Source organism: Synchiropus splendidus, chromosome 8, assembly GCF_027744825.2.
Source record: "Synchiropus splendidus isolate RoL2022-P1 chromosome 8, RoL_Sspl_1.0, whole genome shotgun sequence".
Classification (NCBI taxonomy): domain Eukaryota; kingdom Metazoa; phylum Chordata; class Actinopteri; order Syngnathiformes; family Callionymidae; genus Synchiropus; species Synchiropus splendidus.
This window is the reverse complement of record NC_071341.1, coordinates 8842116-9071468: the sequence shown is the minus strand read 5'-3', so window position 1 is coordinate 9071468 and position 229353 is coordinate 8842116. Positions and strand designations below refer to the sequence as shown.

At 42.2% G+C, this 229353-nt stretch overlaps 8 protein-coding genes across 15 annotated transcripts in view; 3 read left to right on the top strand and 5 right to left on the bottom strand.

Annotated features, from left to right (window-relative positions):
• Positions 1-790: 790 nt before the first annotated feature.
• On the top strand, positions 791-37078 carry ankrd13b (ankyrin repeat domain 13B). Its single transcript, XM_053873666.1, has 15 exons — positions 791-898; positions 14917-15052; positions 18546-18670; positions 20280-20325; positions 20791-20934; positions 22398-22638; positions 24942-25008; positions 25600-25681; positions 26278-26342; positions 27058-27194; positions 29711-29868; positions 32679-32882; positions 33092-33255; positions 33660-33736; positions 35368-37078. Exons 1-15 carry the CDS (start codon positions 791-793, stop codon positions 35567-35569), a joined length of 1956 nt encoding a protein of 651 aa, XP_053729641.1. The 3' UTR covers positions 35570-37078.
• Positions 37079-38026: 948 nt separating this feature from the next.
• Positions 38027-65987, bottom strand: LOC128764073 (protein phosphatase Slingshot homolog 2-like). 2 transcript variants are annotated; one of them, XM_053873508.1, is made up of 15 exons: positions 65799-65987; positions 62995-63038; positions 46604-46710; positions 46343-46407; positions 46148-46269; positions 45424-45489; positions 45277-45342; positions 44967-45161; positions 42544-42637; positions 42293-42421; positions 42169-42215; positions 41819-41965; positions 41543-41743; positions 40454-41300; positions 38027-39767 (listed from the first exon to the last, which is right to left on the bottom strand). In XM_053873508.1, exons 1-15 carry the CDS (start codon positions 65859-65861, stop codon positions 38388-38390), a joined length of 3573 nt encoding a protein of 1190 aa, XP_053729483.1. In that variant the 5' UTR covers positions 65862-65987; the 3' UTR covers positions 38027-38387. The 2 variants fall into 2 exon arrangements, with proteins under 2 accessions (XP_053729483.1, XP_053729482.1); XM_053873507.1 differs by lacking the exons at positions 62995-63038; positions 65799-65987 and adding an exon at positions 52633-52993.
• Positions 65988-71501: 5514 nt separating this feature from the next.
• Positions 71502-85343, bottom strand: slc6a4a (solute carrier family 6 member 4a). Of its 3 annotated transcripts, none has more exons than XM_053873679.1 (14): positions 85158-85343; positions 81635-82289; positions 80529-80663; positions 79926-80148; positions 79414-79552; positions 78469-78603; positions 78295-78398; positions 78102-78229; positions 77098-77210; positions 76668-76799; positions 75095-75194; positions 74927-75027; positions 74254-74424; positions 71502-72855 (listed from the first exon to the last, which is right to left on the bottom strand). In XM_053873679.1, exons 2-14 carry the CDS (start codon positions 82050-82052, stop codon positions 72781-72783), a joined length of 1974 nt encoding a protein of 657 aa, XP_053729654.1. In that variant the 5' UTR covers positions 82053-82289; positions 85158-85343; the 3' UTR covers positions 71502-72780. The 3 variants fall into 3 exon arrangements, with proteins under 3 accessions (XP_053729654.1, XP_053729653.1, XP_053729655.1); XM_053873678.1 differs by lacking the exon at positions 85158-85343 and adding an exon at positions 83193-84485; XM_053873680.1 differs by lacking the exons at positions 80529-80663; positions 85158-85343 and adding an exon at positions 83193-84485.
• Positions 85344-91778: 6435 nt separating this feature from the next.
• Positions 91779-106723, bottom strand: blmh (bleomycin hydrolase). Its single transcript, XM_053873658.1, has 12 exons — positions 106426-106723; positions 105087-105284; positions 104348-104457; positions 103681-103822; positions 103479-103567; positions 103317-103409; positions 96100-96255; positions 95875-96033; positions 95734-95801; positions 95294-95411; positions 95141-95207; positions 91779-92092 (listed from the first exon to the last, which is right to left on the bottom strand). The coding sequence occupies exons 1-12, from the start codon at positions 106433-106435 to the stop codon at positions 91944-91946; spliced, it is 1359 nt and encodes a 452-aa protein (XP_053729633.1). The 5' UTR covers positions 106436-106723; the 3' UTR covers positions 91779-91943.
• A 1590-nt stretch (positions 106724-108313) lies between these two features.
• si:dkey-52l18.4 (uncharacterized protein LOC560708 homolog) lies at positions 108314-111668 on the top strand. Its single transcript, XM_053872390.1, has 5 exons — positions 108314-108527; positions 108838-109179; positions 110173-110298; positions 110385-110404; positions 110481-111668. Exons 1-5 carry the CDS (start codon positions 108482-108484, stop codon positions 110634-110636), a joined length of 690 nt encoding a protein of 229 aa, XP_053728365.1. The 5' UTR covers positions 108314-108481; the 3' UTR covers positions 110637-111668.
• rap1gap2a (RAP1 GTPase activating protein 2a) lies at positions 111239-200952 on the bottom strand. 5 transcript variants are annotated; one of them, XM_053872387.1, is made up of 25 exons: positions 200883-200952; positions 195172-195249; positions 175461-175496; positions 134116-134200; positions 126656-126691; positions 124019-124051; positions 123422-123454; positions 123055-123276; positions 122561-122664; positions 120693-120771; positions 120382-120435; positions 119158-119241; positions 118987-119087; positions 118486-118615; positions 117361-117516; positions 117072-117143; positions 116913-116999; positions 116678-116818; positions 114986-115132; positions 114815-114924; positions 114580-114678; positions 114393-114513; positions 114218-114323; positions 114072-114145; positions 111239-112332 (listed from the first exon to the last, which is right to left on the bottom strand). In XM_053872387.1, the coding sequence occupies exons 2-25, from the start codon at positions 195210-195212 to the stop codon at positions 112324-112326; spliced, it is 2160 nt and encodes a 719-aa protein (XP_053728362.1). In that variant the 5' UTR covers positions 195213-195249; positions 200883-200952; the 3' UTR covers positions 111239-112323. The 5 variants fall into 5 exon arrangements, with proteins under 5 accessions (XP_053728362.1, XP_053728361.1, XP_053728364.1 ...); XM_053872386.1 differs by lacking the exons at positions 195172-195249; positions 200883-200952 and adding an exon at positions 179266-179524; XM_053872389.1 differs by lacking the exons at positions 124019-124051; positions 195172-195249; positions 200883-200952 and adding an exon at positions 179266-179524.
• A 2487-nt stretch (positions 200953-203439) lies between these two features.
• thpo (thrombopoietin) lies at positions 203440-210357 on the bottom strand. Its single transcript, XM_053873206.1, has 5 exons — positions 210165-210357; positions 207538-207671; positions 207367-207453; positions 206513-206677; positions 203440-206434 (listed from the first exon to the last, which is right to left on the bottom strand). The coding sequence occupies exons 1-5, from the start codon at positions 210175-210177 to the stop codon at positions 206258-206260; spliced, it is 576 nt and encodes a 191-aa protein (XP_053729181.1). The 5' UTR covers positions 210178-210357; the 3' UTR covers positions 203440-206257.
• A 12631-nt stretch (positions 210358-222988) lies between these two features.
• Positions 222989-229353, top strand: part of chrd (chordin) — a 12279-nt gene continuing 5914 nt past the window's right edge. Inside the window, exons 1-9 of the mRNA XM_053872958.1 lie at positions 222989-223227; positions 224787-224890; positions 225343-225469; positions 226547-226696; positions 226963-227080; positions 227156-227243; positions 227954-228095; positions 228317-228454; positions 228648-228730. Coding sequence (XP_053728933.1) covers positions 223095-223227; positions 224787-224890; positions 225343-225469; positions 226547-226696; positions 226963-227080; positions 227156-227243; positions 227954-228095; positions 228317-228454; positions 228648-228730 — 1083 coding nt within the window. The 5' untranslated portion in view covers positions 222989-223094. The remainder of the gene's footprint in view (positions 223228-224786; positions 224891-225342; positions 225470-226546; positions 226697-226962; positions 227081-227155; positions 227244-227953; positions 228096-228316; positions 228455-228647; positions 228731-229353) is intronic.

The window sequence follows — 229353 nt, the reverse complement described above, 5'->3', positions numbered from 1 at the left end:
TGTCCTTCTGAGCCATGGATGATTTTTTTTTACTCATAAGAGTGGACACAATATTAAAGTGTAGAACCTATTGCCAACAAACACCACAGATATTGGGATTTAAAATAGTGAGAACACAGATATTCCTGCAAATCAATAATGCATAATATCTTTATTGTTATATAAAAAAATGATCATATTTATGTTGTGTCATCCAGTAGGTGTGAAAGTCATCTGAAAGTTCAACCTAAGTTGAGCTTTAAATGTTGAGAATCTCTGCAAGGCAGTGGGCACAGTGGGCAGGTCATCGTTGCATTTTTGGCATCAGACCACTGGCGTGGGTGGCTTTCACATTTGAGCATTCGTGTCAGATTTATGCAGTTATTTATTTATTTCATGAGACACATGTTTGATCACTGCATTGCTCGCTGCCGATTGGCTGAATAGTGGCTTGTCAGCGCATCTTTCTGAGCCACTACCGGATGGGAGGAGAGGAGGAGAATAGAATTGTTGGAGTAGGCAGCAGGAGGAGTGGAGAGGAGAGCCGGAGCCGGATGAACGACAGGTTCGGGACTAAGATGTAGCCCAATCTTTCGAGACGATCAGTCATATCGGCCGCCTTGCGCTGCGCTTCTCTCCGCTCGGCGCAGCCAGAGTCAGTGTTGGACGCGCCGGGGCTGCCCCTGTTCGCCTTCGGGCATCACCGCCGAACACGGGGGATGATCGTCCTGAATCTATAGCACAAATCACCGACAAAGTATTGGCCACGATTCACGACCAGGAGGAGGGACGCGACAAAGTATGAACGAGGATGATTTCTGCTAAGAAAACTCCGGAGAAGAGTCGTTATCCTGTCCACTATCTGGTGTGGCACAACAAGCACCGACAGCTGGAGAAGGAGCTGGCGTCCAACGAGCAGGTGAGACACGATACATCTCAACAGGCCTGGATCTCGATTCTCTTTATTTTGGGGGGGCGTATGCAGACGCCCTGGTGCGATAGACCTCACTCTGAGCTGGTCAGTGATAGACGGCGTAATGATGTGTTCAGGGACACTTGTAGACTGTTACTATTGACTGCCACTAATAGTTCCGAATAGTATCGATCATCAATCTGAATTAGATTCTCCAAGTTTACACGGCATTAATAGTGTTTCTCTTCACCTTCCCACAATATGGCATTTGTGAGTGGGTGAGACAATGCAGATGCTAGAACATGTGGGCGACCACTGAGAGCCCACCGCTGGATCCAGATGCTTGGATGAGACCTCCAAACATTCACATCCTATCAAATTGTGAAATGAGGAGGGGGGTGTGGAGGGATGAATACCCCACTCCCAGCTGAGCGTGACTTCACCCAGCAGTCATTCTTCTTTTTGTGCAAATACTCCGAAGCACAATGTTATTATATAAGAGAGATGCTCTGCAGGTTACCCACTAAACAGATTTTTTCGAGTGCATGCATCATGCAGCAGTCTGAAGGCATCACGTTTCCACACACATTTGCTCGCCTACTCAAATACGCACCTTCTCATCGCTCTCAAAATTATCACCTTCCCTAAAATGATAAACACATGCTCTGAAAGAGATCCTGTTTTTATCTCCTCACGTGTCCGTGGCAGAGATCCGTCAAACCGTGACCATAATTGTAGTGGCTGTCCTGCGAGAATGGACAAAGTAAACACACCTTTTAGAGGAGAACAGGCAGCAAAGCCCTCTTTGATACCTCAGCTTGGCAGGCACTTGAAGACACTGATCCTTTGGACAAAAGAAAAGAAAAAATGACATTATTTTTTGAGAAATAATGATCTCCCGAGTTGAACTGGTGCAATTGTGAGTCCGGGATCTTGAGCAGAAGTCGAGAGAAAAGAAAATATTTTCAATATAAGCAGACTCTGGCAATATGTACTGAGTGTTTGGGTCAAGACATTCTAGCCGTTGTGACACTGAGATTCTGTGTTATGACAAATTATGAATGGTTAGCTTTTTTAAAATAACTGCACCAATGAACATCTGAGTCAGTGTGTTTCTCTTGCTTCTAAGAGATGGTGATGACATATCATTGTGATTGTATTGGGCAACCACCGGCCTTTCATGATGAGTGATGGCAGCTTTCACTGGAGACACAACACCACAGAGCCAGGACTCAACACTTGTGGACGCCATTGAGTGAAACCTTCAATAGCAAAGGCCACTCTAAACATCTGAGCTGAGGTCTGTGTGTGGCTTGTCGATGTTATGTAAAATATTTGATCAAACTAGAAAAAAACACTTGCTTAATGTGACTTGTAGTACTTTGACTAGGGGTGTAGTGGTACATGTAATCTGACTTCGGCCCAGTGGCACCAAGCGGAGAACATGGGGAACTAAAGTGCTATATGTGAGTTTCCGCACGGTCTCTCAGCAGGAGCACGCAACAGAGCGCAAGCAGCCACAACAAATCAACAACAGGAGCTGGAAGAGCCCTAGTGATGTGTCCTTTGTGTTGTGACTTGGATGTGAAATGTGCACCAAGGCGTGCCCGGATGATGTACCTGTTGACATTTGAAGGCTCGGAACCGGTCGTACCATGAGACCGGATGAGAAACTAGATCACACGAGTTATAAACAAAACAGCAGTTTAAATGAAAGCGTCCGCCCTACAGAGCATGTGTTCACTCGGGCAGAAGCGTGACATCACCGCTACACAGCAGGAGTGCTGAGACACACAAATACTAAAAATGAGTGCGGAGGCAGCAGCGCTTATGTTCACTGCATGACAGGAATCTGTCTCTTAAAACAGTGAATCATAAGTTTGTGTTCAAATATTTGCTGCATTGGTCTCATTTATTTTCAGTTCATGTTTTTTCCTTTTTTATAGTGAACAAAGTTATAAATGCAACATGCGCTGTTCTCAAAGGGCTTAAGAAATTATTGTTCTGGCACAGAAATCAAAATTTACAGCTACAAAAGTGGAACAAAAACAAACAAAAAATGTACAGTTACACCCCTCACTTTTTAATCTAATCCCACTCCTTGTAAATACATGCCAAGAAGCTTCTGTATATGGTTATTAGGACTTGTCTGAAGTATAAAGCAGGTGTGAAGAGGTCTGACAAGGGAGAGAAGACTAAAATTTAGCGGGCAAAGAACAGAACACATCATTTAAATTTAGAACTTCCCCAAAGAAATCAGACCATCAGCACAGTTTTCAATTGCACTGCACTAATAGTATTGTGATTTGGCCAAAGCATGGAACGTGCAGCAAGATGAAAGTTAAATTAAAAATACACTGGTGTTGAAGCGTTGTGTGGCTCCGAATGTAGATATTTACACGCGCTTTCTCATCCACCAAGGCTTTTTAAAAAAATCATAACTAAGCACATTATAAATTCTGCCCTGCTCTGAAACCGATAAAGTCAAATCCCATCTCATAAGTCATTAAACATATATGATTATTGCAATGTTAGTACGCTCCCGTAAGTACCATTAGTGGATAGGTGCTCACATGAGTGGGTGCAAGGAAAACAGCATGTACACAGGGTTTTTCTTGACCACTTTGAGACGTGTTGGTCATGTCAACACATTTCAGCACACAGGAAATGACACTTCAGAAGGTGCATATAGGTCATGAAATATGGATTTTACTGAAAGTTTGAAGACTTTCTGGTTTCGGAAAGTCTCGGAAAAAAAATCAGGACACGGATGTAACCCAGAACAGTCAGAGTTCTGTTTGGCCTGCATTTAACCAGGGCATTGTCTCGCATGTGTTGACCCAGACGGTCAGCTGTTCCGATATTTCTACACTGTATCAGACAAATTCATTGCTCATGATCATTTGTGTACATGTGTTTCATTTGATTTCCCACATCAAGTACTCGACTCACAAACATAGACGTGGTACTGAACTGGATATCATGCAGGATAAAGTGTGAGTTTTTTTAAGCTTAAGAGTTCGAATTAGATTGGGAGCCCTTCAGCCTTTTAAGGAAATAAACTGGCTGAACTACTGGTTTTAAGTGCTTCCACGCTGAGGGTTTTCATCTTACTTCACAGTTAAAAATAGCAGTGACTTCAGTTTATGTTTAGCTTTAGAGCCCCACTAGACCCCAGATTTGTGTTTCTCTCTCCGTCAGTATGCATCTTTTAAAGGGACGCTGTCCTGCATTTGCAACCTTTGTGATTTACCCAGAAGTTTCAAATGATGAACTGTTGAAACACTATTTTTAAGTGTCACGTCGTGAAGTTCTATCTACAGCCTATTTTGCTGTACTCATCCTCATCAAATACTCACTCTTGACTGGGCACGATACCTTTGACAGTGTTCAGCAAAATCCTTTTTTTCAGCTCCACTTCGCCATAGAGGATCGTTCAGACAAAGTGACATGAATCCAGGAAAACATTGCAATAAAACACTGTGTGCATTTTACTGTAAATGAGTCACAGGAACACTACGACATGGACAGCAGCTTGGTGCTTTGTGAGACACCACACCTCAGCGTGCGAGAGTTCATGTTCACACTTTGAATTGTACTTTTAACCGGAGAGACTGAACAGCTGCTTTGAATACATCCATCCATGCGTCTGCCCTGGTGAGATTTCGGATGCACCATCTTTGATCGGTAGATTTATGACTCGCTCCAGCTGCTCAGTGAGAGAAACGACTCACATACTTTTTTGCATGATCATAGTTTTAAACGCGTTTAATTCAAGAAAACGCTGAATGGCATTTATAGCCATAGAGATTCTGATTTTATCTGATGATGCAGGCTACCCCACGCTCACCCTGGGTTACATTATGGTGCTACGACTTCCTTCCATCATGGTGCTTCAACTATCGCATGTGGTCCCGGAATGTAATGCCTTGTTTACGTAAACCAGTTGGCAGTACCGGGATCTTAGATATTGTATGTCAGTTTATGCATAGATGCCGAGGCTAAACTTGAAATCTTACAAGTGAAATATATGGTCATCGTACCATATGCTGAAATAAAAACAAACAAACAAAAAAAACAGTAAATGCTTGTTATGGTATTATTAATAACTATCTGTACTCAGTTGGTATCGGTACATTCCTATAAACTGGGATGTCACTGTTACCGAAGCTCGCAGATGCAACAGATACTTTGATGCAATGTTATAAAATATATCAAATATATACTGTAATATTGCCATTCAATTTAATTCCTGTCCTAGTTACAGTGATCTTATATTCACTATATGTTTATTGTACGTCAAGAGTTAGAACCCCTGTTCTTAGTAGATCATAAAATAAAGTCAAAATATGATGCAAAATATTGAACAGATACAAGGTTTTACATTTATGATGAAAAATTCTGTTACTGAGAATCATGTAACAGTCCCACTAAAAGAGTTTTTGCCAGTATAACAGCCTTTATCTTTGAGTGATGGAAGCCAACATTTTTTCAGGTAAAAAAAAAATCTGTCTTAGGATATGTTTTATTTTGGCAATTGGCTTTGGCTATAAAAACCAGTTGAAAACGGAATGAAGGCCGGTATTAGCTCTAACAAAACACCGTGATGAAGAGGCTGAAGACCGACTGGGGGAGGGAGGTATGTTGGGGGGGCATAATGAAAGATTTTGACCATGAGCAGAGACCGTCTGCAATCCACACAGATGTACAAGCCAAAGGATGAAAAAGAACAAGGCTGTGAAAAAGAAACGCAATGGTCTATCTCAAGACAAAAGCAGCACAGCGGTTCTGCTTGATGTCTTTGCCTCTGTTCCTTGTCATTTATGTCTCATTGACTCAAGCTATTTTAGACTTCACAACAATTATTAACCTCAATCCTCCCCCCTATATATATATCTATATATATAGTACCAAGTTTAGCTATTCAGTGGCATCATGAAACACACTTTAACATAACACAACTCCAACATCCGTCTAATTTTCTTAACCGAAATGAAACCTAATTCCTAATGGCAGTGGAGAAAAAGCCACAAAGAGCTTCCATCAGGGCTCGACCCAGGTCAGATTCAGTTAAGTTCCTGTTGCTCGGAAGGATGAGAGGGACCTAGAGTGAGTGCAAATGGAATGATAAACAGGAAAGAATAATTAATGGCAATAAAGACAGCGCTGAATTAAAAACAGTTGTAAAAGCACTATAACAATGGTAATATTCAAATAGATGAATGGGGAAGACACCATCATGGAAAATCATATCTAAATGGGGCGCTGTGGATAGTTTTCTCTCATAAAATAGTCCAAGAGCAACACCAGTGTGATGTGTAATGACAGCATCTGTAAAGAAGGTAAGCTAGATGAAGCCAGGAAAGAGAGGCTGGAGAGCGAAGAGGGTCATCCAGAGGTAAGCTCAGCTGGCAGCGAGGAGGGAGATTTGGCCTGGAAACCTTCTCGCACCTTATTGTTGACCGCCTATAATGGACTGGCTGAAGGGACTGCGGGGTTTACCGCGAACTGTGCGTGAGACATGACCAAACGATGGACTGGTCGCTGTTTCCATTTGTGTTTGCGCTCTCCGCTGGTTGCTTCTTGGTCAACCACCAGCTGCCATTAGATAGGTTGGTGACTCCTGTGCCTGGGTTGGTTATGGGTTCATGTGGGATTCCCAAAGAGAAAGTAAGACTGGTGGAAGGCAGCTGTCTTCCCATCTGTTTGCTGTTAGGTAAATAAATAGGCAGCCCGGACAAGGTGGAAACCAGTGTGCATGTCGATGCCATCTTCCGTTCCGATGGCACATTGAGTTAAAACACCTCTCAGTGGCCCATTTGTAACACATTAACTTAAGTCCATTGGGCTTGTCAGGAGCAGATGACTAAGTCAAGACACCTAGGACACTGCACTCACCAGGTTTCCAAAAATACCGGCCTTGCAAAGTTGCCTTGAAACCTTGGAGTCTACTGCAAACTTGCTACTTCTAATGCCATGCACACATTTTCTGCCCAGAAAATCCATTCACCATTTTCCTTTGCTTCCTGGCTTCAAGGGAAAAAGCTCTCAATAAGTACAGCAAAGAACACATTTTTGGCCTAATGATACTACTTGTTCTGAGCCAGGATTCATGATAAGCTGAAGATCAAAATGAAGCACACAAGCACGTCAATAACGCCCTCTTTGAATACATTTTATTACGACTCTGTTTTCACCAAACGTTTTTGGCTTCTTCTTCCTGTGTGATCCTGCAAGCCGATAACTGACTCTTTAGTCAGTGTACATGCCTCTTAGTGATGTTTTGAGTTCTGCTCGCTCTCTGCATCAAGCACACGTTGGCACCTCTGGATAAACACCTCAGAAAATCTGTTTTTCTCGGATGATTTTTCGACAAGTCCGTCAGTAGCCATCTTTGATTTTCTTTCTCTCTCCGTCTTCACATCTGTCTGTGAGTCAGTACAGACTGCAGATGACAGTAAACAGCAGAAACATTAAATATTCTGGAATGTAGGTCAGCATTTTACAGAGTAGTTTGAATTATTTGGGCTACAGTCCTCTTTTGGCAAGTTTGGGAAATGTAGGTTACGTTCCCTGTCTATCATCATTAATGTATTTTGTACTTCAGTCTTACTTCAGAACCTGCAAAACGAATCAGCATGTGATGTCAGTCTAGTCTTTGTCAAGCGTCCCCTCGATGAAGACTCAAAAGAGCCGAGCAAAAGGGGGGAGGAAAAGTTATTTATACACCTCCCTCCCGTCAGGACCGTCTGTCCCCATGCACTTCATGCGCAAACATTTTGGAATCGCCTCTGTATGTGCATGCGCTGAATTTTTGTGTGTTTGAATAAAAGATTGATGTCGGCCTAAGTACCTGCCAAGCTGCATCAGACCAGGCACACGCCGACTGAGGGGGAAAAAGACGGGGGAGTTACAGAAAGCGCAGATGCCATAGATAGAGACGCCCATCAATAATGCAATCTTCTCTGAACATGTGGTGGAAGGAAGCCAAAATGGGGAGAAACGGTTGAAACCATATGTAAGGAAAGGACTTGTAAAATAACTATGAAAATCAAGGTTAAACAATGCAATGTGTGAATGGAGGTGTGGCATTGTCTGCAGGTTGTTCACTCTTCAAATATTGTTTTAGTGATTTACTTAACTTCAGAGTTGAATAAATACTCGAGTAACGGTTTCCATTTCCTATCCGTCGTGGGACGGTACTGTAATGTTGAGTGTAAAGAAGCCTATCTCATGAGCAAAAAGAGCAAATGTATTTTGGAACCTGCTTGAGACCCCTGGCTGCTACAAGGGTTGGAGTGATGTCATCTGCTGCGACTGATGTCTTTGTGATAGCCAGTAACACAAGAAGGAGCGGTTTTATTCCCATCTATTGGTATAAAACTAATATTTAGACTATTATTATTTAGAATTTTAGATTAATACGTTAAATGAGAATTAAATATGTGTCTGTCCTTGGAAATAAATGTTTTTATATTAGCAATAATAAAAATCCAACACTTCAACTTCCATTTCACTTTGAATGGCTTTGATGCTTTTTAAGTTATGCACATTTTTAACACATTTTCACGACTTTGAGAGTTGATGAAATGGACCGGACACAAATGTTCATAAAGGCAATGCAAGGTCTGTATCTGCCTCGATGTGTAGACTCAGAATGAGTCTTGTGAATGATACACACTGTTGCAGAGTCTTGTTGCTGTTGGCACGAAGCAGCGTCAGAGGCATTAAATCCTGACCTGGTGGATGATGAGTCTCTGACTGATGGTGCTCTCCATCTGCCACAGTTCAGAGAGGATTTCAGGGGTTCATCACGATACTCTTTCTCCTCTTTCCTGGCATCCAACCTTCTCCAGCAGTTTGTTCCGCCTGTTGGTTTGATCCTTCACATCACCCCAAAGAAGCTGGAGGCTACGGGCCGGTAGATTGTCCACTGGAGTCCATTGTAGGACCAAAGCGTCCTGAAGACTGTGTCTCCTTGGCGATGATATTGTTTGGTCGCTGGACAGTGATGGGGGCTCCACTCCACATTATCTTCTCCTCCCCAGCTCTCGGACAACTTCTGAAGATGGCACATTTTTAAATGAGTGTACAGAGCAACAAGCAACAGAGAACAGGTGCCACTTCATCCTAGTTTGGTGTCATCTCTGGCCCCCACCCAATATGTGAACTGCAAAGGCAAAATTCTTTTCATGCCGTTTGGTTCTTTTCTTAAACTTCTCTCCTTTGTATTGTTTTCTCCAGCTCGCTCCGATTCCTGTCAGGATCCTCTCGTACCATCCTGTTTGCTTATAAAACCTCTTTTTTTCCTCAGATTCACTTCCCCCGCTGTCTCTCTTGTGCCATCTTACCACCTTTCCTTTGCGTCCCTCATCCCGACCCCTCCGACACTTGTCCCATTATTCCGCATGTCACCCACCTGCGCCCACATGTCTGTAGTATTAGAAACGTCGCAGCTTAAACTGATAATCACCAGCATTACTGGCCCGTCTTCAGCGCGGCGTGTCCAATCAAATCGCAGCTGGGAGACAGTCTAAGTGCTGGAGGAATGAAATGAAGGAGAAGCGGCTCAAAATGTCTTTTCTCAGCTCTGTCTCCACTCTCTCTCTCGTTTTCTCCCTTATATGTCCTGACTACAAAGCGCAAGTTCCTTGATACTATTTTGGGTTGGAATGTTTTCCACAGTTTCCCATTAATATTCAAGAGTTGCTTTGACTTGGAGACTCTCTTTCTCTGGCACATGCTGTTTAGATAAAGGAAGTGTTTGGGTTTCTAATGCTTGCTGGTTCTTCAGTGGCCTTTCACGCTCTATATTGTGGGACTATATCGGTCCCTTCCACATCCCTGTAACTGACCTGTAATGTGTACATGGCAGGCTGCACATGCGCCGCTGTCATAACCTGCTGATTCTTCCTCTTCTCCTGTGTGTCCGCGTTGCTATGGCTCCTCCATCATCTACTCCCAAGACTCCTCACTTCCTGAGGGATCGCCAGTTGTTTTTGTCTCCGACTGGATCTCTGTCCTTCCCATTATCCTTCTAAAACACCCCGCCTTCCTGTTGCCTTTTTCACTCCATCCATCTTTGCCATTTCACATGTCAGAACTGTTGCTGAGAGGCAGTTCTTTAAATTGATACAGCTCTGTACACAATTTTATATCAGTCTTTTTTTACACCTGTTCTCTAAGGTGTCGGTTAAATGCCAGCTTGGCAAAAACAACATTTTTTCTGTTCTTAGCAACCGTTTTTTCATCCCATGCATTGCCTACGTACTGTATGTAGAGCAATCCCTCCACTTTTCTATTGATTGTTGTGGCCAAAAATGCCTGAATTTGTGGCAATTTTTTTTTATAGTGGTGAAACACCATGATGGAAAGTAAGGAGCCTTGCAAATTAGCTTGTGAAAAACTGGTGTCCGTTTTTAGCCTCAAAATAGAAAAAAGAAAAAAAACACAAAATTGTTTTATTTACAAAGTGTTAAAAGTGTAAAGAACACGCTCACACTCTCAAAATAAATACGGTGGTGCCTCGGTTTTCGAACGTCTCGGAATTCGAACGTCTCAGAATTCGAACAAAAATTTCTAGATTTTTTTGCTTCTGATTTCGAATTAAAATCCAGAACTCGAACGCCCCCTCTTCATATTGAGGTGTAAAACCTTTCCTGTCTCCACACTGGACCGTGGTAGAGTGTCACAGGGGAGGTGCTCGCTCTCCACACCTCCGAGGCTGGAGCGCTCACTCCAGAGTTTGATGTCCTGTTGTGGGCTGGAGCTGGGACAGGGATGAGGCGAGTCTGGGACAGAGCGTTACTTGGTTTATGACTTTGTCACAGCCAAACTGCACAGAAGCGCACATTCAGAGCTGGACACGCACCGGGCACCTCTTCACTTCTGGAGAGACGTCACTCACTCGGCAACCCCTCCCACATGCAGCGGCCACACACATAGAGGAACAGCGCACCTGCAGCAGACACTCTACATTCACTCCTACAAAAGACTATTTTAAGGCTTGGAACGCATTATTTCTTTTTCCATTCATTGTAATGGAAAGAATCGATTCAGATTTCAAACAAATCGCTTCTCGAACGGCTGTCTGGAACAGATTGTGGTCGAGAACCAAGGTACCACTGTACATGTAAATACTACATGCTAAACAAAAATGATAAGTACAGCTTTATTATGATGTACACTGAGTGGTCTCCAGGATGACAGTTGTGCATTTGTTTTGTGGAGGGGCTCCTCACATGGGCGGAGACGGCTGAATGCTTGGATTGGCGCAGTATGAGTGGTAGAGGTAGGGAATGTTTGTGTGTGTGTGACCGGAGTTGTTCAGCGGCTCATTGCTACAGCCAATTAAAACAGTACCTGGTTACATGGTGTTGGGATGTTGATTGTTGAGTTCCGCTTTTTAGTTCCGTCTATGATACATTTATATAAATCGGAAGTTGGACATTTATGAGTCTATTAAGACTCATAAACGTCTGAATCGTCTGAATCACAACCGTTGGTAATATTTGTGGTCAAATGTGAGCATCTGGCGTCGCTCGTGACTTCCTCTCAACAAGGTGGAAGTGAATGTGTGACAGACATTCTACATAGAGTGGTGGAAGAAGAAGGCTAAAGTGATGGTCAAATTTGCGGGAAAGTCCCGCTGGCCCACAGAGTCCCACAGTCCCGGCTTCGCAGAGCTCATGGGGATTGGTTGGAATTGTGTTAATAGTTGTGACTGTAACATCAAGCTTTCCTGGAGGGACTAATGCACCATACACACAGTTGGTCAAATTTCCGAGGGTATTTACATAGTTTCCAATGTCTTGGATTTAATGTACCATCTTTAACAGCCTTCATGGTTGTGTCGTGAATAGAGAGACTACTATTGAAGACACAGTCAAAAGAACGTGATTTTTTTTAACACAATATTAATGCCCTACATCTAATGACGGGTTATATTAATAAATACACAACCATACTGCCGTGTCAGCGCAGATCCCTCTAGTGTCAAGAGTCAATTCTATTGACCTGCATTTATTTTTCTAACATAATCAGATACCTGTTTTTAGCTTTTGAAATGGTGTTGGTAGCAATAAACTCAGTTTGACAGTAGAGCTCTCATTTTCCCTCTAAGGTCAACTCCTTTCTAGAAACCCATGTGCAATTCTTAACAAATATACATGTTTGATCTGTTTGAGCACTTCTTTTTTGCATTTCTTTTCTCTTTGTGATAGTTACGGCACTTGATACTCTGGAAAAAAAGAGACAGGGAGCATCATCACCCGCAGGTGTCCGTCTCCCTCCTGTAGAACGACGGTTTACCCTGTGTGGGACTTGTTTACGTGCCGTCAGCCCAGTAATTCGTCACCCCAGGCCCTGAATGACCAGCTTTTTATTTGCTCATTAAAAACTCCTCGCCCTAAACCCCTTTGATTTAAGGGGCGGCTCTTTAATACCACATCATCGCGAGGCAGCAGATCTTTCCTCGATCAGTCACACTGAATTGTGAGGCCCATTTTCATTGTTTCCATTATTGCAACAACACATCAAGTTTAAATGCTTACAATATGCATTTTGACTTCCATCTCTGCTTCTAACGTTTTCCCGTCTAAAGTTGTGATCCCAGTTGTAACATAGCAAATAACTTGACTCGGAAAGAAACAAAAAAAAAAAAGAGCATCTGCTCATTTCTGTCTTCATTTCCATACCAGAAGCTGATCATGCCAGTTTGTGTTACCAAAAATAAAGGCTGTACATGTTTTTGGACTGCAGGAGGAAACCAGAGTGCGACTCTGAAATGACCCATATCATTAGCACTTTTCTAACTTTCAACTGTCAAGATATTTCCAGGAATTTTCAGGGAAAGACAGACAGTGACATTTACACTGAGATTGTTTGTTGTCGAGACCGAGACTGATATTTCCCTGGAACAGCAACTTGTCAGGGTTGAGTTTCAGGTGATGTGCTGACAACCGCTGAGAGCTGTCAGTCAGACAGTCGGGGTTCATTCTCGTCAGGCTTGTCAAAACAGACATGCTATATGCTGCCAAAAAAAAAAAGTCCACCAGGAACAGATTGAAGGTAATTTGGGAGTCTCCAAGCGCAGAAAGGACATGCAGACTATTAAGTGGCAAATCACAATGATGACTTCATTTTTAATGAGTAAGTATCGTATGCAGTGCTACTTATGAACTACAGTCTTACCAAAGCCAACCAACCAAAAAAATGGGTTTTAAAGCAACACGGCCGGCTGTTGAGAATAAAAGGAATGAGGAAGCCGTTGTTCTTTAGCTGTTTAAGTGCTGAACCATCGAATGATTGACGTATACTTGCTTTCCTTGAGGCGCACCGAGTTGAACCTTAGATAAAGTGCAACTTCTCTGCTATGACTGACAAAAATAAATAAATATATATATTGGTGGTTTGCTCTCTCCGGGTCGGTGGAGAGTTCTTGCCTCAAGTGGTGGAGTTTAAGTATCTCGGGGTCTTGTTCTCGAGTGAGGGAAAAGGGGAGCGTGAGATTGATAGACGGGTTGGTGCAGCGGCAGCAGTGATGCGGTCACTGTATCAGACCGTTGTGAAGAGGAAGCTGAGTCACTAGATGAAGCTCTCGATTTACCGATCGATCTAGGTTCCCACCCTCACCTATGGTCACGAGCTTTGGATAGTGAACGAAAGGACGCACCCTTAGAGATAGGGTGAGGAGTTCGGTCATCCGGGAGGAGTACGGGGTGGAGCCGCTGCTCCCCCACATCGAGAGGAACCAGCTGAGGTGGCTCTGACATTTTACCCGCATGCCCCCTGGATGCCTCCCTGGGGAGGTGTTCTGGGCATGTCCTACCGGGAGGAGACCCCGGGGAAGACCCAGGACTCGCTGGAGAGATTATGTCTCCGGTCTGGCCTGGGAACGCCTCGGGATCCCCCGGGAGGAGCTGGAGCAGGTTTGTGCGGATCGGGAAGTTTGGGCTTCCCTGCTCCGAATGCTGCCTCCGCGACCCCGGATAAGCGGCAGAAGAAGGTGAAGGTAAATATATATATATATATATATATATATATATATATATATATATATATATATATGAACAAGGGTCATATATTCAACTATTAGTCAAATTTCTCCAAACCTATATTCATGAAACTGTTAGGTGGTGCCATGTATTTGAATATTTGAGGGACAGCAGATAATCTATAGCCCTGCATCCATCTGCACTTGACATCTTCTGGGCAAAATTTCCTGCAGTCTTTGGTCAAGTTTGCCTCATTTCAATTCAAGCTGCAGAACTCCCAATGCTTCTGCCAATGCCTCCCTTAAATGGGACGTCAGCATCTCTGTTTAAGGTAATGAGCCATCTTAGCGTGTCAGTGTGTAAGCTGCTGATTTAGTGAAGAGCAACACAAATTCAACACATTTTTTGGAGGGTAGCTTTCGTGCTGATATCTGGTGGAACATATTGCATGTCGAGCGTCAAAAGTTCCCTTGGTTTCTATGACACCTATTTCCACAGTTCGCCTTTAAAAGACTCAAAGAATCTTTCCAAGGTCTTCTTAAGCATTAGCTCTCTTCAAGCACCTATAAGGTGCATCATTTTAAGACCAAACCCAAAGATTTGTTCTGAAAAGATAAACAAAAAGTAGAAAGAAAACATTCATGACATGCTACAGAATTGTTTTTCTAATTTCTAACTGACATTTTGCAGATCTCTTGCAACTTTAATCGTGGTCAAAGGCCCTTGTAAACACTTATTTCATTGTTATGATTGATGCGATAGACAAACACATAAATTGAAATCAGACTCCATGTAAAGTTCTTAAGGAGCTGTGTGCACACAGAGGGACAACCCGTTTAATAACATTATCAAAAAGCGCTGGTACTTCTGGGAAGTAATAAAGTTGATTTAATCCTGAGGAAAAAAAGGAGACGTCATGGACCAATAAGCTCCTCAGTGTCCTCCCTGTTCCTTTCTTTGTATATGTAATTCTTCTGCCTCAGAGATGCACACATCACTCACGGTGCGATCCATCTTCCCCCTCCACAGACTGATTTAGAGTCACTGGACCCCCGGGGTCGAACGCCCCTCCACCTGGCTGTCACATTGGGCCACCTCGACTGTGCCAAAGTCCTTCTGCTGCATGGAGCGGATGTCAGCAAAGAAAACCGCAACGGATGGACCGGTGAGTGCCTTTGACGTGCTACACAGTGTGTGCTGGAGGAGGTGAGCGCGTAGGCAGCAGTGGATTCCTTTCGTCGCCGCTCATGCACGGTCACAGTTGTGAAATGCAACCGTAGTAAACAAGCAAATAATGGCGGAGACAATTAGTCATTCTTATCACACATCAGTGTCCCGCATGGCTTCCTTTGGAAATAATTACTGAATTCACAAACCCGTCCTCGCCGTCCGTGTCGAAACGTGTTATCGACTTTCACGTTTCACATTCATCATCGCTATGGCTCCACGATTGCAGTTCCGCTTCTTCGAAAGGGCGCTCCCATAATATGGTCTGAGGATCTGGGCAATATGAGTTGCCATAAAACTCATGCCCAATGTTATTGAAGAAGAACTTGAGCAATTTCTGAATTTATATGTGGGTATGAAGTCTGAATAAATAGAGTTCAAAGTTAAACACAGACTTCTTAACAGAAAACAGAATGATGATAAAGATGGCAAAAGGCTTCTTGTGAAGAATGTTTATATATTTAATGACCGCAAAATGTCAGAACATCTATTCTTGTACATCTGTAGATTTAAAAGGGAAAGGAAGAAGACAGCAATTCTGAAGTCAAATGTATTATTTTTCTCTGGCACAAAGGTCTCCCTTTTTTCCTCTGACCTTGTGTGGAATGTCACCCGGATGACAATTGTGAGGTCAAATCACTACGACTTAGATGTCACTTGGTATATGTAGCACCTTAGGTACCTCTGCGCTTGACTCACTGACACATGGTCATTGCAGTATCACGATTATATTGAGTGAAAGAAGTGCCACCCCAGTCTTTCATGGGATGCAGTGCTCACAGCATGAGGTTATGTCTGGCTTGCTCGTCCCTCTATTTCTATCCATGTGACGGCAACACATCGCCCCGAGCAAACTCAATGCATTTTGGGTTCCAACAAGACATTGCGCCTGTGAGCATGTAATTTGTCCCCGCCCCCTAGCAATGCATACCATGAACTGGTCCCGTTCTTATATGGGTGACTATGTGGTACCTGACCCAGGCGGCTTGGTGGAAACACACTACAAGTAACATCCGACTTACGACCGGGATTGGTCCAACTGGTCGTAAGTCGAATGGCATTCAAAATGGCCGACGCGAGGGTTATAGGTGCTACTGTAGTGGCAGATGGCTGTGTGAGAGTGAGATGCTGGGATACTGTGCTACCGTAACTGTCGTATGAGTTGCCGGGCTGCTACGTGCTGTGATGCCAGATATTGAATAAAAAATAATAAGCATCTGCTGGCCATGGTGGACGTAAGTCGAGCAGGTCGTAAGTCGGATGTTACTTGTAAAAGAACAGTTGGTATAAACAGTATGACATCAGTATGGTACATGCAGCATATCAATGCCAGGAGCAGTTTAAAAGAGGAACAATTCTTCTTCAGGGGGAAATAGGTCTGGCAGTTGTTTGTGCCTCGTGTGAAATGTCAAACGGTATGACAGAAGGTAGAGCAAGAATGAGAGTGGCCCTGATATGGCACCCTGAGGAACTCCACATGAAACATGCAGTGGAGAATGTGGAGTCTTTATGGACCTCTTGGAGTGATGGCTGCACAAAACTAAAACTAAAATGCTTTGTGCATCACATGTAACTGTTTGGTTTTTAAATACAGTATCATTCATGTGTTAAAGCAGCTGGGCCAGTGACAGCTACAGAAGGTTCAACGTTTTGGTTACAATGGAAGCCCTTGTGGTGACAACCTTTGCAATAAAAGAAAAAAATATTGCAAACATCTGAAGTCGGATCCAAGGATGGGAAAAAGCAGATGGGCTGTTTCCACTGACTGAGATGTGCCACCGCTGCCTTACGGCACAGGCTACTTCCCTAAACTGTGGTTCAGGATGAGCCAAACGCAATAGGTCAGTGGTGAGAGAAAACAGTTTCTTTGACCTCCATGGTTGGTCTAGTGTATCTTTAAAAAGGTTCAGAAAGTCCCTTGCGCTCATTTTGCAACAAGGTTATTTGGATTGCCTCCATGCACAGATCTTCTCAGTTTCATCTACAGTTTTGCTCCAAACTTAAGCATCAAGTTCGTGTCTGGAAATAGACGTATAATCCCACTGGCAATTGCACTTATCAACAGTTTCCAAAAACTCCCCAAAGTGTCAGTCTTCAAGTGTGAAACAATACAATTGACGCTGCAATTATCAGATCACAACACTTTTTGTTTCCATGAAACCTGTTCCCCTGCTACAGGTGATAATAAATGAGGAACACTGTTGTACAAAACAGATTACAATTTGCTGAATATCTTACCCTAACTATGCAATATAGATTAACCAGATTAAAAATATTTCACAGAAACACTGAAGTATGCTTCCGATTTTTCCACAATTTTTCCACAAAGCCATGCAACATGCTCAGTTATTCTCTATCAAGGAGGTTATGCTTTTGCTGCCTCAGCTACCATTTGTTTTTGCAGAAAAGTTGAATGAATTTCAGAGGGAATGTTGATCACGGATTTAACGTACAAACAAACTGCACACTCTTTACACAAGCTTGTAATCGAAGATTTAAAAAAGATGTAGCCTTGTCTCTTTTCCTCCATTCACAAACACAGTGTCTGAAAGAATGGAGAGATGCACCGTAAACCTGTTGACTGTTATCCTCACTGGTGAGTGTCTAAAATGCTTTATTCCCTTTTTGACGGAGTCTAAAAAGAGGTAGAGGTGGGTTACAAGATGATTTCAAGCAGAATGGGGAGATATAAACACGGTATGAGTAAAGTCGTGTGCTGAACAAACACAAAATGTCAGGCGTGTTTCCACACACTACCAACCTATGACTTTGTTTTTAATACCTTCCAGAGGAAGCACCACTGAACCCACAAATCTCAAGCAGCTTTAAAAAGGTTGTATATTTGTACAGGTCTTATTTTGTAAAAGTAGCTTTGCCCAAGGGCTCCATTCTGGAAAGGCGTTGGTATGTTTAGTGGAGTCAGAGCCGCCGCTCGAGTGTAAAACCATTTATTTTCTCTCTCTCAGTGGCGATGGCAGACGGAGACTCAGCATGGAAACACACTTCGGAATGGAAGACAAATGAAGTGTGAAATCAATTATTTTTTTAACCCTGAACATAGTGATTATCGCACCCATTGACTGGGCAGACATTGTTTTGACATTTGGATTTGGGTTTTCTCAGACTTTAGATAAACTTTCTGCCTTATCGGCAAAAGATGGGAGAGAATTATCGTCGGGATGCGTGAGTGCAGGGGGGGGAGGGTGGAGTCAAACCGTCCACAGATGCTGCTTTCCCAGGAAGCATGTCGTCCCCCGATTCCTCCTTTGTAGAACAGCCTGTGAGATTAAGAGCAAAGTGGCTGTCAGGAGAGCGATGGCAGTGCAGCAGTAATTGGTTCGACCATGCTCCTTTAAAATGTCCACGCACATAAATTTAAGATGAAGACGGAGTGACTGGCTTTGCTTTGCCCTCTTTCTTCTCCCGCGCAGTTCTTCAGGAGGCAGTGAGCACCAGGGACCCGGAGCTGGTGCGTCTGGTGCTTCGTTACCGTGACTACCAGAGGACTGCCAAGAGGCTGGCGGGCATCCCCATCCTGCTGGAGAGGCTGCGCCAAGTGGGATTTCACACAAACACTCACATGCAGTTTCTAGCAGATGGACGACACTGCTCCAACTCTTGACAACTTATGCGCAATCTACAGCACATGTATCAACACGTAAACCTCACCTAACCCCATATATTAAGTCATAAATCCACTAAAAAAAGATATGTAATTCAAGGAATAGGCATGGCTGCTCAACTCAATGTAAACTGAATCCGAAATAATATTAAATTCATGTGTATTGATGCAGTGAGAAATTCAGATTTACCTTATATGGCCTGCCGTTTCAGCACCAACTGTAGTTGCAGATCAGTCTTGAGCACATCTGTGTCTCTAAACTGGTGGGTCAGAACCCTACAGAGGGTCATGATGGCGCTTTTAGAACCTTTTTCTGTGCAAAAATAACGTGCTTTTATTTTAGCACATTTTCATTTAAATGTTACGTGTCTTTTTTTATCTTAATTTGGGTCACGGCTTGTTACTCAGGAGGCCAAACCTGCATTACTTAAGAACCGCTGCACAACAACAACATTTTCTGAATTATTTAGTTCTGTCAAATACAGTGGTGGGAAAATTGTGTATTTCAAAAGCTGTAGCTGCATTAGGCAGACACAAGCAGTGTTCAAAACTGAACGAAAAATAACAGTCGCATCATCCAATTCATATTAGGTATTCCTGCCTTTAGCACCATAGAATGCAGGCGGTGTCTGAAAACCTTTTCCACCACTGTACATCCTCACCGCTCAGATTCAGTACAAGTTGTTTGAGCTGGAATATTCTTCCTCTGAGATGTTTCTACAACAACCCAGATGGGACGCTGAATAATTCATCATGTTTCCCGGTAAAAATCACAACCACCAGCTGCCCAAAACATTTGAAGGTGAAAAAGAGTTTCCTTCATGTGAAAGTAGTTTCGGAGATAGTGATTCAAGTCCAACTCGCGGCGTGCCACCCAAGTCGCCAGTTATATATGAATGGGAAAATACAGCAGGTTTTTCTCTGTGCATCCGTCACATGCTCCGCTGTATTGGTGGTTAAATTTAGCTCTACTATTTCATGACTGTGAAAGATGCCCTGAAAGATAAGGTGGTCACTCCCATGTTTTGTTCACAGTTCTGATGGAAGCCAGTCCATTCCAAGCCCATGTCAGATGATCCACAAATGTTCAGGCGTGTTTCATATACCTTCCTGGGACTTGATACAAAAACATCCCTCTCAGAGTAAAGCATGAATTATGAATCAAAAGTTTCTGAAATCAAAGCCTCTTTCATTCCCAACGTAGCTTCATATTTCCATATTAATTTCTCAAATAAAATATCTGCGTTTTTGTTTGAAGGTATAAATATCCCGCTCCATGTGGGAACTTGGATGTTTTTTGCGCGAGTGTCTCGGGTTGAGGAAGCCATTGCTATTTTATTACAGCAGCGACAATGATGGGAGAGCAAACACTTCCCTGCTGTTAACACTTGCTCGTATATTGCATGTACAGCTGTGAGGATGTGTTCACAGCAACTGAACAAGCATTACTGTTGTAGTGTACGTGCTAATGGTTTTGTTTTTTGCAGTATTCCCCATCAACCATGAGCTATCCATTACATTTCTGCCTCTGTGTTGCGTGCAGGCCCAGGACTTCTATGTGGAGATGAAGTGGGAGTTCACCAGCTGGGGTGAGTCCATTGTGTGTGTGTGCGTGCATGTGTGTCATTTCCAGTCAGAGCAACAGTCCAGCCCAAACCAGTCAGAGCTAATGATGTTAGCGTCCCTTTGGGAAAGATGGCGCCTCTTTGTGTCGTCATCTTCCGCACATTCATACACTTGGATTTATGTACACAAAACTCTAAGTTCTTATATCATGAATAGGGTTTTCATAGGTTATTTTTTTTTATTCTCTTCTATTCTTTAATCGCAGTTAACTTGTGATTAAGTGAAAATTAAACTCTTGTGTTGATAAAATCTTTATTTAAGTTACATTTAAGACAGAAAAGTAGGAAAGTGTTGTTGCGATTAATCGCAAGTTAACTGTGCGATTAAACAAGATTAAAACAATATTCTGTTGACAGCCCGAATCGTGAGTCTTTATTTTTCATTGCGTGCAGATGAATATTTATGAGCCCAAGTGTGTTTGTCCTCAGTGCCCTTGGTGTCTCGCATCTGCCCCAGTGACACCTACCGCGTGTGGAAGAGCGGCCAGAGTCTCCGCGTCGACACCACGCTGATGGGTTTCGAACAGATGACCTGGCAGAGGGGAAACAGGAGCTTTATCTTCAGAGGACAAGGTCAGTATTCACCAGCTGTCTGTGTGTTTTAGGACATTTTTCATACTGTGCAAAAATGCAATACCTTTTTTTTTTCATCAGTTATTGAGTCACAAATATTCAGTAACATCCAAGTTATGTTTAAAGTTTAAAAACGGTTGCATGGTTACAGTGAGCAGGACTACAAAATTGGCCCGATATCTGAGGAAAACAAATAAGCTGAATCTGCTAGAAAGTGACATGTTGTGTAGGTTTGTCCAAGAATTTGTCTTTAAAATGAGACGACTAACGTCCATAATGTGAAAAAATGAACCCTTAAGTCATTTCAATTGAAACATGTTTTAATATACTTCTTCAAGGAGGAAAAGATAGAAAAACATTGCAGCAAGTATTCTGTCAAAAGGATAACTGAAATACATTTAATTCAATGTGAGATGTCGGAGTTTGGTAAATCTCTTTGAGACTTTGCTATGTCTGTGAATATACAGTAATTACATACTGGCCACTTGTAGCTGGGCTCTGAGACAGAGAGTACTGCATCTATGAACGTTTTTACTGGGGAGGTTTTCAAAACCGTCAGCTGCGCTAACAGGCTGCTGCTGAGGAACCAGCGGTCTCACTTTCATGAGCCCAGAAAACTCTCTGTGCTCCGTCAAGTGCTGGCGCTTTAAATGGCATATATATAATTTTTGTGGTGTCGAAGCCTTTTAACGCACATCCCTGCGTAGCATTTTCCCCTGCATGTGCTGCAGGATGTGAACTTCACATGACAGACTGAAAGAACCTGACACGTGATTTTCTTTTTGTGAGCTCCAGTGACAGGTAGTGATCGGCATTCACCCATGATGCCGATATTACGTGTTTAAATCAAAAGGCAATGAGTAATTTTGTGATAGCTTGAAGGCAAGTCTTTAAAATGGTGTTCATCTCAAGTCCATCTTCTCCAATGCATTGTGATTGAAGCTGCTTGCAATCGATTTTGTGTCGAAGAATGTGCTCATTTCCATAAACACCCTCGCCCACGAATGACTTGCTTTTCTCGTTCAAACGTTGATTTACCTTCTATTCCTCTCTTCCACCAACACCATGTATTCAAGTTGTTGCCTAAAATAGACGTCCAAATCGCAGGTGTGGTGTGAGGAGGAATCCTAATACTAGTGACTGTGCAGTTTCTATTTCCGTTGCTGTTATACTCTGCAGATTGAACATCAACGCAACAGTGATGACCGCCGCTGTTCCAAAGCTACATTTTTGGAAACACTGTTCTCAGGTGTAAAATGAAGCCCATTCATCCCAAGGCGTCCTAGAAATCGCATTTTCTAAGAGAGTAACAATATTTTTCACTATGCTATGGTTTAATCTTAAAAAATATATATATTTGCAACAGAATAATTCACGCTTTCCCTCATATTTTTAGAATCTGTCTCTTCTTCATCCGTCTCTTGAAGCAGTTTTCTTATTAAACTCTCTCTTGTTTGATTCAGACTCGAACGCAGAGGTGATGGAGGTCGACCATGACAGACAGCTGGTGTACTGCGAGACCCTCTGCGTGTCGACTCTCGCAGCACTGTCACCTGGCCGAGCCAAAGGTGGAGCCTGCAGCAACTCGCCGGCCAGTCTGGGTCTGCTGGGGGCGATCCAGCCCAGTGATGAGCAGGTCGCTGCTCGGCTGTCTGCCCCTGTGGTCACCACTCAACTGGACACTCGCAACATCGCCTTCGAAAGGTAGACACACGTTTACAGAATGAGCTGTCAATGGCTTCTGTTGTTTTGCCTCACATCTTATTTTTACATCATTAAATGTTACATTTACTTTTTCGTTTTTGTCCCAAATAAACAATTCAGTTATTTTCTTTTTTTCTTGTTACGTTTTTTGCTCCTACATGGTGCTCTCATATTGAATATCTTTAATTTATATTTCATTTATTTTTTTTAGATTCTGCTTGCGATTTTAGAATCATACCATTTTTTTGCATCTTTTCTTTCTTTCTTCTCATCTCCGAGGTGTCTTTTGTCATCACAGCATTATGCATAATGTTGCTTTTATCGATAAATCATGCTAATGTGTTGGACTGACCATCTGTCTCAGAGGTCTGATTCCCTGAACTAGGTGGGTCTGGCAAGTGTTTTATATTTTTCATATCCCACACTAATGTGGAAGACTGGATTAGTGCTAGTAACAGTAAAATTGACGTCAAAGTAAAATTTAATTGTGTATTTTACTGAATGCATTCTATATTTTTATTTAAAGGTTTACAGTTTAAAGTCATAGTTTACCTTCATTATTTTTAGGATATGATGTACTTAACTTCAGTTGCATTCTTATTTCGTAATTTGTTTCTTTTCATTTTTGTCAAAATGGTATATAAAATACACTTTTTTTAAATAACCACAGTACGTTCTGCGAGTATCAGAGACGTCAATTCAAGTGTAGAAGTTGGAGAACATCCCCTTCATTCACAGGTCCGCGTACGGTGTTAACTCAGGCTTTTTTTTTTTTTTTTTAGAATTAATGCATTTCACCTATCAATTGCTCTCAATCCCAGTTTAGTTAAACAATATTAACCGCCTGAAAAATTGAGTTCTCAGCTGCCTCCTTACCCCCTGCCATACCCCCGAATGACTCCCCTGGTAAAGTATATACAGTATATATTTTAAATTGCAAAGGTCTTGGTCATGAATAAATTCAGTATTTTAAAAAAAAAGTCATTTAATACTCATATCCGTTTATTGACCGTTTACTGTATTACTATTTATTATTTTTGTTTATTAACTATTATTACTATATTTGTTTTACATAATGTATACATCAACGCCCCACTGGTTTTTAAAATACTTTTGTAACTGGTACATACCTTGCAATGACCTTGTATGTTCATGACAGACAAGTATCAGACACCCACCACAATAAAAAGTATAAAAAAAAAAAAGATTCTAAGCTATTGCTCAGGAGCGACAGCTTCTTTTGGGCTCAGCCCCACACGTCACGTGTCAGTTGGCCTCAGTGAGGGCCTTGATTTGGGTGGAGGAGTGACTTGACAAACAACCTGTCAGATATAATGGCTCAGCATAAAGCAGTTTTTGTCTACCACTTGACTGTTACATCAAATAACCTTCAGGTCGTTCCTTTATAAAACATTTTTGCCGTCAGGAGGTCATGGCAGCATCCGTGCCTGATTTACATTCTACTTTGTCTGCTGCTTCCCTTGAAGCTCGACTTCCAACCTGGGTGCGATTCACCTGGGTGAAATGCCAATAAACAGAAAAATGAATGCAGCATAGTGTGACAAAGTCCACAAAGAAAATTCGGCCACACGAATGTTGTTGAGATGCGGATAAAGGCGGCAGAAAAAGGGCATGTTTTTCGATGAATCTCTTTTGGAGCAGGTGGTAGGGACGCTGAAGACACACCAGGAGCAGACAGGAGAGTTATTTATGCTTCTCATCTACTTGTCAGACGTGCACCCGGTGTCACCTCCAAGTGTTTGCTGTGGTCAGCGCGGTCGTCGACAAGACAGTAATCTATTTATGATGCTTTACAGCCCAGCACTTTGTCAGGAGGCAGGGATGGAACAGCCACCTTCAGCGTCCCTACATCTTAATCCACTCACAGCAACACCAGCCTTCGCCACCGCAGACTGGAGTCGGGCCGAACATAAACGTTCAAGATAAACTTCTTTAGTCAGTCATTATTTGTACGTCGATGAGAGCATCATGAGGCAGAAACAAACTACACTTTTTCACTTAAGCTGCAACTAAAGGGAGAGATTTATGACGCGAAAGCCTAAATTGCTGTCGGAAACCTCCATGGTCACACGGAGCCGTGCGCTCTCCATCGCTTGCACACTAATGTTCAGTGAGCTTGGCGGCTGACAGACGATTGTAGTTACAGGCAGTCTGTGCTCAGATGGAGAAAAACACGGCCCATAAGAAGCGTTTCTGTGAGAGATGTCAGTCAGTTTGTATTTCCCCAGCAGTTTTATTGTCCCCTGAGAATTGATGCGATGCATTTCAAATGTCTATTGCAGGAATAAATCTGGAATTCTGGGCTGGAGGAGTGAGAGGACTGAGACCGTGAATGGATACGAAGCAAAGGTAGAACTTCCTGCATTACATTCTGAAAATTTATTGACTGTATTTGTTTTGCATACTGTATATATCAACTCCCCACTGGTTTTTTAAACTTTTTTTAACTGGCAGATACCTTGCAGTGACCTTGTATGTTGATGGCAGACAAGTATTCAGCACCCACCACAATAAAAAGTTTTAAAAGTACTTCAGAAGTATCTGCTGAAACAACAGTTTCTACAGTATTGATCTAGAGCGACAGCTTCTTTTGAGAGTGAGCACATTTTGGCCGGTCCCCACGCTGTTAAGCCTCATTTTGAGGGTTACAACTGCAAGATGGCTTGGTTGTTATGTTGGGTTTCAGTTTGGTTGAGAGTAAAGGTTAAGTTTCGCATTGCTCTTGCGTGCTGGAGATATTTTCACTGTGGGGTTTTTATTAATACCCAAGAGATTTTAGCTTTTTGATCGTGTCTCTAAGAGGTTTTTATAGATGTGTGTGAGACAGTTTCATATGTGTGTGTGAGAGCACTGAGGCTCAGGGGGCCTTCAAAATGAAGTTAGTGTTTAGCTGTGAATCACAGTTTGGCTGTCTAAACTGAACCTCACTTTGGTGTCAAGGTTTACGCGGCATCCAACGTGGAGCTGATCACCCGGACCAGAACTGACCATCTCTCGGACCAGAACAAGAACAAGACCAAAGGTACCAGCCACAGATGATGTTTTTGATCTGTCCCGCTCCCACTGACTCCATCATCACCTCAGGGTCCCCGGCTGACTTCTCAGTCACGGTGAAATGATCCCCTGCTCACGCTAACATCCCCAAACGTTCACGCAACGTCGCCCACACTTTTTATGGTTCAGATCGCAAATGAATCAGGATTAGTTTGCCTCCCTCCCCAGATTGTCACTGTCAGCCGGAATCAAGCGTCACACACTCGCCAGCGAGCTCCGGGTCACAATCCCCATCTGTCCTCTGCTAACATGCACAGCCACTGACTCACATCAGTCACTTCTAACTGCCATTGTAGCTAAAGACTGACCAACATGTATTTCAGTGAGCTAACTCTGTAATAAAGACACTGAGATTTAAGACTCAAGTTGAGCATAGTTCTTCTATTCTTCTATTCTTTACTGGCTGCTTTCAGCCGCTTATATACCTCACCACAAGTATTTGTATTGTAATAATACTACTTCTATAGTAATAATAATAATACGATAATACTGCATATCTAAAGTGATCTAGTAAAGTGTGACGTCATATATTGTGTAACTGCTCTCTGCTGCGTCTCCGAGCAGGCGGGAAGACTCCGCTGCAGAACTTCCTTGGGATCGCTGAGCAGCACCTGGGACCAAACAATGGGGTGAGTCATGGCTAGTTTCCAACAGGGAGACAACGTTGGGTTCATGAATGCTCATATTAAATCACTTTATATCCAAGATATATAATGATAATAGCGAGGGCTGCAGTGATGAAGCTTCACGAAACAGTGTTCACAACTTCAGAGCTCAGTAGGTGGCGCTCTCAGTTTAAAAATGTGAAGTTTCATTTCTTTTTTCAAAGAAATGTCCCCATTTGGTATCAGTACTTCAAAAGATTGTATCTTGAAAAAGTTAAAGGCAAATGTGTACAGTGCAAGGAGAAAGTTCAGTGGATGGAAGTAAATTCACTCATCTTCTGGTGTATTATAACATCATCATGAATGGAAATTATGCAGGCGGTCATAATGTTTTGGCTGACTTGTGATCCCAGTGCTGAACATTTTAAAATGGGCGACTAGTTTTGTGAAGCATCGGCGAGGAACAACATCGAAACACAACGTTTTCAATGTGCTTCACTTCTGAGAGAACTAAAGTGTCCAGGCTGAATATCCTCACCATCGTGGCCACTGATCACAGCTAAACCAATTCCACCGCAGGTCCAGCGGTCGGCAGGGGCCAAAGCTTTTATCGATCACATATTTTAATTTGTTCCTGCAGGAGTCTGCTCTGACTCATGCCCTCTCCTCCCTCGCTCGCTCGCAAACTGCCGTCCCGTTGGTTTAGGTTTCTCATGATGATGATGATCATCTCCCGCAGGCGCTGGTGACTCAGATGTCCAGCCCAGGGGTGACCAACCCCTCGGCCCTGACCGCAGAAGAGTACTTCAACCCTGGTTTGTCACCAACCCTGAAGGACATCGGTCATCCATGCCAGCTGACGACCAAGACCCAGAGGTGAAGCAGCAGCTCCACGTGATTTCCTTTCAGCTAAACACACAGGGATGACAAAGAAGCTCAGAGTGTGACAGCCGCCTGCTGCGACTCTGAAGGGCTCGACCAAAATAACCGGAGTCTAAAATAAATATTTATAGCTCCAGCCTCTAAATTAGACTTGTGGCAGCGTGTGACTCATGAAGCAGACTATTTTAGGAAACAAGTTCAGTCAATGAAGAGATGTTTAAAGTGCCGCATTTAAACAGCGCTTGCTTCCTCTCCGCTTTCCTGGCTCTTCTGTCACAGCCCCAAAATTCAGAATAAACGCAGACTATAGATGAATGTGAGTGGTGTTGGACTGACCATCTTGTCTCAGAGGTCCCATCCCCTGAAGTAGGTGGGTCTGGCAACCCGCAAACCTTTAGTTATAAAGTGTTTTACTGAATGCATTTACTTTTAAAATACATATAAATAAGAAATTCTATATTTTGATTTAAAGCTTAAAAAAGAAAGTCATAGTTTACCTTTAAAACCTTAATATTTTTTGAATATTATGGACTTAACTTCAGTTGCATTCTTATTTCATAACTTGTTTCATACATGGTTTATAAAATACAATATTTTTTCTATAATTTTCTTGTAATAATGACATGTTTTCCTTCCAACTTCCACTTACATCAGCCCCAACCAAGTTCATAGAGTGGCTGGTAATGTGAGGAAGCATATGAGCAAGGCATTAAAAGGGTGTGTGTCATGGATTCAACTGAAACACAAGGTGAAAGAAGAAACATTAACCCAAAATGACATGGTGATGAGTGCGATGCACGGTTGCTGAAAATGGGTCAAACGCCGTGGCATCTCTAGTCACAGTCAGAGGAACCAACTGTGTACTGCAAACACGGCTGAGTGCACTGAAGGGAAGTTGACAGTGATATCAGGAATAACTAGAGTGACTTTTCAATAGTTTTTGAGGAAGAAGAGCAGGTTCATACCATTGAATGACATCTTTCTGGATGTAAAGACTTGCGCGTGTCAGAGGGATAAAACTCTGAATGGCAATTTACAGCATAGGTCTGGATTCTGTATAGTGCATGTGGGTTTACAGCAAAACTAAGGTAAAAAATAGAGAAAATATTTTCGCGTTTTCAGTTTGTAAAACTAAAATTTCCAGGCCAGCTCTGACCAAACTGTTTCTTTCTGAGCTGTTGGTTTCACTCTGAAACCCGTGGCAATGGTAGTCAGTTTGTTAAGTGACAAACTCTCAGGCCTCGGGATTCATGTGCAGCAGGTGACAACACAAAACCCTCTGCAGTTCAATGGTTGCTGCAAAGTACAAAATGGATTTTTTCAAGAACCGTTACTAAATGGTTGCTGCAAACCTATGTAGAGCTATATAATTTGGAAGAAAAGAACAGGCTTACGTTTTCACTGGTGCAATTGGAACATAAAAGGTTTGGTATTTCTTCACCGAAACTGAAGCACAAGTGCACGTGTGTGTGCATTGACACCATATTGAACAGCTGACAGGACTGACATTCCTCTCATGACATCATCGAGGCAAATCTCAGGATGGATTTCATGGTGCAACACTGAGATGGATTTGCATTCACTCTGAAATAGTTTCATATATTAGGCCTTCGAATCGAACACGACTGTTGGCCAGAAGAAAAGTACATGCTTCACATTTGTACACAAGTTGCAGAGTCCTTGCAGAGAGAGAGATCTTTTAAGCAGCCAGTCATCTGTCAGTATCGATGAATGTGTATTGGACTTTCTCATGCTATGACACTCGTTCTAAAAACATAAGTACAAAGCCTCACACCAGACAATTTTCAAATGTTTTTTCCCACCCTTCTTCAGACAGTAAGATTTCATTTGTCTCAAAAAATAGTTTGCAATATTGTTTGATATGAAATACTGTCTTGGTCAATCTGGGTTAGTCAAGGATAGATGTTTTTGTTAGAGAGCTAATGCAACTTAAAATATGTGGAGTGCTTTTTTTTGCTTTTTTTTACAGCGGGGCATCAATAATGGACAAGTTATGTTGTTGTCCAAACATTATATTATGTGGCGCCTTGGGTTTGACATGCCTGACTGTCAAGGGTGCTGAATATACTAATATATATATACTTAAAAATGTAAATGCCATAATAAAATGCCACCTATTCCAGGTTACTTTTGACCAAAAACATAGCAAATAAATAGACATTGCTGTCTGTTTTCTCAGACAGACTTGCAAAGTTCTGTGTTTTTTTGAAGACAGAGCAGTTTCCTGACACTCAATCATCTTCTCCAAGTCAGTTGGAGTCAGTTCCTCAGTTCATCAAACGTGACAGGTCATCATGAGGAGAGAGAGCTCTAGGCCTCTCAATTTAACGTTCATCATCAGACAAGTTGACACACGGTTATCGACCGGCCGTAGTTTGAACACGACTCAGCAGCTCAGGGAAAGTGATTTTAGTCTGAGGACATCAATGTCTGTGTGTAACAAGCGACTGAGTGGTTGCTAACAAACTACTCACTGGTTGGTGACGCAGATTCAAGGCCAAGCTGTGGCTCTGCGAGTCGCATCCTCTGTCGCTGGCAGAACAAGTGGTGCCCATCATCGACCTCATGGCCATCTCCAACGCTCTCTTCGCCAAACTCAGAGACTTCATCACGCTGCGACTGCCGCCTGGCTTCCCTGTCAAGATCGGTGAGTGGCTGTCTGTCTGGACGAATGAATGGAGGGAAGGAAGTGCCCAAGAACTGTCGAAAAAGACACATGACAAAAAAAGTGTAGAAGTAGCATGTCACTCATAGAACAAAACATTCGTCTCACATTTGTTTGACCCATTTCTGTCATGAGGCTTCATGAAACAGTGTCCTTATTCTCAGCAACCACTAGATGGCAGTGTCTGCTCTGAAATCTTTGCATTTCAACAACCACTTCAATGAACTCACATCATGTTTAAAGCTAGAGCACCTCCTACTGAGCTCTCAAACTGATGACACTGTCTCATGAAACCTCATGAAACCATCACTATATTTCAGTGAAAGCACGATGGCCGCAGCAGCAAAACTTAAACAGTCTACGTATGAAGAAGAGTGTCTAGTTTCATAAGGAACCAGCATGTGACCTCTGAGGTCCCTCATATCCCAGACAGCAGAGTGAAAAGGAAACAAAAACCCAGACAGAAACTTGCACAGACAAACAATCCAAACAACATCTAAAATCCAGCAAACATGAGGCCAACTCAGGAGGGGCGAGGATCAAAGTCTTACATGACAAGATGACAGGGCTGTGAAGTCGAGTGCTGGTGGGAGACATGAGGAACTGGAGAGGAGACAGAGAGGCTTGTTTGGAAACAGGTGGGAGAGTAATAAGGCGTCCAGGTGTGGCAAGACAGGAGGAACACACCTCTGGGATGCAACTTTCAAAGTTAAACAGGAAAGACATGGAATGAGAGCCAACTCTGACACTCATGATGTCTATTGAAGAATCATGTGTGTTATTGAGAAACCTCTCTGGAGCATGGTAGTTCAGAGTGAAGTGAAATTCTATTTTCCAATCTGTCCATTTCTTCTTGTTTGCACCTCAGTGACTGAGATGGTATCATGGAACACACAGAGAGAACATTTCCTTGAGTCAATATTTTTGGCAGGGATGAGGAAGTGATCATTAAAACACATCTGCTATCCTGTTGCACAATTCCGGAGCTGCTGGAGGAGTAAATCTGGAGTCACACGTGGAGCGTTCTTTCATGGAGCAGCTTTGTTTTTCACTACCTAATCATCGGGCGCAAACTCACCATACTGAGTCCAGGAACTGACTTACTGGAGTGAGTCACCTCATAGTCCCAGGTGTAGCCTCATGGGTAAAATTCATACAGTGGTACCTCGGTTCTCGACCACAGTCCGTTCCAGGCGGCCGATCAAGAAGCGATTTGATCGAAATCTGAATCGATTTTTCCCATTACAATGAATGGAAAAAGAAATAATGCGTTACAAGCCTTAAAATAGTCTTTTGTAGGAGTGAATGTAGAGTGTCTGCTGCAGGTGCGCTGTTCCTCTATGTGTGTGGCCGCTGCATGTGGGAGGGGTTGCCGAGTGAGTGACGTCTCTCCAGAAGTGAAGAGGTGCCCGGTGCGTGTCCAGCTCTGAATGTGCGCTTCTGTGCAGTTTGGCTGTGACAAAGTCATAAACCAAGTCACGCTCTGTCCCAGACTCGCCTCATCCCTGTCCCAGCTCCAGCCAGGACATCAAACCCTGGAGTGAGCGCTCCAGCCTCGGAGGTGTGGAGAGCGAGCACCTCCCCTGTGACACTCTACCACGGTCCAGTGCGGAGACAGGAAAGGTTTTACACCTCAGTATGAAGAAAAAACAGTCAGTAAATGTAGCTAGCGGGACACGTCTGCATACAGAGGCTGCGTTATACACAATAACAAAGCGCGTTGTGGGTCAGCTGATCGGTCCACGCACGTTATGTTGTTTCCGGCTTTTTTCGGGGGCGTTCTAGTTCTAGATTTTCATTCGAAATCAGAAGCAAAAAAATCTAGAAAAGTTTGTTTTGTTCGAAGTCCGGGACGTTCGAAAACCGAGGTATAATTACTTAATGTATATATATATATAAATTTGTATATGTATATATCTGTCTATACACACATATCTATTTATATTTTCTACTTTTAATTTCACCCTTTTCAAAAGTGAATTTCTTTTATCATGAATTATTTTGGATAGAAAAAGTACATTTGCCCAAGAACCCATTCTTCAAATACATCATACATTCAAGTGAATTAAACATGAAACAGATTTGATTCAAGAATTGTGTTGATGCATGGCAAAAATTCATTGTCAAACTTTTCCTCATAATTTCACTGAAATGAATGTAGAAGCGTTGTTTTGCCAACAACAGGTGGACAAAAACATATGAACTAATGATGTGCTTTCGAGGCTTCATCAAGCAGTGACTTCATTTCCTGATCCCAGCAGATGGTGGCTTTCAATCTTTGGATTTGAATGACCATTTCAGTGAAATCTGACATCATTTTTAAACAGAAAGCGCCACCTGCTGACCACTGATAATGTTTCATGAAGCCTCATCAGCACATCACAAATCAAAATGCAGTGATAGGGATGGATATCAGGAGCTGTCTGGATCTATATCAGGTCTGACCCAGGCCTGGATTTTTTTCTAGAACAGCCCGATCTATAAGTCCAAAAATGTCTTTTCATTTCAGCAGGGTGCGTCAGACAAACAGGTATGGCCTTGTGTTTTTGTTTTGTCTGTTTCAATATTTTAGCCATGTTTCAATAAAGCCAAAGCATCTGTGCAAAACTTTCAGTTTCAGTTGTCAAATGAGGAAAACTTCTTTAGAGACAGGTGACGGTATCAGATCTCCTCGGTATCGACCGCTCCATTAGGTGGCAGTATCGGTATCGGCTGTAACAGAAGTGCTACTGAGCCACCCAGTCTGTAATGACACTGTTCTCTTCTCTCTTCTGTATTTGGACCATCCTCAGAAATCCCTCTCTACCACATCCTCAACGCCAGAATCACCTTCAGCAACCTGAACGGCTGCGAAGAGGGGACAGGTGTTCGGAACGAGAGTGAAGTCGGGGGCGAGGGTGAGTCACAGCGGGAGACGCCCAGCGCCGACACGCCCTCTCCGGGCAGCGACTCCTCCAGCGTCTCCAGCTCCAGCGTCTCCAGTTCCAGTTCAACCAGTAAGAACACTGCGTTTTCCACATGATCCAAACCTGCAACAGTCAAACTGAATTTAAAGCGTAAACAGCGGTGATAATGCCGCTTCTTTCCCTGGTCACGCGGACGTGTCTCTGGCCTTCCTCTCCAGCTCTGTACCGTCACGCTCACACCAGCCCCCCTTCAGTGTTGAAGCCTTCCCATCTTGCCCTTTGCCTCCCCCTGTGCACAGTGTCATGCCGAACCAGTGAGATCCCCCAGTGTGTGTTTGAGCCTCCTCCTGGATACACCATGCTGGGAGGCAAACAGAGAGACAGCATGAGGGAGGAAGAGGAGGACCTGCTGCAGTTCGCCATTCAGCAGAGCCTGCTGGAGGCCGGGTCCGAGTACGACCAGGTACTTTCATCATCTTATGTAAGTGTTCTGAAATGGAACAGACGCGCTTGGAAACAAGGACCCATCCAAGAGTGGGCAATGAAAAATCCTGAATTCCATCTTAAACTAATAGCTATTATTAACTATTGAAACACACGTGTGAGTCACACACTCTGGTGCAGCAGGGAAGAAACTGGCAGCAGTGATCCCACCATGCCGGGAATGACTGAATGATCGTTGGGTGAAAAACACGAGAAATGCAGTCAGTGGAAAACCCCACAGTGACACAGTGTAGTTTGATGTTCAGCATGTGCTCATGACTCAGGGTCGAGCGCTTCCCGACGAAGAGGATGCTTTTGTTTAACTTGTCCCTCCATCTTTGTGGGAGCTTCCTGCGCCCCTGACAGCACTTCCTCTCTGTCTAGGTGACCATCTGGGAGGCGCTGACCAATAGCAAGCCAGGAACTCACCCACTCCCCTGTGACCCGAGTCGTCTGGAGAGGTCAGACTTCCTCATCATACATGCTTCTGTCTTCCGTCATCAGTCCAGCGAGCCGACACTGTGACTCCTCCTCTGAGTTTCCTGTTCCAGACCTCCGTGTTCAGCTCATTCCCTCTCATTGTCTCTGACACCCTCCCACTTCCCTGAGCGCCTCACATCCTCCACTCCTCTGCTCTGCACTCGTCTATCGTTCGTGCACACGTGTTCGGAGAGTCGAATGTTGACTTTGCTCCGTTATCGTTTCTCTGCCCATCTTCCTTGTTTGTAGAAGAATGGTTAAACATCATCGGTCGTTGGCCCTGCTGTTCTCACTGAAACTGAAACTGACTGCAGTGTTTTTAAGACCGATACACTGTGATACTTGATTTAAAACTACCATTGATACACCTCTTTCTGCGGCAAGCTAACGCACTATATCTGCAATGCTCCAACTCAACTCTCAGAACAAGTGCAAATGCCTGACCTGAATGAAAAAGCTTCATGCAAACAGTACAACAACATCATTTCCCAGGTCGGCGTGGCGCCCAAGTGCACGCCTGATCTGATTGTCTCTCCGTGCGTGGACTGATTTTTGGAAAACATAGTACATCAAGTAGGGATGGGCGATATGGCAAAAGTTATTGCGATAAATGTTGTAATTTTGGCGATAACAATAATTATCACGCTAAGTACATTTTCATTTTATTCCATATGTTGGACATACTACAGTCACTCTAGAAAGTGTTTTATGATGAAACTTGTTAGCAGAGTTTGTCTCCAACATCATAATTTGTTTATGTTTAAATATAATAGTTAACTAAGTGTAGAGATGAGAAATTCAGTGTTTCACGTCTCTCGTAGAAGCCACTTGTCCGCTTTATTTAAGGGTTAAATTGAGCCATCATGTCTCTGAACAGTTGACTTTAATTTTAACTCGCATACTTCCTAGATTTTTTGAAGAAATATTAGAAACATTTAGTCATATTCTATTCTCAAAATCATGGTGCAAACTGTCAGTCCTTTGTCTGGTGTGATGAAAAACAAATTCTCTCTCCTAAAATGGCTGTTTTTCATTGCCTTATTGATGATTTCACTAATACTTTGGCAGCTTTAGAATTTGTTGATGGTCCCTAAGTGATGCTGTGTTGCAGCATTAGCGCTGCCTGTGAGAGTGTGTCCACAATCAGTGAACCCTAATGGGGACGCGGAAGAGGACGCCGCCACCAATACTGGAGCGGAGCTCCGTCCAATATCCAACTATTTTCACCACAGTGTTTTACTGAGGCGCCATGTGTTGATGTGAACCAAGGCAGACGACCATGTCAGAGAACCTATGAGGACCACTCCATCTAATAAAATAAACACAGATCCAGAGACTCAGAGTCGACCAGTGTCATTATCAAAGGTTCCCTGTATTAAAAATAAGTTTAAAACTACGATCGTGAACCAAAGTCCACCACACTCTCCACAACTGTCACACGCGGGTGTCGGCTGTCAAATGCAGCGAGTGTGTCACTTGTTTATCGGATTTATCGTGAGATGCAGAATTGTCAACGTGTACGATAAGTTATTGTCCATCCCTAACGTCATGAATAATAAGAGAAGTAAGGTTTCTCTTTGAAGCTAATGTGTCACAACTCTCCTCTGCTCAGGCTCCCCCAGCACAAGCCCCGCCCCTCTCCCAGCCTCTGCTCCACCCCGACCAAGAAGCAGCCGCCGGCCTGCAGCTACGACGAGCAGCTCCGCATCGCCATGGAGATGTCGGCACGAGAGCAAGAGGAGGCGGAGCTCCGGCGGCGGCAGGAGGAGGAGCAGCTAAAGCACATCATCCAGCTGTCACTCATGGAGAAATGAGCGGGCGACACGGCTGGCACAGAGTTGAAGCGGCGCCAACCCTCACGTGACACCGGTGCCACCGGCTCAGCTACCATGATACTGATCCAACAGCTGGAGTCTTTTCTGGGGGGGTCTTTTCAAAACCAGCGTCACTCACTTTCTCAACTGTGATCGGAGAGAAGCATGGACCCGTGTCGACCAAAAATAATCAAGTTCAGTTTGGGTCAAAACGAGCGACACTTATACCCGGTACTAGTTTTGATTTGCACAAAATCCCGATGTACTGTATTTAGCTTGATGTCGGATTACAAACATGAACAGTGGGTGTCAGCACAAACTGATCTCAGGCCAGTTCAAAGCCTGCTCAGTCTGCAGGATGTGCAGTTTACAGCTGGAGGCATGTGATGGAAGTGTGTCGTCATGTAGAGAAAAACAAAAAAAAAAGCCCAGTTTCCTGAATATGTGCATCTTCTTCCATGAGCGGATGCGTTGTGTACCTTTGTCAGGCTTGTGTGTACAGTATTCCAGCATGTGTGGATGGGTCCGGCTTGTTTTTCTATTCAATAATCACCTTTTTCTTCTCAGCACAAACATGGAGGGGCACCTCTCCCCTCTCTCTCTCTCTATATATATATATATATACAGTACATATATCCTAGTTAGGCTTGCCTGTTTGATCAATACGGTTTTTTACTTTTTGAAATAAGCGGATTTTCTGCAATAAAGGAGATGAAGCTGAAGTGTTTTCAGGGGTGATGCTGGGGCGTGGTTCACGTGGCGCAAATAAAGACACCATTTTTTTTGGAACAGCAAGTTGCATGTTGCTTTATTGTTGGGTTCAGTTCTGATCTGAGCAGTCAGAAGTGGGGAAGAGGAGCTACTTTACTTTGCACTTTACCTGCATCAGTCTTCTGGATTTTTTCAGATGTATTCTCAGCGTCTGTCTCGACTAGTTTTTAACAAGTGGCAGGTGAGGCTTCGTGAAAGTGTCCTCATTTTCAGTGCACACTAGATGGCACTCTCTGCTCTAAAATCCTTTCGCTTTGCGCAACCATTTCAATTAGATCATTTTCAAACCAAGAGCACCACCTACTGAGCTCCGAAAATGAGAACCAGGTTTCATGAAGCCTTATCAGTACATCACTGGCTGAAAAGCAAAGCTCCAGCACTGATCTTAGTGAGTCCTGGTCTCAACATGTTTCATTGGTGATTTAGTTTTTGGTGCTCGACACTGGTGCATGACAATGGTATGAAAATCCAGCTCAGCTTGCTTTTCTGTTCTACACCCCCATCCATTCTCAGCTCAGCACGCATACATTTAAATATAAAACATGCATGAACTTTTATATCAAATTCTTTGGCTTTGCTTTTTCTGATTTATTTTTCATAAAATATCTTTAAATGTAGATTTGACCTGTGATTCTGGAGCTCATAACCATTATCAAATGTCATTTTGGCAAGTCGATTTTAAGCCTTCAAAAACCAAAGATGTATTTATTTTTGAACAACGAAAAAAAATTACGTTTTGTGACCAAATAAAACATTCGGTGTGGCAAAGGTCTCTTTGCTGGTCAACAAATCTATTAGAAAGGCAAGTGAAAAGACGAGAAAATGACTCGTGAATGCATGTTAAAGTACTTCAGCCCAAAAAGGTTTTTCACAAAACTCATACATTATGAGCCATGATAACCTTTTTCCGAGTGACCTTCCCTCGATTGGAGAAATGCACCGTGATGAAAAAAATGCCGATGGCCACTAAGTGGTGATACGCCTTTGGGGCTTCATGAAACAGTGTCTCTTCAGAGCCCACAAGGTGGTACAGCACTCTTCGCACTATAAGATCTGGATTTGAACAACCATCGTCATGAAACTTCACATATTTCAAAAGTGCATATGAATACGAGAACACTGTTTCATGAAGCCTCACCAGAACTTTCCGTTTTAACCGCCAGAGGAACACGTTTTTGAAATGGAGAAGTTATGACAGGCCTGTAAACTAACAGAATCCAGAGAGTGGGAATAACTTGACTTTTTTTCATGGTAGAAATATGAAAGTAATCTGCTTTTAATTTGGGCTGAAAAAACCAAATGAAAGAAAAACTCCTCCACTGTTGAGTGAGAAATAATTTAACGCTGACTGAGCATTGTGCCACTCACCCAATTCAATCTCACACACTTAATTAGACGAGGGCTTTAGGGAGGATTTTGGAATCTGTATGTGTCACAGAGGCCCAGGTGAGGCCCCCTTTTACCTCCATTTTGCCAAACTGCTGAGAGAACGTCAGCGTGAATGACGTGCGAGTCGGCAGGAGCGGCGCTTTAATTACTCACATGAAGCGGTCGACCAAACGTCAGTCACGGAGGAGGCCACGGTCCCCGAGCGGGACGAACGGATCCTTTTTTTGTTTTTTTTTAACTTCAAGGTGATGCTGTGCTGATGCGAAAAAACATCACGCCGGTGAAAACGAACTAATATTTATTACCTGTTAAAGCGCTGAATGAAAAAAACATGGATACAAACATCAGATTCGCCACAGTTCGATTACAACGTCCATTTAAAGAACACAAAAAAAGAACTGAAATCAGTGCAAAAGAATTCTCCACTTGGATAAGAAACACGTAAAGACAGTAAAGTGCATGTTTGGAGGAGAGGCCCCTCCGAGTCGCGGGAGGGGCCCTGAACCATTAAAAAAAACGATAAAAGAAAGAAAGGGACATGGCATCCGAACTCGCAGGCTCAGTCACAGTTCGGACCTTAGACAGGAACAGCTGAAAACTCCAGTTGAAACACATCCAGTGATAAACATGCAAACACCGCGTCCACAGCTGGGCTGCTTCACATGGTGTTGTACGATGCAGAGGCGGCTCGCAGCTTCTTCTCAGCGGATGCCTTGCGCGAGCGCCTGGAGTGGCCGCGGCCCTGCTGGCGAGGTAAGGCCGCGAGCGTCCCGCCGCCGTCCGGCTCCTCCCGCTCACCTTTTTCGTCTTTAGTGGAGCAATGTGGCGAGCAATGCGGCGAGCAATGCGGTGAGCAATGCGGCGGTGGCGGCGAGTCTTCAGGAGGCGGACTGCTGCTCTGAGGAAACACTTTCTGCTTCTTCCAGGAGTCGTCTTGGTGGGTTGGAGACGTGGTGAGCGAGTCGGGTGAGTCGACTGATAGAGTCCTGTTCCGGGGGCTCAAGTCCAGGTCGCTGAGGTCATGTGCGGACAGTTTGAGACAGTCTAGTTTGGCCAAAGAGGCGGACCTTTTCATGTGAGACGGGGGCGTCAGGCCGGCCTGCCGCAGCCGAGCCTCCAGCTCCACGGCTCGGCGCCAGCCCTCTGACTCCAGGAAACTCCTGCCCTCTCTGAGTCTCTTGTCAGAACCTCCGCAAGCGTCTGGCTCAGTGTCCATGGAGTCTCTGGAGCCTTGGGGCTTCTCCTTGTCATGGTCTCCGGCGGCAGAGCTCTCCAGGCTGACACCTTCATGAAGGAAGGCCTGCAGCTCTCTCAGCGTCTGCTGGACTCTCTCCAGCTCCAGGCTGCTGCGGGTCAGTCTCTTCTGCGCATCACAGCTGGAGCTGCAGCCGCTGGACCCTCCATGAGCGTCTGTGTCCGACTCAGACGCCGTGACTCCACCTAGGCAAATGAGGCCGGGTCGGGTCTGACTGGACTGGCTTCCAGGGATGTCTGAGGTATCAACAGTGGCTTTGACAGTCAGGTTATGGCTTTCCAGAGGCCTGTGCACAGTGAGGGGTTCAGCATTTGTGGAGTCGGGGAGTGAGTCTGAGCAGCTGAGTCGCTGACACTCGGTCTGCTTCCGAGGCTCTTTGAACTTGTCCTCTCCCTGAGAGCTACGCTGTTCGGGAGAACTCTGCGCCGGCTGTTCGGAGCTCAAGGACAAGCGGAGAGGCGGGTGTTCGGTGCTCGGGGAGTGCAGCGGCGAGCGCTGCGACAGCTCCATCTCCTGCCTCAGCTTCTGCTCCAGCTGCTCCGTGGCCCGCCGCACGGAACCGGCCGGCCAGTCGCTCGGGAGCATGGAGGGAGACGGTGGAGTCGGACACCCGCGGGGGGCGTCACCTTCCTGCTCCGCTATGACCAGGTGACACGGGGACGAAGGCGACGGAGGGGTGGCGGGGGAAGACACCGGATGGGATATGGCTTCGATCTCGGTGACGATATGGCGAACTGATATTCCGTTGTCCTGGGCTCGGCTCTGGTCGTCACACCCTTCAGACTGGGGAGACACACAGACAACCATGAGTCAGTTGAATATTGACCCTCTTTTTCTTTTTTGATAGCTTTGAAATACATAATAAAAAGTGTCGTTGTTGTGAGGTGACATTTTAGGAGCAAAAATATAAGAGAGAAAATTGGCTCTTTTCAGGAATTAAGGGGCTTTTTTGTGTTCAAAGGTGAAGAGGTGGCTGTTTTTTATTCACATTAAAACTGACAAGCTCAACTGGGTCTTAAAAGCAGTGTATCTTTCTCACGTCTATGCTATATTGATGCTCGCGCTGCACACGTCGCCCTCTGCTGGTCACTCCTGCTTCGAACGGTTCAATATTTATAGGCGTCATTATACGTATCATTCGTGAATAAAACTCGAGACGGAAAGTTAGAGAAAGAGCAGACTAGGTTATGTTTTATAGGACATGGGTTTTATCAAGTAAGGCTTTATGTCGAAGGATTTAAGGGCACAATATCAGAGAAATGTTGGTGAAAACTATTTAAGAAATACCTAACACTCATTTAAAACAACAACAAAATAATAATAATAATAGTAAAATTAATATTATAAGCAAGAAAAATCCAAACCCTTTAAATATATTCAAATAAATAAGCATCAACTTTTAGCTACGTCACAATCCTGGCAGGCACATGACTGTGGAAGTCGTGTGTGATTTTATGACTGCTTTGTACCTGCGACGTGTCAGTTCCACTCTCCTCTTGGTCCATGACCTCCAGCTCTCTGTCCTCACTATCAAGTGACTCGCTTCTCTGTTGCCCCCGACACCCCGCCTCCGGAGCCAAGACCAGGAACTTTTCTCTGGCCCTGAAGAAGTCGATGCTGTCGGAGCTGTGGCTGGACGAGCCGTCCCCCTCTCCTCGAGGGTCCGTCTCGCTGGGGTTGTTGTTGTTGTCGCTGGCATGAAGGGGCAGAGCGTCAGAGAGACTTGAAGGCTTCTCACTGGGAGTGTCCAGCAATGACGATTCTGCTGTGTCTGAAGCCGAGTCTGCAGGTCCGGGGGTGATGGGGGACTGTTCTTCGGTGCTGCTCTGCTCTGAAAAGACCGGCGACAGTACCAGGGGCTTGTGAGCGGAGCAGACCCCGGTGAGAGTGCCCCTGTGCGCACGCTGGAGTTCAGGAGTCGGGGGGAGGATGTGGAGGGATGGGGGAGGGTGGGGGACAGGAACAGGCACTGTGACAGCCACGCTTGCTGCATTGTCCACCACATCCTCTGGGACAAGAGTGGCTGCTTTGGGCCGGGGCAAGGCAGCCAGGAGGGGGTCCTCACACTCCGACGTGACCTCCTCTTCACCCGGTGACTCGCAGGAGGAGTCTTTGGCGGAGTCTTCGGGCTCAGCACCGAGGGCTTGGAGCACGGCCACGCCCAGGAAGTGATGCAGGGAGGGGGAGGAGTTGTTGTTGTTGCAGTGAGACGCCGAACGGCCCAGAACGTGAGGTGAAGCTTTGCACATGGGCTCCGGACGATCTGAGAGGTCACTGTCCGAATGTGACCGCCATAGCTTATTGTGTCTTTGTTTGCTGCAGGAGAGGGAGAAATGGCGTCATGCTACGTCTATACAAAAGAATATATGTATCACGTCTTCGACCTCCTGAGTAAACTCAGACCAGCACACTAACTTGTCCAATAAAGAATCGCAATAAACACCTTAAAGAATTCAGTTAACTTTAACTTTGAAGACTCATTTTTATGCTAGACCAGAGCCAAGTCCGGCCCAGGGGTCATGCAGGCCAGGGAAGTGAAGAGAACGTGAGCTCCTCACCTGGCCAGCAGAATCCCCTGATACTCCTCCAGCTGCTTCATGAAGGAAGGGTTTGGTTTGGTGACAGCTCTTTTTTCTTTCACGTAGTCGAAAGCAGCGTCTAAAGTCCAGCCGTACTCCTTCATGGCATAGGCGATGACCGTGGAAGCAGAGCGACTGACGCCCATCTTACAGTGGACCAGACACTTGGCTCCGGCTTTTCTGAAGAGAGAAAGCACATTTCTCATGAAGCCTGTTGAAGCTAAAGCTTCTTGAGTCTGAGCGAGCGGAACTCACTTGGCTTTGGTGATGAACTTGTACGTTTCATTCCAGTACTCCAGCAGGTTGGTGGCCTCCTCGTCGTACACGCGGATGTTGTGGTACTCAAACATTCCAGGGAAGAAGTTGTCGATCTCCCTCGTCACATTCAGAATGTAGCGCACCCTAGGTGAAGGAACCCAGAGGAGGTTACCACAACATCTCAACAGAATAGGTTTAATGCTTAACAGGTGGCGCGCTCGGTTTAAAAGCAATCAATTTCAACAGACACTGCCACCTAGTGGGCTCTGAAAATGAGGACAGCGTTTCATGAAGCCTGATCATTAATAACTCTTAGTAGCCAGTAACAGTGAATTTTAAAATCCTACCCGCTGTTCTGCAGCTCCTCCAGGTTGGAGGCGTTCCACTCGGATCCCTGCAGAAACGTTTGAATCCATCTCAGAAACATCCTTCATCTGAACTCAAGCTGTGCACAGAGAGACTTGTATTTACCAGGTAGACGTGGTCAAATATTTCAGTGGGGCTGTCCATTTGTCCCAGGATGACGATCATCTCATTGTCTATGAACTCCTTGAACTCCCTCAGGTTACACACCATCTGCATCTCCAGCTCTGTGCGGATCTGAAGAGGAATCACAACTGTCAGATCCAGTAAGGACCAGGAGCTCTGCATCAAGGTTGATCTCAGGTTTTATTGGTACCGACCCGAGGAAGAGAAAGAAGAACCAAGATGAAACTTCTCACCTCCTTGCTGGTGACGTTCTCCAGGTCCTTCTGCATCATGATCTCTCTGAGCCGCATCTTGATCAGCCGCTCCGTGCGCTCCCTCTCCGTGGGCCTGCTCGCACAGACACAAATTTGTAACCAAAAGAAATAGCATTCAGAACATTCTCTTCCTCCATCTGAGACACAAAGAAACACCTTTACACGCCCCCCTGCAGGAAAACGCTTCTCCAGCCGTCCAACTTCAATGAGATTATTTGTTCCGAGCAGAGAATCGCCACTTTGTGTGTTTCTCGGAAACGGCAGAGGGGACAGAAAATCCGAGAGTGGCCCACGAGCCATCCACAACAACGTGCTCTTGTAAAATATTTCTGTTGTCAGGCTCCGTTTCTGGACGCTCTGCTGGGAGTGTATTTGGACGCCACACTGGTGAGTCAAGCAAAAGTGGTATTTACCTAGAGGAAAGAGTTTGTACGACTCCTCCAACAGTTTCTCACTATATTAATCGCGGTCTAGAGATGAGTGACAAGCACATTCCAGTCGCACTTGTCCAAAACAAGTGGCGTCAGATCGACACCAGGCCAGACAAATACACGTGACACAAAGCGATGGCAACGGTAGAGACGCTGCAAATGAGTAACCCAGAGCAATAAAAAAGTCATTTCCTCGAAGAGCAGAGCGATGGCTTACCATCAGAAATAACAACAACTTCCTTATTTGTCCACCACAGTCTAAGGTGATAGGGTAAACACAGAGCCATGTGTTGGGCGGCTTCATATCACTTGTTTATGGAGTGACTGGCAATCTCTGCACTGACAGTTTCTCAAGCACTTGTCGAGGAAGAAGCGATGCCGCCAAATAACCGCCTCTAACCTGCTGTCATCGCTCCCGACCACCTGCTACCGTCCCTCTGCAGGAGTTTACCAATCCGTCCGTTTGGGTTCTGTTTTTCCACATGTAAATCAAGCCAGCTGAGGTGTCGGCTATTTAAAACGCCCGCAGACCTCCAGAGTGCCAGAGTTCAAGGGAGAGAGACAAATTGGTGTCCGACGCACGTGACTACACACCGGGAAGGGGAATTTCTCCTCTAGCACTAAAAGCCATAAATCCAGCAGCCTGAGCTTCACAACACACCCGTGGCTTCTCCCAGCAATAACACCTTGAGACAAGGCCATTTAATGGCCCTACAGTTGACATTAATAAAAGGGAGTAATTTGAAGTACAATATCTTCAGCTAACAGACAGGTGGGGAGATTATTATAATTCACTGTGAATTTAAATGTCAGCCACTTTCTCTGACCTAACAAATGGGTCTTTAATGGCAAGTCTTAAAACACAAGTGAAAATGTGCGCCCTCAAACTGTTTTTTTGTGATAAAAATCAACGACTAAGCCATTTTTGAGGTCAAATAAAGGTGTAATGTAACACTTTTAACAGTGTACCCTGAAGGAACAGTCAGTGGGTTTCAGATATGGCAGGTCAAAAAGTAAAAGGAGTCAAATCTGAGTCCAGTTTCAGGGTCTGCAGTGAAAGAGAAGCAAGTGTTTATCAGCACGTGAGGGGCCGGTGAACAACATCAAGTGAAGACGTGACTTGACACATATAATCCACCACACCAGCGTGTGGCATGTTGGCTATATGTCTCCTAGCAAAGAGCTGCAGCGGCACGTGCCAACGTGTCCCCTTTTGTCACTTAGAATTCCAAAACTTTTTGAAGGCCCAACAATATTAATAGCAGGACCACTTCACATGATGTTTAAGTTCAATGTCGGAGCAGTGTTTCAGCAGCTGAGAACATGAAGGCACGTGTTCAACATGGAAGGTCAGCGGAACTAGTCTGTCACTGTTGGATCAGGAACCCCATGATTTAAAAAAAAAGTATTGACCAACTCTAACAGTAATAAAAAAATAACAATAAAATACTATTTTACTGTTCTGTTCAGGGTGTGTGTAAAATAGTCAGCACACACCATGAGCTGGTTGATTTGTTAATGATTGTTGAAGTGGTTGCTATTTTTAACCACAGTGAGTTCACTCGGATTCATCCAATGCTGTGAGGATAAGATTAATTATGACAGATTAATTTATTACAATTGTTGAACTTTGACCTCACATATTTTATGAAAAAAATGGACTCAAAGATTTAAGTCTATTTTACCATCTCCAGCCATGCGATTCAGGAAATGGTGACCTGGTGCGACCGTTTTGGAGTTAAATATTAGCAAAACAAAAATCAACTTTTACTTTTGAAGATTTCAGTACCAGAAACATGAATTTAGATTCTGAGACAGTTTTCATAACTTGCTGCTCTCCTCAGAATTAGAATCGTCCTATTCTCTTGGTGAAAACAGACAAACAACTCCATCTAATTTAACAACAACAAACCTTTTCTCTTTCACTAAAAAAACAGTTAACAGTCGTAAACTTAAGAGTCATCTACTCACAAGTCGGCGAAAAGAACCGGTGAGTTGGCCCGGTGCGACTCGACATCCTGCATGGCGTTCCATTCGTTGATGCAGAACTGGTTGGAAGAGATGCGGCTCTGATAGTAGCTGACCCAGGTCAGGAAGAGGCTGCCGGGGTAGTAGTTATGGCAGCGAGCCACCTCGCAAGCCTTGTGGAGCGACTGGAGTGCTGACCTGGAGCGAGTCAGAAGACGCTACATCAGGAGATCGTATTGTCCCGACTGAAGGCTATCAGCAAAAACAGCAATCATTCGATACAAAATGATCCCATCATGTGAAGAGCGCTCACCACATGGCCTGCACTGAAACTGGCTTGAAGACATGAACCCTGTTTACTGTCGACACGCTGAATCCACTGCAGGCAGAGAAACATGGCAGCGAGGTGAAACAATGACTCGATAACAAGAGGAAGCAGAATGCAGGTGCAGATTCTCACCCGTCTCCATCCAAGTGGATGAGAGTGTCGCTCCAAAGAGGTAGAACCAGACCCACTGTACAGCAGCTGCAGGATCATGACAACAAGTCAGGAGACTTCCAAAACCAGACTCACTGGTTCCTTAATTAGTTTAAAGGCTGTCATAAAAATACATCAGCAAATAGTTTAGGGGGAATAATATACATGAAAATATAGGTAAAAAAAAGAAAAAAAATGGGGGCTGAAGGTGGCCACTGGCATGTATTTTTGAGACCATGATGAAGTTTGAGCCAAACCATAAAACTGATGATGAAGAAATGTTTCACACAGCCCGAAGTTTATGTTCAACAAATTATTTAAACATTATTCTCTGGACTGGATAAATGGCTTTAAATAAGACAATAAATAATAATAATAATAATAATAATAATTTAAAAAATCAGACAGTAAGGACACTCTTACTTAAATCGCTTGATCTCGTTTTCCATCAATGGTTTTCTTTTTTTATTTAATACAACAATATCATAATCTAAGGTGGCAGCTATGGAAATTCAATTTCCCACCCCAGATGTGGTGAGAAAAAGTGTGTTAAATACTAATAATTATATGACAACTGTACACATATTTAGCAAGCATAGAAAAATGTGAAGGGAAATTGAATGGCAGATAAGAGTGTTTCAGCTTGGTTTACAGTAAGAATGGGTCACTGGTTTTGTCGCAGGACAGAGAAGAGTTGAGGCCTCACCTATCAGTGGAAAAGAAGTCCATGCCAAGTACAATGCTCTCCTCAGTGTCCTGCCTGCCATTGGTCGAGACAACAACCATGTAGCGGGTTACCTGAGCGTACGCACTCTCCAGACGAACAGCCTTCGGGATAGAGGAGAACAACTGTCAGATTACAGCTTGATTTGACACAGCATGCGTCATGAACTGAACTCACCAGTTTAATCGTGTCCTCTGGCCGGAGCACAGTGAACATAGTCTGAAGGTGTTTTTGGAGGTCACCTGCACAGAAATCATGTTAAACAGCCTTTTAGTTCTCTAAACAACAATCCCATTCTTTAAAGCACACCTGAGTTTGCGAAACCTGGTTTTGTTCACATGCACCTGGGAACTAACTGATCCAACTTTTCTACCCATCATAGTAGAGACAATAAGTACTCTCCCAAATTCTTCCGAGCAGTCAGGAGCAGGTTTTTACCTGTGTGCTTGTTCCTGCTGATGCGGGGGGCTGAGGTCGGAGTGGGGCTGTTTCCTCTGGGCAGGAACAGCGCTGCACCTTTCACTGTGAGGAAGCTCTCACTGATACTGGTAGAGAAGAGGAGAAAACGCTTGAATTATATTTGTGCTCCGAAGTTCCTTAATTCAAGCACAGTCATCATTTACATGAGTCTGCTGACCATGTGCCTCGCATTTCACAGACGACAAGATTGAATATTTGTCATTTGTCAGTGTCACGATATCCCATTCAACTGGTCAGTGCGTGATAGCCTCACCAATTCAGAACAGACGGACTAATGCAAGCAAAACAAGCCCAAATGTGATCTCAGAACACAATGTTCTCGGCTCCTCCACACAGCTGGATTACACACACAGACTTATTCACTCCCAACAGCTGCCAGCGGGGAGGGATAGGGAGGAAATCAGGGGTCCGAGAGGGATGATAAAGTCCCCCTCCTCCACAATGTTTGAATGGAGATAAGAGCTGGCCAGTACACGGCGCTACAGGTTGCATTAATCGGGGTTCTGTTCCCCTCAGGAACACTTAATCTTATTAAGTGTGACTGAGGTCACTGCAATGAGGAGGGGAAGATATGAACTGAGGTCAACTGGATCCCAAACTTCGCCTGGATTTGAGCTTCTCAATTCCTAGATTACAGTACGCTCAGGATGCATTAGCATTCGTAATATATCATGGGACACATGTTGAATAATATTTTGTAAATGTACTAACACACTGTATCTTCATAACAAATTGTTTTCTACGGCGAAAATAATTTCCAACCTTAGCTTATGCAACACTTCTTATCTGCATCATATTTTATTGTGTTTACATGAAAACGTGTTCAGTTTTCAGCTAATATTTGGCATCGAATTTAAAATACAAACAAATGTTACATCAGGACAAGTTCCGTGCAAGGTGCAAACTTCATTTCAAGGATAGAAATACTGATAATGATTTTGGATGCAACACAGACACGGTTCATTTCATCAGTTTTCAGAATGATGTTCCACTGCAGGCAAAATTAACCATCAACACCATCAGGGGAGAGCATCTAAAAGGCTCATGATATACACAGTGATGTGTCACGGGGTGTCAAGCCAAAACAAAATAGAGGGGGAAGCATGTGACCTATTCTTTAGTGTAAGTTGATCTGTCTGACTTTCTTTTTTCTTACGTTACCTTGCAATGTTACCAAGGATACAATGTTAAGCAGAGGTGCACTTTTGAAAATTTTGTAGATGAATAATTCTATTTAAAGAGGCGGCAGAGAGTTAGGGGCAGAAAACAGAGAAGAGTGAGAAGCACTGGATTAAGACAAGATGTATCGAAATATGTACATTTTCTACCAAAAATATTGACAAAATGGACAAATGAGACGAATGAAGGACAAAGTTAAGTCAGAAAAACAGGAACTTGAACAAGTTATATAAGTAGATAAATTAATTGTGAATAGCAAAAAATAGGAGGAAATTAAAAAAAAATCTGTCAGAAACACAACCTGAGGAGACCATTGGATGCAGGAGTCCCTTGCAGCCCCATTTTGTCCAGGTCTGGCCCACATTCAAGTGTGGGAAACACAGCAAACCCAACGCAACAGAAGGACCTACTTCTGCAAACTCTCATGACCGTGTCAAATGACAGCCACAAGACTTCTGAACGTTTACGATCTCAGCGAAATGTAGGTCCTTAAACATCTGTCAGTCTTCACTCCGCAAACGTATTCTCTGCCAAGACGTTTCAGAAAACAACACTGATTCCTCATGTGTATTTAGCCCAAGTTTAAATAAAGTATTGTCTTCACAAACAGCTTGCGTGTAGCTTGTCCTTTAGGTTCAATCAGTTCAGTCCAGGTTTTTCTTTTTCAATCATCTCCCCTTATGAAGAGATACTGTGTTTGGTTTAACTAGCATGGGTCGTGTGGGCTTATTGTCCCAAAAATAGAAAGCATATTACAGTTTTCCTGTGCAAATGAATACACACCTGCTCAGTACAAACTGAATAGGGTAGGTTTCATAGCTTCAGGGGCAAGAAACTAGCGCAGGGGAAGACTGCAACTATAACTCTTCAAAACGGTCCCCGTAAGGGCAGATTGATACCCTACACTCACTGCCTGCTATTCTTTAGGTGTTACAGTTCCTCGGGTTCACATTCCTCCCTCTCACTTGGCAAGAAGTGCCGTCTGCCCTTTAGGCTTCCTTCACTCTGTCCGGTGTAACACCATCCATCCATCCATCCTTGGGGTCATCCGACTGCCCTTCCTGAGTTTTGCTGAGAGTGTGGAAGTGTTGAGCAGCAGTAGGGCAGACAGCAAGACAGGTTGATTAAAAAAAATAAAAGGGCACTTTGCACTGAGCTAATTTCCCACAACCTATTCACTCCTGACGGTGCTGTTTCCTCTCGGCAGCGCTCCATATCTTCACCTCTGTCCTACTTTTTCCAGATATGTCACTTACTCTTTGTGCCTGGCAATGACCATCTATAGCTGCGCTACTGTACATGTAATAGAACCCTGACACGTGCACTCCTTTTTCACCTGCGCTCAAACACATTGAAAGTGGAATCTAATAAGCCTGAGTTTTGACGACGTAGGGGGCTGAGAGGGACTGGTTTCTAAAAATACACCAGCCCTTTAAAAGTCTCAGCTATTCATAGCTGTGCATACAGAGGACTTTGGTCAACTTACTGTACAATGCGGGACCCAGACTGCCTGTGTGCGGGCTCAGAATTGTGACGGTGATTATATAACTGATGTTTTGTTGAGAACCCTAGTGAAGAAAATTCAGCCATCTGCTCCCTTTTTGAGTCAAAAAAACTGGCATTCATTTGGAATATTTGGTGGGGTAGGAAGGCAGTAGGGTGGGTCATTGTCCTGGGCACATCCAAGGCCATTGGCTGAGTCGCAGCAGTAGGTACTTGTTAGGGCAACAGCCACAGACACAATCATCACTATGTAAGGACCACTCCACATAGTGACCGATAAGTGGGTAACCCCCCTCCTGTGTGTGCCCTTATTAGTCACTGGTGGGAGGAAAGTGGGATAAATATAGGGCCTTGCTTGATGCAGGGCAGCCGCTGCTAAGGCCACACGGGTTTACATGAGACATGCAAGCCACTGGAAAATGCTGGGAGCTAACCATATGTGTGTCAGGGAGTGTGTTTATTCAGTCTTAAATTGTGCTACAAGAGAAGAAGAAACAGAGGGAGGCGTGGAGAGAACAATACATGCATGCGTCACCGTTGAGGAACTGGATTTCATTCTTTACAGGACACAACTTCAGTCTGGCCATATTCCAAAGACGTTAAATCCTACTTAATGACTATTTGGATGTGGCGCGCATTGAGTGATGAGAGAGTGTCGCTTCACTTGCGTCACAATAAGAACGATTGTTCTGCTTTTCCTTTCAATGCTGTATTGTAGCAACCAAAAACTTGACTGTTGATAAATGGTTACTAAGAAGAACCATGCTGCATCTTCAGCTTGACGACAACATCACAATGGTGCTCCCCAAAACCATAATAAATTCAATGAATAAATTAAAGCGACCAGCTTTATTTCAAGACGGGGGTTTGTCACAACCAGGCTCCACTTCACAGAACAGTGAGTCTCAGCAAGGTCCTACCATTTTCTAATGTGGTCAGCGAGTGAACTGATAATGCATGTTCCTGCTGGTTGTTTAACCATTAAATGAACACAAGCAGCAGTACAGCTCTTTTTATTGTGTCACCCAGAGAGACCCAAACATTATGCACTATAAAGAGGTTTGTTAATGGGTGGAAAAAAACTAGATCCATGACCCTTTTTCATAGGGAGTTAGCAACTTCAAAGATATAATTATTTGGCTTTTTAATTATAAATATCTGATCATTTGTTTTTGAATACAGAAGAACCAAAAAAAGCAGATTATGGTGCATTTGGAGCTGAAGTGGGTCAGAAGCTGGGTATCAGACAGAACTTAAAATAGTTCTGAAGCAGTACGGATGCCAGTAAACACACTGGTCAGACCCATTGTGTGTTCAAGAGCTTGCAGATCTTTTGGAGCCCTACCAGCTTCTCACTATAACAAGACCATGAGATTCACACTGATAACGTTAATCCTGGTGAAATGGCAACAAAAAATGTGCTTAATAGGGCAATAATGACACTAAAGTACAGTCAGCTATCATCTGTAATGGATAAGACAAAGTACCAACTTCAGCAGAATCAGAAATCAAAGGGCCAGTAGTATAGATGACTGGTGAAGTCTGTGTATTACTGTATTCTATTTGCTAACAAAAGAAAAGAAAATACACAAAGACACATTTTCCTTAAAGGGAAACCACTTAACTTGTTACGGTAAAATTCAATTCAGAGAAACAACTTCTTAAAATTATGTAGTGAAGGTCTTTCAACACTTGGTTTGTCACGTTTTACACCATTCTCTTGGGACTGGTGCGACAGAAACACTCAAGCGGTTCGTCTGATCTCCAGTCAGGTAATAACAGTGTTTAACCTGTGAGTTTACCACAGGTAACACTTGAGTCCTTCAACAGTGTCAGGGCTTGTTATTACTAATCCAAACCCATGCTAAACACAACAAAAAGCCCACATTTAACAGAGCAAAATCAGCTACAACAGGTAGTTATGAACTAACTGCTCAAGAGAGATCCGGGAACTTGCTCACGTGCAGTGCAGTCAAGGGCCACCAAGAGGGTGGACCTGCCAGGAGTTACGGCCACCGAGCACAAACACAGGTAAGGACATAACAGCTCTTGTTTGTCAGCCCCCAGAGCAAAGAACATTCAAGGATGTTGAACAATAATTTCGCTAAATCAACTTGAAAATCAAGCGGATTTGAGGAGACTGCGGCTCTCAGGGTCATGTTGAATTGCCAACGGCACGATAGATTACAAAACACTTCAGAGGAGACTTGAATAAGGCGGATTTTCTGGAAAATTTGATCAAGATGATTACATCATCGTTTGATCATGTTGAAGTCATTTTACATTGATTTCTCTTTCTTCTGGGCTTAAGTTATCTAACAGTGGTCTACACGAGAGTTGGACCTGGGACAGAGGGTTCTTTTGATCTGGACCAAGAAGGGACACAAACATGATGTCAACAAAAGCCTCTCCATGCAAAATAAGGGCACATTTACCTTTCCTCTGAGTGCATGAGATTAGAGATGGGATCAATAAATGCAGGTCTTTCTGCGCCTCCTATATGGAAAGGATGGTACTTGACTAGGCTTGAACCTTTTTTGATCCCCAACACCAACAATAGCGGCTGCATGAAGCCATGACCATTGAATACAAAGCATTGTTTTGCATTAAAACATAGTTCAAAGTCATGAAACAATTGAACACAATAAGACGCAACTACACATTTTTGCTTTGAGGGAAGCCTGATTCAAAGGATGCTTTTTCACACTCCTGGACATTGACTGCTCAGTTTCACTTCCTAAACTCAGTCCTGTTCTGTCACTGCTATGTAAGAACTTCCTCCATGGAGGAAAGGGAAGACAGAGAACCACTCTTCCAGATGAATCCTCTGAATTCCTCGGAACAGGAATCAGGAACTTTAACTTCCAGATCTTTCCATCTTCTTCTGCCAAGACACTCAAAACACATCCAACTCAAGATTATAAGTAATGAGTCAATATAAAAGATCCCGTTAAATATGGACGACAATAATTTGAAGGTGTGCAGACAGACGCACTGAACACCCGGGAAGAATATTTCAAGTGAGATGATTCACACACTGCATGGTGCAAGGATGCCTCTGTTAGGTCAAAAGAGAGCACCAAATGATGAGTAAGCAGCCGTGACGTCACTGGGAAATCCATTCAACAGCGCCCTTGCAAAACTTTTGCCAAACGTGTGTCGAAATATACTCCAGATGACACATACTTGCTATAAAGCAAATAGCAGGATGAGTGACAGATAGCGCGCTAACGTTATTACTGCGATGTTCGTTCTAATTCATGTTAATTTTAGCATATAAAAAAGGTTTCAACACAATAACTCACAACTGGTTGATGCGATTGTTCGCCACCACCGCGTTGCTGCCGAAGCATGGTACCATCTTGGCCCCGCAGCAGGAGCAGAAGCTGACCGCCGGCGAGCCAGCGGCGGCGGACACCGCGCCGAGAGTCATGTCGGCGGCGAGCTGGAAGCGGACGCCGCCTCAGGTGCACCAAGTCCGGGGAACGCTTCACTCCGCTGCCGCGCTTCCGTCCGCAGACATGAGTCAAAGTGAATGAATATCCCCAAATCTCGGCGTTAGTCAAGTGAGAACATCGTGTTCCTTTCCCACCTCGAATTTAAGAAAATGATCCGGAGTGAGATCGCTTTATCTGAGCGTCATGAACCTCCTCTAACCTTCCTCGCGTACAGTGCCGGGACATATGTCTTGGGTCGAACTCTCACTGGAGCCGAGGCAGGGAGGAGCTGCGGACACGTGTTTTGGGGGAAGCTGCGCAGCCAATGAGAAGCCGAGGGAAGTCCCAACCGGCCCGTCCACAAGTGCTGCCGATGCCTCTGTTTACGTGCCGTGAAGGTGCCCATGACTGATACCACAGGGTCCCGCTTCAAAGCCCACCTGTCTGGGTCATCAGTCAGCAGATTAGCAAACATGTTTGACCCCATTTCCTGCCTCCTAATTCATCCACTAATGACACGCTAGGATAATGAGATTCCACCCGTGACTCTCCAACATCACACTGCACAACATGGTCAACTGGGGAAATTGGACTAATGTAATACAGAGAGAAGAAGGGTGGAGACCTGTCTTCATCACAGGCTCCCTCCAAAAACCTTGTGCCTGTGTTACATAAGACGCAAAATGAGAAACAGGCTGCACTTCTCCTGATTCGAGCCCAGAGCAGAGGAATAAAGCAGAGATAAACCTTGATGAAAACACCATCCAAGAAACAAGATTTCACGATTAAGAAGAGTCTGAGAGACTCTCACCTTCTTGGTGCAGTGTTTTAAACCCGATTACATCATCTGGACTTCAACGGACAGTGGTTTTCAGACTTATTGAACTTTGCACCAGCAAGTGCCAAGCAGCCTACAAAAAAAAAAAAAAAAAGCCAAGCGAAACATCTGGATTAAATGTTTTCCCAGCAGTAAAGCGGAGCGTTGAGAAAACGTTCATGGAGTCAGGGCTTTGTGGTTTTAGTGATATCAAGCGGGAGTTTAAGGAAGAAATGGGGCACTAATAACGGCGCGGTTACACAACACATTTTTGGCTGCGGGTCTGTGAACACTCCTGGGGTGTGAGGGAAGTGGTACATGAAGCACATAACATATTTCTTCAAGCATGAAAATGTTTCAGTTATGACTAAAGCACAAGTCGAAGCAAGGAACTCTCCGCTGACGTGCGTGCATCACGCAATAAGTACTATGTCCACTGTTCCAGATACGCCGTAAAAATACATCAGTCTTCATGCAGAAATGTCATGTTCAATTTCCCTCTTTTTTAAAAACAATGTCATTTGCTATCTGAACTGCAGTTTAAAAACAACTTCCGTGGGTCTGAAATCAGTGCCTGTAAAGTACCTGAAGTGTATATATACATCGGATGACACACAAGTGAGAAAAATATAATAACAGTCAAGGACAAGGGCAAAACAATATTTATTTAAAAGAATCGGGCCAGTGGTGGCCAGGCATTTAAAAGGAAAGACGAGTTCCAACAGAACCTTTCTTCAGGTGAAATCTTAGAGAGTGAACTTAGCATACATCGAACTATATTCAATTCCGGACGTTTGCCGATAAAAGAGTATTTTAAGTTGATACATTCAGCAACCAAATGATAAGAACATCTAAGCAATTTTCTTTTTTAATGCTAACAATATTTACTCAAGTAGCATCATTTATGGGATCATACTAAGAGTAAACGTTAGATTTTATGAATCATAAAGAAAAACTATTTGGTTGCAAAATCTGATATACAGCAAATCCTGTTTCTTACAAACCTGTCAATGTTCTTTAACAACTGAGTAATCGATTGGGCTTAACCACATCAATGGAGCCACTGTAGTTCGACATCTGACCTGCAACTCTGCATTGAAGCTTGTCTGGAGTGACATGTTTCAATACAGAACGGGTTCGACAAACACGACTAGGTGTTAAGGGCAATGTATTTGGAAAAAGGGCTGGTCACAACGATGAGCAAGCTAATATTTGTTCAAGTTTAGCATGTTATGTAAGACCGCGAGCAAAGGTCGTACAGTAGGTGAATAGGTTTAAGACTTGATGAAAGTGTTATGCATATGTTAACAAATTTCAGCTGAAATTAACAGTGAATTTTGAGGTATGACACACTGAAGTCACCACCCAGAGTACTTTGGAGTCATGAATCTCCCCTGACTGATAACAACTTCATAGCTTCAGTCACTCTTCACTGTGGACAGGAAGGTTTGTATCACATCTAATGTGGCAGAAGTATGGCAAGTGTTTACCAAAGCAGAGGCTCTTTAATTCACTCCATTCCATTTGGGCCAGATTTTTGGCGACAGCAGCAAAACATGCCTCAACAATTGCAAATACGAGTAGAACTTTCCACTATTAATGAGGTCATTTAACACTCAACATGTTTGGTGCCCAGAGCTACGTTGATTACATCACACACAGACACCTGCACTCCTGTCATCACGTTACACTTTTGCTCCGTCTCACCTTCCTATTGACAGCTCTCACGTCGCGGAGCAGGTTTCGCGAAGGGCTCCGCTAGCAACCGTAAACCACACAGTCCGCGCGCGCACACAGCTGCTTCAGTCATGTGGTTGTGTTTAGTGTCGTCAAATTTACTTGCCCCTTGGCGGGAACTTGGGTGCTTGTGGTCTGGTAACACGAGAGGCTGTTGTGATGTTTGGCTGAGATCTGGACGAGTTGCACAACTGTCCTCTGCTTTGTGTCTCGGCCAGTCAGTAAACAAGGGACAAGACGCACTGCTGCCTGAGGACCTGCATTTCCATGATCGCCTCTCACAACCAGCATTTAAACAATACCAACTCGTGATTTACAGCTGGCATTTAAATGCCCTTTTTTGTCTTCACTGGCGAGTTCGCCTCAGTCGGTCACATACAAACTTTGGTTTCTATAAGAAAAGCAATGGAAAGCTATGCAGCTATGACCACATCACGGCGGACCTCATTGCTGCAAGATGCACCCATGGCACACCATGGCACAAATCTGACTGGTAGCAACAGCTGCAGAGTGGAAGATCATGAATACATGTTTAAACAATGTAACATTTTTGCACTTTACATTGTTTTTGTGTCATTTAAATGAGTTTTATTTAATGGGCATAAGTGCCTTTGGACAAAGTTATGTTTGTCTTACCTGTTCTGTCTTGTTCTTGGTGATCTAGCATAATAATTTCGACCTGTACCACCAAAATGATGCGGGCCACATTCAACTGACCACTTGATGCAATGGAACAGAAGCTAGGAAGCTAGCTACAGCAGAAAATGTGCTGCCATCGCCATGCAAGCTTCAATGTTTCTTCTGTTTTTTACATTTCAGCATTCCCACTGACAGATAAAGAATGTGCTATTTAAATATGGCATATTTCCAAGAGGAATAGGAACCCAGTTACTGACACATATGGTGGAAAAGGATGGTAGAGGGCAAACTAGAGTCACGATAACAACACATAAAGGGAAATGGACAGTAGGTGATCATCTGAAATTGAGAATATTTTCAAATTATCTAGTTTGCCGCTTAATACGGGGCTCAAGAAACTTTAATTAAATTGACAAATGCAACAAAACAGCTTACTACTTCTTTTAGGAGCAGCATTCAGGATGTATTTCCTTCATGCAGGTTCAGATACAGTCTCTGATGACATATTCCATGTGTCTCGTGAGCACATGTTCACCTCCACGTTCACCGTTATCACAAAAACCCAATTTAAAACAGACTTAAAGTGGGTCAATCGGTTAAAAAAACAAGTCATGTCAGATCATAAAATGGAACCACTAGTCTTTGTTTCCAAGTCACTAGAGTAAAAGCAAGTGTTTGGTTGCCTCCTCAAGTTCAAATGTTTGCTGACCACTCTGTAGCGATAGCAGCATTTAACCTTGCGGAGTCACCGAAACAAGAAGATAAGGGAAACAAAGACGCCCTTTTGAGGAGAGGGTCGAATTCAGTCCCATAAATATGGTATCGTAAATTTGAAAGATTCTGCATCGATTCGTGGCATAACATCTGAAATGAATACAAACACATTTTTGTTACCATTTCATCAGAGTAGTCTTGATGATTCCAGCGTCATGACTAATGAAGGACAGGGCATCAAGGTGAAGAGGGCAGGTGGGCGACTTTGGGAGCAGGTTTGACATCAACAGACAGAGGAGAACCTTAAACCTGACAGGGCATGTCTTTACATGCAGAGGTAATTGCACCACTGTTTAGCCTCCAACTGTTCCCTTGCTGTACCTTGCGCTTCTAGTTCTTTGAATGACTTTGTGCAACTGCCCTCATTACCCCGCTCCTCTTGCTTGCGCAAACACCCACAGCTTCAAGTGCAACAACACAAATACTTCTACAATCTGGCAATGAGCCCCCAAGGCATAGTCTTTGTGACACCACAGACAAGTCAAGAACTTCAGTAGCAGCTGTGATGGACCAGGCAACTCAAATAAACCAGTCAAATGAAGGTTTATATAACGTCAATGTTTAGCTCTTGTTTGACTGCTTTACAGCTGTCCTGTCACAACTACGATCCTTCAGCCAATAAAGCTGCAGAGCTTACTGCAGTCAGAGCGCTGAGGTTAAACTCTTCCCATCCAATGTCAGCAATTGGCAGTCACATGCGATCAATACTCCAACTGCTTCTCAGCACTCGAACCCAGCTGGACAGCACAACCACTCCACCTGTGTGGCACGTCTGGACATTTTGTGGCACAAAAGTGCAGCCTCTCCGATATACTTGGTCCATTCATGTCACCAAACTACCCAGACTTCCATCTCTCACTCTTGCAGCTCCTCCCATCTTTTGGCCAGCAGCGTGCTCCTGAAGTCAAAGTTGGTCTGGTTAATCTCCTAAATCTTCACTTTCAATCTTGCAGAACATCTTCCACCACAAATCACTCAAGACACTACAGTGGCTCCTCGCTGCCCGCACCTTTATTTTCTTTAGATTTGATGCTCACTTTGCACTCCTGAACTGATAACTAATAGCCTTTTAATCTTTCAATAATGTTATCTTTTGCTGAATGCATTGGCATGAATCAAGTAAACCCTTTCAACAATCTGTTAATAAATGCAGTGCATTTCAATTAGCAGATGAAACAAACTGTTATTCATCTGATACTCTTGTGAAACAATGTGATCCATAATCCAATTTTTCACGAGTCACATCAACCTTTATTGTACCAACATCATTATATAAGACATGGCGTTGTTCGACTCCACTTTGTTCCCTTTCTGAACTTTTACTGTCATTGCTTGTGCGTAACAACTCTTTAAAAGTTGGTTTGTGAGAACTAAGGGACACCGCAGTGATAAGAATCTTTACAGCTGGCAGTCATATTTTTATAACAAGAAAAGGTCAACTCACTTCTGGCTGGATGAAAGACTGCATTGATTCGTTAAGTACAATGGTCGATGGGAATACGGTTCATTACCAGACAATAAAGCCTCCCAGCAGTAGTGAGAGTATCAAGAAAACACAATTGTTGATTCTTTTAAATGCATCTAATTAATTAGATCACGATAAATTCATAATAATCACACTTGAATATGTCAGACAGAACCATCAAGCTGAATCTGTACGTAAGACAAAGCACCAGGAAGTTGTCTCATTTGAAATTGTGTTACATCACAATGTGTAAGAAGAAAGTTCATATGAGATGAGTGTGTTATTTCCATCTATTCTTCTAAAAAAATATAATAAAAAGTCATGAAACTTAATATCTTAAAGTTCCGATTGTAGTCTTTTTTTATTGCGAAATATAGCCACTTTTTTTGTGGGGGCCGATACAGATTTTTGGAGGTTGCTTTTTCTTGTATTTCCACAGCCAAAACACATACACAAATGCCCATATCTGCCCAATAAATTGATGCAACCCTAGATCTAACACTTTTATTTCACCAGACAAAATGCAGGGTCTTCTTGTGACAGGAATGCCACGCATGAGTAAACCATCACTGGTGAACACAGATCGAGCCACTCTGAAAAGAACGTGTGGGATATAAAATCCCCCCGCTCATCATCATATTCACCGTCAGAGTAGTTCACATTCATAATCTCTGCTCCCTAAAAAAGCCTGCTATACCGGCATCTTGGGTCATGAGATCAACGTGCCTCGTAGCAGAAGTAGTTTTTGGTGAACCATGAATTCGTACTGAATTTCTTTTTAAGCAGACTGCGGGTATTTAAAGTTCTTGCAGGCCACAGAAAAAAAGACGTAGCGGGTCGGATTTAGCCCAGAGGCCGTGAGTTTGACACATGCTTTAAACTTATCAATCAAAACCTTCGCTCTTACAAATTCTTGTCTGCCCTTATCACAGCCCATTCAAAAAACTATGCGGCAGAAGTGGATAAAAGGGAAATAGTTTACACAGTTGTGATCAAAAGATGAAGAGTTGAGTGAAAATCGTTGGCAGTTCAATAAGGTGAGTGATCGACTGTCTAAATATCTGGGTATCGATCAAGATATCTATCTTGGAATTAAAAGCTTGTATCTACAAATTAACCTATAGTTTTTACACAACTTTGTGACCCAGCGTCACATTTACCAAGTGATCACCACTGTGTTAATAATCCATGACATTTAACTTGACAGCAAAACGCAGCTTGAGCATTGTGTGAAATGTACTGTTCAATCATGTGGCCTTGTGCACTTTGCCCGGTCACATGATATCCTCGCAGACAGTCACAAGCTGGCCAGGAAGCAGCCTCTTTTGTTTGGCAGCCACAGAAAGACAAGACTGAGCTTCTATCACAACCCTCTCAGCCTGTTGAGGATTCTCACACAACCCCCAAAAACATTGGTTTCGCAACCTAAAGGAGAGCAACAGTCCCAGGCAGCAGAGTTTGGTGGGAAGATGAAGTTTTTAGAGGGCAGATTTGTGTGAGAAGCTTGTTGACATGGTCATAACAGAGCAATGTGTGAGTCAACTTTTGAAGAATATCAACTGTCTCCACATGCTCCGTCAATTCCACCGCTTCTTGGATCCATATGTAGGGTGGAGAACTCATATTTAACTGAACCTGGTCGCTTATGTAACGCGTATTAGGGGTCACTTAAAAAGACCCTTGGCTGCACCCCATGTGTGTACACCAGCATCAGTGGGTATGACTTCACCAGCTGCAGCATGGAGCAGCTTTAGTGAATTACCTAACAGATAATTGGAACCACAAGCCCTCCTCCGCTCTACTGGGGTGTGTAAAAGCTCGCTGGGGTGATGTCACCCTGTTTTAGTTCGCAAAAAAAAAAGTGTTAAGTCACCTCAAATCCTTCCACGCACATCTAACATCGGGTTTTGTTCAGGACCACTGTAATCACTACATGCAACGCTGGAACATAAGACTTGGACTAAAATGGGCTGCACATGAGGATTTGTGACACCAAATTTGCCCACCAGGTGGTACCTTGGAAAACACCTATGACTCGTCTCGGTGACCACTCCAAATGGGGGTAACACTCTGGATGGGGTTCTGTATGAGGGGGCTGCACTCCCACTGGTTTCCTCCCACAAGCCAAAAACATGCTCTCCTTGTGAGTTCTCTGTAACTCTCTACTGGTCAAAACAAGTGTGAATGGCCGCTCAAGCATCCTTCTCTCGCTCACCAATGGTCTTAGCACCAGGTATCCTGGCATTATGACCACTCTTAAAAGTTCAGGAGGACATGAGGAGGAATGGCTTGTGTCTGCACAGAGGTGATTAAAATAGATCTGGAACTGTAGTAGCTAGGAGTCGCCAATTTCACTTGCAAGGGTGATGTTACGCAACAGCAACGGTGGATGCCCTTCAATTTGTTTCTCGCAGTGAGGTTCACATTCACTCATCACTGGCTTCAATACACAATGCTGTTCAAAAGAAGCGCAAAAATCTGCAATGAAAACAAATTTTAATCTGTTTAATTGTAAAAATCAAATTGTTTCCTAAGTAGGATCATGGAAGGCTGGAGTCCAGCCTAGCTAGTTTAACAAGAAGGACAATCATTCCCAAACATTTGTCAAGAGTCATCACGAGTATGTTTTTCGACTGTGGGAGGAAACTGGAGTGTTTGGCGGAAACATCCACAAGCACAGAGGGAAGCTCGTGTCACAAAGTGTGCTCAAAACTCAGAGTTGCCCTAAGGGAGTTGCAGCAGCACTAACCACTCCTCCACGGTGACGCCAGCATGAAAACAAGTATTATTATTATTATTATCCTTAAAGAACTGATGAAGGATACTGAACGAGATTGCAATAATGGATGGAAAATATTGAAGCAGAAACAAATGAAAATGATGACAGTAAATATAGAAAATTTATTTTATGAAACGTTGCACATTCAAGCGTATTATACCAAGAATAAAGCTGTTAAAAAACTGACAATTGACAATTTAAAAAACAAGCATCGCCAATAGGTGTTGAATGTTTTTCCTGATCAAGACATGCCTTTAAACTCCTTGCTCCTTGTTGACACGCTGGTAGCCTCCACGCCGGTTCAGATGAAATTTAAAAAATGGCAGAATCAAATCAAACAATTACTTAGGAAAGGAGCAGAGCATTTCCTTTTACTGTCACGGCTGATTTGATTATTTAATAAATCACATATTGGCCATGCCTGGCTCCAGTTCAGTGACTACATCAAAGACTTTAACAGGAGGTATCACTGGAGTTGTTGCTTTTTGAACATCTCACTAGTCGGGGTGAAATCTGCCACATTTGTGAGCATGTCTACATTTCCTGAGAAATGGCTTCGGATTTTGACACGGCCTTCAGAGGTGCCGCTCAGTGGAAAAGGATTACAGCAGTCTGAAAGGGGTGGGATATGTTACGTTGTCAGTATATTTAAAAGAAATCTGGCTTGTACTTTTGCTCTCATGCCTGACCTAATGAAAGCCTTCGAAATCTGCTTCAAGAATAAGAAGGTACATTCACAGTTGGTTGCAGGTGAAGACGAAGGCAGCGCTGGCCCATATAAGTCCACTAAAGATAGAAAAGCAGCTTGTAGTCAGACTAATGATTGTGTTTCTCTGGAGGGTGATTTACATCTGAATTGATAAGACAAACAAGTTGATCATTCTGGAGGCTTATATCTTAAAAGCGACTGAAGGTATACGCACATTTGATGATAAATTTCTACTGTTCTGTGTGAGAGTCTTCATCACTTATTGTGTTTGTAGCTCACCAAGGACTGATCTACTGCAGTCAATGAAACAAAAGCATAAATAACAGCGGTGACGTCACTTGTCTATTTATACAACTTCCAGCACACACCCATAGTATCTGCTAATTCCGCCGTCTGTTCCATTACACTATACACAAAAAAGCCCTTGCAACAACAAGTCTGAGGAAATTCCAAGAGAGTCATCACTCACTCATGAACTGCCAAATACAAAACCATCAACTCGCAAGTTTCATCTCAAACAAATTCAATTTCCAATTACTTTCCCGAATGCAGACAGTTCTTTATAAACCTGCGATAAAAATAAGTCAGCAAAGGATGTGACCTTGTGTATACTTTCTGACAACAAAAGTTCTTTTGGAAGAGGCTTTCCTTGAAAGGAATGAACTTGTGATAGATGGTGAGTGTTATTTATGTTTATTCAAGTCATTTCCTCTCAGCAGTTTTTGTTCATGGGAAGTTCACAAACCCTCTATCTCATGACACACTGCATCCCGACAATTGTGGCCCATCAATACTTCTATTCATCAGTATACTTCAGCTATAGGTGATGAAACCAAAGCAGGTCTTCAGAGACAAAGTGGTTCATAGTTTGCTGCGCTGCAGATTAAGGCATAGAATTTTTTAGGGGACATTCTGGGGGACCCCTTTTCCAGTGGCTTTGACCCCCCTCTTTGGAACCGGACAAATCTTGTGTAGAAGACTCTGAATACTGCCGACTCAAAACACCACAGGAAAGATGCAGATGTGGCCGTAACAGGTGGTTCACAACGCTGGTTACTGTGTTCCAGTGGAGTTCTTGTAAGTGAACTTCACATTGTTTTCTGGACTGGAAACCTTGTACCAAACTTATGCTTATAGTACGAGCTACGACATGGTTCAAGGCCTTGGGTTGCAGTGTTGCAGAGAGATGCACATGAAGTTATGAAGCTGCAGCAGACGACCATCCAACATCGATGTAACGACTCCCCCTAGTGACGGTAGCCTCAACATGCACCGTGACTGAAAAAGAAGGAAGGGGCTGTGTGTCTCACCTCCTGGGACGGGAGCGACAATCATCTTCACCACTGCCAGACTCCTGAAGGGAAAACACACAGAAAAGACAAACATTTAGTTTGGAAATGGCCTGAGTGAGACTGCTGAGTCATCACAACAGCATGAGTCAGTCTTTCAGCCAAGAACACAGGAGCAGAAAAGGAAGAGCTGAATGATATTTGCACCACTGGCTGAGTCAGACTCAATTAACCTTCCGTCAACAGACGCCCCGGACGCGAGTCTCGCGCTTTTGAGTTCAAACGCTTAGTATTTCAGAGCTGGGGATGAGGCAGGCTGCTGACCACCCCCCACAGTGCCTCCCCCAAAATGCAATTATCCTCCCCCACCCACCCACCACAGCACCCAGCAGTGTCCACCACACACACATAGAAGCATTTTAATCCCAGCCCCTCGCTGTAATCCCTCACAAAACTAAGAGGAACTTTCTCTTTGGAGTCAATCTGTCCATCCTGGCGGAGGCACAGCCTCGACTACACACAAGAACACACACAAACATAGAGAGGACCTTAAGCAGCGGGAAATGTGGAGACACTGAACTCCACTTAAGACGGTAATGCTGCTTTTGATTAAAGAAGTGATGAAGGAGGGGAAGAGGATGAGGATAGAAAGGTCAGCAAGAGAAGGAGCGTGAATTTGGGAGGATCCAGGCATCATCTCTCTCTCTCGCGGATCTGATCAAGCTTACACGGCAGATGGTGGAATGACGCTGCGCGCATCAGTCGCCCCGCAGCCTGCCCTCAAGACAAACTGTGGCTATACAACACAAACCACACACACACAAAATGGTTAACTCAGCAGAACTTGCAGACAAACCATTACAGCCCTCAGCATGACACCTTTCAATCGTCTTGACAGTATTTATGTCAGCAATTTTGGCCCTAAATAAGAGGACATAACGCACAGGCTCATCGCTATGGTTACCGCAGCACTGCATGGATGTGTAGGGAGTGGTCCTGCGGCCAATGAGAACAGCTGTCGTGCTGCTAGGCAGATTAGTGTATAGGACCACCGCTGTAAGGCGATACTTTACACTTGGAGGCTGAAATGCATCCATTTTGTGGCAATGTTCGGATCATTTGTCAGATTATTGGAATTACCGTCGCCATATAATATTCATAATGAATCAAAGAAACACAAGAGGACTCACTAAGCCGTGCCAAAAATCTCATGATAAGCAGCTGGTAGCCTCCACTTTAAAAATATCTGACACAAAATGAATCTCATATCAGTCAGGCAGCACATGTCGGCAGTGCCTCCTCTGACCTTTACAGATTTGTAATTACAAAAAATAAATCCTGCAGGCTGATTACAATAGTAAAATGTAAAATGTAGGACACTTTGTTCAGACGTGCACAAATAATCTAGCTCTGAGCACAGAACAAACACGGATGTGCTTAAGTTGTACATAGAGGTGTATACAATCTATCACATCCAGCAAGTGTAAACCTGCACGCAGGACTGAGGAGCGCTGGAGCATTCAAGGACAAGTGGGGGGTGCTCAAGCACCTTCACTACAGGAGAAGATAAATCAGGATCAACGGCCATGTTTATGAGCATCATCATCATCATCAGATAGAGGCTTCTTATTAGTGACCCCTGATGAAAACACTGAATAATAAAGGAAAAAAACGCTGGGATGGAGCACCTCATCTCGCACCTCTTACCTAACACATCATATCAACTGTTCCAACTTCCTTCCAGTCACGCTGAACTCTGCTCTCTGTATACATGATCCCATCATCTAATCCGACCCCCTACTTCCGTCCTCACATTGTGATCAATACCTGTCAATCCATCAACTTCTTCCTCGTATATTACCTCTTTCCTGGATCACACTCGCATACTGTTTCATCAAACCCCTTCCTTCCTCCTTCTGTAATGAATGCTTCCTCCAACCCCACCCAGGTGTCTCTTACACATCCTTCCTTGACACTGTGTTACATTACCATAACTAGACTATCAGAAGTCACAGGTTGTTTCTTTGGCGAAAACTCTTGACTTGGTCCACATCAACTTCAATTACAAATGTTCTGGTCTTAATCTGTGATCTCCACTCCTTCAAACTGTGTTTCTTGAACGACATTGTTGTGCCCCAGCAAGCCAAACTTGCTTCCTGCCTCGGTCTGAGTGGCCAATAGTTTGGTTCCAACATGGTGTTCCATCATAGTGACACCTTTATAGGACCTTGATTCCAGTCTTGGTTAAGACATATAAAAGACTCAATCTTGACTCACGCTCAGGCTGCTCTTTGACTATGTATCTTGTGTTGCTTTGGAGCACTGGAAATAACCGCATTGAACCACCATCAATTCTCCGCTTCCCCATGTCTCGCACCATTTTTTTTTTTTTTTTGCTTACAGTGTGTGTGTCTGGAGGGCAGAAGTGAGAAGTGTCAGGGAGGATACGAGCAGAGACTGAGAGTCCCGGCCAAGGCTGACAGCTCTGTCACACTAACCTGCTTCCAGCCAGCTCCCCGCCTCCACTGTCACTTCCCTGACCGCAGCGAGTGACCATCAACTGGGAGACAGTCCGACACATAAACCGCACCACAAACTATTCCCACATCACGACTTCAAATTCGTTGAAAAGGGCACATATCCGGGGGTGAAGTGACTTCCTGTTTGGTGGGGGCGAGTTAGCAAACAGCTAACAGCTCAACTTTACAGAGTTTAAACAACAAGGAAACAGAAGATAAAGTCGCTAGAAGGAGACGTGGAGAATCAATAAGGTTATATGTGGTGAGAGTAGACAGACGTCACCGCAGCAGTAACCGGGTACTCACCGACACACTCGGGCTGGAGGTGCTACTGGGGGTCGGCGACCGCTGGACGGTGACCAGCGCCATGTCCGCCTTCTGTAGCTCGCGCCGCGGTCACCTCCGGGCGTGAAGAGACGGAGTCCCGGCCATTATTCTGGACATAAACGCCTCGGTGATCCCGAGGTCTCCCCCGGTCGCCTCTCAGTTGCCCACTGTGGCAAGCTGGCGGAAACCAAAGGAGACTACCGGTGTTTTGTTATTTCACAACAAAAGCTTTTACCAAGTAATGGACTTGGTCTCGTTATCATTATCGCGGCATAATAATTTAAACTTCAAAACTGTCTGCCATATTTAGAAATTGAAAGTTTGTTGAGAGCTATACATTTGAACCCATAATAAGGTTACATGAAAACGCTAGTATTACAGTTTAATAGTTACATACAAAAAAGAAGTTCATATTGAGAAAATTATTTTGAAACTACATCATTGTTCTCTGTTGTGGGTAATTCTGCATTTCTAACTTAATGTATCGTTACATCTAAATAATCTAAAATTGTTTTGAAAAAAGAGACATTTATTCTCTAAGATTTGGACATAATCTGCAACAGATGGATTTCAAACTATATTAGTATTGTTTTTGCTTTCATTTATTTGTATACTGCATTTGTATTTTTACTGCATGATTTCGACACAAAATATTTGTATTTTGAAGCTTTTATTGTATTGTGTCCATACCTATACTTCCGGTTTCGTCGTCCTAACTTGATTGGAGTGGACTCCAGGGTCATGCGCATTAGTAACCAGCCGGCTGTCAAACTGGTGTGGCGGCAGTTTGATGGACGTGTTTGACTTCTGAGGTCGTCGTGTATCGACAGATTGGTTTAAACAAATACGATCAGTGGGGGTGTGTTGGTGTGTGTGTGTGTGTGTGCGTGTGCGTGTGTGTGAGAGTGCTGCTCGGGAATTAAGCAGCGGAGGCGGTTCCTCTCTGGTTCCTCTGCAGGAGGAGACCTGACCTTAAATCATGTGACTTCCATTTTTTCAGTCACACGCTCTCCTGGGAGATGATGAGATATAGGGGTGTGAAGAAGGGGCCTCTTAAAGCCCATTGCAAGGTGAAAGGAGAGATGTCTCCTACATCATGCTTCTGTTCCATCAAATAAAGTGTAGAGATGGCTTCCTGGTTTCTGTTAGATTTAGAGGGCTTCCAACATCCCTCAGCTGAGGTGGAGACGGGGACCGAGGATGGGTGTGAAACTCATTTTGATTCCCTTCATTGCATTATCTGGGTCATTGCCTCTCCCCCCTCGGCTCCCTTGTGTCTCTACCATCCTCCACCTTTTTCTGTTTTATCGATCATTCCAATAAGGCTAAAAGGAAAGGGGGCGCACCCATGATATAAAATAAGAGGTGTCAAGGTGAGGAGGGTCGGAAAAAAAAGTGTGACTGGAAATAGAAAGATAAAAAACAGGAAATCATGGAGCTCATTGTGGCAGGGTGATTGATGACTCATGCAGCCATTGCATCCTCACTATTTGGGGTTCACCCAGCCTTTCAAGTGAGACCTTGCTGGCAAGACGGCAGGAATAAGAAACTTCTTTCCATGGTGGTAACAGAAACAATGAATTCTTCTCAGACACAGCCAGTTGCTCAGCGTTTACTGCTCCCTCTGGATATTCTATGACTGCAGTATGTCTCAGTCAGAGTTGCAGCAGAATACCACACAGGGATGGAGGACATGGCATCGCCCCCAAGTAGCTGGGCCTCACCCATTTCTTCACTGCATTATTCAGGACATCAGCGGACTGCAGACGACTGTTCATCTTGTTTTATATTTGTTGGACATTTTACACCATCAGCAACAGCGTTCATGACAAGAATCAGTCAGGAGTAATTCATTCACAGTGTTTATTTATCTTTCAAGTTATGTATCAAAGAACACACATCCCGTTACACGTTGTTTCATCAAATGTAATGCTCTCTTTCAACCAACAAGGGGCGCTGTCACCGTGTTCATGTAGTTCACCATATACAGATACATGCAAGATTTTGGACGAGAATCGTTTGAAGCGTATTTCGTTGCGAAAATCAAAAACGAAAGGTGGTGTTCCAGTGAACTGAATTACATTATGTAGAGTAGAGTGTACATGATGGAATTATGCATATATAACATTGTAACATGTGCTTTATAATTTTTTTCTCCCAACCGCAGAATAATAAACAAAGCACACGTATTATATGAAGAGTTACAGCAATATTCCGATATTCCTTTTGTATGCTTTTTATTTATTTATTTTGCATTTAGTCATTTCAGGCAATCTACATTGTATGGAAGCCCACTGGTAAAAAAAAAAAAAAAACCGTAATTTTAATCATACATTTTGAAAAATAAAATAAAAACAGAAAAGAAGGAAAGAGTCACATACAGTAAAACTCGAAATATGGAAATTGATGTCAATTTCACCTCAAATCAACTTAAGTGGCAATACCTAAAATGCCGGAAAAAAAAAAGATTTTAAAAGTCAAATGACCAGAACTGTTAAAAAAATGGGTTAAATTAGCGTGGAATTCTCCCACACCAGTGACTGACCAAGAGATTTAGGTGGAAGCTTGGGCCACTTCTGCCGCAGTGAACAGGATCAGGAAACAGGCCGCACACGCAGGATTTTTATTTGCCTTCAGAGTCGACCTATTGTGATCAGAATCAACGCACTACTGTCTTCATCCTGAACACAAAGAAACAGGATGTTGGGTGAAATCATCAAAACACACCGAGTCACTTATAGTTTCTTCTCTTCGACTGGACTTTTATACCTGGTTCAGAGTGTGTTTCCATCTTCATGTTCACAATGGCAGAGTGATATCAATTAATCCGTGATTATTTCATATATATTAAAGGCACATGCAGTGGTTTTCTGCAGGTGGCACAGCAGTGTTGAGACCGTGTTTGTGTGTGTGTGCGTGAAGAGATAAGACCATATTCTCCCTTCATGCAAAATGAGTTCATTAGGCAGTGAAAGACACCCATGGCAGGTAATCCATGATTGTGTGAGATAAAAGGTGAGAGCGTCAGATTAGAGGAGGGCGAAAAAGAGTTTCATTTCCTGTTCTTCACAGGCCGAGTCGGTATCTGAGCATCAGCAGAGGCGCAGAAAGTAGCGAGGGAAAGAGTAGCAGGGAAGTGAGAGAGATAAATGTCCTTTTTTTGTGGTCAAACATAAAAGTTTGACCCCCTGGATTGAGGAGAAGTGGGGAAGCAGAGTTGCTGGCAGAAAGTTGAACTCCGTGCAAGTCTGGTGGCGTCACATGAGGATGCCACATCTTTTAAGAAGGCCTGTGAGTACAGTATATTAATATGAGAAATGCCTGAAAAGACAATATGAATGTTTCAAGAAGAGATGAAATGAACTGGAGTTGCTGATGGATGACTGATAGCGGCTGGCAGAGGTGGAGGGATACGCTGTTTAATATAGATCTGCTGTGATAAAGCCAGGCGGAGTACAGGATGTGTCCGTCCGTCCACAGGGAGGAAATTGCCACAAATGCACACACGCAGAGAGGCCTGCTCACAGTCACATGGTTAAGACTCGGAAAGGTATTTTAAAATGAGCAGAAATAACAACTAAGAGAAGCAACCTGCATACGTATTAAAGAGTCAACAGATTAAAACCCCCGAAAATGAGATGAATCAGAACAGGTGACATGATGCCATTCAGTGTGTCAGAGCCTTTCTTTTTTCAAGTCAACATGTTTGCAGATGTAACAGAATTTTTGCTGGGGTGAGGATCAGCTCCCCACATTGTGTGAGAGTAAAGGAGGGAGATCAATGGGCTGAAAAGTGAAGCGCTTGTTTGCTTGCACAAGACTGCTCACGCTTTCCTAAGCAAGCTGGTGGCTTGCAAATAGGCTGAGAAACTCAGGTCCCAGGGCAAGGTGTTAAGAGCTTCTCAATATGGAGAGAAGCCAGAGGAGGGGACTCAGTCAGCCGCCTAGTGTCAGTCTCAGTCTCCCTGCTGTTACGAGGCTTCATGCAACACCGTCGTCATTTTTAGATCCATCCGAGGACAATCTCTGGTCTAATAAAGTCTTCCATTTGAATCAGAATCAGAAAACTTCTGAGGGAAATTCTGTTCATGACATGCTATGTACACAACATATAACTAAAGAAATAATTTTATAAAGTGGAAAAAGCTATACAAAAGGTCTTATAAATAATGTGCAAGAAAATGCAGATACAAGAACGGAATGAACAGAATATCGTGCCAAAGAATCCTTCAATGCAATTCTTTCAGGGATGAATTGTACGGTTTTATTGTCACAGGAAGAAAGGACCTCCTGTGATGCTCAGTCTTTGAGATGGGTATTCTCAGTCTGTCTGTGTGCTTCTGTATTGGACCAGGAGCTGATGGTCCAATATGATGAGCAATCATTTCAAAGAAACCTCACATCATTTTTAAACCAGGACCGCCACCTACTGAGCTCTGAAAATAAGGACACTGTTTCACGAAGCATCACTACTGATACAGTAAATACGACTGATGTTCTGAAGCTTTATCCTCCATTCAGGGGTTGCACTGGGCTGCGGCCTATTGACACTAGATCTGGCATAAGAGAGAGGACGGAGCCACAGTTCTATTAACAAAGACAGCAGAATTTGTCCTTGAGAAAGCTCCTCCGGAGAAGTAAATGTTAAGCATCGTGATGTACATTTCCGGTTAAGATGAAAGAAAAAAAGTCTTTATCTCTATATTAATTCATTTCCTAACATAGAAGTGTTGCGAGAGTCATCACCAGGTTGAAGGTGCAAAACCATCTCACACACAGAGTAGCTTCACATCAAAACAATACTGAAAATGTCTGTATTAAAGCTGCATTGTACTAAGTTCAGGGTTGACAAATATGGCTGCCTCACTTGAAAAAGAAGATGATATCGACTAAGTGACAAGAACTACAGAAATAGCCAGAGCACATGCTTTCCTGACAATTCCTTGCAAATTTAATGTACCCCAGACTTCCTGTTTCAGTTGGTCCAAAAACAATGAAACAATCTCACTGGGACAAGTGGGTGTTCATCCAGACGTGGATGGACGAAGACAACCGTTTCCATCTTACTGTAGTGTAAGCGTGAACCATCAGACATAGCCATGTATCTTCAGGTGCCTCCTTCAAGTGTCAGCTCAATGTAATGGATGACAAAAGACAAAATCTGTTTGCAAATGAAACAATGAAGATCTCAGAATGAATGTCACTTTCACCTTATACAAACACTTGAAAAGATTTTTTTAACTGTGACCTATACTTGTTTTCAGAAATCACAGCATTTGTTTAAATACATTTCGCAATGAGGGATGAGCACCGTATAGACTATAAAGACACATATGCTTTACGATAGGACAACTTCTTGAATGAATTTTATTTTTTTATTTTTAAACCTGCAACACGTTCATGAAACCGTGTGAAATGTTTGCTGTGTCAGCAGAGAGCTTGACCAACTTTATCCAACAAGCCTTTGATGCGAGCCCTTCTGCCTTCACTCACTAGCAACAACACACTTCCTTATTTTATGGGAGACAATATAAATGTGTCAGAAAAGCCCTTCCTTCAAGTGTAACTTGTTTGTACTAGTGACACCATCAGAACTGTGACGTCTTGTGTTTCATCTTGTTGACACTGCAGACAATGCATAAAAGAACCAGGCAATACATAGTTGGATTGGTTATAATTTATTTCCAGATACCATTTTCATCTATGTGCCATATATTTATATATATTTATAGATAGATCTCTTTTGTCTATACAGGTGTAATTCTACTTACAGCCTTTTTTTATTGACTTACATAGACTTTACAGGAGAGAGAGGCGAGAGGGTTTACGTCCTTCAGTTAACAAGACAAAGTGTCACACACAACTGCTATACAGCCCTCTCACCATCTTCTCAAACACACACCCATCCATGGGAGCGGGGCAGGCATCCGTAGGTTATATTACATCAATACCAGACTGACTATTACATATAGAGATGTACAGTGCCCGCTATACTTCGACACAGACGCACACTCATTTTGGTCAAAGAAAAAAAAAAAGAAGGACGAGGAAATGGTTCTCATCTATATTTGGTTTCTATGCATGACAGTGATGTAACAATGGCTTACGATGGCTCACTACATCATCCCAAATCTGTCAGACACCTTAGAATGTGGCGGAAAATTAAAAAGGCTAACACGCTTTTTTTTCTATTGCAGTTGAATAAAGACACCTACAAATACACACGCACACCTGGCTCAGTCTGTCCTCTGGTCTCTAACACACACACACACACACAGACACACACAGGTCATAGAGACATCTTCACAGTGTCAACTCATCCACAAAATAAAAATGTATCATAAAATACGAACAGAGTCGATTTGGCTTCCGTAACAGATATAAAAAATTCCTGAATCTTGCTACGAACAGAACAAATAAGTTAATAGATGGACAGAAGAAAGGAGAAGTGCATGAAGATGGTCTTGAGGTGCTTTGGCACTTTCAAAGGCCGCAACGGAAGGATCATTGAGGTCAGCCAAAATCCATTTCCCATGATCCATCCTGTCTGACAAGCTCCCCTTATAAGCTATGTTTCCTTAACTTATATTTTACACATGAGTAAATAAAAACATTGACGGTTTATTTCAACTCACATGAAAGAAGGAGACTCTTGGAAATCATGATGGGAACTTTTTCCAGGTCTCTGACACAAATAGTGTTTTCTTTTTTTTTTAAGGCAAAATAAATACATTATATATGTTAAGGAATAATAAGCTTGGACTAAAAGGTCCATAAATAAAAGAAGAAGTGAGGATTTAAATATTCGACTGATGTGAGAGGTCAGAACTGCTGCCTCACTTCAGGTAACTCCCATTACGTAGATTCTTTTTTTCTTGAAATTCACATGACAGAAAACAGAAGGGACTGAAGACATGGGGTTGTGCGGTCCTCAGATGAGGGCGCTGTGGATCACCTTTGGTCAAACGGAGTTGGGGATGAGGGTGGAAGTAGGCGTGCGCAGGTTGGGTTCTGGTGTGATGCTCTTCTTCAAACGCTGTGGATGAGAAGAGAGAGAGGGATGCAACTGAATCACAGCAAATAAGCTCAGGCAAACTCAAGGCCCGTGGGCCACATCGGGCCTGTGACAGGATTGATGGTGGCCCTCTGCATAATTTCACAAATGTACTGCTCCAAATAAAGCAACCGCGCCAGTCATGATGAACAAGAGTCAGAGGCTTAAATGAAATGAATATGACCCATATGTGACATGCTCTGAGTGTCTCAGTTCTGGCACCCTCAATTGACACCTCTGAACTTTGGATCAATGTGGATTGTCTTGTGAATGCATTCATCTTGGAGTGCTAGCAAAGCTACTGGTCCTTGTTCTTGTTCTTGAAGGTGAAAAGACCACAAAGCAGGATGCGATGCATTCATGTCCTTTCCACTCTGGCTTGGGAACTCCTTGAGATTATGTCAATGTCTCACTCTAAGGTTGCTCAAAGAAGCATTCCAAAAGGCAGATGTTTATCCATTGACTGTTGGGGCAGCACACTCTCACTCCCAAGGCGTCAGATAGCAACGATTTAGAAGAACTTTTTGAGTCTAGTATTGATGCCAAAGCCAGTGTTCCATGTTGCTTCAAAGGTGCTTCAATGGAGCCTGTGGGAGGGGACACATGTTACTGAATCCCAACCGCTTCCCTTCTTCTACATGATGTGCTGCCACAGTGTCAGGATATGCAATGGAGGACGATACATGCTACACCTGACTTGGCATCATCCTGGGATGCAAAAATCTCAATTAGAAAAATCTCACTTTGAATATAGGTGCTATTTGACACCTTAAATAATGACATAGTTTCATGACACCTCACCAGTCCATCACAACTTTCCATGAGGAAGACTAACACACAGTCAGAAGACAAATGGAAGCACGGTTGTTTTTTTCTTGAGTCGGTGCCGCATGAGTTACCAAAGGTCTGCCTGGAGCGTTTGATCCTGATTTGAAGTCATGAGTTCACATCAGCGAATGACTATGGAGACCCATGTGATTCTCAGTACATCTCTGCCTGCAGAGGTGTCAGGAGAAGTTCAAGAGAGGAAGAGAGGTCTTGGCTATCACAGCATCTTGTTCCCACATAGTCATCATTTGATGTCTACTGGTATTACGCAAAGAATAAGAGCGCATGCATCATGAAAGAAAAATACATGAATGAAAAAAGTACTGTTCCATATGCATGAAAAAAAGAGTAACATTGAAATATGGTCAGAACAACACCAGACTCCATTTTAATATGAAGACAGTGTAAATGAAATTCTAGGGCAAAAGATTATGAATCTGAGTGCTCAATATTTTCAAAGAATCCAGGCTTTTCTTCCATTCTTAATCTGTCAGTGAAGTAAAATGATTTATTTCCTATAATGTTTATAATGGAGAAACAAAAACACCGTACCTCTTTCAGCGTTCCCTTGGTCTTCACCACCAAGTAGTAGACCATGTAAATGGGCACACAGGCGAAGGAGGACACGCCGATGAAGTAGCCCACCACAGTGGACCAGTAGGGGTACTGGTAGTAAAAGAGCTTGAGGTCAGGAGGGAAGGCCAGGAAGCTGCAGATGATGAACTGCATTTTGAGAAAGAGACAATGAATGGAGATAGATCCGCTTAGAATGACATTATTAAACAACATTATGCTCAAGTCACTCTGTTCATACAGCTGTCAGAGGAAGAGATTATTATTATTGTATTGTTTCTGAACTAAATGCCACATAGTCAGGTGTGACTTGTGTATATGAAACATTAGATGATGTCCATGATGCGCCTCTGTAATCTTGATTCTACCCCACCAATGACCAAAAAAGTCTTGTGTGATGAGATGTGATGAAGCGACACAGCAAGAAACAAAACAGTGCAACTATTTTCTTCTTCTTCATAATGCTTTCTTTGACTGTTCTTCTTCTTCAACTTCTCAAAAATACTGTGACTGTTTTCTGTTGAAGTGACACTCCTGAACCAATGTGGAGGACGGGTTCACTGTTGTTTTTAATGTGTCACAGTTGCCTTTTTAGACACAATAGAGCCTGTTCTCGCAGCAGGTCAGTCAAGGCTGCAGCGTGTCAACTCACCAGCAGGAAAACAGGGCAGATGGCGAACCAGCAGATCCTCCAGTAAACACCCGGGTAGAAGCCCAGCATGTAGTGGCAGTTGTCACAGAAGCGCTTGGTACCTGAAGGCAAATGGGGGAAAGAGATAATAGGAAACCTCCATTGATGAGATCTATGCGAAGGACGTACCATAGAACCAGGACACGGCGATGACTTCAAGCAGCACCACAGTGATGACGGCGGGGCCTGTGGCGTACTCCTCGAACAGCTTTATCACGTAGGCTCCACCCTGCGGTCAGGAAGTTACAGAAAACCCACATAAAAATCTTACCAAAGAGAACACCTGACTTAGGAAAGCAGGCTAAGTGTGTGACCTCAAGTTGAGGAAGGTGAATCATTTGAGAGTCAGGATGTGTGACACAATAGTTGAGTCACCTGGCAGCGCTCAAATTTCTCTCCGGGACACCTGCTTGTCTTCATTTTGGAAGCACATGCCAGAGCAGACCGAGGAACAAGTGGATTCCATCTTTGATCTGGATGTAGAATCAGAGCCTCTCCTGATCTCTCAGAGAAAACATCTCACCCCCTGACCTCGCCCAAGATAAGCCATGGAGGAATCTCCCCCTCATCTTCAGATAGCATCGATCGAGGGTGGTAATATTTCAGATCACTATTCATACCGCAGGGCGATTTGTGTGAGGTCATCATCCTCAGATGCTACGCTCTTAGCCCAACATATCCGCAGTTCCGATGTATCTGATGTATCACTGTGAGAACCTCAGCCATACTGGAGGGGGTTTCTTGAGGGATCAGTCTCACCTGTATCAAGGGCGACTTCATTTCAACAACCTTACAACTGGTTTTGAGGGGCTTCATGAAAGAGTGTCCTCATTTTTACAGCTCAGTTGGTGGCACTACTGGGTTATAAAGATCTCAATGAGATGGTTGATGAAATCCAAAGATCTTAGAGGAGAGGCTCTGAAAATGAGGACACTGCTTCATGAAGCCTCACACAGACCAGTAGATCCTGAAGATTTAGATTAAAAATATACATATAATTTATGGTCTCAGTAGAAAAAAAAAACCATTGGTATATTTGAGTATGTTTTTCCAACTAATTTCAGTTTGTTTACATTAAGAGAGGAATGTTACGTAATGAGTAGTGGTGAGACTTTAGCAAGCTAATAACAAAAAATGTGTTAAATAAGTATTTAATCGTTTTAATTTAATTTAATTTTAACAGTTTTGCTCTCAAGACAACACAGTTTGTAAGTGCACAAGTTCCTGGTCTGCAACAACAAACATGGAGGAATCCGCTGAGAATACGTCACTTGGACTTATGGGGGGCAAGTTTCATTTTTAGACAAATATTTTCAAGACATTAAAAGAGCCCCAGTTTAAATAAGGAGACAAAAAAATTTGAATATAGCCACCATCAAAACTTCCATAATGACGGAGACTAGATGACATTGCTCTGATGGACTGGAAACTGAGGCTTAAAAGACTTGTTGACACTTGTTCGGTGCACTTTATACAGCAAAGAGTTCCACCCCATGTTTACGCTGTGTGCGTATTTGTGCAGGTTCAACTTAAATTTGATCATTCTGATGTCAAATATAAGAATGTGATTCATTTTGTATTTATATTTATATCATTTTATATGTGCATAATTTGATCTGAGGTGAAATGCATGTGGTGACCCTAACAAACAGGTCCTGGTCAGGGTGGTGAAACAACGAACAAAACAAGCTGTCTGACTTACATATGTGATGGTGGTTTGGGAGCCGAGGAAGACGACGATCATCAGCCCAAACACGAACCACGGTCGCCTGCGTGCGAAGATGTGTGGGTACTCGTCCAACACGGCCGTGACTAAACCCTCCAGTCCTGCAAACTGGAACACGCAGAGTTCATTAAACAATGTATTTCTTGTTTGTGTTGTGTTTGGAGCCAAGTCGGTGGTAATATCCTTAGTCATAAAATCCAGTGGCCAGCAGCCCTCATGCTGATCCAAGACCGATTATCAGCGTATGATAAGAAGCCGCCGGGTCGTGCGAGATCACCGGACAGAAGGGATATGAAAGTCCTATCATAAATAACACCTGCCGCATCTTTCACAGCACATCAACACCAGCGTTTCGGGCAGCAGACGTGGAATTGAGATGTGACTTTTAAATCTCAGGGGGACTCACCGTGCTGTCCAGGCCCAGCATGATAATCATGAGGAAGAAGATGATGGAGAAGAACGTGGCGGCCGGCATCGTCGACAGAGCCTCGGCAAAGATGATGAAGAGCAGACTTGGACCTGTTCAAGGACACGTTTCTCGTTTTTTCTCTCATGTCACAACATCCATTTTTTTGTGGACAAATCCACCACATCTGTATTTTAACTTTTCTCCCTCAGGAATGACTGAAAAATACTGATCAAAATTGAGGTGAACAGCGTCTTCCCCTCGACTGTCAGACTGTTGAATTTGTGAATTTAATTTAATTTAATTTAATTTAATTTAATTTAATTTAATTTAATTTAATTTAATTTAATTTAATTTAATTATATTTTATTTTATTTTATTGACAGCACTTTCCTAGTTGGTGGGATCCCCACTGACCATGGCAATAAATTTGATTAATCAAAAATGGAGAGAAAACCATCACAGATGACACACAATAATACCTCTCAAGTGACCAGTACTAATGCTCATACTATACTCTTATTAATCTAATCTAATCTTAATCTAAAATTGGCAGTCTGTCTGGGAAAAAGAGGATATGTTCAAGATACTATGGGATTTATTCCACAACAGCATGAAGATCTCACATTTAAGTGACTTTTTAAGGTCAAGACAAAGTTCTTCGATGGCCTTTTATGACTCACAAATTAAAACAGAAGTTTTGAAAATAACACTAAATTCCTTCCTGGTGTTGAATGGGGTGGAGTCTATCCCAGTTATTCGGGACAATTGCTATCACAGGTTATAAAGAAACTTCATACACACTAATGAAGAATATTGAGTCACCAATCTATATATCTGGAAAGTGGGAGGAAACCAGAGTGCATAGAGGAAACCCGCACAAGGACACTCCAGAAGAAAACTCCAGCTTGAATTGAACCTTCAACATTATTAAAGTAAAACCCTGAGTGTGTTGACTTTTCTAGCATGCGTGCGACTTGCCGCGTCTCAAGGGCTTCAGGTACCTGAATCCTTGGCGACATCGTGCACTTCCTGGTTCCTCATCTCAGCCATGTAACCCAGCACGCTGAAAATCACGAACCCAGACACGAAACTCGTGGAGCAGTTGACAAAGCTGGTGATCAAGGCGTCCCTGAAAGCACAAACCACACATTCTGTTTCACTTCTGCCGAGATTTAGTGGTTGAAAATGTCACACCTGTAACAGTTGTTGTGGAAAGGGTTGTAGCTGGCGAAGGCGAGGAGCACACCAAAGCCAGGACCCAGAGAGAAGAAGATCTGAGCAGCAGCGTCGATCCACACCTGGAACACGGGGGTGGAAAACTGAATGAGATAAGGAGAGGAACGTGGGGAACTAACTGCATATACTTACAGGAATGCTGCGCAGTTTATCCCAGTCAGGCCGAAGGTAGTAAACCACTCCCTTCCAAGCTCCAGGCAAAGTGGCTCCACGGATGAGCAGCGCCAAGATGACCAGGTAGGGAAAAGTTGCTGTGACCCAGACGACCTGTTGAGGAGAGATAGGTATCATCGCAAGGTTCAAAGAATTCTGAGCCAGCACAGACAGTGACTGCAGAGTGGTTATGATTGAGAGTCTCTTATTTCCAAGATCAGCATCTTGACTTATTCCAATGCTCTTCCCCAGATCTGATTCTCTGGTCTATCAGACTGTCAATGAGACCAATGCTTTTCTCACAATTTTCAATTCGTCTTCACGCGCAAAAGCGGTGGAATGTGTTCCATCAACCAAACAAAAATAAAGAAATGTGGAAAATGAAGCTGTTACATTCAGTTCTATTGGATCAACCTCCTCAAATATACGGTTGATCGAATAGAACTGAATTTAACAGCTTCATTTTTCAAATTTCTATTTTTTGTTAGCTCTATTTTTCATGTTTTTTTTTAAATTTTAGAAACGTCAGAATGTCTTGAAACTCAGTGAGCCATGTTGTTTTCATTTTTATTTATCATAATAAATAGATAAATATTGTGGAAAAAATGATTCATTTAAAGCTTTATGAATGAAAAAAAAAAAGAAAAAAATTCAAATTTCAATTTATGCTGCAAATTTCAGAATGCTGTTCACAAAGTGCTTCACAGACAAACTCGGATGTTCAGAATACACACACACACACACACACACACACACACACACACACACACACACACACACACACACACACACACACACACACACACACACTAAATCAACTTTCAGGTTAAAGAGAAGCTATTCTTTCGAAAGTAGAAATTTGATGATGGCTTTACATTGATATATGTGAGGGCAATGTGGGGATGAACTTTGACCTGAACCTACCTTGCCAGAGGTCTTGACTCCCTTGGAGATGGTGAAGAAGATGATGGTAAAGAGTAAGAGCAGACAGAGGGCCAACTGCCAGCTGACAGAGCCCACCTCATCCAGACCAGAGGCCAGGTGGACCTGCAACACCTGCCGTCTGGGAAACACAGGTGGAGAATGATGAGCACAAAGGGTCTGGGAGAAGATAAGCCTTTGGTGTCGGTCACAACAACAAAAAGCTTAGGATGGAAAAAGTGAAAACAACCATGAAAATACATGTAATTCAGAATCATGTCTCTACCAGAAGAAGAACCTGTGTCACATCTGTCTTGACTTGGTTTTATGATACACTGTCCTCATTCTCAGAGCCCACTAGATGGCGATCGAGGCTGGAAAAGCTTTTTTCAGTGAAACCTCACATCCTTTTTAAACAGAGAGCGCCACCTACTGAGCTCTGAAAATGAAGTTTCACACAGCCTCATCAGCACATCGCGACCCGCCGTCGCCTCCGACCCAGACTGGTGACTCACAGGTAAAACTCCTCCGCTGGCGAGGTGGATTCGTTTGACCATGAGACGTTGAGGTCAGTGTGCAAGTACTCATGACAGGAAGGAGTGTTCCATGTGTTGTTACAGGTGGTCCAGGGGAGGGTGGACTGGAAAGATGAGAAGAGGTAATAGAGGGCCCAGGCCATGATGGTGTTGTAGTAGAAGGATACGTAGAGGCACAATATGCAGATGGCATAACCGATACCTGGAACAATGACAAAGGCACGGATTACTGGAGTGATCATGTGACTCACGTTCGAAGAGGATGACTGGATTCTTCAGTCACTCACTGGACGCGGAGACAGCAGGGGAGTTTTCAACTCGAGTTTCTGCTACAAGTGAGTGACATTTGCAGATACACAAGCTATCTAGTTCCTGAGAATCTGGCATTTGGCGGGGAAATGTGACAATTTCCATAACAGAGACGACGGACACCGCTCTTGAAGTACGAGAAGACAGCGGATGCTCTTCAAAGAAAAGTGGTGGAGGGTTAAATGAGTCCACTTATAGGACTTTTTTTTTGTGGATCCGACACCATTGCCGCAACTTGCTTTTGCACAAGAGTTTCTGTTCCCTCACAGGTACCTTTGAATATGGGGCAGATGTACTTCCAGATGGAGATACAGCCACTGCGGTGATACTGGCCCAGCGCCAGCTCCAGGTAAAAGAGGGGCACGCCCCCGAATACCGCCATCAAGAGGTAGGGGATCAAAAAGGCACCTGGGGAGAACAAGAGGTGGAGACTGGTGTGATTTATTTTGGGTGTTTTGATTTGTGAAGCACAAAAATTCGCAAGGCCTCCTTGTCATTCCTCATCTAAAAAGCTGTCAGGAAAAAATACCTATTACAGCAAAAAATAAATACATAAAAATAATAAATCGGATTAATACTGAACACCGTAATAATCAAACTTAAGTTTAAACATATGCTTAAACATCATTTGTTTTATTTTATTTTATTGACAGTGCTTTATTCCGAATTTCCTAGTTGGTGGGATCCCCACTGACCATGGCAATAAATTTGATTCTGATTCCGATTCTGATAAAGTTATTTATGTTTTTTTAACCATAAATTTTCCGCTTAAATTTTCATCTCATGAAGTCACTCTGAAAAATGTTCCCTGCTTAAAATGTGATTAATCTGTGTTATTTGGATCAATATATGCATTATTTTGGCAATTAATTAAAGTAAATGTAAGTTAGTTGACGCCCCAATAAAAACACAAATGGCCTCTGTGCAAAGAAGGCATGAATCAATATATGTTTTAAAGACTAGAAGGCGGGTCGGTGTCACAGACGCGAAGATAAGGTGTGATTGAGCAGCTGCGCGGGAGACAGGTTATTAAGAGTTAAGAGGACCGGAGCGGTTCATATTAAAAATTGGCGGAGGAAAAAAAAACAAAAAAAACTAATGCAATTAATACTGTTGGCTCTATCAAGCGTCCCCGGGGCCCCGGCTCCTGCTAGCTCCGCGAGACCACTGAACACAGGAAATTGCAAAAAAGGTATTATTGCAGATTCAATAAAAGCATGGAGGGAGGTCGCTGGTGGACACTGTGTTGTATTTGGGCAAAGGCCAGCGAGGCACGCGGACTGTGGAAATGTTTGCTGTAATAACTGCGTAATTAAACGTGATTTTGTTTTGACTCCTCGTGTTGACGTGAAGCCAGAGTGATTCTGTCGTCTGCTCACCTCCTCCGTTCTGGTAGCAGATGTAAGGGAATCGCCACACGTTCCCCAAGTCGACAGCGTAGCCGATCACAGAGAGCAGGAAGTCCATCTGTTTGCTCCAGGTTTCCCTCTCATGGTCCACCTCGGTCTGCTGGACGACAAGAGTCCTCGCTCCTCCCGCCGGGGCTGAGGGCCCCCCTCCAGAGTCTAACCCGGCAGAAGAAGCGCCGTTGCCGTTTTTCTGGGTGGACTCCAGAGTGGACTTTGTGAAACCGTTAGAAACCTGCTGGTCGCCGCCCTTCCGTCCTTTCTCTGCCAGTAGCCGACCGTTCTCCTCGCCGTTGTCCACCTTCCCTCCCGTTACCTCATCGCCTTCTTTGTCCTTCTGCTCATTGCTGTCCATCAACATGCTGGTCATCATCATGTCTGTGGTTTCCATTCTGATGTGTTTGGTGTGTCTAAGGCCAGTTAGAAGTGAAGAAAGATCCTCTGTGTCAACCAAGGGGACGTGGTGACGTTGCCCATGAGGGGGACAGACGGAGTAGAGACGGGATGGAGACTAGAGAGGATGAGAGCTAAAGAGGATTGTAGTGGGTTTGTTCAGCTATTACAAGGTGCTACAGAGAGTGAGGGATCTCTATGGAGAAGCTCCTGCACCTAAGTCCTGTCCATCAATCTAAAACACAAACAGAGAAACAAACATGAAACAATTAACCTGAACTCAAATATCAGAAATGTTTACTCATATACTCAATCTTAACCACCCATTCAGGCCGACGCGATACACAGAGAGACAGGTTTAAATAAGTCCATGACGACAAACATCCAGGAGAATACATATCATAGACAAACACCAGTCTGCTGGGATGAAGAGAGTTGGCGCAGAGACAACACAGTACTTGACAGTGAGAGTGTACATGGAAATGAAATTCACTCATTTACAGAAAGATCTGTTTACACTTTGACGGCATGAAAGGTAGCGCGGATGAGTCACTGCTAATTCCCCAAATATGTGTACAACCCATTCATCCGTCTGATCAGAGTCATATTTGTCTATTTTATCATGCAAATGTCATTGAAGGAACTTGGATTTAACCATTATAGCAAACAATTATTGAAATTAAAACAACATGGCAAATATTAACTGTTAATAAACTTCTAACTTGCTTATTAATGCTTAATAAACGGTAATTATGATAGTGTTTTTGGTGTTAAAATTCTGACCTAACTCAACAATAATCCGTTCTTTATAACACAAAACTACATGCTAATATGCTGGTAATGCATGTGCAAATAAGTCGGTTTTTTTATAGTAATAAAAGTTCCCTATTTTACATTTGAACCAACATCATTAACCCCACAGATTTATTATAAAGTAGAGAAAACATTTCAGCATTTTATCTAACAGATGATGCGGTTATGCAACAGGAAGAAGTATTTATCAGCAGTTGGACTTTTAACATGAAAACAATCCAAATAAAGCTATGTGGTGAAACACTGCTCCAGACAGCTTACATTAAAAGAAGCTCCAGATCAAGTCATCTTTTAAAAAACATCCACACTCACACCTCTACGTTACCTTTCAGTATGGAACAGCAGCAGCAAAGCAAAGCCGGAACCTCACATGAGAACTTCAAAAGAATCCTGTGGTTTGGGTAAAGTTGCCAGAGAAGAGCGCACACTGCGGGACACCCTGTTGCCCATTCAGCTCTTTAACTGCTCCTTTTCCTCACTCTCTTGCTCCACCGTTGTCTCTCGCTCACTCGAGCGCACACACACTCACACACACTCACACACAGAGCTCCCGACCGCACAGTGGCACAGAGGTGAGCGCACACACTCTTAAAGGGCGATTCAAGTTAGAAAATGCCCATTTATACGCAGGTGTGTTTGCACACTATTCCTGTCAACAACATTTGGAGACTGACAGATGATTTAAGAGGAAATGCACACATACACTACACCAGATAATTGTCCGCTCTCTCACACACACACCTGCACTTCTCACGTCCCTCACTTCAAAGTTCTCCTCTGATGCTCCTCTGTGCTTTATGAGGCCACATTTCAAGATTAGATTATTCAGTATTAAGAGCGAAATTGCGCAGTTAATGTATAATCCAGATTTACTGTTTGACTGTGATAAAGTTGCCCGACTTCACGCTCGTACATCACTGAAGGAAGTGAGTGGGAACTGTCTCTCTATTCGCCCAGGTGGCCATTTTCTCACGCGTGCATGTGTTTAACACAATCTCAAGGCCGATTCTTCGACCCCAGAGTAATCAAACCATATTTTCTGTGACAGTATAAAGCTACAGATTTGATAGCACAGTTTGGCTCGGCTGTAGCAGGTGATAAAGCTCGGGCACTTTTCCAGATTCTGAATGGCTTCACAAAGCAACACAGTGAAACTGTGAGGCGAATCACAGCTGAGCTAAAAACACGTGTCCGTGGCGGCAGGTGAAGAAAAAAACATGGCAGGCGGGGTCGGTATCAAGGGCAGTAGGCTCAGTACGTTACACAGGAAGGAGCTCTGTCGCAAGCGTTTCCATGACCAAACTTGGGGCACTGCAGAAAGGATTCTAAGGTGCTGATTGGATTAATTTCTGGTGCCTTAAGAGCCTTCAACGTCTGATTGGCTGAGCTGCTGTGTTGAACGGGCACTTTTTCCACAGCCCCACAAGCAGAGAGTCACAAATATGGAGGCAGATATTCTACAGGTGGCATGTTGTCGTGGAGCCCAAACACGTGTTTATTCTAAACAACGGTTTAAGATGATTAAAAACAATGAAGGAAATGTTCCTTTAAAAAAATAAAAAAGTACAACAGTACCATGAGGTGTGGAGCAGTGCCCCCTATTGACCAGATGCCACTGCTTGTTAGAATATGATCACATAAAAAAAATAAAATGTTGAAACAGCATACACTTTATTTCACATGACAAGTATGGAACAGCAACTTCAAGCCAAAGTCAAGCGACTGAGCCAACAACCTGGACAACATGTTGTCCAGTGATCCGTAACTATTGATGGGCTGGTGAGGCTTCATGATACAGTGTCGTCATTTTCACAGCCAACTCTGTTCTAATATCTATGGAATTGAACAACCATTTCAGAAAAACCTCACATTGTTTTTAAACCAAGAGCGCCATCTACTGAGCTCTGAAAATGACCAGACTGTTTCATGAAGCCTCATAAGACCATCACTACCGTGAACATAGTCTGTGACCAAAGCGGAGTTCTATGGTTTTTAAGATGAGGTTGGGGGTGTCAGGTGAATCACTTCAAATCACGACTAGAATGAAAATCCATTCACAACGATACGAGTCATGCCACTGATAAAGGAATGAACCAACAGTGACCTAAACATAACCTCTGCATCTCTGACCACTGTTTTGCATTCTCAATATCATCCCATCCTAAAACCTCATTAGGATGGGATTAATCTGACTAAGATGCACATTCGATTATGCTTGATCAAACAATATATGGATAGATTTCAACTCCCTCGCAGATCAATCCCTATGAGACAAACAACCAACACTTACCTCATGACACCATGCGAGTTTCAGCGAATTCAAAACCAGCATGAACTTTGATAGCACAACACACGCTGCTGCCACCGCCTTCCTGTGGCAATCCAGGGGAACTACACAACAGCTTTTCCAGTCTACACCGGCATCGTAGTGAAACCTGTCAGCTGGGTTGATCAAGCCAAGGGAGAGGATGAAAAAAGGATTGTTATAGATCTATTGCTCTGTCATTGCTCAGGTGTATTGTGGGTCCACTGGCCTCTCTGTGTAGTAAATACTAAAAACATGTTACGACACAGTCTGTATCGACGGCCTTATCTCTAGCTCCCAGGAAACCAGTTTATGAATGTCCAATTCACAGCTGCCAGGAAGAGATGTGAGTTCACGTCACGGCTGGCATTCGAATACACCACAATATTTTAACTGTTTAAATCTCACATTGTCAATGAGCATGTGAAGACACTTGTAACATTCATACATGTTACTTTGAGGTTTGAACATGTGAACTTCATTGTGTATAAGCTATATAACACAAAATGCTATTGGTTCGTGAAGCACTTTGTAAGTTGTCAGCTCGAGACAAAAACTAGATTTGTTTTTTTAATGTAAATTTTCATGCAAGTATTTTTTTTCCAGTCACCCTTCGATCGTGTGTTTCCTAAAAGCGACCATCAGCCGAACCACGACAGATATAACTTTGAACCAACTTTACTGCCAAGTACTGGTGCAGCTCAACTCGAGGAAAATATAAATACCGTGATAATGTGATGATGAAGCATTGCATGACTCATTCCAGAAACCCATCCCTTATTTTTGATTCACTGCTGACAGAGCGAAATATTTCAGGTCTTCATTTCTTGAAATGACAATGGTTATGAAAACCCAAAGTTCAGTAGCACAGAAAGGTGGAATATTAGAGATTAATGGAAAACTACATATAAAATGTCCTGGTGACCATGGATACACTACCGTTAGTGTAACAGATGTGAAACTTTTTCAGTACATTCTTCTTCAATTCATATAATTTTACCACTTCAGCTATCAATAAACATCAATATATCAATATATCAGCTACCAATAAATATCAATAAATCCATATTGCTATTTTGTGTCACTCGATATGATACGTATCCCGATACACGAGTGAAGATAGGATACATTGCATTATTTTGTGATAGTGTAAGTTCAGCAATATGTTGTGATAAGAGCCATGAGAGCAGGAAAACAAGTTAATGACAAAAACTCTAGTTGTTGATAAGTGTCAGCCAGCTGTGTCTGATTCAGCCAGGGTTTCTGCCTCTACACTGAGGTATTTGACGGGCTGGTTTTAGGGAGGAGGATGAATTCACCGTACCATTAGATATTCACTATGTGTGGATATAAACTGCACCTTTTGTGATATGCTTCCGACGTACGTGCAGACCGTGTGGGCGGAGTGTTGTTTTTATGATTTATTATTGTTAGATTTGTTCCCAATGTTCATTGTTATTATTATTGTTTCATTTTTATTTATTTCTGAATTCACTATAGGATAATTTCATAATATATTTTAAGCTTGCTTTGCTTTGGGTTTTATATTTCTGTGACGCCGTGAAGTGAAAATCATGTTCAAGTGTTTGAAATATTACTGAGGTGAAGGTTCCACTTCAATACTTCATCATTGCGTGAAGCCACATATAAACAGAAGTGAAAGGAGCAAAAGCGGAACCAGATTAAAGCTGTAGAGAAAATACGAATATGAATTTTCGCCCTATCACAGAGGAGATTCAGGGCCAGGGATGTCAGCGAGAGCTCACGACTGCTTCTCCCCAGTTCGCAGCACTTCTGAACTCACACAGAAACCGTGAGCTTAAGAGGATTTCCTGCAAACCATTCTTCTGTGTCCAATGGAATTACATGTGAGTTAAGTATTGACAGAAACACAAGCAGTGGTCCACCGATCATCATCATAATCCACGATAATAGATGCAAATAACAAGCTCAAGACTCAGTCTTGCTGTAGCTGCATTTACAATGTTTCATAAATGACTTTGCTCTGCCACTGGAAGGCAGTCTCCTTCCCTTCACCCAGACGTGGGAAAAGTGCAGCCCAGGGGCCACATGCGGCCCTCTGCTCTGACAGAGCAAAACTACGAAAGAAATTGGCTTTTATTGTACTTTATTATGGATGTTTTTTTAAGAATGCCAGGGAAAAAATGCCTGTTTGCCACAACTACATGTTTCACCCATAGTTGTAGTTCCAAGACTCAAAACGTTTCCAGTATTTATGATTTATATCAAGAATCCCTCAATAAAATGTAGATAATAAAAATGTATATAACGTCATGGCCATTTTCTATTTTTCCCCTTATTTTCACACATTTTTGTCACAGCATTTGAGTTAAATTGGACCCTAAGGAAGCTGAATTGCCCACCTCTGCTTAACCAAACATCACAGCAGCTCTGACTACTGCCATATTTTATTACAAGAATACATAATAATAATAATGATGATAATAATAGCTTGTACGGTGGAACACTTTGGGAGCCTGTGAGCCTCTCCATAGACGCTGTGTGACCCAGAGGGCTGCCATCAGTTTGGTCCACACCTCTGAAATAACTAGATTATTAAAAGTACATTCCTCCAGTACAGTTATTACGTTACTGATTCTTCACAATAACCAACTGCGTAATCTAAATTAATAAGATGGTTATTACATGGTCCATTTTGAGAGAGACCGTGGGCTACCTGGTGTACATGCGGCCCACGTTGGTGAGTACCGTAGTATCAAGGGCAGCAAACATCTGAATTTTTCATCGGGTATACAGTCAAATACAGTAATGCAGGACATTGATATTGTACACCGACAGATCATCTCCGCGTCATGAGAGATGTGATTGTACATGTTCTTATATTTGCGCAGTTTACCAGCATGAGAAGGTCACATGATGACAACATAACTCTGATAGAGAAGGAGGTCCTGTGAAAGGACAGGAGGTTCAGACCCATTTATCCTGCGTGTTTCAAGGAAGACCTGAACTCTAAATCCTCCCTCAGACCTTCTGGTATTACTGTCAGCGGCTTTCACAGAGAGGACAGACAGACCAACCAGCGGCTGGATGGAGAACAGAAGGCAATGACTGAGGGGAAATAAGTGAAAGTTGGAAGACTATGTAAAAACAAAATGACATGAAAAGGTACAGAGGTCAGTCTTACCTTAAGATATCAGAAGATCACAGAGCTTCTGGTCTTGCTGAGCAACCATGAGAACCCTGTCGCACAAATCACACGGGCCTGGGCTTACAGCGCACCATGTTGTGTGTGTGTTGCCTGGCTTAACACACACACACACATGTATATGCGCACACACACTCCATTGCATACAAAAGAAGCCCTAATAAGGATCGTCCTTAATCCAGGACTCCCTGATGCATATTCAGTGGAGACCCTAGGAGAAGCCAAAGAAAGGGTTGAAAGAGTTGAAACATTGATCTGGTCAAGTGAAAACAAAATAAGCAAAAATGTATTTAAGGCGTGAAGTGTCAGTTGTGTTTGAGAGTGAAGACCAGTGTGAAATCGGTTTTCATGGTTGCCTGGATGATCAGAGTACAGAACACAGTGCGGGCGTCAGTATTACTTACCTTAGATCCAGTATTTCCTCCTTATTCATAGCTCCAGTAGTGTTGACCACAATTCCAATCAGCATCAGCTGAAGTACTGGGCTAATCCTCATAGCAACACAAATCCACACACACTCACACAGTCAGGAAAGGAGAGTGACAGGAGGGGGGGAATGTTTATTTCAAGCTCCTGCACGAGTCATATCAAACAGCAAATTAAAGTACGGTGGTTTTACCAAACTCCGCATATGCTTTCATCCCCATTTGGCAAAAACAAATCCACTCGGACCATCAACATATGGAGAGTTACGGTACAAGGAGAAAGGAAAGACAAGATGAGTCGACAGAAGAAGAGAGAGAGGTAGGAAAGGCTTTCAGGTGTACAGGGACTGGACAGCAAGGAGGGAGAGAGGGATGTGCTCCGGATACCATTCAGAGAGAGAGAGAGAGAGCAGGGAAGGTTGTGCAACAGGTGAGGTTGGGATGAACAACAACAGGGATTGGATCTTTCACAAGTGAAGAGGAAGATGAAAGGAAACAGGACAGGTGTGTGACGGACCGAAGTGCATAGGACACTTCCTCTCCAGGCTTTAAGAAGTCAGCATCAGAGAGCAGCCGTACGGTTTCCCCTTTAAAAAAACAAACAAACAAAAAAAAAACAACTAAAATTAAACACTTAACACAATATTGATTATATTTCTTACAAAAATGGATAAGATTTAAGCTTCTAGTACAAGGTGTTTTTAATTTTTATATTTTAATCTCATATATTTAAATACTTCTCAAGCCACCCAGGAATTGCCTCAACTGACTGCACCAGGAACTCCTGAGGGATGAAGGCGTACAGTAGCCTCTCTCACATTTCTTTGGTTTGGCACAGCAGTCCTTTCACCAACCCCAAAGAAAGGAGTCACAGGCCACACATCCACCTCCCGTGAAAGCTGGCCTTCAAGACATTCACTAACAACAAGAGCAAAATGGAGAGGAGCGCCATCTTGCGTGAAAATCAAATCAGGATTATTGTGGTTGGTCAAAGGAACAAGTGGACTGTACCAAAAGACTTCAGAAGAACTTGAAGGCCATATACAATGGCCTGCTTTTCATCCTGTCAACTGATCTTAGTTCTGGGCTCAAAAAGGTTGTGACGTCTGTGCCCTTATAACACTGCATTACCAAAGTATTTGCTCAACCAAACGATCAGAATCAGGTGTCCTAAAAACTTGGCCTGGCCACAGGTGTATAAAATCCAGCACCTAGGCATGAAGACTGTTTTGACAAACATTTATGAAAGAATGGGCCGCTCTCAGGAGCTCAGTGAATTCCAGCGTGGAGCTGTTATAGGATGCCACCTGTGCACAAAGCATGGTGCAAAGACATGGATGACAGACTATGGTGAGGATGAACTTGACTGGCCTGAACAGAGTCCGATAGAACACCTAGAGCGGAGACTGAGACCCTGGCCTTCTCCACCAACATCAGTGTGAGACCTCACCAATGGGCTTTTGGAAGAATGGTCAGAAATTCCTATAAACACACTCCTCAACCTTGTGGACAGCCGTTCCAGAAGAGTTGAAGATGTAACAGCTGCAAGAGGTGGGTCGACTTCATATTGAACCCTATGGCTCGGGAAGGGGATGGCACTTAAGTTCATATGTGAGTCAAGGCAGGTGAGCAAATACCTTTGGTAATACAGTGTAATAGGGATCTACTATGGTTTGCTTTTCAGTCACCCTGTACAGCAGGGGTGTCCAATAAAATTTCATAAAGGGCTGCATTATTTCATGTGATTCAAGCCAAAAGCCAAAAAGAAAAAGAATCTTGTGACCTAAAATACTATAAAAAAGGGCATTTTTTCCATTATATGTAAAAACAAATGTTTTTTAAATTGTATATTGTTAATATTAATCCAAATAATAGAATAACTTTTATAGCGAATATCTCAGGTGAAATGTGTAAAAAACATAAAAAAAAGGTATTTCCTTCAGCATTTAGTAGTATTAGCGGGGCAGAGTATACTGTTAAAACTGAGCATTATTCATGGAAATAAACTCATTCAGAAAGGATACTCTAGTATACAGTACATATTCATAATAAATAAATAAGAGTTTTATTCTGAATTCAAACAGCAATTTCACTTTTGCTTTAATCTCCACGGGCACATGGATACAGGCACAGGGCCGGACTTTGACCTCCTCTGCTGAAGAGAAAGCCTATGACAGAGTTCCTAGAGAGAAAGTAAGGTCCAGTATGAGGTCGTCCAGTGCATCAGAGACGTATGTGAGAAGTAGGACACGCATGTATGCATGAGGACAGCGAGACAGTGGTGTCCTGTAGGAGTGACGGAGGGCTTGAAGGTGAGACAATATGTGAATATCTTTAAATCCCATGAGACATCCTTGAACAGAAGGAACATTTTTTTTGTAAAGGAAAACTGTTAAACACTAAGACTTAATAAAAAGAAAATAGTTCTTGCTTTAAGGCTCTGTTCTGTTTATCTCTAGAGATGAACTTCCCCAGCATCCGTACAGTCACAAGAACGAAAACCTTTACCCAGAGAAGGAACAGCAGCTTGAGGGGTGCACACAACATTTGTAGACTTCCGGGTTATAATTACCTCAAATGGCTGTTTCTTTGTGCAGGAAGATCCAGATCATCACAGAGGAGTGACAGTCTGCTCAGGAAATGTGAGGGATTACGACGGAGTTGTTGTTGGTGCGCTAAAGCCCTTCCCAGCTTTTAGCATTCCTAAAGTAAGATACTCCATCAGACAGGATGCAGGCCGACGCATTGAAACAAGCAACCAGCGGATGAATTGGAATGTCTACTTGCAGCGGCAGCGGATAATGCTAGACAGCCACTCAATCATAGTCTCGTATCATGACAAGAAAAATAAAGAAAACCAGGGAACCAAGGGAAACATGTCTAAGTTATGGTATAGTAGAGTGACAAAAAAACAGAAAGACATGGGTGACTTTGGGGTCACAATATGCAGCAAAAACAAAGAGTAATAATTCAATAAGACGAAAGACAAGGAGATTCGTAAAAAGAAAACAAAGTCTTTATTTTTTTTTATCTAAAAGAAATGTGTTTTTTCTTTCTTGAGGAGAGCTCTTTCTTAAGTCACAGAGGGGTAAAAGCAGCCATATGGAGGGCAGGGTCGAAGAGACTCCGGGGGCAGAGGTTTTTAAAACGCTTCAGCGGTTATGCCAGGGACCCCATGGGGTCCCAGGCGGGGAGTATCACTGGCTCTTGCTTCATCACGTCCAGAACTTCATCTGTCAGGAACTTCTTGTCCACCACCACTTCGTACACGTACTCGGAGAACCAGTCATCGGTCATGATCAGGTAACCTGCGGAGAGTGGGAGCGGGAAATAAAGAGGAGCGTTCTCACAACAAAAACAGGTGAAGAGGAGGAAAGAACCGTGTGGGTGCTACTACAGAGGTTCCAGCTTTGTTCATGTTGGAGCAGAAAATATCTGCTACTTGTAAATAGAACTACTAATCCAACACTTGGTTTTGATGCTGGAAGTTAAGGCTAACAGGAACAGGTTGACAATAGGCTGGTTACTATGACGACTGTAATCTTGCACTTCAAATATCTGAATGTGGTTTTGAACAAGGCTGTGGGCAGCGACATAGAGTCCAAATTGAGATTCTTTGAGTAAAGCGGTCCAACACTAACAGGCAAATCCACATGTACGTCACCTAATATTTACATAGATGACCCAAAACATCAGCCGGTAACAAAAGCTCCTCCACTTGACGTCACACTGCGGCAAGTCTAAATGTGACACATGTTATGAAGAAACCTGAGTCAAGATTCACACTGGTGCCAGAAGATTCCCAAAAATGGTGTAAAAAGTGGAGCATATTTGCAGAAGAGACTCAATCAGAGTTCAACTATGAGCAGCAATGAAAGCTAAGCCTCTCTTGAGACAGCGCTAAAAAAAAAAAACAAAGACCCAAAAAGAGGCAGAGTTCTGCCAAACATTAAGTTACTCTATCGTTCACAATTCCACATGTGCATATTTGGATCCTGTCTGCTTATTTTCAATTTGATCATCTCCTTATCCTGGACTTGTTTTGAAGGTTTCAAATGTCTCAACCAAACCCTTGAACCCAACATTTGGATCACATTCCTCTCGGGTTCTTTGATTTCTGCCAGGTTGAAGCTGGAGGTTCAGGCAGAACTGAGCTGCTGGTGTTTATGGAATGAGGCACGTGTGGAGCACCTCTGACTTGAGCAAAGGGTTTTCACGTGTTTTCCACCACGATTTATCGGTCCAAGTGAATATCATGAAGGTCTTTGACCGTGTGCCCTGCCAGGTGATGCATGACTGACCTAAAATACTCAATGGAATGCAAGGCCAGAGATGGAGAGGAGAAGAAAAACGAATGGGGTGAGGAGGCAAGAATAAACGGTGATGAAAGAATCGTGGAGGCAGACAGTAAATGTTGCCGCCCCAAAAACAGGCCTTTTCAAAAAGCACTATTAATCTGAAATGTAGATGGGAGACAACAATAAAGACGTCTCTACACCAGGACAAGTGTTAGCATTGGCTGCATTTCTTCAGGGGGCTACAGAAACACTTGTTTAATATACTGTAAGAAAATGTCAATCCAATGGATTAAATGGATAAATCAACCATCTTAAATGGTTGAGTAAAACTGAAAACATAATTTCACAACATACAATCACATTCAGAAACCAATGAACGTCGCTCCAGCGGTCACAATGTGAAGATGTTTGGCCGGCAGCCATCGCGTTCGTGCTGTCGAAAGCTATTTCATGCCTTCTCTGGATAACGGAATTCAGATGTGTTTACCGCTAATAAGAACTTTGTCACACTAGTGCGGCTGTTTGGGATGGCGCGCTTACGTATTAGGGTCAAAGCTGAAAAACAAATAGAGACAGCTGATGGGTCTATAGACAGACAGGAAGACATCCATCGGCACATCACTTCTCACCAAGCTTAATTTCTTTCACTAGCCTCGTACAGTGATAAGGCTGACAGAGGTTCTCACACTTTGATTGCAGAGGCAAAACTTGAACAATAAATATCCACTGCACAGTTCGAAATGAGCAAATCTAACGTGAAATGTTGCTTCATACAGGATTATCAAAATGAATAATAAGAAGAACAAAAACGGCATTTGGAATTCTGAGTATCTGAACAACTCGCAAAGCATTTGGGTGAGCGATATGGTCAAAAAAAGTTATCATGATAAATGTTGTCATTTCAGCGATAACGATAATTATCACGATAAATACATTTTCATTCTACTCCATGTGTTGGACACTACAGTCTCTCTTGAAACTTATTAGTGGAGTTTGTCTCCAACATCATAATTGGTTTATGTTTAAATGTAATAGTGAACTAAGTGTAGAGAAGAGAAATTCAGTGTTTCACATCTCTGGTAGAACCCGCTCGTGTCTGACAGACTGCTCTGCCAGCTTTATTTAGGGGTTAAATTGAGCCGTCTGTCTGCTGTATCTCATGTCTCTGAACAGTTGACTTGAACTATGGACCAGTCTGGACACATTTCCTCGATGCTACTGAAGAAACATTAGAAATCGTGTGAATAAGTGATCCTATTCTCCAAATCATGACACTGTCAGTCCTTTGTCTTGTGTGATGAAAAACCTTTTCACAATACTCTCTACTAAAATGGTTGTTTTTCATTGCCTTATTGAAGATTTCACTAATACTTTGGCAGCTTTAGAATTTGTTGGTCCCTAACTGGTGCCTGGTCATAGCATTAGCGCTGCCTGTGAGAGTGTGTCCAGCGATCAGTGAACCCTAATGGGGACGCAGAAGAGGACGCTGCTGCCAATACTGGAGCGGAGCTCCGTCCAATGTCCCACTATTTTCACCACAGTGTTTCGCGGAGGTGCCAGCGCAGCGGGAAACCTGCATGTGTAGATGTGAACCAAGGCAGAGAACCTATGAGGACCACATCTAATAAAATTAACAAGGATCCAGAGACTCAGAGTCGACCAGTGTCATTATCAAGGTTCCCTGTATTAAAAACTACCATCGTGAACCAAAGTCCACCATGCTCTCCACAACTGTCACACGCCGCGGAGCAGGACAGTGTGGCGTGGCGTGCCGTCACGGTCTTGTCATGTTATCACCAATCCCGAGTCATATGGAATAAAATGTTTTCACTGGATAATGTGCATTAGCCAAGTACACTTGGGGGCCCACATGCAGCCTGGATTCTGTGGCCCTTATGAAGTCAAAACTACAGCTAAGACTTGAATTCTAGATTTAAAAAAAAAAAACTGAATACATTTTTGAATTAGATCAGTAAAAGACACTGATGAAAATCCCTCACATTAGTCGCTGCGTGATGTGGATCCTTTGGAAAGCCAATTGAATGACAGGTTGTTTACCTTTGTTTCCACGGTCATCACCCCAAGAGTTCTCCACTCTCCACTTCTCGTAGCCCTCCTTTTCATCCTGCAAGAGACAGAGTCGGCAGCAGACTGGAGTGAGAAGCAGATACCGGAGGAGGGTGTGCGCCATACAGTATGTAGCACGTGTACCTTATCAGTGACAGCCGTGAGAATCATAGCATGGGTCATCAGCGAGTCTCCATAAACTAGTCTCTCTGCCTTAGAGAGATTCTTCATCGAAACTCCAAACACCAGTTCATGGTTGAACCTGCAGACACCCACAACAAAACGTGAACCGCATGAACCCCAGACTATTAATGGTTTAGATTTTCATTTTTTGTGCACTGTTGAAACCCATCGATTCACATTCTGCCTTATTTAATAGAATCGCAGGTCAGTATGACATTGATATTGATATAAGCTTCTTCTGCAGTCGGTGATGGTGGGACATGTGACACGGAACTTGTAATATTAATAACAGGATGGACATTTTGTTATGTGCCATTGATAGGTTTCAAAAGTAAATAATGCCTCACAAGAACATTTTAACCTTTACCAACTCAACAAGACATTGTGTAAATAATACTCACACATTAAGATCATTAATTCCAAGCTTTCCATGGAAATGTTTGCCGACGTCACAACCAAACCAGACCGCCTACAGTGAAAACAATATAATATCTATGAACAAACTGTTGAACTGTGGAAACTCTCGTTGATTTGACGCAAACCTCTCCATCCTTTATGGATTCGGCCGCAGCCTTTTTCAACAGCTGGATGGGCTGGTTGTTATACAGAGTGCTGCGACCTCCGACCATGTTGCCCAGGTACTCCACAGTGTACAGCTTTCCGAACGGGTTCTGAGGTCTGGGGTCGTTCACAAGGCAGACCTGGCAACACATTCATTCCCGGAGTTTAGACCCAGCAGAAGTTCTACTGAGACGACTCGCGCCTACTTTGTCCTGAATGTTGAAGAGAGGTTGAACATGTTGGGTGTAGAACTCTTTGGGAGTCAGCGGTCCGATGCGATGGAAGTTCTTGTCCTTGTCCCTGTATTCCCAACTGATGGTCTCAGGTGGGCTGCCTAGACAAACACTGACCACTCGGAATACCTGAAGACAGTAAACACTTACAATCACTTTACTGTTTGTGGAAGTCTGCAACAAGGCAACCCATTACTGCCACTGAAGATTTTAAATCATTCTCTCTTTGTGACTGAAACTCACACAAACCCGAAGTGTAACCTCATCCATCACTGCCAGGGCAACACTTCCTCGAATCCTGACACCACACCTACTGCCTTCCTCTGCCCCCCCCGTGCCTCACACCCTGGCTCTCCTCCCTATATGGCTTCCTGCTACAGTCCAGTTCAGTGGAGTTCCTGTTGGCATGACCAAGTTGTTTTCACAGGGCAGTCCCTTAAACTCTCAAATACCACCGACATACTGTCGGCATTTCCCTTTTGCGTGTTTTTATCACATATTTACGTAACCTCTGCCCCAATGTACGTTTTTTCAAACCAAGAAAATTGGCAACACAAGTCAGAGCAGCAAGAAAAAGCCGCTGTGTGAACCTCTGTAGTGTCATCCTTGAACACAAAGACTACTTGAAAGATACCAAGCCAATGCAACAGTGGCAAACGTTGAGTAAAAGCATTCCACATTTGATAGTGAGTTGCTGCGAGGTCACATGGTCCTCTGAGGGGCCACCCACCCCAACAATAACAGAGCGAAAGCCCACACAACTTTTGAAGGCATACAGTAAATTCAGACCTGACATCCACAAACAAACCATCCCACTCTTCATCACAAGAAGTCACAAAATATAGACACACGAAAATATACACAAGGGAGAAAGTCAACAAAAGCATCTGTTCATCCCTCCTTCGTCTGCCAAAGCCACCTTTAAGCAGATTGGAATTATTTGTTGAGACTGCGTTGTGGGCACGAGTGCACGCCAAGTCTCTATTTCACTTGTCTCATTCGTTTGCCGTCAGCACATTGACAAGACGCTATACCCTGCTGACCAATGCTGCTGCATCTCAGTGCTCTGTATCTACATAGGTGGGCGACCATTCCAGTCAGTTTGCGCAAAGAGAACAAACAAGTGATCGATATTCAAAACAACTGATATATATATATATATATATATATATAGCAATAGAAAGGGTCACATAGCTGCAGAAGCATGGAGAGATCTATCAGGACAACCAGAAGCTAATTCTGCATGTTAAATACTATTTTTCCATTCAGTCTTTCAACAGTCAGTCTGCATGACTGGACATAAACATCAAACTGGAGTGACTGCACGCTATCTGGGCTTGCCATGGCTAATGTGATGAACTGTGCTGAGCACTGTTGACTTGTTTCAAGCTAGCCTAATAAACAAATCACCTAGAGTTAGGAACAGACTGGAAGAAGACGCGGGTACAGGTCAAATGCTGTTCCAGAATGACTGCGCTGAGTTTGATAGTTCAGTTAGCATGTTGAGTGAGACATTTAACAGAGACAAAACTACACAAATGCAGAGATCTATATTGCAGCAGCCCTGCTTTAGAGCGCTTCCTCCTAGATAATCCAATAATTATCGCAGCTAAAAGTTAGCTCTTTGGAATAAATAGCTACATTTAAATAACTGGCAAATGAGATTTTTCATTTTTACGTGTCGAACAAGCTGTTGTTGAACCTGTTCAACCTGTGAAATACTGATTACTCAAATAAGTTAGTGCTATGAGGAGCCACACGTCTTGTGTTGGCATAAGTAAATCATCCTATTTTGTCTTGGTCATCTTGGGATGCTTCAGTGGGGAGAAAACACGCAGCCCACCGAAACCTTCTCGAACAGTTGTGTAGAAGGCTTGTGAGTGCAAGCGAAGTTTGGCTAAAAATGAGCACAATTTGATTGAACCTCCCCGATGATATAAACATTGAACACAAGGGGTCAATACGGAGTAAAACACCTGGGACTTGGCTGGACTGAGATTCCAGTGTGATACCAGAGGTTCGGTTGAGTGTCTCATTTCATTAGAATATGAGTCTTGGCAAGGTACGTTTGTGTGAATAGCTTCAGATGCAGATCAGTCTAAATCAGTCTTAGAAAAACAATGACATAACAACCAAAACATTAAAACAAGATGTGATAGCTTAGCAGAGGCAATCACAGTATCCATGAAATAATGAGAGTTAGTGGGATTCTGCCTCAGCTACTTGCATTGCTTCTCACTGCTGCTGCTAATGCGTTCATGACTCAGTCAAGAACATGTTTTTGAGCTGGTGTCTCATTTTTTGAGACATTTTTTGAAAACTCAGGAATGCCACTGACCAAACCACTTGTTGGTGTAGTGGTTATGTCACAGTGCTTTCAAACCCAAACATACAGCAGATCTAGATTCAGGGTAGTTGTTTCATTGGTTTGACACACTGTCTTTATACAGTCATGTGAAAGGGGCTCCTTGGTTGATGTGTGTGCTGTCTCAGCACTTCTCTAGTAGAGAATAAGATGGAATTAGAACTCTGTGGTGTCAGGACACCATGTTCAGACCACTGAACATGACTAAGTCCAAATACACACAATAAACTCATCCCTTCAGTAACAAAAGACTCCAAGACTTGAAAATAAAGGTTTATCTCACCCTTCAATCGACATGAGGCTTGTGTCGTGACCTCTTATTTAGATTTAAAGAGCTGCAGTGACAATAAATTGATGGGCTTAAGATGAACTCACAAAAATAATGAACACACTTAAAAGTAAGTAAGTGTGGTGTGGGAACTCTGAATCAGCATTCTGTTGGCTTTCAGGACAAGAAAGATGAGAAATATACTGCTCTCGAGGCAGCATCTGAATAAAGGATGATGAAGCCTATGTCAAATCTTTGGCCTGGCTCAATAACATAAGTTCTAACTCTGTATTCACAGTCTAGAAAAAAATAAAACTTGAAGCTTGGTTGGTCAGGAGGTAGACCCCAGACAAGAGCTGGCCCGTCACACCTCACTAAAGCCACATGTTTCTGGCATTGGTGGCGTGACCAGCTGGACTGAAGCTGTTTGGTTGGTCAAGTCTGTCAACACCAGAGAACAGTGAGCAAACATTGTTACTGTAATCACTGACCATCTCCCTGTGCTTTCATGGACATCATTCGGGTTTTACAGACATGAGACAGAGCAAGCTGAGGTTTTAGGGGTCTGCAGGTTCACTCAACAATTGAAGTACTTCTGTTTGTCGAAAGAGTTGTGGAAAAACACCAGACGCACAGCACAGAATTAAAAAAAAAAAAAAAAAGAAAAGCAAAAAAGAAATGAAAGAAAAGGGAAAAATTGGGCTTTGAAGGGAACCTGTGTCACAAAGACCACATTAAGGTGGCATGCGCAAGTTTACGTATGTACTGTGTCTGAACCAGTTTTTAAATTAAGATATTTTTTTCTCATTATTATTATCATCACATGAAACATTAAGTATTAGATGTGGATAAATATAGCACGTAGCACATTGACCTTAATCACAGAAGCAAACATTCTAAACACTACACATGGTTTTGTTTACGCCAGGAGCATTTAGTTAGACATATAGATGGATACTATTTGCACAGAAGTGACAAGTTGTGTCTCTATAACAAAGACAAGGGTCAGAATTACAGAACAACACTTGACCCCAACCTGAACTAACCTTGGCCACGCCATGGCCCACCACTGAAGTTGAGAACACATGATCAGTCAGCATCACAGCCAGAGGTTGCTATTTAAAAAAAAAGATGCTAGTGCCGCCAACATTGATCCAGAGGTTGAAGGTCCACACGAGTAATAAATAGCTCTGCTTGCCGGTTGTCCCAAAAGAAGGTGTAGTAAAAACAATGTATTAGAAGGTCTGCAGCTGAAGACAATCTCATAACTTGAACATTGATGTGCCCTCTGATGAGACCAAGGTACACGTAAATAGTTCAGCTGTCAGGTGAAAAGTAGAAAGACAATTTACTTTCCAGAGGTCAAGCATGGTGGTGGAAATGGCATGGTTTTGGCTTCAGGAAACACTGTCCTCACTTTTAAGAGAAGAGCAGATAAGATAAGATCGATTTTATGGTCTCACAAAGGAGAAATTCACCATTACAGGAGCTCTGAAGAAGGTGCGCTACAGGTTTAAAATGACGTGTGGTTTCACTGAAATGGTTGCTGAAATTCTGAGGGTTTCAAGCTCTGGAAATGAGCACAGTTTCATGAAGCCTCATGAGAATGAAACAGTCTCCTTACTTTCACAGTCCAATTGGTGGTGGCACTCTCTGCTCCAGAATCTTTGGATTTGAACAACCATTTCCATAAAACATCACAACATTTTTAAACTGACAGCACCACCTTCTGAGCTCTGAAAATGAGAACATGAAGCCTCATGAGCCCATCACTAGTTGATGGATGTATCCTGATCTAAACCCTATTGAAGCACAGCCTCAAACTGGTGGAGGAGGAGTTCAAGTTTGGAAACGCATGGCTGAGTCAAGTTATTTTCAGGGGACAGCAAACTACACTGCTATGTAAGTAAATGTACATTGACTAATTCATATTGTGTCAAAGTACAATTAAAATATTTGTGGGCGACTGTATGTATTCATGACAGTTCTTTTGAACCTTCTGGCTCCCACAATCTGCTCGTTCTTTTGACATGAGCAAAGCCTCCTCCATCAAAGGCCATTATAGTTTCATAAAACAAACCACTTCCAGGTGGACAAACATGCAGATGACACTCACCAGCCCTGATGTGCAGCGGAGGGAGCGGCCTTTACAGTTACAAAGCACATTGTTTGTTTGTTAGCGGTGGTGGCTGGACATAAATGTAGACGCTGCGAGATACAGGCGACTGTTCAAACAAGCAGCCAGCCAGCACGACAATACTACCAAACAGCTGAAGGCAAAAGCTGCTTAACCAGCCCCCTGCCCTCAATGGAAGGATGATTGCTACATATGTGAATAAGATACAAATCAGAGTCAGCACAAAAGCGAGTGCTACACTAGTTTCTTTAGGTCCACATTTTAAATTTCAAATAAGCAAGGCAGTTGTTATTCAGAACTGTCACAATACCGTCATCTCTGACCTTTCCTAATCCTTAAACAAATGCCAATTGAGAAGATGGATTTCTACCGACACCAGTAAAAGATTAATGGTTGTGCTAAGAAGATCAGCAAACGATCTAATTCACTGCAAAAAGTATATATTAACTCCAGTGACGTAGTTGAGAATATCATTAGCAAATATTTTGGTGCTATCACCTCTGTATCAACATGTCAAGAGAAAAGGAGTTGGAAGAGTTTTGCAAAAACCTCTCATACGATACAGACGCTGTGCAGTTAGTGGCATGAAAAAAAAAAAAAAAGTTTGGAAACATTATTATAGGAGAGGCAACAGAGTCATGTTCACCACTATATTAAGACATACTGTAGTTCAAAAGTTATTTTAAATACCCGAGCAGCAATACCAAGGATCGTGATGGGACAGGCAGGGAAGGTCATGTAAGTTTGTCATCAACAGATCAGAGGACTTGTTTGTCGCACTTCATGTCAACATGGAACAGTGCCATCACATACACTCAGGAGATTTCATGACCTATGAGAAAACGTGAGCAACAATATAAACCTAATTACAATTCAAGGATGTTGGACTTTAATTAAGCACTTAATGAAATAAAAGTCATCATACAAAGGTGAAGGTACAGTGAAAAAATGAAAACGAATGTCAAAACAAACGAGTACAGCCACGTTCTTGGTTCGATGGAATATAGCATATTTTAATTAGCCGTGACACAGTTAGGTTTTAACCCGATATATCTAAAGTGACTGTAGGCTACGACGTGTCTACGGTCTTTCAAACCAATCTCACGTGTGTGGAATGTTTGGGGAAAATGCCATTGTGACGCTTCGCACGAGAGCACCAAGTTCACCAGTGTACTTTTTTTTAATCGATGACAGAGGCTTTCCATTGAGAGTTTGTTTGAGTTGATGTAATAGCAAATAAATATTACATACGATAACGCACTGAGCTCAAAGTCAGGAGGGAAATCAAAGCACGCAACACAGTGGATATTCGGATAAAGCTAAACTGTTTAGGCGTCTCAAGTTTACAATGCTGTCATTTGCTGTATTTTAAAAACATTTATTTTTAGCTTTATAGAAGATTTTACTGCTGGCAGTGATGACAAAGTCAGAAATCATCAAATCATCACAGTCATTCAAGTACGGGGTGATGGCCCTATGCTCCTGGGTCGACATGTTTGGTGACGGTCTATGAGTCTGCAGTCCCAGTTAAGGACTGCCTCAATAAATATACGTTAATACACCATCCCTTCCAAACACGGTCACTGTTATACAGCCAGAAAAAGCACGAATAGAATACACTCCACAAGAAAAAAAAAAGAAAAAATCCTGCAACTGAATGAACACCCACTTTTGGGTCAAAAGTATTCAACACACAAGCTACATATATACATATCTCCTTTCAGTTCTGTTGAATTTTGGTGAGACAAAACTATCTACTACTTTATTAGTTCACCCACAGCAACAATTTCCCCCACCATTCTTTTGCATCACACCCTTTGACTTAAAGCGGGGTCTTCAACTCTGTCCTCAAAGTCATCCTCAGTCATTCACACAAACAAGCAGCACCTGACTGAACATCAACCATTTACAGACTTCAGACACCTGACCATTCAACTATGTGCACTTGACTGCACCATCCTGCCATTTGAGGACTGAGTTGAATACCCCTGACTAAATAGGTGGTGGGATACAGTTCTTCAAATGCTCATATCCCAGGCAGCTTATTGGACTGAGGGCACCCTCTTGTGGTCAGAGTCACCCACATCTCACTGTCTACCTAAACCAAACACACCTCCAATAACTTCACTTCAACCACCAGTTTTGTTTATGTATATAATAAGAACGTATTAAATAAAAATACTGCTTAAAGTAAACACCGGACATTCACCATTACAGTATGTTTATGTTTATACGCAATAGATATGTTGGAATAGAAGATCAGGATGACAGTTAAGGGATGGTAGCATTGCCAAATTAATGATTAACTGAACACAATGTACTGCAAAAATTGCATTGACACCAGCATGGATTTATTCAGATATTTTAAACAGATGCTTGTTGCCTGTTGCGTTGGACCTTGAAGGTCCGTTTTCACTCACCTCCTCAATCATACTGTCCATTGCATCGGAGAGCTCAGATTCGGACGCATCACTGGCCACCATGTTCCTCAGTCGTAGGCAGTATTCTCTCAGCTATGACATTCACACGACAGTCAGTAGTGTGTAACACACAACAAAACAATACGAAGAAAAGCGACACACCTTGTGATTGAGGATGTCATTCATTCTGCGTGACGCCTCGGAACTATGTGACTCTGGGAAGCATTTCTTTGGAATGACGCCATACTTTTCTGAGGATAAAGAAAATACAATCATTTCACTTATTATTGCATCTATAGCATCACTGTCATTGAAATATTCAGGTTATAGTTGTGGTATTTGAACATATCTAGACGTGACAAACCAATAAGATTGACCAGCATGTCCCACTGTCCTCCATCATTAGTTGGGTTCGAAAGCAGGAACTGGACAAGCCGTCCGTCCACAGGCTCCTTCCTCTGTGCAGTTTCCACACAGGCCTGAAGGAAGTAGTAGCAACGCTCAACCTGCACATGAAGACATAGATTATAAATGTGTGGGCTACAACAATACTGTTTAAAATGGCCTAAATAGAGGAGAGATCGGCTGGCAATGACATGACATAACCACAACCGAAATTAACATTAAATGAAGCAATATTTACTCTGCTTTATGAAAGTAACACAATACAAACATTTAGACAAATTTAAATATTTGGGATCATCACCAGGAGGGGATGTTAAATAATTACTGGCAGGCTGAGAAAACTGGTAGATTAAACATGTCAAGTCAAGTCAAGGTCAACCTATCATTTCACATGTGCCAATGCAGACAAACTCGCTTCAGTATTGGGATAATGTACTAGTGAGACATCATGGTGAGGTAGATTCAAAACTCAGAAGAAGATAATGACCAGAATAACATTAAGAATGGCATTTCAAAGGCATTACAATTACTGAAACCATTTCTCATACACTGTCTACTCTCAGATTATATATAGATATAGACAATATAGAGTTTAGAATAAAGAATGTATGATAGCCAGATCATACCTTGTCCCAGAAAAAGAGGTAGGACTGACTAAACTCAAACTCCTCTATATTGAACTTCTTCATGAAAGGAAGACGCATGACATTGAGGCACGAAAAGATCCAACATCTCCCTGACGGCAAAAAGACAGAATGGATTAGAAACCAGATCAGATACATCAGACAACATTTGACATGGTTGTATAGGGAGCAGGTTCTGACCAAAATTGAAAATGAGGGGTTGTAAGACATTGCTTTTTCTATTAAATCTGTGGATGAAAACTTGAAAAAAGATGAAAACTGCATAATAGTTCATTTTAAGATCATAGATGACTTTTTTTAAACAAGCTCCCTCCATCTTTTTCCAGACTTACCCCAGAATACCGGAAGGAGTCATCCTTTCAACCAAAGGAAGTTATTTATTTATTTCATTTTTATGGTTTTGTTGACAATTAAACAGACTAAAGTCAGTATAAACTCCTGCACTGCGAGACTTTTTTTGTAGAATAACATCTAAAAGTTATGTGACAGTGAAGTGCCTGCTTTAACAGTTACAGGTTCTTTTAGATTGTTTCTTTTATTTTGATAAAGAACATTGCGATTTTGGAGACTTCCTTGACTTTGCTCATGCTCATGTCTAGTCCCTGACTAGAGCCAATGCTAGTTGGCATGGGCCTGAAATGGACAGCCTGGTGAGAAAACAATGGATGAAAGACTCATGACCGGACGAACCTGAAAAGCTTCTGACACTAATGTTTCTTACCTGAGCCTTTCTGGTTTGTGACTGGTTTGCCCTCTGTAGGAATAGTATGCTGGAAGATGTGAACAGTGTCCTGAACAGTCTGCCGGTGCAGACAGACCTCAAGTGGGTCGGTGCACGTCGACACATTCTGGGCCAAGAGATAGCGCGGTTCTGCCCGCAGACGTTTTATGAAGTTAGTAATCTTCTCCTGGCTGAGACCTGAAACATCACAAGAGGCAGCGTTGTGAAGGAGGTGACCAAAGAATCAATGGTTCAAGATTGATGGCATGTAAAGTGCGAAGTCTGGGAGATGCACAGGGCATTTCTGCAGGAAATCTTCCGACATGTCATCAGGATACATTAGGCACTGCACATACCCCAGTAATGATCTGAGTATGAGCACTTATCCACTTAGCTGTCTCAATGACGCCTGGAAAATGTCAGATCAATAGCCACGATCCAGCAGCACATCCTTTAATAAATACAACTGACTGGCTCCACGACGTAAAGAGATATTAGATCAGACAGTAGTGTATGGAAATCTAATTAAACATGGAAGCGAGTTCTTTTGAAAGACTGGACACACAGGCATTGATTCTAAACGTCACGTACTATTTTTAACAGCACAGATGAGGCCACATTTGAGTGAATAACACAATGAAGGAGGGTGTTTTGTAATGTTGCATCTGAGGCGAGGTCAACAGCTGTAGCTCAACTATCGGTGACCTGACCTCTGGACTGTCATTCATTCCCAAATGAGAGCATCTGAGAAATACACCATCAAATTACATTTTTCGTTCCAGTTCATTCTAGAGCCTTGCACTTAAGAAAACATATAGAAAACAAAGGATTGACCTCCATCTATTATGAAACCAGCAGCCATAGAGAAAACGAAAGTAAAAGAACTCATCTGCGTTACATTACAGAAATGGATTTGAGCGAGTTGACAATATACATCAAGCGGATCAGTTGACAAAGGAACGAATGTTTATTTATCAATAAATCAGTGTCATTTTACACAGTTTGACAGCTTCTAGCATCCCCTCCTCCCAACCCCGTAGCTAGCGGCTCACACCGGTATATGTTGTTTTCATGAGTAGTGTGGCAGGTTTTATAACAACTTCAAGACTAAAGCTGCCTGATTTATTTAGACAATACGAACAAGAGTATTTTCAATACGACACCAACACAGGAAACGTCCAGAATCGAGGATGTAAAGGCAGGAATGCTAGGTATCCGAAGCTAACTTAGCATATTAGCTTCCCAGCTGTCAGTCCCGAGCTGTCAAAAACAGACTTTGACTCCGTCAGCAACTGACACGAAGCAGGGCGAGAGAGAGGGAGAACGACGCTTGACGTACCCGTGTCCATGTTTGTCTAGAGGCGTAGAGGCGACGTGTGTTTCCTGAAAAAAAAATCACCGGTTCTTTGTGTTTCTCATTCAACAGTCAGTGTGAGCTGAGGGTGCGCTTGATTACGTGACCCACATTATTTCCTTTACGTGGCGACTGGGCGGAGTTTACCAAGTCTGCGTGAGAAGAGCTCTTTTGTTGGCGAATGAATTGTGAAAATAGCAAGTTACACATTACTTCAGCCTGTGACTTGAAGTCGGAACGATGTTCTCAAACGCTCCTTTTCTTCTCACCAAGTCAGTCATTCGTTTACATTGGTCACTGTTTGCTCTTTAACATTTTACATAAGGGTCAAAGGTCTGTCCCTGTCTGTCTTGGATTCAGTTCAAAACAATCTACTGAGTTTCTTTCCATAAATGACAACACAATATATATTATATATATATTATGTGTAGCAGAAATGTGTCCTTCGCCACATACGCTCCTCAAATTGCACCGACTACGCTTCCTTTGTTGGGCAGAAGCTTTGGCCCATTGGACTGGAGCTGCGAACAACAATAAAATCACATTTCCTCAACATATATTTCACATTAACCCCATCCAAGGTGATCTTTTCTTGAAACTCAAGCTGCTGGTATGGTACTTTCCGAAATCCAAACTCCAAATAACTGGTTTATTTCATATTTTATTTTGTTTATTGAGGGAAACTTTAAATTACCTGTTACAAAATAATTAAATAAACAGTGTACAGTGGGAAAGAAGAAATAAAGACTTGTTGAGCAAATATATATTTATTAGGAAAATGATTCCCTCTCAGGGCTATGAGCAATAATAATGAAAAAAAAAAAAAAAAAATCATGACCATTTGTTCCTTGCCTCATTTCAAATATTTCCTGAGAATGTTCTCCAAATCTGTCCAAAACTTTTCAACTTATTTTGAAGACAGACAGGCGAACAGACACACCCTTGATGACCTGATGCTCACCTTCTTGGCGGAGGTAAAATAAATAAATAAATAAAATAAATAAAAATGACTTAAGGGACGCATGAATAATCGCTAGATATAGACTTGTGTATTCTCAGTACAATTACATTTTAAGCATGACAAGAGAGTAATACTGCCATACTCTATTCCTCGCGACGTCATCACTGTAATAAAGCACATGCTTCAAGAGAGACCAACGAGCTGCTTTAACACGGTTTTCTTCCATGACAGGGAAACCCACAGTACGCTGACACAAAATTGAAATGTTGGCCAACAAAGACCTATTGATAGAACGTCCTCCTCGTCATCGTAGTTGTAACCACTAGATGGCAAACAAGGCCAATATATTACAAGTATGCAGAGAAGACGAAACAAAATATATTCCTGAGAAGACAGAAAGTGAAAAGCTTTAATCGCTCCTTTTAATGTTATGCACAAGGAAGAGCTCCTGACGTCGGTATGTTGTCCATTAACACAGGAGTTGCATTAGTTCTCACTCAAGTTTTGTTGTTGCTTGTGGGAAAATGAAGTGAACTTTCAAAAACTACATGTATGTGTCGGTGAAAATGTTCTTTGTAGAAACCCCAATGTTGCTACCTGACTGACTATTCCAGCGCTCACGCCCACATCACTCTGACCAACAATACAATACTTATGCAGGTCATCTTTGCAGCTTTAAGCAATAAATGAGAGTTATTTTAATCATTCTGGATTGAATGGGGTCTGTCTTTTCAGCTCATTGTTTACGCGGTAGAATGGCGTAAGGAATGAAACATGAGAAAAACAGAAAATCCAGGTGCAAAGGTAGCATTTGCGTCTGTATTTTGCATATTTACAATCCAGAATCCACCCAGTTGTGACGCAGAAATGGAGCTGAGGTCAAACTGGAGATAAATCTGGACCTCTGGGGAGAGAGAAGTTTGATAGTGGGGAGTGCTTCCTTCCTCTTCTTCCAGCAAGAGTCACTGTAAACGCTCAGGCACAGGCTCACTCAAAACCGAAATCAAACACAAGTCTGCACATGAAGACACCAAAGTGAAAGTCTGCATTGTCAAGCCACTGTTTGTGAAGAGGACCGACATGTTGCTCCTTTCTCTGCTCGTCTGTCTTTGGTTTAATGTGGCTGGTAAGTCGTGTTTTTTCTAGATACAGTTACGTATTGGAGGTGTCTGTGATTAATATTTAGCGAATATTGCCACTGTAGAGGGTGGTGCCTTTGGAGAAAATGAAAATATGCGATGTGTAATGGAATGTATCCAGGAAGCATCTCTAACATATTTTGCTTTAGGACAGTCCTTATCATCTCCAATATCTTGGAGGACGCTCGCAGGCACGAAAACATTTACTTCCAGTGTGACCTCCACTTCCTGACTGGTGTCTGCTGGGGCTGACCTAAAGATCTGTCAAAGTCTGACCCACAGCTTCATGTTTTCCAGGTTCCCACGCTGAGAACTGCACACAGGCAGTTCTGGCCAGGCGTGCGGAAATAAGCTCAACACCAGGCAGCACTCTGCTTCTGACCTGCGTGGTCCAGCACTGTGGAGGTAACTGGGGCGGAAGTTGGGTGAGGAGGAACTCTTCGTCCCAGGAGTTAGAAGCGGTCAGCGAGACTGAGAGTCGCAAGATATCTTTCCTGTCGATATCACGGAACAAAACCCAGCTCCAGTTGAGTCTGGAAAGCCTCGACAAGTCGGATGAAGGGTCATATGGATGCAGGATCAAATGGAGTTCTGGTGGAAGCGACCAGGGGCATCTTGTACATGTGACCATCATCGGGGGTATGTATGAGGACCATCCAAATGTTTGTGTCGCGTTGTTGTTGGTAGCAGGTAAGAGTCAGTAACTGTCAGTAACTCTGGTATCGGTTCCAGGAACAACAGGAGACAGGAAACATCATCTACTTGCTTCCAAAGAAGCATTACTTTCATTGTGTGGGATGAACCCACCTACAAAGTTTTCTTGTCTTGTCCTCCATTTGACATTCTAAATAAAAGGTTGGAAATTTCCATTGCTGTACATTGCAGCTGAGAAAAAAAACAAACAATATAAATAACTGAATTTTGTAGGTTTAATTTTGCTGAGTTTTCTGTGATGTCACTTGAAGAAACAACGCCTTCAATAACATGTTTGTGTTATGGGGTGGTGGGCAAAACTCTGAGGTGGGCATAAATCATAATATATATGTACAAGATACTTTTACAAAAAAACACAACTCTTTAGTTTGGGAAAAGAAATTCACTGTTAATAAACAAATGACTTGCTTATATACGATCACTAATCCATAATTATGATGCAGTTCACTGTGAACTTTTGGTGACCTTTGCTGAGAGAATTGTAGTCAGGACTTTACTTTCTATTGATTCAGATTCAGATGCAGATTCAGAAAGCTTTATTTCCAATGTCAGTGTGGCTCCCACCAAATAGCAAAATGCTTCAGTACATTGTGCAATAATGAACAAAATAAATAAATAATAATAATGATAATAAATAATTACAAGATAATATACTGCAATTACACGCATGTCTTATTTATGGTAAAATATGTGTCCAGCTGTAATGGAATAAAGAAGAAAATATTGTCTTTAAAAAAAATCCAAATTTTGAATGAATATGTTGGGTGCTCATTCTATGCGCCTATCTTTGGTAAAAACACAACATATAGGATTTATTTAGGCACATTTGTAACATTATTTTATAAAAATGAAGTGGACGGGCTCGGAGTGTGAACCTGCATTCACCAACCAGTCGACGTGTTGTCTGTAACTTTTCAGAGGAGCAACTGCCAAGAAACCCCTGGCACAGAGTCTTGGTGTGTTCCAGTGCTTTTCTATGTCTTCCCATCATCCTGCTGTTGGCCTGGTGTCTCAGGCCCAGAACTTCCCCCGTGAAACAGGAAGGTAACCTCATCGCAAATGTTCAGACTCAGTTTGATGATCACTTGATCTGCAAGTAACTCTCTTCATGTTGTGTTTCCGGTTCCCAGCTCTGCTGCAGGAGAATGAAGTAGGTGACTCTCAGGAATCTTTGTTTTAAAGAAACAATTTGACGTTAATCTCTATGACGCTTCTTCACTTTGCAGTTGGTGTATGCAAACATTTCCCCGGACGCACTCAGCAGCCATCGCTCAGCTTCCAGAGAGACACAGCAGCTCACCATCTACTCCACAGTCCAGTTTGTTCCGGTGCCCGATGAAAGAGAACGACTCAACTCTTTGTCACAGAAACAAACAGGATAAACAAAGTGACATGAGGAAATGCTAAAAAATGTACTTAAATATGTCTGTGTTTTGTTTTTGTTTTTTAGCATGTAGCTTCTCAGTGGTTTGTTTCCAAAGTACTGCAGGTTGTTCTCCAACACAAATAATAATGGAGCAAAAAATATGATTACCAAAAAAGTAAGACTGGGGTGAACATAAAATAAATATTGAACGAATTCATGTTTATCTCAAGCTCCCCTTACATGACCTTACATGAGAGGTTGCATGACATTTGTAAACGTATTATATAATCGGGCTTCATCATTGATACATTGCATACGTGGCAGAAAAACTATAACCACTGAAACCAATATATAGTGTCGACAACTACTTGAGTAAAATGTTTTAACAGAATCATTCACAGATCATTTTCCAGGTTTTCAGCTGCATACTTTGTGAAGTTTATTTTTTATTCTTTCATAGATTTTGACCTCCTTTATTAAATAATAAATATATTTTTGCTGCATTATTATTAACATTTGTGATATTGTCCATTTTGCCGTCCATCTTTAAATAACTGTATTAGTGTTTCTACGTGGATTCTGTAATATCAAAAAAGAAAACACACACAATGACACAAAATACAACATTTTATTTTTTTTTAGAATAACTTCTCGATGGCACATTACATAACCAAATATACATAGACATCTTTTTTAAATTAATATATTTCTCAGTCATTAGCGTACTCTGCAGTTACATTTTTACATGACATCAATGCAAAAACAAGTGGAAATAAATTAATTAAAATAAACAAAAGGGCATCTTCTGCGGGCAAAGACCTGCTTCACATGTCAAAACACAGCTTGTGTTGCACACTCACAGAGAGCCAGCATCTTAAAACAGTCTAACATGGCAGACATATCGGCGTCCATCGTATCGGTATGAGGATGCAGATACCAAAACTCTATCGCCCTCTAGTTCTAGCAGCTCAAAGTGAATGTTTTGGTACTTGACGACAAAACCTCTGCCCTGTTGTGCTTGTAAGCAATTTTAAAACCACTATGCTTTAAATAAAAGACCAAAAAAAAACCAAGCTCCAAATAGACATTCAGAGTCTTTTTGCACAAATAATAGACCAGATTCAAGTTATCAGCTCCCGAAAGAGGAGATTTAAAACTCCCGAACTTCATCAAACCCCGGTGAGAGAGCGAGCTGTAGCGGGAGGTGTGCTGCGGGTCTATATTTTCACAGATGGTGTGTGTGCTGGAGCCAGGTTCCACAGGATGATCGTCCTCGAGAACTCGGTGTCGATTGTAAGGCGCAGCTTTGGCTGAATGGATGTGTTTCATGATCGTACAGAGAAGCAGGTGCACGCAGCGGTGTGCAGCCGTGCTGCTCGCATGTTAGGAGCTGCGTTGAAAATGAAACATCTTTCTCTTAGAAGGGCAAATTTGGATATCACAGACACTGAATATTTGCAGCGTTTCAGAAGCAGATTTGACACTGATGTACACCTGTACACTTTCGCAGCCACTCGTAACACGCTAGCTACCCAGCGACGGCTAGCTGTGCGCATGAGCCTGCCTGGTGGTCCATGATAAACAAGGAGAAGAACTGACGTCCCTCAGGGAAGTGCTGCAACAGGTATTACGTCTTCATGAGCAGGGATCCGTTTCAGCTCCACAGCAGCCCGGGTGGTCGAGAGCAAGTCGTCCCTCCGAAGTTACTCCGACTGAGCAGGAGAGTGGACACAGAGTGAATGTGATTTGACATCAAACACACAAACCGTTATGTACACTCATTTTAAATCACAGAATCTGAGCCGATTTGAATCCTTCAGTCCTTCACACGTCACAGTTGAACTTGTCGCGATACTAATGTTAACTCTTGTAAATCTACCTCCTGTTTTGTCTCGTGCTTCCTCAGCACACGAGGGATTTTGGAAATCGTACCATGGTGTGAGTGTTCCGTGTTTGGTCTGTGACGCCACACACCCTCGAGCTAACAGCTAGCATGTCGGTTAGCACGGAGCTAACTTGTAAGAGGAGATTGATTTGTTTTTAATAATGTCGCACACGTCACATCTGCGCTACGACAGTGGTTTTTTTTTTAAGTGAAGTGTCCTCAGCGTCTCCTAATAACCAGAACTGAACTAGGGAGCTACACTGCACACATTGTTTTAGATTATTATTCAAATAAGAATTTTTGATTTCTTATTTTTCAGATATTTTATATGGCATATATATGTCTACAGTGATGATTTTAAATTTTTCTCAAGGACCTACAAAGACCTCAGTTTTAAAGAACTGGAGCTCTCTGTCAACTGTTTTATGCTCCATGCTTCGCAGGGTGAACACATGTTCCTGGATTTTGTGTCATTATTTTAATATACTTGTTTAATAATGTATGGTGTCTGAGTATCACAGCGAGATGATTTAAGCAACTTTAGGTTGAACAGAAATTCACAATAGGTCCAAACAAAGGTAATCATGACTAGTTTACAGATAAAAAAAAAGAAGAATAGATTAGTCTTTTATAAAAAAGCGGCCCTACATTTTACCAGCATTCATTTTCTTCTTCATTATTCCCTTTAGCTGGGTCGTAGGGTGGGGATTGTGGGGAAGGTGGCCAGTGTCTTGCAGGGTGCTCCCAAATAAACTCACACCGACAGACAACCTCCGTCAAACACAACTCAGACAGGACCCTGGTTCATGCCGTTCAAGCTACAAGATCCAAAGGTCTGAGTCACATTTGCATTCGAAATAGCATTCGATATTACTGTGACCAGGTTGGAATACGAGTAATAATTTCCCGGTCAGTGTCCGATGTTAGTGTGTCTTTAAGAGAAGTGAAATTCACAGTGATGTCAGCGCTGTCAAGTACTGAATGAAAAAGTGGTGGGATGGCACAGTTTCATTTGTAGTCAAAAACAGTTTCATTCAAGAAGCTCTGAATGCATCAGTGATGTGTTTGACTTGCTGGAACCGGCCCAGAACCAGGCCACAAATTTGCTGACATTTCTGGGATTGTCAGGCAGAATCAGACGTGCGTGGCATCAGCCATTTTTGTAGTCCTTGTGGTTGTGCCTATTTAAAAAAAAAAAGTGTTTGACTTAAAATCTTAACTAGGTAAATACAAACATATAAAACTTGTATTATGTGAATATGAATTTTACCTAATATTACTGTTAATATTTTAGGAAAAGTTGTATTTGAGAAATGTGTATTTTACATGCCAACAAGGCGAAGAAGAGAGAAGTACAGTCATATAATGCGACAAAATGTACATTACAAAAAGAATACTTTCACAGAAAGATTTAAATGAAGCAGAACAACACATAAAAGGAGGATCTAATTTGTCTTCACTGTATCAATCTTCCACTGTGTTTGACCTGGGTGAACCAGTGTATGACTGTATTTTTGTGCAACTTTCATGACAGCTTGACTATCGTGACAGAACCTTCTAACTTACAGTTGTGGATGAGTTGCTCATCTTGTCGAATCTGAACTTCAAGTTGGATCTGGGCGACGTCTTGTTTTTACCATCTGTGCATAGGCAAGTGTAAACGTCAGGAGAGGTTTGGGCAGTTGACGGACTGCGGCAGGCTGCTGGCTCACCTGTTGGGCTGCGACACATGATGACCGGCGTGCCTGACACCGAACCGTCCACACTGAGAGACGGGCTGAAGGCAGAGGAGGAGGAGGTGATCGAGGGGTGGCCGCCCTGCAGGGGTCAAACACACAGCTTAGAAGCCAAGACGAGGAGGTGGAGTTCACATCGTGGTGGACGTACTGTCTCCAGCTCCTCCAGAGCTTCTGTCTCCCCGGTGGTGCTGCTGAAGCTGCTGGTGCTGGATGAAGACCTGGAGATGTTGGGTCTGCCACCACCGCAGTCCTTCAGTTTGATAAACGGCCTGAAATAGTGGAAGAAGTTAGAAGAATCTATTCAACTTGCCGCATACTTCATGTGAAGCTCTCACCTCTCTTTGCTGGGGCAGATCTCAGGAGAGCTGGGGTTTGATAACGTCTCCGATCTCACGTCCTGAGACGACGGGCAGATATCTAAAGACTTCTGGTCCCTGCCCGATGGAGAATCATCAAAACACTTTTAGCGGAAACTTTATTAGCTTCAGTTGTGTCTCAGGATAACCATCACTGAGGTTGTCATAATATTTTAGTGGCTTGTATAAAAGAAAATGATAATGAAACACTGACCGAGAGTGTTTGTCTGACGGGGACTCCGTGCTGGAGTGGAGACGAGGGAAAAGGGCAGAGCGCCGTTTCACTGGACTCTTCAGCGGAGACTTGGCTGACAACACAGGTGGCTGAGCAAATACAAATAATTGAAGTTTGTGATCCACTACAAATAAGGAGACACTGACTCACAGTGAAGGTGGACTTGGTGCACTCGCTGGTGCTCTGTGGCAGTCCTCCCCCGCTCAAACTGGCCGGGACGCCACCTACACCCGGGCTTCTGTGGCGCTGCGAGCCCACCATAGTCTCCATGGAATGGCTTCTGACGCGCATGGCTCTCTGGAGGACGGAGACATGAGGCGGTGAGTGGTGATGGACAGCAGGGAATAGTTGAGTCATGGATTTAACGAGAATGACCAGCAGAGGTCGCGCAAACACAAAAAAGAAGCGAGCAGCTTCAAGAGTTGAGGCGGTTACTTTGCTCCAGTGAAATCTGGAGCTGACAAGAGTCAAATGAATCATTCTGGTGAGGAGAGGACAGTTTTGAGGCTCGTTGTGTTTGGACTGTGACTCACCACTTTACTAATGAAAAACAGCAATAGAGGGGAAAAAATCATCTTGACCTTTGGTACAATTTTGCCAGGTATGTTCATGCCATATAATGAAAAAAAAAAACGCAATTTTTAATTCCACATGTCAACAACACGACATGCACGGACCAATTTCTGTCTTAACAATACAAAAAAAAGACACATACTTTGAAGATTTTATTCATTATTGTTCTGTGTTTACAAAAGTGTGGAGAGGTAATAGACAGCCAGTGCCACAGCAGCTACGAGTATAGCGCCCCCTGGGAATGAATCCAGAAAACACAATGTCCACAATGCCTGTGGAGAGCAAAAATTAAAGGATCACGCTCATGCACATAGAGGGTGAACAGACACACACAGAGTAATAAACAGAGATCAAACATAAAACAATACTCACACAGGGACCTTTGAAACACAGACTGACACGAATATGAATAGATCAAAGCAAAACAAAACCCACAAACAAACAACCTGAAGAATGAAGTCTGGATACTTCATTCTTGACCTGATTTCGATTGTTTTTTTGTTCATTTATTATACTTGTTTGGATGCACAAAAAAAGTTTCACAAGTATTCACAGAGGTGAGCTGAAACTCTCTACTACTACTCTAGGTCTAGTCATGTTGCTGGGCTGTGTGTGTCTGGACTGCCACTAGTGATGGGTAGATGAGGTATCATGAAACAGTATTGCAGGGTTGATGACACACAGTCCTGATTTTCAGAGGCCACCAGATGGTTCAGAAATGATGCGACGGTTCATTGAATTAATAGCGAGATACAGCGCCATCTGGTGGCCGCTGAAAATCAGGAGACTGTTTCATGAAAGCTCTGCTGCCACTTCTGATGACTTTGGGTGGGAATTATCAGTTTTCAGTGCTAAATGAGATTAACATTTGAAGACATGAAGCATATGTGAATGAATCTGGGCTGGGAAATAGCCGGGCTGCTCATTGTTGATGACATCACACCACATTGACATCAACAAGGATTTACTCCATGCTCCAGCAGTAACAGTGTTGTCATGTTGCCATGTTCCCGGACTCACCCACCGTGTTATACAAGGTGTACACAGCGTTTTTTCACCCTGTCAAATGGAGATCAGCAGACTCACAAAAAGATGCAGACGCATATATCAACCATAGAAGTTCAGACACACAAAGCAAAACCATAGACAGACCAACACAAGCCTTCGACACACTTCCATGGACACACAGGACGAATCATGTGTGTGTGAACCCAGCACTTCCCACTGTGTATTGATGAATGTAATGGATGCCAAGTGTCGCAGGTTCACCTTGAAGGACTCAAGCAGACCACCGTGTCCCCCGTTCTCCAGCTTGTCCTCGTCCCCTGCCTGGCCCAGACCCAGAGTGGCCTGGCTCTGTCTGTGCAGCTCATCATGGAGGTTGTCCAGCAGAGCGGCTCGTGTCCTCCCCTGCATTAGAATTACACTTCATCATGAGTAATGGAGAGAAGTGCGAGGTGAGGGATGGTGTGAGTGAGAGAGCTGATGTGTGAGTGTCTGTCACCTCCAGCTTGGAAAATTTCTCAGATTTGTAGCAGGCATTTTCAGCATTCATCAGTTTTGTCAGCAGGAAGTCACGGAACTCAGGACCCTGGACAGCAAGGTGTTCAGACAGTTCGTCTGCAGCTCAAGACCATGCATGAATGAACTTCTATCAACTTACCTTCTTAAAGACGGCGGGGTTCGGTAGAGCCGGTCCGAATGGAGGAACGTCTTCTCTGGCAGTAACAGACACCTGTTGATGTTAAATTGTTATTTCTCAAAGGGCTGTCATTCGTTCAGCAGTGACCAAATTTCATGCTGAGATGAGAGAGCTAATGTGTGACAAACCCCAGGATCATTTTTGTGTCTCACTGAGAGGTGCACCTTTCCACATGGAATGCTTTGAGATGTGCTGGGTACCTTCACCATGCAGTTTGAATACATTGACGGAGCATCGTCCAGAGTCACACCTTGTAAGTTGTGTCGGCTGTGCACGGGTTCTCAACCTGCACCAGAACGTAGGCGTGCAGGAAGTTGGAGGCGATCATGTCTGGAACAAAAGGCGTGGCATCTTCCTGGAACACTGCTGCGACAATATCATTTCCTATGTGTCTTTTTCTCTGGAGCTGAGAATCAAAGGAAACATTCAAGTTCATGTTTTATGTTACGGTACAAACAACGTTTAAGTTTAAATTCAATATCAAGGAACAATGAAACCACCGACTTCCTTCATTCACTCACAAACAGAAGCATGAAACAGAAACAATACTATAGTTGCTGACTCAAACTAACCACAACAACTAACAGAAATGCTGGCAAAAGCAGACAATAAAATATATGAAAAAATACATTTGAAAAAGGATAATTAACTTTTATTTTTCAAAGCCCCTTCCTGGATGGTTCTGGCTCTCTCCCTCTCCTGCTGCTTGACAGGCAGGTGCGACTCACTGGCTGCCAGCATTCTCACTTATTACTGGGGTTCCCTTTTCCAAGAGGCGCGAGAACAACGACTGACTGACTGACTGAACTCACTGGTATGGCAACATCTTCTGTATCTTCAGTTCACCAGCTACAGTAGTTGAATGAACTGAAAAGCCTAAAGAGTAGTCATGGGCTGGTTAGGCTTCATGAAACAGTGTCCTCATTTTCAGAGCCCACTACATGGCACCCTTTGCTCTAAATGTTTGGAATTGAACAACCATTTCAGAGAACCCATACATCATTTTTAAACCAAGAGTGCCATCTGCTGGGCTCTGAAAATGACGACACTGTTTCATCAAGCCTCATTGGCCCATAACTATTAAAAACGATGTGAGTTTCTGTATTATGGATTTTTCAGATTTGAAGAACCAACTCAACTTTTTTCCCTTTTTTTTCGCTTCTTGCTTCTCACTACCTTTGGGTCAACCTGTTCCAAATCCATTACATCATTTTGTTTCTTTTGACTCATCACCACCAGCTCCTGAAATGATGGGCTTTTTGGCGAACTCAAATGGGCTCAGTCTATGTTTGTATTGTGAAAATCAAACCTTCCACGGTTTACAAGGCCATTGAGTGGAATAAAAAAAGAAGAATCTGGGTTTCGAATCCCCTACCTGCTGGACATCTCCCTCGGTGAAGGGAAGCTTGGTTGACACATGGAACATAATCTCCCTCTGTCTGAAGACGGTGTAGACAGATTCCAACCCAGTCTGCCCGTGAGATACATCCAGCCCACCGCGGAACCTGTAACCACATGATGCAGCCCTGTCATGCTCGCTGTGTGGCACAAGGCTTGCAATAACATATTTTCCTCCAAAATGAAGGTCTCATCGACAGCAGCAGCGAAAGACCTGAGTGAAACATTGCAGAAAATGCCAGCGTGACAAAAAAATATGCAACACACAGAGCTCCGATTACCTCCCTAGATGCACTTTCTCTTTGAGGATCAGTTTCACTAAGCACTTTGTCCTGATTGCCAAGACAGCAAGACAAAATGCTCTGTGGTTTTAGGCGTCTCTGCTTTATCGCAGCGCGCACGCAGGCCAATGCTCCTTTGAACCTGCCTCTTCATTTCATTTAATTGCTTTCCTTCTTTACAGCCTCTCCTCTCTCACCCTTTAAAATCATGAAGTTCAATAGTTTCCCCCAGAACACTCAGAAACTCTTGGAAGGCCGGCGTCTCCTCATTGTTCCCAAACAACTCCTCCTCTGATGTCTGAAAAGAAGACAAAAGAGGGGTGAGAAAAGACCCGGGTAACAAGTCAGGAGGACTATAGAATGGTCACCTGGCCAAACTTTTGGTAGATGACTCCAAACTTGAAGGTGTTGTTGACCTCGTGTTCATCATAGGCGACTATCAACTGGGAGCCCTGCACATAAAAAAGACGACTTACTTCTCCTCTTAGACAAGATGATCCCCTCCTCCTCAGAACGTCTCCAGGGCAGGGTTATTGGGGCGTTCTTATGTAAGGAGTGTGTAATAAATAACAGCTCTTGACGGGGGTTGTGATCCTGACGGGGCCTCTTTGCAGACTGAGACACAGATGGTTTGTTTCCTTTCCTGAGGCAGGAGCCGAGAATATTCTCCACCACTTGCCTCCGAAACCCAGGACGAAACCTCTTCTCAGTTCATAAATTTTACGATCGTGAATCATCGATGACAAATGGGATGCGGCAGATGTTGGTGTGAGGTTTCAAATCTGAAGCAGAGGTCACCTGATAAAGAACACTGAGAAGCTATCGTCTGCTTCATTGTCGGAATATCAGGGGTCAAAGTTCAAGAACCAGTTCAGGTCACAGACCCAACAAAATTCCCTTTTCGTTCTTTATCAAGGGTCTCAAAGGCTCATTTTAGCATATTCGCATTTAGTTTCAAAGAACACAAACTATACTCCCGACACTGGGTGTAGTTCCCTTTGTGGGGGCAATGATGTCATTGACTGTTTTGACGACAGTTTCAAGACGCAATGTTAGCATTTACTGGATGCACTTCGCTCTCCATCAACTGTCTCCCAGCCTGAGAGATAGCTGTAATCTTGACGGCAACAGAAATAGAAGCTCCATATGTTAGAGTTTTGGGGCTGGGGGTCCTCTTCTCACTGTGACCTGGTTGTTTTTTTCCAAGTACTAAGCTAATAATAATTCTCTTTCTTGTTGACAAGGCTTGATGTCAACATTCCAGTGATTAAAGGTTTTTATTTTTAAAGTTCAAGAGTTAAATAAAATATGTTATTCAGATCAATTCATGCGCCATTGCTTCTCATTTCATCATATGTAAGCCAGAAGAAGAATAAAATAGTTGACAACTCAGAAAAAAGGACCCAAGAAGCTGCACCAAAACCAGTGCAAGTGTATCGGATGAATGAATATCGTGACATATATCGTATCGTGAGCTGTATATTTTATAGCGTATCATGAGATTAGTGTATATGCTTCAAGCGTTTCTGGCGTCAGGATTGAAGCAGCACGTGTGTGAGATAAACCAATCCATCCATTGGTGAGGAACTGACCCGAGGATACAGGACTGGGTTGAACTTCAATCCGGTGGCATCCTCACAAAGAAGCTGGAGGAAACAAAAGTCACACAAAAGTGAATGTTCCAAAGTCACTAAGAGTGTAAGAGAAGTGCTAATCATCACACTAAATAACACCACAGCGGATCAGTGAGTACAACAGTTCAGTGCTGGTCCAGCGAAAACATGGGCGGGTAAGTCATAAATCCTCGCTCCCATTATGAGCTTTTTCACCTTCATATATAACAACCGACATGCAAAAAGTGTGACGCAGCATAAGGACATTCTATTTATAGGGTTCCTCTCACCTTCGCGATCTGAGGAACGCTGGGCAGCTGAGTGATGCCAGCTAAAGAGATTCTGTCGTGGATGGTTTTGGTCCTCGACCTGGAACGACAGGACACCAGCATCCTCAGTTAACCTCCTCAAAAAGGGAGTGAGAAGGGCATTCACAACAATGGATTAATGCGGATTAATGCGAGACAGATTACTAATCCATTACATTTAACATTAAGAGGAAGCGAAGAGGGGATGTCTGCTTCCTGCTGTATTATCTCATCAGCAGCCGAATGAGTCATGAGGACAACCCCACTTCACTGGTTGTCGGGGTCATTCACACGAAGGCTACTAAATCAGCAGCAAGTCAAGAGACACTAACAAAAATGTCACTTAAAGCAGAGTCATTTTGTTGTGTTTTTAAACATGACAGTGTCAAAACCATCCTTTACAGCTCCTTTTTGTGCCGTTGAATACTGTACAACTTTTGGCATTGGGATCTGTAAGGTTGTATTGTATTCCCAAATTTGTTTTGGGATTATCAATTATTTTTGTGGATTTTGACGGCTATGTCACCGCTATCTATCCGTGTGTTGGTTCACTCAATAAGTAAAAAATGGATGGACATATTTTTGGTGTTCTAAAGTCTTTCAAGTCCAAGTGGCAGCCCGAGTTCAAAAGAACTACTTCGAGTGTTGAGTGAGTGAGTTCCGGTACGCTACTGCCACTTGCGGTGCAGTTTCTTTCAAATCTCAAACACCAAAAAAGACATTTAAATATAAAACAGAGGAGAACTTTTCTGGTGCATCAGTGTGCCTGGCAAACTGATCCACAATATCACAGTTAAGGATTTACTGTAAACACTGACTTTGATTGAGCTGTACTTTGAAGTTGTCAGGTCAAGCTGGACATGGAGCCAGGCAGACTGGGGAGGCTTTTTATTCAGCTATTATTATTTTAAATTTAATCTAGAAGTTGAATGAGTCAGCTTTTATAGAATCCTTAGAGAACCAACTCCATACTGGAAGAACCCTGGCAAGCTACAAGTCGTAAATCTTTTTATTTTTTATTGAATTATTATTATCAATTATTTGTATTTTTATTTTTTTGTACAGACATCATCTAGATTCATTTCTTTACAGGAGATAATGGGAAAAAGCTAGCCCAGATGTGTGTGTTTGTGTGTGTATGACCGTCTGCACTCTGGAGACATTACACAAGAGACAAAGTGAGTTTTGCTGAAGGCTGATGTTCATGGACTGATGCATCTACGTTGTGTTGTGAAAACTACATCATGAAAAAACTCACGAGTGGATGTCCATTTCATTTTTAAAACCTGGAATCTTGAACTTATTCCTCACAAGTCTCTTGAAATTAATATGTTTTTAGGGGCAGGAGTCGATAAAAAAAAGAAAAAAATCATTGAAATTGATAATGAAAGTCCCAGATCTTTTTTCAAATGTATTGAAGTACAAACTTACAGCCCATAATGCAAGAGTGGCCCTTGTGATCACAGAAGTGTGACTTGCTGTTGCGGCTCAGACTTTGTACTGGTATCAATGACAAAACGGTGATTAACATTCTCCTAGCAACAGCTAATGCTGCAGTCTCCTCTGTAGCAAGATGGGAACAGCTGACCTTCTTTATGATGGACGGAAACCGCTACTGAATTCAGGTATCAAGGGAAAGGTGTCAACAAGACCTCTGCAGATGATTCAATGGTGAAACAGGACAGTACATGACACTTCGTGATGAAGAAGAGACACAGGTAGAGACAAATGGTGAGCACATTTCTTAGCTGGACTTGTTGTTGAATGGTTGCCAGATAGTTGAGAGAGCATTCATCCCCATGGACAACAGGAAACTTTTTTTCATGCAATGACATTTTTTTCTATTGTACCTCAGCATGATGCGCAAGAACTCTTGACCCTCGGCTTCTTCGTGCTTCAAGGACATGATGAGGTTCCCGATGCTGCTGCACGTACAGTAGTAGTTCATGTGTTCCTGTGGAAACACAACAGCTTATTTAGCTCCTGACTGACTCCTGTCCAGCCCACCTTTTTATTGCAGGTCTTAATCTTAAAATAAGATAAGTAATTTGATGGAATATCACTGAAACACCTGGAGTTTGTTATAAGCAAATGCTGCTCAATGTTAGCGGTCCCATGATGTTAATGAAAAGAAAGATTTTTCTTTGGCAACTGTACGGTCCTGAGTCCATATTTATGAGCTACTTCCTGTCTATCAATGTGAGTCATAAGGACTTCCTCATAAGAATGAGTCGACTAGTGAGTGACTAGATTTGGTCGAAGGACTCTGTGCACCAGACACAACAAACACAACACATTACTACAAAGTGTTGGCAGCTTTGCAAGTCATATTGAAAGTACTCACCTTGCCGAGAAAGTGTTTACGATAGGCCCTTGCTGTACTGTTGCACTCCAGTCTGTAGCTGTGCCCCCCACCAGGACTCATGCCCTCCCCTCCATCTTCCTCCTCACAGAAACTAGACTCCGAAGACGATGGCGTCCCTGCAGGAGCATCTACGTCCTCGATCCAGTACCCTCCAAATTGTGGCAAGATGACTTGCGGATATGGCCCCCCCTTCTCTAAGACCTATAACAACAAATGAAAGAGCTTCAGCAAGAAGAGAGTTCTGCAGAGTCATCGGGTGTAATCTCCTAAAAATATTGTCATGACACATCCATTAAAGCTGGGGGTGATATATGAGAAATGTTTTCGAGTAAAAGGACAGACTCACATCTTCGATGCGTGGATAGGGGATATAGTCGTCCTGCAACACAAACAGCACCATTGTCAAAAAAACAAAAAAACAACCCAAATTCAACACTGACTTTCACCGCAAGGACACAGCCGGGGGCGACACCACATGCAGATGAAGACAACACATCACATCTCCAAAAGACTATGAGGCAACCACCTGAAATGCACAGTCATCAGCAAACATCGCTGCGCTGCCGTTTGATGATGTCAGAGCTCTCTTTGATTCACCGGTCCCTGGGTAACTCAGCCTTTGCAATCGTTTTGGCACTGATCTATTCGGCCCCTGGTGTTTAACCTCTAAACACTTCTGAGCAGAACACAGAGCGACAGCCACGTCTAATCAGCAGTCGCCTGAACATCGGTAAACCGCAGCAGATCAATCCCCTCCTGGAGTTCTTTCAACTTGCAGTCAATCTGACTTTTGTTGTTTTAAAAAATGCATGCGCAGCAGCGTGAAGCGTCACTCATCACAAGCACAAAAACAACACACAATCGTGACACGGAAATCATGCAAAGAAGCCGGAGCCATCTGAACACAACTGAAGACATCCGAGTGTCTGATGTTGGACCACACCTTCCATTTTTTGGTCTCTTCAGCTTTGGGGACCTTGTGATTGTCCATACGCAGCACAAGACAAGAGAGCACAGGTGAGAAAGCCGTTCTTTGACAATAACTCTACACTATGATCAGGGTCAGAGTTTTCACATCTCAAACTTAACACTTTTATGGGACATGAACTTGAAATTCTTCTTTAAAATGGAATTAAGAAGTAAAACTAATCATGCAAAAACAAAGTACGTATGCAATATCTTCATCACTGTGACGGAATCTACTGAAGTGTAGGATGAAGACAATGCAGAAGTGCTAAAGAAGCTTTAACAGAATCAGTTCCAGTGAGCAGACCAGGAAACACCTCATCTTGATTTAATAATTTCTGAATAATGCCACCACATTTTATGGAAAGTATGCATAAAACGCATTAAATGGGTCGCATTAAATGACTTGGGAAACCTCAGGTTACGACGTGCACCAGGACTTATATGGATATATATTTAATTACATTTTCTTTGCCAAAGCTTGATCAATTATATGTATAAATGTGACATTGTACTTTGATAAAGATGTACAACTCTGTTCTGTGTTTTATTGTTTTATTTTATTATTGAGCGGAACACAGTCTTTCAGGGATTTAGATTCATTCCTGGTGGTGGGAAGAGGCACCAAAATAGGGGTAACACAATCATATTAAACCTAGAAGCAATCACTGATCGAGTGAAACTGTTGTCTGAAGAAGTGCTGAAGTGGAGGCACAGATGTCACCAGACGTGAGCCTGTCCAACTTTCACATAAAGGCCATCAACCTCGAGTACCAGCTATCACAGAGAGTATTAGCAGATGATAAGAGGTGCAGCCGCTGCTCGGCCGTGCTGAGTGTCTCTGTAGGTTTGGGCCAGAGAAGCAGTAACCGCAATGGTACATTGTCAACAACGCGAGCTTGATGGCAAGGGTGCCATTTTCACCATGAAAGGAGAGGAAACAGTCTGGCAAGAGTCCGGTGTGAACGTGTGGGAAACGAGAAAAGCATGACTGCATCACCCAGATATAAAGACTGAAAACAACACTTCTCAATGCTGAGTAATAGGTGGCAGAGCTGGAGACAGCAGGTCGATGTGGATGACGGATGAGGTGTGCAGTGCACTGGTGGGAGTTGTTGACTGACTGTCATGCACCCATTTCATTTTCTAAATGTATTTCGTAATGCGTTATAATAATAAAATGGCACTGTTTTCAGAGTTTAAAATGTTTTAAAAAATTTTAGTGGCTTTCTTTGGAAAACAATTGGATTTGATTTTGATGATTAACAATTTAAAAGACGCATCCATTTCCTGTTTCCTCTGATAGTAAATCGGCACTGAAAAATGAACATACTGTGGTCAGTTGGCAAAACATTACTACACTACTACATGGCTTGTAAAGAGGGACTATAGCATGCTTAGAGGCCATGAAGTACATAATAAACACACACTGAAAGATTGAACCAAGACATTTTAAAGAAGCATTAAAGCATAGATGAAGGATATCATCCGACACTTTTCATTCTGCATTTATTAGAGGTGTGAAATCTCAATCTGCCAATATCTTCTCGGCATTATTGAAGTTCAGGGGAGAGCTGTGGAATTGTCTTCTGATAAACACAACCTTTGACTTGAAAAATATGAAACTTATAAATAAATTCACAGCCATCACAAATTCACGTTTGGGTATTCGCACGAATTGCATGGAACATTTGGGGTTCTGGGCGCATCAGAAAATAACCATGTAAAGACTGTCATTCTTGTTGCTTCTCTGCCTCTCACCCCTGACAATATTGCCCACCTGTTCCACCCTGCCTGCACTCTCCCCTTCAGGTCCATTACTCTGCATGGTCAATCTCAAATACTTGACTTTTGAGATAGATTTGCGAGAGAGACACAACTGCTACAAATGCAGTAGTTAGACTTTATGTACATGCATCAAATGGATATAATAATTTTGCAAATCAAATGAGTATACCTCGGGGGGAAAAAACATGAATTAAAGACATAATTTAAACATGCCAATAATGACTTGTTTTTCTTTCTAAATTTAGTAACTAACAGTATTAATTCTTTGCTGTAAGGTGTGTTTTGTAAGGTAATGAAACATAGAACACAAACAGTGATAATAATCATGACTTTGAGCTCTGAACCTTTTAAAATAGCCACATTTTGGTGCAATAAATGCCTCCTGAAAAATCTTCTTCAGTCAGATTTGCCTTCAACATGACCCCTACAGAAATCTCATTGAAATCCAAAGAGCATTTTTCGACAAAAATCTAAACCTTTCAAAGATATTTCTTTCCTCTCTATTGCGTCTACCTCTCCAATGTGCCTCCTTTTAAAATCCATCTTCCTCAAGCTAGTCGAAGTCTGCACTCTATAGAGGGCACAACTGGGTCACCAGAAGAAAGGGGACAAAAATTCAATGAATTCCCTGAAGAGAAAGGAAGAAAAAACAGCTCCACCGCTGCTTCCCGCTCGAGAGCCGCGGCCTGAAAGCAACCGTCTGACCTTCACTGATTAAATCATCAATGTCTGATTCACCCTCTGTCACATGTTGCTGTTGATTGTTGTCTGAGGCAGATGAGATATAATGGGGAGTCATTCATAATTGTAGGAGAAAATCTTTTACCTGCATTCTCTCGAGCATATCGAAGAATTCCGCAGACTGAAAAAAACACAAAACAAAAACAGAATAGATTAGAAAATGTAAAAAAAAAAAGTTGAAAATTGAAGCATTGCTTGTTGTCAGACTTTAGAAAACCACTTCCATTGTGTTTTAACACTCAAAATAAACCCAGATCCCACCATACAGGGACATGTGTCCCTGTTCACACCGGAGTCACATGACTCTCTTCCAGTGGTGCTGTGAGGGCACGTCCCCGGCACACTCTCACGGCCACATGCACACGCTCAGATAAGAAACCACATCCTCGAAGCGGACGTGCACACGACTCGTGTGCTGATTCATCCTTGAGTATGCTCACACGTTCATGTTCCTGGGGGCTCCGCCTTGTCACAGAAACAGACTGTGAAGGCGATAATGGGGGGCAGTCTCGTGTCTTGCTGCTCGCACTTCAGCACAAATGCAACAATCATCTGCTGCTATCGCTGCACTCGTGGAAGTCACACTTACTGAAATATCACCTGCTCTCACACCTTTGGTGATCATACCAGTGGAAAAGCTTTCTGTATACTTCACAATGTATATGTGAAACTTTGAAGCATATAGAAAGGCAAATCCATACGTATGGTTTTAATTCATCATAACTTGTTATAGTTTCTTCTTGTATTATGTTTTAAAATTACAGATTAAAACTGTACATTCTTTGTCTGATTTTATCGCGTTGTGTTTTGTACTGTAAAAAATATTTATTAATGGTGGTCAGCGTGACAATGTGGACATTTATTTTTACAAACCTTTTTAAAAAACTATTAAATAATATACATTCAAAAATATTAGCAGTTATGTTAATAATAATGAATCACATACATTTTTTTCCTCCTATTTATCATCATTATTATTTAATTTTAATATTCTGCCATTTTTTTTCTTAAAAAGTAGTATCTTAACATGTCATTCTTATCATCATGAAAATGTCTAAGGTTTAATCTTGCTTCTGCTTTGCTACATCAGAATTGAAATGTGTGATTACAGAGGGTCAGCTGGAAATGAGAAATAAATTGATCACAAATAAACTGAAATTTTAACTGTGCATACAGCAGACGAAGCGAGACCCCCTATCTTGCGTTGTTGAAATGAAACATGTCTGTTTCTTCCACTTATTTGCTTGTTCATAACCTGTTCAGCATCGACAGTATGATGCCGCAGGAGTGCTCTATAAAACACCTTAAATGCAGCTATGGCGCTTGTTGTTCATTCAACATTGATTTACAGTTGCTAAGGAGCATTGCTAGCTTGGGAACTATAGCGACCTCAGTGGAGACCAGCGGCCTATCAAGTATGAGCTTTAAACAGCATGTTGATCATTACTGCTATAAAACAAGAACAAGCAGAACATGGATAAGACATTCTTACCCATGAATGTCGGCCAAGTTGCTTTACAGCAGTGTGAGGCACCGAATGAGCAATAAAACAGAGGAATGCTATGGCACTGTAAAATCCAAAACTTCCCCTAAATTGGGTAAAATTCAGTCAATCTTTCTCTGTCACTCCCCCTGTGAGGAAGAAGACCTGTACGCTCACACGCTGCAAAGCTTATCAAGCAGTTAATATTAACCAGCGGATGCTGTTAAAACAGGGTGGACCTTCAGTCAACTGCAGACAGGCTGACCAAAAAAGCTCTTCATTGCTGCTAGATAGCAGCTTAAAAAAACGCCAGCTGATGACCTCAGATCAAACCTCACACAGAGCAACCATATACAAGAGGTTGAAAATGCTTCCCTTAAGTATAGAGTTCCCCATATTGACAAGATAAGAGTAAGATCCACGTGCATTTCTTCCCCTTTCATTTCTTTTCTTTCATTTATTCAATGTTTTGAACACTTTATTCTTTCTTGCGTTTTTGCCATAGCAACCGTAGAAAGCAGCATGAACAGACCAGCTCCACGTATTTATTACATGAAGTGATGTTAGACATGTATCTGTGCTCCAGTCACCCTCAAGGGCATCAGCTTGTTGACAAAGGACAACAACCTGACTAACTCATACACCATGCCTTGTCCCTCAGCATCCGAACTGGACCGGAAGAGCCATGGATGCGACCCCCACTACATGCTCACTGTCTTTTGTTTTGTTTTGAGAAACACATGGTGCTCAGTCGCGTCCTCTCATCCACGTTTGTCTGGTGCAACTTGCATCAGACAGTCACTGTCACACAGACAGACCAAGAAGTGATATTATAAATAAATAAATATGATACATATTTTAAAAAAAGGTGTTTCATTTGTATTACAATTACAGACATATACTTTCCTATGAAATACTGAATGGTAATTAAAACGCATTTCACAAAAACAACAAAACGCAACTTGCAGTTCCTTTCTTGATGCTTCTCCAACATTACAGGCGCTTGTGCAGAAATAACTTGGGCCAGAGGTAGCATTGTCTAGGCTTGACTTGATGGTATATTTACAGTACCTACTCCTCTCTCAGCCCACTTAACATCTATTCTGAAGACGGGTGCATTAGGGCATGGGAGAGACAAAGAATCTCTTTTGTTAAATAGACACGAGCTGCATCACCAAGTGAATCATTCCACTGTTATTAATAGACTTGACATAAAAACTATCGACCCGAAAATATTGGCACTCTAAGTGTTTGCATTCTTACCTTAGTGACACAAGCATGCTAGCCCTCTCGGTGATATTTTCGTGTTGCTTAAATAAGTGTTACATAACTCGCTCACTCCTCTTCACTTCAACCTAAACTGGAAAGTCAAGTCTGGTCATTACAAAAGACGAGTCACGACAGAGCAGCTCCAACCAAAACACGTCACAGCAGCAAGTATTGAGCAGCGATGTGGTTTCAGCGAGATTGTCTCTGACATTTCATTTCGTCATTCGGTCACCGAAATTTTTGGAAGCCAACTTCTATACCTTGAATTATACACAATTACATAATGATAAAAATATACATAGACATTATTATTAAAATTATCTAAATAATCCTGAACAATAATGGTTTTAGTTGCTTTCACATACTACCTTAATGTCACTTTGTCTTCCTTTCTCACTGAAGTATATGATATGACATATTTGATTTTACTTCATTTAAATTTAATTGAAAACATAGGCATGACTGGAAATGCTTATCTGTCTATCTGTAACTCCATCTCATGATTTTCTCTAACAGCAGCATATTGTTACTCGCACTGTATACTATACATATAGACTGGATTTTTGGCATATTTTTGTTTCTGTTATGGCTAAAAAAGCAGCATGTTAAATTGTGCAATGTATAAAAACTATGATCATATTTCATAGAAAAACATGACACATGTTTACATGTTGTGATAAAAGATTAAACAAACACCAATTCCTTTAAGTGTTTCAGTAAATATTATCACATATGTGTCACATATTCTTACAAAATAACACATAGAACAGTAATGTGAGGTAAAAAAACAGGCAACCAGGTGTTCAAGAGCTTTGTATTTGGGGAGCCTTCCTTTAGACCCAGGGTCATCAAACAGACAAAGAAATTTTCCGGGGCCAAATGCAAACTGTTCTTGACCGGTTAGGGCAGTGCATTATACAAATCAGGATATACAAGGCGCATCACTATGCAGCAGTCAAACTGTAGAGCAATACATAGAAGTCTCACAATATTATGTGAATATAAGAAACAGTTTAATGTTGGAAATGCAGTGAAGCTAAACCCTCTGTTACATTTCCCAGGCCAACAGGGGAATGAATTTGTGTTAACAAGTTGTACATATTAAACATGGGCCAGCAATATGCTTTGTATTTTTGCTGCATTATACAGTGCTATATGCTTAATTGATTTTATTATTATTATTTTTTTAATTTATTTATTTTTGGCAATTTTTTTTAGCTATTTTACAGTATTGATAATTCCTTATTTCATAAAATAAAACGTGTTTGCAAATTAATCCAGTACTTAATCTCACAGCATGTGATTTTACACTTCACTTTCAAATAAATCCAATGTGATCAAGCGCTATGGGCTGACGTCACTGCTCCCCTTTTGTCATACCGATCTCACTGTAACACTCAAAAACATGATCACAAGAAGGGAAGTGATGCCAGCTGGTCATCTGTGTAGGTTACATGATACCACTGACATTCAATCATCAAACAACACATCCAATTATTCAGCCTGTTGGGTGCTCTTTGCTTCAACCCTTCAACTCAAGCAGTGCAGATTAAGACATAAATTAAATGGTGACGGATTAACAGCAAATCAGCCTCAGATATCTCCAGGGACGGCTTCATCACAACCCCTGCAAGCAAGTCAGACTCAATATTCAATGGTGTTCACAGCCCAAAACTGAATTAATAAATGAATACAATCTGAAATTTAAATATAGATTAAAAGCACATTTGTACGTGACAATAAACTGCAGTGCGATCGTGGGACAGAACACATTGTGTCTGGCTATAGGTGTAGTTCTGTTGCCACTTACTCAAGTGTTACTCAACCAGGATTAAGTTGAGTGGTCACAATGGCAAAACGAAAATCATTAACAGGGTGAAGCAGCAATAGAATCAGTCACCGAGTGGAAACACATTTGTGACCTTCAGTGGACGAGAACGGCTGGTAGCTACGACACAACCGGATTGAGAGCATTGGCATGAGAACCAAAGAGGCACAAGGATTCCCTCCAACTGCATTCACATCTATCCCAAAACAGGGACCCCCCCACTCGAACCCATACATGCCGCTTTAACTTCTCACTCTTTCACCTCTGATTGTTTTTCCCAGACACAGTCCTCTGTTCCAAAATTCACTCTTTAAGACATCTGGCTGTCAAAGGATGGTGGAGGGGTCAAAGGGTGAGGGCTTGGATCGCAAATGCATTCCTATTCAGGTGAATAATTGAAGACAAATACAGTGAAGTTAACAGACATCTTGTTCTCCTAAGTCAATGGAGCTAGCTGCCTGCTAGCACCATCATCGGAGCTCACCTGCAAAATAATTTCTTCTGATTTGCCGTCATGATCGATATATCCTGTTCATCTTTTATTGTGTTGTGGTGAGGACGGGCGTTTGTGACCGCTGGTTGGAACTGTTTGCGCTAATAAGATGACAGTGATGAGGTGAATAGATGATCTGGACCATCGAGCTTGTCACTCAGATTTTTACAGCCACACAAACCCGCAATGAGGAATTGAGGCTGGAACTTTTGGAGTGAAGATGTAAGCGGTGCTGCAGGAACTGAAACACTGAGTCTCTGTTATCTTCACGGGACACGTTGTCAGTGTTGTTCACAGCGACCGACTGCAGCTCATTACGATGAAAGAGTAGCTGAAGATTTTGTGTCAATATTTCCTGTAAACCCAACAGCTGTTGCCGAATGAGCACCACCGTGGGGTCCACAGTTGTTTCTGGGAAGTGATGAAAGACGGTGGGTGAATACGTCGCGTTGTGAGGAAGGCCTTTCCACCACAGAGCTCTCACCCCAACCATCTCTGTCTTTCAGTGGACACGGCCATAGCGCAGTCTCTCCAAACCAGTGTGTAATGAAGGCCCTTGTAGTTGCAAAAACATGTTACTTCATTGACTATTAATGCAAGAGAAATATGTGTTTACAGTTGCAAATACCTATAAGCTATAAAGTACTTTGGTGGAGTAAAAAATGTTGCATCATGCAGCATTCTAACTGACCAGCGTACCCAAACACATTGCATCACATGACATGCAAAAAACAATGCAAAAACAATGTGTGTTGAAAGGTACAGCTGCCAGCTGTAGGTATACTCTATAACAGAGAACGGTAGGTGTTTATTCACAGTAAGCTTAGGGATATTTGGGCACCGTAGGAAACCTATTTTCACTCTGCTGTCGCTCATTTCGCTTGCATTCTTGTGACAATTAAAGGGCTGACTTACCATCTACATCTTACAATGTCTCAGATCAAAATAACCAAATTATGACAGGCAGCATTGCAGTATTTAGACAAGCCAGTCTGTAATTATGGTGCCTGATGAAGGTACTACTTTACACAAGCAGATGGCACCTGTAACTTCATTTGACGCCGCGTCTGTATGAAAGTTTTAGAGTAAAAGCTTTTCAGAAACAGACGGCAGTCGTGGAGACTGGGGCGGTTTTTGTTATGTAGCGGGAGCAAAACAGAGAGCAAGAGAGCGGATTGGCCGTCATTGGATGCAGAAGAGGAACATTCACGCATGCAATGGGTGAGAAAGTGATGCAGCAGTCGGATGTGTAGTTACAGCAGCATGACATCTCCACTAGAGGCCCATTCATGGCCAAAACGCTGTGATGGAGCGAACTTGAATGTGGTCCAGCCATCCACATATCCAAGTGAAACAGATTTTTGGGTAACGTTGGCAATGCTGCTCCTGCTGCTAGAAACACATCTGCTTCTTTTCTGCCTCACTGTTTTCGTTTTCAGTCTTTCACATAATCGAACAGTCAAATGAGTCACCTGTGAGATTACGGCATCTCAGCCCACTGAGGAACAGACTTCCCATTATTCTACCACCCAGTGGACCCTGATTTATCTCACCTGGAACGGGAAAGCTTGTGATGCCAAAACAGTTTCCGCTCCACGATTATTTATGAATTCAACAACAGCTCAATGAGTAAATTAAACCCAATCTACAGTCTAACGCTTTGGAGACGTCTCAGAAGCACGGCAGGCTTTTATTCTCATTTTATTCTCAGGTGGATGACTGGAACCAGTTACTATGACAATGACTCTTGGTTCACCCTGCAGACTAGTGCAGTTTCCATATTGATAATGACACCCACATCAAGCAGCAAGCCATCATCTTTTGACTGGCGTTAGATTTCAGCCCTTCACACTGCCATGTGGTCTCTCACCAAAGCCAGATATTTTCCTCTATCAGCCGTCCACGCCCCCACATCATATTCCTGTAAATATCTTTGAAGAAACACCCACCCTGCGCTCATTCCAATAGAAAAGACTTCATCTGTATGCACAACAGCCACACATTAGCCAGCACATTCATCAACATGTCAGTGTCTGGGAAATTTGATTCATCCAGGTCTGATGGACTTGATAAAAATTCATTCCGTTCTTCGACACCATTGGTTGATCCACCTGAAAGCCATCGCCTCGCAAGCAAGGTGTAATGAACATAACTGAAATCTGATGATGGACTCAGTAATAACTCAAGAGTGAGTCACAGCGGTGAAGACGAGTCCTTTAAACACATCAGTGCGGAATCAAATTCAAGTGACAATGCAAGAACTATCTGCGTATTGTGTTGCAGGAAGTACTGCATTTTAAAAACACCGCTAAGCTCTTCAAGGGCTTTGATATGACTTTTTGCTGACTACAGCAAATACTTGACAGATGGAATCAATGCATTTTTGGACACACTTCAAGGGTGAAATGGATCAAAAAGATAGGGCATTCAATACATTGATCAAAGGGACGTGTGAGGGTGTCGGTGTCCTACCTTCATGCTGGGCGGCGCAGTGCGCGGCGGAGAGGGCGGACATTCTCCAAGAGGAACTGTGGAGATGTTGAGCAGCTCTTGTTTCCTGAAAAGACAATGTCAAGCAAGTTGGTGAGCGTGTACATCCGAAACATTCCAGCCTGTGTTTACTACAGATGGCTAACTGGCCCTTCTATATCAGCAAGGCAGACATAGGAACACCGGCTGAACCTTGTGTTGGAGACTACAAATGAAATCAGGGCTGCCTGTTTAGATATTCCATATCAAAGAACGAGATTTTAAATGCTACAGTTTGGGGAATTAAGAGACGCAACAAACACACCATACTTACTACGACTTTCACACTGTACAGTTTAGCAAGTCATCTGAAACACCACTTTAGTTTCAAAAAAGTACATGAAATTTTGCCCCCAGAATAATGTTCTAGATGATAAAAAAAAATCATCGGATAGAAGTGCCACAGTACACTGAAGCATACCAATAAACATGCAGGGAAGGCAGTCAAGATGGCCCAGTGAGTTCTTTGTGGACCTCCACTTCATACCCAGGAGCAGCAATACACATTATAGATGCCAGATGTTAAAAGGTTTGCTGCCACCAGAGGATTGTTCTGACCCCTGCCTTTTGTTGTTCTGTAGAAAATCCATACAGTAACCACTTGATGCATAGTGATGAGCACCTTTTGTGCTCAATATTGATGACACTTGAAACATATGGTGCACAGTCCCACCTGGCTGGCTGTGACGCTTAAACTTAAAGGGTTATTTATTGCTACAAACATTGGGCGGTATAGAAATTAAAAGCATTTAAATGAGCTGGATATTAATTCAGTACGCTTGAAGGCGCTAGAGTGACTTTTAGTACAGAATGTGCAAAATGATATTTGACTGCAATGAGTGGATATAGTTAGGTAAAAACACTTGACAGTGCGCTCATTTTTACTTGGTTGAAACTGATGGCAATGTTGGCAGTGTTACTCCTGGTGAATGAGCAAATTGGTTTTGTGAGCCTTTGTTTGCCTGAAAGCAAAATGACTTCTGAATCTACACAAAGAAAAACATTGACAAGGAACCGACACTTCAAGCTAGTAGTTCCTTTTGGATTTGGAAACACTGTGTGCTTATATGAGTGCTGCAGTGCAACCTGCAACTTCCTGGCTCAAATATATGTTTATTTGTGGTGTGAAATTGGATTAATAGCACCTTCTATTACTATTAAAAATATTACATCTTATTAATGCCTTTAATAATATTTAAAAAATAGTAGTACCTATAGTCAGAAAAAAGTTAAAGCAGTGCAAAATACAAATGTAGTTTAACTACCTGCAAGTCTTAGTAAATTATAGTTATAGCTATGTCGGTTGACTACATGTAGTGCTGGTTGCACATCATTATCAGGCGCTCCAGTAAACCGTGATGATGCGATCGCAGCTGTTAACTCATTTTGGCCAGTCACAGCAACATTCCCGCAATTGTGAGACACGAAAAGTTGATCTGATTCTGAATCGATTTATGAATATAAAATTTAAATGCATAGTAGACTGAGCTATAAAGTGGAACTCACTCGCGCAGTGGGCCATCACCCAAGCACTATATGTGGAGGACGTAAACAAACATGGCTGACAATATTTCTGTCTACATCCCGACCCTGTGTAACGTCGTTGGTTTACTGTTCTAAATTGCTGCATTAATGAGCCGCTCCACAACTTCAGTCACTCACACACAAACATTCGCCAACTTCACCATTCAGACTCCGCCCATCATAACGTCCGTCAGTCTCCACCCGTGTGAGAAGTTCTGTAACAAAAACAACACTACTGCATGCTGTCACCCTGGACACCACAGATACTTAATGTAATGTATTAAAACTTAATGTTAATGTTATCATAGTTTTTTTTTTTTTGTTAGCTGGTACATTTATTTATTGTATGTGTGTTCTTTGGATTCACTTTTTTTAGGTTTATAAAGGTCCTTATTTCCCGTCATGTTGTTCTACCACCGTAAATGATCATAACTTTCACCTCAATTTTATAAACTGTATGGCAGACTATATATATATATATATATATATATATATATATATATATATATATATATATATACAATAGATACAAAAGGGAACATTGCATCTGGGACCTGGGTCAGATTCTGAAATTCAACGCCAAATAAAACTGTACCATGAAATTGGACTAAACCCTGTCGTCTACCCGTGTCCAGATGGGCAGCACTTTCCACCATCTCAGCACTCAGACAACGCTTCTCTTTGTCCCTCACTGTGTGGAATACAAGTTCACAAGGTGAATGAAAAAAAGCATTATTCACCCCCATTCAGACCTGAAAACCATAAGAGACTGCTTGTTCATTGTTCTTTGTTCGGCTGGAGGTGAAAATAACATATTTTTTTTACCCAGAGACGCATAAAAAAATCACATACTCCAAGCATTGTGGTGTCTCTCTTGCTCTCTCTCTGTTCAACGCCACATCACCATGTTACAGAGGAAACACTGTAAGTTGTCAAATAATCGAGGATTACGGTGTCCTTGTCTTGACTCTGTGGAAAGCAACGTCATCGCAACTAATTCTGACCCAGGCGCAGAGGGAGGGAGCGAGAAGCAATTTAGGAAGAGCAGGTCATGGAGGGAGTGAGTCAGCTTAGAGTGGGGCGGAAACAGAGTTAATGTTAGACTGCGTAGTACCTCATGAAGTGCTTCAGTTTTATCACCTGCAACAACTCGGTGCTGCAGAGTGGAACCAGGAAGGTGGCAGGGTGGAAATGTGTGAAAACAGAATTTTAGTAGTGGAAGTGTGGAAGTGAATCCATCTTCACGTGTGAGGGTCCATATTATAGCCACATCGACACATGGCACACATGAAATAGGATTCCTAAATATACTTCAATAAAATCAACTGCATTATCAAAATCCCTCAAATATCGCAGGACAACATATTGGACTCCCCAGAGTGGAGGACTGCTTTTTTTCCTGTTTGTTTTCTTAAGAATATTGTTGAAGAAGGGCTACAACAGGGACACCCAGAGAACTGATTCATTGATCTATATCACGGCTTGTGTATAAAGTCATTCTTTTCGTTCAATGATGTCATAACCATATGATGTCATACCCAAAATGTCCATGATGAAGAACACTAAATGAATATTGGATGGAATAATGGATGGAAAATTCAAGTTTAAAAAACGTCAATATACAATTAACTGCAATTAATTAATCATAAAAGAATGATTATTATTCTTTGTTTTTTTTTTTAAATCAGGTCAGCATTTTTCTCTGTTGATAAACACTAAACTAGGGAAACGTGTGGAAAGTAATGTGGTTGTGGTTTATAAAGGAAGCAGAGGGGAGGTGCCCATAAGCTATGCTTATGCCTACAATAGTGAAAATCCATAGATAGAGCCATTAGAATTGTGTTTATTAGCAAAGGTAGCTATTTCCTTCCCTCATGATAGAAATAAGCTTTAATTTGTTTTAAATATATATATGCACACGCGCACACACACACAGTGTTACCTCGGTTCTCGACCACAATCCGTTCCAGACGGCCGTTCAAGAAGTGATTTGTTCGAAATCTGAATCAATTTTTCCCATTACAATGAATGGAAAAAAGAAATAATGCGTTCCAAGCCTTAAAACAGGCTTTTGTAGGAGTGAATGTAGAGTGTCTGCTGCAGGTGCGCTGTTCCTCTATGTGTGTGGCCGCTGCATGTGGGAGGGGTTGCCGAGTGAGTAACGTCTCTCCAGAAGTGAAGAGGTGCCCGGTGCGTGTCCAGCTCTGAATGTGCGCTTCTGTGCAGTTTGGCTGTGACAAAGTCATAAACCAAGTCACGCTCTGTCCCAGACTCGCCTCATCCCTGTCCCAGCTCCAGCCCACAACAGGACATCAAACCCTGGAGTGTGCGCTCCAGCCTCGGAGGTGTGGAGAGCGAGCACCTCCCCTGTGACCCTCTACCACGGTCCAGTGCGAAGACAGGAAAGGTTTTACACCTCAATATGAAGAAAAAACAGCCAGTAAATGTAGCTAACGGGACACGTCGGCATACAGAGGCAGCGTTATACACAATAACAAAGCGCTCCGTGGGTCAGCTGATCGGTACGTGCGCGTCATGTTCTTTCGGGGGCGTTCGAGTTCTGAATTTTCGTTTGAAATCCGAAGCAAAAAAATCTAGAAATTTTTGCTCGAATTCCGAGACACCACTGTGTATGTACATATATATATATATATTTTTATATATATATATATATATATATATATGATATATATATATAAATATATATATATAGGCGTGGGCGCCTCATTGCAGAGTTCAGTTTTGCTGTGAGGACCATGGTGCCCCTGGCCAAGGAATGAAATTACAAGGTCAAATTACATTCGGACCCCAGTGTGTCCAAGAGCAGCGACAGACACACAATTACATTACTCCCATTCTCAGTAAAAGCCGGCTGGTCCGAACGCACCGCAGCTGTGTTGTTTGGACTGGGCTGTCTGCCAAAGTCACCTCTCCACAATTCATTCATCCGGAGAAACATTTATAATTACTTCTGTATCTGTAAGCGGATAAGTATAGCAGAAGAGCAGCCCAGCATTTGTCTCCAGGAACTGAAGATGAATCGGCCAGAGCCTGCCCCACATCCATAGCGTCCAAAAGTGTACCATCCACGGGAACATGCTTTATTGAAGATGCATGTCGATAATCCCGATGAGTAACAGAGATATGTGTGCAGCTAATGTGTGTCTATATCGTAATACACTTATTCCGGGCATTGATCACAGCGGTGAGATGGGATTACAGCAGCAATGCTCCAGGAAAGAAGCACCAGAATTGTCATGTGTGAAGTGAGCTTTTGGAGGGGAAACTGCCGTTACTAAAGGCAGCCAGAGACATGAAGAGAGGATGAGTGATGGGTTCAGGTATCCCAAAAGACTTGCTGTGCGCGTCTGCTTCCAGACCACAGTTGTTGGGAAACTTAATAAGCAGGCTGATCCTCATGTCAATTGGCCTATTACCCAACTAGAGGTCCCTTAATGGAGTTAATAAAGTCTAATTAGAGGCAGAAAAGCAGAAAGTCGAGGCACAGAATCAGCTGGAGGACGGGAATCATCAACACTGAAAAGAATTGATACTGACTCGATTGGTGCTGCAGGACTGTGGTCAATGTTAAAAAAGCTGAGACGGATTTTAAGTGGATAATATTGCATGGCAGAGCCTAGGGATATGAGTCTAATGCGAATGACAAGACATGAAATCCAATATTTTAAACATTTAATACTATATTATGTATGAGCTCTCCGCTCCCTAATCGTGAAAGAGGTTTATGTCGTAACACACTTCTGAACCTGGAATGGAAACAATGGTGGGTCAGCACTGTTTAGCTAAATTTACTGTCATTTTCATTATCAAAGATTCATTTCTATAGCGTATACACACACCTCCATTTATCGTGTACTGGCTACTACAAACACACTGTTCCTTTTAGTGAGATCACACACAGCAGATCACTCAGACCTTCCAAGGAATTACAGTGTCAAGCAGGCAAGTGCCCACACAATTCCATTTCAATGACTTTTATTTATGTATTATTTATTTATTTATTTCTGATTTTTTACTTTTAGGATGTTTTGTTACTCTGTAACGCACCATAAGTCGGTGAACTATTACAAAACACAACGCACAGTGAAGACAAGTTTTTAATATTAAAATTCAAGATTTTTTTTTTTTCTGACAGACAAACACTGATTGAAAAGAATAATTATAATACATTTGTGTTAACATTTCAAATGGAATGTGTCTTCTGGAATTGTAGAAAAAAAACAAAAAACCTGAGGTATAAAAAACATGTGAACACACAAGTCTGCTTTAAAAAATATATCACCTATTCAATATGACAAAAAAGCAAAAGTGAAAACGGTAAAAGTTCAGTTGGGGAAGTAGGAGATCTTTGTTTCAAACCACCTGCTGTGTCCGTGATAAATGCTGTTATCCTTTGTTTTACCAAAGTATCAGTTAAATCTTCAGCTATTCCGCATCAGTCGACTACACACTGCCCCTGAGCTTCAGAAAAATACATAATGCATAACAGGGTGTGCTTTATTTGCCCTAGGGATTTTAGAAAAAAAAAGTCTCCTCTAATCTTTGTTGCACACGGAAACACAAGAAAGTACAGCAGCAGACGATGAAAAGAATTTAGTGTCCCTCTACGTGGTGCATTTGAAGATCAAGTGTCACTCGAAGTAAAGAGGTCAAACAATAACAAGCTCATGAATGATTCATTGATTTGCAAATGAATATTCATATTGGTCGTCGCATTATGTCAGAGTTTTAATTTATACAATCCATTGGGGATAATGTGATAGTACAGCCGTCTCAGTCGAGTCATTCATCGAATAACAAGGTGTTTGGACTCAACGAATAGTCTCTCTGTGAGACGTGGATGTGTATAACAGTGTAAATACAAACTTAAATACAGTATGGTTTTCAAGGTTTAGCAGGCCCATTACTTCTACTAACTTGACACATGAAACCACAGTGGTGATATGATGCTTCCCATTTAGACAGCACAAAGTTTCTCCAGGAAAATGGTCGCTCCAGTCTGAGAATAACTGCGTTTTTATATTAAAAACAATGTCAGCTGCGAAGCATGCCATATGAGTAAATCCAACAACATTACTTCTGCGCTCACTTGACAGCCGATTAACTTGACCACATACACAGAGTGAAAAAGCATCTATAGAGCCAAGGAGAGCTGCATTTTGTTTGGAGTTTTTTATCGTTTACTGAGTCAAAACTTCCTTTTGAGACAACCAAAATTAGGCACCGGGGACACAGTGTATCCTGCCCAATTATTTTTCCTAGCCGGTTTAAAAAAAAGTTTTCTCTAAATATGGCCGGTCAGGCGTCCACAAGAATCTACTCAAAACAATTGGTGAAGTACACCTGCCTGGTCAGAAGGCATTGGAATGCTCAGCAGCCAACAAAGAAGATGACGCCCTGGCTGTGTGAGTCACGACCAGTCACCTTTAACTACTGTATAGCTCTCAAATAGATTTTTGGGTAGGGAAAACAAATGTTTTCGGTGAAAACTGCACTTGTGTTTTTGACTGCTTCGTCCACAGCATATGTGACTGTCGCTCAGAATGATCGTTCAGAGGTCATTTCAATTAAAAATAGCCCGAAGACTGAGTTGATATAGACAGACTGGGCAGCGTCTTCATCAGTTTCGGATCAGCTGTTAAGGCAGTGACACAGGGCTAATTATATATATATATATATATATATATATATATATATATATATATATATATATATATATATATATATTCTTTTGTTCTTGATGTTTTCAAAAGACAGAAATACCAGTACCACATTGGAAGTCAATGCATCACAAAACATTTTTTTCTGGATTAAAGAATGCCGCCTCTTCCAGCAGCGTAAGAGGTCTAGCTCGCGCTCCTGCTAATCGCTAAGTAAGTGAGCTCTCTTGTCAAAACGTAGTTGTGAAATGCTGGATAAACACTGTCTTTATTTCTGCACAGAGCCTGCCATCGATATGACAAATATAAAACCCTCATCATTTAGCCCTGTAATTTAGGGGAAAAAATGCATTAAAATGTGTTTTTCAACAGCAAACAACGATATGAATGATAGCGATGACAGCGTTTGACAGCTTATTCTGCAGTTGAGCACAGGGCAACACAGATTACCAACTTAAATCCTTCATAAAGTGCCTTCATTACAGAGCAGTGTCTATTATCTGTGTCTGCAAAGCCTTTTAGGCAGCAATTGAAATTCCTGTCATGCTGTCTTCTCGCTCTCCCTGCTCAAGCCTGCAGTTACTGTCACAAAGTACACGTAAAACTGTGCGTCTGTTTGGGTCAGTCAGCTGTCCAGCAAGGAAGCTCAGATATCCCAGACATGTGCAGATATGTGGGAGGGTCAGCACAGCAATGATGAGGCGACAACTGTGCCTAAAGTCAACGGCTGCTTCCTCTGGAAACATTGAGCTTCTCCCCTTTTAAGGGTGTTATGAATAGATGGCAGCAGATGAGACGACATGAAGCCCTGTCTAATCACAAGAGGATCAGCAGGTCCAGTGGGGAACAGTGGAGCCCAGAATATGTTCACACGTTCTGCTGAAATATAATAGATATCACTGAAATATTTATTACCAACGTGACGTGGCGCCACCCAGTGTCAGAAGACACGGTCATGGTCTCTTGAAACAAATCAAATCAAAATGGACCACTTTTAGTAATTTTTACCCTGGATACAATACATTTCTACAACTCAGGTTTCAAGCACACAAGTTCCCACACAGTTGCATTTTTTCCCCACAACCCCTAGTTTCCATCGCAGAGCAGCACAGTGTTCTTTTCTTTGAGAAACAATGGTTGTCAATCAGTAAATTCACCACCTGATGTGGAGCTCTGCCTTTACTCCAGATACTTGGCTGCTCTATTCTACACACAGTGTGTGGCAGTACTGCTTCAAGTTGCAGTAGAGAGGATTGTTCAGACTGGAAGTCAGTCTGTGGAAAGTGACAAAGTTCCGGGGGAAAAAGCACCCACTAGAGTACATGCAGATTTATTTTACCATGAAAGAACAACATAAATGCAAAAAAAATGGTATTTGCTACGATTCAGAATTGATTTTACATGTACCAAAATTGCCTTTTTTGCCAAGTGTAGGCCATTTTCTAAGTACAGGTGATGTCCCAACATTTTTGCGTGGAGGAGATGAGGAGATCCTACCAGCTCTGTCTTCGCTAAAGCCTAGAGTTCGACGTCATTTCAGGTTTTGACACAAGAAACTCTCAACAAAAATATGAGTAGCTGTTGAGTCTGAGCGGATTTTTACTAGATTGAGTAAATTTGTCACGTATTGTGTCTTATTTCTCAATAATCAAAGTCAATGAAGTACTTTCACGACACACACCACTGTCGCTGAACCACATATGTTGAAGGGAGTCCATGAGAAATACTGAACCATGATTGTCTTATGAGGAACTGTAGGCCATAAGAGCGGGCCCCATTGGTTCCATTCCACTTTCTCAGCACAAAGGCAAAGATGGGGTCTGTGAAGCCATAGCACCCCGTAACAGAGAGGTTTTCCATGTTTCTCACATGGATTTTGTCTGTTATATGGTGGTCCCAATAAGAAGGTTATTATTGACATTGATGAATGCCATGGTAGTAAATTTGGTTTGGAAGTGGAAAAACAAATCTTTATAACACAGAATGGAATATCTGATCTTGACACACTGAGTGTCCCCAACCTTAAGTAACCATTTTTGGCAGTCTACTGGAAACAGCAGTTAACCTCAAACAATTTATTGACATCAAACTTAAACCTTTTTAATCGGTTGTACAGTTCAGTATCAAAGTCAAGATGCGCTTCATTTTAAAAACCTGAAACAACATTGGCTCATTCTGGGACCAACAATTCTGAGAGTTCACTTGGGGAAAAAAAAGTCAAATTTCACCTCTGAGTTTCCTTGTTTGTTCACTACATCAGCTGGAGGACGTGCAGTTAAAGCATGGCTCCATTGACGGGCCACTTCATGTACCCTCCCATTTGTGTCAGAATTGACTGCACTTGTCTGACTTTGTTGTTGCACATGTTCCCTGCGCCAGCTGTAATTAATGCAAGTGTTCATGTGCACCCACTGCAGTGGCAGTCTCGCCCTCTCTCTGCTCAACACACACAGTCCCGCCCCAGCCAAGAATGAGAGTCTGCAATGTTCTTTCTCCCAAATAAACCAGAGTTATCATGGTCTAACAGCTTTCTACGGCATTGTAATGAGCCACTCTAACATTTAGCTTTTCTCTGCTCAACATTGGATAAGCACTCTCTCATCATTGTCTCCTTGCATCCATTCTTGGACGGGCATCTGACGCCTCATCTAAATTCTGAAGCAAAAAAAAAAAAAGGAGTAGTACAAGCGAGTAAAGGTTATGTACTCTGGCTTTTATCAAACCGTCTAAATGTCAGCGTTGTTTTCTGTCTGGCTGCACAAATGCTACCAAGAGACCTCTGACAGACACTGATGTACTTACTTCAACAGCGACGCTGATAAAGGCCAGCACTCGGAACATGTGCTCCTCTGTGCAGTGTTGGTGGAGGTTTCTGCACGAGCTAACATGGCTAATGTAAAGAGAGAGAAGAATTCTCTCTCACTCTCAGCGCAATACAGGTCCAGAATCTGAAGTGCTGGAATGATTTTTAAATATTGTTGACACTGATGTTGGATGCGCTCAAAGTTCTTCGGCCTACTCTTGCTTGCTGTTTCTGTGGTCCACGATTAATTCAACAACAATTCATGGTACAACGCTTTCTACTTCAATGTGAATGATCAACATCCCAACAATTAACTCAAACCCTGTGTTTAAATGTTTTATGAGTTCAAGGGGAGTACGCAATGAAAAGAACAAAGGTTTGCATAAGACATATATTTGTGTCGTCGGGTGGTTTGGCACTAGGGTGAGTTAGGGTCCACCACAGACCAGAGTGCAGCTCACTGCTTTCACACTGTGAGGACTACTTTAGAGACAAGGGATTTTCCAGCAACTTAACTTGAACTTAAAACTTAAAATGGGAATCTGCTCATATTCTGCTGTGATTTTACCTCCACACTTCTCTTCACAGCTTGGTGTACCTCTCTAACTGACTAACTCATGCATTTACACAGCAGGAACTCAACTAAATTCTGTAGTTGTAGTTTTAGCTCCAACTCTGGCGCAGGGTCTTTTTATAGTTCTACACTTTTCTCACAACCCTGCAATGCGCAAAAACCGAAATCAAAGCAGGGATGAATTAACCTGAGGGTTCATTATCATTAACATATTATTAATGCAAAAAAATCTGTAATATATTAGAAGTGTCGGAGAACTGACTCCGAGGTGGCTTTATTGGAATGAAACGTGAAGCCAACCAGTTGAGATGTTTCAGTATCAAACACATGACTTCAGTCTTTTGTCTGTCGGCAAGTCGATGATTGTGGAAGCCGTCAGTTCCAACTTGATCTGTGTTCTGAGTGGAGATTGTTCTTGTTGATGTTATTTAAGTTACTTTATTATTTCTCTCTGTTTGTGGAGAGTATCGCCGGTTTTTTACAGGGCTGCAAACTCCAAAATGAAGCTTGTCGATGGCTCTAATGCCGCACTTCATCTTTGTCATGTGACAAACATACTCCTTCGATCCGCAGTGAGGTGGCAGACCTCCAGTACAATTCAAAACAATGATGGTTCTATTTTTTAAGGAGCGCCAAAACGCAACTCCAGTTGGAGTGGAGAGGATCATTCAGACAGGAAATAAGCCTGTGAAAAGTGACGTGAAGCCGGGAACTTTTCATTATAAAACACTATATGTTGCCGTAAGAGCAACAGGAACATTATGAACATAAGGGCTGCAGCCCTGCGCTGTGTTGAGGACTTTAGTTCTTGATCGCACTTTTAATTGTACTCTTAACACAAGAAACTCAACATTTGAGGGTGTAGATTTCTGCGCTCAGCTTCTGATGGAAATTGAAAGCGCGACTCCACCTCCACTACACAAGCCGCTCTCCGTGGAAATCCGGGGTTGCGTTATGTTGTGGCTACTTCAGGGAGGTCAACTATCGTGGGTTGGTCCCGGAATGTAACTCCCGTCAAAACTGTACAGTGTTCATATAATTTCACATAAAATTTGCTTCAATTTATTTTGACAATTGACAATAATCAAGATCGAACAAAATGAAGCTCAAAAGGTTACAGTGGAGAACGCCTTGACAGCACTTCACAACTCATATACTCATAGTTTTACTCATATCAGTAACTGCCTGCTTCATGTATAGATTTGTGACACACTCCCAGAGTTCTCTTTCGGGTAAAGCAATGAATAAATATGAATCTAGCTTAGGCTTAAAGGTGAGAATGGACATTTCAGGACACTGTGGAGGAGTCACCAACATTTCATCTCAGCATTGTCACTCAGACAAAAAGGTATTGAACACCTTCTCAAACCACACTTCTAATAACTGCTGGAGGCGGGTAGCAACCAGGATGACTGACATATGGATAAAGAGGGCAAAGCAGTGAATGAATTGATGTCAAATTCTTGAAAAAGAGCGTTCTGCGGTTAGAGAGAGAGAGAGAGAGACGAAGGAGTGATGAATCTCTGCAGACTAAAAATAGAGCTCTCAATCTCTGGTGCAGGGCTGAGTAAATAGGGATGTCTTTGGCTGGTCTCTAGACACTTGTTAGGAGCAAATCTACGACACCATGAAACAAAACCACCTGTTACCAACGCACACTAACACGTAGTAGGGGAAACAAAGAACACAGACTTGTGCTATCAACTCGACACATCTTTGTTTTTTGTTTTAATCCAGACCACAACCGCTGATAATGGAAGAACAATGAAATGCAAATGAGGGAGTTTAAATAACCATCAGTCAGCCATTAGTCTGGGGAGTTGATGATGTTCAGCATGGCGGCTATAAAGTGGCCCTCCTGTAGTCTCACAGCACCGTCAAGGGCAACTGTCAAATTATGCAATACACGTGACAGACCCTTTCTGTACTCAACTGACTAGCAGTTGTAAATTGTTCAGAGGAAAACAACAGACAGGTAAGATCCAAATCTTGAAAAACATTTTCAAGATTTTAAGCCAAGCTTTTGAGCCTCAACAAGACGTAAGAAATAATAAAACATCAGTCTGAAATCCTTAAAAAACATAAACCGTTTAAGATATCCGTAGCGTATCAGCTACTAAAAACCCGATTTGAGCGATCGTTCAAGGCGTTTACTCAAGTGCGAAATGAAAGCATTAGCTTCTCTTCTGGTTTATGTAAGATGTATTACCCTCACATGACAAAAAAATGTAAATACAACCAAATTTCAACTGAAAACAAGAGTCAGGCCTCCACCATCTCTACACATGAACAACTCTTGTCTTTCTCTGTTGATTTCCATGTCAGGCAACAGTAAATAGAGACAAGCCTCAAAAAAATCCCATTGAAAATGTTGATTTCCCTCAGGAGCAAAACATCAGTTTGCCGGTGTGCAAATGTTTGTTTTGTTCCATCTCCGTACCCTTAATAACCATCACTGTCGCGGAGAAGGTCCACTTTCTAAAATCAATCAGCGGCCTGAGATGTTCCTCCACCTGCTCCTCCTGGGCTCACTAGCCAGCATTTGTTGTGTCTATTTGTTTTGACACTGGTCTGATAAATAATAAAGGAGGTGCAAGGCACTTTATGGGTAACTGATCAGTTATTAAAAGGAACAATGTCAGGGCGACCATGAATCAAACCACCAGCTACTATTCTGGTGAATGCCATTAGACAAATAAGAAATATGGCGGACAGCAGCTGCCCAGTAATAAAAATGGTAATGGGGTCAAATCTAATCGTGTTCCTTTGAGGGTGGCATTGGAATGAAGGAAAGACATTCATATGAGATCATGCAGTATATTTAATACAGGTGAAATACTTGTATGATGATGTGATTATATTCATGTTAGAGAGGCAAGGTGTGTTGCTATGGTATGAGAATAGAGAGAGAGATAGGTGTCCTGGACTAGTGTCATGATTCACTTGTTGCATGGGTTGAGAAAGACTGGTTTGGTTACATGATACTGAGTATACAAGGAAGAAATAACACACCATACTGCTGTTTTGATCACTGCAGCGATCTGAAGTAAGTCAAAAACTGCAACATTTCTTGAGAACTTAAAATACCATGACATCATTTCCCTTCAACACTCAAACCCAGCTATTGTTAACTTCAACCGTTACTAAGTTGTTCTGAGAGTATACTGAAGGTGGTGATGGTGTGATGTGCCACATCACCAGGTTGTCGTTTTCTGTTGGGTCAAAGGCGGCAAAGCCCAGTCTGACCAAGTCATTGTATGAGCCCCCCACAAAGCTTTAAACATGCCACATTGGCTGAAAAATACTACTAATTTAAACATCAAAATACCAAAATGTCAAAGAGGACAACAGCGTTAAATGTTGCCAACCAGTTTTGTAGCATGCTGAGATTATAAATGTCAACGAGGAAAAAGGGAAAAAAAAAAACAGGTTGTGCTATGAAGCAGATCGGGAGGATGAGACACCTGTTTCTGTTCTGAATCAAGGGTTTGCTGCAGCACTGTATCGCTTAGGGTGGCCGCCTTCATAATAGTCACGTTCTACTGGAAAAAACAATCGGAATTATGAACATATCTTAAGCATCTTTTCTTATAAAGCCCTGCCCCCCAGGGCTTTGGACCAGTGTGATGACACTACTCATAGTAGGGCATTATACAGCCACTAATAATCGGACATTTAAGGCGTCCTGCAGAGAAAAAGTGGGCATCCATTTAGTCATGTTTTGCAGTCCCCAGATGCCCTCCTAGCTAAAAACCTGTGATACATAGTCACTATTTGACGCCTTATGCGTTGGCAGGAGAAGATTTCTGTGGGAAACCCTGAAATCTTCAGTAAATCTGGCACTATATCAACAGACAGATTCAGACTTCACACATTACTAAGTGCTTCAAAAAATGGTGTCACCGTCACCTTGGCTACGGATTACACCTTTATGACTCAATTCGCCGGCAACCTGAAATGAAACTCAATTAACCCACACATCATGACTTATAAAAATTCAAAGTGGATCTCTGCCATGCGCTTGATCCTCTGACACACACGTGCATGTGTGATTTGGCCCCCGACCAGTCGCAACAGAGCAGGCGTGGTCTGGGATGGGGTTGAACAAAACTGTCTTCATGTTGAGAGGTCAGAACAACTTGTAGTGTGGCTATTCAAAGATCAAGTAGCATAACTATCTCCAGAAGGATCTCAAATATGATTCATAAATAAATAAACCACAATGAGAAGCCACTGAAATGAGCAGGAAAGGAACCTGAATCAGAATGGATAATGTGCCATGAGAAGACTCTACCGTCACCAGCTCGAAGACTGTCACAGGTTAATCAGCAAGAGCAAAACAACAACACATTTGCTGGGTTCCACATTTTCCACACTTAACGGCACATAAAAGCAAAAGAACAAAAAAGTCCATTTTCAGTCTCTGTGTGCTCCATGCCATTGTTTTTCCTCTCTTCTTCTTGTTGTTATTTTCATGCACATGCATGTCACAGTTTGCAGGAGCAGAAATTTACTTGATATCATCTTCAATAAGAGATGAGGAAAACTGATCAGAGACCAATCGGCATCCTCATAACTCTATTAATAGCACAGATCGAATTAAACTATGTACTAGGGGCATTTTAAATCCAGTTAATGCATTCGCAACATCCTCTTCCAGGAAAATGGGGAGAAGGCTTTTCTCATAAAGGACCTGTTATTGTGATGCCTCTTGAACTTCACTGAGCTGATGCTGAGCTTGAAATGTACCTTTTTATCTCTCTGCTTCTGGTAAGACTCTTACAACACATTGGTGACACATTTGACTTCTTATCCGCACAATAGTAGGTTAGCATTTTTTAACTTTTCATCTTCCAGTGGTTCTGAGCAGGGCTGCCTTGTTTTTCCAGCATGAAAGATTTGGTTTCATAAAGCCGACTCACTGTATTTTGCCGTAGGCCACAAAGCACCTGGGCCAGTTGAAGTGCTGTTAATAGGCTTGAATTGAGGTTAAAATTCAGATTCATTTGAAGAGAAAAGAGGACTTAATTGGACTTTAAAGAAGGACAAGTCCTTCAGTAATGATGGCAGTAAGTAGCATTAGAACGCACACAGACTCTGAATCTCCCTCTGAATCCAACCAGCTGAAAATGAAAATCCATACAGCTTAACTCTCTGTCCTTCCTAAGAAAGACACTCACAAGGACAAAGAGAATCTCACATGCACGCCACACCACAAACCAACATGGGAACATGATCATAACCACTGGAACATTGGCCAGTGGAGAATAACTAGTTCTTCACAAAGGCACACACAAGCATGCACACACGGACACACACACTGAAAAAAATGATAAATGGGTTGAGACCAACATTACTACATGGAGAGTGATATCAACATCTACCTGCAAGCCGCGAACACCCATGCTGTTGAAGCGGCTGGCTGAAAAACATGTGGCTAAAACACTGTCTTATAGAGCAACAAACGCACACTTACTGACGCAATTGGATTCCTGACTGAAACAATCCGCCATCAACACAATTACTTTGCAAATTGGTAATGCATGCAATCGGAACAGCGCTAGCTTTTGTTCCCAAAATTCATTGTCTGAAGCCGCCATCGAAACAAAAGGTGTGTGATGCAGCAAGTCTTGTCTTGTTCCCCAACACATCATTCTCCTTTGATGTTACATCGTCCTCCAAAATAACAAGGACAGTGACAAAGCATTGTATGTGTCTATGAAGAGAAGTCATAGGTCGCTTGTGCCTGTCCCAGCTTCTTGGATGAATAGGAATATTGTTCCATTTTATCTGTATTCTACATTTACATTTTCTCCCAATAAAATGTTCATGTTTGTCTCTCTAAATGTAACGTATTCAAAAGCACTATTTTTTTATTAATGCTTTCATTTACCCTTTTTCAATCAGCAAAACTGCTTTTTCCACTTGTATTGTAACATTCGCAGTATAAAAGTGATGATATTCAATTTCAAAACAGTCAGTACCTGAGGCTTTCTTTCAAGCAAATTTGTATTTTAGCAGGCAATTGTCCCCATGCATTGACACACAGTAAATAACAGTCGACAAACCAAGCCTTAAATTGGATTGTAAGTATGACAGCCCACAATTCTGATGAATAAAATAGGCAACAACAATGAGTCCCCAAAGACCAACAAGACAAAAGGAAAATGGCCACCAAAAAGTGAATCCAGCTTCACCACAGGGACATACTTTATTCCCTTTATAACCAGATTTAAGAAGCATGCACCCACATTGGAACAGCCCAAGGCCAAGCAAACTTTATCAGCAAAGTGAGATACGGTCTATTTTGATTCCCTCTATTTCAGTCTGGGCTATTAGAAGAGAGTGCTTCGAAAACATACACAAGTGCACGCAGTCACGCACAAACCCACACCATGTTTAAAGCACATACTTCCCTACAATAACCAGCCTGAATGAGAGGCTCGGTTTTCAAACCTTGCCCGGTAAGTGACTGTAAACAGGTCATGCTACTGAAGTATTCTGCTCTGCTAGCGAAAAGTTAAAGGTTATTTTACAGGCTATAAGCACCTTTTGGACTCTATAACAAGGTTTTGTTTATGGTTCCAGCTGATTCGCTTACAGCGGCAGAACACAACATCAGGTTTCAATTCTAAATAAGACATTGAGGATTAAAGTAAGGTGGAAAACAAAGGTCGTCTATTTGTGTCTTCTCTCTTGTGAAATTCTTTGAATTCCCTCCTGTCTTCCTTGTTCCTCTCTTGTGTCATTCCATCTCTCATTTCCTGATTGAAAGCGCTCACTTTTGTGCAATCCATTTGCACTCCTTTTTGTCCATTTTCACTGACCCAGAAACACTCAACATTTACACACACGTATTTACTCCAGTCTAATTGCAGATACCTGCTCAGCGGACTGTGGAGAGTAAGTCTGAGTAAACAGTCTGCACATAGCAACAAGAAAGTTCTCAAACAATCACAGGCAGCAGAATGTGACAAGGTCTTCTCAGACTCATCAGCAGGCTTCACCCACCCTTCACTCTCCTCCTGCTCCCTCTCTCTCTCCTTGGCTTTACGAGACTTGTGCAGAAGTCCTATGAGGATGACAGCAGCCCGAATGCCAGCTTTTTTGTTGTGTACTCGCCCTCCTGTTTCAGACATGCTGGCCACGTCACCCGAGGAGGTCAAGCCGGTGCGAACTTCAAGATGACGATGGATCCAGGACTGTTCAAGTTCCCCGGGCGGAAGTTTGTCAGCATCCACCGACAGTCTGGAGCCGATCCCTCAGTGCGTTATATCCAAACGTATAAGTGAGGTCAGTCCTGGCACGAACGTTGAGTTTCGGCGAGGGGTCAGTGCGCATTTAAAATCCCCAAACTGTTGACCTGTGCCTGCAGCTCAAGGTGAACTTCCTTCCACCGCCCCTGCAACCAATCTGAGCTTTGTTCCGCCTGACAGCATGCTGAGGGAATGAAGGCTCTTGCTACAGACAGTGGCTCTGCATCTTTCAGTATACCTTCCTCTACCTACCATCTCTCCCTCTCATGCATGGTCTCTTCTTTTTTCCCTGCTGCTCCCTCCTTCCAGCCCTCTAAGCCCCGCCCCCGCTTCTGTCTCATTGGTCAGTTGTTTGTTCTAGCTGCACAAGCTTCTCCTTCTGTCTCCCTCTCTCCCTGCCCCTGTTTCTACCTTGTTAATAATTTTGTACTAATCTAACGCACGCACACTTGAACAGGCACAAATGTACCAGATCTGACCATGTGAAATCTCCACTGGTGGGCGCTTATCTGTCTCCTGCCAGCTGAGCGGTTTCCAAGGACGTCTGAAATGAAAGGTAACCTCACACAACAGAAGATGAAACGTACCATATGGAAAAATAATTCTTGAAACAAACTGCGCAGCTGTTTGAAGGATGGAAGAATCACACGTTTTACACATTTTCATGGTATTGTACTCCTCCCACGGATTACGCTCTTGTCCCACATTTTCATTAATCCTGACTATTTTTATTTCTCCTCTTAATAAATAGACTTGTTTTCCTCAAAAGCAGGGTTCTGCTGTCTGATCTGTTTTTTCTTTTTCTCAATGATGAGAAAACAGATTACTCTGGAACAGTGATGTTATCAAACGTCCTTTCCCTTTCAGTCTCAACACCATTTATTCTTGCTGAGCAGAGCAGCAGGTGATCTCTTCCCAAACTGTGACCTTCTAGTACGGCTGGAGTGGGTGGATGAGTCAAGGTCTTGGTCCTGAGTGAGGAAATGATGAAGGTTGTTGTGAATTGATCGTTTCATATGGTCATTCAAGTGACACGCAGGCATGTAAAAAAACATCATATGGCGAGTGTTTGCAGTAGCAAGCTCTCAGTCCTGACACATTTGTAGCCACATCAGGGATTTGTGCAAGCCCAGCATTTTCTACACCTCATGACGACATGTAGAATATTATGGTGAGACAGGACAAGAATTTGGTCTCTGGCAGTTTGTGGGGTACTTGCTGTGACCTCTGTTCCAAAGAACATCTGGTTGAAGAGACAGAGTTATAGAGGCAGACAGCTTGGTTTGACAGCTAGAATTTTATCGAGCTCTTCATAAAATGGACAGGTAACCCAACTGCGTCCACGTCTTTGGTTAATCTCTTTTGTCTTTTTATATTTGGTGGAACTCATTACGTCTTCTGCAGCCAATTGCTTGGCAATTTCCTTGAACACTGCCTGGTTGCGATATGAGCCCATTATTTTAGCTTTTATTGTCTGGTCGCTCCATTTTCTAAAACCAGTTCTAATGTCTCTTGTCCGCCATTTGTTTCCATGGCTGGCTGTTTCTTCAAACAATTGTGACTTTAGTTGGACTAGTGTTAGGCAGATGAGGCAGATGAAACAGTGTCAGGCTTTTAGCTAGGAGGGCTCCCAGAGGACTGACGCCTGAGCTCCGAACTGCAAAACATGAAGACATGGATGCCCTCCTGTGTCCACAGCAGGACGCCCTAAATGTCCCATTATTTGTGCTGTATAATGCCAACCCTTTTGCAGCTTGGCCGCCATATTTGTTTACCGGTGTAATCTCGCGATTATCCACATCTCGCGAGTTACATTGTTTTGTTTGAATGTATAAATGTTTAAATGTGTGAAAGTTTAGAAAACAGATAAACAGCTGATGCAACTCTATGCTCCAAAGAAGATGAACAAAAGACACTATGTCCCCAGAGGTGTCCAACAGTCAATGCTAACTTTTTCTCATTGCAGTGAGACAATGAGGGAAGTCGGGGGGGGGTGAGTGGCGGGACAGATGGTAGTATGACAGACATATTGCCGTGGAGATATTAAGGAATATAGTAAAAAAATGCTCAAAACTTTAACGGTATCCTGAGTTATCGTGTAAATCTTTATAAGATCCTTCAATGACATGCATCATAACATTGGCACTCCAAATACAACCCTCAAAGTCTGCCAGACTAAAACATCTGTAAATCTGAAAAGATCAACCATAATTGTCATTTTGAATTCATTAAACATTCATCAGTAGCTGCTTTCCAGTTTGGAGAATGTCATCGCAGAGTGGACGCCCTCCATTTCTGACCGGCCAACCAGCTGCATCCAGTTACCTTTGTCTGAACGCCTCCCTAATGAGGTGTAATGGGCATGTCCCACTCTGAGACGATGGCTCCTGTTAGTGAGCACCTGTGTATTCCCCGGGTGTGCCAGGAGGGGTTGTCTCGGGCCAGAGACAGAATGGCAATGGATGGACGGAAATATACTTCCCGTATACACCACTGGCCAGAAGGCACTCCATCAGAAAACAGGGTCACAACTGGATGCGTGTTACATAAGGCAGCATTTAAATAGTTCTCATTAAAGAGACGCAGCAGTGATATAAGAATGAAGACATGGAGGCACGGTTTATTTTTCTGGTGTTTAGTAACTATTCATGATAAAGATGTCATGATACAGACATCATTTTTCTGAAAGTAGCAGAGACAAAACTTATTTTTTGCCATTCTTCTCCATTATGACAGCATTTGGTATCAATCCATTCAGTTTGACCCATGCAAACATTGCACCGACTACACTGTTACTGCACAGGCGTCAAGAGACTCCTTGTTGACTATACCTTATTGTCCGACAGTGACCATGTACTTTGCATAGTGTGATGTCATTCACAAGCAACAGACACATTTTCCAGGCCGGATTTATTCACAAGGTTCCTCTTTTTTGTGGCTAGAAATGAAAATAAAAACAAACTGCAGAGTCATCAGAGGACGCATTTTGCAAACAGGGCACATTCTAAATCTTCAAATTGGCCACAAGCATATTGCCCACGTGCTTAACTGCTTATGCTTAGTTAGTAAATATTACAATAACAAAATATACATTTTATAGCAATATTTCGTAAATAATGTGTTTAAAATAAAATAAATACAAAAACGTTCTCAAATCAACTGAACAACGAATTGACTAGACTACTACAAAATGTAGACGCTGAACAATTGTGTACTATTACAGATCATTTCGCCAGAGAGGCTCCAAGCCAGTAGCCAGCAATAGACAAAACGTAAAAATACTCAAACTGATCTGTGTTTCTCAACATTCCTCAAGACCCAAATGTTTGACAAGTGATAGTTTCAAATGAATGTGTTTTTCTTAGATCTCACTGAAGGCTGCTGTGACATTGGTCAGTAGCTGATCCTTTGATCTTCCTCATTGGTTGTGGTTTATTGTCCTTATTAGAATCAGACGCCAAGGTGCAGTCAACCTCAGATGCATTCCAATTTTCGAAATGCATAGAACTCGAGCACCCTTCCAGCGATGTGAAAGAAAACAAGATTCATTGTGTGAGCTGTGTCTTGAAAAGCACCCAAATTGAAAACAGTTGCAGTGGAAAACTACAAAGATAAATTGAGTGTCTTTGTAAATGTGCTGACAATAATAAAGGTAATAAAGCAAATGATTCTGTTTGATTGTTCTGATGGACTCCCAGACTCCATCCAAGACGGATAATTAGAGAAATGCATCATTCAACACAAGAGACAGAGACATCCGCGCAGATGAGTCGCTTCACTAATTGTCCAACAGCAGCAGGGGAATAGATTAAGCTCGGGAAATGGCACTAGCAAACATGACAATTAATGGCAAGGCCCCATTTCTCTCCTTGAACATTTCTCTTCCACTGTCTCGCCAGCACCATAGCAACGGGACAGATGCCAACGGGATCTGTCGGGAGGACCCCAAAGACCTCCTTTGAGCTCAATATTTGTAATAGCCATTTTTTTTTTTGTAGTTGACACCAGAAACCTGTGTCCTGGTTTGACCGAATTTTCCAACCTGTTTTTCTAAAAACCACCTGCGTCTTTTCCCAAGTCCTAGTTCAAGAAAAACAAACATCCCAGCGTCCCCTACGATCAAGCGTGCCCTTGGGATTAGTTGGAAAAGGATACACACGCGTGGCGTCCCAAACAGACACCTACAGACTTACAGCTTTATCACTTGGGTCTTATTGTGCGTCATCACGGGAGGAAATGAGGCACCTGCAACTGTTCCAGCTTGCTACAAACACTTCTCACATATACAGTGACACACACACACCGACAGTCATACTCTCGCAAGTGTGACATTAGTCCTGTTTGACACGCCAAAGTGTACCAGTATGATTCTGAGCTTAAACAAACAGAGTGTCATATGAAATCTGCTTTCCCTTGCGGATCTAACAGTTGTTTGCTTTCAGTGCGAGCTAGTAAAGAAGCTTTTTTATCAGAAAATATAAGCTCAAAGACTATCACACACTCACTCACAAACACACATACACACTGCTATGTCTGCCTTGATGGTGCCAAGCAGTGTCTTATGTCGTCTCGCAGCCTCTCAAATGTCTTGAAAACAAACAGCTGCCATTCTACAAGCGTCACCCAATTTGCCGCTTATTCTATTACCAGACCGACCCACCCGCTCAAACACACACACACTTAAAAGACAACCTTAACTTTTGACAAAGAGGAGCAATTGCTCCCTGACAAGCGGCCTGAGAATATATAGCTGCCTGCTGAGCGCGAGCACGCTGGATGACATGACCTTCACAACTGCTGCTGAGGAACCGCTCCTCTCCCAAACACTCACGCCCGAAATATGTTCAAATATTTGCCTATTCCTCCTAATATCAGGCTAAAACCAGCACCGCCATGCTTTCAAGGTTGGGCTGTTTGAGCAACCAGCTGAATGCGGAGACATGAAAAAAGCTTTTCATTAACTTTTCATTCATATTCATGAGGTAAGAATTTGACATGTAAAATACGAATTGACTAGTTGTGAAGTTTCAGTTTTGTTGAGTCGTGGTTTCAAGATAGTTTATTTAAAAGCCTAGTAACTTTATTTTTAAAATAACACGACTGGTCATCTACTGTACACATATTCCTATACATTGTTGAGGTCTCAGTTTGTGCATGCAGTTTAAAGGTGTGTCCACACAATAACAGACAACTTGGTCCTAAGGTATGCCCATGTAACAAACGTCTTATCTTGAATACATTTAGAATAGCAAGCATGCCACATTTTTCTGAACAACCTAACCAGTCTAATGCTACTGGATGAAGCGGCGCCGTCATATTAACTCCAGAGCTGAACTCATGAACTGCTCCAGCTGACAACGACAACATGAGTTCAGCAGCAAATAGTGACACGTCAATATGTCTTGAACTTCAGAAGCATCATAACTGTGGATGACATTTCCCAGAGCCACCTTTAGAAAAAATATGAAGCAATTATGTTGAATAAAAAAGCAATTTCCTAAAGTACAGGCTGACAACTATTTCAGTGTAAAGGACAACAGCGTGTCTCCCACGGCCTCTTCCAGTAATGGATCCCAAGCGATAGATTTACAGCACCTCTAGGTTTGAGAGTACAATCTGACAGCCCCATCATAAATTACGCCTCCACAATCTAACACTGACAGGAAAACTGCAAACAGTTTGTGCTGTCGTAAAAAGAGAGAAACCACATTTTCCAGCTTGGCCTTGACAGCGTTTAATGGATAGGCTCTGCATGGCTTTCACATGTAAGAAGTACGAGGGAATTCTTTTTTCCATTATCAAACCAAACAACAGCTTTGACTGAGGGACGCAGTCGAATGCTTTGATAGAAAGAACCATGTTTGTGATTTGGTCCCTCTTGTTGGTGATTAAATATGAAGTGTCTTATGATTAGTAAAACCTGAATAAATGCAGAAATAAAAATACAAACAGTAAATAAATAATTAGGTAACAATTTTTTATGCAATTAATACTTCAAGTTTACATTTATTTAAAAATGATGATCTCATATGCATGCATTTTATTTAAACATTTGTTATTCACATATTTATTATCGACATTTCAATTATTTTTGTAGTATTGCATTTCCACATTTATTCATTACTTACTTATTTCTCTATTTCCACATTTCTGCCAACATGTGGTCGGAGTGAAAAGTAAACATATAAATTAGGTGGGCGGTCCTAACACTCTGAAGCAGAATTTATTTCTTTCATTCCATTATTCATATGTTTGTTTCAGCAATTCTAAAATCAGATATTTTTATTTTCATTTTTATTTTTATGGTTCCTTGTACATGCATATCTTTCTGATGTTGGATTAAAGTTTACATTTTAGAAGAAAATGCACTGACCTTTTAATTTACAAACATCACGTTAAATAACTTATATATGTTGTTTCACATTATTTAAAAGCACTACATCGTAAATATCATAGCATGTCACAGAACAGAACTTGCACTGGCTTGGTGATCCATATTGCCTGCATTCAGTAAGAAATAAACTCACTGAAGGCATTTGGAGAAACACTTGAATAAAATTATTGTAGATAAAGAATAGAAAGGGAAGATTGATGTTTGGTTTTCAAAACGTGTTTCATATGGCAAAGAAATACTGCTTTAGAGAGTGTATTAGGAAGCATCTGTGCTGACCAACAAGCCTCATGGGAAGAAGTCAGTGACTCAAAATAGTGACCCAGAAATATCATTAGTTTTCAACAATCTATGTTATTTCTCAAACTGAGAAAGTTCGAGTCACCATCCGTCCTCACTATTTTGTCTCACTCACTCCACACATCTTCCTCTGCACAAGTTTGTTTTGAGTGTAATATGTAACAAAAGCCAGGGTCGCGGCTGCGTCCACACTGGTCAGCATGATTACAAATCTGTCAGTGGGTACACTTCAGAAACATAAAAATAGACATTTATGGAGGTGTTTATTGTCAAAATAAACCCATAAAATATTTACTCAGTCAAGTTCCTCTTTCCATTGGTGCTTCTAATTCATGCTGCGGCCCGGCGGAGCAGTAGCTGAGGCTCAGACCAAGGCTCATTGAGTAGTGCTGTTTCAATGACCAGGACTTTAGGTATATAAATCTGCTCTTTAATGACAAGAGCAGAAGCTTTAGGTTGGCGGAATGATTTATGAGCGCTCATGGAAACATGAACACATCATATTTAACAGTCACAACTTCATTGAATTCAGTCATCGCAAGAGGCTTTTAGCAAGCGCTGTTTCTTCAGTGTGGGAAACTCTGGGAGCCAGACTCCAGACTGTTTTCTCCTCTGCTACTTGATGGAATAAAAATTTGATGAATAAAAATGTACCCGGTTGCAGTTGAAAGTTACACGTTGAAACAAAAGTAGAAGTAAGACAGGGAGAAACGAAAGAAAAAGGAGGACAGAATGCTCCCACTAAAATGACTGTGTGGGAGAGTGGGGGCATGAAAATACAAAAGACTGGTCAGCCATGACATATCTTATAATAAGAGCTGTTTGACAATGAACGACCCCTGCTTATGAGTTATAAAAGTCAAGACAAATGATTGATGAGGCCTTGCCAGGACTTTTTTTTTAGGCTTCTAACAGTAATATAATAAAGAGTTATTCAGGAAGGTGAATTGAAAAGCTCAACAGGTACACACAGTAGAATGAAGGGCTCCATCAAATGTGAGGAAGGAGCTTCACTCACATCACACCACCAAATCATTGAGGGGAAATCATTTTTCACAAAGAGGCACCAGCGTTTCAGCAGGTTGTTACGCACGACTGATGCCTTCGGTGTGTGAGCGTGACGTGTGTCACACTAGAGATGTAGCTTGCAGAGCTGAGGGCCGTGCTGAGTCGGCCCAAACAAGACACCATGTGTTTGTCAAGAGGCAACAGATGGAGAAGGAGGAGGAGGAGGAGAGAGAAAGAGGAGGAGGAGAAGGACAGATTGTATGGCGCGTGGTGGTCAACAGACTTGCGCACTCACACGCATCCATTAAAAAGATAGCTAGAAGATACTGACAAACGGAAACAACACGAGGGGATTGAACTGTGACAGGAATTGGAAAAAATAAAAATGCTCAACCAAGAAATATCCAATAATCTATTGAAACAGAGAGGAAAGTCATTGAAAAGAAATAAAACTGATGGATGGTTGACAAAAAAAATAAATATATATATATATATATATAGTTCAGGGATGTTTTTCACGACACAATGGCCAGGGTAGCCACAACTCTGAATGTACTTGAAATTCTTATAAAATTGAAAGTCTTATACAAATATTTTCAATACATTTAAAGAGCCCTAGAATATAGCCACCATCGTGATTTAATATTTTGTTGTTTAAATGTATGTATGGGTCCATCATTTGATTCAGTAATATACCAAATTCATTCAAATGTGGCTTCATTTCAATTCAAAAAATGTGGCTTCTTGCGGTAATTTTTTTTATTTTTTCATCGTGTTTTCTTTTCAAAGTATGAACCTATTTTAACCCACTAACTACATCTTTTTTTTTCCTTCACTTAATAATAAACCACTACTAAGCAGAAGTGAGTCGGCCAATGTTTAACTGTAAGGTCATGTTCGATGACAGTGCTTAACACAGTGAAGGGGACAGAGGCAAAGCAACACAACTTTAATAGCAGTACACACTTCACTTTATACCCCTCTGTCTTGAGTGGGAACCTGTGGCTAAAGTGGCATATAACTGCCTTTGTTTGTGCGCCTGTGCGTGTTTGACTGTGTGCAGTGGTTGAATGAGAAGTTCACACAGGCAACCACAGAGTCACATGAACACACAGAAAGAAAGAGAGCATGACGTCCAGACATCTATTTGGAAGTGCTCTCTTGGCCCCCGAGCGTCTGATGGATGATCCTTCAGCTCGACTGTTAGTGTCTGCGACTACAAAAAAGAAAAAAAAAAAAAAATCCAGACAGCAGACATACAGCACAAAGACTGGGTTGCAGTTTTACCTCAATAAAATGACCTCTATAAACTCCTCTGGCCAACATGACAGGGGGATATGACATGATTTGCTGTAGCTACCAGCTATATGAGTCCTGCCAATGGCTTCGTAAAGGGAAATTTTGTGCAATGTATTTAATAGAATTAAATGAATGAGTGATGATGTGACCCATACACACACACACACACCGACTCTCTCTGCCTAGTCCAATTAAAATCTACCACATTGAAAATTACATTATGGAAGATGGAAATGATGTAATTCCCTCGGTCATTCCACCCATTTGGCGGGAGTGATGCTGCGACATGTTCCAGCTTCAAGCTAGAATGAATATCTTGACATTAATATCATGTTTTCTCATCTTTCTTTATCATAAACTCCATGTGCATATTGTCAAAAACATACTGAGATGATCAAACACACCTTGATCTAAAATGTCAAGGAAGAGTGACTATTGGTAAATTATTTATACTGAAAGTAAACTAAAGACAATAATTAATATTTCAAAGTTTGACTACTTTTTTCATGTTCGATGGTGAAATATATGCTTTCAACAACACTCACTTTTCATTTCCCTACATTTTGTTTCAGTTCCTGGTCTTTGATTTGTTACTTTTATTTAGTTCTCTTGCTCAAAATTATGTCATAAATGCTTTTTCTGCTGGCAAAATCACACCTCAATTTTTAGGACTATAACCAACATATATATTTTTTGTTAATATGGTATCTTCTTCACTGAATTTCGTTTGGTACATGGTCAATTTTAGCTCCCACTTTCAGAGCATCGAAAGCTCAGAGCAATGAAAAATGTTGTGAGGATAAAGCAAAAAATAGATTGAGAATAAAGCATGAATGGGTAAGAGTTGTCAGGGGCAGATGTGCCTTGGGCGAAGAAAGAGATGAAGTGAAGATGAATCTGTTCCTTTGGTTTGCACTGATTGCAGCGTCACATCGCTGATGGATCTCCATTAATCAACAGGCGCCCGTCCTGACTGGGTCTATCAACACGCTGCGGTTGCTCTACAATACAGAAGAGCTGTTGCTCCTGTGGGCCTCCTGTCCGGTTGTTCACAAGGAACTTTACACATGTTAGCAAGAGTGCAGACAGAGAATGAGATATCGATACAGACAGAATAGTTGTCTCTCACTCGCCCTTCTTTCTTCTCTTTCATCGGTCACAAACCTGAAGATGGACTTCATCGATGAAAATTGCCCCAGTGCGGCTCGTTTTTCCTCTCTACAGGTGTTATCTGATTTGAGAGTATTCTCAATTTCCTGTAGAAGGCTGCAGAGAACTATTCATCGGCAAGGAGTAATTCATTCATGTGGGCTCTGACCTAGATGTGCTCATGAGCCTCATCACCTGAGCGATGAATGAACGTCTTCGGTGAATGACCCAGCAATAGCAACTTTCTCCAACTTCCCAGCGTTTTTAACAAAAGTTTTTTAACAAAAGTTTTTTAACAAAGAAATGTACTATGTACTATGTATGAGGCAAGTGTCATCGCTTTTTTTGTGTTTTGTGAATCAGTGTTAATTTTGTTGACTGTTTTCGACCAAAAATATACACCAACAAAAGTTTACATGGAAGTAAAATACACAATGATAAAATACAGTGCTACCTGTGGTGACAAAGACTACAGGAAATATTAGGGCTGGAGGAAAAAATGGATTCTCAAATATTTCATTATTTCATAATTTCCAGAATCATTTTTTTTCCAACACGGCGGCGGCAAGACGCAACATCATATCCGTTTCCTGATCAACGGTGAGGAAGCCGAGTTCAAGGGCGTCTCCTGTTCAATAGAGCAGCCGACCAAACACACAAGTTTGATACTAGTGACAAACCTTTATTTTCCTACACCTGCTATTGTCAAATGTTTACCTAGGACTCATTGCTGGATTTACGTAAGCTGATGGGGAGCTGTCACTCCACTTCATTCATATATACATATAAAGTCAGTTGGCTAAAAAGGCGAGACAAAAGCCTTGTTTGAGAGAGTTTTACACCACAGATAATAGCCATCCTGTGCCAACATGTTAGCGTTCTCTGCTAACCACTGCTGTGTATAGCTCTGGAAGATTGTAGACCCTGGAATAACACCATCTATGCGACCAATGGTCGTCCTGGGCTGTTTCAAATCTTTGGCTTCAGTTGTTGTCAGCACCGAGAAGTCAACTCAGACAAGAGCTCTCACCTGGTCTCACATTTCACTTGATGACAAGCATCACAAAATATCCACCAGAATCTTCAGACTAGTCATCCTCGACAGTCATGTAAAGATAAGATGGAGTTGCTTTTATCAGCTGAACCCGTGCGTGTGCTCTGAAGTGTGTTGGTTCAAGTGTTTACGTTAATTATTCATGTAAAGTGACTGTTATCAGATGGGGTTGAGTACCTATCGGAGTTCAGTTTGGTTTCTTCAATGTCTTAATGTTTTCTTTCACTGCAGTGCAGAGTGAGCAGTGTTTTTGTCGGACCATATTCAAGGGCATTACAGCAAACACTGTTTCATCTGCCTACAATATTTTAGAGTAGGCCTGGCCAACCCGTGGCTCTTTCCCCAGTTTCATACGGCTCTTCACCAAACTGGCTGGGATTTTGGTCAAGTTCCTATTGAGATGATGAGGAAATAAGACGAAAAAGTAATAGCTATTCTGGCAAAATGTCAAAATATTGTTCAGGGACTTTCACTTGCATTTAACGGTGACTCATACACAATAAACCAAGCCGACGGGGGGCTTGGTTTATTGTGTATGAGAGTCGCCGTCCAGAGACTTGGACCGTCATCAGATCCACGATCCACACGATTTACATGACTTAGTTGCACATTTCACTTAGTCATTCCCTAACCTAAATCCTAACCACTATAGTGCCGCAAGGTCACATAACCAGCTGTTCAGGTGAGCCTTTCAGCCTTCCATATTTGTAGGATGTGGTAACACAGTAAAATAATGTGGCTCTTAGCCTCTGACTGGTTGGCCACCCCTGTTTTACAGTTTCATTTATTTTCTTCATCTTTTTGATTTTGTGCAGTGGAGGAGAACCACACAAAAGAACATTGTATGAGGTTTTCAATCTGTCTGCAATTTGTGCAGCATTGGTTTACCGTGACATTTGAAAATTCCATTTGTCTTATTTAAAATCTATTTATACCAACGGAGACTGCTCAATTTCTTTCTCAAGATATTTGCAAGCAAGATATTTGCTTATCTATTTTCAATTTCCATTCAGTAGCCTCTCAACCAACCATTTTTATTAGTTTCTAGTTGAAGCAACACCTGACCCTGCAATCTTTTTTAAATATTTCTTGTCTGCCTCTTTCTGACAAGAAGAAAAAAACTTGCAGAAGGCCAGACCAAACATACAATAGACTCAAAATCAGAAGTCATGCCATGTAAGAAAGAGAGGCACCTGGGTGTCTTGGGGAAAAAAAGTTTTTTCAGAATAAATTTCTGATCTATAGTGAACTGATCATAGTGCCATCATACTGGTTTCCATGAAAAGGGCGTTTCTCCCCTGGCAATGAATTCGATCGAAAATTACAGGCACTACCATTGGTTCTGGTCCGTCCCCGTAGAGGGCTTCTGCTGTCAGTACTCGGCTGCCACCCTACCATATTTTTCACCAAATACAAAATAGGCACACCATGTCTTTAAAACCCTGAAAAGATGTGAAATACTTACCAGGTGATGAAAAGGCATTAAGACACAAGGGAGAAGGGATTAATGGCGCCATGCCCAGAGGGAGCTGGCCTCAACAGCTCCAGTTAAAGTGATTGTTTACTTTCATTTTTAAAGAATATCTAACCTCTGAGAATGTATCTATCATTGCACTGTATGCTCATTTCTATGTCTGGCTTCTCTAGCATTCTATGAAAGTTGAAGATGCTCAGATGTGAATGTTGAGGGTGAAAGTTGTGCATGAGTGCTTGTGTCGCAGTGAAGAAAAGAGAGGCAGACAAACAGTGGCTCAAATGGAGGAGGCAGATGGGAAGGTTCAGGTGGTCGAGAAAGAAGATGTGATAGAAGGAGGGTGAAATGGAAGTAAGCTGGTTATTAAGGAGGAAAGAGAAATAGGAGCTATGAAGGAGTACGAGGCAGAGAGGAGAGCAAGATGATGTGGGATGAAAAGGTGGTGACAGGAGACCTAGCAGCCAGCATTAAAGAGGGAAGCAAGCATGGAGACGAGTATGAAATATGGTCAGCAAAATGGTAGGGTAGGATGAGGAGGTGAAGGAAGATGACAGAGAGTTGTGAGTTGTACAGCCATAGTTGTCGAGTGGCTGTCAGGAAGTGGCTGAATGGCAAGGGAGGACAAAAGAGTCCCTGAAGGAAGCATGTGAGGGGTTAGGAAAAGGAAGGTGGAAGAGTTAATAAAGGATAGGGTTAAAGAAAAGGAAGAGGTGATGGAGGTGAACAAAAAAGCTAGTTCAAGGGGATATGATAGATGCTGAGAAGAAGTATAAAGAGGAGAATGAGACTACATCTAAGAGACCGTGCGGTGAGGAAGAAGGTCCGGTGGAATAGATATTGACGGTACAATGGTGGAGAATTTTAATATATCGAAGAGGATATTTAGGATTTCAGAGCATTATGGGCTGTCGAGGTTTCATGAAGAAGTGTCCTCATTTTCAGAGCTCAGTGGATGATGCGCTTGCCATTTAAATGTTTGGAAAAGATTAAATCAAATTATTTTAGAACCCAGAGTGCCATCTAGTGGGCACTAAAACAACGACACTGTTTCATGAAGCTAAACTGAATTCGGAAGTGGATTACCAGTAATTCCACTGTGACCATGACATTGGAAAATACATCTTATTAGTTAAAAAAAAAAGAAAAGAAAAAGCCATAGTCTGATCAGCAGCAATAAGCAAGGGGGCTTCTAATTTTGAAAACTATTTCACATTATGCTGCTGACATTGTGCTATTAAAAACCTCATTTATATGCACTGTTGCCATAAATATCCATTTGCACCTGTCACAATGACCAACAACACTTCCAGTATGATTTGATTCTCCAGTTGCTTGTGATTCAATTCAGAGCAGGGTTAAATGGCCATTATCTATCACGGAGAGATATCAGCGCTTCAGCTGTTGCACCAGCGTGCAGGCCAAATGGGCAAGGACAAACTGAGGTTGACTCAAGATGATTCATTCCTCGGAAAGAAAATTGGGTTTGGACTGGTACTGACAACAGCTGATGTTTGAATTCAACACCACAAGGGTTGGCCTGTCACATGAAAAGGCATGTTTGGCAAAATGTGAAACATCAAGACCAAATAAATAAAAATAAAATCTGCATGAGCAAAAAACGACGATAGAATCCAGACGTTTTAAAGACACAGCAAAAGAGGAAGGGTGTTGCACTGTTTGTCGAACGTATTGCTTGGGCTCCATCGACCAAATGATTTTCGCAAAAGCCCATTTTTGTTCCATCAAATGGCTCCTTTCTTCTTTTATCCCGCTATCTTACCGCCTCCTGTACTCGCTTCGTGAAGTGGGCAAGGCTAATAAGAAACCCATTTTCTCTTCTCTCACCATCCAATCTGACCACAGGATCTGCCCCCCTTCTCCAATATTGTCTCCCTGTTCTCCTCAGTTAGCCTTGATCTCTTTTTCTCTCTGCCCGATCACACAAATCCCCTCCTCATTCAGGGCATGTCAGCCTTCTTGCCTTTCTTCAAGAAGTCATTTGATCACTTAATTCATTTTTTTTTTTTTACTGAGACAAAGATTTAAACCAGCCTTTCATCCTCTAACCTCAGACTAAGGACGGGACACTAAACATGTTGGGGTCCATTTTACGAGCCTTGAAATCTGAGCAGATGGTGCGCTTATCAGCAACTCTGTCTCGCTCAGTGTGTCGCACGAGGGAGACAGCAAGAAGTAAATATTTGTCAAAAGCAAAGCGGCAGCTGGTTGTCTAGGGGATGATGGTGGAACAAGACGTAGACAGCAAAGCAGCAACACACTCACAATAGCGATGTAAGGGATTTGAAATGGGTTGGACACAGCTTCACACGCACAGTGCATGTACGAGTGTTAACATTATGGCCGGTTAGTGTCTCCAACTACCTGCATCCCTAACACAATGGAAGAGGGAACATAATGTCCTGCTATACCTCTGTATTACCATTGTAACCGGCTGAACTAGCCACATGAATTTAACTTTTTGGAGAATGATCACCTAGGAATAACACCAGGTTACTGTGTTGCATAAATGCGACCGAACTACATCACATTAGTTGCAAAAAAATACAAATAAATAAAGATGCCCTAGTTTCACTGCTCATGATTACAATGTGTGATGGCTCCGTTTTTTTTTTTTTTTTACTTCATGTCCAATTTCCTTGATGGTGTGTAGGGAGTTGAGGTATCTGGTTGTTATGACAACACCTGGTCAAATTCTAGACTGAATGGAGGTCAACCTCGCGCTGATTATCTCTAATGGAAATAAAGACTAGCTGCAATAATGAACAGTTAATATTTAATCTTAAATCACTGTATATAATTAAGAAATAATATGTGAATTGAAGGACTAGAGCAAGAGGTCATGTAGGAAGGAGGGGGGAAATTAACCACTGAAAGAGGATGGATGATAAGCTTTACTGCCTAAAGAGTAGTGGAAGGTAAAGATGGGTTCATGAGGCTTCATAAAATAAGTATCCTATGTTTACTGTGCAATCATTGGATTGAAACAACTGGTCAATTGAAGACTCAAAAACCAACAGTGTCACATACTGAGCTCTGAAAATGAGGAAACCCTCGCCTCATCACTGGTGGAAACAGGTAAAGATGATGCCTAACAGGAGGCGAAAGCCAGGAAGGAACGTTTAAAAGGGGTGTTGTTGGCTGATGGAGAAGAACCTGACAAATGGGCATGATGGAGGAGAAGATGAATATGTAAAAGGAGAAAAGGGAAATGAAGATGGTCAAATGGAGGAGAGTGAAAGAAGAGCTAAAACATTTGCAGCGGATGTGGACAAGATATGGAGGATAAAAAGTGATTATGAAAGTGGAGACAAAGAAAACAGGAGGAGATGTGCTCGAAGAAAGTTTTGAGGATTGCCATTATTTCCACAGCTCAGCTTGGTTCGGAAACAATGTGAGGTCTCATGGAAATGGTTGCATAAATTCCAAAGACTTTAGAGCAGAGAGAGAGTGCCATTTTGAGGGCTGTGAAAACATGGACACTGTTTCATGAAACCTCATGAGCCCAACACTAATCCACACACTTTTTTTTGCGGTTGTCTCTGCGCAGGAGTTCCGCCCCAAAGAAGAACTTGTGAAAACCTTTCTCTCCCTGGCGCAGAGTCTGATGCACCTTTTAACTCAATTCAAATCCAACCTTGCCCTGTACAGTCAGCAACATGCAGCCGGAGTGACACAGCTCTTTTCCCCTGCAAGTCATCCACCACACCCCAGACGACTAATTCGAGACCATAAAAATCTAGCAGAAATGTGACAGGGGAAGGAAGTCGGCGACAGGCAACGTCGATTTGGCATGAATGCCGGGAACTGGACCTGACTTCAGAGAATTGATCCTTCTTTTGAACATACACTCTTGCAGTCCACTAAGTTACTAGGGGCAACCACCCACTCCACAAATCATGTTGTCTTTCCACTTGTCATGTTTTAATGTACTGGCAAGACTGTGAAGCACGCCGGTGACGATTTATCGTCAAGGCAATGGAACCCACTGGACCATCCCTCAAGTGATCATCAGTTGCTGCTGCTGCTGCTGCCATGGCAACAGCCTTGGCTCCCTATAGACTGCTGCATACTCTAAGGGTTACAAAACATGCTTCCCAGTCATGCTGAGGAAATCTACACGCACAGTTCTGTTGGCGGCAAAGCTATTGGTGTAGCGATTCACCCAGTCGGCCGATCCGATTAATATATCTATGATCCAAACTACATGGATCTGTGCTCGGCAGCATGGCCTTCTGAATGGCATATATCAGTCGAAAATCACTTGGGAATGAATGATTTGGATAAGTGAATGCAGAATAAAAGTGTTTAACTTCTTAATACACTTGTATTGTATCATGTCCTCGGAAAAACAAAAAACATTGTAGAAATTCACTTGCTGTTAATTCTATCTCAGGTGTCTCAGGTGTTGCACTTTTTTCCAAATAAAACGTCAATGCATTTGCCATTAATTGTTGACTTATTTGTATTATTTGTATCCATAATTCATTAATGTTTAATTCCCTTACAAGAAACAGAAGGAGTCCAGGTCATTATGTCACAGTGACACAGGCCTAAAAAACTACAGAATCCATTTCAAGTCACTGAAATTGTATCACTATAAAATAACCAATGTTGTCCTTGAATCATATCTGCAACCAAATAATTGTTAAAATGAATCCAAAAATGTATATTACACAAGATGACGGACACATGAAGTTGCGTGTCAGCATTGAATGCTGTGACTTATTTGCCCTAACTGTAGTGCAATACTGCAAGAAACTTGTGGAAACTAGTTTCAAACTGCGAAGAGGTCCCCAACAGTGAGTGTCTCAAAGGGGGATAAACAGCTCCACCGTGTGGCAGTTGCGCCTTATTGCAGGTATCTCATTGAAAGTAAGTGAAAGTATTAAACGTGCCTGTAGCTCCATCTTGTGGTCATAGTTGATAGCTATATACCAAATAAAATGAGGTGATGTTAGTCATAGTGAATCGAGTTTGTCATCGTGAATCAATCAAATTGATGACATAGTGAATGCCATGAATTAGATTGGTGGTAGCAAACATGAATCTCTGAAAATGTCTTTTCACAGGTACTGACATGACCTCATTTATACCCACCATCAAGTACATGCAGTGCGAACTATACATAAATGGGCTGGGTCAAGTTTGATACATTTATTAGACAAAAACAAATTATTTATCAATGCAAGTAATACATATTAAGAGCCTATTATAATAATTCAGGGAACGTTCTTGACCAATTCCAGGTGCACCACATTGGTGAAAATTGAAAACAAACAGGATTCTTCTTGTTTATTTTTTTGAGTAAAGTTAACCCTAATACAATAAATGCACTATCACACCATATTTGTAATCTCCATTGTCAAGTCACGCCCTGTTTATGAGCACCAAAATACGGCAAGCACCAGCCTTTAATATGATGGGAAATGAAGGTGCAAATACAGAGGAAGAGCAACATCCTGTCCGGGGTGCATAAGGATGGGTGGGGTTTCACCACTTCCCACAAAGTGCAACTTTCATCTGACACTTTTTCTGTTCTCACAGAAGCAGCGGACACGCCTTCGCACTGGCAAGGTCAACAGATTCCAGTGATTCATTTAAGAAAGCGAACTGAAACCACACAGAAGTCGAACCGTCACATTTCTCATCAGATGTGCGAGTGCGGCTCTGCCTTTTGGTGTTTCCACAGACACTCTTAAGTGCTCATTTGCTTTTCACACGCCAGCTGCAGGTGAGCATCACACCAGATAAGAGTCTGTGCGCGCTATCAACTGGATCAACAAACCTTCCAAATGAACAAAACGCAATAAAGCTTGATTACGACAGCGGCCGGGCCCCTCCGCTTCCTCCTCAACAATATCAAACCCCTGAGCTTTAATAAACCATCAGCCCGAGTCAATTTGACACCAGCAGATATTTAGTCTGCAGCATGTTTGTTTGCGGTCACATCGCAATATCCCCAGTCCAGCAGGAGATAGAGCAAATGCCAGCCTCCAGAAATAGCTGCGGCCCATTTGCTCTTTTCCATGATGCTGGCAGAGAGATAACATTTACACCTGGCCCACCGAAACCAGGCTAGACGCGGATAAGGGGAGGCCGGGGAAAGCAAGACCCACTTCATTATGTTGGCATTTATGGAGGAGTGTCTTAAATTTAGTACAACCATTCCCTCAGTCCAGCTGCAATTTCAATTCAAAACAAATAAAACAAATAACAACAAATAATAGTTATTTGGGCCCAAAATACTCATGTCGGCCTAGTGGCATAACATGACCCGCGAACGTTGAGTGGTTATATTTTCCCCCCATACTAAGTTAGCGTAGCTGAAAAATAATACATAGGTAGGCTTCATGAAACAGGTGCCTCATATCCTGAGCTCACTAAAGGCACTCTGCTGTAAAATATTTAGATTCAAATAACCATATTTCAATGAACCTCAAATACAGAGAGCCTATACAAGTAACATCCAACTTACGACCTGCTCGACTTACGTCCGCCCGTACTTACGACCAACGGCCAGCAGATGCTTATTTTTTTTATTTAATATCCGGCACCGCAGCACGTAGCCGTCCGGCATCACGTAGCCGTCCGGCATCACGTACGACAGTTGCAGCAGCACAGTATCGCAGCATCTCACTCTCACCCAGAGATCTACCACTACAGTAGCACCTATAACCCTCGCCTCGGCTATTTTGAATGCCATTTGGCTCCAATCTGACTTACGACTGGTTGGTCGGAACTGATCCCGGTCGTAAGTCCGATGTTACTTGTATGTCCACACAGCTCATTTCCACCCATGTTTATTCGTTCCATATAATTCAATCTTTTTATAAGCATTTGAAATATCATTGATTGTAATGACCTCAATAGAACAGAAGGTGGCTTCAACAGTACTGAGCTCCTACAGCACACCTGAGTTAGTCAGTATACAATGAGTAATGAAGAGATTTGTGACCTAGCTTAATAACAGGACGGGGCGCTCTGAATGTAGGGGGCGCTCTGAGGGACCTTTTTGGCCTCTGATCAGATTGATTTGTTGATGTAGTAAGTGCTAAGATTAACAGCATTTACAATAAAGGTAGATCGCAAATAGTAGCAGTGAAGTTATCGCTGTACATTCAACACTGGTTTTCATGAATTAAAACCAAACATAACAGTCAGAATTATATGAATGTGAATGAGTCGTCCAGATTTCAAGCGTTGGGGTAGATGGAAGACTGTAGTGGTCACAAGAATATATACTAGTCGCTGGAGTAGCAGCAATTGTATAATGCTGTATGTTGTTTTTTGCTGAGGTTTAATGAGGTTCAAATATCTAACACCATTCTAAGTTTATCAAAAATAATGGAAGTGAAATCAACATGATAACAACACTAATTTAATGGCCGCACACAACTCCTTGTATCACATTGATACACGAGCAATAGTCAGTGCTCATGTGTTTGATTGATGTTGTACGCTCATGTCTGACGTAACTCACCCTGTCCTGCATGCTTTATTCGCAGGTTAGCATCCTGCCCTTTCTCACTTAGAGAGCGACAGTTTCTTTTGACTTCTCTGCTTCATCATCATATTTGGGAGATTTACAGGCTGTTTTGACCATCTTTGGTGCGTGAATATCCATTGTGCTAGTGATGGGTTGATGAGGCTTCATGAAACCTGAAGCCCAGTAGGTGGCACCCTCTGTTTAATAACGACGCAAGGTTTCAGCAATGATCGTTCAGTTGCAAAGATTTCAGAGCAAATACTGCCATCTAGTGGACTATGAAAGTGAGGACACTGTTTCATGAAGCCTCACCAGTCCATCATGAATGAGTCATGAAGCATCATAAGATCAATTCATTAAGCTTCCAGGTCAAATATTTTTTTTACTTTTTGAGCAAAAAAACAGTTACAGTTAGTTTCCTCCTATATTTAAACGTGTGAAACTATGATGATGCCTCTCGCCTACAGATCTTGAGACGTGCTACGCCGACAGAAAACAGTGTTTTAACAGCCTTCTGCAGTAAATTGCTACGTCGATCCAAATTGTGAAAATGACAAAGCCCACTCAGATTAGAGCACAAATTAGCCAGATACATTTCTGTCACCCGTCTGTCACTGCATAGAAGCATATGCTGAGCTGATCGGGAAACTGTAGCTAAGTGGAAAACTGAATACGGAATGAGCGGAAGTGAAATCATTTATGACAAGGATCAATGTTTAATTATCGGCCACAGGGTTTCTCTCGCACACACATCCACACTTGTCAATTACAGCCAGGAGAGAGGAGGCTTCAGGAAGATAGATGGGTTCGCAATTCATTTGTTTTCTGCGCTAAAGAATCGACCGGCAGAATTACAACAGACAGAAAGTGAGAAATAGAGAAGCATGTGCGAATGGGAAACAGGAACAGAAGCAAGTGTGACAGTGGTGGCGACGACAACATTGACCAGAAGCCATAAAGTCATCATTCTGAATGGCTTCTCGCTTCCACTGGAAACATCAAGTAAATAATATGCTTTCACTGACCACTAAAGATGCACTTGTGATCTGTAGAAATTGTTACAGGATCATGTGACAATATTATCACAAACAAAACATTATTCAAGTTTTCTACAAATTTCAACAACTTTCTGCAGTTCAGTTTATATTTATATGAAGATATATTCAGCTTTTCTTTGTCGCACAATAAGAAAGTCCAGTTGAGGACTAGTGTAGAGACAACGTGCCTTCATTCATTGGTCAAATACAATCTGTAAAAGAAATAAAAGCACACAAGCGGATGGGAACTCACCACAGTTTACGAGGCATCATCAGGTAATATTAAGAAACTGATAAGCTGCAATTCTCCTCTCCCCTTCGCTCCCTCTCCTCTCTCTCTCTCTCTCTCTCTCATCATTCAGAGCCCACTTAAAACCCCACTTCAAGACAAAAACCCACAAACATTCATGTTTGCCGCACGTAGACACACAATTGCGAGGCTGATTATGCAATTATTAATGAGCTATAGAGGATATGTGAAGGCGGACAGATCTCTTTGTCGCGGCGCTGGAGAGGCAGGGGAACAGCAGGGATTCATGACAGGAAACACGGGGGGATGAAAAGACCTCTGGAGGAGGACTGAAACGCTGCTGGTACCCTAAAGCGACTCACTTTGCAGAACTAGTCAGGCTCCCTGTATCGCTTCGAGTTTCACCTGATATGACCTGTGCGCCATTGTTCTCTGGTACAAGTGTGATCTCGCCTCAAATATGAAGTTTCATTCTGATCAGGTGAATATACACAGCAGGAAGACCACCCTCCTCACAGGTCAATAGGACAGACACAAGCTGTATTCAAGCTGTTTCTGTCGACTTGGATTGAGTCTCCATCCACATCAAATAGCAGCTTCAAAAACACACACGCTCACACTGAGTATCAGACAGGAATCACGACTCACTCATTCATATTCAGAAGCACTAGAGAGGGGGATGGTCTTGTGACACCTGGGCAAGGAGAGATGGATGCTCGAGAGAGGGAGCGAACACAAACATGCCGCGCTGTATGGCACACTGACCTTGTTGTTCCCATTCCATTGGGAGAAAACTGATCGTGAGTATACAATATGAAGCCGAAAATATTGAATGCTGTTGAGAAAAAGAATTTCTATCCTTTTTTTAAATTTTTAAATAAAAATGCAAATAAAACGCAAATGTGATAAATTAGCCAAATTCTTGCAAAACTACTTTTTCAACACACGCCTTTTTAGATTTTAGAGTCATCCGTGTCATGTGTCATCCGGTGTTTTACCATGTTGTATAACCATGTTCGTGTTGCTCTTAATGTGTGAGTGTGCTTTTAAACTTGTCAACAGCAGGGAAACAAAAGACAAAGTTCTGTTTTTACTAGAACAGACAAAGCTTTGTCAACTTTCAACTTGAAAAACACCTACAACATCAAAAATATCCAAAAAAAACTGTGGACTTAACTTCAGTTGCAGTTGCCAATATGCTCAGTCCACTCACTGATGTTGAACTGGTCATCTCTCATCCATTAGTTTTTGCAGATAAAATTCATAATCTTATGATACTTCATACTTCAGTTGCAAAAATGCACACCACCCATTCATGCTTCATCACTGCGTATAAATGTGTGTATGGAAATGTGTGCCTCAAAAAAAAACAAAAAAAAACTTGTGTGCGAACGTGCTGACTGGCTCCTTCCATCACCCGCTTTGAACAGCCATGAACACCTCATTCAGATAATACTATTTCACAATGGGCGATCCATCCATGAGGCCAATAATGCAGAGCTTGTGATGCTGAGGTCAAACAAATCTGTAAAGGCTGACTAAAACAACAAACGCTAACTGGTTGCCATGGCACTGCTGTGCAACTGAATAACAGCTCCGATTAACTCTTTCACTTCGTGCACCTGCCAGTATGTACGGAATAAAACTACAAAAGATGGAGCCTCTCGTTGCCACTGAACGATCACCAGCACAGCTCCACCACCCACACTGCAATCCATCAAGCAACATAGCACTGGCAGTACAGTGGTTTGGGAACTAAACTCATCCCTTTATGCTGCACTTTATAACCTGACACAAAGGAGACAAAGCAAAGTTCAAATGTCAACATGACGTGCGTATTGGTAATGATTGTCCCCACATTTTCCAGAGATTTCATCCCCCACAGCCTCTGCTGCCAGAAATTATTGTCTAATTTAACTTAAATACAACAAATACATAAGCTAGCCGGTTCTGTTGTCATGGAATCGAGCTGAGAACTCACCGGGCTTTCAGTGCGGACAGGGAAGACTTGTCAATCCTGAAGGGGAAACACAGAACACAGAGTGAGTAAATCAAACTGAAATTGGGGAAATAGAAAATGCATTCATTAAACAGAATTAGCACAGATAACAGAACCTAAAATATTGCTGGAAAGATGATGCGCTCAGCAGAATCATCATAATAAACACAGCTGTGATCTCCTTTTTTGATCATCACCACATGTTCTTGTGAGCCAGACACACTTTTAAAACAAACACAGATCACAAACTAAACAATATAAATCAAAACCTTACCTTCTAAAATTGTTTCATAATTTCCATTCATTATTTTCTTCAGCATCACACCACACACAAGTTCACTACTAAAGTGTAGATGGCAATAAAGTTGAAAGCAATGAATGCAATGAATTTTATTCCTGTACTTCTTCAGAATACTTTCCGGAACTTTCTTAACCTTTTAAAATCTCTACCACCTGCTTTAAATATTCACCAACTTACGCAGTCCATCTACTGGTCGATCTCAAAGACCGTGTGAGCAGATGGCACTGCCTTCAGATGTTTAGTGGAAACCCAAACAGCCTGGCATGTGAGGTTCCATGAATCTTTACAATACTCATTGTCTACAGTGACTTGAAATGAACCTGAGCAGTTCCCATGATGCCCTGCAGCAAAGTTAACCAGTCACAGCAGTTAATCAGCAGAGTATGGATTTTTATGGGAAAACAAGCTTTGTGTCCCCAACATATTGAGCCTTACCATATCAGCTCGACAAAATTACAGGCATTTTCTGCGTTTCGGGAACTGTGGAGAGTGGATACACAAGGGAGCATGTAGAGCTTTGACGTCAATAAAGAGCCAGTGATTCCATGGGTCTGCTGTGACAAGACCAATTGAATTTGGTGGCATGATGTCGGTTCAGGACAATGCAGAGTCACTCTTTCTAGGACAAGGACAGCACCTGCGGCGCATGGACCAGTGAACTGATTTGTGTTGTGTTATATGGATTCATGCAGTCATGCCACCATTCATCTTTCTGGTTTGAAAGAGCTATGCAAAGAAATGCAAAGTTACATTCCTCTTTTGGTTTATTAGACATAGGTTCAATGGAATTTTTATTTCTTTGATATTTTCAGTATTTTTCAGCAGTGTGAAGATGCTCAGCGTATTGCATCAGGAACCTGCAACCTGCTGCAGAGAGAGGAAGAAAGTTTGGTCAATATATTTATGAATAAATTTAGGTTTTCAGTAGATCATTAGTGACTTATAAGTTTCTCACAAGCTGAAAAAACCGGGGCACCGCTGCACTAATCTGTTCGATTAATGGGAGAGGTGTAACCCTGGTACGAGCTGACATTTAAAGTATTGCTCAGTGAGCATGTGCCTGCAAATGTATCCATGTATATAAGGATATAGCTTGTGTGAGACACCCAGGTCTCCCCTGTTCCCATGTACTTCATGTCTGGTCCAACAGAGCTGTCACAGCCTCTGAAAAGAAATGCTAATTGACCTTTATCTCATCTGAAGTGGGCACGGTGCAGCGTTAATGCTGCGGAGAACTGATCAGTGAAATGTGGGCCCTTCTCTTCCGAACAGCTGATTTGATATGACAGGGCTTTCCACAAGCTGCTCCGACCGGTTTCTGAGGACTTTATTTGGTTTCCTTCATGGTACATTACATCTTGTTCACTCTGTAAACATTAACATTCGCACCACCGTTTATTAAAAAAAACATTTATCTGATAATAAAAAGCGAATGAAAAATGCACAACAACCATTTATGTAACTTGACCTATTTCACAGCATCCCTAAAATCTGACACAAATAAATATGTTACCATATGACGCAGTGTAAATGACAGGATGAGCGCTATGCTGTAAATGTTGTTGTTGTAAATGTCTCACTGTTATTATTATATTTCCATGTTAATGTATTACATTATATTACATTTAGAGCTCGGTTAAGCCCTTTCACATTTCAGTAGTTTGTGCTTTATATGATGAGCCTCTCTATTCTCACCATTTACAGTGAATTTTATACCATTTGAAGCACTGTGGTATGCTCAAAACATTATATGTTTATGCACTTTAAGCACTTCCGTGTTTATCTTTGTCACCCATTCTGTGGTTGCTTCTGAATGCGATATCTGAGCAGTCGACTCTCTCTGCACTGATCAGGTTACAAATGAGACATTAACCTTTCAGCATAATGTGATTTGCACCACTTAGTTGAAGCATCCTGAATATTGCACGAAGTCAAAATCGATTTCATTTTAAGGATCACAGAAAGACGAAACGCAGGTGAAGAAGTGGCTTCGTGATTCATGTAGTATTAGCAGTTTTATCCCTGGTAATTCTCAAAGGCATCCAGTCTAATAGCAATTCAAATGTTACCATCTTCCACAGCAGAGTGCTCTGTGAAGCACTCCAGGGACAAAACACTTAACATTTCCGAAAATAAGCTGCCCACCTAGTGGCTGAATCATCCGGCAAACGCCTGTTAGACTTTGGGAAGTCATAAGGAAAAGAGCCCCATGAACCTGCTCATAATCGCCTTTTAAAGGCGCTGCTTCAATTGGAAATGCATGACAACCGGAGTGGAAAGTAGGGTGGTTAATCATGAAGCTGCTGAACCACTGTGAGCCTGGTAAGAGACCGTCAGACTACTGAGATTGGACCATGTAATGTGCTGGTGAGTTGGTGACTTGCCTGGCTGCGAACATTGTGTGCAAAATAAACTGGGGACACCGGGAGCAACCCTCTGTCTTCTGGTAATGGGTGCGTGTCTGTTCTCAGTAAACACTGGAGGACAAGAAGGAAAATATTCCCGCACCAATACATCCTATGAAACGTTACCATGTGAAGACGTAATGCGAAAACATATTTTTGTCTGCACCTGACAACATTGCAGTTGCTTGTTGTCAACTAGAATTACACAAAAAAGTATCAGTTTTTCTGATTGCATCCACATGAGTAGACATCAACAGAGTAAAATCATCCACAACAAACTTTATAAACTATAATAAATGCAAGATCTGTGGGACCAGTACATTCAACTCAAAGGAGATGCCGTTGTACTGCTAATACTGACAAGTACTGTAAAGTTCTTTCTGTCTCTTCTCAACCCCTCATTTCTTTCTCTCTTTCCCCTCAAAACGCAGGGTGTCCCAAACATAGCCACATACCACGTCTACGTTAATACAACATGGATTGATAGCATTTGTCTGGATTTCTTTATGTTACTTAACTATTGACAACACACTTTCTCAAAAACATGGAATGAAAGAGTTAAAGTGATGGTCATTAACACACATTCTGCTGTGGTCATTGCTGCCATTTAGCCAAGCGTTATTGGCATCAGTTTATTTGGCAGAAATGAACCCTGTCTCATGTCAGCATGACGCGCTGCCTGAGCCCATCTGGGGAGGTTAAGTGCTCTGAAGCAGCGTGTAAGTGTCAGAATGACGAGGGAGCCAGCAGCACAAAAAAAAACACTATCAGTGTGTCGGCGCATTCACTGGCTCACTGGGAAGCTGCTTCGCCGCCGTATCATGGGATACTCTTGGCAGAGCAGGAACACAGACACACCGGGCACAAACCAGAGTCTGAGGCAGAAATCACAGTCGCAAAGCTGCCTGTTGATTCTCTGAAAGGGGACAGCGCAGAGTGAAACTGCCCAAAGGAAAGCTACCAAACAGTGTGAAGGTGGGGGGCAGACGGAGTCCTCCACCCATCCTTCCTTTCTAGAAAAAACCCTGCTCAAACGATCAAAGATCAATAGCATGGAATGCAGAACAAAAAAGTGACGTACCATCCGAATCCTCCAAACGAAACACTTCTCCTCCTCCTGAGCATTTTGCCAGTCAGTCAGACTGCTGCTCCCCTATGAAATGCCTGCTTGGATGTCAGTGTCTGATCTCTGCTGTCTGACTCTTCTCACCCACAGACACAACCTCCCTCTCACCCCACCTTCCTTTACTTGTTTGCCTCTTGCTTGACTTCTTGTCCACCTGCCTGCAGAGAGCTGCCTTTTTTTCCCAGTTCCCCACTTGGCCCCTTTCGCTGCTGGCCGCCCCTTAAACCGCTGCTCGTCGGCTGTCACAGGCTGTTGCACTTAATCACGCACACAAACAGGCAAGCAGTGCTGCAGGTACAAATAGGTGCACATGAGCATGTTTCAGCAGGAAGGAGGAGCAAGAAAGGAGGGGCAACGATCTCCCATCTGACACTCTGGGGTTATTTCCCACACTTCGCCACAGACACAAGTGTCACAGGTGTGGTCGCACCACAAACTGAACAAACATCTGTCCACAGCTGTCAACATCTTAAGCACTTGTCTGAGGTGAGAAAACCTATCCACATTCAGTTGGTGCTTAAGAGACTTGAAAGGCAAGTGAGAGTTAGAGGGTCAGGGTTGTCTGAGAGAGAGGAAGTCATACATACAAAGATACACCCCCCTGACTATTATTGAGAATAAGGGAGTGCCCTTCCTGAAATCCTTCCTTCTCTTATTTTTAGGTAAAATCTGTTACTGCATGTGCTGCTGTTTTCTGAGTGGATCTTATTAATCAGTACAAAATAGTAGTTATTTTGTATTTATAATGCAGTTTGTATGTATTAATAATACAAGAAATATATATGTTTAATAACATATTTTCTTCTGACTTTCTTACATGTAGTTAAGTTTGCATGTATTACTAATACAAAAAAGTAAGTAGACGAAATACAGAACATTTTGTGAAAGAAAACAGTAAACTGTATGATAAAGACTTATGGACAGTTGTGAGGACAGTTCCTCAACAAGCTTTCACTTCTGAAAACTCAACTGCCTTGTCAAGAGTTTCCATTTAAAATCATGTGTGACAGCAGTAATGACCAGGTAGTACCACGTCAGGGTGCACAGAAGAGTTATTATTACTAATTAACATGTCAGTAATAAAATAAAGTTAAAACCTTATTGAAATAAAGGTCTCATCTTTAATTCATTGTTAGCGCGATAAGACATCAGAATCGACTTATAAGGCTCTATAGAAGATGCTATGAATGATCGTGTTGATAGCATGATCATGTATGATAGCAATATTATGAAGTTCTGGATTTAACCTTAATCAAGTTACAAAGTCCTTAACCATAACCATAACCAAAATCATATCCATTTACCCAACCACACCGTATAAAATTATTAAAAATAAGATAACACCATTCCTCCAAAGCCTGCACCTTATAATACTTAATAAACATTGTTTTAACTTGATAACATCTTCTGTGAAGCATTTTAAATGCGCTATAATGTCTTATGAATGTAGTTCTACTGCAATATAGATGAGACACTTAAATAAATCACAAACAAATTATGTTAAGACTGCACTCCTTGGATGCGTAGACCATTCATTTTAACCTCGAAGGTCAAAGTTTTTGCTTTTTGCAATTTAAGATAGGAGTAAAAACTGAACCTTGTCTTGTTAGGAAAGTTGTTTTTGCAAAGAAGAATGTCCTTGTTTGTAGACCAGCATAAGTCACAATACTGGACAATAATAATCATTTTATAACTAATATATGTAAGATTTTCATGTCAATATCACCTAAAGGGCACCTAAAGTACGTTTAAAGGGCCCTATGTGTCCTTTCCCTTTCCTACAGCCATCAAGTCTCATGCACTAATAGAGAAGCATCACATCAAAATAAAAATGTAGATGCATTTTCAAAGTCGATCTGACCAGCTGAGCCGTAAATTATGCAGTGCAGCACGTCATCTATCCCATAATCTTTTGTGAGTAACATGAACAAGTTGTCAGTTCTAATTACGTAATGAGAATTTTAGAAATTACAAATTGGAATCAGCGAAACATAGCGTTGGATGTGGGCCATTATAATTAAAAGCACATTTCTCTGAAACGGATGAACAGCCTTCTTTCCCACTTCTGTATTTAACACTGTAGATAATTCTTGTAAGACCTTAAAGCACAATAGGGTCCCTTTACTGTTGGGCTTGCAGGGCTGTCGGTGAACTACGATTTTTTTAAGTTGCAGATGGTATAACTGATGTATTACTTGTAATAGCCGATCTTTGATAAAAGGAAACATAGTCATTGTGACATTCAAACAACAGCATTATCATTTATCTCTCTTGAGACAAAGACATTAGATGAAATAAAAAGACAAAACCCCCAAAAATAGATTCACTTGGTCAAAATATCGTATTGGTATTCTCAAGTATACGCGCTCACGTTTTTGTTGAATGGACTCCTGATTTGTCTCCCAGTCCTCTAATAATGTTCCTAACAAGCAGAAAAGAATCTGGATATGAGGAATGTGATTATTAATCCACACGCCATATTGGCATGATGAGTTCTGGTTGTGTGAATGTAAAACGAAACTAAGTGTCACGAGTAAATCTGGTGCAGAATATGTGCAAGGCATTCACCACCATTAATGGACACAGATGGCTCTGACCAGACATCATCCTCCCCCCCGGCCGTAACAAACACGACTGATGACTCAGCCATATCACCTGGTTATTTAGAGGCGAGAGAATGAAGAAATAATTCAAAGACAGGCGGGATCTGCGTTATTGGTGAGAGCCACACGCTCTATTTAAAGCACAGTCACAGAGATTGGGAGCCAATAATAGGGAATTGGCCACATCGATCACCCGCTGTAACATTTGTGTAAGACAAACACAAACACCACAAATGATTCCCAAGGGTGCATAGGTACGACTGCAGTTTCCATCGCACATCAAGTTAGTTCTTAAAGCGTAAGCTTGGTTTAATATAGCATCATGTTGCTATGGTGACGACTTGCCAGACGTTTGCCTGATTCAACCAAAACCTGGTTTACTGCTTTATTTTTACACCACAGGAAGCACATCTTTTTTGTAAACTTAATAAACGCAATAGGAATGTTACTATGAAATAATAACAAAAACATGTTTTTATAGTGTGAATAACACAAACAACTTGTGTCGGTTGAACACGAACTAACGCACGAAGAGCTACTTGTTGATGACACAAAGGTTATGCTAACCCTAGGGTCTTAACATGTTTCTTGCATTCGCCTTCCTTCCTTCCTTCGACTGAGATACGCACCAATCACTGCAGAGTAGTAGCAACCCACAAGAGCTGTTGATGTGGCTGCAAAGTGATAAGTGCTGCAGCTAATCAACACAAGTGTAAGGACTCACGAAAAAGATTCTGGAAGTATGCATAAATATGCAGGGTGGAATGAACACAGAGTTCAGTGTAGTGTTTGCAGTGTTGTCAGAGCTTTGAACGTGTATCGATGACATCACAAGAGTCATCTCCTGTCCATGCATCCATTGGGTAACCAAAGCTCTTCAACTGCAGTGTCAGAGATGAGATGCCGAACTGTTGCATGGCAGCGTGGTTCTCATCGTGCCAGTGACCACATAAGTCTGTTTCTCCCATAAAGATGTAGAGCATAATAAGAAATGGTGAAGCAACTAGTGTGGCAGCCTTCGATGCATGAACCTTTAGTTTAATCCTGATTTTACTGTTTGTACAGCACTTGTGACAATATGGTGTTGTTTTGAAGTGCTTTATCAACAGATATGGTAAGTTACGATACACTATGATATGGGTATGGTATGGTATCAAATGGGTTCTGAAACCATCTGCCATGCCATCAGTTTTCAAATGTAAAAAATAGCAACTTCTCTTCAAAGCAGCAAAGAGAAGCAGAAATGTCAAAACTGACCCAGCAAAGGGAAGGTCCTTTGTTTATCCACACACATCATATATTTCTTAAGGGATCATTCGTAGCTTCCAGAATGACATGGTTTGAATAAAAATAAGTCCTTTGTTTAGATACTGGTCTTCTTGCTCAAAAACCACTGACCAATGGCTCAAATCGTCACTGATATTGTTCGGATGTCCTTCGTTACCGTGCTGTGCCTGTTTATACAGCTACCAGGTACCAGACGGCATGATTTTAAAAAGCAAGTCTCAATTCAAGACAGCAAAAAAGTCACTTGCAAGTGCTGCCGTTAAAGCATCATGTCAAAGATTCATAAACAGATCATGTACTCTTTGAAGATTTATTTATCACAACAAGAATAGCCTTCAGAACAATAATAACAGAATTGAAAACAGTCAATTACAAATATTTGTTTATTGACAAATGAACATGGTTGTGCTGTTCCTCACAGGATTGTATTTGCAAAATATTACATTTTGTACAAGTCTGTCAGTTATTAGTGCACGACAGGGACAGCGCCATGCATGACACGCAGGCAGTAGTTCATATAGCCACGTGTAGTAACCTCTGGGATCGTGCAGCATGTTGAATGGAATGGGCGCTTGATTTTTGCACCTCTGTCGCAGACTGAGTGCAAGCGATTCAAATCTTCAAAGACTGCAACACGGATCTGGCGTTTTAAAATGTATTCACTCTAGGAGTCTTCCATAATACAGTAGCTGTCTCGAAACACTTAGATTATTTTATTTCAACTGTGTTTTAGAGTTTGTATTCGTGAAATAAATAGCCCTCTATAGGAATGCCTAACATACCTAACTACCTACCTACCTACATATATATCAAACACAGCGGTTGAATGATGATAAATTAATATGCTCATGTCAGCGAGACAATGACACCAATGGACCCCTATTTGCATTGAAGTGATTTTAACAAGCAGTAAATGAGCAAGATGAAAGGAGATGTAGTGTAGTTTACTCACCAGTAAAGATGTACTCGGCAATCACAGACCATTTACTCTGACTTATATCTACCTGTACAGAAAATGTGCTACAGTATATGATTATTATTTTATGTTTTATAATAAGTTGTATAAGGAATTAGTTTCTCGGTGCTAAGTATGTAAGTGTTGTACAACGCAGCAATTGAAGCGTTTTGTTTTAAACTTCAGCTTCAAAAACAGCTCAGTGAGCTGTCATGAAATGTGAACTTAACTTTCCTTCACACCTCCGACAAATCTTGTTATATCACAGGGATATTGTTAAGTGGGTTGGATGATGTCAGCCAACAGCATGCAGCAGGACGGTGTCACCAAGGTTCCTTCAATGTTTTACTGAGCAGGAAGATCATTACAACCTTTTTTTTTCATGAAATGCACTGCAAAATACTGTTGTGGCAAATGTCATGAGCATGTTCTTTATATATGCTCTATCATTATGTAGTTATGAGTACCTTATTCTTAATCTTGTTTGTGCAGAATCAGAAACCAAATTCAGTAACCGACACGCCCGTGTTTCCACTAAATGATTATCTCTGAGATAATTAGACACAACTCTTGACTTATACACTCCACCATTCATGCGATAACCTAAATCTCATCTATCACCGACGCAGCTTCCATGCATCATGTTTTGAGATCATGGACTGCACCAGATAGCAGTAAGTCATTGAAGAAGCATTGAGTGTCTCTGCAGACACAGACAAAATACATTACTCCACAACTACTTCACTAAAATTCCCATTATCAAATGATTCAGAATCAGAATGGTGTTTTCAGGAAAGTGTTTTGGAATAAAGTGCTGACAGAAAAAATAAAATAATATAAAATAAAATAAATTAAAATACACTAAAAATAAAATTAATGCATGATGTCTCATGCATTAATTTGCTCTCCCCCACAATGCTCATATCACATCCCCACTAGATGGTAACTCCAGACCCATTGACCCCTGTTGTTAGGTACTACTCCAGCCAGGCAGCTAACTATGACATAATGTGGAGAACGAAACACTTTAAACTGACTTGGAAATATCTTCCACAATGATCTTGAATATTGATAGCCACCCTCTTCATTCAATGGCCTTTACAGTAAAGGTCATCGCTCACAACCTGGGTCCTGGCTGCATCAGCATGTTTCTATAGACACGTTTCAGGCAACATCGGTCACATCAAACATGGATATTGAACAATAAAACCTTTGGTAACGGAGCCTGTGAACCTACGAGTGGAAGATTTTATGCATGCAGAGAGAGGAAATTGATAAACAAGAGAAAGAGGTGAAATGGAAGAGAAGCTGATCGTACCAGTTGATGAAATTCAACATTCAGGTTGCTTTTAAGACTGTGGAGAGCCACTTTTGGATGCCAGGTTGTGTATGTTATACACACACCTTGTGTGTGAGTAATTGTGCAGAGAAATTCTGAAATCGATTTTGTTCTAATTGCCGTAAAATCATAATGCAGTGCAACATTAACGTAACAGACCACAACCTCGCCGTCTCTGACTTCTGTTTCAATTTCCTGAATATGCTGCTGTTCCTTTCAGTTGCAATAAAATACAGATATGGTTCTGCATTAACTGTTTTTTTTTTATGTCTCTAACAGGAACAGATTCATTTTCAATGAAATGTAATGGGGAAAATGGTTTTCAATCTCAAGTTATTTTGATTCTTCAAGAACACATTATATTTGAGTTTCAACATCCCACTCAATTTATGCACAAAAGAATTTCTACTTTATTTTCTTTTTGTTCATACACGGTGGGTAGTTATAATCAATGTGGACAAGCACATGTTTGGCCAAATAAATTTCACTCACCAACATGGAGTGGAACGCTTAAAAGAGGGCTATTTTCAGTGTAGTCGAGGGAATTCTCTCATAACAATGGGTCCCCGTCTGCCTTAGTGGCAGTTGGCCAGACTGTCCCCTGAGGTCGATCCAGTTTATTTGTCATGAAGAATAGCTAGAGACGGGGAACAACTCTGAAAGTGATGGCAACTATCTAAGTGATGAAACATTGGGGAAATGATGGAGTGAGAACTCAAACAAAAGAAAACTTGGCGGCAAAGCAATTTCTCATTGAGCAACTTCCTTTATGTGTGCGTGTGTGTGTGTGTGAGTGTGTGCGTGCGTGCGTGAGGATAAATATGTCAAAATAACAGGGGCCTTATAATTGGGTTTAAGTTTGGTTCACAGTCCCGGTTAAGGCTGACCATTTGTTTTGGATGTTAGGTTCAGGGTGAGAGGCTGAGGAATGAGCGGCCCCCACAGAGTGACAAACCTATGTGTGTCTATGTGTGTACTTCTTCACGCTGCCATGTGGGGACCATCGCTGCTGCTAACAAGGTTGAACCTAAATTTCAGGGTTAAAACTTCAAAATAACGTTGTTGCGTGATTATAATAGAGTTTAAATTTGGCTTCAAGTTCTGGTGAAGATTAGTCATCTGTTTTGAATGGTTAGGTTGGGAGTGGGAGGCTGGGGAAATCATTACTTCAATGAGAAACCTCCAAATGCCATACTGTGTCTGTTGTTGTTGCTGTGCTCACATTTGGTACCTTAAAAGCTTCCTGTTCATAGAAAACAAGTCTTCCGAAAAGCATGTACAGTTCCCCTATATGAAGGAAGTGGCGTGATATATTTAAGACATTTTGTGATGACGCCCTCATGCTGGTATTTTGGGTGAGCTTCACCAAGTATGGTTAAGGGCACACACGTGAGAAATTGTCTCGACTCTGTCCTGGTTAAGTCAATGCTCTGCAGTTGATAAGTTGTACAGAAAATACGAGATAAAGCTACAGTAGAAACCAGAAGAGAGCGAGGCAACAGTTGTATAACTTCTGAAAGATGCCAGCAGAGAACATCAGGGACAGAGCAAGGGCTATTACTCCACATCTCTGTCTCCCTCCTCTGAAGCAACTGTTCTGAAATACAGAGATGATGGATGCAAAGAAATAAACGTTCCACGTGTCACATATATAAAAATGTTTCATGATGCTTTTTGTGCACGATAAATCACTCCCGGCCAGCCAACAGCGTGGGGAGAGACAGTTATTACTTTGGATCAATCATTGCGCCCTGCCTCCCGAGCATGTAATAAGCTGGCTAGTCATTAGGCGAGATCCTGTGTGGCGACCCCCCTTGGTAGACATGGTAGTCTGTGCCTCCATCCTGAGTCTCTAATAGGTTACTCAGCCATGTAGTTTTGCTGGGTGTGTTGTGTTTCCAGAGAGATATAATGCATTGTTTTAATGCCTCCAGAATCAACCACAAACACAAGCTGTGATGACTCACATTGAGCCCATTATCCAAAGGCTAATCATCAGACAGATAACAATGCAAATACTTCCCCTTGACATTTCCCAGGGTCTGTAAACTGCCTCAGAACGATCGGTGATTCACACAGTAAAATAAGAACATTTGCTTGATGACATGACAAACTCAACACAGCTTCATTGGGAGGTTGATTTTCCATCTCAAGTTTGAAACATGGAATAGGATTATTTCTTCCCTGAAATTGGAAGCCAACAAGTAGGTGTACCCAACCTCTGAAACACTCCAACAGATGGCTAAAAGTGAGACACAAATATGGAGTAAGCCGCTTCATGGCTGCAGCAGTTGATCAAATCCACTAAAACATGCCACATCACTCCTGTCTTGGCCTCCTTGCACTGGCTTCCAGTTTATTTCAGAAGGCAATTTAAGGTTGTGGTCATCACTTATAGAGCCTTGCATGAACCAAAACCTGGCTATTTATGCAATCTCCTTTCTGGTTATGCTTCCTGTAGATTTCCCACCACTAGACTCAAAATAAGGAGTGATGGCAGAGGAAGGCCCTTTCCTCATGACCTGGGAGCTGCAGCCTCTTTGGACATCTTTAACAGGTACAGTAGTTCACAACATACCTTTTTAATATGCTTCTCCTTCAACAAAGGTTCTTCAAGATACTTTGGTTCTATACATATGTATTTACCGTTTTATCTATAAAGGCACTGTATAAATAAGGTTGACTTACTTACTAACTTACTAAACCTGATACTAACCTTCGTCTTTCTTTTTACGTGACTCACAGCATCTGAATACAGTACGCAACGAAAGGCGGGACATGTCGGTCAATTGAAAGCCTAAATGCTTCACGGAAGGCTAACTTCAGCAATGGACAACAAAAGACACAAAAGACACTTGAAAATATATGTTATTTGATGGCTTGGGAGTGAGAATGTGTTCCTCTCAACAATACTCATGGCATCTGCAATGGTCCGGAAATGTAAATGGTTGTCAAAGGATTTTCAGAAGACTACAGTTGAGTCGGAATGACTGCAGTACTGAGTTTCCACCAGGATTTTTTAAACAGAGAGAGGCAATAAAAACACTATTTTTTTAATCATGAGAAATAAATCTCTCGGTCCACCTCTTCATATGTCCGGCCGGAATGCGGAGAACAAAAACCGCCATAATCATCTCCACCTCCATAATGTGTTAACTGTCACCAAGTTTGTACTTCGTTTAAATAAGTTTGATCATGTAAAATTTCATCTATAAAAAGAGATCATATATCAGAAGGCATAGCGGCTCTCATTTATTTTACATGTAGCAGAAACCCTGCAGTAGATTGAATGGGTCTTGCTCCCATCTGTTATGCAATAAAGGCCATGAAAAACAAAATTCCTCCCTGCATGAAAACGGAATTTAGAGATCTCTTTTTACTACCTTTGTAAATTAAAACCATATCCAACCTGGCGCGCACTATTTCTAAATATGTAATCATTTCCAAAATAGCTCTGTTAAGGTAATGTTGACATCTTATTTTATTAGAATGGGTCAGTCTTTCATCTTCTCTGGAGATCGTTCCTCGGCCAAGGCTCTACTCCCCCGCCTATCGCTTTCTTTGTTCTTCTTCAAAAACGCATCTGGAAACCTGTGTCGGTTGTGAATATGCGTTTATCAAAGAGTGCACTGGTGCAAGAGGAACACTGTTGCTATGGTGGAGTGTTTTTGGTTTGTGCTGTCCTTGGTTGGCTAGAAAAGAAATGTTTGATGCTCAAATACAAGTGAAATAAATATTCAATGTTCTTTCACAACACTTTGACACCTCAGTGCCCCTCCTCGTCTTTTCTGTATTTATGCTTCTCCATCAGTTTAGCGGTGTGTGTAAGTCAAAGTGACAGCACGCCCACCCCACGCCCACGCTCCAAGATCTCAGACGCACACACACAACTTTCTATATGCATTCATACGCACAGTCTCTGGCAGATAGCTATGTATGCCACAGCATGCACTCATGAGCACACATACTTGCAGTTTGACATGTGCACATTCAGACAGGCAAATCAACGCTAACTCTTCTACCATGGTTATTCAGCTTGATCAGCCTGTGTGACAATGACTGCAAGACTAAAGCAAGTTACACACACACACATCGATAATCGGGCTGGTTTTGGTCCTCTGTGTCTGCTCCTTTAGAACAATCGCTCCACGCAAAGCATTAATGTTCATGTCATTTTGTTAAGATTTTTCTTATGGGATTTTTTTTTGTAGTGCAGAGAACAGGCCACATCCTCGCTGCCTGTGATGTTTTACTTCAAATTTAAGTCTTCACTTTCAATTTCCTGAATATGAAGCTACTGTTCCCTTCACTTGTAAAAAAATACAGATATGGTTCGGCATTAATTGTTTTTTTAATGACTCTAGCAGAAACGTATTCATTCATTTTCAATTACATCGAATGGGGAGAATGGTTTCCAATCTCAAATGATTATGATTCTTCTGGAACACATTACATTTCAGTTTCAACGTCCCACTCAATTTATGCACAAAAGAATTTCTACTTTATTTTCGCTACAAAATTATTTTTTATATTTGTTTGTACTTTTTTTCTTTATGTTCGTATACAGTGGATAGAAAAAAACATCTGAGACCTCCCAACCTCCCATCCATTTTCATGTTGCGTGATGTGTTTTTGCTGAAGTTGCAGTGTTTCTCTTTGTTTTATCACGTGTAATCACACAAGACCTTTTGCTCCTAGGACAAGCTTCTTAATCCATAGATGGACAGTAACTTGATTTGTGTGGTGCTAACACAGATATTCTATTAGGGCTGCAACAACTGTTTTGATAGTTGACCCATCACAGACTGCCTTGAAGATTCTTTGAATAGTCGCAATATGACGTGTAATGTCGAAAATTAATAGCAAATAGTAATAATGATGGTTTATGGTTGTAGACACTTTCATAGTGTGTAATGTTGTCTTGAAACCTTTTACTAGAATTTTAATTGGTCAAAATGTGGTGTGAAAAGTACTTGTCCTTTGATGTGTCCTTTAAAACGGTCCCATACTTCCAATGTTTAGGGTCATGATGATGGCGTATCCTCAGCCATTTGACCTCTAACTGTGGATTGTGCCAATGGAGCGATGACGTCTCAACTAGTCAAGTCAAGAACCACAAATGCAATCAATCTGACTATGTTTACTAGTAGACACGGCACGCCTACATTTACAACATTACCGTAGTTTGACTAAAATTATCCCAGCTGCTCATCTTTACTTGCCCATACAAGGCACGAACTCAAAAACATTCCTTAAGACTAACACTAGAAAAACATTCATTACTTTTTGTAACAAACGCGAATGTAGCAATCCCTCACAACGTGTCCAGTTCAGCTGCTCCGACTCCCCTTTGATGTGCCACTTTTAACAACTCGCGCAGGGGTGGCTGGAATCCCAATTCTCTGTTTTAAAAGCAAACTGTTGACCAATGTCGTAGTCATGACCGCGTCAAGCCTGTGTTGAGAAAGGAGCAAGCAGAGACCAATAGACAGAGTATCTACACACATTTCATACTGCAGAAGGAATGGTAGTCAGTTTTCAAGAACTGAGATGCTTTCATTGGAACAGCAAACTATTAGTTTGTTCACTATTCAGTTTGGTCATGGTCTCTGAAGGCTCAGGTCTCGACACAGTCTTGAACGTAACACTACTTCTGACCTTAATGGAGACGCTCTTACAAAAGACAAGGACACAATATGCTCGTGGTAAGTAGGTGCGTGGTTTGGATGCTCTCAATTTACGTGTGGCCAGCTGGCCTTTTCCCCTCCAGTTTGAAAGCATTGGCATCTTCAATTGTTTTTGTAGAAGCTATGCTGAACTCCCAGCCCTCATTATCCGCCTTTGACCATCTGGCTCACTCTTCTTGATGAACCAACAGCTCCTTATTTTAAACACGCTCACTGACGTGCCCTAATTAAGAAAAAAATCATCTTCTCACGTTGTCATCTTACACGGAAGTCGTGACCAAGTGTGTTGAGATCATTAGCACAAAGACAGATTCACAATGGATTCATGCAGTACAGGTGTGAAGGATCACGAGCAAGAGGAGCGTATGTGACGATAGAGTCAGAGGGGAACAAAGAAAGAGGTCAAAGTGGGAGAAGTTACTCCTTTAATAAAAACCATGAAAAAAAAACAAAAACAGGGTGCTCCACTTGAGCCAGATCTCCCGTGCAACAAAACAGGAACAGAACTATAAATACACCTCCTTAACACTTCGACAGCAGCCGCACTTTTACACACACAACTGAGCATTTACAGCTAAAACGTGACTAAACCTGGTTTCTATTGAAAAAGATCTATTGATGAAACCTGCAGCAGACAGTACAAAGAGCCCATTGACATGGCACAATTTATAAAACCTCTTAGTCAAGTGCTTCTCTGTCAAGAGTCTTTTTTTTGCTTTACTATCACAATCTGAGCAATTCATAAGTATCTATTGTGAAAACTTGAAACGGTGGCAGTTTTTTTCATCCACTACTTTCAAAGACACTGCTGCATTTTCAGAACATTTTGAAAAAGCTTTGCTCCAATTTCACCCGTCAGATAAAGTCCCAAACTGTCTGAAAAGACTTGAGTGAGCAAGTTTTCTCCGCTGAGATATTTTCACCATCAAAGAAGTGCAGACTTGACAGGAGACTGTCAGACCACGGATGAATAAATCTAAACATGTAAAACATTACAGCTTCAGCATTCAAGCCTTGATCGGAGTGCTTTTATCTGCATGGAACTAAACGACAAAATGAGATTTTGCCGTGTGAAATGAAGCACTCTGGGAGGGGAGTACTCTCTTAGCAAATGTGCAAATTGCATCCATATAAAAGCAGCAGGTATTTGCCCTGATCACATGCTGTGGTGTCTAAGGGCCTTGGATCTAATATCCTTTTTTCTCTGAGGCCAAAATGTCACACATCCAATCCAACAAATCTCAGCCTGTTTCGTCTATTTCCCTGGCAATATATTTAAAGTTCCTCCATTCAACAAATCATAAAAACTGATGATTTCATCAACCATCCTTTTATTTCCATTCATGAGAAGTTTGCAGAGGTGTGGAACAATGTGGTCTGAACTAATAGAGGCGCAGAGTTTTATTCATGGTCAACAGCATGAGGCTGAGGCTTTTGCAGCCAAAGCTACTTGCATTACGCACTTTATACAGCAAACTAGAAAGTAATTGCTGGTTAATTATGGTGTTATTAGAGTGAACCTTTGGTGACTACTGCAGGGTAAAACACAGTCAGTCTTAACAAGACACTAATGAATACTTTATGATGTCTAATTACTGGCTAATATGTTGCGAAGACACACATGGATAAGTAGTTTATTTGGGTAATAATGGTCCCTAATCTTAGGTGTGATCGCTGCGTTTAGTTGGTGATGTCAGTGACCGCGGTTATATATTGCAAACCAAATAATCACCTTAAAAGGCTGGTAAATTATGCATTGTTATTATGCATGAATAAAGTGAACTTCTCTTTGTTGTACTAGGCTAGCTAGCTTGATTAAACCGATGTTTTTCTGTGGCTCCTTGGAAATAAACAGAAGTGTCACGTCCTAAGGAAAAACTGAAGTCAGTCTAGCATTATATGCAGTAAATAAATTGTGCGTGTATAACTAGATGCTGCACTCATTCTACTGTGTCCATCAATATATGTGCAGAAAAGATCTACACCACACTATCTAAATGTGTAGGTTTGCGCTCCGACCACCTTGATGGGTCCAGTGTTTCGGTAACTAGCTTCACAAGCAGGATTAAGGGATGTAATTTGCCCATGTTGCTAACTTAGATGCAGCTCATGTAACTTTAAATCACATCTACATTGACTATATCCAATGGCATTAAACCAAAAACCAGATTGAACTATGCTTCTGACTTTCTTTCTGTATGATGGTTTCACGCCCGGGAGTCGTGATCGGATATTTCTAAACTTTTTCACAAGTAAATGAAACTTCAAATGTAGGATTCAATAGTACATTCTCCCACGGTCAAAAGATTTATACTAGCGAAAGACGATATTTGTCAAGCAAGACGTTCGCCAGGCCCAAGCATATGTTCCACTATCTGATCTAACGAAGAACGCACCATGATATTCTAAACCTTGCAATGGCATGTTGTCTTACCGATCATCTCCATCAAAAGCCTCTGTGTTACATCACAGAAGCATCGTGACTCTGCCCAGCTGACTACCTGACACCCCGTGACTCTATAAGGGTTCCAAAGCAGAACGTCACTGCTGCGGCTGGATACTTCAGTAGACAGCATGGGGATCGCAACAAAGCAGACTGTCATTTAAAGGGAGCATTAAACCAGCAGGTTATTTGGCAAGTCCGACCCATGGGTCACACATGCTCCCTATTTATTTGATCACTTTTCCTCGTCGTGCATGTAGTATGATCATCTTCAAATCATCTTCTACTTTCAGTTAAGACTCAATGTTTTCGTTTCAGAGTTGGAAAAAAGGATAAGCGCCAGCATGGTCTTAGCTGTTGGCTGGTATTCCCGAGTCTGAAGGAATCAACCACCGTACTTAATGTTTTGCCCGGAGGGAACGCTTATTTCCACATTACAGTACGGGTTGTGCATTAAATCCCTGTAGATTAGTAGCTTGTGTAACACTCTGGCTAGCACCACCACCATGTCTTGATGCTTCTATCTCACTCCTGTCCTGGTCTGAAGCTCCTGTAGAATTTAAGCAGAGATTTTAACAACCTTGACCACATGTTGACCACTGCGACTTCAAGGCAGACCTCAGCGTGACCTCGGATAACACATGCTAGTTTTCTAGTGAAATAAGATTTCATGTAATATCAAGGTGGATACGCTTGAAGAGTTGTATAGCACTTAAAAGCTACAAGGCTGTTTCATGGGTTGAAACTCTGAAAAAATGTCGCCACCCACTGGAGTTTGAACCACCACACCAATCCACGCCTGAGGAGATGCACTGCCACTCATTTTTAAGGAGGTGTCTCCTTTAGAATTTGGGCGCAGCGCAAATGGAATTTCAATTTCAGATGAAGCTTCAATGCTTAAGGTGCTGTGATTAGTCTACATTGCTCGCCTTGCTTTAAAAGACTCATGACTCGAACAGCATCCTCCTGCACCGTGTTTATGCTGCATCTCTCGGTTCCGCATGCAGAGAGAGACAAAACTCCCCCTGGCACATTTTTCTTACACATATGACACACATCTACTGTATAGGGACATTTGCGACCAGCACTTGGCGCACAAACACACATACACACACACACAAGCGGAGAGATCTGCACAGGCATGAGGACATCAGCCCTAGTGGCTTACACTTATTTGACACGTTTAACATGCACATTTCAGTTATTTATAGCATGCTCCTCACTTGTCTGTGAAGTGAGGCTGCCTGTATTCGATCAGAGGCATGAGGGTGTTGTGATGGGCGTCTCTTGAAAACATAAATCTAACTTAGTGCCCCCCACACGCACACCTACACACACATTACTATGGTGGAATTTAATTCACCGGAGATTGCAGCGTTGCAGTGTTACATAAAAGACCATATGGTGTCTCCTAGATTCAGATGTGAATCTTCAAAGCATGCCGAGGATACTCGTAAGTTTTTAGAGGAAATAAAGGCTGGAGCATGGACAAATATCCAGCTGCTTGCATCTGAAACTCCTGTGCGCTCCTTCGCCTGAAGGCTTACCTCGTCTCCCCTGCAGATCCTTTACAAGCTGGGCTGAACATCTCGCAGTGGTTGGACAGTGCAGCATCGGCAGAGGACCTGCTGACAGAGCAGGAGAGATTTGAGAGAATGTCTGAGTGAGACAGAGGCAGAGAGAGTAGGGGGAGAGGCAGTATATCCAGGGGGGAGGGTACAGCGATAAAGCAGGGAAGGGCAGCGCTATGAGATGAGAGAAAGTGACAAATTGTTGGTGTGTGTGTGTATCTCTGGAAGCCTTTGCAATTATCAGACCATGGAAGAAGTGGAAACTCCTCTCTGATCAATCGCAGAGCAGCAAAATCACACTTTTTCTTCACATAAAAATCCAAACTGGTGATTTCAGCACCTTGCTGGAAAACATATGAGCTCAACACCGGAACGGCAGGATGCATTCAACCCTTTGTCAATTAAGCTTTTCACGACTTGTGTACCGATCACATCAAACAAGGCGCTGCCACTCATGTGAGCACATAGCAGATGACTCCTCAAAACAGCTTGGCAAAGCTGTTCATGCACAGGATCGGTGTTCGTTCCTTGGCAGCGATTATAGAGGGAGTCAATAGAGAGAGCTGAAGGGGTAATAACGGTGAGCATCAGCCAGTATTTCTTTTTCATCCGACACATTCTACATAAAACAATGAGAAAACTGAAAATATGGACATGAGAGTCAACTGTCACATAGGTCTTTAGTCCAAAGAAAGCAAACAGAAAGCAAATGTTCTGACTTGTACTGACTCGGAGAGAGCTCAAACCAATCACTGTGAGGCGCTGCAACTCTAGGCACTTTGGGTGGATCATAGGCTTATCTGTCTTTGTCAAACTTGGAGGTACAATTTTGAGTGAGACCCTCACGTTTATATTAAATATATAAATATTTACCCTCACATAATACATATACATGTTTAATATTAGAGGCAAAACTTGATTTTCAGTGCACCATCAGTGTGGGTCATATTAAGGTGTAGAACTGAAGTGGAATTTGTTGGATTACAAGTCCAGTCCAGGCAGCGGTTTCTCCTGTCGCATCCGAGCAGAAGTACGTAACAACACTGGCTTTCCGACACTGAAACAATTTGGCCACAAACTATTACTGGGACATATTCTGGCGCCCCATTTTTCACGCAACTGCTTTATGTATTTATAAAAACGAATTTAAGTTTATTAATAAAACTAGAATAAGGGTAAGACAATATTGATTCGCTCTAATATTGCCATATTTGAGATATTTTATCAATGTTTTTGCTAAAACATCGCATTGATTGTGTCATAATGTTTGGATATTTTAAGTTGTCAATATATATATTTAATACATAGATACTTGTATATGCTTATCTCCCTCACAATGATGGCTCTTATAACAATATATTGCTGAACTTACAGTATTGCGATGTATTGTATCACTACTCCTGTTTCCGATCGCAAGGTACATGCCTGAGACAGCCGTCTGCTCACACCCAACCAGAAGTCTCTGCAACATACATGCCAATACAAAGCCCTAATGAAATGTTGTCCGTATTGTTCATTCAGCAAAGTCAGCTCATGTGTGAGCAGCACTTGAATTCAGGTGGCCCTGACTATGGTGTGACCCAATGCCCCGCAGGATTGGAAGACATCACAGTGCCACCTTCCTCACAATCTCATCCATACTCTAGCATTTTTTGTAACTTCATTAAAGTAACATGCTGAACCAAAAGCTGCCAAAACAAAATCTACAAAAAGCACTACAGTTCTTCAAAGTGCTTTGTTTTCCTGTAAAAATGAATCTCAGCACAGACGGCCTGATGCGTTCTGTGGTCAGGGCTGCACAGTCAAGGCACAGGGCAGGTTTGTGAATTATTCAAAGCCTGATTTTGCTTTGCCAGAATCGACTGAGAGAATTATTCAGACGGTCTGTCAGTCTCATCATTTTGATTTCATACCTTACCACAAGAGATTTAAACACATAATTATGCCTTTTTTGGTTGTATCTGTCTTTCCCAGACCAAACTGTGCATTCAATTTATTGCCTCCTCACGGAAAACAATGGCGTTCAAATGAGTTAGAAGCCTGTTTTTTGAAGCAACGTGCTGACAGAGTAATTGTCTTGTTCTTCCTGCAACAGTGGGTGTAAGCCATATAAGTGTGTGACCATTGAGTATTGTCTCAATGCCTGACTTGGTCAGAAATGAATTTGATTGTGTGCTCAACATTACACTAAGTAGAAGTTCCAAATTGTCTCCAATCTTTTAATGTCTCTCTCTGTTTGGGTTCTTAAAAAGCTTGAGTGCCATTAAGGGTTAGTACTTGAATGGAAATGCAAACCAACAACAAACAAAATAGTTTTACCGGATTCTGTACAAGTGTTTCTTTGCTAGTTCTCTTTGCATATCAGGGAGTCATGGGGCAAGAGACCCAGCTGAAAATATATCTGAATAGCTTTGGCTAATGGAGGGGGGCAGAGGGGAGTTCTGGCATTCATGGCATTGGTGACGATAAAAACACTACATAATGGAGTTATTTAAGCTGTAAGACCAGCTAGTTTTAGAGGCCTATTCTTCCTTCCTGTCACACAGGATTATCGCCTGTAGAAATCCAGACTGCACTCCAATTGACCATCATCAGATTGTACTGACATAGTGAGCTGTGATTTCACATTTCAAGCCTTTTTTGTCATTTTTCGTGACATTCTTTAGAGAAGAAGTCTCTCTTTTGGTTATGAAACATCAGCAGTCTTTCTGCACACTGTAGATGCAAATCCCAGGAAGGTAGCGCCTTCCTCGCTCTCTAAAATAGGTTTTCTCTGACTGGCTTTTGATTTCATTTGGCCATGAAAACATCTCACGTTCAGAGCAGGCTAAACATCTGAGGTAAATAGCTGAGCCATCCCTAAAGTAAACATGGTGCCTGGCGCTCTAAGCAGCTGTTGCGAGACACAAGTGCTTGAAACCAGCACCTTCAAATATTGATTGTGTTCTTATCCACCGCCAAATAATCACTGGTTTTCAAAAACCCTCCAACAAGCAACTCTGCTGTTCCAAGAACCCTGCATGAGCGTCTGTTCCTGGATATAGGACACACGGGTGGATAATACAAGCACCCCCCTCGTGTAAACAGAGGGTTAATCTCTCTTGCAGGGAGAGAGCTGCTCACCGCCGCTCCCCGCTATGCTTATACCTTTATAACACAGTGTGTCTTCCAGAGAGGCTTCCCTCCGTAACATTTTCCGGAAACATTTTCAAACATTTTCCCTCATTACATTGTCAAAATCACAGGCTACAGTTGGGCGTCTAGTGCCGGGCCACTGGATTGAGTCCTTTGGGCCGCAAATGGCCCCTGAGCTGCGAGTTTGAGACCCTTGCTCCACACTGTGATACATACCAACAGCCACCAACAGGAACATTAGGTGATTTACTTGCTGCTTAAAATATTTTGGCTTCTGGTCGTCTCTTTCTTCATGAAAACATCTTATACCAAATGGTACATTGGTGATTTGGGGGAGTTCAGAAACTACTTGGGCAACTGCTCTGCAACAGGCTCTTGCATTTTGTTTGACTGTGATCAAAAGCTGTCTTACATTCTTTGTCATTTACAGAATACATTTCTTTATAAGACCATTTCTTAATGGTATTAAACAAGGCTAATAGTTCCCCCAACAAAGAACAAAGTAGATAACTGATATCTACAGCTTTATGTTTCTTGTATACTGGAATTTGTTCCATGTCTTGGTTATTTTTGGTCTTGGTTATTCATTTGTTGAAAAACATAAAAGTGTGGTCAAATCCAGATACATCCAAGAAGTGTGTGCCTGCTGCTGATAGGAACCAACACAGAGAACAGCAATTATATCGGGCAAATAATAGACCCACATTTTCATTTCATATTGTCCTCAATTAACTCTGTTGCGCATTAAAATGGTCTATTTTTAACCTGGTTTTTGCTTATGGTCTGTCACATTTTGCTGCCAGTGCTTTTCTCAATGGCTACGCTATCAACTTTTGCTGCCTCGTCATATTTTGCTTACGGCACGCATTGCATTTAAATAAAGCCAATACTAGCCCCCCTACCCCCCACCCCCAAACACAACAATCCATCTCTGTTTTTGTCCATGAGCACTCTTAAATATGAATAGACTGTACAAGTCTGTATTCCAATGTTACAAAAGGACTGACACAATTGAAGTAAAGATGTTATTGTGAGTCGAAAATGACTGCACACTTGACTTATTCAGTCACTTATGACTTGTATAGTCGTGATTTTCCCTGATAAATACACTTGTCAGCATGCAAGAGTCATGAAGTCCAGCGAGGTGTCAGAAGACCTCAGAAAGAACCTTGTAGAGATGGGCAAAGCGATGTCGTCACTCATGAAGTCTATCCAGGGAGAAGGGACTAACGTTTATATGTGCTCAATATTCTGCCCTTTCAGGAAGGTCTCTATGGGTGTGCGACAACCAAGTCACAAGTGACTGAAAACAGTTCAGTTTGCAATAATTTTCAACTCAAAAAAACATACGGAACCCTGGAACCCTGGAAGTCTTTTGTTTGTTTTTTTGGATGTGACATGCATGACTTTATTTATTTTTTGCCCGATATCTCAAGATAATTTTTATCTTGAGATAACCGTTATCTTGTGATAATTGTTATCTCATGATAATGCGTTGTTTTTGTAAATGTAAATTGTAAATGTCAGCGCCTGCTTAACTGCCCCTCTGGCAAAGCATTTTGTATTCGTCCTCCTGGGACCACAATGTCTCCCATGGCTTCGTAACTGTTCGTCAACATTGTCAGTCACTGTCTGCAAGTCTGTGCGCTTTTAACACTCTGATCAAGTGCCTTCTACTCAAAATAATACCATATGTGCTATACGTCTTAAGCGTCCCTGGAAGCGACATGTATGACTTTATTTTTTTTATCCCGAGATAAAAATGATCTCGAGATACAAATTATCTCAAGATAACTGTCATGTCGGGAGAAAAAAAATAAAGTTATGCATGTCACATGTGGTATATTTTGATCAGTGTGTTAAAAGCGCACAGACTTTGCCGTCGGCAATATTCTGACTTGCAGACAACGAATGTCAACGTTGACAAACAGTTACGAAGCCATGGGAGACATAGTGGTTACAGGAAGTAATAGTTTCTTGAGATAAAAATTATCTTGAGATAACTGTTATCTCGGGCTAAAAAAATAAATAAATAAAGTCATGCATGTCACATCCAAAAAAATGAACACATGCATGTCACTTCCAGAGTTCCGTAGTTGTGAATAGTTTTGCAACATCTGTGTTCGCTACAGGGACGCATGCGCAAGTTTTGACTGGTAAGCAAGAATGAAAACACCTGTGGTTTGTCTGTTAGATTCGGAAACAAATACCTCAGAACACTATGAAGGAATTTCAATGAACATTTCTGGAGACGGTGAGAACGAGACTATGAACAGCGGCCAATTGGGAGTATTCTTTCCTATCTGTCTGGATTAAGAAATATTTTTGAGGTTTCTGATTAAACGTGCCGTGACGTTTTGGATAGTTTGCAAAAACACGGAAATTTTATCATTTTATTTTCCAACCGTTGAAGTAAGTACAGGAGTATTTGTGCCCGGTACCTCAGTAACGTTAACAATTCCTCAGCTGACATCAACAGACAGCGGGTACGTTGCTAAAGGCTAACTAACTCAAACACAACAAAGAGTCGTTTAAAAGCAGCTGCAACTTACGCTTTGTTGGAGTGCTTTTAGTAGAAACCAGTTAAAAACATCTCGACGTTGTTTTAGACGCAACTGGAGTTGCAGACGACGCGTTGAAACGTGTGATTGACAGAGGAAGCGTTCCAATAGGAATTGAGGGTAGGCGGGACCGAAGTCACGTCGCTAGACGCATACACTGGATTCACTTTGTGGCATTTAAACAAGAAAGTATAGGATTGATTGTTTAAATATGACACAATTGTGAAATAATTCCCTGCATAGGAATGTCAAATAGTTCCGATTCAAGGTTTTTATTTTTATTTTTTTAAGTGGGTCAAGATTATGTGAGCTGTATGTGCTGCAATAAATAAATCTGCCTTGTCTGACGTGCTACGAGGTGAAAAGTCAAGGTTATTCTAGTGACATTGAGTTCAATTAAAGGAAACCACTAAGAGAAACGTAGGCACTCAGTAAACACCAACGCGCTATGTCTATTGCTCGTTCAATAAAGTAGAGCCTCCATTGAAGTAAGAAGGCAATTCGATCAATTTCACACACACACACACATGCATGCATGCATGAATGGTGAGGGCGTCTTTGAAGTGATCCAGAGGGTGATCCACTCACCCAAACAGTGAAATAGGAATCAGCCTCTCTAAACTATTTCCCATTGATCTGGTTTCTGCTGCCTGCGGCTCTGACAGAGAGGGGTGCAGCTCTAATGAAATCTCTCTGTCTTGTAATTCATCAAGAAAACAAGGGAGCCAACAGGTCGAAAGAAAACTGTCCTCTGATGCTCTTCGTCTTGAAGACAACACCTTCACCCTCCATTCACTTGTTTACAAGGGTTTTTTTTCTTTCCTTTTCTTGCGGATGTGTCTACCCTTTTTCTCTAATCCCTTGTGGGCTCTAATTGGTTCAGCCAGTTGAGGTTGCCGTGGAAACCAGTTTAGAAAGTGTTAGCTGGTGGTCTGCCAAAGGTTGCGATAACACAAACGCTATCATGGATAACTGTAAGCGACAGGGATGACAACACAAACACCAATTATAAATAAAAGGATCAGTCTTCTTTTCTTTTTCTTTTTTTTTTATAGATTTTGGAAGTGGATGCTCAGGGTCATTAGAGCCTGCTGTGGAGTCAGTTTGTGACTAGGAAGATGACGGTGTAGCATTCAATCTGTCAAGCAACTGCGTCCAGCAAGGCTCCAGTAACAAGCAACAGCCCCTGATATGACAAGACATAAGCCGACGTCTGGATGCCTCAGATTCAGAGGCCTATTATATCTGCAGTGTCTGTCACACCAATACACATCATTAGACTGTCATTATTCATCGCCCAATATAGCATCGTTACACATCGGCGTGTTGCTTTTAGAGCTGGATTTATTTCAGCTCATTCTACAGGACCGGTTCATTATGTCCCTGTTATTTTTGGATCGGGCTTGGGGTGCTGGTTATAACCTGCTGAAGATCGTGAGACAAACAGTTAGGTCACCTTTTATCCATCTGTGGTGGTCAAGACTTGTCTTTGGTGAACGGAATAACAGCATTTTCTGTGAAGATTTATTGCAGTCAAACATGAACAAATGTCGGTTTAAAAGGTTATTTATGTGGCATATACAGTGACAGAAAGGTATTTAAAGTTTGACCTCAACTATCACGATTTCGCAGTGTAGAAGCGCAATTGGTGAACAGGATTCGTGAAGAGGTTGAAAATCTGTGTTAAGTTTGTTCTCCCGGAGTTGCGTCTGTTGTCCCCAGTCCTCAAACTTCAATGGGGAACTGATGACCGTAAATTGTGTGCACATATGTGACAGTATGTAGCTGAGTTTGTAGTTCAAATTTCTCTCCCTCAAGGGGTCCTCATAAGGACAGATATGCTTAAACACCCAAACACACTCTTGTATTTCTATCTTTGTGGGGACATGGCGAGGTTTCTCATTGCTGTAATGCTTTCTCCAGCCTCTCACCCACTTATTTTGAAGTTTTAACTCTCAATTTCAGGGTTAACCTTATTAGGACCTGCAAAATGGTCCAAGGCAAATGTCCTCACAAGGAGGTATTTCTTCCAGAATTGGTCCCCACAAGAATAGATAAACTAATCCCACACACACAAGCCTTAAATAATCATATAGGATCAGATAAATGTGAGAGGACTGTAGCGAGAAAATCATTAAAAGATAAGGGAACGCAGTTGTCTGGAAAACAGATGTCTATTTGTTGCAGAGAGCCATTTTAAATGACACCATATGGAATGAGACAGACCAGCATTTACGAGACAAGAACAGTCTTTTATAGAATTTGTCCACTCAATGCTCTTTTGATGGAAGATCAGTTAAAAAGGGGATGTCAGTCAAATACTTAATAATTTGTAACGTTGTTTATTTCACATAAACCGTGGAGTGAGGACATTAAAGTAGCACTGATTTTTTTAAAGCTGTTTACTGCCTGCTTGGCTAGGACACCATGGAATGAGGGAGCCTTCTGACACAACACTTTATTGACATCATGAAAAAGAAATGTGTAAACCACAATAATCAATGATTCACTCAAACGAAGACGTGAGCTGAGTCATCCGTCTCTCAGTGGGGAGCTGTATTTAGAATCGTATAAAGGCCCAGTTGATTCAAATCCAAGTTCCGCTGCGTGTCACATCCTCAGATATGCTTAAAGTTCCAAAATCTTGCCCGTCTTCCACAGATTCTGTTTGTCTGGTAGCTCTAGATGCTGTAGCTGCGACACATTTTTGGCAAAAACAGCAGACTGAAGCAGACTGCCTGAAGCTCTGTCCATCCAAGATGGTCAGGCTTCCAGACACAATATGGCTCCATCATGATAGTGTTCCGCTTTTTTTTTTTCCATTTCAGTCAATGTTAACATGGATTTTAATGTGTGGGGGTTAAATCTAATTGAAAAATTTCATGGGTTCATCAATAAAAAAACACTTTTTTAATCAAGGTTTTAGTAATGGAAATATGTGCAAGTCATCTGATCTGACTTTGAGAATTAACTTTTGTGTCAGTTTAAAAAAAAAAAGAAGCATTTTTGTGTGTCTGAGAAACACTTGGATTAAATCATTCAATTAATAATATAAATAAAATATGATGAAATGAAATAATGTGGTTCATTAAAAAAAAAACAAAGGCAAGTAAAAGGCGAATGAAATATGTTTAATCTATTCATTCAGTTTATGGACAAATAGTTTACGGAAAAAACAGGGTTGCAATTGGTTAAGTTTCATGAGAATGGCTGTTCAAATGCAAGAATTTTAGAGCACAGAGCGCCATCTATTGGGCTCTGAAGAGGAGGGCACCGTTTCGTGAAGCCTCATCATCCTGGTCCTGGATTAGAGGGCACATCCATCACTAGTCAGATAAGTGTCACAGATCCCAGGCCTAGTGAAGGTTTTAAGGAGGAGAACCCAGTTGAATTGTTTGTTTAGCTCACTTTTCAATTTCAGAGGATATTAACTTGTTTAGCGGCAACTACTGAATGGGCTAATTTGAGAATCAGCAAATTTAGTTTAGCCTGATAAAGATGTCAGATTCCACGTCGATATTCAGTCTAACTGTGTGTCACAACAGAAAAACCAGATCAATGCTTCAAATGGCTGGGGGAAAAAAATGCTTGTTGACGTGGGTGGTTGGTCTCCCACCTGAATTCAGACTGGAGCAGCTGTTTCCATCAATGGGAATTATTTTTGAACCCTCAGGCAGAGCAGACTGGGAAAAATTCGACTTCTACTCCTGCCACCTGGACAGATCCTGAACGTGAATAAATACTAATTCATCCAGGTGCGTTTCATTATGTTCATTAACTGTTCTGTATTTAAGATTTGTTCTCTACTGGTGAGCACAATTAAAAATGTCCGATGCAGAAGCAGGCTTCAATATATATATTTTTTTCTTTCTAACAATTGATTACTTAACGATTTATATTATGCTAATTAATAATATTTAACTAATACTTTGAGGTTTGCTTTATAAGTTGCTGATTTTTTCCTCTAAAAAAACCCTTCCGCCAGCTTCAGAAACTTGTATGAAGCTTTATGTTGCCATCTAGAGGTATGATCTAACCATTACATCCTCCCTGTGCCTCAGTGCAATACGAACTCCGGGTGAAGCTCAAAACTAGCAACCTTTCAATGAATCATCATCTACATTTTCGAGTGTCTTCATCCTAAAAAATATATTATACCAAAAATCTAATATTAGAATGACATTATATATGTAGGCTGCATACAGAGATGGGGAAAAAGTTTTCAGACACCCCATAAACACTTTGTTTGATTTTTTTTTTTTTTTTTTTTTACAGTTTTGAACACATTCTCTGTTATTTGTTGACTTTGATACCGACAATGTTGACAACTGACAGTTGATACTGTCAGAAAATCGTTTTACGTTTTTTTTTTTTTTTTTAACTGTAAACAATAAACAAAAACAATTTAATTTGTTTTTGTCTGTATAGTGCAGACACACCTTTTGAAACACGAGTCAATTTTTCATGATAATATTTGAGATTGTGTCCATTTTTTTTGTCACCACTGTGGTATTTCTTTTACGGAATAAGAGCTATCGGCAAGTGTGGAACTGGATGTCAAGTAATAGACAGTGTTTGAGACTTTCCCATTCAAAATCGAAAAATCTCATTTTGTCATGGCTTTTATTTACAATTTACAAATGCAGCATTTCAGTCAGATGTTGACTGATCCCTACTGTCTTTCCATAGAGACTTACAAGCAGATTGAAAATAAATATTACCAAAAACAGTGTCTAATAATTTCTCATCATTGTCTGGATGGAGATAGATTTACATTCATTTGCTGTAGTTTTCGTGAGTACATACTGAACACCAATACTACAGAGACAGTGCAGCGAGGGGTATAAGAACTACTGACCTCTGCCAAGCTCAGGTATTTTTCAATGAATGTTCAGAACCGAATGGTAATTGGTTAAGACAGAAGGGAAATGACTTTTGGGTCCGTTTCGGACTTCAGAACAAACAAATTCCCCATTCATTTCTATTACGTCCGGTGCACAGGCGGTCTGATTCAAACACCATTGACGATCAAATCACTGCTGAAATATGATGAGTTTACATTCAAGTGTGCCGCTTTCATTCCCCAGAAAAAGGCTTGCGTGGCTCCATAAATGGGAAGAGGACATTTGGGAATTGGCCGCCAAAAGATCCCACTCATGACAAAGTCCAAGATTTGGCAACCCACCCACACACCCTGACAGGAAGAGCCCAATATGGACTCCCTCTGTGCTTCATGCTGTTTATTTTGCTGGGCTTTCTGTTGTGCGTATGACCTTAACAGCGATCACAATGACACCGTCGTACATATGCTCAACTCCTTTTTCCTATGGCTTTTTGTAGCCAGTCAATAAACAAAATGACTCTCCTTATACTCCACTGTCAGGAGCTTCAGTGGTCCTCCTGTGGCTACAGATACTTTCTTGGAGGTCAACTGCAAGACGCTCTACTTTTCCTCTGAGTAACCGCAGGAACTGTCCCAGCACAGCTGTAATGCTATTGTGGATTTCCGTTGTCGAAGATTCACTTGGTATTTCGGTGTCATCCTGATAAAAAAAAAAGCCCAGCCAGTTAAGGTAACATGGTCAAAATAGATAAATGTGCAAACTTTTCTTCTACATTACCTCAATCTGAATTTGCTGAACTATAAGCAGATGTGTGGTAACGTGATGCGTCAGCTTTCTCAGTACATGAATCTGACATGGTGCGAAGCTCTCCGTCCTCCCTCCTTCAAGACCCTCCTGAAAAGCCTGGAGGGTGCTCACCACTTCTCTACGTTTCTGCTGGAGCTGGACACACAGAAATCATCACAAAGCTGCTGCCATCGATGCGTGATAAATAAATCCCCCAATGGGCTGATGGCTAGGAATTTAACCCTATGTTTTAATCTAGTCGCTATGTCCAAGTTGGTTTCTGAGGAGAGCAGGGTTGTAGTCAAGACAAGACCTGAGCAGACAGAGACCGAGATCAAGACTAAGACCAAGAGAGAACAAACTACTTTTAGACTTTTAGATCTTGATTTATTTTTGAAAAAAAAAAAACAAAATATATATGTAAATACATGTGTCAATGTGACAAAAAGACTCATGCTTCTGTATTCAGTTTGGTCTCGGTCTCTGTTGGCACAGTCTAGTCACGGTCATGACATGTTCTTGACCTAAGGTTTGCATTTACTTGGAGGGCTACATTAAATGTCAGTTAATAGTACTACATATGAGGTGGCTGGTTATCCGTCAGGCAGGTGTGTGTCTCAGCTGTTAGTGCAGGCCTGTGTGGGTTTGGTTAGTAGTCACGAAGGAAGCTTTGCAGGTCAGTACGTTTCCATTTTTGGGGGTTGGTGAGTCAATACGGCTGCACCTCTTCATTTTTCTTTTCAGTCAAGGACACCCTCATTCAGATGCATTAGATCTGTGTGTTTGTTCATGAAAGCTTAAGCACATGTCTGGGTTTGCCCAGGTGTGTTTGATGTGTTACGCACGGTTTTATTTGTCCATTCTTCCGCATGGACCAGAACTCTTGGCAGAAGTAACGGTGACGGGAGTGTGTCGGCTCCGGTGCAGTCCACCTGCAGCAACAAAACAGTATGACTGGAACTCGCACACAGTTTTGTTTTGCTTCACCACGCAGTCAATAGACTCATGCTGCTCACCATATTTTTGCTCAGCTCTTCGATCCTTTCCTCCAGCTTCTTCCTGACTTGATAGTTGCACCAGAAGTCGGTGGGTCGGGCCTGGAATTCAGGCAGATGGAAGGAAAGTACTCCAATCAGAAACAGCAGTCCAGCTAAATTGAAAACACAGGAGCGGAAACACAACTTTAGACATCGCCTTAAAACCAGCCCAGTTTAGGAATCATCCATCATATCCAGTCAAACCATCCGTGCCGCTTATGGCTACATCTAACAGTCCGCTGCTAGCATCCATGATGGACCCAGGTGATGGAGGCAGAGACACAACACAGTGCTTGTATGTGTCACTGTCCCCCCCGCCCCGCAGTCCATGTTCTGTTTGGGTTTGGAGTGGGAGTCCCACAGGAATCCATCAGAATGAAGAGATTGGTTGTTTGTTTTTTTTTGTGAGTGGAAAAAGAAGGGGAAAGTGAGTTGGGAATGGCTTTTGATAGGGAGGTATCTTCTGTGCGGCTGTTCTTATTAGCATTTAAGCCAATATTGGCTGGTGATGAATAGTAAACTTTCAAATAAAGCAAGTTGATACTAAATATTTAAGAAGATTCTTGACTTTACTGTCATTATTTCTTTTAATGTCGGGGTTCAGAAGAAGTTCATCGGGCAACTGGTGATGGAGAGAGGGGAGAGAAACTGAACATGAGTACTGTAATCTAATTGAAACAGGCTTCAGTTTCACTTACAAAGGATCAAAGGTGTGTGTAATGATCAGGCTGCTTCTGTCTCACAGGCAAAAAAGTTAACCTTCAGTGATTCTGAACAGTCAAAAGTTGTCTTTCACAGGGTGGCAGCCAAGATATTGGGGTGTGATTGGTGAAAGCATTTTGAACAAATTTCTCTAGTTTTGAGGGAAAATTACAGAAATGAAGTGTGAAAGATTTGAGGCGAATCAAACATGAAGCTACCAGGGACACGTGATCCTCCCACGCTGTCATATTCCAGGGCTGCAGCCTTCATGGAGTGCCCAGAAGTGCACGGTGCTCTGTGCTCAACAACATGGCCAAAGTAAAGAGGACTCCCAGTCACTACTAAACAAGACACACTGGGCCAAGATGTAGCTGAGGACAGGTTAATTCAAAGGCTTTATGGCCTGTGTGAGTATCACCTGCAGGCAAGGAGCTCCATTTAGTCACCAGCAAGGTGGAGCGCTCAAATGGGCTGGTATTATTAAGATGAGCCAGTCAGACCTTGTCGGGTTGAAGACAAAAACAAAAAAAAAAACACCCTTATACCTAGTGTCTATTTTCAGAAGACACTTTCTTCAAGGAGCGGTAGATAGAAAACTCTCCAAAAATAATGACATGGCCCCTTCCTCACTTGTGGGCAATGTATGACTTTCAAACACAAAGTTTGCCGTCGTGGCGCCCACCACCATGTTTATTTTATGTTTTTTTTTATCACGTCGTACGAACAGGCGGCTGTAGTTGCTGCTGCGCTAAAACTCGTGGCCAACAGATGAAGAAACTGACAAGCTCTGCGTATGAAAGTTCATAATTGAGAAGGAGGGTGGCTATTTTACTATTTAAATAGTAAAATTTGTATTATCTTTTACATTCTAAATTCTCTCACTGACAGAACAAAAGATAGGGACAGTCTGACAGTTCACCCATAATTGTAATGTGCGCATCATTTTCTCAGAGGAAAAGCCAGAACTCAGATTAAGGTTGTTTAAAATTCAGGTTTGAGGTTTGTTGAACTTTTTTGAATTAATCGATAGCACTGTAGTTGTTCATTATTAATGATTTAAAAAACAAAAGCAGTGAGTTATACCTGAGTATGTGTATATGAGTGTATAGCTGGGGGACAGACAGGGTTGAGATCATTTGCATTTTTAAATCAACTTTAAAACAAACATGAAACCAATGTGGCACAGACAAAAATGGCGTCATGTTAAAGCCCTGTCATAATTTTGGACCAGCTTGGTTACCAGTTTGGATTGGAATTTAAGATGTTGTGAGGAGAACTGAAAAGCTTTGCCTTTCATGTAGGAGTGGAAAAATAACGTTGAAAAGGACGCTGAGATTTCTGGCTGTGTGTTTTACGGTTTGGAAGCTGAGAGAAGTGGACTTTCGCGGATCAAGACCATGACACCTGACTTAAGTTTGTTACACAGCGTAAAGTTTTAGTCCAACCAACTGATCACACCTTCTGGACTGGCTAAAACAACGATGTGAATCGGAATTGCTAAGTGTCGTGCACTAAAGAGTGGAACAAGGCAATGTGACGCATTTACATCTGACTGAGAGGCAGCTTGTCAGTGGAGGCCCAAAACACAACCATGCTGTACGGCAAATGGAACTTCTGTTTCGGTGAGAGAACTTCCTTCCTGTGCCACCAGGGCTGACCCAGGATGATACGACCATCTGTCAAAATGATGTGATTCAAAACAAGAGCGGGAAATTGGTAATACATAAGTAAGAACTGGTTCCTTTGAATTAAAATTAGAGGAAATACAACGTACTTACAATCACTGAAACCCCTTTTTTGGAGCCCTTTCCCACAACAAAACACTCACGGGCATCTGTTGATTTATTCTTAATCTAATCCAATAAACTGAAACACACGAAAGATCCCCAAAATGTGCTACTCACTGCTATAAGCCATAAGCCTCTCCTGCGAGTATGGTGTCACTCAGCTGGGGTCTGTTCGCCTCCATCCTGCGTCCTTGTTGTGCAACCGAAATCCACTTTGTTAACATTGAAGATTAATCTGATGAGCAAATCTCCCGTTTGTCATGAAGCGTACATCTCTCCGAGCTCTGCGTCTTGTAATCCAGTCGCTGGGGAAAGCTGTATGAAAAGACAGAGCGAGGCGGCTGATATTTAATTTAGCCCAAAGTTAATGTTTGACACAGGATCTGGAATGCAAATAGAACAAGAGAGCGTACGTGTTGGGGCAATATTGACTAGGTTCTAACGTGATAATAGGAATGTTGCCCGGTCCAGCATCCCTCCTGCCTGACGTTGCAGAGTGGAGAGCAGTGCAAAAACTGCTGGAACTATAATGAGGAATTACCTTAGATTTAAGAGTCTACCTTTGAAATTTGGCATTTGATCAATTAAATAAAGCCTTTGAGTAAATAAATCAGGACAGAGATCTCTGTTGCAGACTCAGGACCACACGCATGGAGTAGCGAAGGTTTCAATGAGGTAGGAGACGCAAGAGTGGCTCCACGTGAGTGGTGATAGTGACACAGTGGTTGAACCTGGTTTCTGGCAGACAGGCGGGATCCTGAGCCCTCGGGTGTTTGGAGACAGCAGCGTGGATGACGTGTCAGAGGGAGGAGTCGTGACATGAAGAGAATAGTTTAGCCTCCACCCAGGAGCTCGTGCGAGTGTCTGTATTTGTCGGTTAGTACGCAAAAATAACTCATACAAAGAAGGACGACTTTCAATAGAACTTCATGAAATGCTGATGATTACACTTGATGCAAACTGTTGAGAAAACTAGAAAAATTGTATAAAATTCTGAATAAAATACATATAGTAAAACCATGTCTAAATATCATAAAATAAAATAGTATATTTTATTTAAACTCCAAAGAAGATACAAGGGAAGTGTAAATGAAAGTATCGACATAAAAGGTTCTAATGTAATTTTCAAAACTGCTCCATGAACAGTTTTTACTTCATGAACTTCATAGATGGTCAATTCAGTGACACACTACTGCCACCATACGTGGCTAATGTTTTAAAACTGAGCATCTCACGGCCCAGAGGTGTAAAACAAGAAAACATTTAGTGGCTCTCTGGGGGTGCTCGCGGCCCCACCCTGGGCCCCGGCCCTATGGTTAAGAATCCCTGGTATAGAGCTTATTTCTGTCAAGACTATTTGAAAAATGTATTGTATTACATCGATAAAATAAATATCAGGTAATAAGAATGGGTAAAATGAAATCAAAATATGGGTATACATGAACTCATTATCATCATCTTTGGTCAGAACTTAACACTGCATCTGTTTCACCTCATCCTTTTCCTCTTATCCAAGAGCCGACGACAAAGACTCATTTCACAAGAGCCTTCACAAATTTACCACCAGCATCATGTGTTCCCAAACACCTCTGTGTTTTGGTGCAACGGGAGGAGGGGTTTATCTTCTGTGCTCCCATGACACATGTGCTCACTATGCAGATTAGCTTTATTGAGCCGGCACATTTCTGTGAACACGTGTTCAAGGGCTCTTTTGCAGTTGTGCATCCTTACCAGATAATCCGTATCCACGGCAACCCCCAGCCTCAAGTACCTTTATTTTTAAAGGCACCTCCCTTCTCGCTCTCTCGCTTTTCTCAGCTCTGACTCAGTCTCCACAGGCAGAGACACGGCAACATTTCACTTGTGTTTTTTCTCTTTTGCTTCTGCTGTTTTAAGGGGAAAAAACATGTATAAGGGCTTGAAATGAAGGATGCACATTATTCCAGAACAGTTCATTAAGATGACCAATTTGCCAGCTCTTTAAAGAAGAAAATGTGAGTCAAAGCCTCCAGGAAAAGGACATGGACTATTTGTGGCAGCAGTCTGCTTGTGCAGCTTGTAATCGTGGCCATGGAGATGTTTGGATCCTGCCGTGCTCCCACACCATGTGTGTTCAGTGTATAGCAGCTGGAGGGGCGCCGGGGTCAGGACTGCCTCTACGCCCACCTGTCTGCATGGTGCTGTGCCCCCGCTGTCGACAGGCCGTGGAGCTGCCATGCTTGGACCGGTCATCTGCCACCTCCTGTCTCCCTAAACACCCCACTCTGGCGTCACCACGTGTCAGTCAGGCCTTTCAGCAGCAGGAAGCATCTGAACTCAGCTCTGGAGACAGAACTCAGCGTGTGCAGGTCAGCGGCAATTTGCTGTCGGAAAACATGAAACGCTAATTTAACTGGCATCCCTCAAAAAAAATGTCACACTGTTTTAATGTGAAATTGTAATTGTAATTCTGATCTTTTGCAGCTTTTTTAAGTTATTTATAAACCTCAATGATGTCGTACTTTAATCTATTAACTTTACAGGGGAGTCAAGGGAAGGCATCTGATGAAGGTCGACTATGTATGTATCATAACTATTGCCCATTTGTGCCTCTCATTAAAAATAAAAATTTAAACTGCCTCCCATCTTTGTCAGGCTCCATCAATTACGATTCTCCATTAAACCCACTGGAGGGCGCCATCGAGCTGCTTGAAGAGGAGATGGAGCGATCCGTCTTCGGTGAGTCATGTCGAGTTCTTCTTTCAAGAATTGATCGTGTGTTTGTGTAAACATTCTCATCTGTGTGTGTGTGTGAGTCAGGATTATGTTTCGCTCTGGACCCTTCATCCGTCCCCTCGTCTCTCCGCCTCTCCAACTTCAACCTCACCGTCGCTTGCAAAGAGGAGTTTCCACCTCAGGAGAGAAGCCTCCGGGGTGGCGAGGTGACCTCTGCCGTCTGGGTGCGGCAGGATCTGCCGGCGGTTTGTGGCGACGTGCTCTTGAAACGAGGACAGTATTACTGGGAAGTGGACGTCTACAACAGCTCTGTCTACAGGCTCGGTCAGAGCTCTTGAGAACGTGTTTTGGTTGAGTGGATGCCAAAGTGTTTATTGCTTCCAGTCCCGCATAATTAGTCAGCATGAGTGTTCTTCAAATGAACTTAGTTTTAGTTCCCGACAAGTGGGTCAGAGCACTACGCCGCGTCAGCATTTATTCATTTATTTCACTTGGTTTACTTTTCGATGGTCATACAATGCAGCAGTTTTTAAAAGATGAACTGGGGCAGTTAGTAAAAATATTTTTTACACTTTTACAGGTGGACCTTATGAGATGTGAAGTGATGCAATAAGATGGGTGTCTTTGAACTGTCTTGCATGTGAAGAAGAGTTCAAGAAAGTGGGGATTGGAAACTGCTGCCAAATACTGACATTTAGTGGTGGACTGATGAGCCTTCATGAAACAGTGTCCTCATTTACAGAGGCCACTGGATGGCACTCTCCGCCCTGAAATCTTCGGATTTCTCTGTGACCTCACATCATTCTTTAACCAACAGCACCACCTACTGAGCTCTAAAAATGAGGACATTGTTTCATGAAGCCTCATGAACCCATCACTGCTGACATGTACTAATAACAATCTCATTCATCCGATGGTCAGAATTTAAGGAAAGTATTTGACTATTATACCTGACAGCATGGCAGCAACTATGAGGGTGGACTTAGTGAAGGTTTGTGTGAGATAAAACCTGCAAAATAGTGGGCACTTGCTTTAAAAAAAACAAACCTTTTTTTTGTTTTCAAAATTCGTGCAATGGTTGCTTTTTTCAAAGGTCCAAAATGTTGTGTGTGTTGCAGTTTGTAAGTTTCCTGGAATTAAAATGTGTGCTTAGTGAGGTTGGGGGTGACAAAATAGTGTCTTTGGTTAAGTTAGGTTTTAGTGTCATCTACAGGCCGACACAATTCTCACTTATAGCTGGCACCAGTGGAGACAGAGTGCACCACTGGAATGACTGAATGTTGTCTAATGTCAGATGTCAACCGTCTTCAACCACTTAAATGAAACATCACTTCACTTTTAAAAGGAGAGCGCCATCTACTGAGCTCTGACAATGAGGACAGTCTTTCAACATAATAAACAGAAAGTAGAGTTACTCTCAGTTGTCTAAAAATAATTCACAGCAGATCCTTGACATGTTTTGTGTCCTAAATGAAATCCCTTTAAAGATATCCATAGTTCCCTCAGTTGGGTCTCAGCTGTTAGTGCAGGGGTCACCAGACTGTGCGGGTTTTGGTTCCAACCGATCAAACACACACACACACACACACACATCTTCTCCAACCAGGTAATCTGTAATCTCTGATTCTCAGTCATGACACCTGATTGGTTAAAACTGTCTGTACTTACTTGGTTGGAACAAAAACCCGCACTTCCCTTTGACTTCCCATAGATTGGACACTAAACTCTACCGGTTTAACTAACATTTCAATTCCAGAGTTTCTAGAATGATGTAGTTAAGTGGCAGGGCCTTTGCTGTTTGTTTTCATAGCCAGCTCTGTCAGCGTTATAATAGTTATTTCTACTTTCCCGAGCAGTCAAGTCTTATGGGGTTTTTCCCCAGTATTCTGATGTGTCCGGGACCAAACTATAAAACAAGAAATAAGAAAAGGAAACCACCAGGTTGCTCATGCTGAGTACTAGTGATGAGCTTATGAGGTTTCGTGAAACAGTCAAAAGTAGATGGCGCTCTCTAGTCAAACATCTTTTGAACGCATATTCCTCGCATCATTTTTAGAGAGAGCACCACCTACTGAGCTCTGAAAATGAGGGCATTGATAATGCCCTCTTGCAAGAAAACCGCTTGTTGAAGGGCAGAGCTTGAACACTGTGCTCTTGGTGGGTTCTGGCATCAACACGCAGATTTAAAGCCCTTGCTGCCCACATAAAATGACTTGGCTGTTTGGATTTGGTCCTTCATGTTTGGCTTCATTTATTACTGGCTCTTAATTTTTCTTTTTGAGCGTTTTGAGTTTAAGCACAGATGCTTTAAATATACAAACCTCAGAACGTAGCTTAGATAATGCAAGTATTAAAGAGAACTTGTTGTTGGTCGTGAATAGCTTACCTCATCTGTCAGGTCATGTGTTTATCATGAGCACTATAGGACAGAATGGACTGCCAAGAAAAAGCAGTTTCCTATATGAGATCTTTGAGTACATTGTGAGATAATCTTCTGACTTGTCGCCCCCTCAGGTGTGAGCTCGCTGGATGGTTCTGAGCACTGGTGTCTGGATCGTCACGGAAGGTCCTTCACGGCACTTTATGATGGCAGCCAGGAACCCGTCTCTACTGTCCCACCTCAGATCAAAACGGTCGGTGTGTTCCTCAACATCACTGGTGGTGCTTTGAGCTTCCACAACACACTCACCCACGAGCGGCTACTCACCATTCCGACTCGCTTCGCCTCCGGTGGAGTTCTCCCGACACTATGTGTGGGTCGCGGCCAGCTGCGTCTACGAAGTTCCCTCCCGCCTCCTCCTCACGTCTTCATCGGTCGAGACTCTTGCTACCGCCGTCCTGGTGGATCTGCAAGAGCCAGAGATCAGAAAGTGAGTTCTCTGAAGTCTGTCAAGAAGCTGATACAGAAATTTGAGGAGCTGGCTGTTTCAGAATCAGATTAAGGTTTGGTGTCAAGTTGACGTCACGGTTCTTTGGGAAGATTCCCTCTGGACGCTGTGGTCAACAGGTTGAATGAAGTGGTTAAAAGAAACGTCCTTTTCTCCAATACAAAACTTGTTTCGTTTGATTTTTAAAAGGCATTTGAAAGGCAAATTTCTCATTGACAGACTTTTGGCCGCCTCTTTCTATTCACCGTGTGACCCCGGACCTGTAATTGACTTTCTCACCAGGACGCAGTCCTTTCTCTCGACCAAACAACCCCTGTGGTTTTGGGATTAGACCCAGAATGTGATCTCTATAATGTGAAGTGTGAGGAAAGGGTGGGGATTTTGCCAGCAGGACTCCTTGATTTGTTCATGTGACGGTTGTCAGACCGTGGGGGTCCCACACCGTTGCTGCTCTCTTGTGCTGGTGTTTGTGGGCAAAATTAGTTCTTGCCCAGTTGCTTATGCATTGCGATAAGTGCCAGCAAGAGGGAACAATGTTGGAGCAGCAGGAGGCGATGTGCTGAGGTGCGAGTACAGTGACACCGCTGGTGTTGACAGAGAGCAGCGAGGACAGGTGGTAACACACGTTTATCCCACAGGCTGCCCTCGATAGGACAGTAGGCTGCCCTTTCCTGACCCTTTGAAAACCACAGGGCTTCCAAAGACTTCAAAAGGGGGGGCAGGGACAGAGAGGGGAAAAGAGAAAACAGCATGCATGAATAAAAAACAGCAGGTGATGGACCGGTAAAAAGAAATGAGCTGAGTGAGGGATTCTTTACAGCTTTCATGCCAAAAATCCCTAAATAGATCAACTGTCTTTCAGACCACACCATCTGAGAATTGTTTGGGAGAAGTGCAGAGCTGTGAAGGCACTACTGTAGAGCACAGAGGTTGTGACCCCCTTTCTTAGTCTGCCACTGAAAAAAGGGTGAATTACATTGTGTTTAATGTTTTGCTAGTGCAATAAATGACTCTACAACCTACCGGATCTTTTCAACAAATCTACTTTGATGCTTTCCCCTGGCTTGAAATTGTTTTTACGATGATATTTCTGGTGGAGAATATTGCTGAAAAATCCAGAAGAAGACGGGATTAAAGACTGGCATGATGTGTGGGATTTTCATGGCACAAGGGTGGAGAATCGCCATTTAACTGTGGGTCAAGTTAACTTGTTGACATCTCAAAAACGTCCCTGAAATTTTCAACATCGCTTCTGACTGACGGATTTGTCAGCTGATAATTTAACATAAACTAGAGACAAACTCGGATAATCACATGCCTCCGCCGAGGAGCTCGGTCTATATTCGTGACTTTACGGAAATCAAGTCAATAAAATAGCTTCCATGACTTAAGAATTGTGCTCGTGACAAAAGAAAAAAATGAAGTTCCCAACCGGTAATTGAACTCACACCTCAAGCTTAGTGTTTAGTGTCCATCACAGGCGGAGACATAGTGAAGGAGGAAAGCCTCGAAACATTCCTGAATCCTGATGGAATCTTCTAAGTTTTCCCATCTTAAACCTGTTCTGCAAATGTCATCTAACTCTGTTGGCAAGTTTATGGCTCCATGGGAACCACGGGAGTAACAGGACTGATGATCACGTTGGATTTTCCTCCACTGGTGGGACGTTGGAAACATGACCAGCAACAGAGATGACTGCGATGGAGGACCTAACAATAGAGACATTTGTTGTGTCTGACTGATCTGACAGGTCGAGCTCACCTGGTACTTAAACAGGCAAAAACATTTCACTGTAAATGGTGACAGACTGTAACTCTGCATGTCAGTCAGATACGTTACTTTTCACACTTGGCACAGACAGTGCAATTAACAAGCAACTTAAAAGTTTCATGCTCTTTCTGCCTTACTTGTGATTTCAGCGTTGTCATTAACACTCTCCTTTTTACATTGTACATCTCAAATTCCATCCTCACCAACCTGGACACATTTCCTGCGTCATGAAAATGATCAAAGCTTCATCCAGAAAGAGTCTAGGTCATGTCAGTTGGATTGATTTTATTTGACAGCACACTCTACCACTCCATCGCTGCTCATCTCTCAGAGATTTTGTGAGGGATAGTTTCATCTGTGTTCTGACATCAACCAGGCCCCAGAGCACTCAAACACCAGCACATGTTTTCTTTTCCTTTGGAAAGTGTATCAAAAGGATTCTGTTGTCTATCGAGCCAATTTTCCCTCTCAACAGATCCCACCAGATTTCGTGCAACACACCTCTCAAACAATGATCTGCAGGTGTTTTGTATGGTTGGATCGGCTGCATCTATTTTATGTAGGATGTGGAAGTCACCTAACAATGGAACCAACTGGAGAATAGCAAACCAGTGACCTCATTTATGAAACCTGAAAATGGTTTCCTATGGCTTCTGGTCTCCAACAGTCATAGGGGAACCGAGTCATCCTCCATGACTCACCTCCAGTAGGAAAGAAGACATGGAAGTTGAAGAGGCATCACTTTGCTAACAATCTCTGCTTTATTGGCTGAGGGAGAGAGAGTTTGCAGTATGTCTACACTACACAGGATTTTTTAGAGTCTCAGGTCTTCTTGAGTTCTACCATCAAGTGTTCTCAGTAGGCAAGACAGTAAAAGCTGCTTTAGGCTCCCAGGAAGCATCACACATTTTACACAACTAAAATGTGGTCTGAACTTTGCAACAACTTGTGACTCAAAAGTGACTGCCGCCTCTCAGACACACTCATCAACATGACTGTGTGTTGTGTTAAACGCTTGAGCAGAAGAATGCCTGTGACGTGACCACTGCTGGCAAGCTCTCCCTAAAACCCACCAAGAAGAAAGTGTTTTGGAGCCATTTCACTGTTGTTCAAAGACATGATTCACAGTGTGAGAAGCTGGATGTCTGGTCGGAGAGGAGGGGGTCCTTTACAAGAATGAGGGGCTGTTTGGCAACTAGTCTATACCCCTTGCCTGACTCACTGTGCAGTAGTTTTGAACATTACAAGACATTGTGATGTCCATTACATGAATTCATATTCTGCTCTTTTGCACTGTTTTGTAGTGTATTTGCGAGCAACCTGATCTGAGTGAAATTCATCTCATAGAATGCATTTTTATATTTTATTTGGAAGTATATATTCATGCGTATAATTACATCACATTTCACTGACAATATTATCACATTATTATAGTGTTAGAAATGTGTTTTCTCATTATTTTATTGCTCAATTAGAAATAAATAGTTGATTTTTCAAGAATGTCTTTCAATTACTCTGATAATTTATACAATACAGTTCCCACATCATTCTAGAAAAATTTGCACTCACATACTGCTTGAATGTGATTTTTATTACCACACATCTATTTATAAAGTGAGCTTTATTATTCTATATATATTTTTCCTTTCGTTATGAGGAACTGATTATCTACCATATGAATTTTTAATACACGTGTCCAATGTTTTATCGTCAAGAAAGAATGATAAAGAGTGATACTTTTTTTTACGGTCCAGACACGGTGTGGCGTCAAACAGGCGTGTTTGTGAAAGGGCGCTATTTCTCCTGCAATATCCACACGGCAAGACAAACCAAAGCCACTTCACACAAAAACCACAGACTAAGTTGAGAGGTGACTCCTGCTTGCTAAGTGCCCCATCATGCGCCGCTGTTCGGAACAGGAGGCTGCAGCGTGAATGGCATCCTGATCCACGTCTCTTCCTCAAGTTTCGACTGTGTCTGCAAATATGAATAAACATCATCGCTGCAAGACTCCGGCCATTTGCATATTAAGTGAGGAAGGGGCCATTCGAAGCCTTTTCCGTTCGCCACCAGCACATTAGCTTGACAAGTGAGCTGCTCGCCTCTTATTACCATCATTATTGGCATCAGCATAACACTGGCTGCCGGAGAAGTTTGTAGTTAGCTGCTCGGTTCGGGGAGCAGATTCACATCCTGGTGTATCAGACATGACGTATCGATTTTAATCTGTATATTTGCGGCCGCTCCGACTGTGACATGGTAAACGCGATGTAGTGTGATACGTTCGAAGCCCCAACGAACCCGTTCACCACCCATCTTAAAACCAAACTAAAAACTCACAAACCTCAAAACTCTTTTGTATATATCAATTCAAAGGTGTCACATAGGCATTTGAGAAATCGAATTTCATTATTTATGAAGGAATTTAAACCGAGTTGAGCTTTACGGAAGCCAAATTTCCGACATACTTTGAACTTGGGATGATGCGAGTCAATGTGCTGCGTTCAGGTCGCGTCAGAAATCCCGGTTGCCTTCTAAGTCCATGTCTGGTTTATTCATCACTGTCAATTTTTATTTTTTCTCATCAAACAACTCTAAATAAGGAACATAAAACTCCCACGTTCAGTTTGGAATCTGCAATGATTTGATGTCTTGCAGGCCTGATGTGTTGGTAATGCTCCGCCTCTATATATTTACGAGGCTACACATTAAAACACGGGAACAGAATCCTGTCGCTAAATTCTGTGCAACACTTGATATTCCCCGTGAAAATCTCTCACATCTTGAACCGAGTTCCTGATGACTTACTCTGAAATGGAATGCAAACCGTCGAGCAGTTTGTGCCACGGTCATTTAACATGAGTCAGCGATAACTTGGGTCATTTCCAGCCCATAAACGCGCGCACAGGTTCCTCAATTTGTTTATTTAGACTGGGTCACTAATGGTTTACTATCGATTCGATGGAGAATAATCACATCTTTTGTCTCCCTCGGTGATGCAAACATGTCACAATTGTTAGTGCCGCGAGTTTCCATGCGAGGAGGAACAGGTGGTGCGCGCATGTGTGTGTGTTGGGAGCACATCTGCCGGTCTCAGGCTGGATGTTCACGCCTCCCACTCCGAGCAGCAAACAGGATGCGGTCCGTGCTCGGGTGTCCTGAGACAGACTTTTTTTGCGGGGAGTAGATATCAGGCTGATACAGTTAAACAACCGCGTATTTATGACCAACACAAGCAGACACGCAGTGCAGTGACGGAGAGCGCTGCGCCATTGCGCAACCGGTGCCAAGGGAGGAACAGTTGCTGCTTCCAATTAAGTTGGGATCCATATCCAGAGTTTGTTCACAGTCGTTTATCGGCCCTAATAGACATATTTGAACGCTCATCATCCTTTGATGGACTGCCCCCACCTTGACATTAAACAGCCGCAGCTGTAAAGTGTCTGTCTGGAAGCGAGTTTTCTTCGTCTCTTGTGGGTATTGAGTGAGCATCTTAAAGACTTGGCTTCAATAAATCATGAAACACACCCGAAACAGAAACTGAACCGATTTAAGTCAACATATTCCCTAATTCAAATCGTCATGCTTTTGATTTTACATTCCAATAACAAACTGTGTCTTGGATATTTTAGGGGAAACGGGTAAAATTCGGCGTTTAAATTGAAGGTTTATCGTTGCCAATTCCACAGTTGGTGCGTAACTTGTATCACACACGTAGGAAGATATAGACGGTCTACTGTGGTTGACAATGATCAGAGAGCCAGACCTCTCCAATACACAATGCAGCGCCGCCATTTACCCCCGCGAACCCCCCAAGTGTGTACTCGGGGTTTTGTTAGCTGCAATAGACAATTTACAATCCAGCCTGCCTAATGAATCGCCGCGCTCTTGCGCTGAAGAAAAGCGTCACTTATCACTCGATGATGAAGTGCAAACAGCCCATGATGGACGCTCATTGCCGAGGGGGCGGGGGCCGGGAGCTGCGTGAATCCCCACACCCGGATGGAAGTGGCTCCCACAGGCCACATAATGTGCCACATGCGTAAAAATAACACCTTGCGCTCGCACCTTGGCCTGCACTTTTGGCACAAAAGTGAGGCGAATCGTCACTTGTTTTTTAAACTTAGATTTATACTGTGAAGACACAAAAACATTGCATGGGGGTCTTGGGTGATATGATTCGGTCATTGAAAGCATCATGGTACATTCAGGCGAAAGGAACGGGGGCGTTTCCTCGCAAAAGTTGAAACTTCAATTTCAACCAAAACATTGTATGGAAACCGTGTTCTGCACATCAAGGAACTGTCCTGGATGTGCAGATCTCTCTGGCTTTCATTGTTGATATCAAACAGAGCTGGTACTCGTTCACATGAAAGACTTCTTTAATGCTCGGTCCTGTTAAATACATAAACCGGATTTCTTTCTTTCTTTTCCGCCTCTTTTTTGAAAGATTGTCCCAAGGTATTCCAAGTATTTTCATTTGTTTCTGTTGAGGCACTTATGTCTCAGCTCCAAACACACTTGAAAAAATAGACGTTTCAGCCAACCAACACACACATTCCTCCCTCTTCTGTCAGTGTGTCTCTATTTCACTCTCTCTGACCACGGCCTGGATATTGACCTCTATCCCATACGGTCAGAATTAATAAGAGAATGACTTTTAAAAATGTATCTATCAGTCGCATTAAACACTGAGAGATGAACCCAAGTAAGAAATTACGTTTTCTTCGTTTTTGAGTTTCATATTCTTCAGCAAATCCTTGTTGATGATATCATTTGTCCCTTGATGGGATGAATGCTACATCATTCCTATATAAAAATAGTTTAAATATCTGTCTGTATCTCACTTTTTTTGGAACTCAGTGGTTCCTAAAGGGCTAAAGTATACACTGTAACTTAAAAAGACATTCTTCGATAACAAGGGCAAATAAAAAATAAAATAAAAAAATATATGTTTTTTAAATTATTGACAGGTGTTGAGATACATAATTATAACATTTTCAAATATAATATTTAGATTATTATTTATTATTGTAAAAGAGACAGTATTTCATTTAAATGCATTATATTTAAAAAATAACGATAAACCATATACTTGAAGCTTGATTAAAATATATATATATATGTATGTATTCATTTATTTTAGTATAATTTCACAAACGTTTGCCATTTTATTTCTGGTAAGTGAATCAAAATATGCCATGCCATGTGGTGTTTGGAATACCAGTCAGTAACGCCAGAGTCAGGGGCGAAATTCTTGCTCAGGACAGAGATCAGAGGAAACAATTCATAAATGACGCATATCCGCGGTACTAATCGTTTGCGCTTTGCGTTAAAGGCTCAGGTGCTTATTGGGGACTGTGGACAGTTCAGATCCAGCCTTGACCCACCCCCACCGTCTTCATCTCCCCCCTCCTCCTCCTCCTAACTGGTGGCTGCTTGGAGCTGTCAGGGCACCAGAGTATAAAACTGAAGCCTGTGGAGGCTGCAGGTACTCAGAGGAGACTCTCGGTTCAGTAACGCACACTTGGCTGGAGCTCGCGCTTGGAACTATAGTCCGGACCTGTGTGGACATTTGTCGAGAGGAAGTCAGCCGAGGTTTCTTCAGGCGTCCCTGTGGAAGTTTGGAGGATATTTTTTTTCTGTCTCTCGGGGAACGTTCAAGTGCTTTGGGATGCTGGTTCCTCCGATCCTGTGGATACTGAGCTGCGCCTGGCTGCTGCAGACCGCGGCGGCCTCGCGGCTCAAGTCTCCCGCGCTGCCCATCCAGTCCGAGAGAGACCCGCTGCCGTCCAAAGGGCTCTCAGGTAAGGCGCCGCGAAACTTTCCCGAGCTTGCCACGATGTTAGTGCTGGTGTATGATGCAGGAGGCGACTCGTATTCAGAAGCTGCAGCGCTTGTGAAGCGGAGAAATTGAGGGGAAAATACAGAAACATCATAAACTGAACATTAATGGAGGAAATGGAGGAAAACTTGCTTTATAGCATCTTCAAAATATAAGCAGAACTGTTAGATTTGATATTTCATGCTTCAAAGATACAGGTGTTTGACTTGATCCAGATTTAAAAGAGCCTGAAGTCACCTACTCAGGATGCAGTTATTTCAGAATTTCTTTTGACACCGAGTTTATGATTTGGAAAAATGCCATGATGACCTTGAGTTTAAGGTGATTTAGACACTTACAAAATATTACTTAGCATTAACTATCTAATATGGCAGTGACGCACAATTACATTATTTTTAATTCAAGCAGAATAAGAATCTATTTTCAGTTATATGCTGAGCGGAGGTGATGTTTTTGCAGCTCCTCTCAGACCAGTTGTGTAGAAGAGCAGAGTGTGTCCCTCTTGCAGCTGATATTTCCCCAAATGTCCCTGTTTACTGGCTCCCAAACCAAAGTTTCTGTCAACTTCCAAGTTTCCTTATTGCGAATGCTCCTCTGGTGTAAACTACAGGCAAACGCGTCTGAGTCATAACCACACCGAATGCCATTTGATTCATGTGTGAAAGCCCCTTCGCTGAGCTTATTGCTGGTTTTATAAGGTAAGCCGTCTGGAGTTCAAAACTGTGGGAACTCCACGGCGCCGAAACATGTAATTGGATGGTGGAAACTGTAATCAATTGACTTTCCGTTACAAGCATTGGCTCCGCTCAGAGATGATTTATTCCGACAGAGGCGAGGTGACAAGCAAAGCCAGCGGATCCCAGTCTGGCTGATTTTGACCAGACTGAACTCTGAAAAGGATAATGTGAACCAGAAGTGACTTTCTGAGATAGGAGTTGTCTGAACCTTGTGATGTCTAAGTTCATCTAAGTGATGGTGAACATCGTGTTGTAGGAACATTTATAGTCACGCTGAAACTGACTGGTACAAAGGAAAAGTGAAGAATTTGTTTCTCAGCCAAGAATTTGTATCAACAGCATGATAATAATTTTAATGTTCAACTGAATTTATGTGAAACAAGTCACATTATTAAGTTTCAAACTGTTTAAGAATGATGCCTTTGTTAATGAGGAAGCTAACGTTTTAAATCGATGTTGCCACGGTTCTGATTCTTCAGGGAGCCTTTGATCATGTTTCAGTGGAAAAAAGGATTTTGAAAACGACATTTGGATCATTGGGATGAAGCATGATGTTCCATCACCCAAATTTATGAGTTTTGGTGTGCTCCAACATGCCTGGGCAGTACGCTCTGCTGCGTTTATTTGGCGTTGGACCCTTCTCTTGAGTTAAAATCCAACACTCAATTGCTTGCTCTCCACCTCTTTGCACTTCAAATAATTCCTCTTCAACTCCACCGATGGCTCAGTGTTGAGTGTAAAACTGTCCAGTCATTTAATCTGCTTTGATCTGCTTTCTTTCTAGGATGTTCGTTCGGAGGTCGATTCTATTCCCTGGAGGACTCGTGGCATCCAGACCTCGGGGAGCCCTTCGGTGTCATGCACTGTGTCCAGTGCCACTGTGACCCTGTAAGTTGAAGTACTGAAATTATTAGCACAGCATGCATCAGAATTGTTCCGCTCAAATTGGAGTTTTCATAGTGATTATGTTTGAAGGTTTATTGTTGTATTTTGTAGTTTGACAAATTCACTGAGATGAATGTGATTTGGCACAAGAAAAAAAAGCGCTGGATGGAGTCTGTGGCCCGTGTTTGGGCAGACTTGCCATCCGGCTCAGGTCCAGACCATGAGGTTAATGCTGCTTTCCCGTTTGTTCCATCACAGCCTTTAATATTTATCCTTACTTCCACCCAACAAACGTGGCTTTGAGTGAATGTGTCAGTTTGTTTCTAACCTCATACATTATTCACGTGTGTTTGTACATGACGCTTTTAATCTCACTGGCAAATCATCTTGATTCTTGTCACATAGTGCTCACTCAAGATTGTAACTGAATTCCCAATCTCTCCAAATGTTCTCAGCAAAAGAGTCGCCGTGGCAAGGTGTTTGGGAAAGTAAACTGCAAGAACATTAAGCAAGACTGTCCGGACCTGGACTGTGACGACCCTATCCTGCTGCCAGGACACTGCTGCAAGACCTGCCCCAAAGGTAATAACACAATAAGGACATGATCAAAGGAACACATCATGCTTTGTTGCTCATTTTTCAAGATAATCTCTTGAACATGCCAATTGATTCTCCCCTCACTCAGATCAAAAGACTCAAAGTAGCAACTATCTATTTAGTCTCGTCCACACCTGCCACTTATCACGTCGACACACACACTTGCACCTTATTGGAGAATTAGGCCAACACACACACACATGACTCCACAGGCTGGGTGGGCCAGCGGCGGGCAGAGTGTGCGCCCGTGTGATGGAATGGAAAGTGAAGCTAAAGCACTGTGGCGACCTCCATCACTGCCACAACACTGCTCTGTGTGTGTCGGCCGTGTGCTTTGGCACACAAGCAGATGGATGTGAGTGCAAGTGATGGAAACCCGCGTGTGTGCTGGGTGCACCTGAAGATATAGTATTGCTAAATGCAGAGAAGTGAGGTTGACACTAGGCAGACGCCTAGGAGACAGCAGCGGTGAGGAAATGAGAAAGGAATGATGCGACCTGAGAGTTTTGGGTGGCATGTGTGAGTGTGTAAGTCGATGGATTACACACACACTTGCTCCATGGTCCCCTATTGTTTTGTTATATTACGCCTGTCGACATGTAAATGTACTCTGAAGTCTGCTCATGACTGCAGAACTGGCATTTTTTTGTGTGAAGCAGTGAGACGTTATCCAGGCCACACTGAGCCGTCACTTTCAATTCACTTAAATTTGTCACCTGCAGAACTGTAGTGGGAGCAAACGTGTCTCTTTGAGTTGCACGCCTCCTGCCGTGAGCATACCTCTAGTTGTTTGTCACACTTCCTGTTTGAGCATTCTTGCATTTCCTCTCCGTATTGATCTCCACCATCTAAACAAGAGGAAGAGAAAGACAGATGACTGAAGGTCTCATCTGTGGACCAGATATTAGACAGCAACAAGACACTGTGTCGTGAGATACTGTCTCTCTTGTTATGGCTTTGTCTCATCTGAACAGTCACGGACGATCGCTCCCTCTCTGCTAGTTTCATGCCTGCTCATCCTTCACCCAGCCAGTATTCTTCAACCCCTCTCTCCTTCTACAGGTGGAGATGACAAGAAGCAGACCGACCTGCTGGACAGCTTCGAATATTTCCATGAAAAGGGCAAAGGGAAGCTGGATGACCTGCATAAATCCTACAATGACAGATCCTACCTGAGCTCAGAGGACATGGGTCCTGGAGAGAGTCGCACTGGTGAGAACCAACACACAACAAAGAGCATGTCAAAATTGCCCATAACTTGTTCAGGAAGTATATGGCATTACACAGTGTTATTTCATTATTATCAAGAGCAAATTTGGAATTATTATTTATGTAAAATAATTCATTTCATTAAACCAAATTTAAAGTGGTTTAAAGTGCTTTATTGCCTTGTCTGTATGGTAGTTTACCAGAGGGTAGTTTACATTTATATGTACCGTGAGTTTTTATATCATTAAATTATTGGTTAAATGTTGCAGATTTTGTGGCTGTTTTGACTGGAGTGACACACTCATGGCTGCCCAGCTCAAGCGGTGTCGCCAGAGCTCGCTTCTCTCTCACCAGAACCAGCCTGGCTTTCTCCATCACATTTCAAAGGTATGTTTGAACCGCAGTGTCCAAACACACCAATATCAAAGCAGCATCAACATTCAGATCCTCCTCTGCTTCCAGAATGAGTCGTCCTGGTAAGATCGTCTTCCTCGATCAAGATGGCGCTGTTGCTCACGAGTACAGAGTCCCCAAAGGACAGTCGGACATGGTAATGCATCAGAAAAACTCCTCATACAGCCTTTGTTAGCTCTGTTTCTCTTACACGTACGTGAGAGTATTTCTCCGCCGTGATGAATGTGACTTTGTGACTCCGCTCTCAGACTTTGACTTCTCCTCCCATAACTCAGGCTGAAATAATAAACAATAGCACTCACATTCACCGACGCTCTCTCCAATACTTTACCTGCTCCCTTGACTGTAAACATCAACAATCAATCACCCAAAAAGGTGACACCACAAGGAAACCAGATCTCTGATGAATGAGTCAGTGTAGCAGTAGTATGCATGTCCATGTCCTCCCTTGTGTTTGACTCTCCATCCCTCTGCCAAAGTACACATTCCTTTTAGGACAAACAAGGCAGGAGCCCCTGAAACCTAGAAATTGGCCTATTATTATTTTTAGACAAATGTCAGTGTCAAGCACTGGAGGACCTTTGAGAAAACAGCCAGCCACATAAAAGGATCGGGGGTGACAGAGTTGCAAAGTTTGGAAAAGAGAGAATTTTTCACATGTGACATCACTCTTCTGCGAGGAGATGGAGCATATCGCAATTAAAAACGGAGATTACCGCTGAACCCTTGAGTTACGAGGTGCCGGCACAACGCCACATTTCCTCACTGCTCCATACAAGTGGAGTCGTCCCTCGGAGTTGAAGATCTGTGCCCCAGACTTACCTAGATGTGTCTATGTGTTGGCAGATCTGTGGCGTGTGGAAGAACCTGCCCAAGCTGCTGCTGCGACAACTGCAGTCAGAGCAGATGCGCGTCAGCATGTCCGCGTCCACCAGCAGGCAAGAGGAAGTGGAGGGGAAGATCATCAAGCACAGAGCTCTGTTTGCCGGTATGCAACCACGATGCACTACATACAGTCCAGAAACTTTATTTCGCCCTGTTAATTCATACAAGAACTTGCTGTTAGCGAAGCTCATTCACCCAAACATGGCTGCTCATCCTGCTGTTTTTCTCAATATTTACAAAGCAGTAAAATGCATGTCTCAGCATGTTTACTGAGAGCGGTAAGAGAATACAGAGTCGGTGTGATCAAGCGCATGTGTGTTGCAGAGACCTTCAGTTCCACACTGACTTCAGAGGAGCAGAACTCTGGCATGGGAGGCCTCGCCATGCTGACGCTCAGTGACACCGAGAACAACCTCCACTTCATCCTCATCTTGCAAGGCCTGGTGAAACACAAAGACAAAGGTGAGAGAGGGTGTGGGGAGGAGAAAAACAAGTGCTGGAAAAAAACAATAAAGGTGTCTGCGGCGGAGAGTTAATCCAATCTGGAGGAATAAAAGTGTAAACAAAGCCACCGGGACTGCGGCGCACTCTTGCTGGTCGCCTCTCTTTTGCTGTAAAACAATCTAATGGAAAAACTCCCCTCCCTTCTCCTCAGATCCCCTTCTGGTGCCCATCCGGGTTCAACTCATCTACCGACAACATGTCCTGAGAGAGATCCGTGCCAACATCACATCTCATGTAAGTCATCTGTGGCATTTGTGAGATAATGTTTTCAGAAACAACTCCAGAAATAAGTGTCAGGACCTTCAGTTAACATTCTTTGTCTTAGCCATGTGTGCCAAACTCAAGGCTCAGGGGCCAAATTCGGGCAGCTAAGTTACTTCATGTGGCCCACAAGAGCTTGAAAAACAGAAGAATTCAATCCAAAACATCAAAAACTAGCTCACTTTTAATGCTACAAATTGTCATTTACAATTTAAAGGCTACGATTGAGCTACAAAAAGTTGAGAGTTGATGCAGATGGCATCGATAGGAAAGCAGACGTATGTTAAGGAGAATAATTTATGTATTTTGACACAGAACAGATGGATACTTTGTTCTGAGGTTATCCCCTTAGGGACTGATATCACATTCTTTTTCGCTTTTTATTTCCTGTTTGAGGAGTGGAAGTAAATCTACATTTCATTCGACTTGGACTGTGTATCATATTTTGGCCCCTTAAGCGATTAAGTTTGACCCCCTGCCCTACGTCACCCTGAGATGGACCTAATGGAAACAGCATTATGATAGTTAAGAATCCATTACCTGATGTGTGGGGTGGATCAGTTGAGCAACACACTCTGTAACATGGCCAGCGAAGC

Excerpts from the sequence above, each read along its gene's own strand:
- ankrd13b (XM_053873666.1), top strand. The coding sequence starts at position 791 with ATGATTTCTGCTAAGAAAACTCCGGAGAAGAGTCGTTATCCTGTCCAC. Across the intron at positions 25,009-25,599 it reads TGAATGGATACGAAGCAAAG|GTTTACGCGGCATCCAACGT; the intron begins GTAGAACTTCCT and ends TTTGGTGTCAAG. Across the intron at positions 33,256-33,659 it reads CCGGGTCCGAGTACGACCAG|GTGACCATCTGGGAGGCGCT; the intron begins GTACTTTCATCA and ends CTCTCTGTCTAG.
- LOC128764073 (XM_053873507.1), bottom strand. The coding sequence starts at position 52,760 with ATGACTCTCGGCGCGGTGTCCGCCGCCGCTGGCTCGCCGGCGGTCAGC. Across the intron at positions 46,270-46,342 it reads CAGAGGACACGATTAAACTG|GCTGTTCGTCTGGAGAGTGC; the intron begins GTGAGTTCAGTT and ends TCTATCCCGAAG. Across the intron at positions 41,744-41,818 it reads AAGTTCATCACCAAAGCCAA|AAAAGCCGGAGCCAAGTGTC; the intron begins GTGAGTTCCGCT and ends TTCTCTCTTCAG.
- slc6a4a (XM_053873679.1), bottom strand. The coding sequence starts at position 82,052 with ATGGAAACCACAGACATGATGATGACCAGCATGTTGATGGACAGCAAT. Across the intron at positions 80,149-80,528 it reads CATCTGCCCCATATTCAAAG|GTATCGGTTATGCCATCTGC; the intron begins GTACCTGTGAGG and ends TCATTGTTCCAG. Across the intron at positions 78,230-78,294 it reads TTCCACAACAACTGTTACAG|GGACGCCTTGATCACCAGCT; the intron begins GTGTGACATTTT and ends TTGTGCTTTCAG.
- blmh (XM_053873658.1), bottom strand. Across the intron at positions 103,823-104,347 it reads ACCTCTTTTTCTGGGACAAG|GTTGAGCGTTGCTACTACTT; the intron begins GTATGATCTGGC and ends CTTCATGTGCAG. Across the intron at positions 103,410-103,478 it reads ATGACATCCTCAATCACAAG|CTGAGAGAATACTGCCTACG; the intron begins GTGTGTCGCTTT and ends TGAATGTCATAG.
- si:dkey-52l18.4 (XM_053872390.1), top strand. The coding sequence starts at position 108,482 with ATGTTGCTCCTTTCTCTGCTCGTCTGTCTTTGGTTTAATGTGGCTG. Across the intron at positions 108,528-108,837 it reads TCTTTGGTTTAATGTGGCTG|GTTCCCACGCTGAGAACTGC; the intron begins GTAAGTCGTGTT and ends CATGTTTTCCAG. Across the intron at positions 110,405-110,480 it reads CTCTGCTGCAGGAGAATGAA|TTGGTGTATGCAAACATTTC; the intron begins GTAGGTGACTCT and ends TTCACTTTGCAG.
- rap1gap2a (XM_053872384.1), bottom strand. The coding sequence starts at position 151,893 with ATGTCTGAAACAGGAGGGCGAGTACACAACAAAAAAGCTGGCATTCGG. Across the intron at positions 123,455-124,018 it reads AAGAGACCAAAAAATGGAAG|GACGACTATATCCCCTATCC; the intron begins GTGTGGTCCAAC and ends TTTGTGTTGCAG. Across the intron at positions 118,616-118,986 it reads GAACTTCATGATTTTAAAGG|GTTCCGCGGTGGGCTGGATG; the intron begins GTGAGAGAGGAG and ends ATGTGGTTACAG.
- thpo (XM_053873206.1), bottom strand. Across the intron at positions 207,454-207,537 it reads AAGAGCTGAGCAAAAATATG|GTGGACTGCACCGGAGCCGA; the intron begins GTGAGCAGCATG and ends TTGTTGCTGCAG. Across the intron at positions 206,678-207,366 it reads AAGAATGGACAAATAAAACC|CTCCAGCAGAAACGTAGAGA; the intron begins GTGCGTAACACA and ends CTGTGTGTCCAG.